Source organism: Lepus europaeus, chromosome 3 (genome assembly GCF_033115175.1).
Source record: "Lepus europaeus isolate LE1 chromosome 3, mLepTim1.pri, whole genome shotgun sequence".
NCBI lineage: Eukaryota > Metazoa > Chordata > Mammalia > Lagomorpha > Leporidae > Lepus > Lepus europaeus.
Window position 1 is genome coordinate 89,513,498 of NC_084829.1, and position 288,358 is coordinate 89,801,855.

Sequence of the window (288,358 nt, forward strand, 5' to 3'; positions counted from 1 at the left end):
CAATTCTCTTTGTATACAGAAGATCAGTTTAGTATATATTAGGTAAAGATTTCAACATTTTGCCCATATAGCAACATAAAGTGAAAAAACTACCATTGGATTACTAATTATAGCATTAAATAGCAATGTACAGCACATTAAAGACAGAGATCCTACATAATTTTTTTATTCAAATTAATTAATTTTCTATGCCATTTCCATTTTAACACCAGGTTGTTTTTTTTTTTTTCATTTCCAATTCTCTTTATATACAGAAGATCACTTCAGTATATAATTAGTAAAGACCTCATCAGTTTGTGCCCACACAGAAACGCAAAGTATAAAAATACTGTTTCAGTACTAGTTATAGCATCACTTGGCTTTAGACGACACATTAGGGACAGATCCCACATGGGGTGTAAGTACACAGTGACTCCTGTTGCTGATTTAACAATTTGACACTCCTGTTCATGGCGTCAGCAATCTCCCTAGGCTCTAGTCATGAGTTGCCAGGGCTATGGAAGCCTTTAGAGTTCGCTGACTTTGATCTTATTCCGATAGGGTCATAGTCAAAGTGGAAGTTCTCTCCTCCCTTCGGAGAAGGGTACCTCCTTCTTTGATGGCCCTGTTCTTTCCACTGGGATCTCACTCACAGAGATCATTCATTTAGGTCTTTTTTTTTTATAGCAGTTCTTTTTAACAATAGCTAAAATATGGAATCAATCAAGATGTTCATCAACTAATGACTGGATAAAGAAAATATGATATACATAAATGATGAAATACTACTCAGCTATGACAAGAATGAAATCCTGTCTTTCTCAAAATAATGGATGCAATGGGAAATCATTATACTTAGTGAAATAAGCCAAACAGACAACTATTTTGTCTCTAATCTGTTGCTAATATACAGCGTACTGTATATTTCTCTATCACAAAAGCCTAGGGAATCAGATTTTGGATTTGTTCAATGTAAAGAAATGTTAAATGTTTGAAAGGATTAATACTTTCATCTTTATTGGATATTACATATATAATACATGCAAGGAAACATCACATAGGACCACATCATTATACACATTCTAAGAAATATATGTTGGTAAAACATTAGAAGTAGAGGTGATCGGTGCGAATGTGTCAAATGTGCTCCTTCCTAACCTCGTGCATAAGTTACTGGGAAGATAGAAGAATTATTTATTCAAAGATTAATAAAGAGCATAGAGGGTCAAAATTGTGGCATACTGGGTTGGGACATGGCCTAAGAAGCCAGCATCCCATATGGATGGTGGTTCAAATCCTGGCAGCTCCACTTCAGATCCAGCTTCTGCTGGTGTGACTGGGAAAGACCCAAATGGTATTCCCAGTTCCTGGCTTCACCCTGGCTGGCTTCGGTAGTTGCACTGGACCAGCAGATGAAAGATCTCTCTCTCTCTCTCTCTCTTTCTCTCTCTCCCTCTCCCTATCCCTCTCCCCCTCTGCCTCTCTTCTTTTGTAATTCTGCACTTCAAATAAAAAACCCAATCTTTTAAACAAAGAAACAGCATAAGAACGAATTGAGCATGTTAAATTTCAGATTTTCCAAAATAATTTAGTTGGAAACCAGATACTTCCTGCTTTGTGAATCTGCAAGATAAAATTCTGGAAAACACGAATGTAGCTATAAGAAATTGTCAAAATCAATGAGATTAAAGAAACCTAGAACACAATGTAGACTAAATGTTAAATATTCATAGTGATGAGCCTCTTTTTTGTTTCTTATAGAAACCAAAAGCAAGAATTTAATCTCAGTGGTTTTGTCTGGAAAGATTTAGAAACACAGGTAGGGAAGTGAGGAAATATGGCAGGGAGGAAAAGCAGCCAACAAAGCATGTATTTTTTTTTTTTTTTTGCCAGCTACCACTCTGAAGCTTAATCTTTTGGTACAACCCTTGACATGGGTTACAGAATACAACTATGAATTACGCTTTGGTAAGGGTACAGGAATTAGAATGTTTTATAAATAGATTTATTAAATATAGCAAAAAATCACATTTTATTGCATACAATTTGATGAACTTGGATTTATGCATATGCCCATGAAACTACCAACCCAGGGGCTGGCGCTGTGGCTCACTTAGTTAATCCTCTGCCTGTGGTGCTGGCATCCCATATGGGTGCCAGGTTCTAGTCCCAGTTGCTCCTCTTCCAGTCCAGCTCTCTGCTGTGGCCCTGGAGGGCAGTGGAGGATGGCCCAAGTTCTTGGGCCCCTGTACCCGCATGGGAGACCAGGAGGAAGCACCTGGCTCCTGGCTTTGGATCAGCGCAGCATGCTGGCCATAGCAGCCATTTGCAGGGTGAACCAACGGAAGGAAGACCTTTCTCTCCGTCTCTCTCTCTCTTTCTCACTGTCTATAACTCTAACTGTCAAATAAAAAAAGAAAAAAAAACTATTATAAAAAAATTTAAAAAAAGAAACTACCACCCCAGTTATGGTAGTAAAGATTTTCTTTACTTCCAATGTTTCCTCATACCCCTTTGTATTTTTACCATTGCTTTTGATATTATTTTCAAAACCATAATGAGATATCATCTCACACCTGTTAGAATGATTATTAATGTACCTCAAAAGATAGAAAATATTGCCTAGGTTGTGGAGAAATTATTACCCTGTGTGCTGTTGGGAATGTAAAATTGTGCAGCCACTCTGGAAAATAGTTATGGAATTGCTTAAAAAACCTAAAATATTGTGGTGAGCATTTGCTGCTATAGTTTAGATATCATATAGGAACCCATGTCCTGTTTTGGAGTGCCTGATTTCAAATCTTCATTGTGCTCAATATTCTATCTTCCTGTTTATATGCATCAAGAGAAAAAGCAGGTAATGGCTCTAGTAGTTGAACCTCTGCTACCCATATTAGAGACCCAAATTGAGTTCTGCATTCCTGGCCTCATCTTGGCTCAACCGTGGATGTTGTAGGCATTTGGGTATTTTCATCTCTGTTTCTAACAAAATTAAAATAACTATGTGATTCCGCAAACTCACTTTTGGGAATATTTTCAAAGTAAATGAAACCTGTATGTTTATCTACATGGATGTATAAATGTTAAAGATTGGATTAAGATGGCAGAATAGGGAGGGAGCTTACTGCTCTAGCCTTCAAGAAACTAGTTTTAAGAAAGTAGAGAGAGTGCAATCTCAGGAAAGAGTTAAGGAAAAAAGGGCAGAGGAAAATCCACACAAATTAGAGGACACTGTAGACCTACATGGAAGGTATGGGTATGCACAACTCAGGACTCTAGCAGCTGAGAACCTCAGTATCAGCTCTGGAGTGATTTGAGACCAGACTGGAGCAGCCCAAGCCACTGGTGTTAGTAAAATGGTACCATCTTATCTGGGGCACCATCTTAAGCTCCGGCCCTGTTGCCATTTTGTACAATAAGCTTCCATTCTAAGCCCAGCCTGGCTTACTAGAAGTCAGGTGACCAAATGGCCCAACCACAGCGTCAGCTCCACTCCCACCCTAACAGGATTCACTGCTCCCACTTCCTTACCTCTGCAAAGCTATATAGATCTGTTCTCCCAGTACAGGTGTCTATTCTCTTGTGCATGGGAAGCAGCCTATTGGGTTTCCTCCACAGAACAATGAACATTTTCCCTTATTCTGGTGTTTGGTGTATTTTGTGGTGGTCTTTCATGGGTACAGACCTTGCTCTCCCCTCCAGGATCTGAGCTGCTTTGGGATACTGGATTTCTGCCAGCCACAGAGTGCCTTATAAAATTCTGAGGTAAGACAGGATGGGTGGAGGATCTTCTCATTGCAACTTTCTATGGATTATGGTTCTATTCAACTTCTCCTGGAAGCCCTGGTACCAGGCACCACAACTCCCCCAGCCTTGTGCCTCTATAGACCGTGTGTCCTAAGCAACAGCAGGTATGGGTGATGACTCAATCCCCTGTTTCCCTTCTACAGGCTTCATGCCCCTGGCTAGTGGGTTTGGGTGATGGCCCCACTTTCTGCTCCCATACACTCCCCGTCAGACTGCCGAGGTTTTGGGAACGCCTGATATCCGCCAGTCCAACTCCATGGGTCACCATGGGAGCTTCCTCAAACTGCATTCCATCTAACCTACCTCTCTTGTCACCTACCTCAACAACCAGTACAAATGGCCACTTAACGGCATGTTCAATCCTCACATTATTCAGTATGTTTACCACTTCTCTAAGCATTCAGAAAAGTGGAAGGAGACTCCCTATGTCTAAGCCTGCTCCTATCTCCACTCTAAGCTTCTCTCTACACCTTGTGTCCTCCTCTTAGATTCCAAAGTTCCCACTAAACAGCCAAAACTCCTTTTTTCTACGTTCACTGCTCCTGCTCTCATTGACCTCCCCCTCCCAACCTGGGAATTCCAAGAAGTAACATCTGTTTGTGCTCTCTCTGTTCCACTCACCAGCCCTTGTCCATTTCTGCTCCCCATGCCTTATCTCATGATCTTCTCTAACACCGTCCTCCCAGAGGAGCAAAGGTGAGTTTGGGAACAGGCTTGTGTGCATGCTGATGAGACTCATCAGACTGTTAACTCTTCAAATGGCATAATAGCCAGAAATTGTTTCATTACACTCAGGTAGTTTTCACCCTCTGGCCACTGGCCCCCTCCTCCAACTTGTCTTCGGCCTCCCCCTCCTGTTCAGGAGTGGCAATTCCAACCTCCCAAGCTCACAGTTTACTAGAAACATTATTTTTTTAGCATCCAAAAATTTTATATTATTTTAAATGTTACAAAAGCATGATGAGCAATTATAGTCAATACTTGTCATATTACATTCTATTTGAGATTAATTATATGAGATCGCTATTTCCTCTTCTGAGTCATTATGTCTTACTAGCTCATCTTTTTTTTAAGGTTTTTATTTAATGAATACAAATTCCATATGTACAGCTTTTAGAGATATAGTGTTTCTTCCTCCATTCCTGCCCTCCCACCCCTACTCCTATCCCAACTCCTACTCCTTCTCCTATTCCATTTTTCATTTTTAATTGACTTTATATACAGAAGACAAACTATATACTAAGTAGAAATTTCAACTGTTTGTACCCACACAGACACACAAAGTATAAAGTATAGTTTGAAAACAAGTTTTACTGTTAATTTTCATAGTGTACCTCATTAAAGAGAGGTACAACATGGGGAATAAGTGCACAGTGACTCCTATTGTTTATTTAACAATTAACACTCTTATTTTTGACTTCAGTGAACACCCGTGGCTCTTGACATGTGCTGCCAAGGCTATGGAAACCTTCTGAGTTCACAAACTCCAGTATTTAGATAGGGCCATATGCAAAGTAGAAGTGCTCTCCTCCCTTCAGAGAAAAGTGCATCCTTCTTTGATGGCCCCTTCATGAAAGGGAGGTTTTACTTGTTTACTGTGCCCATGGTGCAGTAAATATAGCCGTGAAATAATAATTTAAGCTCTCATATTGGCTATGCTATTATTACAAAAAAGTATTAGTCATTCCTTTTATAAGGTCTAAAGATCAAACTGCACATACTGGAGAGTCCTTCGGAATGGAATCAGTTTCCCATCTTGAGGAGAATATAGATATGAGGGAACAAGTCAAACTTCCCAGATCAACTACTGTTAATAATTTAATATTAAATGAAAACTTAGCAAGCAATTTTAACTGTTAAATAACTTATGAAAACATGTACCAGAAGACCCAATACCTTCTATAAATTACAAAACAAGAGTGCATATATTTGGAACCATCACTTAAGTATCTAACACAAATGTAACTTGTTTGAGCAGCAAAACTCAAGCACAAATGTCAAATTTCAAACATCTTGTACAGAGATTTAGGTCACATGAACAAAAAAGTATCTTTGATTAACTTGGCAACCTCCCTTTCACACCAAAAGAAGGGAGAGGAAATCTTAAAGTTAGAACACAGCTTTCCTCATGGACATTGCCTACCTCACAGAAAAACTGCTATCAGAACAAGCCTGTGACTGTAGACTTCTAGTTTAGTCCACTAAAGATTAGAAATGGAACTGAGCACTCCCTTGACTTGCATCCTCTTAATGGTTTCCACTTGTTTGCTTTAACAAAAACCAGGAAGAAGAGAAGGCTGGGCAGCAGAAGCAACTTAAAGATAGGTGGCAGGCTAATTAATGGATGTTTTACACAGTGATCTCTGTCAAGGAAACCCAATAGGACAGTCCACTGCAGTGGTTTTTGATGTGGGAATCCAGAGCTTCAGCTGAAGTCAGCTTAAGAGACCTGGCAGCTCTGCGAGCCAAGAGTTGGGTCACTGGAAACAGAACTGCCCTGGAGTCAAAGGACTCACGGTCAGAGCGTAGACCTTGTTGACTCTAAGCTGAAAAGCCCTTCACTCTGCCCAGCTTCCAAATAACCACTGCTGCTGAGGGGACAGCCAAGAGGATCAGTAACATTGCATGAAGAAATGTAAATTTCCTATTGTAGATGCCACCTGCTTTTAGCTGGCCAGCTCTCCTCCCGGGCCAGCTAGGTACTGGAAGTCAACAGGGTGCCTTCCCCAAGGATGTTCATACTTTTCTTATGATGTTCCCCATGTGAAGAGATAGATAGGTCTGGGTCTCATAATTAGCAAGGCCTTAAAGCCCACCTGATTATTGTCAAGCCCCTGCTTTCAGTTTCCATTTGCCTTTCAACAGGAAGGCTTGCTCATGGTTTAGACAGCACCTTTCTTAGGTCCTCTAATAATGACTCTGTCCTTTGTTCTAGACCCTATCTAGCCCACTTGGGCCCTCATTCTTTTGTAATCATACCCTCTACTCTTATATCAATGGCTCTACTCCTGGCTTGTGTGTATTGGTGGTCCTCTGTCCTCACTTAATATTGTATAATTATTTAATTTTTTTTTTCTACAGACAAACGTCTCTACCTGCAGAGATGAGCAGCCTTTCTCTCGGATTTGGTTGGGATCAGATTTGCAGCCTCCCTTTCCTCAGTAGTGATCTCAGGAACAGCTTTGGGCCACAATGTTATCTCAACCAACTGATTCCAAAACAACTCCAATAGTTATAAGAGGAGGTCACCAGGTCCATTGAGACCTCAGCTGACAACATCCAAGGAAGTAATAATAGAGTGAACCAAAGCCTTCACAACCAGGTGGTCAACCAAATGCTACTACAGGGACATACTCAGCTCCCTACCCAGGAGATCAGGACTTGAGACATCGCCCATGCCAGAAGAGAGTGACGCATCGTGCCATGCCAGCAGGAAGTATCTCTATACAACAGATCATCATCCCTCCATCCCTCCTGGACTTTTGGGGTTGATGTAATTCCATACAACACTTGCTTTATAAAAACCAAAAGCGGGTATGTTAGTAAAATGGTACTGTCTTATCTAGGGTACTATCTTAGGCTCTGGCCCCATCACCATTTTGTACAATAATAAAATTAGAGATGAAAAGGCCGGCACTGCGGCTCAATAGGCTAATCCTCCACCTGCGGTGCCAGCACCCCTGGGTTCTAGTCCTGGTTGGGGTGCCGGATTCTGTCCCGGTCGCTCCTCTTCCAGTCCAGCTCTCTGATGTGGCCCGGGAGTGCAGTGGAGGATGGCCCAAGTGCTTGGGCCCTGCACCCGCATGGGAGACCAGGATAAGCACCTGGCTCCTGGCTTCGGATCAGCATGGTGCGCGGGTCGCAGCGCGCAGGCCACAGCGGCCATTGGGGGGGTGAACCAATGGAAAAGGAAGACCTTTCTCTCTGTCTCTCTCACTGTCCACTCTGCCTGTCAAAAAGAAACAAAGAAAAGAAAAAAAATAGAGATGAAAAAGGAAATGTAACAACAGACACCACAGAAATAGAAAGAACCATCAGAAATTACTATAAAGAGCTGTTTACCAACAACTGGGAGACCTAGCGGAAATGGATAGGTTCCTGGACACATACAACCTACCTAAATTGAGCTGTGAAGACACAGACACCCTAAATAGACCCATAACCAAGATAGAAATTGAATCAGTAATAAAATTGCTAGGGTCAAAATGCCCAGGGTCAGATGGCTTCACTGTTTGTTAAACTCTTTAGTTAACATGAAGTTAATCATATGTGTATAAAGTTAATTGAAAATAGGTCTTAGTGAAAAATAAGTGTGTGATTAAGGAAGAGAGGTGGGAATGTGTGTGGTAGGGTGGGTACGGTGGGAAGAATCACTATGTTCGTAAATGTGTATTTATTACAGGCATGAAGGCTATATCCCTTAAATAAAAGGTTATTTCAGAAAAAAAAATAAAGAAAGAAAATGTGGGATATATATTGAATATTCAGTATTAAAAAATTAAAAAGACTCTACTATGTGAGAGTGTGAATGAATCTTGTTGACATTACACTAAGTAAAATAATGCAGTCTCAAATAGATAAATACGGCATGATTCCACTTATATGAGGTGTCCAAAATAGTCAAACTTGGGGCCAGCACTGTGGCATCGTAGGCAAAGTCACTGCCTGCAGTGACACCATCCCACATGGGCGCTGGTTTGAGTCCTGGCTGCTCTACTTCCCATCCAGCTCTCTGCTATGACCAGGGAAAGCAGAAGATGACCCAAGTCCTTGGGCCCCTGCACCCATGTGGGAGATTTAGAAGAACCTCCTGGCTCCTGGCTTCAGATGGGCCCAGTTCTGGCCATTGTAGCTAATTGCGGAGCAAACCAGCAGATGGAAGACCTCTCTCTCTCTCTGCCTCTCCTTCTCTCTCTGTGTAATTCCGACTTTCAAATTAATAAATAATTCTTTAATGAAAAATAGTCAAATTTATTGAAACATAGTAGAATGGTGTTTGTCATGGCCTTGGAGGAGGAAGTGGGGGTTGTTTTATAATAGGTATAAATTTTCAGTTATGTAAGATGAGTACATTCTAGAGACCTGGTATACAACATACTGCCTGGAAGTGAGCAATACTGTATTGTAGTTTTTGTATTTGTTTTTTGTTTATTGACTTAGAGAGGACTCTGTGGTGTAGAGGTTAAGCCTCCTCCCACAGCACCTGCATCCCATATGGGAGCTGGTTCAAATTCTGGCTGCTCCATAGATCCAGCTCGCTGCTAAAGGCCAAAGATTACAGTGGAAAATGACCCAAATACTTGGGCCCCTGAACCCTTGTGGGAGAACCAGAAGAAGCTCCTGGCTCCAGCATTCAGATCATTCTAGTACCTGACATTGTGGCCACTTGGGAAATGACACAGTGGTTTGAAAACCTTTCTCTCTCTATCTGTCTCTTCCTCTCTCTGACTGTAAATCTGCCTCTTAGGTAAATAAATAAATCTTTAAAAAATATAATAAACGTTTTTGCTAAGCAGACAGATTTAATGTTAAGTGTTCTTAGCAACAACAACAACAAAAAGGAATAGTGGGACATTTATGCCCAAACTGATGGGTCATTTAGAATGTCTATTCTAAGAATGTGTTCATTCTTTGGTCTTCTCAATCTTTTTTTTTTTTTTTGACAGGTAGAGTTAGAGAGAGAGAGGGAGAGAGAGAGAGAGACAGAAACAAAGGTCTTCCTTCTGTTGTTTCACTCCCCAAATGGCTGCTACAGCTGGTGCTGCGCCAATCTGAAGCCTAGAGCCAGGTGCTTCCTCCTGGTCTCCCAGGCGGGTGCAGGGGCCCAAGCACTTGGGCCATCCTCCACTGCCCTTCCGGGCCACAGCAGAGAACTGGACTGGAAGAGGAGCAACCAGGACTAGAACCTGGCGCCCATATGGGATGCCGGCGCTGCAGGCAGAGAATTAACCAAATGAGCCATGGCGCCGGCCCCAGTTCTTCTCAATCTTTTACAGATAGACAAAATGGGCTTGTTTATATCTGTGGCAACTGGATTAGCAAAAAAGATATAATTTATCATCAAGAAAAAAATCACAGTTTCGATTCATTATAAAGAATAGATATCTGGAAAACTAGGATTATAAAATAAAAATACACAATATTTGGAACATATGATTCATTGCTTATCTGAATATTTAAATTGAAGTAGCTAAGCTTTTTGTTTTATATCATTAATGATAATGAGCTGAAGGGCAAATGAGAAATGAAGAATTCATGACACATGCAGAGTCCATATTAGCTATGCGTGGAAACAGAGGGGAGGTTTTTTTGTGTTTTAAACAGATGATACTATAGCATATACAAATGCTGAGGAAAGATGTAGTCTGGTGAGAAATGGAAGTAACACAGCAGGGTGCATACTAGATTGAAATAGGAAAGGCTAGAGGGCATTTGATTCAATGGAGGAAGATGGATTGACTTTGGAGTTGAAACACTAGCACACAAAAAACGTTGAAGAAGGTTGGAAACAGAAAATAAATTAAAGATGAATGTTAAGGGTTTTGCTAAATAGGCAGCCAGATTTCCAAACATACAAGAAGACATTAGAGCCTAGGGATGATGTAGGGCATTGGGCACATGTCTGATCATTAGATGGGATGACAATTCAGGAGGGGAGGAATGTAAACAGGAGGGGGAGGCAAGATGCATTCAAACTGGGAGAGGGCAGACTTGAGCCTAGTACAGCAAATACACTGACTAGTAGAATAAAAAGCCTTTAAAATAATTACTTAGAGTCCTTTAAAAAATAATGATCCCAAATATGAATCCTCACTAACACATACACACATGTACTTATTATTTATGTGAGTTTAGGTCATTCAGTTATTATTAAAATACCAGAAGCTTTTCAGAGGTTAACTGCTTTCAATTTGTTTTACAAATTGGTAAATGAAATATTCCTAAAACATATTGAAAATAGAGTAATAACATTACAAAAGTTTTTAGGCTGTTGAATATTTTAATAACTTTATTGCATTGTGCTATTGCAATGCAAATTGACTGCAGAAGAATTAACAATTGATTACAAAATTCAGAGTGATAGTTACAAGAAGTATGTTAATGGATATAGTTATATAATGACTGGTGGAGTAATTCTCATTGGACACAAAAAAATAGCAGATATCCCTTACTATCCTGAAACTATAGAAGAATTCTGTGCTGTGGGGTATGATTAATGAATTCTGTCTTTGACTATATTAAGAATTAAGTGAAAGTTTAACTACCAAACAACACATGCATCACTACAAAAAGAAACTGTGCTGTGTACAATTCCCTTGGAGAGCATAGAGAATCTTAAGAAAAATAAGCACTAAAGAGTCAATGGTTGGATTACTTCTAGGTAAATTAACTCACTGAGTAATGCATTGTTATAAATTGAAAACTGGCAGTAAATTATGAATTTAGCTTTGTTACAGGCATAAAATATTTTATTAATCAAATACCCTAAAGGGAAAACCTAAATGAAAAAAAAATATGGCAGCTTAGTAATAATCGACCAGGAATCACTCTAAATTTGTATTAACAATGGTGTATCTTTCACATGTTTATAAATTGTTTTTAAAACAAAAACTAGAAAATAAAGAAAAAGAGAAATCTATCAATATATATTATTATTCATTTTTACATTTTTGTATGTTGATATAGCAACACACTTTAAAGTCTATGACCTTAAAATGATGCGTTTGTAGCTCAAACAAAATACTATTAATAAAGTAAACTATTAGTTTAGATCACTGCCACAAAAGCACATTTCCTGTAATAGTCCAGCCAGAATATTTTTTCTCCTAAATAGAGTAGTTTTGTTTTGAGTGACTGATTTTTACTGATTCTGCCACCAGATATAACAGCAGTGAAACCAATTCAACTGTAATTTTAGTGAATCCATTCTCTGAAAGCATTCTAAGTCACAAATATGTAGTTATATCAGGTTTTTCTTATCAGTTTTTTTAAAGTCTCTATTGTCTATACACACCATAAAGTTGTCAGGAGTCTGAAAGTGTTATTGATACACCCTAAGGCAGTGCTCTCATAGGAAGGTGGCACCTACATTTATCTTTCAATATTATTTTGTCTTTCAGATGTCGTTAATCTTTAACAACAAATACAAACTAGAAATAAGAAAAGTAATCCAAAAGACCTGTATATGACAAATCAATCATTTAATTACATAACTTTTGAACAAAGGTGAGTCATGCATTTCATAACCCAACTTTAACCCAGTTTTTACTTCAGGGTGAAACCTCGCCTACATTCCCAGTTGGCAATAACCATTTTACTTCAAATTTGAAATAATGGCAAATCCACATACTGGCTTAACCTGGTTAAGTCAGGAATGCATGATTGCTAAATTCAAATTGAAATTGAAATACCCACCATGATTCTTTTGTGTTTCTATTCAGGAATATCAGTTAATTATTACCTCGAAGTAACTACTATTTGGTTTTACTAATTTTTTTCATTTTAACTGTTATGGTTGCATCAATTTAGGTAATTCAGTGGATTAGAATACCAATATGCATAGTAATAGTTATAGGTAAACTGCCTATTTATTTACTTGCTTCTCTAATTCATAATTTATCTTTCCACCTTAATAAGAGAATATATGTTATTTTAATGCATTGAATCAAATAAAACCTTTGATTTATAATTTGATTCTATATCAAGCAAAAAGATTGAAATGAATTTGTTTCATGTGCCATGTTATTTACTAATAACGTAATGTAAACTCTATTGTAAGAAAACTATCGTGAAAGTCAGATTGTTGACAATAAGGAGATAGGAGAGAAATTGAATTAACAAGAAGAGAGTGTTTGCCTCAGTGATTTCTTTTGAAATCAGTGTTCGATTTAGCAATGAAGCCCTGAATCAGGATATGTTTCTGGTTGAAAGAAGCTGCTGTTTTGATAGAGAGCTTTCTGTCCTGCTTTGTAGTTGTTGTGATACATACACAACCGTGAAGGCACATTGCTTTGTGCACCAGACAGAAAACAACCCTTTGTTGGTAGTTTCTACATAGGATAGTTGTTACGTCTAGCTCAGCTTCCTTCCCAGTGTTGAATGCTTCTTTCCCCGTGTTGAATCCCAATAAAACCTCTGGATTACCCTCATTCTCAATCTCTTACAATTTTTACAATCTTTATCCAAATGCAACCCAAATAGTGGTTAATTTTAAACTTTAATATTCACTCAACAAATATGTTATAACACATATTTTGGTATCTAGAGCCCTGAATAAATTTAAAATTTTCAGGTATGAGATTTAAAAAAAAAAAACAAAAATCTTTCAGGCATATAAAAAATTTAAACACATAATATCCAGAATCCAGTTTTGTATATATATATATCTTTAAGTATAATGAGAGACACCACAGAGATCAAACATGACATATATATATATATATATATATACAAATAGATAGATAGATAGATACATACATACATATATTTATTAATCAAATATCCTAATGGGAAAACCTTTGTATTTTATTAGAGTCACTGAATATGTCCTGAGACTTTTATTCAGTTTGGAATGTATGGTGGTTTCCTTTGTGGCTTTTCCATTTCCAGATTCATTGTTAACTCTCTGCTGCTTTCATCCTAGATATCCAATCTGTATGGAATGTGGATTCCTCAGCTTTCTGACTTCCAGTTTTTTATTTTTCTTACATTTTTCTTTTGGGAAGATACAGCAGGGGAATAAAGGGAAGGAGAAGAGAAAAGTCAGGGCGGTTTGTCACCTGCATGCGCTAATCAGGAGCTAGCTATGCTTGATTTTTTCCTTTTCTTAATAGAAAACTTTTATTTAATAAATATAAATTTTGAAAGTACAGCTTTTGGATTATAGCGGTTCTTTCCCCCATAACCTCCCTCCTTGATGAATCCTTCAAATGCTCCAACATATGCAGCAGTCCATGCCTGATCATGATCATCTGGCTTCTGCTGTCTTCCTGTACCTGCCGCCTCCAGGCCCAGGCTACTGTACCATTCCTTGTTTGGTTTCATGTGCTCCATTGCCACCTTTGTAAACAGTCACTTTGTAAAGACGTTGTTAAATTTTCATAATCTAATGGGGTTTTTATTCTTGTTGTGACATAACAACTCTTAATTCATTCATCAATTTCTTTTTTTTTTTATTTGATAGAGTTGTAGACAGAGAGAGAGAGAGAGAGAGAGAGAGACAGAGAGACAGAGAGAAAGGTCTTCCTTCTGTTGGTTCACTCCCCAAATGGCCGCTATGGCCAGTGCTGCGCCGATCTGAAGCCAGGAGCCAGGTGCTTCTCCTAGTCTCCCATGTGGGTGTAGGGGCCCAAGTACCTGAGCCATCCTCCACTGCCCTCCCGGGCCACAACAGAGAGCTGGACTGGAAGAGGAGCAACCGGGACTAGAACCCAGGGCCCACATGGGATACCGGCGCCACAGGCAGAGGATTAACCTAGTGAGCCATGGTGCTGGACCTCATCAATTTCTTTTGAACAGACATTTGTGGATAGGGAAGTATCTTTGTGAGGGAACACAAACAGCAAAAATGTATGAACAAAGTTAATCCTTATTGTTATTCAAATATTTTGGGTCTTAACTTTTGCCAATTTAATCTAATATTTAAAAAAGAGTAGTTCTGTGTTTAAATCTCCTTGTACATTTAGATAGTCATCCATTTTTCTTGAAATTTTCAACTGTTTATATAGATGTTATTATAATAGAGTCTTGATTCATAAACACTTACTATGAATATTAGTTTGACTTCCATTCACCTTCTTGTTTACATTTATTCCTCATAAAGATGTATTTTCTTAAGTATTAATATTTATATTCCTTGGTTTTTGTTCCTGTTTTGAGTTATGTGTGTTCTTCCAAGCTGCTGATCTTAATTTTTTTGCATCTTCTTTATTTGGATTTGTATTTAGCAAGTAGCACAAAACCTGAGATCCTCTGCTTTTCAGAACAAAAACAGTAATATTTTTATAAAATATTTCTAAGTACTGGACACTGACCTGGAAGCTTTTTCTTTAATTATTTAAGATTTATTTGTTTATTTGAAAGTTAGAGCTACATAGAGAGAGGAGAGGTCTTCCATCCGCTAGTTCACCGATCCGAAGCAAGGAGCCAGGAGCCATTTGGGGAGTGAACCAGCGGATGGAAGATCATTCTCTCACTCTCTCTACCTCTCTCTGTAACTCTGCCTTTCAAACAAATAAATAAATCTTTACCAAATGTATTTGATACACACAGAGATGGGAGAGGAGCTTCTTCCAGGTCTCCGATGTGGGTAATAGGATGTCTTTTACTGCGGCCCTCACCACTGCCTCCCAGGGTCTGTGTTATCAGAAAGCTGGATTCAAGCACTACCATCAGATATCTAACTCAAGGATTCTGATGTAGGACGTGGGTATCCTAGTAAGTGTTTTAACCATTAGGCTGAATGTTCATCTCAATTTTTTCTGAATCTTCATATACCAAACAGTGAATTTCCACTGGTTCTGACAAATACTCTAAATGAGAATGGATATATACTTCTTAGTATAGACATTTCCTCAAAGCAAATATCATTTCTATAAACATTCACTATGCAACAGGAAAAGTCTAGCATGTCAAAATTTTGTTAATTTGTATGCATTTTAGTTTTGAAAAATTTTATGTAAGAAAAAAGACTAATTTTTCAAGTACCATAAAAATTGTGACTTGTATTTCATTGATTACATAGGCGAAACTGTGATATTAATTGAATGTTTACTGTGATTCCTTTTTGATGTCAGAAAACTTTTTGAATACTGCTCATTAATTCTGATTCTTTCACAGTGACTACATTTTAAAGACTTATTTTTATATTTCTAATTTTTTGTAAATCTTTATTATTTGTTGATAGCTTTCACAAAATCAAAGAGGCTTTTGTGTGTGTATATGTCTGTACACATGAATGATGTTGAAAAATTGAAATTGTGTATTATAAAAATCTATGCAGGGGCCGGCACCGTGGCACAGTAGGTTAATCGTCCATTTGCAGTTCTAGTCCCAGCTGCTCCTCTTCCAACCCAGCTCTCTGCTATGGCCTGGGAAAGCGGTAGAAGATGGCCCAAGTCCTTGGACCCCTGCACCTGCGGGGGAGACCAGCAAGAAACTCCTGGCTCCTAGCTTTAGATGGGCACACATCAGGCCTTGGCAGCCATTTGGGGAGTAAACCAAAGAGAAGACCCTTCTCTTTGTCTCTTCCTCTCACTGTCTGTAACTCTCTCTCTCAAACAAATAAATAAATACAATCTTCAAAAAATATCTATGCATACATTTCAAAATACTTTTCACCACAACAAACTTTCCATGAACTTTCTGAAGTTTCCTTGCATCTGTGTGTAAGACATGTATCTATATTCATGAAGGGACATACATCTCACTTATATACATAAGTTTGTAAATCGGCTATTACTCTTTATCTAAAATTTGACTTCCTTGCCTGTCAATAATACATTTAGTGAATCTTGTAATAGAAATACATATTGTATGAACATAACAGATCACATATTATGACAGATTTGGCTAATTAAGTCAATGTTATTTGTAAATACCATGATGTTCACAATAGCCTACAGTAAACTATCCGGTTACAAAAGGATTCAGGGTTAGCTCAAGTTTACCTTTTCTCTCTCAACCTCCACTCTTCACAATTCCAGTCAATAGCTAGTCCTCAGACTTATAACCAATAGCAATGAGATAATATATTATCTTTTTTGTAAAGATTTATTATTTATTATTTTATTATTTATTTGAGAGAAGGAAAACAGAGAGAGAGAGAGAGAAAGAGAGAGAGAGAGATAGGCCTTTCATTGCTGGTTCACTTCCCAAGTGGCTGCAACCGGCTGGAGCTGGACCAATCCAAAACCAGAAGCCAGGAGCCAGGAGCCAAGAGCTTTTTCTGGGTCTCCCACATGGGAGACTTGGGACATGCTCTACTGCTTTCCCAAGCCATAGCAGAGAGCTGGATTTGAAAAGGAGCAGCCAGGACACAAACTGACACCCATATGGGATGCCAGCATCACAGGCAGAGGCTTAACCTACTATGGCACAGCGTTGGCTCAGAAATGTACATATTTTCTAAGGCTTCATTTATGGCCAATGGTTCAGAGATGAGTTTATCTTTCCTTCCTACCTTTTATATAACAAAATAATGTAAGTGTTTAGAGAAAACTCCTGACAGAACTCTAAAAAAAAATTTGTCTTGCTAAGTAAAGAGCTTGTGTACATTAATCCCTTAATACCACCATGTTTTATAAAATGTGTACTTTCTGAACATTATACAAAAATTCTAGAAATCCTCTAAAACTATTACAATTCTTAAATTCAGTTATTCTCCAATGTTGGCAATAGTTTTCTAATAGTAATGGAAATATCAAATGTTGCCTTAATATTTAAAATTACTATTTTGTTTCTTTAAATGTCAAATGGAAATTATAGAAGCCAAAGGTAGCTATAGTAGACCGAGATAGGAAAACACTAATATAGCATGATTGCTTTTAATACATACACTTAGATTTCAATTTGTACTAAATTACAAATGAAAGTCTGCAATAAATATAGATCGTGATTAAACTACTGATTGAGCCCAATATGTAGCTTTTGTGCTATTAATCTTGTTTATCATGCCATGCTAAATGAATTGGAGTCATAAAAATGACTGAGTATAATAAATAATAAGAGACTTAGTCTAAACCTTAACTTAATTAATTTTATAATTTTCATAGCTAGAAACTAATGCCTGCAACTAGATATAATCATGTGTATAAAATTTAGTGCCTCTTTAAAGTTTCACATTCCATTTATCTATTGAGAGGCAGAGAGCAAGAGAGAATGTGAGAGAGAGATTCTATTACAGGGTAACTTCCCAGATGCCTACAACAGCATGTCCATATGCAGGGTAGGGATAAAGCAGGAGGCTGGAAACTCATCTATGCCGCTTAAATGAGTGATAAAAGCCCAATTTCCTGATTCACCACCACTGCCTTCCAGGATCCATATTGTCAGAAATCTTGAATCAGAAATCAGAGAAAAGTAAACCCATGTACTCTGATATATGAGGTAGCCATCCTAACTGGAGTCACACACTCACTAGGACAAACACCCATACATGGAGGAATTTTTCCTTGAAAACATAATGCTCCTGCTGCTACTAAAAATATTTTTCTTTGATTAAGAATAATTCTTAAATAATAGATCAAATTTGACATATGCATATGTATTAGTCAAAGGGGTAGGTGTATATTTTTGGAACTTTTGAAACAACTATGCAAATATGAACCATATATTTTTTAAAGTATTCCTTCTGGGTGAAAGTTTGGTGCAAGTGATTGATTTGCTGCTTGGGACTCCTGCATCCTATATGGAAGTGCTGTTTCAAGTTCTGGCTACACAGCTCCTGATCCTGCTTCCTGCTAATAACGCACACCCTCAGATACAGGAGACAGAGTCTCAAATACTTGGGTCCCTGCCACCCACATGATAAACCTGGATTGAGCTCTTGACTCCCACCTTCATCCTGGCCCAACCCTGGTATTTCGAACATTTATTGGAATGAACAGTTGGAATACTCTGTGTGTGTGTGTGTCTGCCTTTAAGATAAGAAAAGTTAAAATAAACAAACACATTATAAAAATAAAATAAATCCATTGTACTGATAGCTCTTAAAATAGCAATGGTATTTTTTCTAATTTCAGCTTCATATACTTACTCCCTTACACCCAAATTCCTAATTTAGTTATCCCAGTTACTAGTGAAATATATACTTCATTACATTACAAATGCCCCTGGTTTTCAATATTACTCTTTCTAAAGATTTATTTATTTTTATCATTTATTAAAAGATAGGATAAGAGAGAGAGAGAGAAATAGAGTGAGAGAGAGAGAGAGACTTCACCCACTGGATCACTCCCCAAATGACTGTAATAGCCAGTTCTGGCCTAGGACCAAGCCAGGAACCAATAATTCCATCTGGCTTCTCCCAAATGGATGGCAGGTATCCAAGTATTTGGGACTCCAATCATTTGTTGCCTTCTCAGGTACATTAGCAGAGTGCTGGATTGGAGGCACAGCCACCAGGACTAGAACTGGTGCTCCAATATGGAATCTCAGTGTCACAAGCAGTGGTTTAACAAGCTGTGCCATAGCAACACTCCCCAACCCCCACATATTACCCTTACACATTCAGAAATCCTAAATCAAAATTCACTGCTTCTGAGAAGTTGTCTATTACTTACTGCCCATTCTACATCTGAATGATACCATTTTTCTTGTTTTTTTTTTGTTGTTGTTGTTGTTTTGTTTTTTAATTTAGTTATTTATTTGAAAGCCAGAGTTACACAGAGAGAGAAGGAGAGGCAGAGAGAGAGAGGTCTTCCATCTGCTGGTTCACTCCCCAAATGGCCACAATGGCCGGAGTTGCGCCTATCTGAAGCCAGGAGCCAGGAGCTTCTTCCAGGTCTCCCATGTGGGAGCAAGGGCCAAAGGACTTGGGCCATTTGCAACTGCTTTCCCAGGCTATAGCAGAGAGCTGGATCAGAAGTGGAACTACCAGGACTCGAACTGGTGCCCAAATGGGATGTTGGCAGGCACTGCAGGTGGCTGCTTTACCTGCTGTGCCACAGTGCTGGCCCTAATACCACTTTTCTATTCCAAACAATTAAGCATAAAATAGCAGTGGTAGTCAACAGTAATCTATCTATCTATATCTATCTATCTATCTATCTATCTATATATTTCATAATAAAAAAGATCATTAATTTATTTTTGGACAATAAATTGGGTGTACATACAAAAGAATGAAGGTAAGGATGAATCCAAAAAATGTACTTATTCTGTAAAGAAAGAACTGATTATGAAATTTGTTGGAGTCAATTTATTTGAATTCTAAATGAAATAAAAGATTATTTCAGAGTAGCAGTGAGCCAATGAAGAAGAAAAATTTGACAGATAGTCACAATTTTTGGATGACACAAATTTTGCTCATTATTAACTAGGATGGGGCCACAAGGAAGAAAGCCTACAGTGGAGTGGCAGCAATATTGAGACCAGAGTGTAAGTTGGGTCACCCATGTGGCTGTCCCACTTCTGAAGCACACTACTGATGATCTATAGGAAAGTATGTGTTCTGTTCTTATCTAGATTTCAATTTTTTTCTACTTCTGTTAAGCCTCGATTGCATTCTTTCTGTAGCCTACTCTGTTAGGATCTGTTATCCTTCTTTTGTTTAATTTAAAGCATTATTAATGTAAATGCGTGGTGTTTTGTTTGATTTCTTTAATTTGAGAACAAGCTTTCCTCATTGGACGTCTACACAGATTTCTTTCATTATTTTCTAAAATCCATGCCCTTTTCTGTTAAAAATATAATGGGTTTTTCTGATTCCTTCATCTTGCAACAATCCTTTCAACCTGATGAATTCCTTCCTATTATGTTTGTTGTATCACATTAATTCTGAAATGTACACTCTATGCTCTTACAGGAAGACTTTCTGACATATATTTTTAAAATGCATTTGCTTTCTTGTAATAAATCATGACATATTCTGTGCTACCCTTTTTAATATTCTTTCAGTAATAATAGTTCAGGGATTTCACCATTTAATTACTTCGTCCCTTCTATCATGAGGATTAGACTAGCTCAACTAGATGATTTCACTGTTTCTTCCAAGCAAAACCAAAAATCGCACTAAACTATTTTGGTGCAAGAAGATCTCATCACATTACTGAAATTCATTATTGTTTTTGGTATCATAGCTTTCTGTAATACTGATCCTTTTTATGACTTTAATTGGAGGCAACTATCAGGAAACACTATATTTATAATACTAAGATAGTCAAAGAGATAAGAAATCAAATTAAGAAATTCTCTGAATTAAAAAGAAAATGATAGCTGGATTCCTGGTAAAGAAATTAAGTACAATGAAAACACTGCTCACAAAATTATCCTTCCGAAAAACAAATCTGATTAGCTTACTTTGCTGATTAAAAAGTACAATGATTCCCTACTGCCTAGAGCGGTTGTCTATATTTATATATCTTTTCTTATTGTCATATAGCTGTGTGGTGAAACAAGGCTGAACATACACATCATATAGATAGATACGTAGACAGATAGATAGATATAGATATAGAGAGGCACTTTTTGTTAAATTATAGTCAAAATTATGCACAGATATATCATAAACAATAATATAAAATAGAATAGATATTATAACATATATTTAAACAAATAATAGCAAGAAGCTTTAAAGGATATAAAAGAAAAACAAATGAAAAATATTTCCTCAATTCACATTCTGGGGGTTCTTGTTCTTTTGGCAACCACTGACTAAGAACAGAAGTCAGCAACTATAGCCTAGGAGTAAAATCCAACCTACCACCTCTTTCCTAGCTAAGGTTTTATTTCAACACAGATATATTCACTCGTTTATGCATTGCCTGTAGCTGGTTTTCTACTTCGAGAGTGAGTAGTTATAACAGAGGCTATGCATCCCACAGTGCTTTACTTATATTCTAGAAGAAATTTCTCTTTTAACACTCAATTTCCAAATATCTGTGATTCCATAATTACAGTATTCCTTTCTGCTTTCAAAATAAAGTCTATGCTTTCACATCACCATGGCTCTGTGCACACTTTTACGGAGCCTGGAATGAATTCATGGGAGTCTGTTGTTCATGTCTTCACAATACTCTTTATTTTTTAAAAAAAAAGAAAAAAAAACACACTTCCCATCCACAAATTTGTGATAATATCGATTACAGACAATGATCTTTTGTCTGTCCAGTCGGATATAATACAAATATATCTCTGTCTCTGAGACTCTCAGTTATTTCACATGGAAACTCAAGGACAAAATGTAATTGGAGTAGTTATTCAACGATGTTCTAATGGAATGGTTTACAAAATCCCACTTCCGTGATTTCTGGGAATGTCTTTATTTACATCATTCATATAGTTTGCATATCTAGATCTTCCTTTGATTTCATGAAATATATATATATATATATATCATAATCCCAAAATATTTGTTTTATTTGAGTTAGCTCTGCTTCAATATTATTTGTAATTGTGATCACATCTGTCAGGATCCAACTTTTTCCCATTAGAAATTATCTAAATTCTCTTATAGTAGTGCTAGTATAATAGTAACCAAATTATGTTTACTATAAATAATTCCAAAAATTAAATTGCTCTCTATCAATCCAGACCAATTATAAGATACAAAAGACTAAAGAATTCTGTTCTCTGTGTTCACTCAACTTCACTACACATGGGATAAAGTAATGAGATGGTCAATCAAAGTGTACTTGTGAAAACCACTTGCATCACATAAGACTTCAGACTGAAAGATATGGTACTGTTGAGCAATCAGAACTTGCTCAAACTCAGAACTTGCTTTTGATGGTTCTACTTTGCCTTTAGAACCATCAAAAGCAAGTTCTGCGTTTGAATACAACATTTTATGCAGAGTAAGTGCTCAAATATATTTGTTCAGTTTTATTAAAAAATAAATTGTCATCATATTAAAAACATGTATGTCAGGTGACACCTCAACTTATAAAGGTGCACAGACTTCATTTGGAACAGTGCTTGTTTTTGTAATTAAGGTATTATTGCAACAAAGTCCCACTTGTTCATTTATATGTTGCATATGTCTGCTTCTCTGTGCTGGAGCAGAACTGAGTAGTCAGGCAGAGCCTGTATGTCCCACAAAGCTGAAAGAATTTACTATCTGGCCTTCTGCACACGTTTGCTGGCTTCAGATGCATGACGTTTTGTTTAAATATAAGCTTTTTGAAAAAAATTATAGAAACAGTTGTTTATTGTTATTTATTGTTATTTTTCATGACCCTTTAATAATATCTACTCGTTTTTTTTTTCTGATTGCTCAACAGTACCATATCTTTCAATCCGAAGTCTTATGTGATGCAAATGGCTTTCACAAGTACACTTTGATTGACCATCTCATTACTTTATCCCATGTGTAGTGAAGCTGAGTGAACACAGAGAACAGAATTCTTTAGTCTTTTGTATCTTATAATTGGTCTGGATTGATAGAGAGCAATTTAATTTTTGGAATTATTTATTTACTATGTGCTGAAGCAGTATCAGATCTAAGGTAGTTCCTCATACATGGCACAAGAGATGTGCATGGAGCAGAACTGATAACAATAGCAATCTTTGAGTTCTCTTCTGGAAGTCGATTGTGGCACCATATGGTCCTTTTTTTTTTAAGATTTATTTAATTATTTGAAATGAAGAGTTACAGAGAGGCAGAGGCAGAGAGAGTGAGAGAGAGAGAGAGAGAGAGAGAGAGAGACAGAGACAGAAAGAAAAGTCTTTCATTGGCTGGTTCACTCCCCAGAAGGCCGCAACTGTCAGAACAGGGCCTGTCCGAAGCCCAGAGGCAGGAGTTTCTTCCGGGTCTCCTGCATGGGTGCAGGGGCCCATGGACTTGAGTCATCCACTGCTTTCCTAGGCCATATCAGAGAGCTGGATTGGAAGTGGAGCAGCCAGGACTTGAACCTGGCGCCCATATGGGATGCAGGCACGGCAGGCAGTGGCTTTACCTACTATGCCACAGTGCCAGCTCCCTGTGGTCAATATTTGTACTCTCTCTAACATCTAAATCCACTACTTTCTACTTTACTGTGTTGAATAGATATCCATATTTAAGTGTAATAAAAGTTCTGTGTGTATTCCTCTTAAAATGCATTAGTGATTTTTTTTTTTTTTTTTGCCAAGTTTTCAAGTTTGGTAGTACTTATTGAGCCATGAGCCAGAAGAAAAACACCAGCTACAATTGAACCTTGAACATTTATTGAACCTCAGATTTCATGCCATATGTAGAGAACCATTCTTCTATCACAGTTGCTTTTAGGCTCTTGCCGTTCAGATTGTGAAAGTAACCAGGCTCAGAGAAACCTGTGTTAAGGATCAAAATGGAAGGAAGGAGTAATTGCTTTCAACTCCATTTCAGAATGCCTTATCAACAGTAACGGTAAACAAAGAAGGTCGAGCCTTTAGGTGGTCAAAAACAGAAATCTTTGGGCATGTGGATAGTTTTCTCTTGTTTTAAAGGTAAATTACAGCTCCCCTTGTGTTTAAATTTATCTGATTATGTATTCTGGGTGTATTGCATTATCCTTATCTTCTTGACAAAAATGTTTCTATCCTGTTTATTCCTATATTGTACCTTACAGATTTGTTGTCCTTGGGCAGTATTTGTGTGTGCAAGCTGAAAATTCACCGCTCATCATATCATTTGGTTGTACTTACAGCTTTAATTTTTTAAGGTTAATCCTTATTTCCAGCATCTCTGAGAAGAGTAGTCATACCCATGAGCCAGTGGGTTCAAGCCTGCCACCTAATGCGTGTCTGTCTTCTTCACTGAGCATAGAGATCAGGGTCATTGCTAAAGGAAAAAATGATGTCTTCTCTGGTGAAGAAGGCGATTAATTGCCTGCCAGGATTTCCTGTCAGGTGTAAACAAGAACAGGATCAACTCAAAAGAAATGAAATATTCACAGTATTGGCTCTCCTTCATTTTACAAATAACCCATGCCTGCTCTGGTGTTCCTTAGTGGTTTGCTTTTCATTATTTCGGATTTTAAATCTCTATAAACACATTTGATATAAACAGAATAAAAAACTGAAAATATAATAAAATTGTAGTGTACTTACAACCCTCACAAATAAGCCCTACATCTTAAATGCCTTATAAGCCGAAATTTTTAAAAAATAACTCCATTACACCTGAAAATAAATTATACAATTAGAGCTTATTGTTCTGAAAACTGAAGCAAATGCTAAATTCATTTAAAATAACATATGTAGCCACATTCTAAGTGTTCTTTCTTACAGGGACATAAAATTTAGTTATTATTGATACCACATGAATCAGTAATTAGAGCCTATTTAAGGAAAACCCCCAGAACGGTTGTAACTATGCTCATATAATACTGCAAATAGCCTTCTAATTGCATTGCTTACAATCAGGTTAATTGTGGAACAGGCACTGGTTTAGCTATTCTACTGCGAAGTTGACAACTCCAGTAAACATTGCATAGTTCAAGATTACGTGTTATTTAATGCTTACTATAGATTTAAAATGGCTCAATATAGGTTAATTACAAAATTGTAGTATATTAAGCTTCATTGTGATCAGTAATTTTTCTTTTTTTTTCATTTTGGGTAATTATTAACTTGTTTTAATCCAAAAAATGGGTTCCTTTATAAAAGGGCATAGAAATAATACACAAGAGATATGTGTGTTTTTTAACAAGAAAAAAAAAATCAGCAAAATGTTCCAATTTTAGGAGGGTACAATAGACAGTCTTATTATAATTGTAGGATCTAAGGGCTATACCTGAACTATTAGACCAGTGAGGAATTCCTAGTTGTGGAAGACTCAAGGGACAAATTCAGGAAGAAATAGTTTAACTAGGAGTATTCCGTATGTCCGCATAGAAGTAATAAAACATTAGGCAATATTTACTTTGTTTTCAAAATTGCTTCATCTGGAGAATTTTGAAATTTGAAAAAAGTGTTAGACTCACTCACTTCACAGAAAAAAATAGTATTTCAGGTGGGACAGTGTATAGGCAACACTTATCTTTACTGCAGTATTGTGAATTTTATCATTATTTCATGAAGAAATTACCTTTTTAAGATTTAAAACTAAGGACTGGCGCTGTGGTGTAGTGGATAAAGCTATTGTTTGTGGTGCTGGCATCTCATAAAAAACACAGGTTCATGTCCCAGCTGCTCTGCTTCAGATCTGACTCCCTGCTAATGTGCCTGGGAGGGTTGTAGAGGATGCCCAAGTTCTTGGTCCCCTGCACCCACTAGGGAGACCTTGGTGAAGCTCCTGTCTCATGGCTTCAGACCCTCTCCGTTCCAGCCATTGCAACCATTCAGGGAGTGAGCCAGCAGATGGAAGATTGTGTCTGTCTCTCCAGGTTTCTCTTTATAACTCTGCCTTTTAACTAAAGAAATAAATATTTTAAAAATAAGTTATTATAATTTAGTGGGAAAACGCATGTTTTACATGTGTGTGTAAAGGTGTGCGTGTGCATTGCAGAGCTGGTCCAATTAGAAGCTTATTCAGTTCTGCTAGAAACATAACCTCTCCCATACAGTCACTAATTAAATATGCATGCAAATGAATATATGCATTGCATATATAGATTACATAGCAAAATAATAAAAATCTACATCCCCAAGCTTCATTGTTAGACGCATATATAAAGTTATATGAGAGTATCCATTGAGACAGTTTTGATTCTCATTTAAATAATCCAAAATTCAAAACTTTATAATTTCATGTAAACCACAGACTTACACAGATTACTTCCTGTGGTAAGTGCATGTGAATTAAAGTCAATATTAAAGGTGTATTCACACACACACACACACACAGGCTTCCTTAATCTGGGTAGTAGGTACCAACAGCTTCCTTTGTCATTACAGACAAGAACTAAATCTGTTCTGGAGGATTAACCAAGAAGAATCCTTAGTGAAATGTTTTGTCCCTTTGCGACTTAAAGGGGCTATTATGCTTTCTTACAGTCTCCCAGCTGGCAAAATTACAGAGCAAACAGAGTACCCAAGACCCTAACAAAGGATTCTCAACTACTAACAAGTGCAATACACTGAACACATTAGAGTTTCACAGTCAAATCCAACACGATAAGAACTGTTTAAACTTTAGGTGCACTTTATTTTTTCAGGGAAATGCATTAAAAGAAGTTTCACATTCTAATTCTCTTGAAATTTCTGCAAACTGATGATTTTTCTACTTTACAATATCTTAAATAGATTATTTGATCTACTTTATAAAATATAATTTTGCTATTAATAGAAGTTTCAGACAAATGGATGCAAAGTACTTTTAATTGTTCATTCTTTAGTAATTCATTAATAGCACTTATATTTTAGTATGCTAAATCTATGTCTGTCTTGCTAGAAAAGTAACTGAATATACTGATTGCTGCTCTGTTAATCTTTCAAAACCATACATTGACTGTTATAATAGGTGAATTTGCGCTGAGTTGTTTTGGTTCACATCTCCGTTTCTTAGATATGGTTGGCCTAATATCTTTGGAAAATAACTCTCTACTATTCATTATTTCTATGTCATAAAGTAAAGGGGTTTCTGTCTTTGTTTTCAAATGCTTTATGGAGTGGAAGTTTCATGGAAGTCCCACCTGTGTCACTTACAAGCTGAGGAGGCAGTTCTATTATTGTCCCCAACTTTTCTTTTCTTGCTTTCTTTTTTTTTTTATTTGACAGAATTAGATAGTGAGAGAGAGAGACAGAGCGAAAGGTCTTCCTTCCATTGGTTCACTCTCCAAATGGCCGCAATCCAAAGCCAAGAGCCAGGTGTTTCCTCCTGGTCTCCCATGCGGGTGCAGGGACCCAAGCACTTGGGCCATCCTCCACTGCCTTCCTGGGCGACAGCAGAAAGCTGGACTGGAAGAAGAGCAACCAGGACTAGAACCAGCGCCTGTATGGGATGCCGGCGCCTCAAGACAGAGGATTAACCAAGTGAGCCTCGGCACAGGCTCCGTCCCCAACTTTTCATTCCTTCCTGTGACTGTGCCATTTTCCATGTATATTGGGAAGCACATGAACCATGGCAGAAAGACAATATGGCAGTCTATACTAATGGGCTCAATTTGATTTGAAAATGAAAGAAAAGCAGAATTCTGACAATAATTATAGTATCAAGTAAAATTTGTAAATGACATTCTGCATTGTACACATGAGGGAAAATTATGAAATTATATTGAATTATATCATCTCTCACTGTGATCTGAAGGAATGTTGTTCTCTTGACATTCATATGCTGAAATTCTAGTCCCCAGAGTAATTGATGTTGGGGAACAAAAGAGCCTGTGGGGGTGATTAGGACATGAAGGTAGATTCACAATGTATAGAATTAAAGTCCTTAGAGATCATGCCCAAGTGAGCTCATTCACTACTTTCAACAAGTGAGGTCTCAGGAAGAAAGCACCATTTATGAGCCAAAAAGTGTTCCCTCACAAGACACTGCATTTGCCAGCACCTTGATCTTATACTTCCCAAACTCAGTGAGAAAGAAGTCACCGTTTGTAAAAGCTTCTTAGCTTATAGTATCAATTGTACTAGCTTTAACAGATTATGAAATCCAAATTCTACCAGTGAAATCTCTAAAGATATCAACATACTATGAAGCAAATGAATATATGTTTCTGTATTTATCCTCCAATAAAGAAATCTATTCACAATGTGATGATTAATAGAAATGAATTAACACAGAATAAAGATATAGGAGAAGAAAAATAAAATAGATTGGAATATCATCCCTATTTGCTCTTCCTGATACATGCTTTTTTTTTTTTTTTTTTTTTTTTTTCATCTACGCAATGCCCAGGGAGGCTAGTCTTTGTGAATTGCCTAAGTAGATCACTTGTACTTCTTCAGATTGTTTTGCCAATAGCTTTTGAGGGAATACTGGTTGGGATAAGAATAAGATCAGCACATTTATTCCTCAGATCTCTTCAGACCAGGACAGAAGCTTTCTGTGTCTTTCCTTGAAGATTATGATTATGTAGCCATTTCATAGTTTCCTCTGGGTTCTGGTAACTACCTGACCTTTAAGCCTAGGTGGAATAAAGCTTGCTTCACTGTTGCCGGTAGCACATGTTTTACTGTCTTTACTCACTTCCAGGAATAGTCCTTTTATGAAACTGTTTGTAGTTAACTGCATTTGAGTATATCATCTGTTTCTTATTGAGATTTTGACAACCACAACCACAAAGCAGAAAAGCATGAACTCAGGAAAGACTACAGAAGAGAAGGCAATAGAAGATGGTGAATGAATGAAATGGAAAATTGAATTTTAGAAATTCTCAAATATATAAATAGATAATATGGAAAAAAAACACAAGAAATAGTGAACTCTGCAGAATATTCAGTAAGGTATGTTAAAATATAATTTGTAAAGTTACTCAAAATTTACCACAGTTATTTAAATGTTAACCTTTTAGAGAGAAAATTATATATGTAGAAAATATCAAGAAAAAAGCCTGATTTACATATATTGGGATTCCCTCGGCATCACACCCACACACCTACCTCCTGTAAAAAGAAAAGAAAATAGAATAAATATTTAAAATTATAATTCAAGAAAATTTATCTGTGCATTATAAAGAAATTGCATTTATATATTAAAAGGATATACTGGGGCCGGCGCCGCGGCTCACTAGGCTAATCCTCCGCCTTGCGGTGCCAGGATCCCGGGTTCTAGTCCCTGTCAGGGCGCCGGATTCTATTCCGGTTGCCCCCTCTTCCAGTCCAGCTCTCTGCTGTGGCCCGGGAGTGCAGTGGAGGACAGCCCAAGTGCTTGGGCCCTGCACCCGCATGGGAGACCCGGAGAGGCACCTGGCTCCCGGCTTTGGATCAGCACGGTGCGCCGGCCGCAGCGCACTGGCCACGGCAGCCATTGGAGGGTGAACCAACGGTAAAGGAAGACTTTTCTCTCTGTCTCTCTCACTGTCTACTCTGCCTGTCAAAAAAAAAAAAAAAAAATACACTGGGATAAGAAACTTAACCCAGCATTTTCAATATCAAGACCTATCCTAAACTTCAAAAGAAATAATTATTTACAAGCAAGGCCAAAAATCAAATTTATTATGTAGGAATAAATAATTATTTAAGCCTGAGAATTTTTCATATTTTGTACACCAGAAAATATAGAAACAATATACAAGACTGTAAAGAATGTTAGTGGGACTATGGATTTCATATACAGAAAAAAAAATTCCTTCTGCTACAAAGTGTGAATATATGAAAACCTAGAAAATAAATTTCCCAGAACACTTTTTAAGAAAGCTGCTAAAAGAACATGAAATTAACTATATGAAATCTCAGGACATCATGTAAAAGAAAGGGTTGTCAACATTAACTACAAGAAATTGCAGAGCAAAATCTAAAGTATTTTTTAGGAAGAGGTAGACATAAAAAATTGTAAAAGTGATATACCTTTCAAAGCATAAATGGTTAAACTAAAATAACAATGTGAGAGAAAAGAAGGTAGAATTTAGATTAAATGAACCAATTGCCTATTGAAAGCTGAGCAGGTGAGGCCTAAATGATAGCATTCAAAGTGTCATTGATTATAAAAAGCTAAATAATAGTAAAAATAATGCTACTGACTAAAATCTGATTCGATATGAGAGAAGGGAGAAAGTTGTAAAGAAAATATGGTGAAAGTATAACTTTTCATGGTACAAATTATCAAAAGATTTAAAGCTAAGATGTAAAGATAATCTGCACTACCTTGCAACCATAAGAAACTCTACTATCAGAATTTTTCATATTAAAAAATAAAGACAATGAAAAATTCAAGAAAAATTTAGCATGACATAAAATAATCTGAACACTGGAAAAGCAAAAATATAAATCAGTAAAAAAATACCTCTTAAAATTGTCCTATCTTAAAAAGAAAATATCCATTCAAAAGATATACTGAAAAAAGCAGTTTGAAATTGAAAGGATAACTAAAATACACATGCAAATGAATAAATGAAATTTTTGGAACTGTATTAGAAAAAGTAAAAATAGATAAAGTGGAGCAGATATTACCATCATAGTTAGGAAACATTTGAAAATATTGAAGAAGGAATAGAATCATATGAATAATAGTTGATTTTTAATTTTTTCTCTTAAGAGATCAAATGGAAAAATACAAAATGGGACCCAATAATAAGGCAGTGTTAATTTATTTAAAATTAATATTTGCTTATATATATAAATGTTTATAAATATTTTACAAATATATAATTTGCTATCATCCTAAAATTTGTATCTGGGATGCCAGTGTTACAGCAGCAGCTTAACCCATTGCACAGATGTTGGCCCCAAATTTCAAAATCTCTAAAGAAAAAGAAAAAGTAAAGAAACTTCAATGTGACCATTGATCAATAACTGAAAAAATGCAAAAAAATCAAAATCTCAAACTAGCTATCATTTTTAAATTTTTTTTACTTATATGAAAGGTGCAAATTTCATGTATTTCTTATAAACAGTTTTAAGAACATAATGAAGATCTAGTTCATGGAGAAAATGTAAACAAACATTTCATAATATCTGGAAAATAGTGATAATGAAAATAAAAGAACTATATTTAAGAATGTGTGAGATTCCTTTAGAATAAAGCCGGAGAAAAATACACAGATTTCAGTAAATAGAGAAGTGAACATCGCTTCTCGGCCTTTTGGCTAAGATCATGTGTGGAGAAGTGAACAAGCAGAAAGGAATAAAGAAAAATAGTTAGGGGCCGGTGCTGTGGCACAACAGGTTAATGCTCTGGCCTGAAGCGCCGTATCCCATATGGGTGCCAGTTCTAGTCCTGGCTGCTCCTCTTCCAATCCAGCATTCTGCTATGCCCTGGAATAGCAGTAGAAGATGTCCCAAGTCCTTGGGCCCCTGCACCCATGTGGGAGACCTGGAAGAAGTTCCTGGCTCCTGGCTTTGGATCAGCATAGCTCCAACCATTGCGGCCATCTGGGGAATGAACCAGTGGATGGAAGACTTACCTCTCTCTCTGTCTCTACCTCTCTCTGTAACTCTGTCTTTCAAATAAAAATAAAAAATTAAAAAAAAGAAAAATAGCTTATATTTGGCTCAAATATTTGTACATTTGAAAATTTTAAAAAGTGAAAATTGATTTAAAATTCCTGAAACAGAATTTAATGTATGTGACAATGAAACTAAACCAAGTAATTTGAGAAAAATGATAAAATTGATTAAATTATTTGATAGCAATGGCAACAGATACCTGCATATAAAATTGTAAAACAGAAAATAATCACACACAAAAATTCAATGAGTAGTTTTGTAGTAAATTACATTGCTAATTTCTGTGCAAATAATTTTGTAGGTTAAAGGAAAAAAGTACATGAGATTGGAGCAACAAGGATAAAATGAGATTATTATGAAGTAACAGAAGTTTTCCTGGGGCCATAGATCATGAAGTTTCTTCCAGGTGGTAATAAAGACCTGGGCTATTGTATTCAGCATACATTTCAGTAATAAAGAGAGGATGATCCCTTCAAAAATTATTTCAGGGGAGGGACAGGCACTTGGACTATTATTTAATAAGATATGAGTAGAAATAGCCCCATCAAACTATATACTAATGTCTGTGTTTCTGTCTTGGCTTCATTCTTGATTTGCGATTCCAGCTAACCTAACCATGGGAGGCAGCAGGTGACCAATCAAGTACATGAGTCCCTGCCATCCAAGTGGAAGACGTGGATTCAGTTCTTAGCTCCCAGATTTGGCCTCAGCTCAGCCTCCATTGTTGCAGGCTTCTGGGGAGTAAACTAGCAGAGGAGAACTTTGTCTCTGTCTCAAATGAATAAATATTTTTTTGAAAATCCAGGAGAGAAATGATGATAGATTTTATCAACATGAATTGGCAAGTAAAGATGACAAGCATAAGTTGACTTCTCTGTATTTGGAAGCATAGCCAAGGGGATTTGTTGTTGGAACTGATCTGTGAGAAAAATGGGAAAAAACAAAGTTGACATCACTTGTCTTTAGCAGGCAGAATCTTGTCATCAGTGGCTGAGATGAAGAGAACTAGAGACAGCCAATTTGGGGAGAAGTTGGAAATCAATTTCAGACAAGTTCACTTTGAGATGCCTGTTAAATACCAAAGTGTTACAGCCAATTTGGCAGTTGGATGGATCCGGAGTTACTGAGAATTTTGTCCTATAAACTTACCCTTGAGAATCATCACCCTACATGTTAGAAGTAATAAATAAGGGTAAGATTATTGTATATCTTATGCTATCTGTTGTGTAAAAGTAAGGATGGGCTATGTTCAATATATACTTGTATATAGAAAAAAATCTGTGAAACTGCATAAGTCATTAACAGCCTGTCACTTTGCAACTTACATAAGGCAAAGAAGCTGAGCAGATCAGAGGGCTGAGTGTGAGGAAGATATTGCATGCATTCTTGTATCTTAAAAATGATTTAGCTATGTGATTGAAGAGTCTATATGTCAATTAAAGTAAAATAATAGAAAATAAATTTTAATTACAGAAAAATTTAAATACAAAGAATTACAATTAAAACATAATAAATAAAAATATTTACTGATGAATGATAATGTTATAATTTTATTTTGCAGATTACATTTATAAATATTGCTTTATACACGAAGTACCTCAATAATTCATGCATAATTATTTCATAATATGCATTTTCCAAGAACTTTTTGAAGATTCCTCATACAATGAATGTTATTTATTGTTTATATTGTCTAAACTACCTTAAAATACTCTTGAATAGTTACAATACTTTTAATCAAATCAGCCCAAGTAGATATTTAATAAAGATAGCTGTTCAGATTCTAATAATTAAGACATAAACTCCAAGTCAAGCTTTCTTTAAATGAATAAAGGAAATATTTCAGGTCAGCTAAATGATTTCAACATAACTGAGTTCTTCTGCTCAGAAACTATTCAGAATATTTTCCTTTCCTCATGACTCTGGGTTTTTGTTGTTGTTGTTGTTGTTGTTGTTCCAATACTAGATCACTCCTCTTTAGATGTGCTGGTGGAGAAAACTTCGGGTATCTACATTATTCCACATTTGTAATACTCTGTTTTTGTTCTTGTGTCTTGGTCTTTTGAGTTCTGACAAAGTTGTCAGGAAGGAATTTGTGTATTTGTGTTCAGAAATACAATGTACTGTTTATCAAAAATCAGAATTCTGTGCAAGAATTGAGAGTAAGGGAAGAAGTGGTTCTCCAAAAAAATACTACACAGGGAAGACCATAAAAAAGTTTCCAATTTATATCGCTATTTTATTTTGACTGAATCTCTACCAATGCTTACCTTAACAAAGTATTGTATGTAATTCCATCATGGTAGTGTAAATGTTCAATATTCCTGAACTTAATTTTTGTCCTCTGTACTTACTTATTCACATTTATTTTGCTCATATTTGTGGGTCTAAAATGAACTAAATGAGGAAAAACTTATTTTTGTTCTTTTGCCAAAATATTGTAATGCAATCGATTGAGTGCTTACCTGGTACATTTATGTTTTATCTGTTAACATGTGAAATATAAATGAAGGATCATGACCAAGGGAAATATGACCACTATGAATTTTCAAAGTGATAATTCTGTTAAATCTGAATGATATGGGTGAAGTGCAGCAAACACAAGTAACACTTTGCACTAAGAATGTGAGTGGTAAATCCAGGCATTAGATTATAGTAGTAGAAAGAGAATTGAATAACTTTACTTTCCACTTTCCTTATAGAAGATTTAACATGGATTGAAATGTTACCAATTTAACTGTGTTCATATAACCTTCCTAAATAAAATGAAGCTACTTTGATTTCAAAGAGCCAAACTCGCTATGGTTATATTTACAACAATCATCATAACAAAACATTTTCCAGTAAAGCCACTATTCCTTCTATAATGAATATTGCCCCTTTAAGTAGCAGAAGCCGCTTTAGAGAATAATAGTTGTTATTATGATTGTCAATCTACCCCAGAGCTGCTATTCTGAATTTTGTTGCTTATAGTCATAAATAGCACTTTCAACATGAGAATTTTATTTATCTCTAACCAGACTAGCAAGATCCTGATGGATACAAAAAGGAATGCAAGAGAGAGCCTTAAGTAAATCAAATTTTTTAAATTAATTATCTGACAACTCCCTTTATTCATTAGAAAAATAAATCAAGGATAGGCATTTGGAACAGTGGTTAAGACATCATTTGGAATGCCCACAACCCTTCTGAGTCGCAATTTCTTCTCCCTACATGGGAGACCTGAATTCAATTCATATATCCCAGATTCAGCCTTGCCCAACCTTGGCTGTTGCAGCCACCTGGAGAGTGAATCAATGGATGGGAGATATCTCTGTGTCTGCCAACCTTTCTTTTCCTGTCTGTATTTCAAATAAATAAAATAAGTGCTTCTTTAATTGAGAAGCCAAAAATACTTTTAAAAAGAGAAGGGATAAAGTGAGAATGCAGAACATATAATGTGTCACAGCACCTGCCATCGCATCCTTGAAATATTTCATTTCTATAATTCTCAGTAATTATTTTGATAGCATGTAACTGACTGTGTAAATTTAGGCATTGATGGGGATTAGGACACTACATCCCAAAATATGGAAGTTTGGCATTTTAGGAACAAAAAGATCAGAAAAAGCCAGAAAAGACACTTACAAATATTTTCCCACTCTTCTTTCTCAAAACAGACCATAAAATCTAAAAAAAGAATTTTCTGAAATTCCCCGGAAGACAATTAGAAGATGCCTGTGTGACAGGTGCCCACCCTGGATGTGGAAGAAAGGAACATCCTTATCTCTAGAAACACAGGAAGTGGAAGAATCAGAATCAGCCAGCCTTGCTAAGTTCACTCACGTGCACTATAATTAGAACATACCCTTTTGCCTTATATTATTCTGCTCTGCAACTACCCACTTCCTTATTGTACTCACCATAAAACTGTACAAGCTTATTAATTTCATTGAGTCTTATTTTTTGAAGGTTTCCATGATACACAGGCTTTTGGCTTGTTAAACTTTTATTCTTGGGTCTCAGCCATGAAACTAACATGGAAAAAAAAATATTATTTTCCCAGAGAACACCATTTTAACTAATTAGCAACTATCACCCCAGGCTTATGTGAGTGTGTGTATACTGTTGATAAATAACAATTAGACTCAAAAATCCTTGGATTTTTTAGCAAGATATAATTGTATTGATGTTTAAAAATACATCTAGTTTCAGGGCTAGTGCAGTGGCCTAGTAGGCGGGGCCTCCACCTGTGGTGCAGACATCCCATATAAGCGTTGGTTCCTGTACCAGCTGCTGTGTGCTAGTGCTCTGGGAAAGCAGCAGAAGATGACCCAAGTGCTTAGGCCCCTGCACCCACTTGGGAGACCCAAAAGAAGCTCCTGGCTCCTGGCTTCAGATGGGTCTGGCCTTGGCCATTGTGGCCATTTGGAGAGTGAACCAGCAGATGGAGGACCTTTCTCTTTGTCTTGCCCTCTCTGTCTGTGGCTCTACTTCTCAAATAAATAAATATAATCTTTTTTTAAAAAAATCTTTTCTCCTTGAGATCATTACTTCATCCATTAAATAGATTTTATGATATTTACAAAGCAATGTTTGATGATGTCTCATCAACAAAAATCCCAAAATATGTTATGTCAAATGTCTTGAAAGCAAAAAATTTTCCATAACTCAAAAATTAGCAGAGTTTTCTTAAGGATGAACCACTGGACTGTCTCAGTAGTCTTTAATCATTGGTTTTAATCAAATAGCTGAATATTTTTGGGTTTTGATTTCATTCACACACATTACCTAGGAATTTATTTTGAATTCAGTATCACTATGGTATCACTATGCAAGATGGTGTTTCTAGAAATAAAGAACAATGGCCTACACCAGAGCTCACTAGGCTAATCCTCCACCTGTGGCGCCGGCACCCCGGGTTCTAGTTCTAGTTGGGGCGCCGGTTCTGTCCTGATTGCTCCTCTTCCAATTTAGCTCTCTGCTGTGGCCCGGAAAGGCAGTGGAGGATGGCCCAAGTCGTTGGGCCCTGCACCCACATGAGAGACCAAGAGGAGGCACCTGGCTCCTGGCTTTGGATCAGCTCAGCATGCCAGCCGTAGCGGCCATTTGGGGGGTGAACCAATGGAAGGAAGGAAGACCTATCTCTCTCTCTCTCTCTCTCTCTCTCACTGTCTAACTCTGCCTGTCACAAATATATATATATATATATATATGTATATATATATATATATATAGAACAATAAAATGTGGGGGCTGGCACCATGGCTCACTTGGTTAATCATCCGCCTGCGGTGCCAGCATCCCATATGGGTGCCGGGTTCTATTCCCGGTTGCTCTTCTTCCAGACCAGCTCTCTGCTGTGGCCCGCAAAGGCAATGGAGGATGGCCCAAGTGCTTGGGTTCCTGCACCCCATGGGAGACCATGAAGAAGCACCTGTATCTTGGCTTTCAATCTGTGCAGCACCGGCTATGGCGGCCATTTGGGGAGTGAACCAATGGAAGGAAGACCTTTCTCTCTGTCTCTCTCTCTCTCTCACTGTCTATACTCTACCTGTCAAGTAAAAAAAAAAAAAAAAAAAAAAAAAAGAACAATAAAATGTGAGCACTTTTTCTAATGTAGGAATATTTATGCAAGAGGTTTGTAGAGACAACAAAATGCATATATTTCTTGGGAAATAATAATAAAAAGGTCATGAATATTTATTATAGGCTGATCTAACTATCATAATTAGTGAATTAAAAGAATTCCTACAGAAAGAAATGAGGGCTAGGAAACTTTGGAGAATTAACACTGGAAATTGAGATTATGCAAGGTATGAATGGAGTCATTCTACAGGAGAGGAAACTGAGAATGAACTTTGACATAAAAGCAATCTGATGCGATGTTTTGTGACACCTAGCTATCTGTATTATTTGTCAAGTTTAGTAATCTGAGTCTTTGTTCTCATGCCTGGAAAGATAAAATAATATCAGAGACTCTTTTAAGGTTAAACTAAACAAAACAAATAAACAAAAATTATCTGTAAAAAATGGCTAGAATAGCTGGAACATGCAGTAACTTTTTTTTTTTTTTGCAGTAACTTTCTAAGGTTTTATTATCTTCCCCCACAAAAGAGAAATCAGGGAACATGATGTCCAAAGAGTCATAAACAATATATAGACTGTAACAAATGAAAAGTCTTACAGACTTTAGAATATATTTTTAAAAATTCCAATGAAATAAAAACATCTTAAATTTTAATTCAGGGGCAGGTGCCGTGGCATAGCAGTTGAAGCTGCCACGTGCAGTGCCGGCATCTCACATGGGTGCCAGTACAAGTCCCAGCTGTTCCACTTCCAATCCAGCTCTCTGCTATGGCCTGGGAAAGCAGTGGAAGTTGGCCCAAAACCTTGGGATCCTGCACCTGCGTGGGAGCCCTGGAGGAGGATTCAGGCTTTTGGCTTTGTTTTGGTGCAGCTCTGGCCATTTCAGTCATTTGGGGAGTGAGCCATCAGATGGAAGAATTCTCTCTGCTTCTCCTTCTCTCTATATATAACTCTGTCAAATAAATAAATACATTTTCTTTTTTGACAGGCAGAGTTAGACAGTGAGAGAGAGAGACAGAGAAAGGTCTTCCTTCTGTTGGTTCACCCCCCAGATGGCTGCTATGGCCGGCGTGCTGAGCCGATCCGAAGCCAGGAGCCAGGTGCCTCCTCCTGGTCTATACGAGTGCAGGGCCCAAGGACTTGGGCCATCTCCCACTGCCTTCCTGGGCCACAGCAGAGAGCTGGACTGGAAGAGGAGCAACCGAGACAGAATCCGGCACCCTAGCTGGGACTAGAACTCAGGGTACCGGCGCCGCAGGTAGAGGATTAGCCTAGTGAGCCACAACACCAGCCAATAAATACTTTTTAAAAATTATAATTCAAAATATGGTATTGGTCTACTGCTTGGACTGGGAAATAATTTAAACTCTCTTCAATTTTTATAAGTCTAAAAAGAAATAATGCCTGTATAAATTTAAATTCTTTCCATTTCTATTCTAGACACTCAGTTAAACATTGATAAGTGTTTGCTTACTCCAATAGGTACTGATGATTAGAAAATATAAATCTTAAAAATTGGGACTATAATGTTAGTTTTATCTAAACTAAATTATTAGATCTCTAATTCATAGACTCTCAATCAACTTAGCTTTGATACAATAGTTATATAAAATTCAATAAAAATTCAATTTTGAGAATAAAATCAGTCAATGGATGGCCATTGAGTATAAAAATCATGAAGATAACAAAATAATAAAAATGTTAATAATATTGGATACTAATACTATTTGCACAAAGATTAGTCTCATTGTGGAATGTGATTGTTCATTAATGTAGTTCATAATTAATTTGACAATGCTCTTTATTATGGTGATTATTTTAGATCTATCATCCCTTCTAGAGTGAATAAAGAGATTTGGATTTTAGTAATTATTTTCGGTCTTTTTTTCTATTCTCTAAAATTAAAATTTTTATGTTTTTAAGTTCTAAAATTGATTTTTACTATGAACAAATCTTAAGTCAAATTTACAGAGTGATTTAAATATTTTAATTATCTTTTACTAAAATATTCTACTACTATTGTTTATACCAATGAATAATCTTTGGCCCAAATATTTAGTAGATGTAGTTTTAGGCACAGTTTTTTCCCAGAAATATGTTTTCTCCCATATGCCTATATGACCATAGTAGTAGTGTGTGTAGAAGGTACACAAGAGAGATAAATGCCTCAACTTTCTTTGACCCTGGAGCAAAATAAATGAGAGTAATAAAGTTCACCCCTTTGAGTTTTGCCTTGTTATCCAATATTCCCCAAATCATGAAGCCAATAAAAGTGAAATAGTCTGTTAGGGGAAAAACAACAACAAAAAATATTTCCCATTGTTCCCCTGTAGGCAATTTAAGAAAACTTCAATTCTAGATTTTTTGAATGAAATTAGTTCTGAAAATTAGAAACTTTTATTAGCTCAGAAAAACATGACTATCATTAGTAGAAAGTTAGTTCTCCACCACAGGAAAAATAGTATTCTATAATTTCATGTTTTTTTTCTATCAATATATACTGGGAAAAGCTTTCGACTTATTTTCCTGTTTTAATTTCTTTTAATTTGATTAGATCCTTTTTATTTTTAAGGAAGTAGCTCTTTGTGGAACTCAACATGTCTTTCACCTGGGAAGATACTCTTTCTGGGGCACTTACTGCATTAATTTATGCATTGGAGGTGTTCAGAACATCAATATATAATGAGCAAATGAAAGAATGAGTACCATTATCCAGCACCAACCACAATGCTAACATGCTTCCTTGGTTTTCCATCTTTCCTCTCCAAGCAGTGTCTAATGCTGAATGCAATTTTGTTATCTATTTCACTGAGATGTTGACTCTTCTGGATCTCTTTCCTTTCATCACAAGAATCTTATTTTATTGATCCTGTTCTGAGGTTGCCTAATGTGATTATAGATAGTCTTGTGAACTGAAGTCAATTCTTTTTTTTTAAAACTTATATAAAGTAAATAAATTTATTGTATTTCACAGACACAAATTTAGGAGTATAATGATCCTTCCTATCTATCCTCCCTCCTACTTATGCTCCCACCCTCCCTTCTCCTTCCTTATTTTTTACTTTAATTTTTACAATGTCATATTTTCAGTTTATTTTACAATCACCATATAGATATTAACAGTAGAAAATAGAAAAATCACTGTTCCTCAGAAGTATAGACAAAGGCAGTAAACAACAATCAATCTCAAAATATCAGTTTAGCTCATATATATTACATTTTTCTGCCTTGTATATTAATTACTAAAAATAGGGAAAACACATGATATTTCCCTTTGTGAGACTGGCTTATTTCAGTAAGAATAATGGTTTCCAGTTGCATTCATTATGTGGCAAAAGACAGGATTCCACTCCTTTTTATGGCTGAGTAGTATTTTGTAGTGTATAGACAACACATTTTCTTGATCTAGTCATCAGTTTTCTGCTATTATTTCACTGAATAGCCTTTCTAATTCATTCACTCTTTCTACACTTTCAGAAATTGCTATGATGATATGTGAGGTCACTTGAGAGTATCCCATCAATCTTGAGCACTGTTTTCAGCTATTGTATTTCTTTCCTTCCTTCCTTCCTTCCTTCCCTCCTTTCTTTCTTTCTTTCTTTCTTTCTTTCTTTCTTTCTTTCTTTCTTTCTTTCTTTCTTTCTTTTTTTTTTTTTATCTGACTGAGATACTTCCAATGAATTATCTTCTAGCTTGGATATTCTTTCTTCTGCTACACCAAGTCTGCTGGTAAGGCTTTCCATTGTATTCTTTATTTAACAAATTGAATTCTTCATTTCTAATATTTCAAATTGATTTCTCTTTAATATCTCTATCTCCCAGCAAATTTTTCATCCAACTCATGTATGGATTTCTTTAACTCATGAATTCACTTCTCATTGTTTTTGAGTAATCCTATGAACATTCTTCGAATTCCTTTTCAGGCATTTCATCAATCTCTTCATTTTCATATTCTAATATTAGAAGTGTTGTTGTGTCCTTTTGAGGGAGTCATTTTTTTTTCTTTCTTCATGTTCTATTGTTTCCACATTTATTCTTAGGTATTTATGGAACCAGTTGTCTCTTTTATCTCTAAGGGTTCCTATCTTTGAAATATGCTTCTGTGGCTTAGTGGAGTGTCTTCTCCTTCAGTGGATATTTGGAGTCATATGTAGAGTGTAGCCAAGGAGCTCCAGCCAGTGCTTGGGAGTAATGTAAGAATCCAGGGTGACATCCAAGTTGAGTGCATTGTAGATCTCCTCTATTGTCAGCAGGGAGAGGGTATGATCACATCAGCTAGTGTGATAACCGTCTCACCTCCTCTCTGCCAAGGTCATACATGCACAGAGCATGCCCACAGTAGCTACTACACACCCCACCCATGCAAGCATGTGATCCTCACAAATAATCTGCAATTCTTAGTGTGAGCACAGAACTCTCTGCAAAGACACCCTAAGTACTCTGGGTTTCTAAAGCCAGTCACAGTGATTGCCAAAAACTCATCTGCATAGCAGCCCTAACTTTCAGTCACAGAATTCCCACTGTCATATCTTGCAAGGCTCCCACAGTCACAGGGAGCAGTTCATCCAGTCTCGGCCCCACGAGCCTACTCCATCCATGGAGAGAGCTGAAGAATTTCCAGAATTGCTGCTTGTCATTGTTCTGCCTTGGCAATTTGTATATATGGTTGCCCATGATAGAGTTAGGGGAGAGGAGCACCTCATAGGCTTAAGTGGGCACCTCGCACCCTGCCAGCCCTCTAGGCCAGAGTCAGTCAGTAGGGATCATGGATTTACCTTTAGAGAAATCCCTTACTTGCACAGGCATGGACTTTGGTTGCTGACATTGCCTTATCAAGGTGGTGCATCCTCTCTGCTCACTGCCAGTAGCACTTGTGTGTGTGTCACTTGGGTGGGTGCAGGGGGCAGGAGATGGGAAGCAGGCAACATGCTCTCCTTTCATTTGATTAGGTTGGCACCCTGCCCCCAACCAGCCTTCCAGTCCAGACTCAAAGTCATTGTGGTCTGCAAAGTTCTCCCCGAGGCACTATTAGCAGTGATACAAGTTGCTGCAGACTTGTTTCACTACTAAGAAGATGGCATCTCCTCCTAACCCCTTGACTTTTTGCTGCTCAATATGGTGCTCTTTGGTAGTGAAGAAAGGGAAAGAAAGTATTATGGCTTCCGAGCTCCAAGCCGTTTCTCAGACCCCTGTGAGCAAACCAGGCTGAATTCCATGTGATCGAGTGATTGTGGAATTGTCTCTAAGTTAAAACTCCAATCATTAGCATGCAGCGATTTCTTCCTACCTGGATGTGGTAAGATACTGGCTCTCAGCCGGCAGCAGGCTGTACCACACAACTCTCTGCAGCACTGTCTCTGTCTTCTCTCCTTTGGTCCCATGGAGTTTGCATTGCTTTTTGACTTCTTCACTGAAAATTTCTGTCAATCAAACCCCTGGAAACATGACCCTTCCATTTTCCAATTTTTATGTTTATATGCCGCTCAATGCCATTTGGAAGTTTCCTTTCATGTGTATCATCTTTTATTTTCTCCTGATCACATACTCATATGACCTGTCCAAACCCGTTCTCACAGTCCTCCTAAAGCAAGAGTGTGTCTTTTACTTCCCTTTCCCTCTTCTGCTCTCTGCCAGTCTTTATTAATGAGCAGCTGTTGCAATTCGGTGCCAGAGCCCATGGCCCGCTGCTCACACCATGGCGCACTGCCTTCCTGTCCCTGTCAGCATGTTGCTTCATGATTCGTAGATGCCCCATTTCTTATCTTTTCTTGATGTACCTCCTCAGACTTTACTGCTTAGCACTCCATTTACTAAGTATCTCATATTAATTAGATCACCCATGTGGTATTGCCTCATTTTCCCTCAATTATCAGCTGCTCTTTCTACGAATGTATCTCTTTAGTTTAAGTTGTCATAAATGTAAGTCTCTTCAAACATGTAATCTGGCCCATTTTGATTCCCTTTTAAAACTTCTATTTGTCCAAAAACCCATTTAGATATTACAGCTTTACTTACTACTGGTATGTCAGTGATTTCCTTTGAAATATATATTTGAGAAAACTTCAAAAAGTTCATAGAAATTTAAAGTGAAAGATATGCTTATTTCGATTTCAAAATAATTTTAGGTTTTTTTTGGCTTATAGTTTTTTTAAGATTTATTTATTTATTTGAAATGCATAGTTAAAGAGAGAAAGAGAGAGAGAGAAAGAGAGAGAGAGAGAGAGAGAAATGGTCTTCCATCCTCTGGTTTGCACCCCAAATGGCTACAATGGCTGGAGCTGGGCCAATCCAAAGCCAGGAGCCAGGAGCTTCTTCTGGGTCTCCCGTGCAGGTGTAGGGTCCCAAGGACTTGGGCTATCTTCAGCTGCTTTCTCGGGCACATTAGCAGGGAGTTGGATCGGAAGAGAAGCAGCAGGGACTCAAACTGGCACCCATATGGGAGACTGGCAGTTCAGGCAACAGTCTTACCTCCTATGCCACAGTACCAGCCCCCACTTTATTTATTTGAAAGGCAAAGTGACAGAGAGAGAGAGAGGGAAAGCAGGGATAAAGGGATATTCTATCTCCCGGTTCACTCCCCAAATTGTTAAAATGACTGGGGCTGAGCCAAGCAGAACCAAGAGTCTGGAAATCTATCTGGGTCACCCATGTAGGTAGCAAGGATCTAACCACATGGGCCATCTTCTGCTGCTTCTCAGGAACGTTAGCAGGAAGTTATGTCATAAGAGGAGCAATAGGACTCAAACTGGTACTCCAATACAGAATGCCAACATTGCCAGTGATGGCCTAACCCATTGCAAAATAATGATGGCCTCCATCACTATATTTTTAACTTCTTTAAAATCATCTCTTTTTTAGACTCCATGTGATTAAGAACATGTAAAATTATTTCTGAGATTGGCATACTTCGCTTAACATAATGACTTTCTTTTCTATCCATGAGGTTGTAAATGACAAGATTTTATCCATTGATATGGTTGAGTAACAAGCCAGTGGGTACACATAACACATTTTCTTTATCCTTCCATCAGTGAGTAGAAATTTGCTTCCATTTCTTGACTATTATGAATAGTGGCACAAGAAAAATTGGAGTTCAGATGTCGCTTAAACAGATTTCATTGTATTGGATATATAGCCAGTCATGATTGCTGAACATGTGGTTCTATTTTTTGAGCAAACTCCATACTGTTTTCCACAATGACTTTAGTAATTTACATTTTCCCAAATATTGTGGAAGGTTCCATTTTCCCTCAATCCTCACCAACACTTGTCATTTTGTCTTTTTGCTAATCTAATCAGAGTGAGGTAATATTGTGTGTTTGATTTATATTTCTCTGATGATTGGTGATGGTGATCATTTGGTATATATTCCTATTGACCATTTGGTATATCTTCCTTTGAGAAATATGTGATTAGATCCACTGCCCTTTTTTAAATTGGGTCATTATTTTCCTATGGAGTTGCTCAAGTGCTTTATATACTTATATTAACCTATTATCAGATGTACAACATGCAAGTACTTTTTCCCCATGCTGTAGGTTTTCTCTTCACTTTGTTGATTGTTTCTTTTACTGTGCAGAATCTCTTTACTTATTTTTTTTTAAGATTTATTTATTTATTTAAAAGACAGAGTTAGAAGAGAGCCAGAGAGAGGGAGAGAGAGAGAGATCTTCCATCCGATGGTTCACTCCCCAATTGGCCGCAATGGCTGGAGTTGTACCGATCCAAAGCCAGGAGCCAGGAGCTTCCTCCAGGTCTCCCATGCTGGTGCAGAGGCCCAAGGACTTGGGCCATCTTCCACTTCTTTCCCAGGCCATAGCAGAGAGCTGGATCAGAAGTGGAGCAGCTGGGACTCGAACTGGCACCATATGGGATGCCGGCGCTTCAGGCCAGGGTGTTAACCCGCTGCGCCAGAGCGCTGGCCCCAAGAGTCTCTTTACTTTTATGCAATTCCTTTTGTCTATTTTGGCTTTCATTTCCTGTGCTTTTGGGATGTGACCCAGAATACCCTTGCCCATTCCAATGTACGGTATGTTTTCTCAATGCTCTCTTCTAAAATTTCCAACAACTCAGGTTTTGCATTCAGGTATTTAATCCATTTGTAGTTGATTTTTGTACCTGGTACAGTCATAGGACTATGGCTTCATTCTTCTGCATGAAGAGATTCTATTTCTCACCACCATTGATTCTAACCAGCGTCCATTCGGGATGCCAGAACTGCAGGCCACAACTTTACCTGCTATGCCACAGTGCAGGCCCCAGTTTCCTTCCTTCCTTCCTTCCTTCCTTCCTTCCTTCCTTCCTTCCTTCCTTCCTTATTTAAGAGGCAGAGCTACAAAACGAGAGAGGAAGGGACAGAGCAAGAGAGCAAAAGAGGTCTTCAATCCGTTGATTCACTCTCCAAATGGCCTGGCTGGGCCAGGCCTAAACCAGGAACCAGGAGCTTTTTCCAGCGTTCCCATGTGAGTGCAGGGGCCCAAGTATTTGTGCCGTTTTCCCCTTCTTTCCTAGGTGCATTAGCAAGGAGCTGTATTGGAAGCGGAGCAGCAGTGTGGCTGCTATGCCACAGCACCAGACCCACACAGTGTTTTCATAGTTTACATTTTCTGTGAACTATTTGAAGTATCCTAGTATAGATCTCTGATTTCCATCCTGAGCCCCAGTGCTAAACTTTCAACTGCTACCTCATTAACCAGAAATTTGTAACTTTTTCTCTCTAACTTCCATTTTCATAAATGGCACAGTCACATCCACCATTCTCCTCACTCTACCACATGCCCAAGAACCCTAATCAAAAAATCAGGCCTGGGACTCCATTCCTGTTAGCTCCTGGCCCCTAGAACCAATGAGTCACCTAGTCTTGTCGGTTCTGTCATCATACTGCATTTTCCATCTTGTGGAGCTCTTCAAGCACCTGAGTAGGGGGGTAGGGGAATACAAGAGGAAGAGTTGCATAAAGCAACTTGTGATTCCTCCATGCTCAGTAACATGCTTCCCATTCTTCTAAGCATTGATGCTTTTATCAGGGGCCAGATAGCTCTTCCCTAGTGACTTGATGAACATTTTTACACTGCTATTTCATTTATAATTTAAAGTCACATCTTTTATTATATGAAAGTGTTCATTAGAGAATAGTCAAGTATAAAATATGTCCTTTAAATCAATTCTTAGAAATGTTAGTAGACAAATGTAATAGTTCTATAGTTTTCTATCTTGATTACATCATAGGCTAAAGCTATTTTTCTGAGTTCATCCTTAATTGAATGTAATTATAGTATTATAATTAATCAGGGTAAAATTCAGATAAGTAGATTATCACTTACAACTTTGGACTACTCTTTTAAATTCTGTTATATTAAGCTAAGAAATTGTAGCCTTGGGGTGTTACAGATCAGCAATTAAGACACCACCTTCAATGCCTGCATCCCATATGAATGCTGGTTAGGTTCCCACTAAAGCACCTGGGAAAAGAGCAGAAGATGACCGAAGTGACCCTGCCGTCCATGTGGTAGATCCAGATAGAGTTCCAGGCTCCTGAATCTTACATGGCCCAAGAAAGTCTGTTGTGGTCATTTTGGGGAGTGAAACAGTGTATAGGATAGAAGGTCTCCCCACTCCCCGCTGATAACTCTGTCTTTCAAATAAGTCAATAGAACTTAAAAAAAATTAAAAGAGGCCGGCGCCGCGGCTCACTAGGCTAATCCTCCGCCTTGCGGCGCCGGCACACCGGGTTCTAGTCCCTGTCGGGGCACCAATCCTGTCCCGGTTGCCCCTCTTCCAGGCCAGCTCTCTGCTGTGGCCAGGGAGTGCAGTGGAGGATGGCCCAAGTCCTTGGGTCCTGCACCCCATGGGAGACCAGGATAAGCACCTGGCTCCTGCCATCGGATCAGCGCGATGTGCAGGTCGCAGCGCGCCTACCGTGGCGGCCATTGGAGGGTGAACCAACGGCAAAGGAAGACCTTTCTCTCTGTCTCTCTCTCTCACTATCCACTCTGCCTGTAAAAAAAAAAAAAAAAAAAAATTAAAAGAAATTTTAGAAGCTGGTGTTGTGACATAGCAAGTTATTCTGCCCCCTGAAGTGCTGGCATCCCTTATGGGGTCTGGTTCGAGTCCTGGCTGCTCCACTTCTGATAAAGCTCCATGCTAATGCACCTGGGAAAATAGCAGAAGGTAGATAAAGTGCTTGGGTCTTTACCCTCACATAGGAGACCAGGATGAAGTTGCTGGTTCCTGGCTTCAGACTGGCTCAGCTTTGACTATTGCGGCCATTTGGGGAGTGAACCAACGGATAGAAGATCTCTATCTATGCAAAGAAGAAAAAAAAAAAAGGAAAAAAGAAATTATAGCATGCATTGTAAAAAAAAAAAAAAAAGCATGCATTGTGAGATAAGATATACAAGCTACCTAAAGCAATCACAAAGGTTACCAAAATAAAAATCTTGCTTCAACAGTACAGAAAGTTAACACAATTAAAAATTGCCAACATGTTCACTTGTGTTGGTATCATGGGAGAGTGTAGCTAAATTTCCCAGTGATAGTATAATATATGTTTCACCTAAATTCACCTCAAAATTCTATTTTAGCATCATAGTTCTCTTAAAATGACTGTTTCTATAAATGAATTATTTTAAGGCATTACCATTGATCCTATCCTCCAATTTACTTTCTGCCACAAAGTGGAAATTATATGTAATTGAGCTGAATGAGAGAACCAAAAAACAAGGTATTCTGCTTTATTTATTTCCAATGAACTGCCACACAGTTTTAATGATAAAATCAAATTTTTAACTTCCTGAAAATCAAAAACAGTTAAAGCACCTAATCTAACCAAGTAGTTTTAAACTAATGGCAAAGAATCTAGTGGAAAAGAGTTCACACATAATATTAATTAATTAGCTAATTAATTTGAGAGGCACAGTTACAGAGAGAGGGAGAGAGAGAGAGAAAGGTCTTCCATCCACTGGTTCACTCCCCAAATGGCCACAACGGCTGAAGCTAGACCAATCTGAAACCAGGAACCAGGAGCTTCTTTTGGGTCTCCCAAGTACTTGGGCCATATTCTACTACTTTCCCAGGCTATCAATAGGGAGCTGGATATGAAAAAGAGCAGCTGGGACTCAAACCTTTGCACATATGGGATGCCAGCACTGCAGGTGGAGGCTTAATCTAGTACACTGCCGGCCCCTCAAATATCTTAAAAACAATAAAGTGGTACTAAATAAATAGGATGCACAGTTATTTGAGTCTGATTAATTATTCTGAATTTTCTTCCTATGATGCAGTTTGCAACCACAAAATTTGTTTTAATTATAAAATTTATTTCTAAAACTTTCATTTCTATCTTCACTCATTTATTTCAAAATGATCTCAATGGGCACATGATACATCAAGGTCTAAAGTATTTACCGGGAATGTAAAGGTATTGCAGTATTTTGGTATTGTTAATATTTATTTTGTATTTTGATCTTCTTGGGCCTATGCAAAAATAACTGAATAACTGAATTCTCATCATGTTACAGGAATGACTTATTCTTAATTCAGTAGGATTTTTCTAAAAAAAAAAATCTCATGTCTTTCCATATGATTTATATCTGCTCTGTCTGTTGTCACCACAGTCCTAGGTCCTGTTTTTTTGCACAACACAAAAGAATTTCCCTCTCAGCATTCCGGATATGAAGTTAAATAGGTTGTACTGGAAACCTAATCTCAAAACCTTCTAAGAACTTCTGTTGCCAATGGTGTATCAAAGAATAACCTCCCATGACAACCTAGTGCAAGCCTTTATAAAATGCATTTTTTGTTTCAAGTAGCTAGGAAAGGCCAGGGTAAAGCAGTAACCTTTATGGATGAATTTCTCGGTGCCAAAGCAGTAATCTTACAGCAATGTTGCAATCTATCTTTGAAAAGAGTATCCTTGAGTAGAATCAATAATACCAGGATGAACATCAGAAAAACAAACTGAACAATTACTGCGAATTGCATTTATTAAACATTTTTCCCTTTTGTTTGATATTTGAACCCTCCCTGAGCTTTCAGTAGTCAAGTGTTTTAGTGATTAGGATACAAATCTAGGCTATCTAAAATGTATAAGGGTTCTTCTTTTGCTTGTCTTTGCTATTACTATTATCCAATGGAATGCATGTGTAGGGTTGCTCACTTTTATTGGCCTAATCTGCACAATTAACTAACTCTTTCAAAGTGTACTCAGATTTCAAATGCCTATTATTTATTCATTAATTTCACATATCCCTGATTTAAATATAAAGTCAAATTTTCTACAAAGACACTTCAAATTTTTATTTTAATTTTGAGTATATTAACCATTTACTTCTGACCTAGTTCATATACTTTTCTTCTTATTCAAAAGCAAAAAGACTAGAGACAGCATTGTGGAACAACAGGTTGAGCCAACATTTACAATACATATTGAGTGCCTGTTCAAGTCCCAGATGTCCCACTTCTGATGCAGCTTCCTGCTAATATTTCTCAGAAAGTAACAGAATATGGCATAAGTACTTCAGAGCCTGTCACCCAGATGGAAGACTTATATATAATGACTGCTCCTGGCCTCAGTCTCTGTGGCCATTTAGGGTGTGAAACAATAGATGAGATCTCTCTCTCTCTCCTGTGTGTGTATATATGTGTGTGTATGTGTATCACACCTCCCCTCCCATATTTTTGCCTTTAAAATACATAAATAAATAAATATTTCATATTTTCTTTCTTTTTAAATTTTATTTAAGTTATACAGGTTTCACATATTCCATATATACCGATTTATGAACATAGTGACACATCCCTCACAACCCTCTTTCCCACCCATGCTCCAACTTTTCCTTCTCCTGCCTCTCACATTCCACTCTTAATTTGTACCAAAAACTATTTTCAGTTTACTTAATGATTGTGTACTTAACAATAGACTAAGTAAAATAATTCAATAAATAGTATGAAGAATAAAAATCACTGTTCCTCAATGGAAGAGACAAGGGCTATAAACAATCATCAAATCTCAATATGTCTATTTCAGACCAATACATTATATTTAAGGTACTCTACTATTTACCTCAGATCAGGAAAAACATATATCTGTCTTTTGGGACTGGCTTATTTTACTGAGCATAAGGATTTTCAGTTGCATCCATCTTGTTGCAAAATACAGGATTTCATTTTGTTTTACAGCTAAGTAGATCTGTAAAGAAATTTGTTTGCATTTTGATTGGGATTGCATTGTATCTGTAAATTGCTTTTGGTAATATGGACATTTTGATGATGTTGATTCTTCCAGTCCACAATTAAGTAAGATTTTTGCATTTTTAATGTCTTCTTCTATTTCTTTTTTGGTGTTTTGTAATTTTCAGTGTAGAGATCTTTGATATTCTTGGTTAAATTTATTCCAAGGTATTTAATTATTTTTGGAGCTATTGGGATTGGGACTGAACTTAAAAGATCTTTCTCAGAAATGATATTGTCTGTGTATACGAAGGCTCTTGATTTTATGTGTTGATTTTATATCTTACCACTTTACCAAACTTTTTTATGAGTTCCGATAATCTCTCAGTGGAGTCTTTCGGATCCTCTACATATAGAATCATGTCATCTGCAAACATGGATAGTTTGATTTCCTCCCTTCCTATTTGTATCTCTTTGATTTATTTTTCTTGCCTCATGGCTATGGCTGAAACTTCCAGGACTATATTAAATAGCAATGGTGAGAGTCAGCACTCTTTTCTGGTTCCATATCTTGGGGGGATGTTTCCAGCTTTTTTCCATTCAATAGGATGCTGGCCATGGGTTTTGTCATAAACTGCCTTGTGTTGAGGAATGTTCCTTCTATATCTAATTTGGCTAAGGTTTTCATTGTGAAAGGATGTTGTATTTTATTAAATGATTTCGCTTCATCTATTGAGATAACCATATGGTTTTTGTTCTTCAATTTGCTAATATGATATATCACATTTATTGGTTTGTGCTGAACCATTCTTGCATACCAAGGATGAATCCCACTTGCTCCAGGTGTACGATCTTTCTGATATGTTGTTGGATTGTATTAGCTAAGATTTTTTTGAGAATTTTTGCATCTATGTTCATCAGGTATATTGGTCTATAGTTCTCTTTCTCTGCTGTATCTTTTTCTGGCTTGAGGATTAAGGTGATGCAGGCTTCATAGAAGGAGTTTGGGAGGATTCCAACTGGAATAGCTTGAGAAAAACTGAATTAGTTCTTTAGAGGCTGGTAAAATTCAGCAGTGAAGGCGTCTTTGTTGGGAGGGTCTTTATTTCTGATTCAATCTCCAACTTTGTTATTGGCTTGTTTAGATTTTCTTTGTCTTCATGACTCAATTTTGGTAGATTGTATGTTTCTAGGAATCTATTTCTTCTAGGTTTACCAATTTATTAGCATATAGCTCATTATAGTAATTTCCTTCATTTTTTTTAAAGACAGAGATCCAGAGAGAGGTAGAGACAGAGAGATAGGTTTTCCATCTGCTGGTTCACTCCCCAGATGGCTGCAACGGCTAGAGCTGTACAGATCTGAAGCCAGGAGCCAGGAGCTTCTTCCAGGAGCTTCTTTTATCATATCTGTAAGGAGTTCTATTTGCTTCCTGTACTTGGATGTCCCCTTCTTTCACCAATTTGGGGAAGTTTTCTGTAATTATTTCACTAAATAGGCCTTCTAGTCCGTTCTCTCTTTCCACACCTTCAGGAACTCCTAAGACCGATATGTTAGATTATTTGATAGGATCCCATAGATCTCCAACACTATATTTAAGTGTTTTTTTTTTTTTTAAGTGTGACTAATAGATTTCCAAAGACTTGTCTTCTAGTTCGGATATTTTTCTTCTGTCTCACCAGGTCTGTTGTTAAGGCTTTCCAACACATTTTTATTTGAATGAATAAAGAATGAATACTTCATTTCTGATATTTTATTGTTATTTCTCTTTAAAATGTTAATTTCATGGGAAAAATTTTCATTCATGTCATGTATGATTTTCTTTAGTTCATAGATTTGCTTCTATTTTTTTGCATAATCCTATAATTAATTTTTTGAATTTGATTACCAGCATTTCTTCAATTTACTCATCTTCATATTCTAACATTAAAATGTCATTTTGTTCCTTTGAGGATTTCATGGTATCTTCATTATTCTTGTTTCTTGAATTTCTTCATTTGTTTTTAGGCATTTTAGGGGTTGATTTTTGTTTTATTCCTCTGATGGGTTTTATCTTGGAGCTATGCCACTGTGACTTAGTGGAATGTCTGCACTTTTAATGAATACCAAGACATGTGTTGTAAGTGTAACCAGGGAGCTCTGGTCAGTGCTCTAGCATGGGGCAAGTATCCAAGGTAACACCAAGTTGGGTGTAGTCTATCTCAGTGCCTGGGTTTTAGTTCCTAGTGTGATCCACAAAACTGATCTGTTCAGTCCTCACTTCCAGCACAGTTCCTGCTGCAATGACCTGCTCTAAGCAACCAAGGAGCTCCGAGGATATGGAGTGATTGCCCAAAGACCCTGCCACACCCTACACTTTCTCATGTAACTACCATGTCCCCATGATCTCAGCACACAAGCCTCCCACAGTTTCTGGGTGCAGAGGTTCCTCTGTCTAGCCAGACTGTATAGCCAATAGAGAGGCAGATGTTCCCCAAGACAGCTTTGCCTATGTGTTTTGATCCTGGGAGGCACTTCCCCATCCTATATGGTTGTCCAGTCATCCTACATGGTTGCAACCATGGCCAGTCATGGTTGCAGCCAGGCTCAAAATCACTGGGGACTGCAGCTTGTTCCTTCTGCTAGAATCTCTGGATCACACATACACAAAAGAGCCACTGGTCGACTGTTGCTCTGTCCCAGCCATTGCCTCCAGTACTGCTGCAAAGGTGACTTCCTGTCTCAGCCAGTTGGTGTGCACACATACAAAATCTTCTCTAGCTTCTGCCCCCACCCAAAATGGTGCCCACTCTTTCTCAACTGTGCAACAAGTGCTGCTGTAGGGAAGTTGGTGCAAGATAAACGTGCCCACTCTAATTCCTCTGGGTCTGTGGGTAACCGCTAACAACAGCTTGCAACCACCAAACACCAGGGCTCTCCTTCTCTCTATATCAGTACACATTGCTGTAGTCTTGCCTCACCTCCATCTCCAAGCTGCCACCCACTCCCTTTCTCATCTGCTAGAGTCATGTGCCATGCCATGATCATGTTTGTGCTGCGTGTCTGCACACTCCACACAGGTCCATGGGCATTCCTTTTCCTCTTGTAGGATTTCCAGTGTGGTTTTCTCTCCAATTCTCCAATGAAAGTGCTCTTCTTCCACCTTTTTTTTTTTTCTGTTTATCTCTAGTCTAGTGAAGTATGTAATTCCCTAATCCAACAGCTTGGAATCCTCCCAATATTTCTTCTTTAAAGAAGCAGAAAGTTTTGCCCACAGTATTTTCCATATTTATATTATATAGAGAGACATATAGTTAAAGTAGCTATTTCTCTTATTTATTTTCTACCTTTTCAATGTAAAGCAGTCAAGATTCTTTCCAGGTTTTCTCCCTGTTTCTCAGAAATTCATACCTGCCAAATCCAACAGTTGATCCCTAATTACTTGAGGCTATTTAATACCGACAAATGTGCTATCTTTTAGTTAGGTTTTCAGACTGATTTCATCCATTCCATCAATTATTTTAAGAAATTTGAAATGCTCTTAGGACCATTTACCTGAAGGAACTTGAACGATAGTACTAGGAGGATTCTATTATATAATCATTAAAAGGAAAATCAATTTTGCCTCAGGTTTCAAATGTAAATGAGAACGCTAGCATATAATGATGGCTTGTCTAAATATCCTAATTGAATCAAGGCTTTAGAAGCATTCAGATAATGTATGCTGAAGATGTATTTTTCTCTAAATGATTAAATAAAACATCTAAACTCGAATATACTAGTCATGCAGCTTTTCACTTATTCTTTGGAGATCTTTGGTACATTTCCTGTAACATCTATTTGAAATGATAAAATAAACTCATATCATCTCAAAAATTTTACAATGGAATAAAGAGATTTAAATGAAGGTTGATATGGGGTGACGTAAGGAGATTCAGCAAAATCAGTCACAGGTGGTTGGAAATTATATCACAATTTTGTCACTCATTTTGTTTGGCATAATTAAGCTTCTCATTTAATCATTAGATTCTATTGAGCTATAAGTACAAATAAAAATCTCACTTAAAGTAACACTGGTAGAAAATCTGGGCTATAAATGAGATATGTTTTCTTCCCACCATTTTTATGCACAAATACCCAACATCTGGGTAACATCAAAACATGTAGCTTCTGGCAGCTGGTATCAAACTCTGTACACCAATTGCAGTCAGATTTTTTTCTGAGCAGGTTCACTATACATGATTGGGGACACATGTTTGATATTATCTGAGAAAACAAAAGCAATGACTCAGTGACTTAAGCTCGACTTGACACTGAAAGTGGTTTGGCTCCTTAAACTATTTCTGAGAAGTATATTTCACTCTGAGCATAGCAACTATGGTTCCATTATTAATGTAAATAAATGGGAGGGAAGAGCGACGTCTAGATGATTGCCCTGGTTAAAAATTAAACAGCCCTGGGACTGTTGAACAGAGTTGACTTTAGTAACTGGCTGGGAATGTAGACATTTGATCCAGCATGCACCATTTCCAGAATTCATACTGACCAATCAATGTCCTTTCCTAAAATGCATTAGCCCCCTGGGGAATTACAGGTTCTTAAATACAACTTTGAATGCTTCTGATTTCCCGGAAAGAAACTTTTGGAATAAATGTTCCCTGATTTTTAGAGTAAACTTTAAGAAGTTCCATTAGTAAACACAAAAACATGCACGTTTTCTCTATTTTAGCTGGTTTGTTACATATATTATTTATATTTATTTAAAGTATTTAAAGGAATTTTTCTAATACTCGACTACACTTCACTTACATTGCAGTACAGGTCCCAAGATACACATATTTACTTTCTCTGGGCAGCAGTTTTACTTGATGATAACAGCACAGTAATGAGATCTCCAGAACAATTTTCACAATTGAAAGTCACATTTATCTGCTAAAAATTTGAAGACCAATAAGCAAAAAGTTATTCTTTGATTTCTTCTGTTTGCACTAATGTTAAAATATTAGTCAAATTCATGAGAAAAAATTTCCAAAGTGAAAATGCAGACAATCGTTGTAAATTTCCTTTTAGATTAAATATATAGACATGTTTTCTCTAAGTACTAATTTTATCATGAATCAAATGGTACATGAGTGTTTCCATCATATCAATATTGTTACATGTGCACATATGAGCCTGGTGCTAGCAGACATAAGCAAAAAAGGATATCTGTATATTTATGAATAAATATATATGTATAAATGTGTGTGCCTAGATATCTATACATTAACAAATCATTCTTATTAATTCAGAGTCAGGTATTTACTCCTAAATATTATGTTTATTGTTTCAGTAGATTCTCAGCTACAATACCCAAATACACATAATTTTAATAATGGCTAAAGTAAAAGTGGAATAACAATGAAGTAATTGAAAAGATCCTGTATTCTTTTTCATGATATTTATTAAAGTAACATATTCTATATAAGAAGAAGCATGACCTACTCAATATACAATACTCAATATACAATAAAAGGAATTAATGGACAATAAAAAGCTGATAATTCAAATCATTATTGCATTGATCAAATGCTAATATGGATTACATTGAGTTATCAATTTATGTTCATTAGACTGGAACAAAATTTGAAAATTTGTCAATAGCAATGTCAAGAAATATTTAAGTATATGTGATCACTTGGGATTGAGGCATACACACATAACCACACACATTTCAGAAAAGTGAGGAAATTATAAGCATGACATTCAGTAACATAAAAAAAAATTGGGTAATGGAGGCAAACAATATTTTAAAGCTTTTATTTTTTGGGTTTAATAGTTGTTTGTTAGTGCTCATTTCATTATCAAAAAACTAAGTGTTGTTGGCAGACGTGTTTTCATTGCATTTGCTATACTCCAATGCTTATGGCTATAGCACAATAGGCAAGGCTATAAAAAGAGGTTGAATAAAAATAAAGGAATGCCATTCACTAAGGTGTGTAGGTTCAGTGTATATGTTAAGGCAAATAATAAAAATATTTCAGAGCTTAATGATATTTAAAACTATTTGCTTCAATATAGCCTCAGTATTTTGAATGAAAATCCAATAGTGCCTGCAATTTTTTTAAAGACTTTATTTATTAGAGAGGTAGAGTTACAGACGACAGTGAGGGAGAAAGACAGAAAGAAAGGTCTTCCATTCGCTGTTCACTCCCCAAATGGCTGCAACGGCTGGAGCTGGGCTGATCCGAAGCCAGGAGTCAGAAGCTTCCTTTGGTCTCCAACGTGGGCAGAGGGGCCCAAGGACCCAGGCCGTCTTCCACTGTTTTCTCAGGCCACAGCAGAGAGCTGGATTGGAAGAAGAGCAGCCGGGACTAGAACCAGCGCCCGTATGGGATACCGGTGCCGCAGGTGGAGGATTAACCCACTGCGCCACACTGCCAGGCCCCATGCTTGCAGGTTTTTGTTTTTTTTTTTTTTTAAGTTTCTAAGTGCTTTATTTTCCTCATAACTATAGTAAAAGAAAGATATAAGTTGATGATGGTGAGATTTTGCTGTGTTTAGAACAAAATACAAAGTATGTAAATATTAAGATTGTTTCATTTTTACAGCTGTGTGTTGATTGAAGTTTCACAACAAAGAATAGTGTCTCCTGTTTCTTTATCTTATCTACGTCTTCCAGATCTCCAGAAGATTTTTTTGGGCATGAACCATACTGAGTTTCATTCTATTAATCGTTATAAAGTGATTACACATCGCATAACAAAAGTGTATTCTTAACACATAGTCCAAGTTAGAGATGAATTTAATTGAATCAGAGGCAGTAGCTAGCATCCCTCCTGGCATGGAATAGTACCATTCTGTCCCATTTACAGCTTTGACTACTAATTTTAGACTTCTGCACATCATTTTATTATGACTTGCCAGTGACAGATGTATAGGTCTTTTGTCTAGGCTTTGTTTTGGAAAGGAGGAAGTGTTCTACTAAAGTTCAAAGAAATACAACACTGGCTACTAATATTAACTAGGAATATGAGCACAGATTCAGAATATTGTAGCCAATTTATAAAAATGGGAGTATGTTTTTTCAAGCATTCGACATGATTTCTAGACTCCAATTCTGGAAACCTTCCACCAGAAATAACATCATGGATAGAGCGACGAGGACCACCTGTCTACCAATATTATCATTGGCAGGAAGTAGAATCGTTCTCAAGGGGTCAGCTTTAGCATCTACAATGTTCAGGAGTAGATATGTGGCTCAGCTCAATAGGTAATCAGCAGACATCTCACATGGACAGAGCCCATCAGTGTTTTATTTAAAATATAAATTTCAGTAGGGCAGACCCCTTTGAACTACAAAAAAGACCTTGCTATTTTTGTAAACAAGGTGGACCTCGTTTTGATTTTTAATTCACTTTCTACCTTCAAATAATTAGATTGGTATTTAAATATTTAAAGGTAAATTAATTAGTGAAAGAAATTAAATGTTTTGGGGAAATTCCAGGACAATTAAAAGGTAAACATAGTGCCTGAAACTACAATTTTAAAATATCTTATTGAATAAATAATATTGCATATAGCAAAGCAATTTACATCTTGTGATACTTTGTCTAAAACAGAATCAAGGGAGTTAGTTCTGTTGAAAACAACTTTCTTGGCCAATACACTTTGCAAGTTCAAGAAAGGAAAGACTATGGTGATAGGGAATTCTTGGTGTGTCCTGCCATGTATCTCATTTCTGACTACTTGGTGTTCCTAATACAAGTACCAGTACCTTAACACTTGAGTGGTGCTATATGTCATTGTACCTCTGCCAAGTTTCCAGAGTCATTATACAACACAATCTTGGGATAGAGAGAAGGCAAATAAACTAATTGTTTCCAAGTATCTTGACTTGTTCTTCCCAGTTTGTTCTTCCCTCAGTTTGAATACTTATTTTAATAATTAACATCTATTGAATCCAATTTTTAAAATATTTATTCAGTTAGTACTCTGTCAAAGGAAAGAAAGTAAACTAATGCTGTATGAGTATATAGTTTATGGCATGCTTGAAATAACTCTGGTTTAAAGCTCCCTTTCTATTCTTGTGGAATAATGAAATCACTATATAAGCAAATAACAGTTATTTTATAATATTCATTGAGATTAAATAGTTTAGAGTATACCTCTAGTCACTCCTTTCAGTTTTTTCATCAGAATGTAAAACCAATGTCATAAATCTGTTATTTCAAAGAGTGAAATATTCCAGAGTGTTCACATATCATGGTGGATAGTTGCATTCACTTATATGGTGTATAGTTGCATACTTGGCATCTCCTGAACGCTTTCTCCAGCATCACAGAATTTGCACTTAAGTTGTGATTTATTACATTCCTTCTGCAACATCTTCTTACTCTATATCCCTCCTTCTCAGTTAAACATCATTTTTTTACATCACTTGCATTTTCTTCCTTTCCTTTATTTCCATCTACAAATTGCTCAATGCTTCTTGTCAGATCAGTTTTCAATATGACTCTCAGTTCCACCCTTCCTCTTTTGCTTTATAGTCTCTATTTGCTGACTTCATCATTTTCCCTCCCAGAATACTACAGTAAATTTACTGCACTTAGGTTCTTCACCACTCTCAAAACAGCTGCAATTATCTTCCTAAATGCAAATTTGATCAGGTTATTCCCATGATTAAAATCACTCAATGGTTCCACCTTACCTATAAAATGAAGGGCTATTTTGGAGCAAAGGACAATCCCAGTGTTTATTCCTTTAATTCTTTACATCTGTATCTCCATATTTTAGTCATGCTTAATTATTTGATATATATATAAAAAATTCCTATCCATTAGATTCTTTGGGTGTTGCATCCAGTTACTCTTGATCTCATCTCACTTCCTCTTTTTTATCTGTCAAAATTAAATATCCAGGCTGGCCCCGTGGCTTACTTGGCTAATCCTCTGCCTGCGGTGCAGGCACCCCGGGTTCTAGTCCCAGTTGGGGCGCCAGGTACTAGTCCTGGTTGCTCCTCTTCCAGTCCAGCTCTCTGTTGTGGCCTGGGAGGGCAGTGGAGGATGGCTCAAGTGCTTGGGTCCCTGCACCCACATGGGAGACCGGGAGAAAGTACCCAGCTCCTGGCTTTGGATTGGGGCAGCACAGGCTGTGGTGGCCATTAGGGGAGTGAACCAACGGAAGGAAGACCTTTCTCTCTGTCTCTCTCTCACTGTCTATAACTCTCTGTCTCTCCCTCTCTCTCTCTCTAACTCTGCCTGGCCAAAAAAAAAAAAAAAAAAAAAAAAAAAAAAAAAAAAAAAAAAATTAAATATCCAAGCCAGGTAAAGTAGAGTGATTATACAATTGGATTTTTTCGTGTCAGTTCTGTTTTATGCCTATTGTTTCAACAAAGTCATTAGAAACACTTATTTTCATGCTCAATCACAGTGGTATGAGTAGTTAAATTAGATAATTTCTTCAGCTCAAAATTACTTCCTCTCTAAACCTTACCTTGAATTTCTTGGAGCAAGTAGCTGCTCTTGGAACACTGTAAATATTACTTCTTGTTATATATCACATGAAAATATAATAAATTGAGCATCTAAAAGATCTGACAAATCATTAACAGTTAATCTCTAATGTGTGCTTAATGTGTGTTAGATGCTACTGTAGGCACTTTTGGAGTAAAATTTTATTTGTGCTTTATAACAGCCCTGCAAGAATGGTACTTTGGTCATCCATGTTTCCTAGGTGAAGAAACTGAGGTAAATCAGGTTTAAGTGAATTTGACAAAGGTCCAACACATGATCAGTGGTAGGAAATAGTTCTGTTAGGTAAATCAATTCAGCGTTTCCATTGTCCACACCACAGTGCTTTACAGATGCAAATTTGTCTTTGTGACTCAAGTGCCTTAGACTATGAGAATGATAAGTGCCTTTGTAAGTGAATGATTTCTAAAGAATAAAGAAATATCATTTCAAGCGTTCCAGTGCAATAAATTCAATAACTTTTAGTTCATGTTAATACTTCCTTATTTTTTATTTCATAAAATCCTTGTGATGTGGTATGATATGGCAACCTCCTTCTCCCTCCTGCTCTGACACCAAGAACAGTAAACAACTACCATTGAAATTACTTTAATGATATAATAGCTAAATAATTATATAAATAGTTTTTAGCAATTGCATTTACTATTTTTTACACTTTATACATTTAAAGCTCTTTTTGTTGCTGGTTTTTGTTTCCATCTATTTGTTTTTCCTTTTTTCTAGCACTACTAGAGTAGAAGTTGATATGGTATTAGAGCATCTTAAAGTGAGTATAGATGTGAAAATAACTTTTCCATATTCTGTGTTTTTGGAAAGTGAAGGGATTGTTTAGAAAGTAAAATCACCGTAATTCTTCAAATGAGTATTTTATTTTATTTTTTTGACAGGCAGAGTTAGACAGTGAGAGAGAGAGACAGAGAGAAAGGTCTTCCTTTTCTGTTGGTTCACCCCACAATGGCCACTGCAGCCAGTGCACTGATCCGAAGCCAGGAGCCAGGTGCTTCTCCTGCTCTCCCATGCGGGTGCAGGGCCCAAGGACTTGGGTCATCCTCCACTGCCCTCCCAGGCAACAGCAGAGAGCTGGACTGGAAGAGGAACAACTGGGATAGAATCTGGCGCCACAACCAGGACTAGAACCCGTGTGCTGGCGCCGCAGGCGAAGGATTAGCCTATTGAGTCGCGGTACCAGCTTAATTTTCTACATGGGAGAACCTGTCTCAACAATAGGTGGTATATTGAACTCTTAAGCACAAAATGAGGGGGCACTTTGTTTTTTAGTTCCATACAATTAATTTTGTGTGTTAAACTTGGTGATAGAAAAGAATACTTATGAACACTATGGAATTAAAAGCAGTCCTTGATACTAATAGAGATTTAACACATGGATGTGTGACTGTTTAGTTCAGCACTTAAGATGCCAACTCCCAGCATTGGAGTACAATTCTCACCCAGGCCACCATGATTGAGCATGAAACAGAGTACAACTCCACACTGGAGTTCAATCCACCTGGCCCTGGTTCTGGACTTTAGATTCCCACGGAAGCAGACCCTGGGAAGCAGAAGGGGTAGTTCAAATAATGGGACTCCTGCTACCCTTGTGGGAAACCTGGATTACAATCTTGGCTCTTGGTTCACGCCCTTGTCCAGCCCTGGCTTTTGTGGGCATTTGGGAAGTAAGTAAGCAGATGGGAACTATCTCTGCCTATATGTCTTGCTTTCTGCTTTTATTCTTGTCTGTCAAATAAATGAATAGAATTTAGAAAAATAAATTATCTGCAATAAAGAGGAAACATTATAAAGCATACCAATATTAAATCTTCCCACCTCTAACTAGTTTCTTATTCCCTAATACATTGCTTGCTTGTGAGTATGTGTGTGGGTGTACACAGACGGATATGAGAGTGCTTTAAAAAGTTGGTGGAAAATGCGTATTTTGGAAAAAACTATGCATGAATTTAAAAATTTACATATGTATCTATAAAAGTTTTCTTTGGGTCACATCATAAAAAAAAATGTATACACCTTGAATAATGCACAGGTTCACCTTTAAGCAGTGAGTCCTTAGTTCAATTACATAATATGAGGTTTCTAAAGAAAACATTAAGCAAATTTCTTCCCAGATTATTTTTCTACAAGAAATTTCTAATTGGTGCCTTGAAGCTTGTTGCTGCAAATTGAAGTTTAGCCAAGCATTTGGCAGTGCTTCAAGGAAAATGATTCAGTTCACCTTGATTCTCTAATTGAGATGTTTAGGGGTACTTTTCCTTTTTTTAACTGGAAATGTTGTGGTGACATTGTCTACATGGGATGTTTCAACTAGAGTTCTTTTTTTCTTGCTGAGTGCTAAATTGTTTTTTAGTCTATCTGGCAATCTGTTATTTTTTTCCTCCCCCCACAGGGTTCAGTATTTGTCCTTGAAGACTTGTCAACTGCAAATCGCAAAGAAAATTGTATATCCAATTAAAGTAAGGCAGAACACAACTGTCAAATAAAAGCCATTAACCCCCTGAGTACCATAATTTTCGGTATATGTGACAGATCTCTTCTCAGCTCCTTCAACTCTAGTCATCCCAGTTCCCTTCCTTTCTTTTAAAGGCAATGCTTGTGGGACACGTGCACTGTTTGTAATCTGTGAAGTCAGTAAGATTTTGTCAAATCATAATCTAAGTAGCATGTTAACTAGATACATTACCAGAATAAATAAATCATTTAGTTCATTTAAAAGTAGAATAGTTTATCCTCATATTTTACACATAAATTTAATTTGCATTCATTCTTTCAATCACTTAACATATATAATGAGTTCCTGGTACTTTTCAGGGAATATTATTAGTCACCGGACACATAACTGTGAATAAGACAGAGAAGATTACTGCCCTTGTGATCTTACAATATAGTGAGAAAGACAAGCAAAAAATTAACTTCGATTTATCTACAATTGTCTTAGTGAGGTGACAAAATAGAACATCTAAACAATCTTTAAAGAACAGCATTTGGATGACTCTGAAGAATCGAATGAGACTGAACTGTTTAGAAATGAGGAAATTGCCTTCAATGCAAAGGAAACAGCTTGTAAGAAGCTATTGGGAAATAACAAGAAAATAGATGATTATGATGATGATTATAGTTAATTTTTGAGTGCTTATTCTTTATCATTTTTAGTTATTTGTAAATGTATTTTACAGAAAAGAATAATGCTAATTGAATTGAAAAGTAAATAAATCATATTACCATTTGTGATATATAGTCCAGAAGTAGGGTCCTCAATTGGGCTAGGATGATCAAAAACACAAGTTACGCTCTTCTCCACCCTTCCATCAGAGTGTGTGGGCTTTGCCCATGGACTGGCTTTCCCCTATGGTTTCAAAATGGCAGTTACAATTCCAGGCATTATAATTGGATATGATATTACTTAGAGAAATACAAAACATCTCTTTTTAGGAAAGGAAAATCCATCATGTTCCAAGCTCACTTTGTCATTTATTTTATATAGGAAGATTGGGATGCATGCTCATTTATAAATGATTCTTAAATGAATCATCCAAACAGAGTTGACTGGCAGTGTGATGAGATTAGGAATGGAAATTTGCAAATCAGGCCTTATGAAAACTTCAGATATCCTTAACTAGATATCTGTGTTTCAATGATTCTTTAAAGGGGTCTTGCTAGTCAAAATATATTACAACTTTAAAATCAATTCCTTGTAATTTCACAGCAATTATAATTAGCATATATCTTACTTAAATTAATAAACAGAGGACTTGAGAAAAAGTTAGCATTTTGTGCATTACCTTGCTGAATTTATTTATGCATTGTGTTCTAAATCTCATGAAAAAGGAACTAATTTTGCCTGGAAATGATACATTCTATTTCCCTGCAATTTGCTATGACATTGAACATTGTCAGATTCTCTTTACCAAAATGAGAAATGAATCATAGAAGATAGTGAAAAGGGAGAAATTAAAAATCTCATGAAGAAATCTTTTTCCAATTATATCCAACTACTGTTTTATAATCTTGATAGCAAAATTATAATAGTAGTTATTGTTCATTGACACATCAATGTCTTGTGGGTGTCAGACACTTAAAATCTTTTTCTCATAACATCACTTACTGGGCATGTTTTTGCTCCCATATCAAATATGACAAATTTAGTGTTCAGAAATTTATAAAGAGTTGATCAGTTTGTAACATATGCAGGACTTATCTGTCCTGCTCTAAATCTTTTGATATTCTTACATGTGTACACTAGTTCCCATTATCTCTTCACATTGGAAGTTCCCAGAAGGGTTAAAATATAACTTTAATAAGCAATGGCTTTTAGAAATCCCATTAAGAATCTGCACCTATAATTCATCTGTCAATAAAACTTTAAGAAGTTGACATTTCTGTCTTTGTTAGATGGCACCCTAATTCAAGTGGATTCACTATCACTACATTTTTACTGATAATTTCACTTGCAAAATACTGTTACTTTTCTTTAATTATCTCAAGTTTAGCTCTGCAGCTAATTAAGCTGCTGCTTGAGATTCCCACATTCCATTTTGCAGTGCCTGGTGAGGTTCCAGTTAATCCATGCTTCCAGGCCAGGTTCCTTCCATGCATATGGAAAATTTGAATGGAGGCCCTGTCTTAAGGCTTTGGTCTCCCCACATGCCAGCTATTGCAGACATCTGGGGAGTGAAGCAGTAGACAGAAATGCTCTCTTTCTCTCCCCAACCCCCAGTCTCTGTCTCTATCTCTATTTCTCTCTCTGTCACTCTGTCTTTCAAATAAATAAATAAATACATACATACATACATACTTTTTTAAAGGATTGAATAGGACACGGAAAGGCATTATTCTTCATTCAGCCTTATTTTTTTCCTACAGTAAAGTTAAAGCTGTATCTAACTTTGAGAAAAGTACATTTATCTTCCTTTTTTAAAAAAATTCTAATATATTGTCACAAATTTTTGTACTCACAAATGTCTTTCTTCTTTTTTTAAAAAGATTTTATTTATTTATTTGAAGTAGAGTTACAGAGAGAAGTGGGCCCTACTGAAAGGAGAAGAAAATGAAGAAGTTAAATATATTTGCATGCTAAATATGTATTGAACTGAAAGTTCTCAGAATGCAATGACTCAGATTTTGTTGTAAAGGTTTGAGGATAACTGCTTCTTTGTACTTCCAAGAGCAACAAACAACAAGACTCCCTAATACTAAAACTTCTGGGCTATGCCACCAAATCAGAAGTAGTTGTCAATGTGGTCAAATGTGTGACCAATTTCATAATGTCAGCACAAAAAGATGAATAGAATCACTAATGGTGGTTCAACTAATGGATTCTTTTTATGGCATCTAAAACACTCTTTATGACTATTTTTACCATAGCATTTTTAGTGGATGCCATAAAACAGTCACCCAAGTGGCTGACTCCTTAAAAAGCCCTAACTTAAAGAGAATATCCAGCATATATTTTTTTGAAAGATGTCTTTATTTTACTTGAAATGCAATTACAGAAAGGGAGAGGCAAAGGCAGAGAGACAGAGATCTTCTATCCACTGGTTCACTCCTCAAATTGCTGCAGTGTCTGAGCTGGGCAAGTCTGAAGCCAGGAGCCAGGAGCTTCTTATGGGTCTCCCATGTGTCTGCAGGGGCCCAAGCACTTGGGCCATCTCCTACTGATTTCCCAGGCACATTAGCAGGGAGCTGGATTGGAAATGGAGCAGCAGGGGCTTGAACTGGCTCCCATTTGGGATGCCGGTGCTGCAGGCAGCAGCTTAACCTGCTATGCCAGCCTTCCAACATGTCTTTTTTTTTTTTTCTTTTTTTTTTTTCTTTTCTTTTCTTTTTTTTTTTTTAAACTGAGCTCCTCCTCATCTTCTTTGGAAAACATAAATATATACTGACAATATCATTAGGTGTTGTGACAGTTTATTTTTCTCTATGTAGAATTCAGAATCTTGGATGAATAGTTTGCGCATTTTGCTGATGGGATGTGTTTTGATTTGCAGCTTTTAAGATGTAGAACTAGAATCAAACTGACTTTGATGTTCCCTAGTCATCCTTAGCTCCTGTCACTATCCCAAACAGTATATGACATTTCATTGTCAGATACTTCTTCAGTCTGTACCAAAAATTTACCCTAAATATAACTAGCACAAGGGAGACAGCGGCTAGTTATTAGTAACTACAACTTACACATTCTTTTCACAAGATATGATGTCAGTCTGCACTATCACATGCTATTTGAACTCTATTTCACCATTCATAAGTATGAAACAATTTATCTAGTTAAACTTTCTTCAGGCAGCATTTGCCATTAAGAAAAAAAATTTAAATTCCCCCAAATTACAAATTATGGTATTTTGACATTACTAATAATAACAATAAGCAACTAGTAGTGCAATACCCAAACTATCGATTAAGGGAAAGTCATTTTATTTTTGTTATTGTTTTGTTTTTGCTTTTAAAATCTGTTTAGACCAGGATAAGCACCTGGCTCCTGCCATCGGATCAGCGCGGTGCGCAGGCCGCAGCGCGCCAACCACGGCGGCCATTGGAGGGTGAACCAACGGCAAAAGGAAGACCTTTCTCTCTGTCTCTCTCTCTCACTGTCCACTCTGCCTGTCAAAAAAAAAAAAAAAAAATTTTAGCTTTTAACACATTCAATGTAGTTTGTAGGTACAATTCTAAAAATATAATGATATTCCCTTGCTCCTCCCTCCCTCCCTTTCTCTCCTTGCTACTCTCCCTCTCCCTTTCTTTCTTTAGTTTGTGAAGTAACATTTTTAAATTTTACATTACAGTAAAAAGGCTTAATACTTCACTGAGTAAGACATTTAGCAAGTAAAGCAGACTCTAGTGAGAATATATGCAATAGCTGTAAACATAAGTGAATGGAAATATTTTGTGGTATTTTAGCATAACTACTAATAATGGGTTACTAATAATGTATTAATAATAAATAGGGCCGGCGCCATGGCTCACTTGGTTAATCCTCTGCCTCTGGCGCCGGCATCCCATGTGGGTGCCAGGTTCTAGTCCTGGTTGCTCCTCTTACAGTTCAGCTCTCTGATGTGGCCCAGGAGGGCAGTGGAGGATGGCCCAAGTGCTTGGGTCCTGCACCCGCATGGCAGACCAGGAAGAAGCACCTGGCTCCTAGCTTCGGATCAGCACAGCACGCCAGCCATAGCAGCCATTTGGGGGGTGAACCAATAGAAGGAAGACCTTTCCCTCTGTCTCTCTCTCTCACTGTCTATAACTCTACCTGTCAAATAAAAAAAAAATAAAAATAAATAAATAAATCACTAATAATGGCAATAAGCAACTACTGTTGTAATAACTAAAATATAAATTAAGGATAATAATTTTGAATTATAGGATTATAAGTATTGTATATGTCACATGGATAGTAGCAGTGAAGAGTTGACTCTCAATCTACATTTGTTCATTTATACAAGGAGGGAACTGTTTCTTTCTAGCACTGCTTAAAGCTCCTTAATCCTATGCTCCTAAAAGCAATATGGTGGATGTAAGCCATACAGTAGTATGGACCACATCTGAAGTTTCTTTATGAATTGTATTAATGAATTAGAAACAAAGATTAATATATTATTATTTCAGTGTTTTATATTTTAAAAAGTTTTTTCTGAAGTTTTAATAATTGTATGGATATTAGCCTCTTTGATATCTGGCTTTATTATTCACTTGTTACCAAAGCATTTTAAAGGAGTAGCAAAAATATTCAGTTATAGGAAACCTCTGGTTCTTCAATCTTCCAATTATTGTTATATCTCCAGCTTAGTGTGGAAAAATGTAACTTGTACTCCTGAAAAGAAAGGTGTTATTCTCCTCAGAAATGTCTGTTTACAGACTTAACTGGTAATGGGTAAAATCATATTGTACTCCTAGCATTCGTTTGAGCTTTATAATAACAGAGGAATTATATTTACAACTTCATTCTTTATCACTCAGTTTAGAATAGTGTGTATTAGAAACAGCATAGTGACAAAGAAGATAAAATGTTATGAGATGAAAGATAAGCAGCTTGCAGTATATATATACTCCATTATGAAACTCTTCAGTGTATACGATTGTTTGGCCCTGTTGTCCTGGGACATAGTAGAATTGCACACCTCATCATTTGAAATTAGTCTCACCATTTAGGTTGCTTTGAGCCCTGTAAAGTGAACAGAAATAATATGTATTATGTGTATCACAGTGTTGAATATGTACTTTGCTATTTTTTGTATATCACACTGAAAAATATCATTTTAAAAGATAACACTTCCCCATTAGTCTATGTTCTAGAGTAAGATAGTAGCAAAGCAGAGCTACTAAAGTATTAAATATTCAGGGTAGGGCCAGGAAGAAAAAAATATTTTTAAAGAAACAAATTCATGATTCACAGTATATTTTCATCAGAACTAGATTGCTGAAAACTATTGTTAAAGTGCTGAAAAAAATCAACTGTTAATCTAGACTCTTAACCAAGAAAACAGGCAGCAATAAGTTCAAAAAAAATTCCTCTGATAACCAAAAGCTATGAGAATTCATTTTCAACAGATTGAGCCTTAAGAAATGATAATGTTCACGAGGCAGAAGGAAAATTACAGAACATGGAAAGGTTGAGGCATATAAAATATATGGACAATTAGAAAAATTGAAATGTTTTATGCTGCATTTTTTTAAAAGACAGCTAAATGGTTAAAGCAAAAATAAACCGTATGGTGACAAAAGAAGAAAAAACTAAAAATATATAGTGGAAGAGAATAATGTTTAGATTTTCTATTACTTGTCAATTGGCTTAATATTAATTGATGACAAATTATAAAATGAAGATGTACAAAATAAAAATTTTGTCATTGTAAATAACAAAACAAACATTAAAAAAAGTTAAACACAAAATGTAAAAGCAGGTCAAAAGAAGAGATAAGCTTGAATCATAAATTATTTCCATTTAACAGAAAATATGAAAAGACAAAAAAGAACAAATGGCACAGAAGGCAATATTCTTTTTTTAAAGACTTGTTTATTTATTTGAAAGGCAGAATTGAGAAGGGGGGGAGAGAAAGAGAGAGAATCTTCCATTTGTTGGTTCACTCCCCAAATGGATGCAATAGCCACAGCTGGGCCAGACAGAAGGAAGCAACGAACTTCATCTGGGGCTTCCACGTGGGTGCAGAGGCCCAAGTTCTTGGGCCATTTTCTGCTGATTTTCCAGGAGCATTACCAGGGAGCTGGATCAGAATTGGAGCAGCTGGGAATTGAACTGCAGCCCATATGGGTTGTTGGCCTCACAGGCAATGGCTTAATCCTCTGTGTCATAATGTCATCCCTAAAAAGAACAAATGGTATAGAAGATAATAATAATTGAATAGCAATAACAAGATTAATAAATATATTAAATTAAAAGTCTAAATGCCCCCTAAAAGGCAGAATTGCCTGATAGATTAGAAAAATAAAAGTCTACCTCTATACCATACCTAAAAACTCCAACAAAGCATTATGTTATACACGTTTAAAGTCTGAGAGTACTTTAAGAATTTCATGGGAAAACAGAATTAAAATATGTTATTATGTGCTAGAATTTTGAAATTCATCTAAAATTTATTTCATGACATACATTCCATGAGTTTTTTGAAAACCTCCTGTGAAATACTACAACAAAGTGTAAAATGCAAGATTTGCTACAGTAGGTTAAGCTGCCATCTGCAGTGCTGGCATTTCACATGCACACTGGTTCAGGTCTCAGATGCTCTATTTCTGATCCAGTTCCCTACTAATGCGCTGGGAAAGCAATAGAGGATGGCCCAAGTCCATGGGACCCTGTACTTCCATGGGAGACCTGGATGAAGCTCCTGGCTTCAGCCTGGCCCAGTCCTGGCCCTTGCAGCCATCTCTCTCTCTCTGGAGGTGACTTTGACTTTCAAGTGAATAAATAAATCTTTAAAAAAAGTTCATCAAAAGCAAGCTGGAGTGGCATCATTAGTTGGAAACTGGTACATGCAAAGATGAAGAAAACTGCAAAGAATAGAGAGACATTTTATAAAGATAAATGGATCAAGTCATCAAGAACTCATAATAATTCTAAATGTGTATATTACTGGTAGTGAGCTTAAAATTACATGAAACAGAGTAAAAAGAAATCAAAGGAGAAAAAAAAGCTATACTCCATTCTCAGTTATTGATGGAACAAGCACAAAACACAAGAGATTTGAACAATGCTGTAAACAAAGTACCAATGGTGGAGTTATAACCAAGTGCTGTAGAGCACTGCTACTACATCAACAGAAAATACCTTCAAGAATATATGGGACATTCACCAAGACAGATTGTGACCTGGGATATTAATATTCAAGCCAGACACAAGATGCAATTTGAACATAGTGGAGTTAAATAAGAAATGAATAAGAGAAAGACACCTGGAAACTTCCTGAACATTTGGAATTAAACCATATACTTTTAAATAACCCATGTGTCAAGTAAGAAATCATATGGGAAACTGTAAAATATTTGGAGATGAATGTAAATGCAACATGTGGAATTTACAGATTATACTTCAAGCCTTTCTACTAGATTTATATTAGAAAAGAGGGGCACAGGTATTGGTTCATTGGTTAAGATGCCACGTGGCATATCTGCATCCCATATTGACATGCTTGAGTTTGAGTTCTAGTTCCACTCCCAGTTCTACTTTCCTGCTAATGCCCTGGGAGGTAATAAATAATGGTTTAAGAGTTTTGTGACATAGTGTGTGAAACTAACCGCCTACAATGCCAGGGTCCCATATGGGTGCTGGTTTGTTTCATGGCTGCTCCACTTCAGATTCAGCTCCCTGCAATTTGCTTGGGAAAAGCAAGGGGGTATAGCCCCAGTGTTTGGGGTTTGGGCCATTGTTATCCACGTGGGTGACATGAAGGAACTCCTGGCTCCTGACTGGGTTGTCCCAATTCTGGCCATTGCAGTCATTTTGGAAGTGAACCAGCAGAGAGATGAAGGATCTCTTTCTCCATCTTCTCTCTCTCTCTCTCTCTCTCTCTCTCTCTCTCTCTCTCTGTAACTATGACTTTCAAATAAATAAATAAACAAATAAATCTTTAAAATATTGGAGAGTTGGGCCTTGCCAACCATTTAGGAGACCTGAATTGAATTTCAAGCTTCTGATTTCGGTTTAACCCAAGCCCTGGTTGTTGCAGCAATGCAGGAAGTGAACCAGTGGGTGAAGGAATCTCTCTTTGTATTTTCTGTATCTCTGATTTTCAAACAACATAAATAAACGAACAAATAAGAAATGCTTCAAGAACTTTCAAGATCATTTAATCATTCGCTTAAATATGTAAGAAAATAATAGCACCCCAAATGAAAAAAGGGACAGATATAATAAAGTTAAGACTAGAATGACATTGAAAACAGAAAAGATCAGAGAAAAATCAATGAAACCAAAGGCTAATTCTTTGATAAGTTCAATAAAATTGTTAAGATTCCAGTCTTAAGTATCAGGGAATTAATCACTATTTTTTGATAAAATATTCCAAAACTGATTCATTACATGTAATATCTTCTATTACAAGCTATTTGCAAGACAGAAATCACTGTAGATCTTTCAAGAAGAATTAGATAAATGAAATAGCATTTTATTTGTTAAAAATTTGCCACAAAGAACAGGAGAAAAACAAGAATAAAAAGTAAAATTCCAGACCCATATGGCTTCACTGATGAATTCTGTTAAACTTTATCATAAAAAAGTACTTACAGTTTTTTCATAGAAATAGAAGTAACCACAATATCATGAAGCCCATGCTGCCCTAATACTATTAAAATAAAAGATATGACAAGAAGAGAAAATTGCAAACTGATATTTCTTAATGAATATTAAGAAAAATCCTCAACAAATGTTTAACAAATAAAAGAAGAAAAGCAATACATATGTCTAGATCAAGGTGAATTTATCCCAGAAATGCAACATTTATTAACATTCATAATTCAAGCAACCTAATGTTACATTTTAGCAGATTATAAACAGAAATCTACCTGATGGTGTCTACAGAGGCAGAAAAACAATTTTATACAACTCTTCACTGAAAAAAATATTCTTAATGAACAGTAAATAGAAGGCATCTTTCTCGAATTAATAAATAATATCAATGAAAACCTTCAATTTACATCATGCTTAATTCAAGAAAATGAGTGCTTTCTGTCCCTTTAGTTCCGATCCACACTGACAGATTATTTTTTCATCTCAGTATAATATCAAATAACTAACTTTTCTCTTGTTTTTCTTATCTTTGTTGGTGTAAGAAATGGCCGTTTCTACCTCCCTGATTTTCTCTGAGTATGTGTGTGTGGATATTGATAATGATTTCCTTCTTGTTTGATTGACCTGTATTTTTCTTTAGTCTCTTAATATTAGTATGTCATTTTAGCCTTTCTTCTGATAAAATCATTGACATGTAAATTTTCACTTGACAACAGCAGCTAACATTTAGTAAATGTTTATTAAATGCCAGACTTTTCTGAATGTTTTGAATATCAACTAATTCAATTAGCAAAAAACCATTCTTTGATCAGATTATCATTATATTCCTCCATCTAGTTATGACATAATTAATGCACAAAAAGCTTAATATAATGTGCTCAAGTGTACATGTTTAGTAATGAAAGAGCCAGAATATGAGCGAGCCAGAATATGAGCAATGTAGTGGGGATCCAGAGCCTCATATGCTATCCTGATATTTGTTGTATTGCCAAATGGGCAACCTACATAACATCACTGGCAGAATTTCTCTATCTTGTCGTCCAGCTTACTATTCTTTGCACTGAGTTATTATTTATTACCTTATTGAGTTTATTTCAACCACAGTATTTGTTTCATACAGAATATTTATGGTGACATTTATTTTATAAATCATTTCTATCTTCTATTTACAATAGCACTCCTTAACTCTTGGGAAATGTTTAATATTCATAATACAAATTCCTGCTTTTGCTCTTTAATTTTGCTTTGTCTAGAATTGTTATTCAGTTTAATGTGTTCCACTTATGGTACACTGTGACTGTGCAGCTTTCTGTTTGCATCAGTTAAATTAAAAGTCAACATTTTACAAGAACTGGAGCAATTTATGCTCTTGATGCTTCTGGAGTTCTATACAGAGACCAAGGCCTGTGGAAATGTACATTTTATGCTACACATTCTAACCAAAATAGATGCAACATGGAGACAGCTGCATCTTACTTTCTCAAATTACTATAGCCTTTGTTAAAACCAGCAGTCTGTTATTATCCAACTTAAAAATTAAGTTGATGAAAAACTTCGCTGTACAGATGAAAAATTACAAGTATGACATTTAAATAACTTGTTCCAGATCAGACATCTGGTTTAAGGAATCAAGCCTGGATCGATCATGGGTTATGATTCTTTAAATAGTTGCCTTCTCTCTCCCTACCCTCCCTCAAAAAATTATCATAACCATGAATCCTTTACTATGTTTACTGAGAATCCTACAGTGCATCATAAAGGATATTTAGTCAACTCAAATTGTATTGAAAATATTAAGGTTTTTTTGCCTAATATATTTTTTCTATGGAGGATTTCCAAAATTTCATGAGATTCACAAAGTGGTCTGAAACTCCCCAGGTTTTATTAGTATAATTTCTGATCAGTTACCATGGGAAACTTCTGTTTTTTATTAATAGATTAAAATAACAGTTGCAAATACAAGAAATGATCAATTGAAGTTATGATTGCCCCTAAGTAAAATTATGGCAGATGTAGACTGATCAGTATGGTCTAAATGTCTCCCCCTTGCAAAAAAAAAAAAAAAAAGCCATAGGTTTCCTTGCTGGCACTGTGGAGCAGTGGGTTGCTACTTGTAACATCATCATCTCATATCAGTGTGCTGGTTCAAGAATTGGCTACTCTGCTGAAGATCAAACTCCCTGATAATATAACTGGGAAAGCAGCGAGGATGTCCCAAATACTTGGGACCCTTCTACCCAATGGGAGACCCAGATGGCGTTCTGGACTTCCCAGCCCCAGCCATTATATTCATTTAGGGAGGTAACCAGTAGATGGAAGATCTCTTTCTTCCTGTCTCTTCTTCTGTGTCAATATATCTTTCAAATAAATATTTTTTTTAAAAATGTCATCACCAATGTCATCCTTTTGGGAGATAGGCTCAGAAGGAGGTAATAAGTCATCATGAATCCACCCTTGTGAACGGAATTAGTGCTCTCATAAAAAGAGGCCTGTGAAAGCTGCTGTGTTCCTCTGTCATGTGAGGACACAGTGAGAAGGCACCATCTATGGATAAAAAAAATATGCCCACACCAGACACTGACTGTATCACTGCCATGAGCTTGGACATACCAGTCTCCAGAACTGTAAGAAGTAAACTTCAGTTGTTTATGAGCCACTAACTTTTTGGTATTTTGCTATAGCAACCCAAACAAACTGATGTATCCAAGTTTATATTATGAGACTTGAAAATCCCCATTGTTTAGGAAGTGCCAAGCACTCAGAAAGGATTGAGGTATGGTCCCAAGATGGGTCTTCTGATGAATGTTTTTCTGTTACATTCTCATGCCTTTTGATCTAAAGGTTACATTTTAATGCACATATTCTGAAAAACTGAGTACCTTCCTCACCAACTTTACCACTTCATCCTACATTCTAAGCATGACATTAAAAGTCTCTTTTGAAAAGTTGTCTTCAACACTCTACTCATCCTCCAACCAGCTTTCCCCTGACTTGGTTATCCCTTGGGTGACAGTGGCTTCAGCAATACTTCTGATTGTGCTGCATCTCTGAACAATAACAACAAAAAGCCAATACTTTGCTTTCAATTTCTTCTGAATCAAAATAAGAGTTCTTTTATACGTTCTTTTCTTCCAGATCAGAAAAATAAGAATGAAAGCCTGAAAGGACATTTCTCAGTTGGGAGTATTTCTATTTACACTTACTCCACTAGGTTTGATACTTAGGACAAAGAAAATATAGTACATATTTACTTTATAAATTTCTGAAGACAAATGAAAACACTCAATCTTTTCTTCAGGCAAGAATGCCCACTAATTTTTTTTTCAACTTTTTAGCAAAGGTTAACACACAGTAATCGAACAATCCTCCCTAAAGAGTATATCACATACAATTTTCTGTCAGGAAAAAATACAAGTAGACATTATCACAGGACATATATGCATGTTACTTTATAATTTCACTAGCTACATGATAACCAACAAAAATGTGTTGAAAGTCCATGTTGGATTTATTTGGAGTTGTCAGATAAACAAATGCCACTAGGGAGTAAGTGCCACATAATATAATTTTGTGGCCACTGCAAAAACCAAAAACTTCCTTTACTGCAAGCACGTGGCTGAACCTTAGAGAAAGAAACTTTCCCAGGATGAACTGATGTGCACTGGTTGGGCTCACTAGAATATCACCCAGCCTCTCCTTCATGCCACCAGCCACAGGACTTCAGGCTTACCATAAAATTTGTTGTCTCCAGCAGAGTATCATTGAAAATGCAAGATAAGGCCTTGGGGCCAAAGCTGTGGCATAGCAGGTAAAGCCACCACCTGCAGTGCCAGCATCCCATATGGGCACCAGTTCGTGTCCCAGCTGCTCCACTTCTGATCCAGCTCTCTGCTATGGCCTGAGAAAGCAGTGGAAGATGGCCCAAGTCCTCAGGACGCTGTACCCACATAGGAGACCTGGAAGATGCTCCTGGCTCCTGGCTTTGGATTGGCGCAACTCCAGTCATTGCAGTCAATTGGGGAGTGATCCAGCAGATGGAAGACCTCTCTTTACCTACCTCTCTCTCTCTCTCTCTGCTCCTCCAGTGAAACTTTGATTTTCAAATAAATAATAAATAAATATTTTTTTTAAAAAAGTAAGAGAAGGCCTTTAATAATTACAAGATTAACACGGGACAAACTAGAGACATTATCAGCAAGTTTGAACTTTTAATCATTTACCCTAAGATAACAGCATGTGACTGGTGCCTACCCCCTCTGACTTTTTCTTTAAACCCTAATGAAGAAGAGCCCTTTTCTCTCTATATTCAAAGCTGTAAGGCAATGAACTTGAAGTCACGTGGGAGTTTGTCACATAGTGTGTGGAATTTAATATAAGCAATTGATGTGTTACAAATAAAGAGGGGAATGTAAAAAACAGAAAGAATTTTGATGTTTCTATGGTTCCTGATTCTCACTGGCCAGATAACCACCCTGCCCTCACTGGTTGGTTTTGCAATTTAATAATCCCTTTCTATACCCATTTTTAGAAACTACTTCTAGGACAAGAAATAGAGTAAAAATATAATCAGAGAGACAGATGTGATCTTTACCTCCTTTGCTTTACCTTTTGACTCTGGATTCTCTCTCTCTCTCTCTTTCTCTCTTTCTCTCTCGCTAATTTATTTAAAATCCAGAGTTAGAGAGAGATACGGGGAGACAGGGAAAAATCTTGCATCTTCTGGTTAACTCCCCAGATGACTACAATGGCTACAGCTGAGCCAGACTGAAGCCAGGAGCCTGGATGTTCATCTGGGTCTCCCATGTGGGTGGCAGGGGCCCCGTGGATCACCCTCTGCTGTTTTTCTCAGGCAATTAGCAGGAAGCTGGATCAGAAGTGGGACGACAAGGACATGAATTGGCATGCATATTTGATGCTGGTATCACAGGTGGATGTTTAACTCACTATGCAGCAGCAATGTTACCCTTTCTCTTTCTTTGACACTTGCATTTAGATAACAGGAGCCTAGTTTTTATGCATCGAAAGAATCACTCTGCTGGGAAAAAGTCTATAAATATGTCTAATCTACTTTGAAAGCAACCCTCAATATTTCCTATGAGTCAATTTAGCTACACAAAACGTCATTTACTTTTGTGGCAAACACTTACTAATTATATTTGCTAATAGTATTTGTATGAAGTTGGTTTCTTCATATCGATAATAAGCCAAATAGCATATTTTGCTTATGAAAATCCCTAAATTTCTTTGCTTTCTCTCTGTTCCAAGTTTGTTTCTTCTATTTCGCTTCAATTGTCTTTGTTTTCTCTTTTGTGTTCTCCCACACATTCCAGGGGATTTTGTTTAATAAGACAAAGAAATTCACTGTTTTTTATGTCAAAAACAAAAAATAAAACAAATGTTCCATACAGGAACAAAAATTGGAGAACAAGGTACCAGACAAAACCCCTCGGAATGATGTGCATATTGGAATTTATTATCTGGTCCATTGTCTCTTATTCCATGATGAGAACCTAGATGGCCATTTCATGCATTGGTGAACACCTAACTACGGTGTTCCCAGTGTAACTAGAACCACAGTCCTAATGGTTATGTAGGATCCTTGAAAGCATGGGGCTAAAAATTGAAAGTATGGGAATTATAGGATGGCAGAGATACCCTCTGAAAAATTAAGTCACTAATTTAAGTCCCTGTCTTCTGTCTTGAGGCAAAGAATAAATAGAATAGATATTTCCACTAATGAAAGAATCCCTTATTTAAAAAAAATATTTATTTATTTCAAAATAAGAGAGGGAGAGAGAGAGAGAGAGAGAGAGAGAGAGAGAAATCTTCCATTCTCTGGTTCATTCCTCAGACAGCTACAACAGCCAAAAGCCAGAAGCTAGGAACTTCAACCGACTTTCCCACATGGTTGGCAGAAAATAAAACACTTAGGCCATCTTTCACTGCTTTTCCCAGACCTTTAGCAGGAGACCCCATCTGAAGGAAAAATGAGCAAAGCCCTCTTGACTCTCTTCTCATCACCAGTGAATCACATCAATGAACTGTTAGCTAGTCATATATGAAGACCTCTTGAGAGGGAGGTTAGTGTATAAAAAAACTAAAGGTACACTTGAATTGCAAGCTATCATGCATATTGTTAGCACAGTAAATAATCTTCAACTGATGCATCAAAAATATTTTTAGGTTGTCACTGATCAGGGAAAACATATGATATTTGTCCCTCTGGGACTGGCTTATTTCACTCAGCATGATGTGTTCCAGATTCCTCCATTTTGTTGCAAATGACCAGATTTCATGTTTTTTACTGCTGTGTAGTATTTTTTTTTACAGGCAGAGTAGACAGTAAGATAGAGAGAGACAGAGACAAAGGTTTTCCTTTGCAGTTGGTTCACCCTCCAATGGCCGCCGCGGTTGGCACGCTGCGGCCGGCGCACCATGCTGATCCGAAAGCAGGAGCCAGGTGCTTAACCTGGTCTCCCATGGGGTGCAGAGCCCAAGCACTTGGGCCATCCTCCACTGCACTCCAGGGCCACAACAGAGAGCTGGCCTGGAAGAGACAACTGGGACAGAATCCGGTGCCCCGACTGGGACTAGAACCTGGTGTGCCGGCACCGCAAGGCGGAGGATTAGCCTATTGAGCCACGGCACCAGCCTGCTGTATAGTATTCTATAGAGTACTAACCGAGCACCAAAAAGGAAACCTGTTGAAATGAAATTTACACTATGAGAAAGAGTGACTTGATCAGCACTTGTCCTGACTGTTGATGTACAACTTAATACTTTATCCCTTTTTGTATTTTTTTTGTTCTACTTAATACTATTGGTTGAACTCTGAAATTAACACACAATTATTCTTAGGTTTTTAAATTTAACTGAAAAGTGATCTCTGTTAAATATAAGAGTGGGAATAAGAGAGGGAGGAGATGTACAATTTTGGACATGCTCAAGCTGACTTGCCCCAAATGGTGGAGTTAGAAATGTGCCAAGGGATTCCAATACAATCCCATCAAGGTGGCATGTACCACTGCCATATCACTAGTCAAAGTGATCAATTTCAGTTCACAATTGATCATACTGATAGGTCTAAGAGTTAAAGGGATCGCATAAACAAGACTAGTGTCTGCTAATACTAACTGATAGAATCAAAAAGGGAGAGAACGATCCAACATGGGAAGCGGGATACACAGCAGACTCATAGAATGGCAGGTGTCCTAAACAGCACTCTGGCCTCAGAATGAGCCCTTAAGGCATTCGGATCTGGCTGAAGAGCCCGTAAGAGTATTTTAGGAATGGAAAGTCAAGACACTCTACCAAAAAAAAAAAAAAAAAAAAAAAAAGACCTAAATGAAAGATTTCTGTGAGTGAGATCCCCGTAGAAAGAATGGGGCCATCAAAGAAGGAGGTATCTTTCTCCAAAGGGAGGAGTGAACCTCCACTTTGACTATGACCTTGTCTAAATAAGATCAAAGTCGGTGAACTCAAAAGGATTCCATAGCCTTGGCAGCTCATGACTAGAGCCTAGGGAGATTACTGCCACCATAAACAAGAGTGTCAATTTGTTAAGTCAACAACAGAAATCACTGTGTACTTACTCCTCATATAGTATCTCTGCCCTTAATGTGTTGTTCAATGTGAAGTAATGCTCTAACATACTCAAACAGTATTTTACACTTTATGCTCTGTGTGGGTGCAAACTGTTGAAATCTTTACTTAATATATACTAAATCGATCTTCTGTATATAAAGATAATTGAAAATGGATCTTGATGTGAATGGAATGAGAGAGGGAGTGGGAGTTGGGAGGTTTGCGGGTGGGAGGGACGTCATGGGGGGAAAAGCCATTGTAATCCATAAACTGTACTTTGGAAATTTATATTTGCTAAATAAAAGTTTAAAAAAAGGAATATATCTAAATAAATAAATAAATATTTCCTAGGTTGACATAGCACAAACTCAAACATAATAGTTAGTAACAACATAGGGGTGGCAGAAATCCTTTGGTTAACTGAAGGAGAAGAATTCAATACAATCTAAGATTCAAAATGCAGAATGCAGTACATAGGGGCAGGTATTTGACCTAGACGCTCAGATGCAGGTTTAAATGCCTGCATCCCATATACGTGTGCCTATGTTTCATATCTCACTCTGAATCCTGATTCTGGCTGCTTGCTGATGCAGATCCTAGGAAGCATCAGTGATGGCTGATAATGCTGGGTCCCCACAATAAACATGGAAGAACTTGAGTTCAAGGCCCAGTTTGGCCTGGTCCAGCTGGTATCATTGCAATCATCTGAGGAGTGAACCAGCAGATGGGAGCTTTCCATCTGCCTCTCTAGATTTGTCTCTCTGCATCTCAAGTAAATACAATTGAAAATAAAATAAATGCTGGACAAAAATGTTCTATGCATGAACCACTGTATTCTACCTCTGCAGGTATTTCATGAGAGAATCTAGCAAATAATCATATAACTTTCCTAGAGCTGCTATAACAAAACACTACAAACTGGGTGGTTAAAAGAACAGAAATATTGGTCTCATAATACTGAGGCTTAGAATCTGAGATCAAAGTGTCAGCAAGGTGGGTTCCGGCAGAGTGCCGTGAGAAAAAATCTATACCATGCTGTTCTCCTGGCTTCTTCTTGTCTTCTGGAAATCTTAGGCATCCCTTGGCCTGAATGTTCATTTGCTTTAATCTCTTATTTCAGCTGCAATGGCATTTTCCTCTTGTACATATCTATTCCTGTGTCCAAATTTTCCCTTTTCATGTGAACAACAATCATATTGGATTAAAGCTCATCCTAGTGACCTCGTCTTAACTTCACCACCTGCCAAGACTTTTTTCTGAATACAGGTGCTGAAGATTAGAATGCTAACATCATTTTGTGAAACTCAATTTAGTATTGTGAGTGATATTTTCACAACTGGCACACCAGTTTACTTTTGTAACACGTTATGTTCTTAATTTCACTGTGCCTGGTTATTTAGAAATGAGAACACTCACAGTTCAATATAAAGAGATGAAAAGGAATGTTAAATTTCATTTCTGGGTAAAGTGATTCAAACTATACTCTCTATATGCTCTTCAGTTATCTAGAGTTATTTTTTCCCTTAAAACAAAACAACAAGAAGTAAACAATGCTTAGTCACTTTTTCCAAATTAAAGCTGGATATCAATTGATATTTATGGATATTGGAGAGTAAATGATTGAGTTTTGGTAAGAAAGTGTATAATAGAAAGATATAAAAAAGAAATGGGGAACAGCTTAAAAACATATGTATAAAATATGTACTGAACAATAGGGCTCTGGAGAAAATATGTGAATGGGAGTAGTCTCAAATAAAATGTAAAGAAAAATATTAATTGCATTCAAATGATATAGGTAAAAACCTAATGGGAGAATATTATGTGTGTGCCCCTTAAAGTAATTCTTAGCATATGTGATTTTTCTTATATCTGTATAGTAGATGCCTAGACAGTATTTATTGAAAGAATAAATAAATTTCCCAATTTTTTAAAGTAGAATATATAATACCAAATCTTTCACTGATTCTCTTATTGCTTGACATAGTAAAATAGAGCAAAATGACTGCATAAGTGTATATGGAGAAATATGAAGGCATAAGATATTAGAAAATAACAATCATGGAAATTGATGATGGCCTAGGTGGAAATTCAGTTGGAAATGTAGAAGTCTGGATGTGTTAATGATCATCAGTATTATCCAAATAGAAGGATTTCCCAATTTTATAAACACAAGCATAAGCAAAATCAATTGCAAAGCATTAAAAATAATTGAAATTTTATCATGCCATTGAACAATGATTTATAAAAGCATCATCTTTTTCCCAGTGGTTTATCATTTGGTGTTATCACACCATTAATCAACTGAAACACAATGTTGTGTATGGCAAGATGTGAAACAGATGTGTGAATCTTGTCAAAATAAAAAAAAAATTAAAGCAGGAAAATTTTAGGTAAAACATTTTATTCCATCCTCTGCATTTCAATGTCATCAAGTCATTCAATATAGGCAACCAACCCAAACCAAGCAAAATAAATTAAAACAAATATGAGCCTGATAATTATTCCCTTTACCTTTATGCTTTGTTTTATAAGTTGCCTTCGTTAGCTGGAGCTTTATACTTTAACAAAGTAGATCATCTCAGCCATTTGCACTTCCTCTCTCCACCATTTATGATAGTCCCAAATGATACTGTGTAATCTTATCATAAGTTTCTTGCATAGTACTTGTGATTGTGTTGTTACTATGTATGAGTCTATAAAATTGAAGTCCATAAAAAGTCACCAAGACAGTGACTTTCCTTGCGTCAGTAAATTCCACTGGCACAATTAATGATGTACCTAATGCATCACAGCTTAAATCTCAACTAATAAACAACGAGGAAAAAACACAGCAGAATATCAACACCTTGCAAAACTTAACATTAATGTCTGTTCCCGAAAGGCTCCAACTATCTCTACATTAACAAAATGAGTACCCTAAGAGAAAGAAGGCTTCATTTACCAATTAATTTGCGGAGTCATTCCCATTATGAGACAGAAGTGCCATATGAGCTTCTTCACAGACTAGCAGAACTGCTGGGCAAATTCTAATAAGGAGAGAGGTAGGGAAGTGGACCAAAGCATATATTTCTAAAAGAAGTTGCTCTTGTTGTTTTGTTACAGACAATAAGGCATGTTAAACTAAATTTATTTCCAGTTACTGTTTGATTATTTTTCTTTTTAAAAGCTATGAAATAGAGAAAAATTCTAGAACAACTAAATAGTTTCATCTTAGAAGATATTTGGATCATTTAATCTAAAATGGATCTTTATTATATATGATTTATGAATGAATAGAAAACTACATGAAGATTGAGCAGCCTGCCCCTGAATCAATAATCAGTCATAGAAGAAATCAACTGGGAAATAAAAAAATACTGGAAACAAATGAAGATGACACCATAACAAATCAAAACTTATGGGATACAGCAAAAACAGTGTTAAGAGGGAAGTTTATATCAAAAATAGGAAAGGCATCAAATTATCTAAGACTTCATCTTGAAGAACTTGAAAAATAAGAACAAACCAAATCCAAAATTAGTAGAACATAAATAATCAAAACTAGAAGAAATAAAGAAAGATATAAAAATGATATAAAAGATGAGTGAAATGAAGAGTTGCCCTTTTTTGGGAAAAATAAACAAAATTGACACACCATTGGCCTAACTAACCAGGAAAAACAAGGGGTTGCACTCAGTTAATAAAACTAGAAATTAAAAATGAGATGGTACAACAGATACCACAGAAATAGAATCATTAGGAATTACTACAAGCACCTATATGTGAACAAATTGGAGAATCTAGAAGAAATGGGTAAATTTCTAGACACATGCACTCTACCAAAACTGAGTCAGGAAGGCATAGAAAATCTAAATAGACCAATAACCAAGATGGAGATTGATTCAGTAATAAAGAGCTTTCCAATAAAGAAAAGCCCAGGAACAGATTGCTACACTACTAAATTCTAACAAACTTTTAAAGAAGAACTACATCCAGTTCTTCTCAAGGGACAATTAAAAGAGATGGAATCCTCCCAAAGTACTTCTATTAGGCAAGCAACACCTTAATTCCAAAACCAGAAGAAAACACAACAAATTAAAAAAAAAAAAAAACTATAGATCAGTATCCCTGAGGAACATACATGCAAACACCCTCAACACTAACTAAACAAATCCAACAACACATCAGAAAGGTCATTCACAAGGAACCATGTGGAATTTATTCCAGGAATGCAGGGGTCATTCAACATATGCAAAGCAGTAAATCTGATATATCACATTTTTAAATTAAATGATAGAATACATATGATTATCTCAATAGACACAGAGAAAGCATTTGATAAAATGCAACATCCGTTTATGATAAAAACCTTAAGAAAATTGGGTATAGAAGGAATATTCCTAAATGCAGTCAAGGAAATAAAAGACAAACTCATAGAAACTATTACATTGAATGGTGAAAAATTGTCCAAAATCAGACAAGAGTGACCATTTTCACCATGAGTATTCAATATAGTTCTGGAAGTTTAGCCAGAGCCATTATGCAAGCAAAAGAAATCAGAGATTGTATTTAAAAGTAGGAAGTCAAATTATCCCTGTTTGCAACCGACATGATCTGATATACAAGGGAACCAAAAGACTCCATCAACAGAATATTATGACTCATCAGAAAGTTTGGTAAAGTTTCAGGATATAAAATCAACACGCATATATCAATAGCCTTTGTATACATAGCCAGTGCCATGGCTGAAAAAGAAATTGTACAATAAGTACCATTCACAGTGGCTATAAAAACATTTAAATACCTTGGAATAAACCTAACAAACGACGTGAAAGCTCTCTACAGTGGAAATTGCAAATAATTAAAGAGAAAAATAGAAGAAGACACAAAAAAAATGAAAAAAAATTCCATGTTCATGGATTGGGAGGTTTAATATCATCAAAATATCCAAACTACCTAAAGCAAGTTCAAGTCAATGCAATCCCAATCAAAATAGCAAGGACATTCTTCTCAGAGCTAGCAAAAACAATAATAAAATTTATATGGAAACAAGAGTCCTGAAGAGTTAAAGCAATATTAAACAACAAAAACAAGGCCAGAGGCATCATAATATCATACTTCAAGACATACTAAAGAATAGTTATAACAAAAACATCATGGTAGTGGCACATAAATATACAGGTATAACATTGGTACAGAAAAGAAACCCCAGAAATTAATTAGCACATCTACAACCAATTAATCTTTGACTAAGGAGCCAAAATCAATCCCTGGAAAAAGGAAAGTCTCTCCACCTAATGGTAAGGGGAAAATTGGATCTCCTCATGCAGAAATGTGAAACAAGATACTCACAATACACATGTGCAAAAATCAACTCACAGTGGACTATGTATCTAAATCTCCAACCTAATACTGTTTAATTACTAGAGAAAAACATTGAAGGAATTCTGTAAGACATTGGTGTAGACAAAGGCTTCTTGGAAAAGACCCCAGGAGCACAGGCAATCAAAGCAAAAATTGAAAAATGGGTTTATATCAAATTGAGAAGCTTCTGCACTGAAAAAGAAACACTATGTAAAGTGATGAGATAACAAACACAACTGGAGAAAATATAAAAAACTATGACATGATAAAGCTTAATAAACAGTATCTACAAAGAGCTCAAGAAACTCAACAACAGTATGAATGATAAAGTTAAGAAATGGGCAAGGAATATGAACATCTTTCAAAGGATGAAATACAAATGGCCAAAACACATGAAAAATGCTCGGGATCACCAGCCATAAGGGAAATGCAAATAAAATCACACTGAAGTTTCACCTTACCCCAGTTAGAATACTGTCATTCAAAAACCAAAAAATAAAAAGTACATCCTTCTTTGGTGGCCACTTATTTTCATTGGGTCTCACCCACAAGTGTCCTTTATGCGGGACAATTTTTGCCACAGTATCTTGGCTTTCCATGCCTGAAATGCTCCTCTGTGCTTTCTAGCCAGTCTGGAATGCCTTAAGGGCTGATCTGAGGTCAGAGTGCTACTTAAAGCGATGTCATTCTATGAGTCTGCTGTGTGTACTGCTTCCCATGTTGGAGCCTTCACTCCTTTTTAATTCTATTATTGTTTCCAAACACTTGGTCCTATTTATATAATCACTTTAACATTTGATCTTATCTATATGGTCACCTTACCACTTATTTATATTCATTTGATCTGTATAACACTTAAGCTGCTATTTTTATCAGACAGCATAAGGGATTTGGGAGTCCTATGGCTAGTTGTTAAGCTGTATCCTTAGAAGTAAGTATGTAGGAATGTATGTAGGACTATACTACTTACAGTTATGAACTTCATACAATTCACAATTACAACTTCAGGATCTTGGTAATTTTTTTTTTTTTTGGACAGGCAGAGTGGACAGTGAGAGAGAGAGAGACAGAGAGAAAGGTCTTCCTTTGCCGTTGGTTCACCCTCCAATGGCCACCATGCTGTGGCTGGTGCACCACGCTGATCCGAAGGCAGGCACCAGGTGCTTCTCCTGGTCTCCCATGGGGTGCAGGGCCCAAGGACTTGGGCCATCCTCCACTGCACTCCCTGGCCATAGCAGAGAGCTGGCCTGGAATAGGGGCAACCAGGACAGAATCCGGCGCCCTGACCAGGATTAGAACCTGGGGTCCTGGCACCGCAGGCAGAGGATTAGCCAAGTGAGCCACGGCACTGGCCCTAGACATTTAATATATTGAGAACTCATTTCACCACCTTAATTTGTTGATAAATATTAAATAAACCTCATATAAAGAAAATTTTGGAAATATGAAAATAGTAGCACTTTACTTTTCTTGTAAATATTTCCTCAAATATTTAAGGTAAATTTTATGGCAATGAGTACAAACAAGTAAATACCAATGAAGAGTCTGAGACTATATGAATGCGTAAAGTTATTATGCTTGAAATAACAAAGAAAACAAAACAATAACCATTCAGAATTTTTATTATCAATATGATGTAATTTATATTGAATTATAAATACAATGAAAGTGAAAAAGTATTAAAATAATCAAAAATAAAATTCTATTACTATATTGTATACAATAAATTTGTAAAAATACAATAATTCAAAAGTAGAATTAATGGAAAAACTGATCTTTGAAAAATCAAGAAATTAGGCCGGCTCCGTGGTTCAACAGGCTAATCCTCCGCCTTGTGGCGCCGGCACACCGGGTTCTAGTCCCGGTCGGGGCACCAGATTCTGTCCCGGTTGCCCCTTTTCCAGGCCACTCTCTGCTGTGGCCTGGGAGTGCAGTGGAGGATGGCCCAGGTGCTTGGGCCCTGTACCCGCATGGGAGACCAGGATAAGCACCTGGCTCCTGCCATCGGAACAGCGCGGTGCGCCGGCCGCAACACGCCGGCCGCAGCGGCCATTGGAGGGTAAACCAACGGCAAAGGAAGACCTTTCTCTCTGTCTCTCTCTCTCACTGTCCACTCTGCCTGTCAAAAAAAAAAAAAAGAAAAAGAAAAATCAAGAAATTAAAAATAAATATGATTATAAAAATTAGAATTCAGTAACTATATAGATTGAACTTTATGTATTATTAAATAAATGTACCCATGGAACTAATCATTGATATTAAGCAAAAGAGAAAATATTTTTAACTCAGGAAATTAAGCAGAATACATTTCTTTTTATCAGAATACACTATAACAGGTAATAGATGATAGTTTGAACAAAATTACCCAAACATACATGTGGTATACATATGTATATGCAACATATATTTTTCCTAAATAATAATTTTTATCCATTTGACAACATTCATAATGCTGTTGTCAAAACCAAACTGCATTTAGAAGAGAGTTTTCAGTATTAAAATGGAAGTAATAAAGTTAACTTTATTTCATAAACACTTTTAGAACTTGTATAACAGAAAAATATTCTTCAGAGTTACTGAAAAATTAAAATATTAAGATGAATACATATGAGAATAAATAGACATAAGTGGAGAAAACTGACTCCCTTGACTAGATTAATGAGAAAATGTATAGGGTTATAGAAAATGAAGTTCAGACACAGGCTCCTCCTTGTCTGGTGTAGTCAAGTATCGCAGCATGGTATTGGCTCTGCCTTTTTCCCTACTTTACATTCTGTCAAGGCAAGCTCTACTGTGTGTGCACTGTGGCTGTAACATTCATAGGACATTTAAATGTGTATTTTTTGTCTTTTCTGAACCATAGTCCCAGAGACAGGTCCTCAGTATATACTTTTAGGTTAATTACATACCCCATCTAGACCCAGTCAATGAGTGGAAAAGATGATTGTCTAGATAAATCAGAATCCAAAGTCTCTGGAACAAGGTCAGAAAGGCCTCCCTTCAAGCAGAGAGCTGTTAAAAGGAGGCTGCACTTCATATAGTACACACAGCTTCTGCCAAAATAAGAGCATGATAATGGCTAAAACTAAATTCCATTTATTTGCAAAAAGATTTGTAATTTGTAAGCATACATCAAGTTCAATATGGCAACTGCATATTATGGATGAATATATAATATAGAAGAGATAAAACATTAGCATCTACTGCAGTGCATGTCATAGATAAATTAAAAAAAAATTCTAACACAGAATAATAATATTTAAACAAGGTAAAGCTTCCCAAAAGTATTTCTGATACAGTGCTTGACTTTTTTAGACAAATGCTCATTCAGTTTCAGAATTAAGGAAAAAATTGAAAACATCCTGATTACTTTTCAAAATCAGCATCTTATATCAAACACATTACACGGGTTTTTAAAAAGTAAAAAATTCTGGAGCAAATTTATCTGCTGAGTATTGATGCATCTAAACTATTAGACTCCTTTAAGATATAAATTTATTTCTCTCTTTTATAAATGAAGTCCAAATCTGGACAAGTTTGGGTTCTTTAGGTCAACTGTACAAATACAGGGGACCCAGATCCATGACACCTTTCTCCCCACTCTCCCAGTGGGAAGCTTCCTCCTGGGATTGTCATCTGGAATGACTGTTGGAATTCCAGCCACAGCAGGCAAATTCCAAGTTGAAAAAAGAAAACAGAGGAAGAGCAAAAACATCTCCTAGGTAACTGGTATCAATTTATGAAGTTTTCATACAAGTTACTCACACTGCTTTTTGTGACAAATAAGCATATTTTTTACACAGCCCATATATATTTATGAAAATATGAACAGGGTAATGGTTTAGCTCGGCATACTGCTATTCAAAGAAATGAAGGCTCTGGGACAAAGCAAGTGTGGGTGTCTCTGTCATGCTGGTGACAGGAAACTAACAGATCCAATGCACAAATGCAATAAAAGAAAATTAAAACATGATAGAAATGGCTATTCCCCATCTCAAAGAGGGCTTAATATTCTGAAGTTTATAGTATTCATTACATTATAAATCAAAGGAGAAAGGTTATTTCAATAGATTGCAAAAGTTGATTTGTCAAAATTAAACATTAATTACAGAAAAAAAAAGTACTACTTAGCATGATGAATAAAACTCTGGAAACAAACAACCAATGCTAAATTTACAGGAAAAAAATTAGGGTCATTTATCTATGTCTGACAAAATTCAAAGATATTTACTTTGACTAATACTACTTATCATTCTTGTTAAGTTGCTTTTTTCCACTTAATAATTCTTCAATTTTTTCTTAGTATGATTTCAAATAAGAGAATCATGAAGGAGTATGTGCAGTTAGGGAAAAAATATTTCATGGAATTCTTGTGTATTTCTATCAAAATATGCCTCTAATGTAGGACACTGCTTGAGATAATTATTTTTAAAAACAGAAAGGGAGCCACAATCATCCTTAGTGTCATGGAAATATTTTCCTTGGGAAAATAAACAAAAGACAAAACTGCAGCAAAAAACACTACTCTGTAGTTATTGTGTAGACAGAAATCATTACTCCTTTACATCCAGAATGATAATGAACTGAATAACAATTACACAAAAAAATAACTATGGAAATAAAAGTATCTACAAGCTAAAGGTCAAGAAGTGGTGGAAAACAAAACATTTGAAAATAAACCTGACCAAAGAATGCAGAACTTTAGGAACAAATCTGTACATTTTAATGAAGGAGTTGAAAGAGGGTTTAAAAAAAAATAAAGGTAAAGAATAGCATTTTCTTGGCTGGGGAGGATTAGGTAATTCTCTGATCAACTGTGCTAATTCATTTTCATTATTTATACTAAAATATCCATGATTAGCTTATTCAAAAAAAAAAAAAGTCTTATTTCAGCTTACAGTCTGGAGGTTACAGTTCAGGACCAGGTGGCCAGTTTGTGTCTGGTAGAAGCTTGTCATGGTGGATGAGATTCAAGGAACGTCAAAACAGAGGCAACATCAAGCTTGAATTCAAGTAATAATCAAATTTGTCACAAGAACTACCCCCTAAAGGCCTGCCCCCAATAACCTAAACACCTCCTGGAGACCTGCCTCTCAAAACTCCATCAACCATTGTAACATTAAGGCATCAGAAATTAAACATATTGTATGAGTTTTGGGGAGACAAATCCTACTCAACTCTTAACATCAATTATTTAATGACCTTCTATTATTTGTTTGGCCCAATTTTAGCCACTGGACATGCAGTAGACACCATGATATTTAGCATTATATTCCCTTCGAAGAATACTATCAAGCAGTTCTGATAAAACTTTTCAAATCACAATATTAATTAATAATAAAATCTTGCTTGTTAAAAAATACTAGTTGGCAAATTGAATATGAATGATCAGAAAAATTCTTCCTGAGAGAATTCTGAAGTTGAGAGCAGAATACTCAGTAGAAAAAAATGTTAATATATGCTTTAAGTACATTCCAGTATAAGAGATATCAAGCACAAACATTCTCAGATACAGACAAGTTGAGTTCAAAGAAAAGAGCAATATTATTTTCAAGGAAATATACAAGAAAAAAAGATTTATGAAGTTATGAAGATAAAAAGCTAAAAAGTGTTCAAGAGAACAAAAATAAATAAAATCTGAATCAATAGTTATTGAGGATTTCAGAAAGGGACTTTAAAATAGTTATGATTAATATATTTAATATCCACTAATAAACATAGAAACCATTATAAACAACTGTGAAATTCCAATATAAAGTAACATTAACAAAGACTCAACTCCCCCCCACCAAAAAGAACAGCATTAGAGATTAATATCCCCTTTAGTTAACTCATCAGCAGAGTTTCCACATTGGAGGTAGAATTTTTGTAACAAAAATCTCACCAGAATCTGACATAGAAATTAATGTGTGGTTCAAAAATTAAATGGCACATCTAAGGAAATAGACTAGCTAAACAATTTTGAATAAATAGAAACAAAGTTAAGTACTTAACAATATCGGATTTGAAGATTTAGTATAAAGGTATTAACAAAATATTTAGTTGATAAATCTATACTCCTATAAATTGGTAAAACAAAATTGAGAACCCAGCAATACATAAATATATAGTTGATGCACTTTTAATAAAGTACCAAGTAATTCAATGGAGAGTATTCTTATTAATAAGCAGAAATGGGAGATCTGTAGAAAAATGAACTTCAGTAGCTCACATCAAAACCAAAGTTAACTCAAATTCATCATAGAACTTCTGAAGAAGTTTTAGGAAATAAGGTTCAGAACCAGGTGTTAAATAAAAATTTCTTGCTAGAATACCATTCACATGAGTCATAAGAGATAATATATCTAAACAGGGCTTCATCCAAATGAACAACTTTTGTTCTCATTAGTTACTATAAAGAAAATGAATGGATGATTCACTGATTGGGAGGGAATGTTTGCAAATGATATGTTTTATTCAGAATATAATAAGAGATCTTTCAACTTAATAAGAAAACAAATAATAAAATTTAAAAGAGGAAGGGAGTAAGAGGTTTGAAGGAATATTTCACCAAGTAAAAAATGAACACTAATACATGAAGATATTCAATATCCTTAGTTTCCAATAAACACAAAATGCAATGATAAAATTTCACAACAGACTTATTAAAATGACTAAAATAAGGTAGAAAAACTGACAATATCAAGTGTTGGTGATGATATTGAACAACTGAATTACTCAGCTATTGTTGATGAGAATGCAAAATTTGTATCAGAAAAACAGCATGACTCTTTCTTGTGTGAATTTATAGTCACCTATCATATACAGGTTATATGGCATATAATAAAAGTCTTAAATATTCAATTGACAAAGTTGCATTTGCACAAAAACATGTGTGACATTTTAATGTTAGTTTTTATTTGTTACAGATAAAAATTAGGAAAATTCAAATACTCATAAACTGGTCAATGGCTAAGCAAACTGATATATTCATGCACTGGGTTCCTCAGTATTGAAAAATCTAAAATAATTCTGCTAAGAGAAAAAGCCTGACACAAAACCTCAGGTTACAATTCACTTATAAGGCATTCTTATACAGACAAAGCTATTTGAACAAAAACCTGATTAGTGGTTTAGAGGCCAGAGGTCTGGTGAAAAGATTGGCAAAGGACACAAGGGAAGTGTTTAGGGCAATGGAAAGCTGTATCTTCACTATAGTAACAGCTAATGAGCTATATATATTTTTTATCAAAACTCACAGTACTGAACTAAGAAAATGAATTTTACTACTGGCATAATTCATATACTTGACCTAGAAGCAAAGCAAAAACCAACCACAGGGTTCTACTTATTCTAAATAGACATTTGTCTCCTGGACAAACATGACCCAAATACAAGGTACATCTCTCTTGCAGATTCAAATTCTTCCTCATTTGGCTCAGAGATTTCTTTCTTCTGTATGCATTTAGGAAGTCCATGTTCAGATTTTGCTTTGTTTTGCATTTGTCTGAAGCTACCAGTACTAGAAGCAAAAGTTGAACATGTTTGTACTATGTTCTCACATTAAATAAACAAGCATTTTATGTACATATAAAACATTGCCACTAGCCAAACCAAATCATATAGAAAGAGCCTGGAGAAGACCTGAGAAATGCCTATAGACATGAAGTTTTCCTCAATCATATTTTTTATTTGTTGTACATGGTTGAAATGAAACTATCTTTTGGTAACTCAGGAGGAGTCTGATGGGATCTATTTGCTGACATGTGGGAACATTATTAAGATTTCAGAAATAAGTGCACCTGCAAATCAATTAGCACTGGCAGAGTCACTATTAGAAGTGGATTCCACGTATGAAACAAAATACATTTGCATTTTGATCTGCTTATTTTTACCAATCTATTAGAATGCAGTATGATGTTTTCTAATAAAAGTCAAAATATGAAGAAGAAATGTTAAGAGGCAGTGCTGTTTTATTTCTATAATCAAGTCTCAATTTGTATCGCATTTTTCTCATACATATGTAATTTCTACTTTCTATGTATTTTCATAAATAAAAAAAAATTATTCATTAAAATCCTCTCTGTGTCAGTGTGGTAGGCACTAGAAAGAACAACAAACAAGATTTTGTAAAAAGGAAAAAAATTCCAACTGTTGAAGAGCTTAAAATACCATGAAGAAATCTCCAAACACATGAATAACTATAAAACAATATGAACAATGATGTGATAGAAAAACAGTATATGAACTTAGCCTAAAATGCTTGAATAAAATGCAAGTGTTTTGCTAAATATTAATGAAGAATACTTTTTTTTTGGCATACAGTTACTCCTCATTTATCCCTTGAATGACATGTGGAAGAGATTGTCCAATCCCAAAGAATCCTCTGAGACAGCACAAACTAAAGTGTTTGACAACATTAAGGTACTTCTTACTCATGGAACAAAAGTTTTATTAAATGCCTCATTGATTCCACCAAATCCAATGTTTACATGCTATGTTTGCACATATTTTCTAATATTACCACTCAGCACCCAAGGCTAATTAGTCTTTTGATTGTGATCTGTACAGAGATTGAAAATGACAACTTGCAGTCAAGTTAGAAACAGGGTAAGACTGTCCTTCCTAGCTTTTGTTTATTTATTGTTTGTGAGCATAAACACTGAATCAGGCAGAGAGTAATGTGTCAGAGAACTGGCTCACCTCAGTTACAACAGATTATTGAATATTTGTCACCTGACCTGGTGCTGTGTGATTATCTTGCTGGCAGCACAGGACAGGGAACATTTTAGAAAGGCAAAGCTGATGTAGATTGAACTAGCTGTAGGGATGTTTTATATCAGAAATCTCTTCAATCGTGTACATTCTACTTAATGAGAGACTTCCCATTATGAAAATGAATCCAAATTGAATGTAAATACACGAACAAAGCTCTTCCCAATTATATTATTTTCATGGAAAACCTTCAAATGCCACTTATGGAAGCCACATGTAAGAAAATAGGAAGATTATTCCAAGGCATGCAAAGCACTTTGAACTCTGTAATAAGATGACTTAACTGTAGGAAAATAAACAACATCTCCAAGTCAAACAATTTTAAAAATCTCTTTAGACATCCCTGTTTATATTCCTTACATGCATTTTACATGTATATGCATATAAATATTTGCACTATATATTATACATAAAATTTAAATTTTATGTAGTAGACTTGAATGATCCTTATTTTGAGACAACTTCTAGGAGATAAGAACATATACTGAATTTTTTATGGCAGGCATCTGCAAACGTAGATTCTTAGGCCAAACCTGGAGGTGGCTTATTTATATATAGCACTCAACTAAGAATTTTTTAAATTTCTTTTTAAAGGATTTTAAGGAAGCCAAACAAAAACAAGTACAAAATATACGAAACAAAGGGAAATATATGATGCAGACCATACGTGACCTGTAAAGCCTAAAACATTTACTTGGTAGCCCTTTTCAGAAAATTTTTGCCACTCTCTAAGGAGGCCAATGGAAAAAAAAGAATAGCAATTAACTATATAACTATCAAGGGTAGGTTTATTTAAGTATAATAGAAGACTCAGTAGCTAATCAAGCAATTGCATAATTGTTTGTTAAGGAGATAAGTTTATTTACTCTAAACTAACCCTTTTCAGAGAGGTAATATTTTCAGATTTGCTAACTCAATTAGCTTTAAGTCAGATTCTAGGCCTTGGTTGTCATTATATCTATAAACTCAACAACTAAATTGTCTTACATCAATTAATTCAAATGAAAGTTTGTTGATGTACAACAATGCACATGAGAACAGATGGTTATCTGCCTTTGTAGAAAGCACCTTCTAGAATTTCATAAAATATAAGTTCCCCAAAGCCAGCTTATGATTCCACTCTCTAAGGAATAAATCGGCCAGGGTTTGGAGTTGCATTTTACCATCTATTGATTTGACCTTGGGCAATGTGGTAGGACATCAGTGTCCTTCAGCACTTTTCCACATCTATAATAACATATAAACATATATATTATTGTGCTATAATAAGAATTAAATTATGTTATGACAGGAAAGCACACTCAGAAAGCTAAGTGCTCAGACACTGTTATGTTCAACAAATAATCTCCAGACTAGGCCTTTCATTTGCGGTTATTGACTTATTGAAATCTGTCAATCAGTTGTTAGATCAGTCTAGATACTAGATCAGTCTATGAACTGGGTGTATATTTGTTCCTGACAGGACTATTGTTTCCCTATTTGATGTTCAAATGCAACTACTTTGTTTCTCTATGAAATAATATACACAACTGGTACTTGAATGTGTTGAGAGTTACACATTTTAAGAATCAACTGTTAGAGAGTATCATTCTCTTTGAAGAGTTAAGAAATGCCTAAACCTTCAGGCTTCATTCCATAATGTCAGAAATCATGAAACTCACCACCACTTAATGTATTTTGTTTTCCCTCTCCGTGATGTTTGGATACCCATGGTTTCCTTTTGTGATAGGGCTAAGTGCTTAAATTGTTTGGCTTAGACTGTCTGTAAAGTCTCATGAAAACCAGAGACTAAGACACCATTATTATCCTTTCAGAGCTTTCCAAATAATTTAATGTCTAAACGAATTAGATTGGAAAAATAAGTCAGTCTGAAGAAGTGTGCTTATCTCAGATACTGTACCTCAACATGACTCATTCAGGAGAGAATTTAATAAGTTCCCAGTATCAAAGACAATGTCACCTTGTAACAAATGACCATAATTGAAACTTAGGAAAAGCTTCATAAAGAAGCATGTCCTTGCTTGGCCTGATTCTGCAACTGAAGGGGAACAAGAGCACAGGGTCCTTTGTGTATTCTAGCAGAGTAAACATCATCAGTCCATTATAAAAGGGTCATAGCTCCCTGCATTTCTATGGAGTTTTGACCATTTGAAATGAGAAACCTGTCAGGTGATGTTGAGTATTCTGAATTTCAAACTCTATTAGATTTCCAGGGGAGTGAAGTAATAAGTAGTTTTAAGTTCAGCAGTGCAAAGCAGCGCCACGTGGCTTGGATTCTGTTAACATGAGAGTGATCTGGTTAGATGGAATGCTCCCTGGGATGAAATTTTAGTTTTCCCTTTTGGAGTTGAAAATAAAAATAATGCCATTTTCTGTTTCACTGAGGTGCTCTTTTGTAGGTTTTTCTGGTGAAGTTACAATAAACCCATATGGATGAAATAAACAAGTTTCCCATTCAGATCCCCTGTGTATAATCCACATCAACCTAATGTTTCCAATTGACTTAAAATAAAACTCAGATGCTTGAAATGTATAACCATGGGAAGAAAGGAAATGGGAAAAGCTTACAGACTGCACAGAAGACACAAGAAAACACATAAAATGTGCACTGCATTTTCACACTTTATGACGACTTGTGGTCAAATAATATCTTAATTCTGTGCGTTGAAATCTGGTGGCTAAAGCAGTATGCCTTGGACTACATGTATTCCCTGGGGAAAATAAACAAAATTTGATTCAACATCTAGCCTTGGTTTTCCCTGAAATATTAGAAATCCAAAAATAGTATAAGAATCATAGAGTTTGGGAACAGGAAGAGACAGAGATGATCTAAACTGTCTCCAACATATTACAAAAAGAAGTCAAAACAGAGAGTCCTAAGGGACTCTGGTTTGCAAAGTTGTTTCTTAAGATGTTTTCTCTTTTATAAGGGAGGAAAGGATTTTCCTCATTCTTATTCAGGTTCCTGGCTGGGTCTGAAAAGGAAACTCACAAAGATACATTAACAGAAAAGAAGCGTAAAAATTTATTTCTTAAGTTTTGTGTGACCTTGGAGTCATAAGGAAATGAAGACCCAGCGAACAGGTAAACCTGCATACTTTTTGAGAGAAGTTTGACAAGCGAGATAGTTGTGGAAGATGATGATGGATAAAACAGAATGATCTGATAGTAATAAACTGGAGGAAACATAGCAGGTCTTGTTTGTTCAGATTCTTCTCTGTGACTGCGCATCTTCAGAGAAAAGGATTTTTTTTTTCTCCAGGTAAAAGAAAGGCATACTCAACTGAATGTCTTATGCCTTGCTTAAGGGAAAGGACAAACAAGCCCTCCTGTGTTTTAAGAACCATTTCAAAGTTGGGATGTGTGAGAGTGATCTCCCTGTTTCTGCTGTTTTCTCAAACATCAGGGTGTCAAACTTTGGGGTAATGATTTAGAACCCCATAAATTTCAAACATGCATAATGATTTTTCATATCTTAATAAGATATAGGTATTTGCATTATGATTCAACAGGCTAATTTTATAATTTCATCTTAACTTTGAAATGCAGTACATAAATTTCACATTGTGCTCCATTAATCTTTTGTTGCACTTGAGTAAAATTAATGGATACTGATGACCCCATTAATTAACTTATCAAATTACATATTCAGGCAGGTGGGATTGCATTTCAATTGTGTTCTGAGTGTGCAAAATTGAGAAATGCATACATTAGTGTTACATAAAATAAATTAGTAGCTTTGTTTACTATTCTGCTGAATCTTTAAACACAACTTGTTTCTTGGGAAAAATGGTTTTCTCTTATTTAAGAGGTAGAGACACAGAAAGAATCCCATGAGTCCACTCCCTAAATGCTTCTAATGGCAAAGACTCAACTACTTGAGCCATAAATGGCAGCCTCCCAGGGTGTACATTAGCAAAAAAATGGAATCCAGAGCAGAGAGGACAGGAAACCAGTTACTCTGATCTGGGATGCACATGTCCTCCCCGGCTTCTTTTTTTTTTTTTTTTTTAACATTTATCTAATTTATTTGAAAACCAGAGTTACAGAGAGAGTGGAGGAGAGACAGAGAGATGTCTTTCATCCATTGATTCATCCCCAAATGGCTGAAAGAGCCACGGCTGAACCAGATCAAAGCCAGTAGCCAACAGATGCTTCTGGGTCTCCCACATGAGTGTAGGGGCCCATAAATTAGGTTCATCTTCCACACATTTGGTCCATCTTCCACTGTATTCCCAGGCACATTAACAGGGAGCTGGATAGGAAGTAGAGGACACATGCTGGTGCCCTGCAGGCAACAGCTTAATCCACTATTTCACAATGCCAGCCTTGGCTTCTTAACTTCTAAGCCAAATACCTGCCCCTTCTTAAATGGCTAAAGTAAACAAGTACACTGAAAACATATACTCTTTGGGGCTGGTGCAGTGGCGTAGTAGGTAAAGCCATTGCCTGCTGTGCCAGCATCCCAATATATGGGCACAGGTTCGAGTTCTAGCTGCTCCACTTCTGATCCAGCTCTCTGCTATGGCCTGGGAAAGGAGTAAAGGATGGCCCACATTTTTGGGCCCCTGCACCAGCATAGGATACCCAGAAGAAGCTCCAGGCTCCTGGATTCAGATTCGCCATCTCAGCTATTGTGGCCATCTAGGGAGTGAACCAGCAGATGGAAGACCTTCTCTCTCTCTCCCTCTCTCTCTCTCTGCCTCTGCCTCTCTGTAAGTATGTCTTTCAATTAAATAAATAAATAAATCTTAAAAAAAGAAAGCATATACTCCAGATGAGTTTAGAATAGTCTAATAAACCAGTGCTTTGGGATTGGTTTACTATGTTAAGAGTTTTCATCAATGTTTTCTAGACTTACAAATGATATTTTTATTATAGATAATAAAGGAATAGCTAGAATTGCTTCAAGTCAAGAAAGATAACACCATCATTCTTAGGGTTAACAATTGAAAAAAGGAGATCTCAAAAATGATTTCACAATTTCATTCTCCACAATGAGTTATCCACGAGATACCAGAGAGAGTATATATGTTAGGAATACTGGCATGTGCTAGCTGCTCTAGCATTTAGGTCATTTTCTCTTTTTAACAAATACGTAAATCATTTTAATTAATAGTTAGGGATCAGGAACCAGTGTTGTGGTGTCAGGTAAAGCCACTGTCTGCAATGCCAACACCCATATAGGTACTGGATCCTGTCCCTGCTGCTCCATCTCTGATACAGCTCCTTGTTAATGGCTTGAGAAAAGCAACAGGAGATGTCTTTCGTGATGGTTTCTTCTGGAAGAGGAAGAGGGAACATAGGTGAAAACCCAGGATGGCTGTGAGTAGGCCAAGCCATCACGTTGTGCCTCAACGGAGCACACAGTCTCTGCAGGTGTCTGCTGGGGTCAGTCCTTTTCTCTCCTCATGGTCTACAAGGGCATTGTGGCATTTGACTGTCTCAGAAAACATTGAACTATGTCACCAAATGACCTTCTTGGTCCCCACCAAAGCACAGTAGTTCTTCATAGCAGTTTTGATGTTTATAGATCAAGTGTGTGGCCAGCTCATGGTTTTTTCTTGAGCAGGAACTGTCCATGACCCAGGATCACACCATGCTCTCAAATTCTCTTTGAACAGGGCCTCAGCTGCAGCCTCAGCCTGGGTCTCAGAGAGGGTGTAGGAGTACTGGCAATCATGAAGCAGTTTGACAACATGTACATGGTTGAAATGCCCAGTATCGTTCAGGGGAATGTCATCCCACCTGTGCTCGACAAAGGATTCATTTTGCAAGCCTCAATCAGGAATTTAACAACTTCAATGTGTTTTTCAGCTGCAGAAACATGTAGAGTTATGTGGGTGTGATAGTCTTTCTCTTCCATATTCATGGCTGCCAAGGCAAACCTTCACACAGCTAAGATATCTCTACAATAGGCAGCAAATAACCAGTTCACCACAGTCTTGTTCCAAATTCCAGCTACAAACCAAGTCTAACTTCCAAGCTCAGTGCCACAGGTTGTCATAGTTCTGGAAATGGAAGAGTGACACCAACTTCTGGCAGAAGTTGGTGGCTCCATGGATGTTCCTCAATTTGTGCAGGAGAAATGGCAGACACATCATTCCCATGGCATTTGTTACCACCAGGAGGAAGGCCCCTGACGTAGCTTACTTGTTTGCTGGCACACAGAGATGGCAAATTGGCCAATTAGTGCATGCCACAGGAATTCATGAGTGTGAGAGTATTGCACACTGCTTCAGCTCTCAGCACATTCTCACCTATAATAAAGCAGATCACAACATTCACAAGGGTGGCTGCCACGATGCTGCCTGACTCATGGGTGACCTCCACAGAGGACCACTCCTTTCCCTTGAGATAATAGTCGATGGTATAACTCTGATCCCCTGTTTCCTTCTCTAAAATGTGGCATTGCTAAAACCCATGTATTCATTCCCATTTTGTTCATATACTGCAACACAAAGTCAAATTTTCCATTGTGTTACCATCCATCTTGATCAGGGAGCTAACAACTATGGCACCAGCATTGGCAATGGGGTTATGGAGAATTCCTTCCTCATTGAGGGAAAGCTTGTAGTGCAGGTAATGAGTCCTTGCCCACAAACTTGTGTGCATAGTCAATACCTGAGCTGTTTGGGCTATGGTGTAGGTGAGGGGCTTCACACAAGAATGCAGACTGAAGGGGCTCTTTTGGTGACCCACAGAGTGCTGCTGAGCATCCACAGTGCACAGGGAGATGCTCCACAGGTCTGGACTTGACTTGGCTGGCTGAGGGATGTAGGCTGCCACTCTGGCACCAGTGAACTCTTTGGTATCCTCAAAGATGTGATCCATATGCCCTGTGAACTTTTAAAAATGAGGAATGACAAACTTCTTTTGGAATTCTTGGGTCAGCAACACAGTATTGCTGCTCACACACTTTCAGAAGAGATCCCCATCCAAGAGGTCACCACTGCTGGACTCTCAGACCACGTGGCACATCTGGCTCATGCAGTCCTGGACCTGGGCAGCTGATGCCTTCAGTCCAGGGACCTTCAGTGAAGTAGTGAATTTGTGAACAGGAAATTCATCCCTGTCCCTCTGCAATAATATAGAAGAGCAGATCACCCAGTCATGACAATGTGTCAGTCTCTGATGCAGCAAGATCCTGGCACTGCAGCTGGTAGCTGTGTAGTGTCTCCCTATCCTGCACTCCAGCCTCACTGAAGTGATGCTCTATGCCCCCACTAAGGAGAAGCCTCCAGTCAGGTAATCCTAGTCCCCACCCCCACCCCACCCCAGCTGGAAGGGATATCTTCCTCAAACTCTGCACATTCTGCAGACCCTGTCGTGAAGTGCAGGGTTCCCCTGTGACCCATGTTCTGCCTGATCCTGTTCACCCTGCTCCTTTGAACTGCAGGTGGGAGAAAGCACATTTATTACTCGATGCCACCTTCCAGCTGAGTCTTTTCTGAAGTGGTGTCCTGGGATCTTACAATACCAACATTATATGGAAATCACTAGCAAATCGAATTCTGAGGCCGTGTCTCAGATCTACTGAATCACAAACTGATGGCCAAGTATAGCAATCTGTCTTTAATCAGATCTCAGGCAATTCTGATATTTGCTTATCGTAGAGAGCAATCATTCCTTTTATACTATAATGCTAGCTAATGTTGCTATAATGGAAGGTCCTGAAACAAACACAACTTACACTACAAAGTAAAATCAGACAATATTGAAATTCTTACATCTCATTTTAGATTAATTCCTGAAGAATCATGAAAACTTTAGTGTGACATTCCTCAAACCTCCAATATTACTCATTTCCAATGAGCTTCAGTTGATTTTTTAGAGTATATTTAAATATGTGCAACTCTCTTACCAGGAAGCCATCATTATCTTTTCACAAAGGTAATGATCAAGTCAATTAACAACACAGAGGATACTTTTAAATTCTAGAGTGAGTAGCACGTATGGCAATAATATCACATGATATTAATTTAGATACTTAGTGGGTTAATGAACTGACAGCTGTGAAATTTATACAGTTAATCTGATCACACTCAAATCAAAAGAAGTAAGTGTTACATAGAGGAAACATCAATGCATCCTGCTCTCCTTTTTTATTTTTAGTTTTTTATTGATTTGAAAAGTAAATAGATACAAAGATAGGGAAATATCCTGTTTCACTTGCCAAATGTCCATAATATGTATGTGTTTATACCTATGTGGGTTGACAGTAAATAAAATATATTGGAAATATCTATTAGTTTTACTCAACAATTTCAAATGCTGTCTTCTTAAATATTCAATCACGAGATTCAATTGTAGATGCCCCTACATAATTTCATTGTGTAGGTGTGTATAAAATGTAATCATTTCATTGTTGAATCCCATCAAAAATGTCCACTAAATTCTTTTTCACACTTGTAAGAAGCAGAAATAGTGAAAAAATAAAATATAATATATACAAATCCCTGCCTCACAACTCTTGGATTTTAGTGGTGAGAATATAGATACTCGCCCTTTCTGAATATATATTATGTACCAGACATTGTTCTAAGCACCTCATCATTTGTGAGGTGAGAAATATTATCATACCCTCAATAACAGATCAAGAAACAGATACCAAGAAGTTTACTGTTTTCGTAGTTGGTAATTGGTGAAGTTGTGAATAAAACCTATTGGCAGAATGGGAATGACATTCTTTATCACTGAACTTTATTGGTTCCATGATAAATTTAGAGATTTTTAAAATGTAATCTTGATTACATAAAATGAAATATAATGGCTCCAAATTGTTAGTAGAAAAAGAATGTTTCAGTAAAAAAAAACAAAACAAAAAAAAAAACCATTAAATACTGAAGTCTTAACTTTTTAAAATTTTTTTTAACCTAATGAGTATTTCCACTATTCAGTGAATAGTGGAAAAACTCTAGCGTCTGAAAGTTGTGTTTCACTTTATTTTATTTTTTCAAGGAGGGATCTAGTAATAAAGCTATGTATATGAATAGCTTCTTCTTGTGGAGTTCATACTTGGAAGGAGAATGACTAGACTACCAAGTCATAGGAGCAAATTGATCAGATGTTATGCATCTAGTTATTTCTTGAAGTTTGTCGGGGCCAGTGGCCCTGGCCCGACATGAGATGCAGCAGGCTGAGGCTGTCCCTTATCTAATCCTGTTTTTAAGACTTTTCGTCCCATATTCCTGCAGGCAGGATGTGACTTCTGATGAAGGTTTATGATGTTCTTTGCACTATCTGCAGAGCTTGTACCCTGATCATTGCTACTTTGTAAACTTGCTCTGTTCCTGTGCTATGCATGATTACACACAATGAATGTTATCTGTATGGGGCCTGGGGTATATATCCTTGTGTTTCTTGGTGCTGGCTGCTGGAGACTGAAGGGTTTCCTTAGGGAGACTGCCTCCAGTCCATCATCGCCAGGCCCCCTACTTTGGCTTGGAACGCGATGAGGCAATAAACGTGGTGATGAATTGACTGAGTGCTGCGTGTCTCCATGTGGTTTGTCGGGTGGCCTCCGACAGAAGTTGATTGAGCAAAACTTAGATTTAATTGACACATCATTTTTAAGATATTAATAGTTAATGATCCTCAAGGGAAAGGTTGGAAGGAAGTGGGAGGAGATTCATAGATAAGGGTGAAGACATAGTGTTCAAATGCCCACACATAATCCTACACACCCTCCTGTGGACTTCTGATGATGAGGCCAATTCTCTCCCACAACCTGCACTGACTAAATAATGTCAGTGTTGGGTTTCACTGTTAAAGGATATCTTGGATCCTACTGAATGATGAGGTTGAACTTGGGGGAACAAGAGAAACAATGGGGATGACTCAGAAAGAGACAATAAAAACTTAGAAGAATATAAGGCTGATTTATAAAGGTGGTTGGAGAAGGACAAGCTCTTGAATAAAAAAAAAAAGATTCCGTTTCGCAGGAAAAAAACATGATGAAATTGAGATGCCTATTTGAACACTTCAGTAGTTATTGCTGCTCTCTATGTAATATGAAAGATGTACAGGCAACACTTTACAGCCATGTGAAAAATCTTTGTGATCCCTGAGTTGCTAACATTGGCAACTCTAGCTTGCTGTTCTAAAGCAAACATGGACAGACTTCGGTTTCATCCCTCTATTTTAAACTTTTCATTCATCTGCCTCCAGTAGCCCATCTAATATAACAACTCTGAGCAGCACCCTCAACCCCTTTCTTAAGTTCTTACACAATTTGTCTTTTTGACACAGTGCATCATTGCAGAGCAGCTTATCTTGTCAGCACAGAGTCATGCAGGCATGTTTCCTCATTCATTCTCTGCTCCTAACCTTATCCCTCTTTTCTCACTTTGCTGTATTCCAACCCTATGCATCTTATTTTCCACTAACTACTCCCATGCTTTTCTCTGTGTTCATTATTGTTCTTTCATTCACATACTTCTTAAACCAGCCTTCCCTGACAGCCTTGTGCTCAGATTTGTTTATCTGCTGTACTTCCTCTCACAGTACCTTAATACTAATAAAAATACAATATATATTTACTGAATAAATGAACAAATTCTCATGTAAACTCCCTCCCTACACCTCCTATGGACAACTGGTGAGCATTACAAAGAAACCCAGTGCAAGTGGGGAGCCTTGTTAAGTCCAGTTCCTCAAGTAAAGGATGAAAGCAATAGCATGGAAGATAACAAGAGAAACATTTTTGTGAGTGCTTACCAAGTGCAATGTAAAGCATGTAAAGTGGCCACCTGCAGAGAAGGAGTGCTCTGTATGCAGCTTAATGTGTTGGTTATGGAAACCTATACAATTGCCAAGGTTCATTAACTTGAACTCTTAATATCTGTGCATTGGTTTCTACCTGAATTATACATGCATTAAAATATTAAAAACAGAATGTAATAGCATGCTGATCTAAACAACACAGCAAGTTCATGTTAAACTAGGAAGAAATTTCCAAACTACTGATAGTGAACTGCAGATAGGCTCAGATATATTGCACGGGATCCACAAATCTGCAAATAAACCACATTGTGTCTGTAGACTGAATAAATTCCATGTCAACATACTACACTGTTCAATGTTTAGGAAAATTCATACCATTATCCTTCAGTAAAAGGGAATTTATTTTAAATTTTCTATGGTTCATTTGAAATTTATTTTTAGAAAATCATGTTAGTAAAATACAGCTGTTATCTTTGATTTGTTTTACAGAACAATTTGCTGTTGATATGTTAACAAGTTTTGAACTCAGGTAAGTGTAGCAGTTTTATTTACCATGCAAGGAGTCAACGTTGTCTCTGTCATCAGTGACTTCAGAGATTTTGGGTGCACTTGCACTTTTAAGTCCCAGAAGGGGAACCATATTCAGCTGCTTTACAGTTTGGGGAGCTATAATTAACACTGTTCTTTCACTAACAAAGAAAAGATAGTATATCTTTGAAAGTTCTGAAATCATTCAACATATGGCACACCTGACATGCATGTGAAGAAAAGACTGGCAAACTAAGAAACAAATGGGAAATAATTTTTTGTTCTCAGTCCATTCTGCATGGTGGAGACAGAAAACCTGCCTTCTACTCCCAATTGTGCCACTAATGAATCCTGTGATAACATGGATAAGTGAATTAAATTCTTTATGCTCAGGTTCTCCATCTGTAAAAACACATACGATGAAAAATTCAAAGGACTCAAAGAATATTTCCCTAAGATTTTCTCATGTGCCCTCGGCCACCCATTTGGCTAATCCATTGATATTACATAGCATATAGTGTTATGAGTAAAAGCTCTCCTGCCTAAACATTGTAATATAACATTGGAAAACAAATTGTGTCTCATGTTTAACTTTTAATTCTTCATAGTTCCATTTTAATGAAAACCATGCAATCCCCCAGACTCTGGAAGCAGAGCCAGTGCCAACTAAATCCACCAGCTAAGCAGAGAGGTAATGATGATGCCTGCTCTGCAGGCAGCTGCAGAATTCTGGATCTGGTTTATCAAATAAGATATTTTAAGTGCTATTACTGTGTTTTCTAGGCTGAATAATCTCAAAGAGAGCTAATTTCAAAGAAAGATAAAAAAAAACAGCAGTAAAATACAATTTATTTGGACAATCAGGGGCTCTTTCTTCACTGTTATGATTCTAGATAAATTTGAACAAAGTCATTCTTTTTATAAGCTTAGTTTTTAGGAAAAGTAAAATTTTACTGGTTTATTTTTAATCCAAAAATAGAGGAAATATAGTTTCCTTTTCCATTCTGTAAAGGTGATAAAGTCTGTGGACAAATTATCCTCACATCATGTATTCTCGATGCAGAGTCTACTCTGTATTTTTAAAATGTATTCACATTAAAAATGAAAAACTTGGCCGGTGCCATGGCTTAACAGGCTAATCCTCCGCCTTGCGGCGCCGGTACAACGGGTTCTAGTCCTGGTTGGGGCGCCAGATTCTATCCCGGTTGCCCCTCTTCCAGGCCAGCTCTCTGCTATGGCCTGGGAAGGCAGTGGAGGATGGCCCAAGTCCTTGGGCCCTGCACCCAGATGGGAGACCAGGAGAAGTCCCTGGCTCCTGGCTTCGGATCAGCGCAGTATGCCAGCCGCGGCGGCCATTGGAGGGTGAACCAATGGCAAAGGAAGACCTTTCTCTGTCTCTCTCTCACTGTCCACTCTGCCAGGAAAAAAAAAAGATAGAAAAAAAAAGAAAGAAAAAAGAAAAATGAAAAAGTTTTGCAAATAGCATGGAAGACAACAGAAGAAACATTTTTGTGAGTGTTTATCAAGTGCAAAAACATTGCAAAAGTTTATTTTGCTAGAGATCCATTGAAGATTTTATTAGGTGCAAAATGATATTGATTTGTTTCATTTTAACCATAAATCACAATGCTATTAATATTCCTTTGAATGGTTTACTCACAATGACATGATCACTTAAGTACTGCACATTGTCTACATGTATTACATTGCCACATGATATTGTAGAAGTATGTACAATTTTATGTAGCACTTAAGAGTTGTAAAAATAAGTTAAAAACTAAAAGTTTCAATACAGAGTCAGAATATTTTCTGAATTTTCTAGATTGAAAATAAAGAGAAGGGAATATACCAAGCATATATCCTAAACTACCTTTGAAGAGCTTAAGCAAGATATTATACTTTAACTGGGTTTAAAATATCAAATAATTGCATTATCCCTCCATTTGGCTCTATAGAGAAATCTAGCAATTCTATAATATTTAGAGCCATTTTCTTATTACATATAAGAAATATGTCTATTTAAATGTTTAAATAATGTTTTCATAATAGGCAATATGTAGCTCATTTAGAGAAAAAAACCTTTAACTAAAAATTTTGGGGTGAGAATTTTGCCTAGTAATTAACATGTTGCTAGACTCTTGCATTCCATATTATCAAATGCTAGTTCTTTTCCCAGCATACTGAGTAGCAAGAGGTGACACTTCAAGTGGTTGGGTCCTGGCCACACAGGTTTGGAGGCCTGAATTGACTCTCTGATTCTTATCTTTAGTTTGGCCCTTTCCCTTTAATAATTGAAATAAATTAATAAATAAAAGGAAAATAAATGATAGTGTTAATGTTATCTATTTGAAGGTACAATCATATTGTGTAAAAAAATCTGCCCTTATCTTTGGAAAGTCCAATATGAAATACCAGATAAGTTGCCTCGAGACAAATTTAGAATAAATATTTCTTACCATGCTTTGTTTTTATCTGGCAGAAGAATGGTTAATCCAAAATTATCTTCCCTAGTATCATACTGGGGCTGTGTCTGAAAGCAAGCATTACATGGAAATATAATACTTAAAACATTACTCATAACAATATTGATCCATCCATAGTTAATTTCCCAGCCCCTGCCAGGCCAGCTCAGCATCATTTTGCTTTCTCTGGTTTGTAATGTTGCCCCACATGTCATCAATTTTCCTTTAGAATTCCATTGTAAAGATTCTCTTGCTACTTCCTAAGATCTTGACTGACACAGTGGAGCATGTTGGTGCAAGAATGTAGTTTTAGAAATACAGGCCATAGGGGCCAGCACTGTGGTGTAGCAGGTTAAGCTTCTGCCTGCAGCCAGCTGTTCCTCTTCTGATCCTTCTCTCTAATGGCCTGGGAAAGCAGTGGAAGATGGCCCAAGTGTTTGGGCCCCTGCACCCACGGGGGAGACCCAGAGGAAGATCCTGGCTACAGGCTTGGAAATGGCTCAGCTCTAGCCGTTATGGCCATTGGGGAGTGAACCAGTGGATGGAAGACCTTTCTCTCTGTCTCTCCTTCTTTCTGTAACACTGACTCTCAAGTAAATAAACACATCTTTAAAAAATAAAAACAAGTATAGCCCTGAATTTTATAATTGACTGGATCTGGAACCTAGATTTCAGAATCATGGCTTATAGTGGGATTTGGAGTCAAAGAATAATTTTGATTCCTCAGATAGTGCATATAGAGTATGTTAAAAGACCACAGAAAGAAAGAAGATAAAGAGACTACAAAATGTAATTACAGCATGAGGTAAAATAATACAGAATGATATATGAATGAAAATGGAATGAAGGGTTACAAAAAATAGGAAATGATTATCAAAAGTCATAAATAATGAGGAAACACCAAATAATATGAATATTTAAATAAATCATTGGATCTGGTCACTAATATGTTCCTTTGTTAAGCTTTATTTATTTATTTGAAAGGTAGAGTTATAGAGATGCAGAGGCAGAGGGGAAGGGAGAGGGAGACGGAGAGGGAGAGGGAGAGGGAGACGGAGACGGAGAGGGAGAGGGAGACGGAGAGGGAGAGGGAGAGGAAGATGTTCCATTCACTGGTTTTCTTCTCAAATGGCCACAATGGCCAGAACTGGGCCAGGCTGAAGCTAGGGCCATGTTCTTCATCCAGATCCCCCATATGGATGCAGGGCCCAAGGAATTGGGCTATCTTCCACTGCTTTTCCAGCTGAATTAGCAGGGAGCTGGATCAGAAGTGGAGTAACAAGGATTTCAACCAGCACCCACACGGGATACTGGCACAACAGATGGTGGCTTTACCTGCTACATCACCATGCTGGCCCCATGTGTTCCGTTTCCTTGTCAGAGATTTGTAGGAAGACTAGTAATGTAGAAAACATGTTTCATACAATGAAGTAGATAGAAAGCAGAGCTAAAACAACAAACTTTCATGCATGTTGGTGTTTGGGGGAAGAAAGGTTGTAGAAGCATGGACTTGAAGTGAACAGGCACTAGAGCACTGGTGTTGAGAAATGAATATTGGGGCAGGCATTGTGGTTCAATGGGTTAAAGCCCCAGCCTGCAGCACCAGCATCCCATATGGTTGCTGGTTCAAGTCCTGGATGCTCCACTTCTGATTCAGCTCTCTTCTATGGCCTGGGAAAGCAGAAGAAGATGGCCCAAATCCTTGAACCCTTCACCCACCTGGGAGACACAAAAGAAGCTCCTGGCTCCTGGCTTTGCATCAGTTCAACTCTGGCCTGGCCATTGCGACCATTTGGGGAGTGAACCAGCGGATGGAAGACATCTTTCTCTCTCTCTGGCTCTACCTCTCTCTCTAACTTTGTCTTTCAAATAAATAAAATAAATTTTTAAGAATAAGAGATACATGAATATTAGTAAGATATGTTGTACATTTCTATCCCTGATTTTAAAAACTGAAGGAATATCTGATTTTTGTATTATTCTCAGCCCAGCATACTTGGAAAAATACCACAGGTAACAATAAGCTTAAAATACTTCAATTTTCAACTACAGATCTTCAGCAACCATAAGTACCTATTTAAAAAAATACCAGAATTTGCCCCTGCTGAAATATTATTCCCTTAGTTCAGTGATGACATTGATGCTCTATTTCACAAACAGGTCAACAGCCTCACGTACCTTTCACAAGAGTTCGCAAGCTTCTTCTACACACACACATAGAGATATAAAATGATACAAGGACTATTCCGAGATGTAAAATAAACACCTTCTGTGTTCTGAGTAGGCTTTTGTCTTGTCTAGCAGACAGTTTTGATGTTCTCAACAAGACTGCTGGCCTGGGGGGAAGTCTTGTCCACGTTCTAAATGAGTCAATTGACCAATGTTTATCAACATCTGTGACTTCTTTGCCCTAGAATCTCTTGAGATGTTTATATAAAAATGAGGCTTCCTAGGCTCTTTTCCAGACCATCTGAATTAAAATCTTTTTTTGGTAGAGATTGGACATTTTCACTTTAATGAGTTACTTGGTTTATTTTTATACACAGTAAATTCAGAGAAACACTGCACTAGATTAGGTAGGAGATAAACAACTAAATACCTCAGAATCCTCATTTATAAGTAGTTATTCCTCTTCTCTAGTAGACCTTGATGGGTCTTTGTTGCAACACTTCTACTATGTCAAAGAAAATCTAAATTAAATAAGTATCAAAGTACAAATTAACAATTCATTTATATTCACAATTTAAAATACTTTGTATTCTTGGAATAATCATGAGAGCTATACAGGAATTACCGATTTTGGAATTTCGAATCTCTCTCTTTGGTAGATCCTGATTCCTCCTGCTATTCTTGCCAGCAAAATGAGTACAGCAGGAAGAGACAGCATAACTGTAACAATGGCTGGTGTGGCAAATGGAAGTTCTGCAATGTGTTAACATGATCTAGCATGTGGATTTTCTAAATTTCCTGATGCAGAGACTACTGTGGCTCTTCTCAGACCCCAGGTATGAATACCAGGAAGGTAAACTGCTGAAATACAATTATTTCAGTGAAAACTGACAATAGCAAAATGTCTTCAAAATGCTAACTTTTAAAAAATAGTACAATGAACAAATATCATGGTTAAAAGCTAAGTATTTGTACTTTTAGGAATAGTTGAGATAGGTCTAACTGATAAATATGCTATTAGTTTTACTACTTATCTTTATGGCTTTCAGGGTCCATTTACTTGAGTAACAAGTATGAGCAGAATGCACTGATTCCAATAAACTTATCTGGGACGCCAATGCCATGTGCAAACCATCTGAGCTACTCTTTATTGTTTATGCTAACCAGAAACCCTTAATAAAATAAAAGCATATCATTCTTACAGTTGCTTGCAGTTTATTCATTTGGAAGCACATTCTGCTGTTAAATACTTGCATGTCCATCTTGTTGAAGATAATAAGATTTGTCATAGGTAATGAAAATCAGAAAATTGCTAAGTAGATATCATGACATTTATAGCCATCTTTAAGCATATATTTTCATTTTTGCATTGTATTATGTAGGAAATTTGGCTTTCTGTGATAATGATTGTCAAGCCTTTCCAAAAATTCTGCAAAATATGGCACATAAAACTTAAAACATAAACTGATATGAAATATTTGAATAGTGATTGTTTCTATTGCTGCTGTACCATCTGCCCTTTTCATGGACTTATCATTTCAAGTATCCACTTACAGTTTTATCCAAGATGTCTTGAATGTCTGATGTTAAATCAGTGAAGTAAATTCAGTGGGAGGTGAAGCAGTGCCAGTGGTGAGTAATGTGAAGAAATTCTAGAGATGTGAGTTCTAAAAGGGCAAGGCTTTTCCTCCATCATTTCCCTTACCACTCTGCTGGAATCTGCAGAGTATTCTATGAAAACTGAATACTTGAAAATGGAATAGAGGTCCCCAGACCACCAAGACAGGACAGCTTCCATCCGTATAATCTTCTACCAAGTTTCACCTCTCTTTTCATGAATGTCTCTTGACTGCACTCAGGTAACTCCCTCACCATACTGGGTAATCCATAAAAAAATATTAATCATCACCAATTATTGCATGCAAGCATAAGAACGATTACTATATCAGCCATACAACTCAATTTGAAATAATTAATGCTTTTTCCTTTTATTTGTTCACCAAAAAAAATCATTAACTAGGTTGAATTCCACTGCATTTCTAAGGCTTCTATTTGTGATGAATCTCCTTCTTCTCTAGTTAACTTAGTTATGCTCTTGTCCTCTCTAGCCCTTCTTACTTAATATTACCTAGAAGACTCACAAATGAAAAGTGAGGAGTCCCTCATACTCTTCTGACTAAATGCTGCATCTCTAAATAGTTATCATTTGTCTTGTATTTTAATGTAAGGTGGAGAACAACTAATGATCAAACTCACTTGGTAACCAGAGTGTCAACTCTCTGAAATGAGAAATAAGGCCTACAGAAATATTTCATGTTGAGGCTGTACAACTTGGTGCTAAAATGTAGAAGAATTTAAGAAACTGTCCTGCACATAAAATGTTTTGCTTATGGATTACTTTTGTTTCGGCATTTTGAAGCACTGAGGCTTTCTTAAATATTTTATTATTTTTGGCTACAAACCAGTATTATCCTCCGTGGCTGCTAAGAGCCAACTATCTTTAACTTAAAAACAGGTCATGCTCCCATTGCAAGGTGGGATAGAGAAAGATTGCCTTTGACTTCCTATCCCCCCAGGCACTCAAGTTCTTATAGTTTTCCCCATGATCTATAGAAAACTGCTACCGAGACAGGTGCTGAAACTAATGCTCACATAGCAGTAAGAGTCTGCCCCATCAGAAAATTACTATTATTCCACAGATAGTAGGAGATTCCTATTGGTTATACTTTAAATATTCACAAGTGGAAAATAGCTACTTTTTTTTTTTTTTTTTACTTTGGAGTAAAGTGTTCTCTTTTCAAAAATGTAACTGATAGTATGATAGACCTGAGCCTTCCCAAGCTTAGAGAGAAGCCTATGAACTCTTGTAATGTAGTTTCAACTGTACCTGGAATCAGAGCCGTAAGTTATTTCACTACATACAAGAAGGCATGCCCTCCTTGGAGCTATAACATGAGTAGAAATATCCATAGTTTTATAGTGACTTGGTGCATCATTCCCAAGTTGCTTAAAATTTGTAGCAAATCCTGGCAAAATAGTCATGCCAGAATCACACTTTACAACCAGCACTGCTCTATTCTTTGCAATACCAGTTTTTGTTTCAGGATTGCATGTTTCCAAGTGTAGGTAAAGTTTTCACTTTCACAAGAGACCGCTTTGCAGGTCTATCACTGCAACTCTACATTAGCCTCCTTATGTTTTTCATGGAGCAACATGTTCTAACATGTGTTTATAAATTAATATTTAGAGATAAGACAAAATGAGAAAAAAGCATTATCTGATGTATATAGTTAAATGTCCATATATTCTATATATTTGTATCTGTGAAAATGGACATCATTTAACAATAAAATATATACTCTCTGAAATAAAATATATACCCTAAATATAGATGTTTCACACATATTAATATATTTTACTGATAACATTGGTTTTATATATATATATATATACTTATTTATTAAGAAAAATAACAAAAGAATCTAGGATTGAATTTATTTTACTATTGAGCTGTCTTTTCAGTATATTTATTATTTTAATTTTTTCATATATTGTTGATAACAGAAGGGTTCTTGAACAACTGCTAGTACTACTCTATAAACAGGCAAGTTTATCAAGAACTTCCTTTTTAACAACTGTTAATTTGTACCCTTGAATATTCTTTTAGGAACCTTAGTTACCAAGATGTGTAAAATATCTACATTAAAGAATGTTGCTACTTGTCTTAGAAAAGTAAAGTCAGCACGAAATCCTTTCATAATGTTATCATGTAAGTTACTAGCTTTGGGAAACATTATTCAGTGGGCACTGAGAATTATTTTTCAATGCCATGGGACAACAAAAGAAGATATAGCCTCAATAACTTAAAAAAAAACTTATTTTTTTAATTTAAAGAAGGCAAATAATTACTTAAAAGGAAAACATTTGGAATCTCCTAAATATTTCTTTAACATATTTCATAAATAGATTATAAAATGAATTAAATATAAGAAAAATAGTGACATATCTTTGTAAATTACAATTAGTGATCTTAAACTTATGTGGTTTATACATGTAAGAAAACAAGCCATAATTAAATAATAATAGAAATTGAAGCCAAAATTTACTCCATCAGTAAATTTTTTTTCAAATGTGCTTATAGTAACTTTTGTATTACTTCCCAAAAATCTGGATTCCACTAAAGTTTCTCATGTTAAGACAAGTTCTACAGTCAAATATTCCAAGGATTCTTGGTTACCTTATTCCTTCTGGTAAATCAGATTCCGTCTCAAGCAGTGATTATAAATTTCACCTTTTACATGGAAGGTTTCTCATATTCTCCAGTTTTTATGTTTCTGTTGTTATTAGAATCCATAGTATTAACATTTTATACCTTACCTTGGTGGTAATTATTTTTTATTTATTTATTTTTTATTTTTATTTGACAGGTAGAGTTATAGACAGTGAGAGAGAGAGACAGAGAGAAAAGTCTTCCTTCCTTTGGTTCACTCCCCAGATGGCCACCACAGCCAGCGCTGCGCTGATCTGAAGCCAGGAGCCACGCACTTTCTCCCAGTCTCCCATGTGCACGCAGGGGCCCAAGCACCTGGGCCATCCTCCACTGCCTTCCCAGGCCACAGCAGAGCTGGATTGGAAGAGGAGCAACCGGGTCTAGAACCCGGCACCCATATGGGATGCTGGCGCCGCAGGAGGAGGATGAGCCAAGTGAGCCAGGGCACCAGCTCTGATAATTCTTTGTCAGTCACTGTTAGATTTAAGTATGTAATGCTTTACAAACCAATTTGCACTCTTCTCAAAGGTAAATACTGCATCTCAGATTCCAGTAGCCCACACATTTCCTATCGCCATATTGGAATACACCTAGTTTGACTAGCAAAGTACCAGAGATTGTTTTCAATATCCTCAGTGTATTATTCATTTTATTGAATTATTCATATTCCTATGATTGCAAGTTTCTGAAAAAATACAGAATAAAAAAATCATAGCTGCATTTTACATAGCAATTGCTGCAATTTACAAAAATAACTATCAACTCATAGCTCGGCTTCCTATTTTCCAGGATGAACATATTTATTTTCTTAGATCCTTTCTTTTAGACCATCATACTACTCCACATGTCTTTCATTTCTTCCCATTCATTCATAAAATACATCTAGGTGAATTGAGCTCACTTTCTAAATGCAGTAGCCAAGAATTCGAGAAGATTATGAATTCATCCTAAGTGTATGCCTCCATAGTTTCATAGATCCTGTCAGAACTGACTCACTTTCTTTATCAGAGATCATGAACTTTTATTACACACTGCATAGTAGCAAAATTACCCTTATGATCTTTATTCAATGCCCCTTGCTCTCAAAGTCAAGGGTGACCATAAGTGACCCTCATGGGTGCTGAGGAGATGGTAGATTGTGTTACAGCTGAGAAAAAAAAAAAAAAAAAAAAACAAGGAAACAGTCTTTACATTGAGATGTAAGTGAGCAGTTTTCCAAGTAGGAGACATTATCTGGACAGAGAATAAACCTGTCCTCTGCTCTGTAGGAAGTCACTATATCCATCCACCAGGTTCTTTGTTATGCTAAAATCCTTGAAAAGATTGTCTAGAGCAAAGCTGTTAATTACTTTGCTCTAAAGAAATATGGACATGTGAACTCCCTTCTACCAGTGGTATCATTAATATAAAGAATAATGTAATTATAGATATCTTTAGTTTAAATGATCTGTGGCTATTTTAAAATTTACACTATGGGTGAAGTTGAATATCTTTTCATTTTCTATTGTTTATAGCTGTTGCCTTTATTCCTGCTCAATTATGGACTTTTCATTTTTTATCTGTAGTGGAGCATGAAGTCTTTCTCTATAATATTAAAATATGTTATATCAAAAATAAAAGAGACAAAAAGCTTGAAAACAGTGATTATTTGCAAAAAGGAGATAAGCTTCTAAACATTTGTATGCAGAATGTAGTATTCAATATTCATTCTTAACCCATCCCCTTGCTCTTCCTAACACATGGCAGTGCCAAAGAGCATACCAATATAATAGTATTGTACCTAATTTTTAGCTGCCAAAACAGACATTCCAAGATGCAGTTGGATATAGGCCCAATAGAATGATTTCACCTTAGACCTATGCCATTATTCAAAAATGTTACAGAAGTTCAGTTTTCCAAGAACCTCTATCTTTGCTAGAAAAAAAAAATGTATGAAGGGCTTGTTTTCTATCATGCATCACACCATTCCATAGCCCACCACAAAAATACTCTGTAGCACTGGAGGAAATCTTGTGTTCTCTCTGATCCAAAGATTCCATGGAACCACATAAAATATTTGATTATCATATCAGAAGAATTTTATTTTTAAATAATTATACATAATGTTAACTTTTTTCATTATCTTAATGCTTCATAACCATGACAGCATAACAGGTACTTTAATACTTAAAATAATAATGATGGAAGGAACCTAGAGGGCTGAACAGTGAAACACAGCACAGACCTCAGCCTGAGAAAGATAACAGAAAAATCAAAGGAAGGACTGTGTTCTCAAGAGGATGTGTAACAGAAAGATTCAGTGGAGAAGTTAACAGAACAGCACAGAGACTCCATGAGACAGAGAGGAAAGATGACCAATGCACCAGGCAAGGTGAGCAGCTGTGCCACCAGCCAACCATGCATCTACAAAGCTGGCTAGAGAATGCCACTTTCCAATGATAAGGTAGAAAGAAGTAGCCATGGCAATCTGGCATAGGTAACTTGAACTGATAGTGAATCCAACAGTCCGTCACTGACTTCAAGTCCAACCTGGGGGTTTGATTGTGTCTGAGCAACTACTTCATCCCAAAAAGAGAAGTCACATTGCCTCTCTCACCTCCCTCATCCTCCCAAAGCACCAGACTCAGTTTGTTGTGGTAGAGTCGGATCTGCATCGGAAGACAGCAAGCAACAATGCTGCTACCAGAAAGGACCCAAGTGAAAGTCAAGGAAACTTACAGGATGAAAAACAGAATCCTGCATCCTGAAACTGTGCACTCTGGGCATTAGCCCAGATCTGTAATCACTCCACAAGACTCAAGGGGGTTCTCCTCAACTTCTAGAAGCTGGCACCAGAAACAGCCCATAAAATAATCCAGACTGAACTTAAGAAATTCCTTCATCACATCCTAGTTCAAGGTGCTAGGTACCCTGGGAATAAAGACCAACATCAGCCTTGCATGAACATGAGAACTCTGGACATTAGTGCATTGTGGAACCAGGACAATTGATGTTAGTGTTACAATCTTTGGAATAAACTGCACCACTGGCACTATCTGCAATGCTCTACCAAATTGTTGTGCTTCAGACAGGTGGTACCCACAATACTCAACACCTGGCTCTACTCTGGAAGATATGGGTAATGATTCCAGTGTATTCTGCAAAACCAGGACTGTAATAATCACTACTAATTTTCTGAAACCCATTGAAATGTACCTGGTGGATCCTAGGAAAGGACATGCCTGTGTTATACTTCTCTGGGACCCATACCTGCCAGTACAAAATCTCCTGTATACCTTGTAGTCACAGAGCAGGGGTGACTACACCCCCTAGTTCTGGGACTAGCACTTTTGTTATTATAAGCCCCAGCACTGGTCACACTCTCCCAGGAGGAACCACGGAAAGTTTCATTCATATCCTACAGCTATTGGTGCCACAAGACTCCAACGAAACAACTAGGCAAATGGGATTATAACAAACTCAGAAGCTTCCGCATGGCAAAGGAAATAATAGAGTGAAGAAATATCCAACAGAATGGGGAACAATAATTTCAAGATATTTATCTAACAAAGGATTAATACCTGGAATGTATCAGCAACTCAACACACTCAACAACAAAAAATAGCCAATCCAGCAGAGAAATGAGCAAGGGACTGCCATAGACAGTTTCCAAAAGAAGAAATACAAATGGTAAGATATATAAAAAATATGCTCAACATTATTAGCCATCATGGAATCGCTTCTCAGCTATTTTGGTTAAGATCAAGTGTAGTATTAGCCATCATGGAAATGCAAATCAAAGCCACAATGAGATATCACCTTAACCTTGTTAGAATGGCTAATATCCAAACAAATAAAAATCAAACAGAGTAACAACTGCTGGCAAACCTGTGCAGAAAGTGGAACCCTTATACAATGTTGGTGGGAATGTAAGTTAGTGCAGCCACAATGGAAAACAGTATGGAGATTTCTTTAAAAGACTGAAATAGACATGCCATGTAATCTAGCAATCTCACTATTGGGTATACATCTAAAAGACGTGAATATGTTGTACCAAAGTGATACCTGTACTACCATCAAACTATGCAATCACACAAACTGTCCATCATCAGATGAACAGAAAAAAAATGTATATACAATGAAAGAAAATATATACACAATGGAATATTATTCAACTACAAAAAAGAATGAAATTCTACCATTTGCTTAAAAAAGGAAGCAACTACAGGACATTACATTGGGTGAAATAAGCCAGACACAGAAAGAGAAACACCTCATGTTCTTTCTTACATGTGGAAGCTATATATATATATATATATGTACATATATATATATATATACATAAAGAAATGCCTGTGTATAAATTCAATGCTGAAAATATAATTTTACCAATCTTGGTTTTATATCTTTATCAAACAATTGGTTGAGAACGATATACTACTATAGTTTTCATGACCTGCGATTATTTTAAAATGTATTGTATGTGAGTGAAATGAACAATTTTCATTTGATTACTGTTTATAGCCCTTGATTATATTCCTGCTTAACTACAGTCTTTTTACTTTTTACTTGTTGTACTCTTTAATGAGTGGAGCATTAAGCCTTTGATCATGTAAATTTTAAAATGTGCTATCTCAAAAATTGGAAGAAATAGGTGGTCAATGTGATGCAGGTTAGGGCCCTAACTGGCTGTGATCCTGGAATCCCATATGAGCTCCTGGCTGTTCCACTTCTGATCCAGCTCTCTGCTAATGCAGCTGCGAAAGCAGCAGAGGATGGCTCAAGTATTTGGGCACCTGTAACTCACATGAAAGACCCAGATGAAGTTCTTGGCTCCTGGCTTAAGCCTGATTCAGCCCTAGCCAATGCAGCCATTTAGGGAATGAACCACTGGATGGAAGATCTCTGTCTCTCCCTCTTTCTTTGAAATTCTGCCTTTCAAGTAAATAAATCAATCTTTAAAAAGATACAGAAAGAAAAATCATTAAATTCTTAGAATTATATCTATAAATTACATTTAATCTGTTCTCTTCATGTTAATATCACAATATCATGAGAAAAATAATAATAAACATGTTTCACACAGATAAACATTTTTCATTTAAACTCTCAAATAAGCATATAGGTTAATAGAAAGTTCTAGGGATGGAAAAAGCATGCCTCTAGAATGTTACACAGTCTATTGTAAAGTATGGGCATTTCAAGTTTGCAAAAAGAGGTTTTTTTTTTTTTTCAAAAAGCTACCAGAAAATCCTGTGGATTTGATTGATTTGTCAAATGGCTTCAATATTGTGAAAATATTCCTGATATTTAAATAACTGAAACTTTCTTCTCTTCAGAGGTAACCTCAATTGTAATTAGAAAAGCATGTGTCAACATTTCTAATTAGTAGTGGTAATTAATATTTATTGAGAGTACACAAGGCAGGTGGTGATGTTCTAGATCCTTAATTAGCATGAGCAGAATTTCTGAGGAGTAAAAACATTATGGATGAATATACATGGCAAAGCATACTTACAGTGTTTGGAAATTGAAGGAAGAGGAATCATTTTAGTGATTGTTGTCTTGTTCCCAAAATGTCATGATTGATAATGGATAAATACACCAGAATGAAAATGGTGTTACCAATGTTTTTGTCCCCTCAAATTTATACTTTACTTTTTGCAACCTGATTATTTCAAGACTAGAACTAATTAAGATTTATAACAAGATCATTGAGGTAGCTTTTTGGAAAGAAAATGATGATTTGGAAAAAGCAACAACAAGTAGGATTATTTGTTTAAAAAATTCAACAAACAATATAGATATAGAATATGTTAATTTGGTATGCCATTATGGCAAGATATAAATTCAATAATGTTATGTTTATGCTGAATCTTAACATGCTACAATTGTTATCTGACATTTCACCCTGGAGATATTTATTATGTGAAATACTTTGAGGTTTCCTAAAGAAATACTCTGAGGTTCCATTGTTTTGTTGCAAGTTTTGAATGGAAAAGCAGAACAAAACATAGCCAAGAGCCATGATTATTAATATGAAACACAGAATTAATGTACAAAACAAGATTAGATTGATAATAAAGCATAAAATTGAGTAAGGTAACATAAATGTAACAGGTTAAAATATTGTATTCAGGTGCAAAGATCAAATAAATAAGTTGTATATAAAAATAAATTTGTCTAATCATTTAGGTATATATATTTTTAAACATTTATTTTTTATTTATTTCAAAAGCAGAGTTACAAAGAGGTAGAGGCAAGAGAAAGCGGTCTTCCATCCGCTGGTTCATCTCCAGATGGCAGCAACCGTCAGAGCTGTGCTAATCTGAAGCCAGGAGCCAGAAGCTTCCAGGTCTCCCACACAGGGGCAGAGACCTAAGGACTTGGGCCATCTTCTACTGCTTTCTCAGACCATGGCAGAGAACTGGATCAGAAGTGGAGCAGCTGGGACTTGTACCAGTGCCCATATGGGATGCCGGCACTGCAGGTGGCAGCTTTACCCAGTATGCCACAATGCCGGCCCCCATGTAGATATATATTTTCAAAGCATATAAGTACTTGGAAATATGAGACTAGTTTTATATGACCTATAATCATGAGGGATAATATTTAAACAGTAAATAAATAGGGACAAAATGATACAGCTAACTGCTTAAAGTTATATAGACATATATTACATACCTATATATATAAAATGCTACATATATATATATAATAAAGAACTATAAAAGATAAATGAAAATACCAAAAAATGAATATATGGAAGACAAAAGGTTATTCTTAAATGTCAAAATATTGCTAATAATAATATTAACATTGTAATAGAAAAAATAAAAGGCATTTATTGTAATTTTATGTAAATTACAAGTGAGAAATCAGCACACAAAATTGCACTTCCAATCATTTAAAATTAAAAAGATAAGATATTCATATTAGACAATGAGTTTTTTTAAACTATTAGATTAGTGTGGGATAAAGTGTTTGAAATATTCTTAAGTATTCAGAACCTGACCTGCTTATATGCTGTTGCAAAAATGAACATAAACACAGACTGTGGTTTAAATCGTGCTTTTCATACAGTCTTGCATACTTCCTAGTTAAATATTCAAATTTTTTTAAAGTAGCAATTAATAGAATAGTTGAAAATACATGTCCCAGACAAATTACAATCAGAATTGTTGGGTTTTCAACCTAACAAGAAAGTCAATGAAGCTGAATTTTTTTTCTTTTTTTGTGCTATATTTTATTTATTTAAAAGGCAGAGGATCAGAGAGTGAGAAACACACACATACACACTCAAATACCTACCTGCTGATTTACTTCCCAAAGGCCACAGTGGAGTAGAACCAGGGACCAGGTTTCCAACATTGTGTTTTTTTTTTTTTCCTCTTTGCACACTTTCTTGTCCCAGAGTCCCAATATTGATACAAAAGAGAGAGAGAGAGAGAGAGAGAGAGAGAGAGAGAGAGAGAGAAAGGAAGAAAGAGAAAGGAAGAAAGAGAAAGGAAGAAAGAGAAGGAAGGAAGGAAGGAAGGAAGGAAGGAAGGAAGGAAGGAAGGAAGGAAGGAAGGAAGAAGGAGGGAGGGGAAGGGAGGGAGGGAGGGAGGGAAGGAAACTCCTATCATTTTCTGCAGCATGATTTTACAATGGCCAATGCTTTGGACCTTATGGATTATTGTACTTACTGCTCATACTTTTATAGCTATTAGGAGGCTGTAAATTCTTGGGGCAGGGACAGGGAGGGGTAAGGACTGAAAGTAACAGGTGGTGTTTTCATTTCCATCCAGCATTAGGTGTTTCAACAAGTAAAATGAGATGCTCTGAAAGGAGATCAAATTACTGTGAGCAGAGTATCGTGAATATTGAGCAGTATCATAAGGTATAAAGTAGAAAGTTAGAAAATAAGTATACATTGTTGGCCGGTGCCGCGGCTCAATAGGCTAATCCTCCGCCTATGGCTCCTGCTCCCTGGGTTCTAGTCCCGGTAGGAGCGCCAGATTCTGTCCCGGTTGCTCCTCTTCCAGTCCAGCTCTCTGCTGTGGCCCGGGAGTGCAGTGGAGGATGGCCCAAGTCCTTGGGCCTTGCACCCACATGGGAGACCAGGAGAGGCATCTGGCTCCTGCCTTCGGATCAGGGCGGTGCACCAGCCGCAGTGGCCATTGGAGGGGGTGAACCTTCCAAAAGGAAGACTTTTCTCTCTGTCTCTCTCTCACTGTCCACTCTGCCTGTCCAAAAAAAAAAAAAAAAAAAAAACAAAAAAAACAAAAAAAAAGAAAGAAAGAAAAAAGAAAATAAGTATACATTGTCAAGAGTTTTCTTGATTTTCTTACAAATCAGCAATAATCAATAACAAAGTTTTGGTCAAACATTTGTAACTTAAATAATAACAATGTACAAAGCTACAAGTAATTTTTCTGATTGAGAGGCAAATAGAACCTGATAGAAGGGGCTTGATAATAATCTGGTGGGCTTTAGGCCTTGAAAATTCAGAGGCCCAGACCTATCTATCTCTTCACATGGGGTATATCCTAAGGGAGGTGTGAACCTCCTAGTGGAAGGCACTCTGTTGACTTTCATTACTTGGCTGGCCTGGGAGGAGAGCTGGCCAGGTAAAGGCAGGGGGCATCTCTAACAAGAAATTTACAGTTCTGCCTGCAATGTTGCTGACCCTACTTGACCATACCCTCAGCTGCAGTGGTCACTTTGGAAGTTGGGCTGAGTGAAGGGCTTTTCAGCTTAGAGCCAATAAGATCTGTGGCTCTGACCTGGGCATCCTTCGACTCCAGGGCAGGTCCATTTCCAGTGATCCAACTCTTGGCAGAGCTGCCAGGGCTCTTCACAAGCTGACTTCTGCTGAAGCCCAGGCTTACCACATTGAAAGCCACTGCAGTGGACTGGCCTGTTGGGTCTCCTTGAGGGCAGATCACTGTACAGATCAGCCATTAATAGGCCTGCCACCCATTGCTTCTGATGCCTAGCTTTCTTTTCCTCCTGGTTTGTGTTAAAGCAGACCAGAGGATGCCAGTCAAGGGAGTGCCCGTGTCCCATCTCTAATCTTCGGTGGCCTGAACTACAAGTCTATAGTCACAGGCATGTTCTGTAGTAGTTTTTCTAAGGTAGACAATGCCCATGAGGAAAATTATATTCTCACTTTAAAACTTTCTTTCCCTTTGGTCTGAAAGGGAGGTTTTTTTCTACTTACTGTATACTTCGCTGATGGCGAAGTGAATCTAGCTATGAGATTATTATTTAAGTTCTTATTTTGGCTATGCTATTACAGAAAAATGTTAGCCATCTCACCTTTCTTAGCTCCTCTAATAATGACTCTGTCCTTTGTTCTAGGCCCTGTCTAGTGCACTTGGGCCTCATTCCTTTGTAATCATAACCTCTACTCTACCACCAATGGCTCTACTCCCAACCTGTGTGTACCGATGGTCCTCTTCCCCACTTAATGCTGTATAATTGTTCAAACCTGGTAAATACCACTCTTAGGATCATTGGTTACTATCCTCACTCTGTCTTTTATGACCTTGTCTAAATATGATCAGAGTTGGTAAACTTGGAAGGCTTCCATAGCCTTGGCAACTCATGACGACAGCCTAGGATGGTTACTGGCGCCATAAACTAGAGTGTCAATTTGTTGGGTCAACAACAGGAGCCACTGTGCACTTGCTCCTCATGTGGGATCTCTGTCCTTAATGTGCTGTACATTGTGATTTAATGCTATAACTAGTACTCAAACAGTATGTTTCACTTTGTGTTTCTATGTGGGTGCAAACTGTTGAAATCTTTATACTAAATTGATCTTCTGTATATAAAGAGAATTGAAAATGAATCTTGATGTGAATGGAAGGGGAGAAGGAGCGGGAGAGGGGAGGGTTGCGGGTGGGAGGGAAGTTATGGGAGGGGGAAGCCATTGTAATCCATAAGCTGTACACTGGAAATTTATATTCATTAAATAAGTGTTAAAAAAATAATAACAATGTACATGTATATTACATTAAATTCTTTAACAACCAAGTTAATACCAGATACTCTTAATCCATGCAGAAGAAAAAATTTTGAGCCAAAAATACTAATTTTTGAAGACTTCAGAAATATAATACAATATTTCATAAAAGAAAAAATAAAAACATGTCATATATTTTGTGCTTTGCTATACAAATATATAAAATATTCTAGTAGAAAACATGAAAATTCTTGTCATTAAAGATAATTTTTGTGCTTTACACTAATCATATTCTTTGGAAAAAATTTTCTTTATGTATTATGGCTTATACATCACTAGACAAATGAGACATTACTTGAGTTGAATAATTTATGAAAAAAAGTCTTTTTTGGAGCCAGCGCTGTGGCTTAGTGGGCTAAGCTGCCAGCTCCAGTGCCAGCATCATTTATGGGTTCCAGTTATAGCACTAGCTGCTCCGCTTTTGATCCAGCTCTCTGCTATGACATTGGAAAGCAGTAGAGGGTGGCTCAAGTCCGAGGGCTCCTGCACCCACGTGGGAGACCCGTGGCTTTGGATTGGCCCTGTTCTTGCCATTGCAGCCATATGGGGAGTGAAACAGTAGATGGAAGATCCCTCTCTCTTTCTCTCCTACTCTCTCTCTATCCTCTCTCTGTCTCTCTTTCTTTCTACCTCTGCCTCTCTGTAACTCTTTTAAATAAATAAACAAAATCTTAAAAAAAAACTTTTCTTAATTTTGTATATATAATAGACATAAATTAGTCAATAGCTAATGGCCTTCCATGTTCCGTTACAACTAGTATCATTCATTAATATGGAAATAATTGTGTTGAAAGTTATGACTCCAGTAATTTTTCTCATGTCAGTGTTCTGAATGTGATGGTCCAAACACCGAAATCATTTTGAAAATTGAATAGATACTCACAGCATGTCAAGATGGATGGAGAAGCATGCAGCGACCATGGTTCTGAAAGAATAACTGATAAACATGTATACAGTATTTACTAAAAAAGGAAGATGCTAGCAATACTAAACAACTAGTTAAACATTTTAAAGAGCATAAAATCTTACAGTGAGAACAAAGTCTGGCTTGGCCTAAATTAATCAGCTTTCTCCAGAGAAACAGAAACTGGAAACAAGTTCCAGAGTCTAAAGACACCCACATCCTAGGTGAAGCTGTCAGTTTTGAGAGCAAATCCTCCCTACATCCATCACTTTTTTCTGTTTAAACCTTCAGTGAGGAAACTACCATCTCTACTGAATTCACCAATTCAAATACAAATCTCTTCTAGAAACACTCCGATTCAGAAAAAAAAAAAATGTTCAATCAGATATCTGGGTACATAGTTAAGTTGAAACAAAATTAACTACCACAGCATAGATGAGATTACTTCCAAATAGTTCATTGAGAAATGGAATTAAAAGAAATATCAAATACTTTGAAATATATTTAACCAAGGATGTCAAAGATCTCTATTATGAAAATTATGAAGCACTAAAGAAAGAAATAGAGAAAGGCACAAAACAATGGAAAAATCTTCCATGTCCATGGATTGGAAGAATCAACATCATCAAAATGTCCATACTACCAAAAGCAATTTCAGATTTAATGGATCCCAATCAAAATACCAAGGACATTCTTTGCAGATCTAGAGAAAACAATGCTGAAATTCATATGGAAACACAAGAGAACTACCCCCCACCCCCAATAGATAAAGCAATATTATACAACAGAAACAAAGCCGGAGGCATCAAAATACCTGATTTCAGCTCATACTACAGGGCGGTTACAATCGAATCAGCTTGATACTGGCACAAAAGCAGACTTAATGACCTATGGGATACAATAGAAACTCCAGAGATCAATCCATGCATCTACAGCCAACCTATATTTGATAAAGGAGCTAAAATCAATCCCTGGATCAGAGACAGTCTCTTTAACAAACAGTGCTGGTAAAACTGGATCTCCACATGCAGAAGTATGAAATTAGACCCCTACCTCATACCCTGCACAAAAAATCCACTCAAAATAGATCAAGGATGTAAATCCAATACCATCCAATTATTAGAAAACATGGGGAAACTCTGTAAGACATTGGCATAGGCAACCACTCCTTGGAAAAGAACCCCAGAAGCACAGGCAATCAAAGTCAAAATTGACAAATAGCATTACATCAAGCTGAGGAGCTACTGAACTGCAAAAGAAACACTCAGCAAAATGAAGAGGCAACAGACAGCATGGGAAAAAAACATTTACAACCTGCAGAATTGATAAAGAGTTAACATCAAGAGCTCAAGAAATTCAACAACAACAAAACAAACAATCCAGTAAAGAAACAGGCAAACGTCTTAAACAGACATTTTTCAAGTGGACAACAGACAGTTGCAAAAATGCTCAGGTTCACTAGCCATCAGAGAAATGGAAATCAAAACCACAAGAAAGTTCCACCTCACTTCAGTTAGAATGTCTAGCCTACAGAAATCAACAAGCAAACAAATACTCTGATCCACTGCTGGTGGAAATGTAAACTGGTGCAATCACTGTGGAAGACAGTATGCAGATTCCTCAGAAACTTGAATATAGACCTACCAAATGATCCAGCCATCCCATTCCTGGGAATTTGCCCAAACCAAAAGAAATCAGCAGATGAGTTATCTGTACCTCATGTTCATTGCAGCACAATTGACAATAGCTAAGATATGGAATCAACCCAGATGTCCATCAACTAGTGACTGGATAAAGAAATTATGCTTTATATATACACTATGGAGTACTACTCAGCTGTAAAACAAAATGAAATCCTGTCTTTTGCAACAAGATGGTCACAACTGAAAACAAATACCATATGTTTTCCCTGATCTGATGCAACTAATAGAATACCTTAAATGTGATGTATTAGAGTGGCATAGTCATTTGGAGAATGGATGATTATCACCTTTGTCTCTTCCATTGAGAAACAGTCTTTTGTTTAGTTTTGTTTTATTTTATTCTGTTTTCTTTCTTTCCATACTATTTGCTGAACTCCTCTACTTATATTAGGACTAACTATAAGAATATTAGTAAACCTATAATAGAGCTTCATAAAAATTAAGAATAGGAATCTGAGAGAGAGGGAGAGAAAGGTTGGAATGAGGACGGGAGGGAGGGGAAGCTCCATTTTGTTCCCAAATCTGCATATATGAAATAAATGAAACATATATTTAAAAAGAGATGAGCACATTTTATTGCAATTTTTGTTAAATCCTTACATAGCTTTTTCCATATTATACATTTTCCAGGAATTTTTGAAGTATCCTTGCATGTTTTCTTATTTTTATTATATATCTCTTTTTTCCTAATGTTGCTTCCATTTTATTCTAGGACTTAACTGAAATAACAATTTAGCATACCAGGTTCTAAAATCAAGTTTTGGAACCACAAAATTTGATTTAGAAAGCAATAGTCTACATTTCTAGTATAATTCTCCTCAAGACAGGAAAAGTTGTCTAAAGTAGAAAGATTATCTTCTTGATCTATAACATGATAATGAAGTCATTACTTTGTTATATGCTAAATAATTCCAGATTTAGGCAGAAGTCCTTTCAAGTCTAATTCAGCTGTTTGGGTATCCTTAAACAAATCTAAATACCCTATCTAAATGTCAAACCAAGAAGCAATTTCAGTTCTAGACTATTTGTGTTAGGATACTATGGTCTTAGGAGGTTTTAGTGTAGTAACACATATGTTTCTATGTATATATTCAACTCTCTATCCTTGCTTCCATCACTTTCTTAGGTATCTTAATATCTGTTCATGTATGGCATTAGAGACATTTCATTTTTAAGACAGATCTTTAAGAAAAACCACAATGTTATCTAATCCACCTTCATTTTTTCCTAGTTTATACCATGAACAGATTAAATCTGGTAGAATTTTATGAACCTTTTATTCATATATATGTAATATATATATGAAAATATGTATTATATGAATAAAATATAATATGTATTTATATATATACATATATATAACTTGTTCTATGGATCACTCAACAAAAACTCACTCTTTATTAAACATATTATGAATGAATTAAAAACAAACAATCCCATACCCATAAAATACAGTCTGTGAAAGAAACAATAAACCAAATACTTTTTAAAATTGCATTATTGATTCCATTTTATTAATCATGCTTATTAATAAATCTTCATAAATATCTATAATACTTAAAATTAGTGACATTTGAAATACATATAAGAAATGTTCCTTATTAAGAAAATCAAATAAATTTGATTACACCTGTATTTTTTTTTTTTTTTGACAGGCAGAGTGGACAGTGAGAGAGAGAGACAAAAAGAAAGGTCTTCCTTTGCCATTGGTTCACCCTCCAATGGCCGCCGCGGTTGGCACGCTGCGGCCGGCGCACTGCGCTGATCCGATGGCAGGAGCCAGGTGCTTATCCTGGTCTCCCATGGGGTGCAGGGCCCAAGCACTTGGGCCATCCTCCACTGCACTCCCTGGCCACAGCAGAGAGCTGGCCTGGAAGAGGGGCAACCGGGACAGAATCCAGTGCCCCAACCGGGACTAGAACCCGGTGTGCCGGCGCCGCAAGGCAGAAGATTAGCCTAGTGAGCCGCGGTGCCAGCCGTACACCTGTATTTTAAGCTACATCTTTCTTTGAGGTTAAAGGAATTTCTGTTAGATATTTTACTATATAGGTCAGTGACAACAATAAAATAGAACATATTCTTTAAATTCTGCTTAATTATTTCAACTTGCCTTTTAAACATTAATTAGTACATATTTCAACAATTCTATGCTTTTGTGATGACAGGAGACAGAAATGGAATGTGCAATTCAAAGACAGAGATTTCTAACTGGGGCAGTGGGACACAGAAGAAAATATAAAACATTTAGTATGAACTAGCTTATCCTATTGACAACAGTCCAAGCAGAAGAGACTTTCACTATAAACTCCTTGTATACCCCTACCAATACAGCTGGTAGAACATTAACCCTATTTGTAGATAATGTTGTTAAAACTTTATTCACTTTATTTTTTCTATAAACATACAATATAGGAAACCAAGTTGATTTGAATTTAGACAAAGAGTATATGTAGAAAGAGCAGTGAAGAAACTGCTTAACATAAATATCCAAATAGCTACAGATTATTCAAGAGTTCAACATTAAAATGTCTTGTAATTTTGATATTGTTGCATTCTACCATTCTTTTTCTTTTATTTGCTTGGTAGGTTTCTTCACTAAAACATTGATAGCCTTTATTTTTTTAATTATTATTTTTGAAATGTTAACCTAGAAACCTATTATTTAAGGAATACAAATGTCATGTATTTCATAAACACAACTTTTGGAGCATAGTGATTTTTCCCACCCTACCTGCCATCCCACCCACACTCCCACCCTTCATTCTCCTCCCTCTCCTTTTCCCATTCTTATATTTTACTAAGACTTAGTCTTTAAAAGTGTTTTCTCTTCATTGTTCATAAAAAGATATAGCAAACTTTCCTCCAGCAGAAGAAAAAAAATCAGTAGGGCCATTTTAAAAACTAAAATAAATAGCTCCATAAACGTGAAATGTGAATGAACTTCTTGGATTTTATTGTATTATATCTGTGGAGAGAAGTAAATTCCTAAATGAAAACTAATGTTATTCTTTTAATTTAGGCTTTATAATCATTAACAAATGAGAGCAAGTGTGAAACTTCTTAGCCAACTGTGAACAACTGCAATGGTTAATGAAGCTGTAATGGCAATATGAAAGTGAAATACATGCACATATTTTTGTGAGGCTGTATTTTGATTGATTTAAAAAAGAAAATGAGTCTAGAACTTTGTGTTAATATTCTCCTACCATCACTATTGCTATGCTTTCAGACTGTATCAGTTATACTATGACGGGAATAACTATACTCTATGCAAAGCCACCCTTGATTTGTCTTAGTCTTCAATCTTGCTACTCAAAATATTGTCTGTATTTGACTTAATTAGAAATGCTTACTTCCATATTCTACTCCACATTTGCTAAATTCTTACAAATTCACAAATGATTCACATGCACACTAAATTGAGAACTCAGTTTAGAATCCTGTCCAACAATAAACACTATTACAGGGGCCGGTGCTGTGGTGTAATAGGTAAGGCCACCACTTGCAGTGCCAGCATCCTATTGGGCACCAGTTCAAGTCGCTGCTTATTCACTTCAATCCAGCTCTCTGCTATGGCCTGGGAAAGCAGTAGAATATGGCCTAAATCCTTGAGCCCCTACACCCATGTGGGAGACCTGGAAGAAACTCCTGGCTTCATATCGGCACAGCTCCAGCCATTGCTGCCACCTGGGGTGTGAACCAGTGGATGGAAGACCTCTCTCTCTGCCTCTCCTTCTCTCTATATGTAACTCTTTCAAATAAATAAATAAATCTTAAAAAAAAAAACTATTACATTTTGATGTGTAAGTTAAAACATAAACATTGTCACTTTCTAAATACACACACACACACACACTTCTTCCAGGGGAAAAAAAAGGAGTTTCTCCCTTGTAATTATTAATCTCTGAATGCCTGCAAAGGTCTGGACTGGTCCAGATTAGTTTAACAACCCAGATCTCCAGCACAGATGGCAGGGATCTAATTACTTGAGCCATCACGGCTTCTTTCTTGGGCTTTCATTAGCAGGAAACTGGGATCAGAAGCCAGAACAAAGAATCAAATTCAGCACTCTGATGTGGGACATGGACATCTTAACCATGCATTAACTGCTGGACAAACATGTGCCCCCACTGTCACTTTTTAAATGCTATAATCCAAAATATTCATAAAACAAATTGGTATTCCTCATGTAGCAGGGAGGAATCTATTTTGTTTTTTAAATATCCCCTCAGTATTTTAGTTCTCACAAATAAGAAGTCTCTGGTCCTTTCCTCTCTCCTTCTCTGTCTGACCCTTCCGTGCACGATTAAAGGTTCTTTACATATTCATGTGGACTTCTCATATGAATGTCCAAATTCTATATAGTAGTTCCTACAAATAGGCACCCAAAGATCACCCTCAAACCCATGCTGCAGCACTCCAGCAGCAGTAGCAGAATGTAGACTCTTTGGGTGATGGCTCTGAGTTGCTCTTTCTAGACACAGGATGTAGTTTCAGATAGCTATGAAATCTGAAAAACAAGCTTCAAAATCTAGAGCACATCCCATCTGAAGGACAAGGAGAGCAATCCTCCTGGGTCTCTGGACCACTACACTTTGTAAAGATCATGTAGTATTCTGGACCAGTAAGGAGGTCTTATTTAAATATCCTATTCTATCTAGAATTGATTTCAAAACACACTTATACATACTTTTTCCAGTGCATGCAAATGCACGTCATCCCTTTATAAAGCCATACATAAATAATTCTCTAAGAGAGAAAAAGAAAATTTGCTTTAGCACAGAGCAATAAGAATAAGAAAGATATACCTTATAAGTTACACAGAAATTGTAAACCTTTTCCCCTGGTAGTTTAGGTAACTTTAAAATTTCAAGTTTCTCTGAGTCAGATTTTCCTTTTCCGTCAATGCTCTGGTCTATAATATACTTCATATAATATCAACTATATGAAATGTCAGCTATGGGTAACTTCCATAACTTATCATGGTATGCATGGGTATACCTGAATCTAAAGTTTATAATTCTTTACTGAGATGTAAGAATCAAAGAGGAGACCAGTAAAGAAAATAAATCATATTTCATGAAAGAACAATAGCAACATCAAAAAGATCTTCTCCATTAAACATGTTATTTTTATTCTTAGGTCAACATTCATCATTTTTTTTCTTAGACTTAACACACACATGTAGATCTGAATATCAACATTTAGTAAATATTTAAATTAGTGAAGAGGGAGTATTCTGCAATTCCAATAGATTGTGCTCACTCATTCATATCTTCTTTCACCTCTTTGTTTTGTATCTAAACACTAATTTCTATAATTCTTAGTGTATTTACAGTAACAAAACAGATTAAATGCTTTTCTTTTTTTGCATCAAAAGAAACTTTTAATTCTATTTTCATGAACTTTTTAAAGTATGTCCACAGATACAGGTTAAAAATTACTCATGTCAATGGTATAGAAATAATACTTGGACAACAATAAAAAGAGACTAACAGAAAATGGGCAAAAGACTTTCAAACATACTTTATAGAAGAGGCTAGCTACACATAGGAATGATAATATTTGTTTTTTTTCTTTTTTATTTTTTATTTCATAAATGTGAATAAATGCTTTTATTTTTCTACAGGGCTAAATTAATTTCAGCTTGCCATAAGGAATGTGAAAGTATTGTAGACCTTTTCTGAAAATGCCTTTAAAGTACTATAATAATCAAAAGTTTAAGTGAATCAAAGCACGAAACAGCTACTACTTCTTTAAAATGTATTCGATCCCTAATTGAAATTCAATGTTACTCAAAATTCAAAATTCATGATGCCATAATTACTTCAGTAACCTTTTGTGCATTAGTTTTTAAATATTTGCCTGAATTAAAAAGTTTTTAACTGCTTGTTCCTAAATTGCTTAGACACACTCTCAGCAAATAGCTTCATAACCCAAGAAGATAGTGCTGCAAAATATTGTACCAACATGTAGAAATTGTCTGAATTTTTATAGGCATCATCATCCATTCGTTTCAAAAAGTTAATAAATATATGGTTGAAACTTTAAAGGTCCCCTACCTGCCCCACTTGGTGATTGGGTTCTTGTTAAAAATTCCTCCATATACTGCAAACATTTAATCTAAGAAGTATTTTCCATTGAGATACCTTAGCTGTGCCCATTCTGCATGACTGACATATACTGTATGGATGTGTACCATGCTGACTTTGGGAGTATGTTAGCCATAAGTCCTTTAGGGTGAAATGCTTAGCTGACAGTTCTTGCTTGCAAGTATGTTAGCAATATTGCTATGGTATTATAAGAGGTTATTTTCACAGTATTATGCTATATATTTATTCTGAACATGTTATTTTTTATAACCTGCTTATTTTAGAATAATTTCATATGTAGAGACAAACTACGGAGATGTGACACAGAGTTTCCATACATCATAAACCAAATGTCCCCTATTTTTATAACCTGACATGTAAAGTGCATTTGTTGCAATTAATGAACAAATATTGATACGTTAATAAGGCAAGTAAACACTTTGATAAAATTTCCTGAGTTCTTATGAAGTCTCCTTTTTTCTGTTTTAAGATTTCATACAGGAAACCACAGAATATTGCAGAGTCATGACTCCTTAGGCTCCTTTGGTTGTTCTAGTTCCTTAGTCTTTCCCTGTTTTTGATGCTCTTGATTCTTTTGAAGAATAGTAGTCAACTACTTTGTAGAATGTCTCATTTGACATTTGCATTGTAGTTTTTCATGATTATGTTTGAATTATGTGCTTTGGTGGAAGAATATCACAGATGCAAATACTATTATCAGCAAAGCATACCGATTATGAGACCTGGATTGAGTTCTGGGCTCCTGCTTTAAGCTTGGTCTCGCCTTGATTGTTGTGGGCATTTGGGGAGTTTACCAGTTAATGGAAGATATTTCTATCTATCTATCTATCTATCTATCTATCTATCTATCTATCTATCTATCTATTTATCTATCTATCCATCTATCTTCTATCTATCTACCTTTGCCTCTGCCTTTTGATTGAAATAAAATATGTATTTTTTTTTAAAAAATGAATACATACTACCAACATGACTTTAAAGTTAAATGTTCACATTAACTTTGGCAACCTGGACTATACAGTGCTTTTAAAGTCTCTCCATTTTAAAAATATTAATTTCTTTCCTTTTTATAATGTACTCCTTTGAAAGAAATCACTATGCATAGCTCACATGTAAGACATGTTCTGCTTCCCTGAAGGTCAACATCTATATGGATTTTTCGAATTTTGCACATATTTGTCTTATCCTCATTCACATGTTTATTCAATAATTTTCTAGGGAAATGCGGATTTATGGATATTTATCTTAAATTTTGGCTCAGAATCTACTACTATTTTGTATTATTGTTCCAATTATTTTAGCTGTGACTTTTGGGTACTCTAAATATAATCATGCAGTACTTTCACATAGTCACATCAATGGTCAATGTCCTATTTGGATTTTGCCTTGTATTAGTTTGTTTTTAGCACTTCCTCACACTCTGGCTATATAACATGACTCAGATCTATCTTGTACATTTTCTGTCTCATCCTAGGATCAGTCATATCTTCAAGGGGCCTTGATTCCTTCTATTGGAGAATCATTAGAAACTAAATTCTATGATCTTAATTTACTAAGTGGTAATGGGAAACTATTGCCTCCAGATTATTCCAGCTGGCAGATAAAGGAAATATATTTGAATTGCTAATCCAGATATATGTATATCTATAAAAATTTTATGTAGCCGTCCATATCATATTAGACTGATATAATGTCTCCAATTCTATTTCATCACCACATAAATTGTTTTAGTCTACCTCCTTTGCTTCTTGTAAATAAATACACATTCCACCAGCAGAAGAAACCTAGCTCTACCACCCACAATTCATTTACTTAATTTTTCAGTACCAATGTGCATGTATAACAGTATCAGAATTGTTAAACTCTATTCTTGGAGAGAACAACTTTACTATCAGAGTGCAGTATGTTTACACTGTTGCTTTTCCCTTTTACCTCCCAAACTCAGTTCTTTCATCCGTCTAAAAAAAAGATACTGATATTCAGTCTGTTCAGTTATTTCTTGTTTTATGGATACAATGACAATTTCTAAGTTCTTTACATATAGGAGCTGAAAGGTCATGCTTTTTTTTTTAATACCTCACCTATTTAAGTTCATACAAAACAAATGTTACAGAGAATGCAAGATTTGAAATTCCCTTAGAATATGTGCATTTCACTAGTATGTGTCCCAAAGAAAAGAGAATGATTCTAAGTGTGGAATTTAAGGTACATACAAGTCACTAACAGAATTTTTGAATATCCTATAGTGTGTTGGAATATCATTCTTATTCATTAGAATCTTTGTAGAAGCATATGATAGGCCAGCGCCGCGGCTTACTAGGCTAATCCTCCACCTGCAGCGCCGGCACCCCGGGTTCTAGTCCGGGTTGGGGTGCCGGATTCTGTCCCGGTTGCTCCTCTTCCAGTCCAGCTCTCTGCAGTGGCCCGGGAGTGCAGTGGAGTATGGCCCAAGTGCTTGGGCCCTGCACCCACATGGGAGACCAAGAGGAAGCACCTGGCTCCTGGCTTCGGATTGGCGCAGCGCGCCGACTGTAGCAGCCACCTGGGGGGTAAACCAATGGAAAAAGGAAGACCTTTCTCTCTGTCTCTCTCTCACTGTCTAACTCTGCTTGTCAAAAATAAAATAAAATAAAAATAAAAAAGTATATGATAACCCAAGTTCAGGGGTCTCTGCAACTTATGTAGAAAACTCACATGGAGTTCCTGGCTCCTGGCATTGGCCTGGCCAACCCCTGGCTACTGCGACTATTTGGAGTGTGAATCAGAGGATGCAAAATCTGTGTATTTGTGCATGTGTCTTTCATTCTGTCTTACGACTAAATATGTAAATCTTAAAAATTAGCATATTGATTAAAATTTTCAATCAGACCAAATGGTCATTGTATATTACATGATTAATTGCTACCTAAATTTACTCAACTGGGATAGTTTCTTCTGCATTTTAGGAGGGGGGTCTTGCTATATTAAAGGAGGGTACATGAAAGCATGCTCTGGCTTACTTATCACTAGTATAATTTCTATAGAGTCATTCTACTTTAGTGAAAAATGAATTTTTTAAAACTATATGATGACCCAATGTTTAAGGTAGAAAGCTAGGGTTCCCAGGCTTTCAAGAGAAAAGTTTAGCTTTGTTTTAGGTAGTTCATGCTTAATATCCACAGTTATTAGCTACATAAAATAAAAAGAATGAAGTAGACATTAGATGAAATTATACTGTAAAATATAAACATATGTGAAGAGAGGTATTTTAGAATACTCCTTTTTAATAGTAGAGAATCTCTATGCATGTATGCATATGTATGTGGTTGAATGAATTAAATCTTGTATCTCAAACTTAAAACACATAAGATAATTTTATTAATATGGACCATGTTGATATTAAAGCAATATTTCTGACTTTTAAGCAGGAGCAGCCATGTTCTAGAACTCTGATTTAATAAATAGGTGGCTACTGAATTCTGACCATCTGAAAGAAGCACGCAAAAGATCTAAATATTTAATGACACAATCAATTATGGACAGCTTTCAAATTTCTTTAATATTAGTAAGCCTATTGCTTCTTGGCCTTTTGGCTAAGATCAAGTGTAATATTAGTAAGCCTAAATTTCTTATGCTATTGTTTTATTTTGTGAAAATAAAGAGGAAAAGTAGAAAAATCTGAACTTCGGGAATATTTCAGGAAAACTGCTTAAGCTGCAATTAGATATAAAATCACTGAAGGTAGCATACTCCAAAAATATTTGAAGGGAATGTGCAAACCTAATTTTCTCATGCTGATGTGGTTTTAATTCTTTATTCTCCTTCATTTTTGCTCAGTCTATAAATACCAGCCTTTCAAGTAATCATGATGAGAACACCAGGCATTTTATTATTATTATGAGAGCATTTGAGGCAAAATGTAATAGAAGTGAATGTTTTAAAAATATTTAATGAAATCAAATGTATTTTTAAAGATTATGATAGGTCTAAGTAAGTTCAAAGGTCCTACTTTGGTGATAAAATACACTGCTTCAAAGTGAAAATAATAGGCTTTCATTTATAAAGGTATTAATGGTTTCATTCTTTTCAAATATTTTTCTATTTAATTTAGAAAAGTAAGAAACAGAAGACTTAGAGGTATAGGTGAAAGTTTACTCATAATATAAGGAATTTGGTCTTTAGTGCAATATAAAAAGTAGAGTTTTTTGGTTACTTTTTTTTTTTTTTTTAGCTTCAGGGAATTTAGCTTTAAGTTAAAAGTCCTTTCACTGGTAAAAATTGATTTTTTTTCTTAATCTAGAGGAAACGAAATATGCATGGCCCAGCAGAGGAGGGAGAGGAGGTCAAAGGGTAAACAGTTTGATGTGGCAGATCTTGAGCTCAGACGTGGGCATATGATCTGTACACATACATTCTCGCAACAGGGAGAACCAACAGTGTATTAGGCTTATAATGCTGGAGCCAAACTTCAAACGAATGTATGAGAGAGTCCCTAGAAATTCAGAATTTCTGTCACAGCCTTTGCTAATTTAATTCTTCTTTTTAAAAAGGCAGAAGAAAATTGTCAACACAGCTGAACTTTCCTTCCAGGTAGTTCTTACTTTATGGAGTGAGCAGTCTTTAATTAAGCTATGTATGTGATCACACCACACTTTTTACATTTAAGAAGATAACAAATACCAAGTGAAGGAAATGTTGCTTTCATTTACTTTATTTTTCTTTGAAGTTCAAAGTGGTTAGCATGTTCTATGGGCCCCAAACATAGCCCTTGTAAGCTAAAACTTAATATTTCAAACCATTGCTTTGAGAATCCATATATATATATATATATATATATATATATATATATATGTAGCCTTAAAATACAGTTGTTCTCCAACATGGCATATTGAAAAATGAATAATGGTCACTATGCTAAGATTTTAATTTTTTTAAAAAAACTCAAGTCGTGTCCTCTTTGTTTTACTCAATATGTTGCTATGCTAAAATTCTGGAGACACCTCAAATGAGGCATAACTCTGAAACTAAAGTGGCATCAATGTTGATGAACAATGTTAAATTATTTGATATTGTTAAAATATGCATGTTCATACTTTTGAAAATATTTCATCACTGTTAGTTTTCTTTTCCATTTTTGTTTTTCAAAGTTAACATTTGCAGGAGAAAAAAGTGTTCTGCCCATTAACCTCTAAAAACCAAAACAAAGGATAAGCAATTATTTTAAGTGCCATGGCTCATTTGGATTTCCTAAAATATTATGTTTTCAGAAAAATTTTCCAATTCCCATTCACTCTTTTGCATATAGCTAAGAATTTGTTAGAAGAATGATCTACTAGCACTTATTACTGCATATAGATTATTGAAACTTTAAGCAAGAAACTAATGACATAAACACTTTCATCAACAAGACCCTTGAAGTAAAATGCATTAAAGTATTTAATTAAATGAGACTTACTGGAAACTATGCATTTTAGATTTGTCTTTGTAAGTTATTATGTGAATGTAGATTCTTCCACAACTTTTCACTCCTGCTGTTTTTTATTTTTCTTGAAGTCTATGAATTAACATACATTGACAGTCACAACTTTGCCTAAAGTTGTTTTTGTTTTTGTTTTACTCAAGCCATTATTTCTCCCCAGCACAAGCACAGTTGGTTCTCCCATCTCTTTCCACATTGTTAATTATATTTTTCTTCCATGTTCTACACAATATAAGGGTATTACAACATCTATTATTCTGTAGTTATAATTCATTTGTGGAATAATCTGCATTCAAATAATAATTTACAAAGACAAGTCATATAGAAGTTGTACAATGCAACATTTTAAATAGAAAGGTAAATTACCAATGTTTCAGCTTAAACCAATTATATCTCCATATAGAACAGGCAGCAGTTGGCTCACAATATCATTGATTTTTCTCTATCAATAATCCAAAAATTATAATTCAATATCCCTTACTTCCTCTACTACTTTAATATTTTGGGGTCAAGAAGTACAAATGGAAAATGCATATAAAATGGTTTTATAAAGCATAAATATTCATTATTGTTCCCAGTATGTTGCTAATTTTTCAGATCCTACTGTTTCTGCCAGAAAAACAGAGAATGTTCATACCTACTGGAAAATTTGCTGCATTTTTCCATATTCTTAAATTGGCAGTCTCTGTGTCATATGCTGAACACCTAGAAATTCATGTATGTGCATGAAGCAGTTTAGCACAATCTGGTAAATATCTATAAAGTTGATTTTCATATGTATTTAATATCTGATACAGAGAACAAAGGGAATGCATCTTTTCATAAATAATTAGATCCAGGATGATTAATGATGTGTGCATGTTGTATATTTATATGTACATACATATCCATAAGAATTTGTGAATGTATTGCATTTGTTTAACAAAACATTTCCTTAGAATATAAAAACAAGGTGAACCATGTAGTAATAAGCAAATATACTTTTAAACTTTTCTATTCAATCTTTAGATTAGATTTTAAATAAAGTAACTATATTTAATCAACCTATAAACTCTAAACATAGTTTTGACTATTGTTCTCTATAGCAATAACTACCAGGAACATTTTACTACCCTTTACAAGTGGCCTCAATTATTGTAATGTATCTGCTCAAACTATCTTACAGATCAAAAGATGAATCATCATAAAAGAGAAAAATAGTTTTTCCAAGAAAATTGACATTATCACAGAATTAAACAATTAAGATAGTGATATCAAAACTATAAGTTGAATATCATGAAATATCAGTACTAGTTGAATAATACATTTCTTCCATTATGTTTAAAAACTATATCACAGTTTCTACGTTATTCCATCCAATGGTTCAATCCCCAGTTGGCCACAACGGCCGGAGTTGTGCTGATCCAAAGCCAGGAGCCAGGAGCTTCTTCTGGGTCTCTCACATTGGGCCATCTTCTACTGCTTTTCCAGGCAATAGCAGAGAGCTTGATTGGAAGCAGAGCAGCCAGGACTGGAACCGGCACCCGTATGGGATGCCGGCACTTCAGGCCAGGGCATTAACCTGGGGCGCCACAGCACCGGCCCCCACATATAGAGTTTTAACAGCATAATACTTCCCATCCTCCCCTCCCATCCTCACTGACTCCCACCCTTCTTTTCTTGTTTTCCTTTTTTTTACAATGATATACTTTCCGTTTAATTTACAAACATGAGCTTAACTCTCAACTAAATAAAGAATTCAACAAAAAGTAAGAAGAAAAATGAAGTTTATACAGGGGCTATAAATAAAAATCAAATCTCAAATTTTCAGTTTCACTCATATACATTACTTTTTTTTTTCTCTATATATTACCACAAATCAAGGAAAAGAGTCCCTTTTTGGGGGCTGACTTTGACTTATTTCACCAACTATAATGGTCTCCAATTTCATCCTTTTTTTTTTTTTTTTGCTAAGGAAATGATTTCTTTCTTGTTATGGCTAGTAGTACCCCATTGTGTATATATGCCACAATTTCTTTACCCTGTCATCAGTTAATGGATATCTTGGTAGATACCATATCTCAGCTACTGTGATTTGAACCGCTATAAACCTGGCACTGCAGATAACTCTTTCATATGCTGATTTACTTTCTTTGGGTAAATTCTCATGAGTGGAATGGCTGGATCATATGGCAAATCTATTTTCAGATTTCTGTATGGAGAAAAAGGTATCCTGATACATTGTTGTTGCAAATATAAACTAATATAACTACTATATAAGACAGTATGGAGATTCCTCAGAATATTTTTTAAAAAGCATTTTTATGAATAATAAAGATGACAAACCACTTATTTATATAAAATGCTATCAAGATGGCAATAAATATTTGAAATTAACAATATTGATAGTCAGAGAAAAATGCATGAAAAACTTGAAATTTAATTTTCCCTTTCATTAAATTTTAAAAAGAATAGAGATTGAAATTATGCCACGAGGGCAAAAATGTAATGCCAGATATGAGAAAATATGTGTACTCTTCTACACTCTTGACAAAAATATAATTTACCAAAATATTTCAAGAATAAATGACAACATATGTTAAAACATAATTGGTTTATCTACTTTTCTATTTGTAGAATTTCTACTTGTAGAAATTTAAACAAAATATATAAAAAAATAAATAAATTATATGCACAAACATATTTACAGTTCCAGAACACATAAAACTAATTTCCTAATAATAGTAGGATGACCAAATTAATATTAGCATATCCAAACTTTTATATAAAATACAACTATTAAATAAGCCATACATAAAATAAGACAGTATATATTAATATATACATGCCTCATTTCTTTAAAATGAGTTTCTGTGAATAAGTATGTATATCTTTTAATTAAAAGGGAGTAGAAGCATAAAATATAAATTACTACCAGTGATTAATCTCATGAGTAGGATTGGGAAAGAAATTATGACTTTTTCTTAGGCTCCTTATTATTACTTGAGTTGTAATCCAGACCACTTATTTTATTTAGTAATTCAAGGTATTGAGAAGAGACTAATAATAAGTTCATGAGGTAAATGTGCTGAAGAGGAAATCAGGAGTGCTATCCATGTGAATACAAAGTCTTAACCAATCTTGAAAAGTTTTCCATCTGTCTTTGAGGAAATGATCTGGAAATTGTATTTGAGAGAAGACTAGAAATGAGCTAGTGAGAGAAAACTGAGCCACAGGGGCAGAAGGAGAAAGGAGGTTTCTGAATGTACAAGCAGCATGAAGAGCAGATTCCAACATCTGGGTTTTCCAAATAGTTCAACGGTTCAGGATGGAAGACACAATAATGAAAGAAGTGCAAATAAGATGATGAAATGAGGATTTAGCCAACAACATCTTGGTTTCAATGTAAAAATGAATTAGGAGTTATTAATGAAATCAAATTAATGCCAGTTTTGAATTTTATTATTGAATCTGCATTAAAAAAACTGTTTAGGCATCAGTTTTCACATTTATATATTAAGTATCCCAAAATATTCATATTGCCTACTTCAATATTTGTTCATAAGAAAAGCAATTTTTGTATGTAAATGAAATAACATAGACACTTTAAATATTGGACCCTTTGTAGATAACAGGATTATTATTGTTAAGATTGAATTTGATTTGATGCTGTATTATTTATTATATACTTTTATTTCACTGTATTACAAAGTAATTTTTTTTTTTTTGAGAGGCAGAGTTAGACAGTGAGAGAGAGAGGGAAAGGTTTTCCTTTATTCATTGGTTCACCCCCCAAGTGGCTGCTACAGCCGGTGTGTTGTGGCCGGCATGCTCCGCCGATCTGAGGCCCTGAGCCAGGTGCTTCTTCTTGGTCTCCCATGCGGGTGCAGGGCCCAAGGACCTGGGCCATCCTCCATTGTACTCCCGGGCCACTGCAGAGAGCTGGACTGGAAGAGGAGCAACCGGGACAGAATCTGGCGCCCCAACCAGTACTAGAACCCGGGGTGCCGGCGCTGCAGGTGGAGAATTAGCCTAGTGAGCCATGACTCTGGCCACAAAGTAGTTTTAATGAGGTAGCTTTGTTTAGCAATAAGCAAAATTCTTAAAGCTAGGTAGTTTGTGTCAACCTCAACTAATTGAACAAGGCAGAAACAAATAAATCAAAAGCAACGTTTACGATTGCTAAAATGTTCTGTCATTTTCCTTCTAATTTTTGTTATAGTTCAGAAGCATCCAAATGAACAATGCAAGAAATGTCACTAAGTTTCTACCAAGAGTTTACTGCAAATCAGAATTTACAGAATCTTTCTATTGATTGTGATGTAATTACCAAAGAAACATAGTTTTCCTTGACGGCATCCTTTATAGAATGGTTATTTTTTCCCCTGGCTAGTTTCTACACTTCAGAAAATAAAAAAAAAAAAAAAGAGAAAGGCAGAAAAATCCATCTTTTTGATTGAGGGAAAATTGTAGAGAATAATATAAATGTTTCTATTTTTCGTTTGCACGTATAGAAATGTGTCAGCATCTTGGAGAGCAGATCTTGACAATATCAGCTAAGACATTCCCTATGAAGAGTCTGAATTGCCATGGCAGAATGAATGCAATGCTTGTGTTTGAAATGGAGATCAAATAACATAAGGCTGAAGATTGTATTAAATTTAGGGTGATTGTAATGGGTGATCTTTGTGTGAGAAGCTATACTGAGAAATTGCAAAGCCATAATTGAATGACAAGAGAAGTTGCTGTGCATATCCCTTCTGCTCAGCAGTACAGAAGGTGATCAATAGTCAGCATCTAATAGTCTGTCAATAATTTCACACTTTCACTGCAGAGGGCTAGTGGTAGAGCCCATTACTTTCAGGGACAGCCCACACCAAATTGTTCAGTAAGACACCTGCAATTCAGCCCAGTCTGGGATATTGTAAATGCTTTGACTTTGAACAGTTGAAGTCAAATATCCTGTAGTGCAATCTTGTGTTTTTTCCCTTCCTTCCATAGGTATTGATTCCTCATCGATAACTTGCATTGCAAACTGCATGCCAGCATCTGCACTGGCGATCTATGAGAAATAAACTTAATTTGAAGATTGCTGGGTTGATGAGAAAGAAACAGGTGTATTAATGTTGACATCATTACAGATAAATGTTTAGTGACTGTAGGAGGAAATGAAGTTTAGTGAGAGGTTCTTTTTAAATTTTATTTTAATGAGAAGGATTTGAGAAAGTATAAATATTGGGGGCAAGGATTCAGCACATGGATGAAGCTCTTGAGAATGCCACCAGAGTTCAAAATTCAATGTTATGTTTAGACACTAAGAAAAATATCATCTCTCACTAAGTTCACCAAATTCAGAAGTAAACTGAGATCTCCTTTTTTTGGTGGTAGGATAGATTTTGGACAAAGGAGAACTTGTTTAATGAACTAGAATTAGAACCAAGATCTTTGGGTTTCATTATACCTGTTTAACCAACTTTTATATGTTCTAGGATTCATTCAGACATAGTCATAAATATTTGCTTAATTCAATAAGATGCTAGATATTTCAGCCATCAGTTCTGTAAACCAAAATAGGGATCCCACATTACTTGCATGACCCATTTTGGCTACCTTTTTTATTTCTTTTAGGAAAGGAAAATTAAGTTTAAAAAGCAAAGTTTCAAGAATTAATGCTATTGTGGCTCTTGGTGCATTTTATTTTAGAAAAACAATTTTACTTCTTAAAGCAACATTCTTGAAAGGTGGCATAACTAGAAACAGCCCCAGGAAAAATATGTCATTAGAAACTGCATGACTTCTGGCCGGCGCCGTGGCTTAATAGGCTAATCCTCCGCCTTGCGGCGCCGGCACACTGGGTGCTAGTCCCGGTTGGGGCGCCGGATTCTATCCCGGTTGCCCCTCTTCCAGGCCAGCTCTCTGCTATGGCCCAGGAAGGCAGTGGAGGATGGCCCAAGTCCTTGGGCCCTGCACCCGCATGGGAGACCAGGAGAAGCACCTGGCTCCTGGCTTCACATCAGCACGAAGCGCCGGCCACAGCGGCCATTGGAGGGTGAACCAATGGCAAAAAGGAAGACCTTTCTCTCTGTATCTCTCTCACTATCCACTCTGCTTGTCAAAAAAAAAAAAAAAAAAAAAAAAAAAAAACAACAACAACAACAAAAAACCAAACCAAACCAAAACAAAAAAAAACCCTGCAAGACTTCTGATAACAGCATCCCAAAAATAAGAATATTGGTAATTTTAGACAATCTAAAATAATTCATTCTTTTTTTAAAATATTTCATTTATTTGAAAGAGTTACGGAGAGAGGTAGATACAGAGAGAGAGGTCTTCAATCTGCTTGTTCACTCCCCAGATGGCTGCAATGGCTGGAGCTGCGCGGATCCAAAGGCAGGAGCCAGGAGCTTCTTCCTGGTCTCCCACGTGGGTGCAGGGGCCCAAGGACTTGGGCCATCCTCCACTGATTTCCCAGGCCACAGCAGAGAGCTGGATTGGATGAAGAGCAGCCAGGACCAGAACTGGTGCCCATATGGGGTGCCAGCGCTCCAGGCGAGGGTTTTAACCCGCTGCGCCACAGTGCCGGCCTTAAATGATTCATTCTTGAACCAAAATTTAGAATAGTCCCCTCTTGACAAATCATGCGGTTGGTACTATATTCTACCCAAAAGGAAACAAACTACATCAGGAAATACATGTGCTGCTAAAATAAGTGGTTAACATAAGCAATATATACAACACCAGTGAGAAATTAGCACTTTATGAACAGAATTCTTATTTTCAGCACCAACGTGAAACTTAATAAATACTTCACTTTGAGAAAAAGTTTTACTGCAATATAGACATTATAAGGCTTTTTTTATTTGTTTTTTTTTTTAATGATACCCTGGAAATTGCCTGGAAAAATAGAAAGCCTGGAGATTTTATACTTGTTTCTTGAAATTGAAAACATTATCACATATTAAAATCATTAATGAATGTAATTTACTAACAATGCCTCTATTGCAATGATTAAATTGATTATTTTAATTGTGGTTAGAAATAGAACCACTACTTCTGCTTTAATTCTGGAAATACACATACTCATGCAGGCACATAGAAAGAACACATTACTGGTTTCACTGGTTTCACTCTACTATACACAGTGATGGAGTGCTTACATTTTATCTTACATTCTCAGGATAGACTACCTTCTTATTACTGAGAACATGATTTGTATATAGATAAAATTGTTTCAGAAATCTCACCAAAAAATCCACTTCGGGACTTTGTGCATGCAATACTTATTTTTGCATGAAAACATAAAAGCTATTAAAAAGCTGTGCATCTTTTATAAGTTCACAAGTTGGACAAATGGTGAAGACAGGTGATCATTTCTTAGAGCCCTTATTGAAACTGACAATTATCTGAAATTGCACATGAAGTCATTAAAACAAAATTACATATCCCTAGTACTTCATATAGCTCTTGCAGGATATCAAGTTTTTAATTATATAGTATGATGACAATAACAGAATCTATGCCACAATCATATTAAAATGCCCCTGTCATATTTACTGTGAGAAATAAACTCAAATTTCTGGCTTAATATATACATATAGCTACATTCACTGGGGTGCATCTTAAAGATAAACAGAGTATCAAATACTCTAGAATCAGAAGCATTATAAATAGCTAACCTTATTCTTCTAACAGAGCTTTTGGTGCAACTGTGGCAAAAGAATAATCCATGTAATATATGTGAGTGTATATGCTACATACATGCCTATGTACATTTTAAAAATTTGTTTTGATATATGCATGTATGGAATGTGTATACATACACACACTATATATATATATATATATATATATATATATATATATATATATAATGTTCTGGTTTCTGAGGTCATGCTGACATCATTCTCTTGTGGGTTTCAGAAAGGTTTTTCTCCGGTTTATGTAGGCAAATGCTGTTTACCTATTCTACTTGGGTTTACAATTCAGTCTTGTATAAAACATCACTGACAACACTGCCCATTGTTGTGATACTTTCTTTTTCTCTTAAGCAATCACTTTCTTTAGAATTGACTAGACTAGTTATGGAATCAATCCAAAGAGTTACTTAAGGCATCGACAGCACCTTCCATTTCTTAAAATTTGTGTTGGGATTTGCTATCCTTGATTACATAAAATCAAGAACAACATACTTCTCTCAATTTATTTTAAAAAGTCACATTTTTATAAACATCAATGGGCTCAATTTAACTCCCTTTACAGATTCCCAGAAGTAATAAAGTGTTATTGAAAATTATTTATTTGTGTTGTTTTAAAAACTGGAAATTTCATGGAATTGACTATGAGTTTTCATAGATCCCAAATGCCTTCATATTTTCTCTCTTTTAATTTTAATTTAATATACTATGATATGTGGCTATAATACTTTCCCTTATTTTTTAAAGACTTATTTATTTATTCTGAAAGTTAGAGATAGCAAGATAGAGAGAGAGAGAGATTCTTCAATCCTCTGTTTTCACTCCTCAAATCTTCCATCTGTTGGTTCACTCCACTGATGGCCTCAATGGCCAGCATTGGGCGTGGCTGAAGCCAGGAGCCAGAAGATTCACCCAGGCCTCTCACATGGACCATCTTCCACTGCTTTTCCCACACTGCCAGTAGGGAAGTGGAGCACTTGGGATACCACTGGGCACCCACACAGGATGCCAGCATTTCCCTGTTGTGCCACAATGCTTGCCCCTACTTTCCTTTTCATTTTAGCTTTCTATTTACTTCAATTTTTAAACAATGTTGACTAAAATCATTGAATATTTGTAGACTAATACATTGATTTTGCATAATATCTCTTCAATAAATACTTGTTTAAATAGTTATATTGCCTATCTGTAAGCTTAAATATTTTAACTACTTATTATTAACATTTTAAGTAAATTTCACAAGTGCTTTCAAAATATCTAAGTCGACTCATCTTTCTGGCCATAATTCTCTACATTTCCATTCCTCAGTTGAGATTCTTCACTCAAAAATCTCAGCCGGCACTGTGGCTCACTTGGTTAATCCTCAGCCTGCGGCGCCGGCATCCCATATGGGCGCTGGGTTCTAGTCCCAGCTGCTCCTCTTCCAGTCCAGCTCTCTGCTGTGGCCCAGGAGGGCAATGGAGGATGGCCCAAGTGCTTGGGCCCTGCACCCACATGGGAGACCAGGAAGAGGCAAGAGGCTCCTGGCTTCGGATCAGCACAGCGCTGGCCATGGCGGACATTTGGGGAGTGAACCAATGGAAGGAAGACCCTTCTCTCTGTCTCTCTCTCTCTCTCTCTCACCATCTATAACTCTGTCAAATAAATTAAAAAAAAAAAATCTCTGCCTTGGATGTGAACACATGGAAAGTGTAAAGAGCCAGGAAAGGAGGTGATTTATAAACACGTGTGTTGAACTCAGGATATTTAACCTTGGGTCATGAAGATTCTGGAAAACCTGACTAATTCCCTTCACCTAAGTCAATGATATCACATCCTATCAAACTGGACATAGTGCATATGTCAAAAGAGCTAAACCATAGTAAATGGACAGGAAAATAAAGACAAAGTACAACAATTAGATCACTTAAAAATGAAACATAATACATGAGTAGAAAAAATTTCTCCTGTCATAAGTTGGTAGGAGTATTTTAGAGACGTATGAAATATTAATTACAGACTGGGTGCCGGTGCTGTGGCACAGTAGGTTAATCCTCCGCCTGTGTCTCAGGCATCTCATATGGGCACCAGCTAAGTCATGTCTGCTCCACTTTCGATCCAGCTCTCTGCTATGGCCTGGGAAAACAGTGGCAGATGGCCCAAGTCCTTGGACCCCTGCGCTCACATGGGAGACCCAGAAGATTCTCTTGGCTCCTGGCTTCAGATCAGCTCAGCTACAGCTGTTGTGGCGAATTGGGGTGTGAACCAATGGATGGAAGACCTCTCTCTCTCTGCCTCTCCTTCTCTCTCTCTGTATAACTCTGGCTTTCAAATAAATAAACAAATCTTTAAAAAAATATATGGTTTGAACCAGAAGACAAAATCAGAAATACCCTACAAATGTCTATGTTGTAAACTCTTATGAAATTAATCATGGCTTTCATTTTTCCCCAAAAAACAATAACTATCATATCGACTCTTCAAAATGTTACTACTCTTTCCTCAAACTGAATTTTTTATTTTAGCTTACCTACAAAACAAGTATAAGCCCGTATCAAAACTTTCTAATCTCCTAGAGAAAGGCAGTGGTCAACACTAAATAACTTAAAGATTAGTTGACTTTTTTTTTTTTGAAGATTTATTTTTTATTTATTTCTAAGACAAAATTACAGAGAGGGGTAGAGACAGAGAGAGAGATCTTCCATTTGCTGGTTTACTCCCCAGATGGCCATAATGGCCGGAGCTGCATGGATCCGAAACCAGGAGCAAGGCGCTTTTTCTGGATCTCCCATGTGGGTACAGGGACCCAAGGACTTGGGCTATCCTCTACTGCTATCCCAGTACATAGCAGAGAGCTGGATCGGAAGAGAAGCAGCTGGGACTAGAACCAGTGCCCATATGGAATGCCTGCGCTTCAGGCCAGAGCGTTAACCCGCTACACCACAGCGCAGGACCCAAGATTAGTTGACATTTACAGTCTCCAAGGTTATTTAAGGATTTTTCAAACTTGAACATCATCACCAATCTCATCAAAATCTATTAAGTTGAAGACTTGAACCACATGATAAGCAAATTCCTTTATTAAGAATCTTCTGAGGCCGGCACCACGGCTCACTAGGCTAATCCTCCGCCTGCAGCGCCGGCACACCGGGTTCTAGTCCCTGCCGGGTGCCAGATTCTGTCCTGGTTGCCCCTCTTCCAGGCCAGCTCTCTGCTGTGGCCCGGGAGTGCAGTGGAGGATGACCCAAGTGCTTGGGCCCTGCACCCACATGGGAGACCAGGATAAGCACCTGGCTCCTGCCTTCGGATCAGCACGGTGTGACGGACACAGCGCAGCGGCCATTGGAGGATGAACCAACAGCAAAAGGAAGACCTTTCTCTCTGTCTTTCTCTCTCTCACTGTCCACTCTGCCTGTCAAAAAAAAAAAAAAAAATGAGTCTCTGCCTGTCTTCCCAGACTATCATTTACCAGCACCTGTAGTTTGTATGCTATCATAAATATTAACATTTTTAAGAATAGATTTGCATAGACATGAGATCTATTACCCAACTCCAGTCCTGAACAACTTCTTATCTGTAATGTGTGACCTATTTCACTAATCAATATTGCTTCTTTTGTCCAGCTGAGTTACAAGAAGATGCTTAAACTAAGGGATCAGCTCACACTCTCCAAGGAACAAGAAAACATAGCACACTGTTTGTAGTTTTTCCATTTGTACACTGGATTAGAGATATTTATAAGTTGTGACAATGAGATTATCAGCAGTATTCTACAAATTTGATTAGTGTAAAAGAGTGGAAAGAAATGAAGTTGGGGCATACTGTATTTTGTTTCCAGTTCTCCTATATTTTATTTTATAAAGCTGAATAACAAAAATTTCATTGTTAATTATGACTTAATAAAGCTGGGGAGAAGATAAAAGGAAAGTAACAAGGCCATATAATAGAAACAATTTCATGTAAGTTCAATTTTTCACACAGTAAAAAACAGAACACAATTACATTTTCCTTATTTTCCCCCAAGGTTAGCAATGAATTTATACTAGAACTTGTGAAAATAGTATTATATGAAAATTAGTTGTCATTATTCCTAATAGCAGATATTGTAACAGACCAATAAATACTGCCTTTTAATACTTTTTGGTCCTTGATATTTTTATTGTTATTTATTTCATGTGGACTCAATCAAATCTTCTTGTAAACCTGCTCACAATAGAATCTAGCTACAGCTCCAAAAGTCACAAGCTAGCCCAATGAGTATTATAAGTATTCAGAAACATGCTAGTCCCCTTTGCCATACCTAAGGAACTTCACCACAGGAACAGAAGGAGGTTTGGATCAATAATGTCTTTTTTAATTGTTGGCTTATTGAAAACATAGGATATTGAGGGGATTTCCAAATAGTACTTTAATTCATATGACAGAAAAGTTGCTCTGTAGTACAGAGAACTGAACTGTACTGACTAGGTAATGAGAAGTCACTTGTTAAATTCTTAAAAAAAAGAGCTTTCATTTTAAATTTAGAATTAACTTATAAAAATAAAATATTGACAACATTTATTGCTATAAAGCGTGATTAGTCACCTATATTCCTCTTTTCAGGAATATTATCACATGCTTATATAGTATTAAAAATAGATATTTATCGGCCGGCGCCGCGGCTCACTAGGCTAATCCTCTGCCTTGCGGCGCCGGCACACCGGGTTCTAGTCCCGGTCGGGGCACCGATCCTGTCCAGGTTGCCCCTCTTCCAGGCCAGCTCTCTGCTGTGGCCAGGGAGTGCAGTGGAGGATGGCCCAAGTCCTTGAGCCCTGCACCCCATGGGAGACCAGGATAAGCACCTGGCTCCTGCCATCGGATCAGTGCAGTGCGCCGGCCGCAGTGCGCTACCGCGGCGGCCATTGGAGGGTGAACCAATGGTAAAGGAAGACCTTTCTCTCTGTCTCTCTCTCACTGTCCACTCTGCCTGTCAAAAAAAATAAATAAAATAAATCAATAAAAAATAGATATTTATCTATATTCTAGATAGTTCTAAAACATATAAACTTTAATTGTAAAGGTAAGGACTATTGTACAAATCCTCACAGAGTGTGATTATTTTCTATCACCAAAATAGTTAAATTGGATGGTGAGTATCTTCAAAATGATCCTTAAAATATATTCCCAGCCTAACTGAAGTAAAACACAGTCCCATTGAGAAATTTATGTAAAAGTACTATTGTTGTTTATGAAGTAGACCTAAATTAACAAAGCAAGGATGTATCCAGTTTTAAAGTTTTAATTTTTCTTTTGTGTTCATTCTTATCTCACACAATATATAATGTAGAACTTCTAAGAATTCTCTTGAAAGAAGTGAGAGCATAAATTCTAATACTCAAAACTAACATTTTATTTATAAATGTGAAATAATAGGATGATTAAATACAGCATAGATCAATCAGGCTGTAATTTTGGGTGTTATAGAAATAAGTTACTTGTAAGAGGCAGGTCGACATGTCAAAAAAAAGGGAGAAGGAGTGTAGCCTGAAGCTATGATTGAATAGCAAGATATCAAGTTTAGTTTGTATCTTTATTTTGAGGGAATGTTGAATATCATCTATAACTGAATATTGCTATTTCTCAACTAAAGCAAACCATTTTTTAAAAGATTTGTTTATTTATTTGAAAGGTGGAGTTACAGAGAGGCAGAGGCAGAGAGAGAGAGAAAGAGAGAGGACTTTCATCCACTGGTTTACTTTCCAAATTGCTGCAATGACCAGAGCTGGGTGGATCTGAAGCCAGGAGCCAGGAGCTTCTTCCAGGTCTCCTACGCAAGTGTATCAGAAGTGGAGCAGCTGGGACTTGAACCAGAGCCAATATAGGATGATGAACCAGAGCCAATATAGGATGCCAGGTGGCCGGAGCTATGGTGCAGGGGGTGAAGCCGCCACCTGCAGTGTTGGCATCCCATATGGGTGCCAGATCGAGTCCCGGCTGCTCCACTTCTGATCCAGCTCTCTGCTATGGCCTGGAAAAGCAGTGGAAGATGGCCCAAGTCCTTGGGCCCTTGCAACCGCGTGGGAAACCCAAAAGAAGCTCCTGGATCCTGGCTTCAGATTGACACACTTCCGGCCATTGTGACCATCTGGGGAGTGAACCAGCGGATGGAAGAACTCTCTCTGTCTCTCCTTTTTTTCTGTGCATAACTCTGACTTTCAAATAAATAAATAAATCCTAAACAAAAATAGGATGCCGGTACTGTAGGCAGTGGCTTTACTCTCTGTACCACAGTGCTGGCCCCTAAAGCAAACTATTTTTTTTTAACACATCTGTTAGCAATACTAATCTTTCTTTTAAAGGGTTAATTTTAAAATGGAACGTGTCCTATAGTAAGTATTAGAGTCGAAGAATTCAAGTAAATATTTGAGCATCTAAAGTATGAACACACACTTATTTTGTGGAAATGTTGGAAGGTTTAAGAATATTTATTCTACTCTAAAAAATGTTTATGGATAAGAATTTTCCACCACTTGAAAATAGATAAAGCACAAAGTTCTGCAATTTAAAAAATCCATATAAAATACTATTCTTAAATAATGAGGTCTTTAGCATTAGAGAACTGCTGAAATACACAAGACTTGTGAGAGCAAATCTACAAAGAAAATTCACTGAATTAAAGTTAGAATTCTGCATTTTTTCATTTGTTTGTTTTACAAATTATTGGCTCTGTGCAAAACATAAAGAAGGAATGCAAAAGACAGGTGCTTTCAGACAGAGAAACTAGTCAGTAAATTCTGGACATCTTAGGAGTGTAGTGAGATTTAAAAAATGGAGTTCAGGACAGTCAAATGGAGCCAGAAGATGAGGGCTAAGTCCTTATGTGAAATTTCCTTTCAGGAATTTGCTGCTTATAAGTTCAGTAGTAAGTTATCAGTTCAGTAGTAAGAGATCAAATGCAAAAGAGAGACTTCATAGTTGTAGACCTGCAAATAATTCAGGAACTCAATAAAGGAAGTTCCTAAGTTGGTAGTCTTATATAGCCATGCTTTAAGAATAAGGCTAATCAGATGGCAACTGAAATGTAGATGGAGCATTACACAGCCCCCATCCATTTAAATCTTGCACTGTATTGAAATGAATTGCCTAGTATGAACTGCTGGAAAATAACACAATTCACAACTTCAATAATTTTGCCTTTAACATCCAGAGTATTCAATATAAAATTTTCAAGGACATCAAGGAATGGTTGGAATAGAAAAGCAGAAAATTGGCATAGAACTGTTCAGTCATCAGACTAGGAAGCAAAAAGAGAGTTTCACCAGGAAGTGAATATCTGTAAAAAATTTAAATTCTAATACAATAACAAAAATTAGAATTAGTGAGTCTAAAAGCAAGTGGAACATAACAGAAGAAGTGTTTATTATATTGAGTGTTAAAAGAGCAAAAAACCGGCTGGCGCCGTGGCTTAACAGGCTAATCCTCCGCCTTGCGGCGCCGGCACACCAGGTTCTAGTCCCAGTTGGGGTGCTGGATTCTATCCCGGTTGCCCCTCTTCCAGGCCAGCTCTCTGCTATGGCCCGGGAAGGCAGTGGAGGATGGCCTAAGTGCTTGGGCCCTGCACCCGCATGGGAGTCCAGGAGAAGCACCTGGCTCCTGGCTTCGGATCAGCGAGATGCGCTGTCCGCGGTGGCCATTGGAGGGTGAACCAACGGCAAAAAGGAAGACCTTCCTCTCTGTCTCTCTCTCTCACTATCCACTCTGCCTGTCAAAAAAAAAAAAAAAAAAAAAAAGAGCAAAAAACCAAAAATAAAAGATTCATTTTGTAATATCTAAAGTTACTAGATGGAAGCATACATGATTAACAGCAAATGGAAGGGAAAGTATATAATAATACTAATATTGCCACAACAAAGCAAGGAGAGAACAAAAGAAACATGAAATGGTACATATGTATTGGTAATTTAATTAAATATAAATGACTAAGTGTGTGTATATGTGTGTGTATAAATGTCCAAAAGTGTCTTTTAGGAAAAACAAGCCAACACATGAAAAATATATGTGCTGCTAACAGGCAACACATTTTAAACATAAGGCGACAGAAAGATTTGATATACAAAGTGGTATCTATGTACCATGTAAATAATAACCAAAAGAATTCTGACATAAATGTATTACTCTGGTAATATGGTAAAATTGCCAGTGATAGCCATAAAAAGGTCAATCTATTCTGAAGAAAAAACTTTATAAAATTAATACCTAATAATATAGCTTCTACTTCTATTAATAAATAATCAAAATAAAGAAATATACATAAGTCAACCATCAGAATGGAAAATTTCAATAAGCTATTCTTAATAAGCATAAAATAATCAGCAAAGTAGAGAAGAGCAAATGGTGTGTGTGATATGTAAAGCTTTCCATCAAGGCAGGCATTATGTTCCTGCTAATGCACCTGGGAGGCAGCAGATGATAACTCAAGTACTCAAGTTTCTGTCACCCACATTAACAGGGAACTGGATGAGAAGTGGAGCATCCAGCACTCGAACTCGAACCTGCGCCCCTATGGGATGCTGGCATCGCAGGTGGCTTTACCCACAGCCTTACAGCACTGACCCCAAAAATATTGTTTTCACTATTATATTTTACCTAGCATCATTCTAATTTATTACTAACAGCAAAACTAAATTTTCTTTTTATATATAAAATCCTCAGGTCTTCTTTTTGCCACCAATTGAAAATGCATGTTGTCAATTGTTTACTTTCCTTTATTAAGTAAACCATTTCTTTGCAAATACAGCCCTAAATAGCTAATTAGATTTCCTAATAGCATGAGAAACCATCATGGGGATAATGTACAAGAATTGTTTCATCAGCAAAATTAAAGGGGGAACCACCTAATACTTTTTTTCTGTTTTGTCTTGCAATTTAAACTTCAATAGCTTTTTTTCATATTTTTTAATATGGCAAATCATTATTCTCTCTAGAGCTTACAATAATGGGCAAAAGACCAAATTACAAGAGTAGGCTAATTTGCACCCAAGCATTTCATATTAATGAAATAGATTTTTCAGATATCAAGGAATATATACCCTTCCCAAGTTATTCTTTCTCAATTTTCAGTATAATGGAAAGCACTATTAATGGAATTGTTTCCTCGAAACACCACACCAGATAGAAGTATAATATGAACATTCCCTTGAGAGAAATGATGTCAGCTGCTGCTGTAAACATTTGTAGAGAGGTTCTCGTGATAGAAAGTGAAAGAAAAAGGGGAAGGTATTGTAAGTATCATAGATGGGAAGAAGAATTACAAAGTTTATCTAGAAAATAACTTTAAAATATTTCCACATGTAGGTGTAAAAAACCTCATAATTTCAAATTATTTAATTTTATTTAGAAAAGCAAGAATGCTTTCACATTATAGTTGACAAATCATATAAACCAGGTGTGCATATCTGTTTTCATCATTTTCAGCTACCAGAATGGCTTTGTTCACATACTCAAGCAACTCAATGAGAAGCAGGCAGGGTAGGGGGACGGGAGGATGGTGAGTGGGCCTCTTGCAAAACAGAACAAAACAGAAATGAGATATGCATGAGCCCACCTGTGAATTTTCTGTAACTGCACACACTAGAATATTCTCTCTACAGTTTATAAATGTAAAATATTTCTCATAAGTTATGAATACTTGTTTATTTTCTGGTTTTGTAAACCACAAAGATCCTATTGATACTTGCCCCAATTCTTTATTGAAGAATGATATGAGTTTGTTTCTTCCAGGTGTTAATGAATATTTTTGGCTATGGGCAGTAACAACTTGCATCTATCTGAGAAGAATGTCCTTGGTATTTTGATTGGTATTGTGTTTAATCTGTAAATTGATTTCAGAAGTATGGACATTTCGACAATGTTGATTCTTCCAATTCATGAACATGGACAATTTTTCCAATTTTTGTACCTTCTTCTATTGCTTTCTTTAATGTTTTGTAGAAAAAAATGATGCTGAAATTCTTATGGAAACACAGGAGACCCCCAAATAGCTAAAGCAATCTTATACAACAAAAACAAAGACGAGGCATCACAGTATCATATTTCAAGACATACTACAGGGCAGTTATAATCAAAACAGGCTGGTACTGGTACAAAAAAAGATGGATAGACCAATGGAACATAATAGAAATGCCAGAAATCAATCTAAGCATCTACAAGCAACTTATATTTGACAAAGGAGCTAATATTAATCCATCAGTCCCTGGAGCCAGGACAGTCTCTTCCACAAATGGTGCTGGGAAACCCAGAATTCCACATGCAGAAGTATGACGTAAGACCCCTACCTTACACCTTACACAAAAATCCACTCAAAATGGATTAAAGACATAAATCTATGGCCTGATGCCATCAAATTAATAGAGAACATTTGGGGAATCCTGCAAGACATTCACACAGTCAGAGTTCTAGGAAAAGATCCCAGAGGCACAGGCAATCAAAGCCAAAGTCAACAAATGGAATTATATCAAATTGAGAAGCTTCTACACTGCAAAAGAAACACTCAGCAAAGAGAAGAAGCAACCAACAGAATAAGAGAAATTATTTGCAAACTATGCAACTGATAATGGATTAATATTCAGAATATATAAAGAGCTCAAGAAACTCAACAACAAAACAACAACCCCATTAAGAAATAGGCAAAGGGATTAAACACATTTTTTTCAAAAAAGGAAATCCTAAAGGCAAGAGACACATAAAAATTTGCTCAGGCTCACTAGCCATCAGAGAAATGTGAATCAAAACCATAATGAGGTTTTATCTCACCCAGTTAGAAAAGCTTTCATATAGAAATCAATAAAAAACTAATGCTGGTGAGGATGTAGGGAAAAAGATACCCTAATCCACTATTGGTGGGAATGTAAACTGGTAAATTCTCTGTGGAATACAGTATGGAAATACCTCAGAAAAATGAATATAGATCAACTATAGGACCCAGCCATACCAATCCTGGGAATTTACCCAAAGGAAATGAACTCAGCATATGAAAGAATTATCTGTACCTCCATGTTTATTGCAGCTTAATTCACAATAGCTAAGACATAGAATCAACCTAAATGCACATTAACTGAAGGCTGGATAAAGAAATGATGGGATATGTACTCTACGGAATACACAGAGGTTAAAAAAATAAAATCTGATCATTACAACAAATTGTTGAATCTGAAAATCATCATACTTAGTGAAATAAGCCAGTCCTGAAGGGACCTTATGTTCTCCCTGACCTGTGCCAACTAATATAGCACCTAAAAGGCAGTCTTTAAAAGTAAAATTGACACTTTGAGAAGCAACTAATTGAACAACCCTTGTCTTGACTGTTGAGGAACAGTGTTTTTTTTTTTTTTTTTAATGCTACTTGTTGAACTCTTTACTTAACATAGAGTTAACCATACATGTATAAAGTCAAGTGAATGGGCCGGCACCGTGGTGCAGTAGGATAGTCCTCCGCTTGCATTGCCAGAATCCCATATGGCTGTCAGTTCTTGTCCCAGTTGCTCCTCTTCCAATCCAGCTCTCTGCCATAGCCTGGGAAAGCAGTGGAAGATGTCCCAAGTGCTTGGGACCCTGCACCCACACGGGTGAGACCAGGAAGAAGCACCCGGCTCCTGGCTTTGGATCAGCACACTCCAGCCATTGAAGCCATTTGGGGAGTGAACCAAAGGAAGGAAGACCTTTCTCTCTGTCTCTCTCTCTCACTGTCTGTAACTCTATCTCTCAAATAAATAAAATCTTTTTTTAAAAAAAAGTCCTAAACAGCACTCTGGCCTCAGAATCAGCCCTTAAGGCATTCGGATCTGGCTGAAGAGCCCATGAGAGAATTTTAGGCATGGAAAGCCAAGACACTCTGGCAAAAAACCAACCAACCAACCAACCAACAAACCAAACCCTAAATGAAAGATCTCCGCGAGTGAGATCCCTGTAGAAAGAATGGGCCATCAAAGAAGGAGGTACCTTTCTCTGAAGGGAGGAGAGAACTTCCACTTTGACTATAACCTTGTCTAAATAAGATCAAAGTTGGTGAACTCAAAAGGCTTCCATAGCCTTGGCAACTCATGACAAGAGCCTAGGGTGATTACTGATGCCATAAACAAGAGTGTCAATTTGTTAAGTCAACAACAGGAGTCACTGTGCACTTACTCCCCATGTAGGATCTCTGTTCCTAATGTGTTGCACAATGTGAATTAATGCTATAACTAGTACTCAAACATTACCTTACACTTTATGTTTCTGTGTGGGTACAAACTGTTGAAATCTTTACTTAATATATACTAAATTGATCTTCTGTATATAAAGATCATTGAAAATGAATCTTGATATGAATGGAATGGGAGTGGGAGCGGGAGATGGAGGGTTGTGGGTAGGAGGGAAGTTATGGGGGGGGAAAAGCCATTGTAATCCATAAACTGTACTTTGGAAATTTATATTTATTAAATAAAAGTTAAAAAGAAGAAAAGAAAATAAATAAATTAAAAAAGTCAAGTGAAAATACATCCCAGTAAAAAATAAGAGTTGGAATAAGAGATGGAGGAGGAAGAGGGGTGGTACTATGGGGGGAAGGTTGGCACAGTGGGAAGAATCATCATGTTCCTAAAGCTGTAATTATGATGTGTATGAAATTTGTAACTGTAAAGCTGTATAGTTCTGTATACATTTCTATGGACTTACTTCTAAAGGCACAGTTTAAAAACTTGCCATGGGATCCCAAATCCCTTTAAGCTGGGTGGTAAAAATATCATCTCAAGTGCTAAAGTGATCATATGAATAGGATTAAGTGTCTGATAATAATAATAGAATTAAAAAGGAGTGAGTCCTCTGACATGGGAAGCAGTCCCACACAGCAGACTCATAGAATGACAATTACTTTATATAGCATTCTGACCCAGAATCAGCCCTTAAGGCATTCTAATCTGGCTGAAGAACTCATGAGAGCATTTCAGGCATGCAAAGCCAACACACTGATGCAAAAAATGTCCTACATGAAGGATCTCAGTGGGTGAGACCACAGTGGAAAGAACTGGTCATCATAGAAGGAGGTACTTTTCTCTGAAAGGAGAAGAGAACTTTCACTTTGCTTATGGTCTTGTCTAAATACTGAAGGAGTTTGTAGATCCAAAAGGCTTCCATAGTTTAGACAGGTCATGTCAAGAGCATCAGCTTATCATTGATGTCATATATAAGAGTGTTAATTGTTAAATTAACAACAAGAGTCACTGTGCACTAACTTCCTATGAAGGATCTCTGTCCTCAAAGAGTTGTATTATAAGGAAGTCTAAGTGTTCACAAAAGATGTACCATTCTTTGGTGTTTCTATAAAGTTAACTAAATTTCTAAAAAAAAAAAAAAAGTGAAATTGACTTCAAGATGAATGACTTTAAACAGCCCTTATCTCGATTGCTGAGGAACAGGTTTTTGTTTGTTTTTTTATTGTGCAAATTTTTGAAATCTTTACTTAGTATGGAGTTGATCTTCAGCATATCATGTTATTTGAAAATGGATCTTAGTGGAGAATGGTATTTGGAATGGGAGAGGGAGGAAGAAGAGGGGTGAGAGAGTGGGTGGTAGGGTAGGTATGGTGGGAAGAATCATTATATTCCTAAAGAGTATGTATTCCTTAAATGAAAGGTTTCTTTGAGGGAAAAATAAAATAAATAAATAAATCTTTAAAAGTAAATAAATAAAAAACTCAGATTGATGTGGACCCTAGGAAGGAAGAAGAAAGGGCATTTCTGAAAATGAGAAGGATAAAATTCAAAGAGCTAATCAAAGAAAAATGCCAAATAAATACTTAACCAGCTATACACAATGAGGACAAGCATAACATAAAAGATGAAAGTACTTCTCTCTGGACTGCCTTACATGACACTGGGCACAGAAGTTAAGTCCATTATACAAACACACTAAATGTGATCATGGTGGGATATTTCACTGGAACTTCTACTCTATTATGAGAGCTGTTTTCATTTCATTTGTGAGTAATAAATAAAGTCTATACCATTTATATACAAGAGGGCACTGAGATGAACTTAGTCTGCATTTAATAACAAACCCTATGACATTCCTGACTTTAACAATTGTACCAATTAAGAATCACAGCTAAGAGAGTTAGCTGTGTTTCCCATGGAAATATAAATAAATGTGAATCAAATTATCTAATACTTTTGACATTCTTCAAAGTTGCAACCCTATTGTATGGATTATTGGACTTGGCATTAGAAGATAAATATTTGAGTATATCATCAGACATACTTTTTCTCATAGAAAGAGATGGTGCTTGGTGCAAGATCAGAAAACATAAAAAAATCAGAATTAATGCTATATTAATATTGTACAAAATAAATACAAATGACATTCACCAAAAGATTCAACAATTTAATGTAAAATTTATTACATATATCGTAACTTCTTTTGATTTTACCTGGAACCAATTTCTTTTTTTTTTATCTTTTATTTAATGAATATAAATTTCCAAAGTACAGCTTATGGATTACAATGGCTTCCCCCCCATAACTTCCCTCCCACCCGCCACCCTCCCCTTTCCCGCTCCCTCTCCCCTTCCATTCACATCAAGATTCATTTTCAATTCTCTTTATATACAGAAGATCAGTTTCTTTTCTGTTAATATTGCTGAGTTATCAAAATGCTAACCTAATAAATGTTTTCAATTGAAATGCTCACACCCCAAATACACACCAAAACTACATGATATTTAATATTTGTCATCACATACAGTCCATATATCAGTTTATTGTGTCTCACAACTTCATGTCTTATTATCAGGCAATAAGAATGGAATTTCTGCTGTGCAACCCTATCATTCTCTTTATAACCCTTATCTTTCATCTATCAGCAATGTCTGGCTGAATAAACATGATTAAACAAGACATATATTAGGTCAATTTCTTCAAATAGATAAAAACTCTAAGTAAGTTTATAATACTTTATCTTTTTATTACCATCAACCAGAAAATGATATGTAGGCAGGAAGGTTTCTTCCCAGTAACAATGCACCTAAGTATATCACCTCTGTCATCCTCTTGTCATCCTCATTAACCATGTCACTTTTAACTATCATGAGCTAGTTCACAGATAATGCATATGTGCAACTCATCATGATTCCAGTTAACTGGAATTGGGAGAAACACAGACCTTGAAAGATGAAGTTAATCACAAAAACAACAACAAATAATACAGCTCAGTAAGTTTGGAATTTAATTCAACTACTCAGCTAATCTTTGTTTAAGTATTTTTCAGTGTCATAGGTTTTACTTTTAATATATAATTTTGCTTCTCTATTGTATGGTATGAATGAATCCAGGACAAGATGCAATGATATTCACAATATCCCATTTACTAAGTCCATATTTCAGGCAGTTATTCTAAAGTCTATTATACATTCGTTATCCCTATCTGTTTATTCTCTCTTGCTTTTATTTCTTAAAATATTTACTGCCTGAGGGGCTGATGTTGTGGCATAGCAGGTTAAGCCTCTGCCTGCGATGCCAGAATCCCATATGGGCTCCAGTTCTAGACCTGACTGCTCCACATCTGATCCAGCTCCATGCTAATGTTTTTTGGAAAGCAGTGAATGATGGTCAAATCCTTAGGCCCCTGCACCTATGTAGGAGACCCAGAAGGAGCTCTAGGCTTCTGGCATCTGCCTGGCCCACCCCTGGCCATTGTGGCCCTTTAGGCCCTTTAGGGATTGAACCAGCAGATGGAAGATATCTCTTTCACTCTATCTTTTCTCCTCTCACTGTAACTCTGAATTTTAAATAAATAAAAATAAATAAATATTTGGGGCTAGCACTGTGGCATAGCAGGTAAAGCTGCCTGCTGCAGTGCCGGAATCCCATATGGGAGCCGGTTTGAGTCCTGGCTGCTCCACTGCCAATCCAGCTTCCTGCTAATGTGCCTGGGAAAACAGCTGAAGGCATCCTAAGTTCTTGGGACCCTACATCCATGTAGGAGATCTGGAAGAAGCTCCTGGCTCCTGGCTTTTGACTGGCCCAGCTCCGGCCATTGCGGATATTTGGGGAGTGAACCAGCACATGGAAGACCTCTCTCTCTCTCTCTCTCTCTCTCTACTTCTTCCTGTCTGTAACTCTGCCTTTCAAATAAATAAATAAATAAATATTTACTACCTGACTGAGATCTCTCCAAACTGAATCATGTCATTCTGAAATCTCTTCAATTGAACTTTCAAATTATAATTTCCTCATTTGATATTTTGGATTGCCCTTCAAAGACATATTGATAGATTAATCCATACAACCTTGACATGTTGGCTGCTGATACAATAGGTGAGATGCAGTCATGATAATCTCTATAAAGTAGTGCTAATTGAAGTGAATATTGCAAAAGTTTTATGATAATATTATCTAACCCATTTGAAGTAGCAATACAGTCAACAAGAAAATATACCAAGCTTCAATATTTGGGAAATAAATTGAAGAAGCTAAGTCTCCCACTCTAGAAAATAAGAACTAATGCTTGTTTCACATATTCCGCTCAATGCTATGAAAAATAAATTTCAGCATACTATGGAAACAAAAGTATCACACTGCCAATTTAGTAGGAAATCTAACTATGGGATAATGAAAAGATCTTATACCACTGAATGTATCTATCTGCCTGGGCTTTTCATTGACAGGGATCTAGAAATCTCAGTGATATTATTACCAGTAAAGGAATTAAGTGGAAATATTTTCTAAACAGAAGCAATTATTGGAAATCTAATCTTTGCTACTAAATAATAAATGTTATAAGTAAAATGGTACAATATATTAAACTTTATTATCACATGAGTAGACTGACCCAATCCCCTTGGAAGTAATCCAAAGTTTCTCAGTCATTCACAGTATCAAGGTCAAAGTTCAGAATCTGTGTCTTATCTATCATGGTCTCTATACTAGACTCAAAAATGACACATTTTAATCTTGAAATCTGTGAATTAAAAGGAAAATTTTACTTTTGATGTCATGAACTAAAAATAGAAAATATGATAGATTATAAGCAAGAACATTGTAATTTCCTTTTCCTATTTAGAAAGGAGAAAAATAAGGCAGATATAAGCGTCACTGGCCCTTGGTAGTTCTGAAATCTGGCTTTACAGATGAATGTGGATGCGCCATCATATAGGTGTGGAATTGAGCCTCTTTTTGTACTTTCAAAGACTATCCCTTCCAATATATGCAGTAGCCTTAATTTCTGCCCTCTTGAGAGGCATGGTTTTTTTGTTTTTGTTTTTTTATCCCACTAACTTCTTTGACTCCATTTTACTGAATACTAGAAAATATATTCGCCTGGGAGGAACAAAGAGTTACAGTATTTCATTCTTTGGACTATATTTCTCTCTCTCTCTCTCTCTCTCTCTCTCTCTCTGTCCTTATTTTTAAATGCAGATAGAATGAGAGATACAGGAAGAGACAAGAGACTCTGCACTTATTGCTTTACTACCCAAATGCCAGAAACAGCTGAGGATATGCAAGGCCATAACCAAGAGCCTGAATCTCACTCAGGGTCTCCCATGTGGGTGACATGAACCCAAGCTGATGCCTTCTATGATGTGCTTTACCAGGGAACTAGAATTGAAAGCAAGGCTGGGACTTGATCCCGGGCACTCTGATATGGATTACTAGTGGCACAAATAGCATCCCAAGCATTTCTTAAATGCCTATCACTTTCAACTGTTTAATTGTAGATATTATAGCCAATTTCTTTGTTTAATATTTAGCATGCAGTGATTACTAACAGTATTTTGTTGTTCAATGACCATTTATACTCCACTATTAGTGGGTAAGTATGAGAAGTAATTGCTTTAAAACATTACAAAATGATGAGTTTCTGAACTGTTTTTCTTTTCTGCTTTTAAACCAGATGACTCTTTTTATGGCTTCTAAGCATTCTTTTAATGTTTTTTTTTCAATGTTGATAACATTAACCAACACAAAACATTAGCATTCTGTTTTCTTATTTCTTCCCCTATGTCAGTATGTGTGTGTGTGTGTCTGTGTGTGTGTGTAGTGGCTATTATGTATTGCTAAATAAGTGATCTGTCTTGTGAGCTCTCACAGGCAATGAGTTTTATCAAGTATTTTATTGCTATCTAATACAATTGAATTGAATTTCTATAATTCTTTCATTCAATATCAATTTCTCTACCACATACAGTTTGGCTTCTAAGTCAATGCCACATATTTTAAGTCTTTAAAGGGCAGACCCTTATTTTCAAGTACCGATTGGTATAGATATCAGGATAGACTCAGTTATATGACAATAAACAACCCCTTAAAGTGAGTATCATAAGAGAATAAATATTTTGTTCCTCATACTTTATGTCTGTTCTAGGTCAGACTACTCAGCATGCCTGACATACTCAAAATATTACTACAAATATTCAGAGTAATGAAATAATGACTCTCTCCTATGTTCCTAGTCTCTATCAGATTAGAAATAAAGCTTTTGGGGTACTTATGAAAACAACAGAACGATCTGATTTGGACAGCACACTAGACACTCGTTCAGAACAAGGTACATGACCTCACTCAACTACAAGTGTGCTACAGAGTACAAATCTACTAAATACTTGGAAGAGAGAAGTATTGGGGATGTTTGCCAAACATGTCAGCTTCCTACAGTACAAATATCATTACACACTGTTTATTTAACCACTCACCGTATTTCTCCCAGTTCAAAGAAGATTGGGTTTTTTGTACAACTTGCTTTGTTTCTGAATCACTTTTATGAATAAAGATCCTTCATTAACCCAAGAAAGATTATTTATCTAATTTATAATTAAGTGTATAATTCCACCTTTTAAGTTACAAGTAGGGAAACCATCACAGCTTCCTTATTTCAAACAAAATGCAATGCAACTGAGCCACAATTTAAAAATGTTAACAGAAGGCCGGCGCCGCGGCTCACTAGGCTAATCCTCTGCCTTGCGGCACCGGCACACCGGGTTCCTGTCCCGGTTGCCCCTCTTCCAGGCCAGCTCTCTGCTGTGGCCAGGGAGTGCAGTGGAGGATGGCCAAATCCTTGGGCCCTGCACCCCATGGGAGTGCCATCAGATCAGCGCAGTGCGCTGGCCGCAGCGCGCCAGCCGCGGCGGCCACTGGAGGGTGAACCAACGGCAAAAAGGAAGACCTTTCTCTCTGTCTCTCTCTCTCACTGTCCACTCTGCCTGTCCAAAAAAAAAAAAAAAAGTGCAAAAAAAAAATGTTAACAGAAAATGTGTCACTGTATGTAAATTAAGAGGGACAGCTCAGTATTAACGTAAGTTTATAGAGTGTTGTGACAAGCCTCTGTAAAACCATTGAAAAATACATTTTTGGAATGAGATTTATCTCACATCTGCAGAGAAAAACAAATATTCAATTTCAGACAATTCAAAAAACTATGAATGGAAACAACAAGTATATTTCTGTCAATTGACAGAAGTATCATGTCTTAAGTGATATTATCTTGTATACACTTGTGAGTGCTGATATAATCCTGGATTTTCATCACCTAGAGACATAGAATTTAGTTTATTTAACATCCAACTTTATTTGTTGAGATTTAGCATGATTTCTGAGTGTGCTAGTATATACAGCATGACAAAATCAAATGTTTTCTAAAATTGTTATAAATCACTAATTAAATGTCAATTAATTAATCAGAATAAGAAAAAAATGAGAAATAATCATAGTTACCTGACTTCTCAAAATATTTCAAATTAAGCTCAAGGAATTTATTTGGATTTTATACTGAGTTTGTAATATTTATTTAGAAAATAATTCATTTATGGATAAAGATGACGTGATGATGTTTGAAACTTGGTAAAACAAAACATGTATTATCTAGCAGTTTTAGAAACTCCGTTCCCTTGGGGCCGGTGCTGTGACATAGTGGGGAAAGCTGCTGCCTGCAGTGCTCTCTCTCTCTCTCTCTCCTTCTGCCTCTCTAACTCCACCTTTCAAATAAAATAAATCTAAAGGGAGGAAGGGAGGGAGGGAGGAAGGGAGAAGGGAGGGAGGGAGGGAGGGAGTGAGGGAGCAAGGGATGGAGGGAGGGAGGAAGGGAAAGAAGGAAAGGGAGGAAGGAAGAAGAAACCCATTCCCTTACATGAGGATTGGGTGTGGTGGGAGATTCACCAGGACTGGGTGAGCTGGGAATCACTGAGGTCATTACCAGCAGCATTAAGAAAATCGCACTTTCTCAACTCATTTGAATGTGTCTTGTCATTCATGGCTTGCCACAATAAATGAGAAACAGACAGTGCTAGAATGGAGGGTAGAATACATTGAAGCCCGGTGACAAAATGTGAGATAATGACCTGGAACCTGGCTGTGCTGCTGCTGGGAAGTTGCTTCGCAGAGTCCAGGCCACATGGAAAGGCCCCAGCAGCCTTCTGCTCTCCATCTCTCTTTTTTTCTGTTGTCAAGAGTGAGGCCTGTGGGCTGTGCTGTGTACATCTGTGAGTGGTGTGGCATGCAGGAGAAGCCAAGGGGATCCTTGCAAATGTTATGCATTTACCTTTTTCAGTAACATTGTACAGAGCCACCTGTCAATGTATTGCAGATTTTCAGAGCCAAAGGCCTGGGACTCTTGCTCAGGTCTGGCTTTCCGACTTATCCCCTTCTTCTCTCAGACTTTCTTACAGCTCCCCTGGTCTTCGATTGATTCTGTAGACAGTCTCTGCTCCCTCACACCTTGGGTGGCAGGCGGCGGCAGTCCTGGCTGAAACTCCTGCCCTGGCAATGCTGTGGCTAACCTGTCAGCTTCATCTTGTTTTGGGGAGGTCAAAGCCAGACCTCCACTGGCTTGAAGGGACATTTGAAGCATTTTCTTTCTGTCACTCAGGGTGTCTTTTCCTCTCATATTTCCCAAATAAACTCCTAAAGTTCTTAAAAAGAAAGAGAAAGAGAGAAAGAGAGAGAGAGAGAGAGAGAGAGAGAAATGAAAGAAAGAAAAGAAAAGAAAACAAAAGAAAAGAAAAGGAAAGAAAAGAAAAGAAAGGAAAAGAAAAGAAAACAAAAGAAAAGAAGAAATTAAATTCTCAGCATATCTATACAAATCACGGTACAATTTAAATGACCTCGTTTTTGAGAGGCAGGAGTGACTTCATGGTACAACTTTCAAGTAGCTACATTTTGATTGCAAATAGGACAGAATAGCACTCGTTTTTGTTCTAAAATTGGTTGCCTTATTAACAGGAGTTCACAGTAATGTTTTCTGTGGTTCAATTAAACATATTGGAACAATCACTCAAGGCATCTTAGAAATTCCTGTTAAATACAACATTTTCCCATGGAGTGAATTTATGCCAGTTATAATGCAGAGAGGCGGGGATGCAAACATGTGGTGTTTAAAATATCAGACACTCAAACACTCCTTTAGATTTGAAAAAGCAACTTTTTCTAGTGGAAAACAATCCCTGTTTCGTGAAGCATATTGGGTGTTTGCATGTCATCTTAATTTTTAATCAGAATGGAGAAAATGGCAAAGTTTGAACTGAAGAACACACAGCATTTAAGATAGGACATGAAATTTACAGATAGCTAGCCACTGATACAGCCTTTCAAATTTTATTTAGCAAATCCTAATGGTATTCAGGACTTTGAAGTTTAGTCATATGGCCAGATTTATATTACAATACAATCTCAAAAAGTCCTGTACAAACATACATGCAAATAGTACAAGCATGTATATATGTATGGGATATACACATGACACAAACAAGTGAAGAATCTACATGCATGTGGATATGCCCATGCACTTACACAGAAGTACACGTAGCAACATCAAATAGTAGTTTATTAAGAGTAGAAACCCTGAGTAAAATGCCTGGGTTCACATGTCTTCTCTTAGCTCTGTGACACTTAGGAAAGTAGTTTAAGCTACCCTTCTGTTGTGGGCAGCCCAGCTGGGCTCATTCCAAGTTCTTCTCTCCACATGTGAAAAGATTTAAAGGTGGAGTCATAAAGGTGTACAGGAAAGCAGGATTTATTTTGGGAAGAAAGTGCACATTCAAGAAATAAGTCAGACTAGCAAGAGATGGTGGGGGGTAGGAGAGTCACAGAGAGAAAGAGAGAGAGAGAGAGAGTCAAAATACATAAACACCCCAAACAAGAAAAAAATCCCTCAACAGAAAAAAAAAAAAGGATATAAAAAGCCCCCAACAACAACAACAACAACAACAAAAAACTGCCCTCCACCCAAAAGACAGGTTTCCCTATATCATCCAGAGACATAGAGGGTGAAAATCTGGGATAGAACACAATGTAACAATCAAATGGGGCAAAGCTGGTAGTGAGGATTGGTCACTGCCCATTCCTGTGCCTTTATCGGAAATATCATGGCTTCAGGTGCATGATAGAAGTTGAGTTAGCCGGCGCCGCGGCTCCCTAGGCTAATCCTCCGCCTTGCGGCGCCGGCACACCGGGTTCTAGTCCCGGTCGGGGCACCGATCCTGTCCCGGTTGCCCCTCTTCCAGGCCAGCTCTCTGCTGTGGCCAGGGAGTGCAGTGGAGGATGGCCCAAGTGCTTGGGCCCTGCACCCCATGGGAGACCAGGATAAGCACCTGGCTCCTGCCATCGGATCAGCGCTGTGCGCTGGCCGCAGCGCGCCTACCGCGGCGGCCATTGGAGGGTGAACCAACGGCAAAAGGAAGACCTTTCTCTCTGTCTCTCTCTCACTGTCCACTCTGCCTGTCAAAAATAAAAAATAAAAAAAAATAAAAATAAAAAAATAAAAAAAAAGAAGTTGAGTTACCCCCTATGGTGATTTTACTGGAGAATTATAATAACCTAAAGGTCATCACAGAGGCACATTCTGCAGCTTTAGTGGTTATTTCAAGCTAGCTCTTGTTCTGCATTTGTAACAGTTTGGCATTTGCATTTTCCAAATGGGTCAGGGATAGTGCTGGATGGTACACAGAAGATGGACATGGACGGTGCATAGAAAGAATGATGTTGGTGGTGCACACAAAGGAGTTTGTCACACAGACCAGGCCATGGCATCATGAGGGCTGGCTGCTGATGTCCTGCAGCAGGTCAGCCGCTGTGGATTGCCTGGGGTGTCCAAATAGCGGTTCTGCTGGGGCTCTGGCTTCTCAGCTTCTTTCCCTCCCTTTTCTGTCTTCTCACATCATTCCTTTCTATTTTTAAGACTTATTTATTTATTTGAAAGGCAGAGTTAGAGAGAGGCAGAGGTAGAGCGAGAGTGGGCGAGAGAGAGAGAGAGAGAGAGATATCTTCTATCCTCTGGTTCACTTCTCAAATGACTACATGGCCAGAGCTGGGCCGATCTGAAGCCAGGAGCCAGGAGCTTCTTCTGGGTCTCCCATTAGGGTGCAGGGGGTTCAAACACTTGGGCCATCTTCTACTGCTCTCCCAGGCCTTAGCAGAGAGCTGAATAGGAAGTGGAACAGCTGGGTCTCGAACCAGAGCCCATATGGGATGCCAGCACTGCAAGCAGCAGCTTTACCCACTATGTCACGGTGCTGGCCCCACACATCATTTCTTTAGTTCATTGGTCGAAGAGGGACAACTTCCTGCCTTCTATGCAGAGGATACATTACAGGAATCTGAGTTAATGTTTGAGATAACTGACAGTAGCAAAATCTATATATGGTTTTTCCTATATGTGCTTACCTGTGATACAGTTTAATTTATAAATTAGTCACAGCAAGAGATTAACAGCAACTAATAAAAACTAGAACAATTATATATAGTGCTATAATAAAATTTTCTTAAAACTTATGAATTATTTATTTCTGACATTTTCTATTCAGAATTTCCAAACCACTGTTGATACAGGTCACCAAAAGCACAAGGAAATGAAACCATAGATAAGGCAGAACTACTGTACCTACTTCAAGCAGGTTTTATGATGTAATGAGTTACTATTTAGAAAATGCTTAGAGCAGTGCTTAACACACAGTATATGTGTTAAGTGAATAAACATCTTTTAACAATGAAGCTAGAACAGGTATTTACCTTTTAACTTTTTCACTCTATGTATCCTATCATGGAAATATCATTCTTGTTTTGCAGACATATTTTTAATGATGGAATAACACTGTGTATTGTAGTATACCTGTGTAACACTGTGTATTGTAGCAATGTCCTCCTTTAGATGAATATAAATGTTTTATAATTCAAATAATATAATCCCTTTAGTTAATATTTGCATGAATTTGTATAGTTTTTAAAAAATAAGTTTCCATAATTTCTCAAATGATATACACATAAAATTTTTATATTACATTGCCAAATTTCCCTTTCTAGAAAGATTACCAGTTCCTATTATCATCTATTACATGAGGTTCTATTTTTTTCAACATACCTGTATGAGGTTCTATTTTTTTCAAGATACCTGTGCACACTAGAGTCATAGTTTAGATGCACAGTATATTTTGGAATGTGTTAATAAAACAACAATTCAGTGTTAAAATATAGGAGTTTAGAGATTATGAACAGAGAACTCCTGCAAGAATAAATGTTAAGATTTTACCAGTCACTATAATTAAATTCTGTGATGAAGGAATTATATAGCATTTGTTTTCCTAAGTTGTTTACTTTTAAATAATATTACTTATTTATTTGAAAGGCAGAGTTACAGAGAAGCAGAGGCAGAAGCAGAGGCATCGAGAGAGAGAGAGAGAGAGAGAGAGAGAGAGATCTTGCAACCGCTAGTTCACTCCCCAAATCACAGCAATGGCAGCAGCTGTGCAGATCTGAAGACAGGAGCCAGGAACTTCCCATGTGGGTGCAGGGACCCAAGATCCTGAGCCATCTTTTATTGCTTTCCCAGGCCACAGCAGATAGCTGGATCAGAAGTGGAGCAGCCGGGTCTTGAACCAGTGCCTATCTGGTATGCTGGCACTGCAGGCAGCAGCTTTATCTGCTATGCCACAGTGCCAGCTGTTATTTACTTTTTAACATTGTTCTACTAAGCATAAAAGTTTAGAACTTTTTTTTTTAAATTGTTCTGTGTTGCAGGAATCTAGTGATGCACACAAATTTTATTTTATTTTATTACCTATGTCTTCAATCTATCATGTTAATGTACTTTTTAAAATTATCCACTAAATACCTCAATCTACAACATTAAAAATGTGGCACCTTTCAAAAGCCCTGTCATAGTATATGAGTTTTTAAATTACGCTCCTTAATTTGTACATCTGTTTTTGAGAGTTTTTTAGGTTTATTAATTTATTATTGCTTAATTGAAAGCATAATTGAGAGAGAGTGAGAAGAAGAATCAGAGTGAGAGAGAAGGAGAGATATTCCATCTACCTATTCACTCCCCCAAATGCCTGCAATTGCCAGGAATGCGTCAGATTGAAAACAGAAGCCAGAAACTGCATCTGCCTCTCCTACATGGGTGGTAGGGACCCAGTAGTTGAACCATCATCTTCTGTGTCACAGCCGAACACTAGCAAGGAACTGAATTAGAAGCGGGGGCAAGACTCAATATGATATGGGATGCGGGCATCCCAAGTGGCAACTTAACCTGCTGTGCTTCAACAGCCACCTCAAGTTTTCTGAAAAGTTTTGTTTAGGGGCCTTTTATTTCGTGTACATATTTTACCTTTTGTTTCCTTATGAAATTTTTTTTTTTAAGAAATATAAGTTCTCAGTATATTTTCATATTAACCAGTATTTAGAGTCATTGTATTATTACTGAATTAGACCTCCTGAATAACATTAACTGCTTGTTAATAAATATAGGCCAGCATATCATGTACAAAAATTACTTTCTTTGTTGATTTCATTCTTCAGCCGATTCTGATGCCTTTGATCCTTTAGCTGCACCAGTGTTTTCTAAAAAGTGCTAGAATTGGATTGGAATGGCAGAAAACACTTCCTACTTTAGCATGTCTTCCTAGTATACATTAGGCATTTAAAAAGTATTTTTTGCATAAGATGTGCTGTGGCAAAAAGGATGAGGCATACAAGTTAATTTTTGAAATTTCTGGACATAGTACATAAATTTTTAAGTGGATCAGTATTCATTTCATTGTTTTCTTTAAGCATTTATTATATAAGTTTGGTCGGCTTGGATCATAAACAGTTCCAAAACTTAGTTGCTTAGAACAACAGCCATTTATTTAGCTTGCAGTCAGGTTTGCTGTGTTCACTGATTTCTGCTGGACATTTTCATGTGTCTGTAAAATCAGGTGTCAACTGGAGGATTCACAAGGGCCACTACATGTCAACATCTGGCAGGCTGTTAGACTGGGTGATAGGTATAGCTAGAGTGTGTGTTTTTCATCATTCCACAGTAGAGCCAATTTCCTCATGTGGCTTCAGGATTCCAAGGGAATGGAGAAGCTCCAGGGCATTCTAAATCGTATGCTCAGATTTTGCATAGCAGTGCTTTTTCCACATTCCAACAGTCTAGCCAACAGTCCATGAAGCATGGCCATATTCAAGGAATAAGAGAATAGACTCTACTTATTGATGCGAGATATTACAAACTGTTGTGACCACTTTGGAAAGCTATACTTACTATGTTTCCAATTCATTGTTCTACACTTTTCTATTTATACAATGAAATCCATTGTTGAGGCTCTCTAAGACTAGAAATTTTGTATTTTACTTTCTTCTTCCATCTTATTTGGTTCATTAATTTAATCTACTACAGATATTTAATTAGCTGGTACCTTTTTATAGTGAAAATTATTATGTGACAAGTTCAGTGTCAACAATTGTGTCCAGGTTGGCGCTGTGACTTAGCAAGTAAAGCTGCCACCTGCAGTACCTGCAACCCATATAGGTGCTGGTTCGAGACTCAGTTGCTCTACTTCCAATCCAGTTCTCTGCTAATGGCCTGGGAAAGCAGTAGAAGATGGCCCAAGTGCTTGGGCCCCTGCACCCACATGGAAAGACCTGGGGGAAGCTCTTGGCTCCTGTCTTTGGATCAGCACAGCTTTGGCTGTTGCAGCCAATTGGGGAGTGAACCAGTAGATGGAAGACCTCTCTCTCTTTCTCTCTCTCTCTCTCTCTCTGCCTCTCCTTCTCTCTCTGAAACTCTTTCAAATAAATAAAATAAATCTTTAAAAAAATTGTGTCCAGTACTTAAGATTTTTTTTAAAGATTTATTTATTTATTTGAAAGGCAGTTACAGAGGAAGAGGAAGAAAGAGAGAGAGGTCTACCAATGCTAGTCCATTTCATTAATGGGCACAACTGCCAAAACTGGGCCAAGCCCAAGCCAGGAACCAGGAGTTTCCTCCAGTCTCCCACATGGGCACAGGAACTCAAGCGCTTGGGCCATTCTCCACTGCCTCCCTAGGCACATCAGGAGGGAATTGGATTGGAAGTGGAGCAGCTGGGATTCAAACTAATGACCATATTAGACACAAGAACCATGGGCAGCAGCTTAACCCACTAAGCCATAGCACTGGACCCCAGTATTATGCTTATAATCAGCAACTCATCTTTCATTAATATGATGATTTTATTTTATTTTCTATGTATCAAAAATAACTCACGATTATGAGTGAAAATAAAAAAATGCACTGCTTTTTTGATTTAAAAGGATGCTTGTTAGATTTTCTTTTTTCTCTTTTTTTTTTTCCTTTTTATATGACACACTTTCTCTGAGACAAATCTCAGAAATTTTCCCCCTTATGTCTGGATATGAATTACAGATCACTAAGTAGAGTAGTTAATATTTTTACAGTTTTATTTTTTTTTGAAAGGAAGAGTGACAGAGGGGGAGGCAGAGAAATAGATCTTCTACCTCTCTTAATATGTTGGTTTACTCCCAAAATGTATAATATATATCTTGAGGAGGGCCAGACTGAAGTCAGGAGTCAGGAACTCCACCAAGTCTCCTACCTGGGTGGCGGGATCCAAACACTCACACCATCATCTGCTGCTTCTCAAGCTCATAAGTAGGAAAATGGATTAGCCTCAGAGGTGGGACTCAGTCACAGGCACTCCAATATGGAATGTGGGTATACTTAGTGGTGAGCTAACCAGTTGTGACACAATCCAGCCCTTAAGATTTGGTATTTTTGCACAAAGTGATTTTGCCATTTCTATGGAAGTAACCACTGTAAAAGAACTCCAAGATTGGTCTGATTCCAGCTATTGCAAATGTCATACATTAATAATGATCAAATCTCAATATTTATATATACCTATATGTCTACACATTTTTACTTTTCATTGTTCTAGTTATAAATTGGTTGGATTAGCTATTACAGGAAATATGGTATTTTTGGTACTGTAATATTCTTAGTGATTAATTCTGCTAATTAAAATACACTGCAGTTATGCATTAAATTGATTTTAAGAATTTCTTTTTATTTATTTTTTTGACAGGCAGAGTTAGACAGTGGGAGAGAGAGACAGAGAGAAAGGTCTTCCTCTCGTTGGTTCACCCCGCAAATGGCTGCTAAGGCCAGCGTGCTGCCCTGATCTGAGGCCAGGAGCCAGGCACTTCCTCCTGGTCTCCATGCGGGTGCAGGGCCCAAGCACTTGGGCCATCCTCCACTGCACTCCCGGGCCATAGCAGAGAGCTGGACTGGAAGAGGAGCAACTGGGACAGAATCCGGCACCTCAACCAGGACTAGAACCTGGGGTGTTGGGACCGCAGGCGGAGGATTAGCCAAGTGAGCCATGGCGCTGACCAAGTATTTAAATATATTATTGACTTCAACCTTAGAATTTTTAGCTTCTGATGTATTTCTTACAGACAACAAACTTGTCCTGGTAATTCTGTGACAATGCATACTAACTAATGAAGACATTTAAAGAGTTCATAGAAATGGAATTAAAGGATAAGTTTAGGGACCAGTACTGTGGCACAGTGGGCACCAATTCGAATCTACTTCCAATCCAATCCAGCTCCCTGCTCATGTGCCTGGGAAAACAGTAGAAGATGGCCTAAGTGCTTGGGTCTCTGCACCCATGTGGGAGATCCAGGAAAATCTCCTGGTTCCTGGCTTTGGATCGGCCCAGCTTTGACTATTGTGGCCATTTGGGAAGTGAACCAGTGGATGGAAAGCCTCTCTCTCTCTCTCTCTCTCCCTCCCTCCCCCTCATTCTCCCTCTCTTTCTCGCTCTTTCTGTGCCTATGCCCCTCTGTAACTCTATTGCAAATAAATAAATAAATTTCAGTGCCAAAGTTTTCGAAAATAGGCACAGTTTTTCCATTATATGCATTTTTGTGAACCTTTGAAGACGCTGTGTGTGCATGGATTTCAATTATTTTGCACCCAAGTGAACTTTTCTTTTAATTCTTTTTTTAAGTTCTTATATATTGCTACAAAAGTTTTTCTCTGTACATGGAAGATCTTTCTCTCTGTTTCTGTCTCTCACTGTTTAATTCTATCTGTCAAATAAATAAAAAACAAAACAAACAAACAAAAACAAATGCTCAACACACAAGGCTGGGCTAAGCCAAAGCCAGGAGCTTGGAACTCAATTTGAGTTCCCCATGGGGGTGTCAGAAACCCAACTATGTGAGCCATTTCCTGCTCTCTTACAGGGCATGCATTTCAGGAAGCTGGAATTCAGAGTAGATCCAAAATTCTGACCTAGGCACTTAGAAAGGGGGTGTAGGCACCTCAAATAACATCTTTACAGCTGCACCGGACATCCTTTCCTAACTTTGTGCTTTCTAATGTGTGAAATGGGATTATTAATATCCAATTTATAGGAGTGTTTGAAAAAATAGTGGATTTATATGTGAAATGCCTTATACTTAGAAATCAATAAATCATAATTTTGTCTTTCCCTGTCTGTTATCACATAATTTTATGTACTTATTGTTATTGTAATCTACTGTTACAGTGGTTCTTATTTTAATGTACAAAGTTGAGGCCTGTAGATCTTTTCATGCTCTATAAAAGATTAAAGGAATTCAAGCCAAAAATCTTGTCAGAGAGAAACTAGGGAGACAATAAAATGAATTTGCACATAAGAAATTAGATTTTGCATTTAAAAGTACTTTTTAGCAGAAAATGAACCTAAAACTAGATCTTACTTGAAATTCTTCTTAAATGAATTTTTCATACATCAGATTTTGATATTTAATATGAACATTGGGCTAGAATTAATGTTGTCAAAGAAATATACCACTCATACATAAAGTGATGGTTGATTATTATTTCTTCACTTATAAATACATATATGAGATTTTTCTATAATACTATTACTACAAAACATATGCTTTTTTCAAAGTATAAAAAACACACAAACACACATATGTATACATACATATATATTGACAGAGAGACAGAGAGAGAGAGAGAGAGAGAGCATATTGGAATATTTTATATGGCAGATAATATAGCTGGAGTACAGTTTGACAATCTGGCTTTGTCAACTTTTTCTGTGTAGTCACTTTCCTATTCATGCCGTAGCTCTAAGTAATTGGGGCTTTATTCTATGAGCCTGTATTGCATATTGCTGCATGTATGATTTTATTCCTGTAAGAATCTAGATCATCCTACTCCACATTATATTATGGCATTAACATGACTAATTCTACACATTTCCGAGGCATAACTGAAACTCATTTTGGATTGTTTGGAGCCCCTGAATTCATATGTAACTGACATCGTTTTTACTAACTAGATATGTTGATCTTTTAATAAATTAATTTAATCCCCAAACAATCTAGGAGCATCAGATTTTTCCAGTTTTGTTGGTCAAAATTCTGAACCTCTGAGAGTTTAGAAAATTGATAAAAGTATAAACTGATAAAACTTGATTGCAAGCAACTTTTACATGAAAAAAATTTCCTTTGTTCTCTCTTTTGTTCTACAGTTTTCCAAGTTCTACCTAACATAATGCCTCCCTTGGCACTAATTAATATTTCACTCAATAATATGTAATGCCTACCTTATCCTTTCATTAAGATATTACTTCTTTAAAGAAAGCAATTGTGTATTTCCCATCCAACAGAAGGTAAATAAAACAAATGAAAAGAATAAAAGAACCTAAAAATTATCACAAAATTTGAGCTATCCCCAGGCGAAAACACGTAATAGGCCACTTTTTTGTCAGATTTCTGCAAGCTGTAGAAAACATCCAGCAATCAAGGGTTGCTGACATATCAGGAAAAAAAAAAAAGAGCTATTCCAAAAATAGAATCACAGAATATAGCTTAAAAACATGTCAGCATCATTGCAACAGATAAAACTGTAAATATGCATCCTGATGCTAAATATATCAGTGAGCAACAGCAGAGAAAGGTCAGAGAACTACAAAGCTGAAAGAACAAGGCAGAAATGAGAGAATAAAAGTTGTTTGATTCGACAGACATTAATGCAAGCTATGTTTTTGTTGTTGTTTGATTTAACTGAATATGGAGAGCTGTAAGAGTTCCTTGTGTTTTTGTTGCTTAATTTGTTATTGGTCCTAATATTCTAAACGATTTAAGGGTGAATCTCTGTTGCTGTTTTTCTGGAGCTGATATGTAACCTTTGGGAAGTGCGCTCTGAGCAGATTTTAGGTCTTTTTGTTGTTGTTGTTGTTGTTGTATTAGTTGAAATGTTTCTCCTCTTTCTCCAGTGGCTCTGACTTTAATCTTTGTATATGCTCCATAATTATTTTGATGATTTCCACTAATGGCCTGAAAATTGATTTTACAAGATTTTTTTATTTATTTGAAATGCAGAGTTACAGAGAGGCAGAGGCAGACACACACACAAACACACACACACACAGAAGTGTCATCCATCTACTGGTCCATTCTCCAGATGGCCCCAATGGCCAGAGCTGTGCCAATTAGAAGCCAGGAGCCAGGATCTTTCTTCAGGTCTCCCACTTGGGTGCAGGGACCCAAGAACTAGGGTCATCTTCCACTGCTTTCCCAGGTCATCAGAGAGCTTGATGGGAAGTGATTCAGCCAGGACACAAGCCAGTCCCCATATGGAATCCCGGCACTGCAGGAGGCGGCTTTACCCACTATGCCACAGTGCTGAATCCTGAGAATTTTTTAAGGGCTCATCTTAAGAAACTGAGACATTTAAGTAGAATACATTTATTCTTAGAAAAAGAAATCATTACTTCTATTTTCAATATTCTTTTTATTGCAAGTGATAGATTCCCAAAAATCTCATATTTATTTAAAAAAGTTGACTATATAAATTATACCTCTGGTTTTGTATCCTTTATTGCGATAAGAAATTTTTCATTTGTCAGATCCAGTATCAGTATAATTTAGAAAGCTAGTCCAGACTATTAATGGATGCAGTAGACCCAAAGTGACTGAGTTTACTCTAATTCATATATTCAGGTTGAAATTCCAAAGCGTTTTTGTTTATTTTTCTACACTGAGAAAAAGAAGTTTCCAAAATATCTAAACACTGTACACAATTATTTGTTGTTAGGAATTTGGTATTTTTACTATAACTGTTAGTTATTATACTATTGTCTATTCTGTTTTGTGTTGCTATAAAAGAGTACCTGACACTTGTCCACATGTAAAGAAAAGATTATTTAGCTCACCATTTTGAAGTCTTAAACTCTAAGGTGGGGTAAGCCTCATCTGGTGGGTCTCTTAAATCTCCTGGCGAAATCACAGCAAGATGGACAGCAGCACATAGCAGTAGCAATTGTAGGAGTCATGAGTTTGTATGGAAGAGACCACCAAGGAGAGGGGAAATGAGAGAGCAAAAGTGCTTAATAACAACTCGATCCAGTTCCACCATACCTGACCTGCTCCCACAAAATAGCATTAATCCATTCAAGAGTGTTGACATCTCATTCCCTCACCACCTTCTACATTGCACCTCTTAAAGGTTCTACCACCTCAATGCCACATACTCTGAGCCAAGCTTTTATCACATGAACTTTTGGAGTACAAACTATATAGCAACTCTAATATGTATGTGTTTGTATGATAAATCTGTGTAGTTTGATAAACACACTCAGACATTTACCTATAATTCGTGACATTTGTTTTCTTTCTTGGGCTTCAGAAATCTGTAAGACTCTGGAATTCTTCAAAGTTCTCAATGCCTATGTATATCATGACAAGAATTACCTGTGGATAAATAAGCAACTATTTAAACACATTAATAATTTATCATTTCCTATTATCTTTTTATTTTAATCATAAATTTTGGCAGATTAAGTATGACTTGTACATATGAATCTAAGAACATAATGATAGCCCTTCCCTCCCTCCCACCCTTCTTCCTGCTACCTTTCTGTTTTATTTTTACTTTTTGAGATAACATACATTAAATTTGCATTACAGTAAAAATATTTAATATGTCATCGAATAAGAAGTTTAATGAGTAAAATGCAGAAAAAGACCCTAGTTTTGTGGGAATATAGACAATGGCTATAAACTATAATTGAATGGAAAAATAATGATTACACCCATATACAGTTTTTTTGTGTGTCAATTAGTAATTCACAATTTTTTTCAATAAAATAGAATCAATAACAATATAACATCTAATATTTTCTGTGTGGTTACAAGACAATAATTTCATTATGTTTTAACCTATTTACTCTCAACAGCTTATGCATAGGAATATTTTTTGTCATGCAAATAGTTATACATTATATTTTTGGTACTCTATTAGTTAACACAGATCAGGGAAAACACATGGTATTTTTATTCTTGGGACTGGCTTATTGCACTTAGTATAATGGTATATATTGTGTATTGCACTTAGTATAATGGTGTATAATGTGTATTGCACTTAGTATAATGGTGTCCAGTTTCATACACTATGTGATAAATAACAGCATTTCATTCTTTTTTATGGCTAATAGTCCATTGTGTATATATACCACATTTCATTTGTTGAGTTATCAGCTGATGGGCATCTGGGTTGATTTCATATTTTAGTTATTATGGTTTGAGCTGAAATAAACATATGGGGATACAGAGAACTCTTTCATATGCTGATTTCATTTACTTTTGGTAATTTCCTAAGAATGAAATGGCTGGGTCATATGGTAGATGTATTTTCAACTTTCAGCGGAATCTCCATATCTTCCCCACATATATATATATATATATATATAGTTTATATTTATGTATTTATATATTATTTATACTTATATATATAGTTTATATATACATGGGGAAGATATGGCTATATATAGAGATATATGTAATAAATGCTACTGTAGTTAATAAAACAGAAGAAATTGGAAGTTACTAAATCTATAGTTATTTTAATCATTCAATAACTTGCAAATTATCTAATATAAATAGTAATACCACTTTCATGGGGAAATTGCCCTATTTTAGGTCAAATTTGTGATGGTTCCTCTTATTTAAAGACATAGAGGTAGAGATAGAAATACATGTTTACTTAACTATGTACCCTTCTTTATATGTATTTTTGCCTTTTAAACTCAGTTTCAAGAATTACTATCCTTGCTAGTATGTCCACATTCATTCTAAACTATCTCCTTTATTTTCTGTGTGCAAGTAGGTCTTATTTTGAATTCCTTGCTTATCAATTTTTCACTTTCTCTCAGAAGCAATCTATACTGACTGCTGAAAAGTATTCTATTCCATCAACATATTTTTTCAGCAATCAAGAGAAGATTCTAAGGATTCCAGGAAAGGCTATATGACAGACTTAATCTTTGCTCATATCAAGAGTAAAAATATGAACTTCTGCTTTAAGCAAAGGTGAAAAGGGAGCAAATTTACCCTCCCCATTGAAACAATAAAAATGGGTACTAAATATGTAAAATAAAAATTTTAAAACATTGGATATCAGGCAACAGAAGAGTATCCCAGTAAGATAGAAAGCAAGAAAGGTAAACTCTGATTGGACAGCTTTCTCCCTTGAGACAGTTTTTAAGCTGCGGGACAGAGGAGGAAAAGGCAGAAGGGGCCCAGCAGATTATCTGAGGTTAGGAGGTAAAGTTGAGAGTTTGGGGAGCATGAATATATGGGGTCCTGAGGACACAGCATAGAGGAGAGTACTTCACACAATGCTAACACCAGAGATCCTGTGCCACCCAAGCCTTCAGTTGAATACCGATGACCACGTGAGTGTAAAGAAACTACCTAAAACTGGGAAAAAGAACCACTCAACAAGATTTGTGAGAAAGTACCTGGTAAACACCAGTCAGGCATAGTGTGTCTTCATCTGAATAGAAAAATCCTCATAATTCATGGGGCAAAAAATGTGTGAGTTGTTTATCTTCCTTTATCTTAATGAAGCTGAGCAAGTTTTTTCCCCTATACATCAAAAGTTAACAATCTTTTAGTGTGATCTCCTTAGCATGAAGTATTTCACATATAAATATTGCCAGTGTTTATCTGTGTGAACTTGATAATATGACAACAGAGAGGCAGAAGCTCTTTTAGTTTTCAACAGTAGTGCTTTATTGTGACAGATTAAGATAAATCCTAACCAGCTAAGTCTTTGTAACTAGATCCAGGTATAAGCAGGCCGTGTCTATGGAAATGCAAGACCCAGAATATAACATTAGTCACTTACCATTGCAGTTTGTAGGGGGGACGCCTAATCCAATCATGTTGTTTACAAGGTTGGGCCTGGAAGTCTGGAATTGTAGCATAACATGCACAGCTGCCACCTGTGATGCCAGCATCCCTAATGGGTGCTGGTTTGTGTCCCAGCTACTCCACTTCCTATCTGGCTCTCTGCCTGCATGTCTGGTAACACAGCTAAATATGGTTCAAGTGCTCCTTCCCCTGTACCCACGGGGGAGACACAGATGAAGCTCTGGGCCCCTGGCTTCAGCCTGGCCTAGCCAAAGCTGCTGCAGCCACCAGGAGAGTGAACCAGTGGATGGAAGCTCTGTCTCTCTCTGTGTCTTCTATTCTGCCTTTCAAATAAATGAAGAAATCGTTATGAGAGGGAGAGAGAGAGAGATGGGGTAGTGCCTAGTGGATGGTCCTTAGGTCACAGGGGTGTGCCCTCAAAAGTAGTTCTTGTGAGGGAGCTATGATAAAAGCTTGCCTTGGGGTCCAGCTCCCCTGCTTCTCTGCTTGCCATGTCATCCTTCCTCCCCATACACTCCACTGTCTACCATGGGGCCTTCATCAAAGCCTTCATGATCCCATTTGGACTTCCTTCCTCCGAAGCTATGGGTCAAATTAACTAGTCTACTTTCTTCTTAACTATCTTGTCTCAGGTATTTCATTGTAGAAATGAAAATCTGATACATATATCTACCTTTTTGAGGGTTAAATTTGGAATTTTGTTTTGGTGAATATTTTAGCCCATTTAGTCATGACAGATAAGAATAGTGGTTGTTCAGTAGGTTGCTGATTTTAGGGAAGTGATATCACAGAATACCAAAGACAGCTGAGGGGGACCTAGGGAACAGGTTGCATATGATTTGCTAATTGTACTTTACATAGTGACACTAATTGTATTTCAGCCACCAGCTGCTAACTTCCTTTTTTTCCCCTCCCTTCATAGATACTGAAGGTCTGTGGGCAATCACATCTATTTGCCTTTCCAGGAAGACAATCCTGCTTATAATTAAAGTTCCAAGTAATCAAGAAAATGAACTGTTTCTAACTGAAAGTGGATGTGTATCCCATGTAAAAATCTATAACCTAACAAAACCTTTGACATCTTTAAACTGAAATTGTGTAAAAAAGTGACCCAACACAGACTTAAAATTTCCTTCTTTCATGCAAAACAATTTGAAAAGTGGATGACATTGCCAATGGTTGTCTTTTTTTTTTTTTAATTAGGTGCAGTTAAAAATCAAAACTGACTTAACTGTTTTCACATCCTGTAAACACAGTGGAAGGGGACAGAATTCCAATTGCTCCCCACTGGAGTGTTTTATACTAAGTGTCTCTTCTTATGATAATGTATTTTCCCACAAGAAACATTACCTACACCTCCTATCAGTAGTTGTTCTCTCTTAAGCTTTATTTTCCTCATTTTACAGTTCCAAAGACAGTCTCTTAAATGCTTTGATGGACAATGAATTCTGAATAATAGGTCCTGAGTAACTGTAGAATTTCCACTTGCTATTTTAAATTAATTACTTTGATAGTAAAATAACTTTCAACATTGCTTTATAATTTTCAGCATAAAATAAAATTATTATGGTTTGATTTCTATTTCTGCCTCATTCCCTTTCTGTTAGTAGCAGTACTGCAGTTTGAAGCAAAAACACAAATGTGGAAAATAGAAAACTCCTTGGTTTTTATGAACCAAAATATCATCATTAGAGTTTGGCAAAAATGGTACTCCTTAAAAACATTTTGAGAACTTCTTTCCTTCTTAATCTCTTCATTCTGCAGAATGTATTTGTTCATCATTTCATCCTTAGCATTTAACACTTACAACACATCCAGCAACATACTATATACTCAGTAAATATTTCTTAAATAAATAAATTGATATTGGAAATGAACCCTTAAAATCTATATGAAAATGTGGCCCCTTAAAGTTCTCCAGAAGTCCCATCTGGGGTGCCACATATGCTATTGAAATTTGGGGTGCCATATGATATCACCATATACTTATTAATAAATCTCAATATTAATAAGCCCAAGAGGGTTCTTGCCTAATATTTAGAGAAGAATTCTAAATACCAGCATCAATAAAAAAGGCAGCATAATACATTTTAGGCTTTTATTCAGTGAGAGAAATCATAGGAGAGTGAGAGCTTTATCTAAGAGAGAGAGGTGAATCTGGGTTCATACCGAGCATCAGGAACCAGCCACGTGGAGGAGCCTCCAGGCCAGGAATCCTAGGGCAGGTGCCCGAAGGCCACTTCCCTGGGGCACAGGGCTATAGCCAGCCTCCTCCCGAAATAGAGGCCAGAGCAAAGACGAGAAGGGCCAACACCATGTCCCAGGCTTTTAACCGCTTCCAAAGGGGCATGGTTAACTAACCTGATTGGCTGGTGGGCACCCATGTGTGGCCAGGTAGGGGCATGAGGTCACACAGAGGTGTGGTGAATGTATCAGGTAGGGTGTGAGGTCACATAGGGGCGTGACAAAGGCGTTATCTTCCAGCTCACAAACCTAATTAATTTTAGCCTGTATGCCTTTCTACTTCATTCCCCCTTCAGAGACTCCATCCCTTAATCCTAAGGGAAGTTGATGGACGTCGAATCATCTCTTCTGTAACTGCTTCCTGCTTAAGAGGGGTGTAGTACAGGCCCTGCCTTTCAGGGTCTAGAAATCTCTGTCTAATACTATCTAATGAATTTGTTTTGTGAGTTGGAGCAGTCTTAGTCATTGCCAATGTCTGTGTCCCCTGCATGGTCAGTTATTCCCAGAAGCTGAGTTCTGAAACATATAAGTTTGTTAAGTAGTGTAAGCAAAACTGGAACAAACCAATTATAGGTTGGGTGCCCCTTTAGATGAAAATAACATATCTTACAGATTCCCAGATAGTGGGTAGTGATAGGATACCCTTATGTAGATTATAAATCCATTTATTTTGAGCAAAGAGAATTATAATAGAAGAACCCATTTGGTAGCTTCATCATCAATAACAGTTCTCAGAGATAATCAAGGAAGGCAGGTACTGTATGTTTGGCTTAAGGTGTAGCTGTCTTGATGTGACAAAGGTAAAACTTTACTTATCCTTTTTGTTTTGAAGTAGCTAAGGTTTCTGATTGGCTTATAGGAACAGTCAGGCATGATTTCACATTCATCTGTGAAGACTTAAGAGGTAGAAGTTTAATCCTAATTTCAAGGAGGTAGTTGTGTTTAATAGCACCTGGTAAGATCTCTTTCATTTATACTGGAACTGATCTAAAGAGGATCTTCTTATGAATGGCTTGCTCAGGAATTTCTAATGTTGGAGTTTTTTTCTTAAAAACACCTTGATTCCTTGGAACACCTTTTGCAGCTCCCCTGTCCAGCACAGTGTTTCAGAGCCCTTTAAACTTACAAGGCTTAGAATCCAAATCCTAGAATCCATAACAACTTTTGTAGCTACCCTTTTTAGTACAGAGTTTGTATCAGGGCATCCTTAAAGCTATAAACAAAAACTTGGAATCCACAGAATTTTGCCATTCTCAGAAATCTCCTTGGCTGCCTTTTTTTTTTTTTTTTTTTTTTTTTTTTTTTTTTTTGACAGGCAGAGTTAAACAGTGAGAGAGACAGAGAGAAAGGTTTTCCTTTTCCATTGGTTCACTCCCCAAATGGCCGCTACTATTGGCGCGCTGCAGCCAGTGCACCGCGACGATCCAAAGCCAGGATCCAGGTGCTTCCTCCTGGTCTCCCATGCAGGTGCAGGGCCCAAGGACTTGGGCCATCTTCCACTGCCCTCCCAGGTCACAGCAGAGAGCTGGACTGGAAGAGGAGCAACCGGGACAGAATCTGGCACCCTGACCGGAACTAGAACCTGGTGTGCCAGCACCGCAGGCAGAGGATTAGCCTAGTGAGGCGGGGCGCCGGCATTGGCTGCCTTTTAATATCTGACCCTATGTTAAAACATAGGAGATAGGAATTTCACAGAGACATGTATCCAAGATTTTACATTTGAACACTTAATAAACTTTAAAGAAATACCTAGGAATACAGGCAATGGAGTTGACATTTAGACATAACTAGAACTTATGATGTATAATATCACACAATAGAACAAAGTAAATCTTTGGGATTAATTTTTACCATTATTGTTAATACTGTAGCTCTTTTGAAAATAGAGATCCTGCACGGAAGTTAGTGCACAGTGATTCTATTGTTAATTTAACAATTAACACTCTTATGTGTGACATCAGTGATCACCCAAGGCTCTTGACTTCAGCTGCCTAGGCTATGGAAGCCTTTTGAGTTTCACAAACCCCATCAGTATTCAGATAAGGCCATAAGCAAAGTGGAAGTTCTCTCTTCCCTCTGGAGAAAAGTACATCCTTCTTTGATGGCTACTCTTTTCCACTGGGGTCTCACCCAGGAAGGTTTTCCATGCAGGGACACTTTTTGCACAAGTGTCCTGGCTTTCCACACCTGAAATGCTCTTGAGGGCCTGTTTAGCCAGACAGAATGCCTTTAAGGCCACTCTATGAGTCTGCTGTACAGACTCCTTCCCATGTTGGAGCATCTACTCCTCTTTAACTTTATCTACTATTAGTAGTTAACACTTGATCCTATTGAGATGGTCACTTTAGCACTTAATACCACCTATAGGATCACTTTAAAACTTAAGATGTTACCATTACCATATAGCCCAAGGGGATTTGTGATCTCATAGCAAGTTTTAAACTGTACCCTTAGAAATAAGTCCATAGGAATGCATGCAGAGCTATACAGTTTCACAGTCTCTATAGGACCTGAAAAAAATAAAAACAGACACAACTCTTCATGAGCTTAATTATTCTTAAGCATTTTACATGTATACATTGTATTAGCTATAATTCCTTAATCCCATCTAGTAGAAGGGTCTCCCAATTATTAAGTGTAGATTTTTTTTTTATTAGACAGGTAGAGTTAAAGACAGTGAGAGAGAGAGAGACAGACAGAAAGGTCTTCCTTTCATTGGTTCACTCCCCAAATGGCTGCTATGGCCAGTGCTGCACTGATCTGAAGCCAGGAGCCAGGTGCCTCCTCCTGGTATCCCATGTGGGTGCAGGGGCCCAAGCACTTGGGCCATCCTCCACTGCCTTCCCGGGCCACAGCATAGAGCTGGACTGGACGAGGAGCAACCAGGACTAGAACCCAGTGCCCATATGGGATGTGAATGCCACAGGTGGAGGATTAGCCTAGTGAGCCATGGGACTGGCCCCTAAGTGTAGATCTTTTAAAGAGTCTTCAAAGGAGTAGATGCAGAACTACTCATAGTTAAATCACCTTGTAAACTGGGGAGACCGGAGGTAAATAGGGCTAAAATTTGGCCCAGTTATATCTCTGATCATCTATCTTAACTGGTAATCTGACATCTCATTACTACTATGCCTATTAAAGAGCTTAATGCATATATAGCATACCAAGGAAATATAAACCACTCTGTCTCAGAAATGCCATTCCAGATTGTTAGAATCCCACTCCAGGGGTAAATATAACAAACTGGAATAAGGGGTATCCACTCTGAAGACAAAAATAGCAGATTAAAATAATAAAAATATGATTTAATCCCACTCCCAAGGCGAAAATAACAAACTGGAATAAGGGGCATCCACTCCGAAGGTGAAAATATAAATTAAAATAATAAAAACATGATTTAATATACATTGCTCTATTAATAAGGCATGCAGCATGTGGTTGGCCGTGGTGGCAGCCATCTTGGGGTGGAGTCTATTGCCCAACTTCCTGTGAGGGCAGACATTCCACCCTCCATGACAGAAGTAGAGTGTCCTCTGTGTTTGAAGCTCCTCATCTCTGATGCTAACACATTTCTAAGCAACCAGACCAGTTCTCCAATTTGAAATTAACAATTGAAAGCTTGTACAATAAGGCCCAGGGATATAGCAATGGTTGCTTTTGAAGGCTGCCATGTATCTTCCAATAACAACAATGGCCTTGGGGAAATCTTAAGAACAAAGGCTGTCATAACTGGTAGGGTAAGGAAATATCTGAGAAACAAAATCAACATTTCTCCAATTATTGGGGTTGTTGTTTTTCTTGTGAGGTCTATGAGAAAACACATGCTGAATAAAGAATAACTTCTCATTTTAACTATATTTACCAATTCTCAATTAAATACGTAAATTTTTTTTAAGTTCTAAGATAGCATATGGAAAAGTCTCATTGATGATCATGAAGGTGCTAATATCTATGACTACCTGGCTGTAGATCAGCAATGAAAGAGCCTCTGACCCTTAAATTTCTCTTCCATTCTTGCCCCATAACTCTTAAACTCACACTTTAAGATTATCACTACACGTAAAGTAGGAAAAATGCAGCTGTCTTATTTAAAATACAAACATAGACCAAAATACCTGTCTCATTAAGCCAATAGTTGCAAAGTAAAAGAGTTCACTGCTTTTTAAACTATGTGTTGCAACTCAAATGTAGTAAATGTAGTTATAAAACCAATTTATTAAAACCCACCAAGCAACTTTAATGGAACAAAATAGAATTGCAGTTATAGAAAATTTTATATCTCACTACACATAAAAATGGTAAGTATTGATAGACAATTTTCTTTCAGTTACTTTTAAGTGAGCTTGTACACTGAATCATGAAATGAGCGTATATTTCTTGTAGTATATTATAGTAATATATCACAGTATATTACAATAATATTATTATAGTAATATATCTTACAGCTAGTAATAATTAAATGTTTGAATGCTTCTACATCAACATGCTTGAAACATGGGATGCCAATCCTCTCTTGGCAAGGTGAAGCAAAGTTATTCTTACCTGAATAAAGGAAAGAAACTGATAAGCATTGAACTTAACCAAGCACAATGTTGTTTGTTTGTTGCTTGGAGCAGTTCTATTAACATAATGAAGAAGTAAAAACTAGAGAGAAGGAAAAAAAAAAGACTGTGATAGAATTATAATATAGTTGAAAATTGACTAATAATCTAGCACAAACACCTTGTTTGATGGACAAGAAAAATAAATTCTGAAATACTCAAGCAGTGAGTATACTGTCTGATTTAGTTAACCCAATTGATTTTCCTTCAATTAAAATGGAAAATTCATCCCAGAAAAAAATAGTCTCAAACTTAAGATGAGTAGCTAATTGATTTTTCAACTTTATGTTTGTATAAAAGTGATAACCATTCAGTAGAAATCATAATTTAAGCTTTAAATTCTTACATTTTTCTAGGCTACCAATATGCGGCATGAGAGTGTACTCTTTTGCAATGTTGGACAGAGAGAGCACACTTCATTGTTTATCATTAACATGATAAGAAGGATAAGCAGCTTGCATTCTGCAATGTACAGTGTTGCTAGCATTTTTTGGATATAGCTATTCAATAAATTACATGATATTCAGCATTTCATTAGAAAATAGGTTTTCAGTTAGATTATTTTTTCCCAATCAAAAGCTGGTGTCATTGCTCTGAACATTTTTAAGATAGGCTAGTCTATGATTATTAGTAGATTAAATATATGGGAGTCAATTTTCAATTTATTATGGGATTATTGGAAAGTAACCCCATTGTAAGTCCAGGAGCATCTATAATTTAAGTAGCTGACCCAATTAGGTAGGAGGTACTGAAAGAAGAACCAGATGAGAGTGAAGTATGACAAAGGAAAATATACTTTTAGTAGACTAGAAAAGCAAAGTATTCCAACTTCTAGAGTCCTTTCTTAACCCTGTAGCAGAGTGAAGTATTTGAACCTGTGGATTTCTAAAATATTTCTCAGTTTGCCTTCAATTGCTGTGAATGGAAACTTTTCCTTATCATTTTATGCAATTATCATTATCCTTTTCAAGTGTTTATTTTCAAGCACTTGAAAGGAAGAGTGAGAGAAAGAAGAGAGAGAGAGAGAGAATCTTCCACCTACTGGTTCACTCCCCAAAAGCCCACAACAGCCAGGGCTGGGGCAAGGACCCTGGAAACCCACCTGGGTCTGCCACATTGGGGGCAGGGCCCCAAATACCTGACCCATCATCCACTGCCTCCCATGCACACTAACAGGAGGCTGGATCTAAAGAAATGGTGGGACTCAACCCCAGGCAGTATGCTGCATGTTATCATTTAACCCATTGTGCCACAATACCTGCTCTCTGAACTTCTGATCTTTAATTTATATGTACTATATGTTTTGTATCTTCTATTTCATAAATCTAAGCTGGGGGAGGAGTTTATGGGCCCTTCATGAATACTTACCACAATTTTTAAGGCCAGCACCATAGTGCAGTGGTTTAAGCCACCACCTGTGGTGCCTGCATCCCATATGAGTGCCAGTTCTAGACCCAACTACTTCACTTCTGGTCCATCTTCCTGCCAATGTCCCTTGGAAAGCAGTGGAAATAGCCTATCCTTAAGTTCTTGGTTCCTGGCTTCAACCTGACCCAACCTCAGCTGTGGCAGCCATGTTGGGGGTGAAGCAATGTGTGGAAGATCTCTCTCAATCCCTCTCTCTGACTCTGCTTGTCAAATAAATAAATAAATCTTAAACAATAAAACAAAAAAACGAGATATTTGACAGCTAATCTTTTTTATTTACTTGAAAGATAGAGTTATAGAGAAAGATATCTTCTGTCAGCTGGTTCACTCCCCAAATTGCTACAATAGCTGGAGTTGGACCAGGCTGAAGCCAGACCCCTGGAACCGTATCTAGGTCTTCCACATGGGTGGCAGGAGCCCAAGTAATTGGGCACCACTGCTTTTCATGCTGGGGACTCACTTTCCCAGGTGGGACTCACCATGCCACATGCTGGCCCTGTGACAGCAAATGTATTATTATTTTTCTTTTTATTAAAAGTTTAGGAAGAATTTGCAATGTCTTTGCCACTCAAACATGCAGACTTCATGTTCATCAGCAAGTGAAGAAGACATCAAAATCATTTTGCTAGTTGGCCAGGCCACTTTTGCCAATTAAAACTCTCCAATAGTCTTCAATGTACTGATTTTTTTTTTCTCCTGTTATCTAATGTTATTTTACGTGTGTGACTGTCTATAGTTCTTGAAACTCTGATCCCCTGCTTCGTTTAAGCTCTTCTTTTTACCCTACAGGCACAAGGTAGCTGGACCTTGGACAGGCAAAGTTCCCACACAAGTCAATTGGAGTTTTGATTGCCTGAGGGCTGCAACATCAGGCCCCAAGTCATCTATTATAAATATTTTTGACACATCAGATTCATGCACACTCAACTCCAGCTGAAAAGGTAAAAAGGTACAATCTCTGGCCAGTTATTTCATGCCTTGAAGGGAAACGACTCCACTTAAATGATATTCTTTCCTCACCTTAGATCCATGGGAGGGTTAAGATGGTCACCAAAGACTCTGTCTACAAAATGGGAAGAAATGTGATATTTCTCAGTTTAAAAATTGTTTTTATGCTTAACCAGACTGTAGTAGCAAGAAAATTTTCACTCTTTTCCATTTACCACTTACCTTATAAAAATGGTTCAAATAATGAGTCAATATGCATTGTACACACACATGTGTGCTTTAATATATTTTTAGTAATACAACTAAATAAGGTTTCTGCATTTTTTGATTATTTACAGCAAAAGGACAAATAAAAGAACAAAAGAAAAATAAAAAAAAAACTGAAATTGCATTAGGGTTCCTCTTTTTTTTTTCTTTAATTGGCCTTTTTATTGCCTGCAACTTTCCTTCCTCTTTTAAATTTCTCTTTGAAGTGAGTTAATGCACAACTGATTTTTCAAGCTGTATAATTTCTCATTTAAGCTCTTGATAGAGTGGAAATTCCTTTGTGGTTTTGTCTGTGTTGCACTACAGTTTAAATCACAAAACAATAGGAACAGCTTGGAGTCAAATAAATACCTATGTATTTATTCCACTTTTAAGGCAAACTGTATCAGTGAACAAACATGAATTAACAAGTTACACATCTTTGACTCCTCTTTAGTGATATGTTTTACTGAAGGAAATCTGATTCTCTAAAAATTGCTCTTCATGTAGTTTCATTATTTCACAATTATTATGCCTTATATTGTGAAATGCTGAATGATGGTAATATCACTGTACCATATTACTTAAATAAATAAAAATATTTACTTTGGAGAGGGGAGGGTTGCGGGTGGGAGGGAAGATATGGGAGGGGGAAGCCATTGTAATCCATAAGCTGTACACTGGAAATTTATATTCATTAAATAAAATTAAAAAAATATTTACTTTTTAAGTGTTTAGAAATACTTTACAGGATAAATAGATTTATGGTCAGGTTTTTTGTTTTCCTTCGGGAAGCAAATTCCACTGTTTATGGTTTATCAAACCTCATACATGAATATTTCAGGTGTGAGTGTTTGGTTCAGCAGTTACAGCACCACTTGAGATTCCACATCCTGTACTGGAGTACCTGAACTGGAGAGTGAACCAGCAGATTAAGAATCTCTCTTTGCTCTCAGTGTCTCTCTGTCTCTCAAACAAAATATAAATATATAAAAATGTTTAAAAGGAATATTTCATATAATCAGTATTATTATGCATGTATTTGTGAAATATTTGGAGGCATCAATCTATCCACATGTTTGTATATGTAGAGTCCACAATTAAAAAAGTAATAAATTTCTAAAAATTCATATTATATTTTTATGGTTGATGTACAATTAGCTACAACAAGACAATATTCTTGCTGTTAAAATTTTCTGCAACCCAAATACATGATCCTATGAGTGGCAGGAAACCAGAAATAATTCTGTTGCTACTTATGGTTAATGAGTCATGACAAAACTAAACAACCAAATCGTTCAGTAGCATCAAATTTGACCATTCAAGGCTGTATCTACCAAAAGTCCAATTATTGGAGCAATTAAGTAAAAATGTGGCCAAACTAAATGCTGGGTACTGTGTAAACAGATCATTGAAATGAATAATTACATTTTTAATTGAATTGGCTTTTTTTGTGGCAAGTTGACATAACATAGGATGTAAAACATCTGGTTATTTTATCCACATGATTTTCAGACACAAGTCAAATTAAATAAATTGACTTTTTATTTAATATAATAAAGTTTTAAACTGAATATTTCAAATGAATTTGCATTTCATATAAAATTTAATACCATGGCTGCTGTATATATGTGGAAACATCAAACAGTTCCTGATAAATTAGAATTAAAATATTTCTTTTGTATAAAAAAGTCTTGAAATTCATTCACAGTTGTTTCATAATATTCATTTTTGTGATTTTCTATATATGTAGACACATATGCTATTATGATAGAACACATGAGGTTATTTTGTGCCAGGCCCTGTTCAAGTCTTTTGCGTATAACTGATAATCACAATAATGTTAAGATATTGGTACCATTATAATTTCCATTTTTTTCTTGTGAGAAATCTGACACAAAATAGGATAACATAGTTATTTCTAGAGGAGGCAGGATGAATTGAGTTAAAGGGACTCCAAGGCCCGTGTTAACTGACTATGGGACAGCTGTGTACATACAAGCAAATGCACAAAAGCAAGCCTTGTATTTAATCAATGCACTGAAAGAACATAAAATTGTTGTAGGCCAAATTGATCACTGAATTCAATGAGAATAGTCAATCTTGTAGTTGTGTTTATATATAGCCAAAAGTCTATTCCTTTTAACTCAAGGAGGTGACTCACCTTTGACTTTTTCTTTGTATTCACCCCATAAGATATTACCAAAAAAAGTGGCAAATCCTCAACAGCTTATTGTAGTGCAAGGGGATACCAGAAAAGTCCATAGAGTTGCTAACTCTGTAGAACTCTTTCAAATTACATGATTATAGCAGATATGATGAAACAGTGCAATCAATCATTCTGACAACTTACTTCACCTTTAACCATAAAACCTACAAAAATTCCAAGAGGTATCTCTGTAGTACAAGTATTCATTTCTCATTTTCTTTACAATAACATTAAGCATTTTGCAGCAAATATTAGTTGGCAGAAGTTTCCATGTTCTATCTGAAAAAGTATTCTCATGTGATCTGCAATTGTCTCAGTGGTTTAGCTAGGAGGACCATCTGATACCATATGGAAGAAAAAAGGCATCAGCTATCTGTGATGGATGCAAATATATAGCAGTTATTTCAATTTCCTTCTATCTACTCTTATGGGAAAAGACTAAATCCTGATAGATACATACGTGTATATGGAAGTTTATCTATTTAATAAATATAATTTGCATAAAATAATGATTTTGACATTTGCATTATTAATGTCATAATTCTAAGCATTTCTATATTTTTTCTATTTTTAATAAAAATGTTGATAAGATTTTCACCTATATATATATATATATAAACTTATATGTACACAATAAAAAATTAAACATTCAATTAACTACATAAGGTCACAGTAGACTATTGAGAGAATCAGTGCTAAAATTATCTTTTCTATCTTGTACCTTTTTTATGAAAACTAAGAAAGGCTGAGTCTAATCATCGTGCAAGTATTCCTATCATTGTGTGTAAGGAATTATCAAAAGACAGATTGAACAGTTCAAACTGTAACATATCTGTAGAAAGACATAGATTACTTGATTTACCCAGTAAACAAGATTCTCAGATAAATTATTTGATGTCTTAACGAGAGAATTATGACTGCCCATACACAAATGAGTAATACTTGATTGGAGAAAGGCTGAGTGTCAAAGAAAAAGCCTAACCTAGAAGTGCCTTAACAAAAGATAATCAGAGAGACAAAAACTGAGTTGAAATGCTAAAATACATCTCAGCTTTAATTACAGTATAAGGGGAATCACGGGGCAGGTGCTGTGGCAGAATGGGTTAAGATGCCACCTGCGGTGCTAGCATTCATATAGGCACCAGTTGGAGCCCTGGCTGCTTCACTTCTGATCCAGGCCCCTGCTAATGTGCTGGGAAAACAGCGGATGATGGCTCAAGTGCTTGGGTTCCTACATCTACATGGGAGACCTGGAAGAGGCTCCTTGCTCCTGAGTTCACCTGGCCCAGCCCTGGCCATGGGAAACATCTGGGAAGTGAACCAGAGGATGGTTTTGTCTCTCTGTCTCTGTCTCTGTAAACAGAGACACCCCATGAGATGTCTCTCACTCTTTTTTTTTTTTTTTTTTTTGACAGGCAAAGTTAGAGAGGGAGAGAGACCTAGAGAAAGGTCTTCCTTCCATTGGTTCACCCCCTAAATGGCCGCTATGGCTGGCGCTCTGCGCCGATCCGAAGCCAGTTGCCAGGTGCTGCCTCCTGGTCTCCCATGCAGGTGCAGGGCCCAAGGACTTGGGCCATCCTCCACTGCCTTCCTGGGCCACAGCAGAGAGCTGGACTGGTGGAGGAGCAACTGGGACAGAATCTGGCACCCTGACTGGGACTAGAACCTGGGGTATCAGCGCCGCAGGTGGAGGATTAGCCGAGTGAGCCGCGGCGCTGGCCTCACTCACTCTTTCAAATAAATAAAATAAATCTTTTTTTTTTTTTAAATAGGAATCAGAATAGTATAACCCCCTTGAACCAGTAAATTGAAATTTGGGGGTACATTTTTTATTATTAAAATAGATAAATTATTATTTGCAGGCTTGTGATGTAGATTTTTTTTTTTTTTTTGACAGGCAGAGTGGACAGTGAGAGAGAGAGAGAGATAGAGAGAAAGGTCTTCCTTTTGCCGTTGGTTCACCCTTCAATGGCCGCCGCGGCCGCCGCGCTGCGGCCAGTGCACCGCGCTGATCCAAAGCCAGGAGCCAGGTGCTTCTCCTGGTCTCCCATGGGGTGCAGGGCCCAAGCACTTGGGCCATCCTCCACTGCACTCCCTGGCCATAGCTGAGAGCTGGCCTGGAAGAGAGGCAACCAGGACAGAATCCGAAGCCCCGACCGGGACTAGAACCTGGTGTGCCGGCACCGCAGGCAGAGGATTAGCCTATTGAGCCGTGGTGCTGGCGTGATGTAGATTAAAGTGAGAACATTAGTATATGGAATGTAATGTATCTGAAATATGGTAAAAATAAATAATATTCATATGTTGGTATTTTCAAATCTTCTAATAAAAATGTGAGTTTACTTAAAAATTAGACATTATTTTAGCATTCAACTATTAGAAATTGACTGTTTCATGTAAACACATATGCCCAATGTTGAGCTTTTGCTTATCTGAGAATTTATTCATTCACTTACCAACTATTAATTTCAACAGGCACTATGCTGCATGCTATAAATATCCTAGTAAATTTTTTAAAAACTCACCTGACTTTATTGCCAATAGTGACTGTTATAATGTAGCCTCCAGGAGCTAATATAAAACAAGTATATTAACACAAGTGCGGTAAATGAAACACATCTTCAGGGGAACCAAGGTGTGATTATAGTCACTAACCTAATCAGTTTGCTCAAGGGCTTTGTTTGCTTATTGGTTTGTTCTTTGAGAGGAGGGATGGGGTGGGAGGGGAGGTGTGAAAGAGAGAGACACTTCCTATCCACTGATTCATTCTGATGCCCAGGAGTTCAAAGTTGGGATCTATGAATTCAATCCAGATCTTTCACATGGGTAGCAGGAACCCAGCTCCCTGAGCCATCATTGCTGCCTTCAAAGGTCTGAGTTAGCAGGGAGCTACATTCAGAAGCAGGATCCAGTATCAAACCCAGAACTACCATATGGAATGTGGATATTTTGACCACAAGTGAATGTTGATGCTTGCCCTTGCCCAGGCTTTTAATCTAGACATGGTACTTTAGATTTTTCTTGTGATAGAATATTCTATATGGCTCACTGTATTTTCTTATCTCAACTATTTTGACATTTGTCCAACTTCCTTTCTTAAAAACATTTGTAAATTTCATGAAAGTACAAAACAAAACAACTCTCTTCTCATTCACATTTGGAGGTCTCACTTTCTAGCATCAAGCCCAGCCCTCATATTTAACTGGTGAATAAGTTTGGTCCAGTGAAGATAAATGACTTCATCAAGTGGTCTCTGTTAAAAGTGATATAATTTGAAGTAGAAAAGAGGTTCTCAGATTTCTAGCTGACTTGAAGTTCTTTGCACTACATTTCCCAATATCTTCCAAGTTTTATTACATGTCTCTGATTTGCATATTTTCTTTTGAAGGTTATTTTATTACCAAATTAGCGATCATTATAAAGTGACCAAAAATACATATTATATGTATAGGAGAAAAGCAAGCCATTTTTCTCATCTATAGATGTACAATAAACACAAGAGTATCATCCATATATGTATAATGTACACAAAAGTATCACATGAATAGATATAAGGCAGTCTCATCAACAGTGATAAAATGATTCCAAGATGTCAAGAGAATTGTCCCACTTTTAAATCTGCTCCTAGAATCATGGCATAGATAACTTCTGGTTCTCAGCATCACAGATTGTCTCCAGCATTGCCATCAGTGTGTGTCCATGTTAGACTTGTGTTGAACAGTCTCCTCTCTTACTGTCTTCCTGTGGACCTGCCTTCACCTCTGTGTACATGTGCATTTGCAAAAACACACACACACAGCACTGATGTTTTCTATCTTTCCTTTCCTTATACTGTTTTTCATCTCCCTGTTTGTTTTTTCTTCTTTCTATTTTTTTTCTCTTCTTTCTTCTCCTTCTTGCCCAAACTGTATAATGATGCAATTAATTATCTTTGTTCAGCTCATGTAGAAAGCCTGCTTGGACTAAAAGTCCAGGAAAAATTCTCCTATTCATTTTTATATTTCTAAGGCTTCAGCCTAAAAAGGAGTCAAGCTTAATAGATGACACTCAGGTCAAAGAAACACTGAAACCAGACTACTGCTCTTACCCCAAGGTCTCTACCTAGAATCACAAACACACACACACAATGTACACACACACAATTATGAATTTACGTATATAATGAGATTGAAAAAAGCTCAAGAACTCTTTACATTTTTAAATGTCATTTTCATTGGATGTTCTGAAGTCCCCTTATATATATTTACAAAAATAATGTAAATTCTCACTTTTCATTAATTAAAAATGAGACTATTTTTGTAGAAAACTGATTTTGTCAGCTATCACAGGTTATTCAGAGAGACTTTGGTGCTACTCACTTCCAAGTAACAAAACAGAGTACCTATTGTGAAATACCCTATGCAAAGCAACATAAGGATTCAATTTATATACATGTGTATGTGTTTATAACCTATGATTATATATATATATATATATATATATATATATAATATGGATGTGTGTGTGTTTATAATCTATGAATTTACATCTGATTTAGAGCCATGCAATGCACTCTGACAAGTTTTCCTAACAAGCATCGAATACCCTGCATGCTGCTTTGTCAGGACCTTGATGCACAATTGTTCCCTTTGTTTTTTGTGCTCTTAATCCAGCTTCTCCCTCGATCCATTCCTGTTAGTATATAAATATGCCCCCAAATTAAATGTCCTCAAGCACTTCCCTGTGACTCTCCTTCCCCTCTCTTCTAAATCAGTAATCCTCCTGGTCTTAATCATTTAAATACCTTCAATATATGGTCTACCAAAACCGACTTTGTTTTTTTTCTCAATCCATTTCATGGTGACTTCTATTCCCACCCCTCCAAGCAGGCTGTCTTCACGAGGGCCATGTGTAAGCTCTTAACTGCCCTATCTCACATTCCACTTTTAGTCTTTATCAGAATGAAACTCTTGAAAACATTCAACAGTGCTGATTATCAACACCACTAGTTATCTATTAAAATTTTTTAGTTTTCTGGAATATAATTCAAGCTCATTTGTAGAAGAAAGTTGTTTCAATTGCTATAATCACAATCCAGTTATACACTGAATAAGTGTAGTGACTTTTCTTGGAATATTTATGAATTTAGGCTTATAATTCTTACATATTTTATATCAGATTCCCTCAAATTAAACTATTATATTTTGCTTATTTTCATAATTCTGTAATAATATGATTTCAAAGGCTACATACTATTATAGCATATACATTAACCATAATTTGTAGTCATTCACATATTTTGGGACATTTACTTTGTTCTTACCATAATAAGTTGTGCTATGTGGAAATTTTGTATCAAATATTTAGTTAAGTTTCTAATTATTGTATTTATTTCTGAAAGCAGATTTACCATAAGAGAAGATACCAGTATTTTGGTGATGTTGAACACATAGTATATTCTTTTGTAAAAATATTGACCTAATCTATATTCTCTCCAGCAGTACAAAAGAAGTTTTTTTTTTTTTTCTTGGCATATGTAAACATTTCTTCAAACTTAAAAAAGAGAAAATATGATAAGCTACATATTGAGCTCTCTGTCTTTGGTTTATAAGGTAGGACTTTGTCACTTCTGCTACTTTCCACATGCCATCAAGAATTTCACTGAGTGCTTTTCTAGTTATACTTCACTCCATGGCTTGCGTTACCCTCCCTCAACACTTTCATTAGCATCTTCGTGTGGCATACCTTCTTGCCTTCAGTGAGAATCATATGTACACAGCCAGCTCTTGCTTACTAGCATACTCTACAAAATTCCTTTTCCACTACTGGGTTTCATATTCTAGTGACAAAAAATGCCAGGTACAAAGAGTTCTAACCTCAGCATCCTGGTGTTCTCAGTTTTCAGTTTTTTCCTGCCCATTCTCCTTGCTCTAGTGCTAGTAATTACTTTCTGTCCTAACAGTTTTCTTTGTAGTATAACACTTTTAGTAGTTTATAATCTTTCTAATTAAGTATCTTTTCCATTAAGTTATACATGTTAAAATTTACAGTGTGATTACTGTCTCCTGACTGGACTATGACTGATAGTTTTCTTATTAGTAGTGCTAATTGGAATATTTTTGTTCATCCTTTCACTTGCAACAATTTCAAAAATTGAGATACTTCCATATATTTTCACCACCTAGGATTTTTCTCTTCTTTGAATTAGTTAACTTATACTCTTTATAATTTATAACTTTTTGAATATTTTTAGGAAATATATGATTTTGGGTTTACACAATATTTTCTTGTTAGGATGGGAGCAGCAATCTTGAAGAAAAGGATCTCTCTCTCTTTTGATATTTATTTGTTTGTTTGAAAGAGTAACAAGAGAGAGGGAGCTTCAGATAGAGAGATCGTTCCTCCAATGGTTCACTCCCCAGATAGCTGCAACATCCAGGGCTGGACCAGGCCAAAGCCAGGAACCAGTAGCTTCTTAGAGGTCGGCTACATAGGTGCAGGGGCCCTTGCACTTGGACCATCTTCCATTGCTTTCCCAGGCCATTAACAGGGAGCTAAATCCAAAGTATAGCAGCCAGGACACAAACCAGTGTCCATAAGGGAAGGAGGCATTGCAGGCTATGCCACAATGCTGGCCCCAGGGATCTTCCCATTAATGCCTTAATAGGCAATATGTAAATTAGAAACCTCTGTGAAAACCAGGCCCTGGCTACCATAATTGTAGTGCAAACCGCATCATCTCTCAGCTTGATATGGCCATAAGTGTTTAACAGGTCTCTTTTTTCAGTCTCTACATGACTTAACCCACACACTGCTGCCAAAGTTAGTGTTATAAAAAGCAAATGTGATGCCACTCTTCTGTTTGACAACTTCTGATAATGCATTCTTACTGAAAGGGTAAACTTCATAGAAAACTTCTCAGAAGCTTACCCCAATGACTCTTTCCAACCTCCTAACTCGTTGCTTCCTACTAAAATGCCTTACTACCCAACCACTTAGGTTTTCTCCTCATGACCCAGATACATAGTGCATGAATATGAGAACTTGATGTACTTTTCAATACTGTTACTGTTTTAATCAACAAAACCCTCCCCACTTTGCTAAAACATTTTTCAATTGCTGAAATTCCATATTCTCTGGAAGACATCATTGATTTTCTTGGTTGTAGTTGACTTCTCTGTTTCTATCCCACCAAAACTGTTCAGGTTATGATAGCAGGTTAGCCTAACTCAGTCATTCTGATCATTACATTACGTTAGAATCACCTAAAAGCCTTATTAAACTGCAGTGTATTGGGTCACTCACAGGGTAACTAATTCAGTGTATCCATAGTAGAGCCTGAGAATTTGCATTTCTAACCAGTGATGTTACCACTGCTGGTCTTGGGAACTCATTTTTAAAAGCACTATTCTAATGAATTTAAGAGACAGTCTCAATAGTTCAAGTAAAATATAACAGCATCCTCAATTACACAATTTCTAAAAGAATTGGAAAAGGTTACTATGTATCCAAATAATTTTATTTATTTTCTTAAAGCACAACATAAAAAATTAACTGCATAGAACCACTGAGACTATGGAGAAGGACACTTTAAAAGCAGAGCAACAAACAAGAAAAAAATTCACTTGTCTAGCTATATGCTCCTGAAATATCTCCTGATGTCGAATTCTCAAGAGCCGTAAAAGTAGAAAAGATAATTTCAAAGGGAAATTTTGGCATGTTAAAGTTTCTTTTCAGTGGTTATCCTGCTTTCCTGTGACACAAACCATGAGTATTTTACAAATTATCTCACCATTAAGACTGTGTAAAGTATGCACAGACGTATTGGGATAATTATATTGGTTGTCAGGAATATAAATGCTTTTCAGATAAAGCCAATCTATAGATACATTTCAGTCTGTCACATTTCAGTTGCTTAGTGTGATTCTTTGAAAACCTCAGCTTATTAGGGAAGAATGGTCCTTGCCATATGTGTAGTATTAAGAACATCTGGAAACATCATCAAAGCAAGAAATTTTTTACTTTCCACTGGCATGAAGAAGCCATTGGAAATTTCACAGATGTTTAAATCTCAGGATCCCTGGATAGTAGGAAATTGAAGCAGACTGCTGGCATTGACCAACTGATTTCTCCTAGGAAATGCATTACTACTCCGTGGAGGAAAATGTGAAGTTGTTCCTAGTGGGAATAAGTTTTTTCATAAATAATGTTATGACTGAGTAATATAATTTTTCATTGGATGTCACTGTAATTTATACAAAGCTAAAATTATTAGTACACCAATGGTGATTAAAGTTAGAATCACATGAACAATAGATATTAGAAAACTAATGCATTTCTCAGCTTTAATGATTTGAGGAATATAAATTGACTTATTGTATCAAAATAAAGATTACCTATTCTATCTTTATCCCAAGTTTATTAAAGCCAATTTGAAATCAATAACATAATTATGATATGGACAAGTTAGGGAGATAGATTAAGCTCATGAGCTGGAAGCCACACCTCCTTGGATCCAATCCATAGTAATCATATCCATCCAGTTGTCAATCAAATGACTCCTTCCTCAGGAAGTACTTCCCCTTACTTGGGACCTGCAGGTGGTAATATGTAAACACTTACGTTTTCTAAGCTCATAAGAAGCCGGGTAAAGAGGAAACTGACTCACTCTCTGTCTCTCTCTCTCTCTCCTCATGGACACAGAGCAAGCAGCATATAAGAAGTTTCTCTTTATCTTGCTTGGCCTACTCTCCCTATATACTGCCCACACATTCATATGTATTTTCTTCACTTTGTAAATAAACATTGTCACATTGCACATCATGTTGGGGTCTATTCTTAAAATGCTTCACTAAGTAAAAGCCAAGAGTATGGAATAGAAACTTAGGTGCAGCCTAGCCCACAACAATTATAGATTCTCACCTAGAATTTGAGGATTTGTGTTTGACTTCTGTTTGCCAACCAATGTTACTAAGTCACTTGGTGTATATGCATCATGTTAGAATCATTTGGGAATATGAATCTATTTTTCAATTGTTCGAAACACATAAGAGCAGGTTCCCAATTCTGATATCAGCGATAAGCTCTCAGCTATATTTGGAGAAGTGAGAAAAAGAAGGGAAAAAGAGATGAGCAGAGATTGCAGAGATTCTTCTTTCTGATACTACAACCAGCTCTAAACTCTCAGGAATCAAAATATGGTCCATGAACCAGCAGCATCACCTAGAATTATGTCAGAGATGAGGGTTCTCAAGTCCTGAAGCATAATCTACACTTCAAGGAGAGACCCTAAGTATTTGTTTTCACATTAAAGTATGGCTGTAAGAAAGAATACTGTCTTTAATGTCAGGGTAATTGTTTTTCATCTTATTTCTTAGTGGCCCCTGAAAGTTAAAGGTTCCAATGTTAAATAAAAATGAGAATAGTACACTTGAGGATTATTATAATTTGTTGTATAAAAACTATACCTGCCATTGCACAGGAAGCCTTTAAAATGTTAACAGAGTATAGTGTTAGTGAAGCTACAAATTTTACTTTATATTATAACACAGAGAAATAAATTATTTTGTCTGTTTTCCACTGCACAATACCACTACATCTGCCTGGCTTAAGGAAAGAAAAAATAAATATACTATATGAATTACACTTAATCTTTAAGTTAAATCCATTCAAAGGCTTTTTTTTTTTAAAGAAAGATTTATTTTCCTTGAAAGACGGCTTTACAAATAGAGAGCGAGCAAGGGAGAGATAGGGCTGGGACAAGCTGAAGCCAGGAACCAGGAGCTCAATCTAGGTCTTCCATGAGGGCGCAGGGACCCAAGAACTTAGGCCAACTTCTTCTGCTTTCCCAGGCCATCACCAAGGAGTTGAATCTGAAGTGGAGCAGTCTGAACCAAACCAGAGCCCATATGGGATGCTGGAGCTGCAGGCAGTGATTTAACCCACTGTGCCACAGCTCCAGGCCCCACTCAAAAGCTTTTATGCTCAGCTAAAAATGCTCTGTCCTTTCCATAGAACGTGCTATTCTCATTTCTCATTCTTTCTCACTAGAAGGCTCCCATGCCTTTTATGAGACCAGGTAGATGCTCGAGGCAATGGGGCTCATGAGGTAATTATTCCAGCTTCACAGACACCTCAGGTGATGCCTTCTATCTCCTGGAGCCTCGTGCCCAGCAGCTCTCAAGGTTAAATCTAGAAAATGAGTATAACTTATTTTCATGTCAATTTTCTCAGGGTTCAGTGACTTTCTTGGCTGCCTTCGATACATCTCAGTTTTCCCTGATTACAGTTTCCAGAATATATCAATTATCTCCAAAGACTATTCCATGGAGAGATTGTTTTCACAATGAATTAAATTAATCACAAATTTGCAATAATACCATGCACTGATAAAATTGGAGTCTATCAAATTCACATCATAATGCTAGGCAAGTCCTGATGTTAAAGTAGACAAAGATAACTTAAAAATAACCATCAGGTCCGTGCTGCAGTACAGCAGCTTAACCCACCTTCAACAGTTCCCTGCTGCTCAATTTCTGATCTAGCTCTCAGCTAGTGCTTCTGGAAAAGCAGTGCAAGATGGATGACCCAAGCACCTGGGTCCCTGCACACACACAGGAGACTCAGATGAAGCTCCTAGATCCTGGCTTGAGCCTGGCCCAGCCCAAGCTGTTGCTGCCATTTGGGGCAGGAACCAGTAGGTGGAAGATTTCTCTCTGTCTCCCTCTCTTTCTCTGTAATTCTTACATAAATAAATGAATCTAAAAAAAAAAAAACCCAAACAAACAAACAAACAAACAAACCAAAAAAAACCCTCTTGGCCAGCGCAGTGGCTCAATAGGCTAATCCTCCGGCTGTGGTGCCGGCCCCCGGGTTCTAGTCCCGGTTGGAGCACCGGATTCTGTCCCGGTTGCTCCTCTTCCAGTCCAGCTCTATGCTGTGGCCCATGAAGGCAGTGGAGGATGGCCCAAGTCCTTGGGCCCTGCACCCTGCCGTTGTTGTCATTTGGGGAGTGAACCAGCAGATGGAAAATTCTCTCTCTGTCTCTCTCTCTCTCTCTCTCTCTACACCTCTGCTTCTGCCTCTGCTTCTCTGTACCTCTGGCTTTTAAATAGATAAATACATCTTACAAAAAAAAAAAAATAAACCTCTCACTTCTGAACACTGATTTTAAATTTCACATAAAATATTAATAAAGAAAATTAAATATTCATTGTAGATATTAACCACCATGACCATGTATGACATCTCCTAAGAAAGCAGTGATGTTTATTTAACATCAGCAAAATTGCTTTCTGTATGTGTGGGGCTTAGGGCCCAGGACAACCAGATTCAGATTCTAAAAGGTCAGAGAACAGCTCATAGTCATTTGTGGATTATCTCCTTCACTCACAGAGGTGCTGAAAAATGCACAGGAACAGCTACTTGCCCTTGATGTTGGTGGGGCCACAAGAGATACCCGTCTTTGTGTCTGGGTGGCAGTTGGATACACACACAGAGGCATCTACATACGGCCACATCCACCAATAGTTACATTGGCAAGCAGCTGCATAATGTCCACTTCCTTCTGCAGGCCACACATCTAGCCATGCTCTGTAGTTGCTTACGTGGGTTTCTAGACAAAAGTGACCCAAATCAAACTAATATAACAGGGTTGTGGGCAGCTGGCCAAGCAGGTGGATCTTTCGGTTACCATGAGATTGTTTACCATAGAGGCACGAAGATATGGGAGTATGGAGATTAGGGGGCATGGACAAAAGGCTTAGGCACTTGATATCATTACTTTCTCATATTCACCTCAACAATTATATAAGCAAGAAATTCCAAGACAAATTACCCAATCAAAAAACGCGTAAACACTCTGTATAGACATTTGCCCTAAAGGGATGTATAAGCGATTAATAAGCACATTGTTTCTGAACAATCATAAAGGAAAGAAAAATCATAATCACAATGACATAACCATTCACATTCACTAATGTAGTTGTAATTATATAGTAGAATAATAATAAATATTGGTGAAGATATGAAGAAATTGTTAATCTTATATACTTCTGATGCGAATGTTAATTAGTTTAACCACATTGGAAAACATTCTGGCAGTTCCTTGAAACATTATGAATTAAGTTATAAAATATATCCATTGCTACATATTTACCTATTCCAGAGAAATGAAGAATTATAAATTTAGCAAGGAGGGGGAAGTTTATGAAGAGAAGGAGATTAATGGGAGGTGGGGGGTGATTGATATTGAGAATAGTTTCTTTGGGGATTGCTAACAATGATCTAAAAGTGAAACTCTAAATATAATATAAACCACAAATTTTAGATAAAATAAAATTCACTTTAAATAGGTGAATTGTATGGCTTGAATCATATCTGAATAAAATTTTAAAATAAAACTTAACTTTATGATCAATAGGGAAAATATACACAGTAATTACCTTAGGGTCTCAAATATTACTGCATCTGCAATGGGAAGAACATAAAAGTTGCTACTAAATCCTAACAAAGAGCATAAAAAAAGAAAATCAACAACTCCTCTCAAATACATCAGAGATTCACACTCAGAGAGCAAATCACTTTCCCCTAAATTGAACAGAAAGGCAACACAGAGAAACACAACTCATCACAGCAAAAACTCATAAGCAAAAAGCTCTCTGGAAACCAGAACCCTGGTAAGAAACCCTGAATTGTGACTGACAAATTGACAAGACTGTGTGTACAAGTCTGATGTTTAAATACTCCAGGAACACCAATAACAAGCATAACCCACATAAATTTTTGAATTTTGCCTCCAATATCTCAAAGGCAGGGAACCTTTTGAAATATGTCAGAATATGTATAACGTGTGCTTTCCTCGGGAAAAACCATTTTGCTGGAGTTTAACTTGTTGGGAGTTTATGAAAGTCTAAGTTTTCTTGGATGAAGGGGGAAAGAGACTACACAATACTAGTGCCCACCAGAAATCTTGACCTACCTAGTGAGAGGGAGGACAAGAAGCAATTGTAAAGTCCGTTGTCTAGGGTCACAGGCCTACGGAAAGACAGACCTAACCATAGCACTATCAAATGTTTCCACTGTCCATACCCTATTTGTTACATCCCCACCAGCTTAATTGTCAGAGTTCCTTCCAGCCAGTGCAGGAAAACCCCTACACCACAAAAAATTACAAGGTAGACTAAAGTGCAAAAAAACAGTGAGAAGAGACTGTGTAAGTGCCAGGATAAGGTCATACGTGGCAAGAATTGTTACCAGGATTTTTAGAATTAAATCATTATGATTTTTATCTTAACACATTTAATGGAAAAAGTAAGCAGGCTGTCAGAACCTGTATATAATGTAAGTGAAGAAATAGAATTTTTTATGAATAATAAGAAATAAAGAGGTTAAAAACATTGTTTCAGAAATGGTTGCCTTTGATAGGATCATCTGTAGAATGTATATGTGTAGATACTTCCTAAACAGAGAAACAATGGGACAGAAGGCAGAAAATGGTACCGAATAACCCAGAAATCTGAAACAATTAAAAAGTTATACCTAGACATAATATGAATGTAAGTGGAAGAAATGGAGGAAAAATATCCCCAGGTATTGAAGGCATTTGGAGAGTGCATGGGATTTCTTTCTTTCTACCCACCCCTTCTCTCTCATTCTCACTCTTGCCTTCTTTGTCTCTCAAATTAATAAAAAAGATTTAATACAGAGACTGTCAGAATGGGTCAAAATTCAATATCTAATTATGTGTCATCTGTAAGAAAAATACATAATAGGTAAAAACAGAATGAGTAGAGATATGTCATGCTAACACCAATTGAAAGAAACGAAGGAGGTCTTATTAATTTCAGAGAGACTGAACTTCTGATAAAGGAAACATCATGTACGAATATATGTGTTGAAAATTGATAAAATTGTCAATATTCTAAGAACACAGAAAAGCAATGTGTATGTTTCTAACAAAAGACCACATTAAAATAAATGAAGTAAAAAAATGGGTGAGTACACTCTTACAGTGGAAGACAATAACATCCTTCTGTTACTGTACAGCTGCAGCAACTAAAAAATAAGTAAGAACAAAGTTGAACTCAATTACAACATCAATAAACTGATTATTGTGGATACTTATAGAGTAAAATATCCAATAATTATAAATTGCATTCCTTGCAAGCACGCATGGAATAGTAACTATAATAGACCATTCTAGGACATAAAACATATCTTCATAAGTAGAGAAGAGTAGAAATCATACAATGTCTGCTCTGAGAAAATCATGCAATTAATTTAAACACTAATAACACAAAGAGTGAAAAATTTCCAATAATTAAACATCGATTAATGCACATATAAACAACACATGGGCCAAAAGAGAAATTAAATAATATTTAACTAACTGGAAATAAAATAAAAACATAAAAATTTGTAGGATGCAATAAAGTATTATTTAAAAAATTATTGCACTAAATGTATATAGTAGAAGATATCAAATTCAAAATCTAAAATTTCACTTAGGAAACTACAAAAAGAAATATTAAAAATTGTGGCAGAAATCTATGAAATTGAAAACAAATAATAGAGAAAATAAATGAAAACAAAAGTCAGTTCATTCGAAAGATAATGAAAATCAATAATTCATCAGGTTAAGATAAAAAGGGAAGATACAAATTATCAACATCAGAAATAAAAGAAATGACATCATCATATAGCCCATGGACATCGTCAGGTTAAGATAAAAAGGGAAGATACAAATTATCAACATCAGAAATAAAAGAAATGACATCATCATATAGCCCATGGACATTAAAAGGATAATAACAATTTATTACGAAAAACTATATGTTCACTATTTTGATAGCTTAGACAAAATGGACCAAATCCTTGAAGAGTCTAGTCTGTCAAGAAATAGGCAAAAATAGAAAATTATACATACATATATATAAATTGAATCAATAATTAATAGTCTTCCAAAAATAGTACCATACCCAAATAAGTGCAATGGTGAATTCTGACAAACATTTTAAAAAAAAGTTATCTATAGTCTTTTCCAGAAAACAGAAGCAGAAGGAATACATCCTAATTTATTCTAGTAGGCCTACATTACCCTAATATAAAATCAGATGATATTGTATGGAAAAAAAATTTCAGTCAAATTTATTTTCATGAATGTGCGTACAAAAATACTCAAAAAGAATTGGTGAATTGAAACCATCATTGTTGAAAAGGAATTATACACCATGCTCATCATTTAAATTCAAAATTCAGTTACTGCAATCTATCAAATCAGATTAAAGAAGAAAAATCACATAATATCAATAGCTGCAGAAAACACATTTGAAAAATCCCACATCCTTTCATGATTTTAAAAAAATATCCTTTAAACTTGGAATGGATAACTCCCTCAACTTTACAGATTTTCTACTAAAAATGTCCCTGGAATTAATAAGCAATCTGAGCAAGGTTATAGAATACAAGGTTAATAAACGAATGTCAATTGCCTTCCTACGTATCAGCAATGAATAAGTGGAATTACAATTTAGATTAAGAACCAAAAAACATTTACTAATAGTAAGTAAAAAAATAAAGTATAAGATCTGTATGAGGAAAACTGCAACACAATGGCTAAAGATAGCAAAGAAAAACTAAACAAATGGAGAGATATTTCACCTTTCATAGGAAGGAATATTCAATATTACCTAGATGTCATTTCTTCTAAACTTGGTTTATAAATTTAACATAATCCCAAGCAAAATCATTGCCTTTTATTTTGTATTCATTAGCAAAATAATTCTAAATTTTACATACATAGGAAAAAGATGTAGAATAGAAAACTTAATACTAAAGAACGAAGTTGCAGACTAAACATTTTCTGATTACTTTAATTCTAATGTAATCAACACAGTATGGTGCTGGTGAAAGAAAAAAATAATTTGATATAACAAAATAAAGTGTATAGAAACAAATTCATATATATTATATATTTGTATATTCGTATATATTATATATTCGTATATATTCGAATATATATTATATTCATATATATATCAAACTCTTATATATATATATGTATATATATATATATAAAATCAACTGATATTGGGTAGAGGAGCAAAAAAAGTCAATGAAGAAAATATAGTCCTGGCAACAAATGGTGCTAGAACAGGTGGAGATCACAAGAAAGAGAAATCCATTTTCAGTTTTTACATTCTTCAAAAGACCATATCAATATGGATCATTGTCCTAAGAGTAAAATGCAAAAGGATAAAATTTCCATAACACAGAAAAATATTTACAAAACAAATACATGCCTGGTAATAGAAATTTATATGTCATATATAAGGAAGTTTTAAAACTCAATAATTAGAACATTAACAACCCAAGTTTAAAAAAAATGAACAAAAACCCTAAACAGACACATTTATATCTGAAGAAATACGGATGAAAATAAGCATTTGAGAAGGTACTCAAATACTATATACCATTGAGGAGTTGCAAATTAAAGCAATGAGGTGTTACCGCTATGAGAATGGCCAAAACCCAAAATGGTGACAACGCCAAATGTTTGCCAAATATGTGGTGCAACTGGAACTCTCATTTGTGCTGGTGAGAATGCAAAATGTTACAGCCATTTTGTAAAAGAGTTTGTCAATTTCTTATAAAACAGAATGTACTCTATTCATGATTCAGCAGTTATACTCCTTGGCATTTATCCACATGAAATCAAAAACATATCCACACAGAAACTTGCACATGCATATTTATAGCTGCATTATTCATAATTGTCAAAATTTGGAAATATGCAAGAGCTCTTCAGTAAGTAAACAGATAAATAAACTATGGTAAATTCAGATAATGAAGTATGTGTATAGTGCTAACAGGAAATGAGCTATCAAGCCATGAAAAGACATATTGCTAAGTGAATGGAATCAATAAGAAAAGGTGGCAGATGATAGGAATCCAACTATGTCACATTCTGTAAAAGACAAAACCATGAAGATGGTAAAATGGACACAGATCAGGGCACCGGGCAAGATGAATAGATGGAGTACAGAATTTTTGTGACACTGAATCTACTATTTGTGATACTATATTGGTGTATGCATGTCAATAGATATTTGTCAATCCCAAAGATTGTAAAACACACAGAATGGACCATAATATGAACTGCAGACTTTGTGTGCTAAAAATGTATTAGTGTAAGTTCATCAACAACAAGACAGACGCATCTCCTGCGGAGAATTTTGATAGTAAGTGAATCCGGGCCTATGTAGGCATTGGAAGTACATAAAAGAAATCATTGTACCTTTTGCTTAATATTTCAAGGAATTTAAAGCTGCTGTAAAATATATAGCCTATTGGAGCTGGCACTGTGGCACAGTTGATTATGCTGCCTCTTGGACCACAGCATCCCTTGTTATAGGGCTCATTTCAGTGCCAGCTGCTCAGTTTCTGGTCCAGCTTGCTGCTATTGCACCTGGGAAGGAAGTGGAGGATGGCCCAAGTACTTGGACCCCTGCAACCCATGCATGAGACCAGGAAGGAGTTCCTGGCTCCTGACTTTGGCCTGGTATGGATCTGACTGTTAAGTCCTTTTGGGGAGAGAACCAGCAGATGAAAGATCCCTCTTTCTCTCTCTGTTTCTTTCTCTGTTTGTCCCTCTCAGATAATCTTTCAAATAAATAAATATTTAAATATATATCATCTATTTACTAATAGTAAAATCTCATAAGTAATTAAATTATCTGAGAATATATTAATATAACCAAACTTTGGAGAAAAATAGTATTTTTATCCTGAGTGAGAGTAAACATAGACTGATATAAATATACACATAAGGAACCAGAAAATCTACTCTGTTTTCTTTAAAAACGTTAAAAATGGACATTTGAGGCCGGCGCCACGGCTCACTAGGCTAATCCTCTGCCTTGCAGCGCCAGCACACCGGGTTCTAGTCCCAATCGGGGCATCGATCCTGTCCCGGTTGCCCCTCTTCCAGGCCAGCTCTCTGCTGTGGCCAGGGAGTGCAGTGGAGGATGGCCCAAGTCCTTGAGCCCTGCACCCGCATGGGAGACCAGGATAAGCACCTGGCTCCTGCCATCGGATCAGCGCGGTGCGCCGTCCGCAGCGCACCTACCACGGCGGCCATTGGAGGGTGAACCAACGGCAAAAAAGGAAGACCTTTCTCTCTGTCTCTCTCTCACTGTCCACTCTGCCTGTCAAAAAAAAAAAAAAAAAAAAGGACATTTGAATTCAAGATACACCATATTTGGATCTTAGTTAAGTTCCACAGAGGAAAAATCAATGGCATTGCTGCTGCCACATTAGCTGTCAAATGCACAGGCAGCTAGCAAGTAGACAGCAATACTGAAGTCAGCTGCTGCAACTCACTTTTGAATGCCTGTTTCCATTAGCCTGCTTGCCATCAGAAAAAGATACAAGAATTGGTGAAGCTATATTTTAATCTAGGGCTCCAGCTGCAAGGACGTCAGCAAGTGCATTTTTTAACTTGAGGTATCTGCCAGATATGCCATACAAAATGTGTGCAGTATGGATATTGTACATTATTCAAGTACCTAGGTATAATATATAAGGCAAAGCTTACATTACATGCATACATACACTCACAGACGACTCATACACATTCAAATACATAGAGTATAAAATTGGAGATCAATTTACATAAAATTCAATCACATCTTAAGTGAATATTTTATGACTGTTAGTTAATATGTACACTATGAAACCACCAACTCCTTCAAGATGTTAGGGGTTGGGCTTTACAGATGCCCTTCAAAAATTGAAGTTTCCTACGAAAGAAGAGACATTAGAATTAACATGAGGTAAATTTCATCAAGGGTGTTTTCACATCTACTTAAAGCATGGTTGGGTTATATTCATTACTTTTTAAAATTTATTTACTTGAGAGGTAAAGTTACAGACAGAAAGGGAAAGACAGAGAAAGGTCTTCCATCTGCTGGTTTGCTCCCCTAATTGCTGCAAAGGCTGGAACTGCGCGGATCTGAAGCCAGGAGCCAGGAGCTTCCTCCAAGTCTCCCACGTGGGTGCAGGAGCCCAAGGACTTGTGCCAACTTCCACTGCTTTCCCAGGCCATAGTAGGGAGATGGATCAGAAGAGAGGCAGCTAGGACATGACCCAATATGGGATGCCAGAACTGCAGGAGGTGGTTTTACCTGCTATGCCACAGCTCTGGGTCCCTATTCATTATTTTTGTTTTGTTTTAGTTTTCTATTTCTTTTTTCTATTTACAAAAGAAAAAAAAATACTGTTTCTTCCACACAACTACATCCAGTGCTTCTTACCCATTATGCCCAGCCCCTCCCCTTCCTCCAGTCCTCAGGAGGCTTTGCCCTAGGCTAGGGATGGTCATAACTTCATTACTTTTAAAGCTTTCTATTTGAAATATTTGGCCCTTAAAAGAATTACATAACATTTTTGTGTGCTCTCCATTCAGATTTTCTAATTTTACTTCTTATACAATGAGAGTAAGTGATCAAAATGAAGAGATGATCATTTCTATCATACTATTGATTATACACTATTGACTATTTAAACAAACGCAGTGTTCTTTGTGTTAATGTCATTTTATCCTTTTTATATATTGCCAAATTAAATTTTCTATTCTTTTCAAGTGTGTCCATGAGTATTATCAGCCGATAGTTTTGTAATCTTAAAAAAAAAAAAAAAAGATTAGTTTGATGCCTTATTGACCTTGTCAAATGAGCCAGTAGGGATCAGCATTGTGGTGTAGCCTGAAATACCAGTATCCCATATGGGAGATGCCTCATGTTCCTCTTCTGATCCAGCTTCCTGCTAACGGCCTAGGAAAAGCAACTGAAGATGACCCCAGTGCTTGGGGTCCTGCCACCCAAGTGGGAGACCTGGAAAACTGTTCTGCCTGCTGGCTTTGGCCTGGCTCAGTGTTGGCCATTGCAGCTGTCTGGGGAATGAAACCAGTGGATGGAATCTCTCTATCCCATCGTCCCTTTTTGTAGGCAGCCTTTGGACAAGTTAAGGCCAATCTTGGCTTGTGGAATTCCTGGGATAATAAAGTCACATACTCCCATCCTGGAGGATGACATCCTGAAGGAGGGTGATAATCAAGAATGCTCTGTTAAAATTATCTGTGCCACCAGAGGCCCCGATAAGGTGGTTACATATGTTGTTATCTTTTGTGCTTCTTTGTGCTTCTTTGTTCTGCAGCTAGTTAAGTATAAATACCACTGGGACTTTAGAATAAACGAGCCTTGATCAGCCTTGTTGTCTTGGCTCCATTCTCTGTGCCCTTGTCCCTCTTTTCATTCCCACTCCCTTCTTCAGGTTCCATTCGACTGGTGCGGCAGGCCCACACACCTTTTCTCTGTAACTCTCGGATTCATATGAATTAAAGAACCCCCTTTTTTTTTTTAAAGAATGAGCAGGTAACATGAGGGAGTTTATGTGAGATTTGTATTTCACTTCTTTCTGTGATAAAGTCAGAATAAATAAATATAGACCTACAGTTTTATTGGTGAGGAATAATTTGATAGTTAATTTTAAGTTATTTACATATCTTATTTACATTCTCAAATTTATTGGTAAAATATTATTATATAAAGTCTTTTATATATGTTATGATATAAACTTTCAATCCTAATACTAGCACCTTCTCTTTTTTCTTGCCTAACACAACTATAATTGAGCAAAATTACTAGTCCTTCAAAAGTAAAATTTTCCTTTTATTAAATGTTCTTTGTTGTTGATATATTCTCAATTTTTTCTGATTTCTTGTTTGTTTTATTGCTTTTCTTTCTTATATAGCAACTTATTTGCTTTTTATTTTCTAACTCAATGCAAAATCATGCATCAATGATTTTAAATGCTTCATCTCTATACTTCTATTAGTAAAGCTTTAAATTTCCCATTAGATGACAAATTATATATTTAATTTAATATTCAGAATATTTTGAAAAATAACAAAAGATTTGAATAGAAATAGAAATCCAAATTTGGCTAAGTAGAATAGTTGTATAGACAAGTAAGTATTAAATAATTTGAAGTGGTAGCTAGAGGTAGCATTCCCTCAACAAAGAAAGCTAGACGGTATATTATATAGTCATTTCAAGGAGTGATGAATTTCTTAGTTTATAGAAGTTCTTGCAGAAACAATAAAATTGTTCACTCATCTTATTTTTACAGGTAATAGAAATTTATGTGAACTACATAATGATGATATAATAAAAGCTAATTATTGACTGATACTTATGAATATAAAATCAAAGCTCTGAATAAAACAGTAGCTGAAAAATCTAATGTGGATTTAATAAGTGTGCATTATAATTAGATGAGTTCTATCATTATAATGCAAGCATAGTTCCACCTTAAAGTGCTTACTATGGTAAAATAATATGATTGTCACTATTGATGTAGACAGTCTTTTAGTACAACACTAATGTATTTATGTTCATATTTACTATATGTTGGAATTCATTGATTTATTCCAGAAACACATGGGAAACTAATACTAGAAGGTAACTTCCATTATTTAATGAATGCTGTTTAAGAAACCTATCAAAAAATTTAAGGTTAAAAAGACAAATATTATATACACTATCCTTATGCATGTGAAAAAAAAACAATACACAAATTCAACATTTTACATAATAATGTAGAGCTTATCTAACATTACAAGGAAAGAAAATGAGTTAACAGAAATAGACATAACATTTGGAAAAGAAGAGATAAACATTTATTGCTTGCCATTGATAAAATCATCAACCTAGGAAGGAAAAACAAGTGAAAGAATTATTCAAGAAAATAGGAGTGCAACAATTTGATTGATATATGATAAGCATATGAATTTATAAACATCAATAGCATTTTACTCCATCACAATAGCCAACAAGAAAAAAACAGTAAATACATACAATAATCAATAAATATATAGTATTTTGGAAAAATTTAATAAACATATATATCAAAATCCCATTAATAAATATGTTCACCTTGAAAACAAGATCTGGTATCTCTACCCTAGCAGATTTTAAGAAATAATACAAATACACTATTAATATTGAATACTGAACTCAAAGACGATCCCTAAATGTGAAATAACAATATGAGTTGAAAAAGTTATGAAAAAATGAATTAGAAACGTAAATTTGTTTTGATGTAAAATTTTTTGAAGTCAAGGCAATTTTTTCCATAATATGCATTTCCATGTATTTATTTGAAAGATTTATTTATTTATTTGAAAGACAGTGTTACAGAGAGGCAGAAGCATAGAGGAGAGAGAGAGAGAAGTCTTCCATCTGCTGGTTCGCTCTCTAAAGGGTTGCAAGGGGGGACGATCCAAAACCAGGAGCCAGGAACTTCTTCCAGGTCTCCCATGCGGGTACATGGGTCGAAGGACTTGGGCATTTTCTACTGCTTTCCCAGGCTGTAGCAGGGAGCTGGATTTTAAGTGGAGCAACAGAGACTCAAACAGACACCCATATGGGATGTCAGCACTGCAGGAGGAGGCTTTTCCCGCTAAACTACATTGCTGGCCCCCATTTCCATGTATTATGAAAAATATTTTGCACTAAAATTAACTCATACTTTTAACTTTATTTTTCCACAAACTTCTTGAAGTACTCTCAGATTATGTTCCATAAGTCAGTGGTAAATGAGGGACCATGCTGTGTATAGTGTTGGGAGAATGACTTTATTTTGGGAACAAACAATATTGATTCATATTCCTATACTTTTGGGAAAGACTCCAGGGACTTGAATATTACCCAAATAGTAAAGACAACGTTATGAAGTTAGAATAATAAAATATGAGAAAATAATTTTATTACGTGAGAGTAGAAAAGGATTTCTTTATTAAAACATTAACATTAACATTCACAGGCCACAAGTAAAAACAAACAAATGCAAGATATCAAATTTGAAAAATGAAAATCCAATGAAAGATTCTATAGAGAATTTATTTTCTTATTGGAGAATTGGAGTCAAATGGAGAGAGAGGGAAAGAGACAGCAAGCAAACATACTTGCAGCCACAGCTTTACTCCTCAGATGTTCACAATGGCTCCTGGCTGGGGCTAAAATGGTGACCCAGGATCCCAATCCAGGTCTCCCATGTGGGAGATCCCTTGAGGTGTGACCACTGCCTCCCTGAGCCCGCATTAGCAGGAAACTGAAATACAGAGCAGAGACTGCAATCTAACCTCAAGACTCCAACAAAGTGTATTCAGTCACAAGTGTGCCAATATGCATGTTAACTGTTGGGCCAAATACCTGTCCCAGATAATGAGAACTTGAGAAGATAAAAATTTCAAATGTGTGAACAAGGGGCTGTTAATAGAATATGTGAAAAATTTAAGCAAAGGAGATAAACTGATAATTTATAGAGAAAAAAGTGTGAATTGCTATCAAATCTTTCAAGAACTGTTGAAATTAGTAAGTACAGAAATGAAATATTTAACACTATTGAAAAGGCAAAATTAGAAAACAGAATATTGCCAAGTTTTGGTAGATGTGGGTTTGTGAGCAGCCTTCTTGCAGTATTAGATTGCAGGAGTCTTTATCCATGGCTGATATTTATTTTAGAATTGTTTATAGCAGCAGTCAGAAAAAAAATATAAGTACCTTTCATTCATAAAGATTGGGCACAATGCAGTACACCATAAAGAACTTTTGAGGGTTAAAATAACAGACTATATGTTTATACAGCAAAATTTGGAGAGATGTAAATACATAAAGCTAATTTATAAAAAAGAAAGTGATATATGACCTAAAGCTATTAAACTAGAAATATCGGTGGTAAGGAAACTAGTATTTTCCCCAAAAATCTATTTATCTTTTCTGTAGTTTGAACAAACTGATAAGTGGCCACCTGGCTAGGTATGTTTTTCCCAGGCCTCTGGATACTTGATATAGACATTTTACCAAGTTCTTGGCAATGGATGCTGCGTAATTTCAGGTGTGTCAACTCTGAGTTGAGGACCTACATTTAAGAAAAGGGGGGAATCTCATGCACTCTTTCTTTTCTCTATCAGCTACAAACAGCTTCAAGTCAACAAGTAAATCTCTGAAGGCACTAGGACAGAAACAAAGTAGAAGAAATCAGTTTCCTAATTAACCACTTAAAGCATTGGAACCCAGTCCTGAAACGATTCCAGACTATACTATGGAAGAGGAAAAACCTTCTATCTGGTTTGTGATATTGTATTTTTGTTGCTGTTGTAACCATTTATCTAACCTCACTAATACATGCAAAAATAAATGCACATTTTAATGTGTGTATTTTAACAAAAGGACACGGAGGAGATGCATTAATTAGGATAGCCTTGGTAGCTACAGGGGGAGGAAAAGTGGGAAGGAAAGGGAACATGTGTGGTGTACACACATATTTAAAGAGTGGATCATTGGATGAATGAAGATTATATGGTTTGATATGTGCACCTGAAAAACAAACCTCTGTAACTCAGGTTTAAAAAAACAGCAGAAGGAAGAGAGAAAGGAAAGGAGTGAATAAAAATCCTAAAGAATGATTTTTTCTTTTGCAAAAAAAATCTTCACACTTCTTTCTGTAACATTAGAATTAAAATCAATAAGCGAAAAAAAAAATGTAAACTATTGCCAAGGTAAGAGAGCAGAAGGGTGTGGCAATACAGCACTGGTCAAGTTGGCGGTGGCTATAGATTCCTAGACAAGCATCTACATCAGGCCATGGTCACTTTATTTTCCACACACAACTACAATTATGAACAAGATCATGTTTAGAAGCCATTTTTGTTCATCAATGACATTTGAGTCACTCTCTATATCTTGTTCTTGATAATAGCATTTCTTAGTTAATGCTCTGGAGATTTTCTAGAACATCATTATTGTTGAATTATTTTTTGTTTTCAGTGAGTGGGACCAGTTATTTGTTAGGTATGAGTTATTACTGATTGATCTAGAGGAATATGGACTCGTATACTTGACATTTTATCACAACTTAAAGCATGTTAACTAAAAGTTCATATACCAGATTTTTCATGCTGCTGCCTTTGAGTATATATCTGCTGTGTTGAATTCTGGGTTTTCATCCTTCTTATAAAACTCACCCATGATTCCAACTCAATATTTCTCACTGCTGTTTTCTTCAATGCAAAAGAAGAAATGTGAAGAAAACTATGAATGGCAAACAATAAATTCATTTTAGATTCTTTAATAGTGATAATATTTTTATAACTAAAATCTATTATAAATTTATACCATGAGTATATTTTCTTGAAAAAGTGGTAATCCTAGAATTATTCAAAAATGCTGTTTAAATCTTTGAAAATATATATAAATTGATGATTATTAATTTTGTAATACCCTAGCTTACCATTGGTGACTTAATATTTGGTGATTGTAGTTATCAAATTCAGAACACCTTCTCTTCATCAATGCTAATTTAAATGTTTCATCTGAGAAAATTAAAAATTGATTAATGGATTTCAGGTTTTTTTTTCTTTTTAATTTTCTTCCTTTTATTTACCATCCCATTATTCATATTAGCTGATGTGAGCAAAGTGTAAAAATAAGGTTTGAATAACACAATTTCCTTATAGCTAACACTACTAAAAATCCCAACTCTAAATGTATTCTTTTTTATATGAAAGAAAGTAAAGAAACAGACACCCTAGTCTGTGTCATGGGAACATACACCTGTGTGTTCTCTTGTGTCCTTTCTAGTCCTCTGAGTGTCCTTTGTTAAAGGTTTCTAAGTTTCCCTTTTTATGCCCAGAGGCATAATTAACTTTATAATTGTGTATATTAATTAGAGAGTCTTAAATAATCTATTATAGGAATATAAATTTGATTTTTACAGCATATTAAAATTATTTGTGTTGTAAGTAAATAAATGTTTCAATTTTTATAAAACTACATGATAACTCCCTTTCAAGTAGGATGCACTCCATATAAATACAAACGGCCCTTGCCTTATGATGGTTCAAATTACAATATTTTGACTGCAATTATGCAAAAAGCTATAAGCATTTGGTAGAGATCATTGTTTGCTTTTTAGTCTGTAATCTTTTCCCAGGTTAGGGATACCCTATTTGATAGGGTTCTGTTGCTGCCTGCAGTGACAGAAGCCACACTCAGTCAGCAGGAAATCATGATGGTAAACAACTGACACACTCCAGTTTACCATGTAGTCAAGTTGTGATGTTTAATGGGATAGGTTGTTTAAATGCATTTTTCAGTTTTGAGTTTTTTAATTTAAGATACATTTATCAGGACATGATCCAATCTAAAGTCAAGGAGCATTTGTAATGTTAATTACTGTCTGTCACTTAGCCTTTAACATGCTTCTCTCCTCAGTCAACATGTCATCCTAGAAATGATCCCTTTCTCATGCATTACTCTCACCTTAACTCAACATTAATCACCAAATTGCATTTTTTCTGTTTAAAATTCTTCTGACATGTATAAATAGTAATTTTTAAAAAATTAATCAATTGTGGCTTATTTTTAATGGATATGTTGCAGATAAGACATTTTACAATTGACAAATTATTAAAGGATAAAGGAAATCATTATCAAAAATAACTTTATTAAAAAGTCATTGCTATTTCTTAGAGGAAATGATGAACATTATGAGGATTACAGGGAGAGTGATTCTTCCGATATTTGAAATGAGAGAGGAAGAAGTCCCTTCTGAACTATTATTCTGATTGACCAATATGAAAATAAATTGTGGAATAGAATCACAGTCATATCTTCCATTTTATACTTGTGTTCAAGTTTTGTTAAGTACATATTAGAATCCTACTTACTTTCTTATCACAGATAATACTAAACTCAATGTGCACACTATCAACTTGCCAACTAGAATGTCCCTTTCTAGATTATCAGTAGTTAATCTATGGATCAGTAGAGTTCCTGATAGGTCATGCATATCTCAAGTGATCAACAATATTATTTTTAAAGGCTTATTTATTTATTTGAAATTCAGAGTTACACCGAGACAGAGAGGCAGAGAGAGAGAGAGAGGTCTTCTATCCCTAGTTCACTCCCCAATTGGCCATAATAGCCAGAGTTGCACCAATCCGAAACCAAGAGCCAGCAGCTTCTTCCATGTCTCCCACACTGGTGCAGGGGCACAAGGACATGGGCCGTCTTCTACTGCTTTCCCAGGCCATAGCAGAGAGCTGGATAGTAAGTGGAGCAGCGGGGACTAGAACTGATGTCTATATGGGATGCTGGCACTGCAGGTGGTAGCTTCATCCACTTTGAATATGAACAAGAGGCAAGGTAGCTCTCTACTCTCCATTCTGCTTCATCACCCTCCAGCTCCACACATGCTTCAACTAGAGTAGCTCTCTTTTTATCTGTATTATACACTGGGTTTCTTGGTAAGATTTAGCTTGAAAATAACCAAGGAACTTAGTGGACAAAAACAACTGACTCCACCATTTTCCCCCCTCTCTACTCTAATTGGAGGGCCGCAGCACTGGCCCTCCAATTAATATTAAAGGGGGTTTAGTTCAGTACATTGACATCTCTGTGAGGATCAGTCTTACTACAATTATGATGCACCTTGTCAGTTTTGAATTTTAACTTGTCAAAAATGTTAACTAATAAGAACAAATTAAAAACAAAATAAAAGGCATATCATTTCTAATTAAGGAACTGGTAAGAAATTAATGTATTTACTACAGGACATAAATATAAGCATTATGCGCACCAGTGCTATGGCATAGTAGGTTAGGACTACTTTAATATATGAATTTGAGCCTAAAATCCAGTTACAGCTTACATAAGCCTCTCTAATTGCACTCAATACCGTCCTTTTGGCAAGACTTTGGGGAATATGTATTTTCCATCAGCACACAAATCTTGAATTGACCTCAATGACATTTAATAAAGCTACAACCTCCACTCATTGCTCCTAGACTAGATAAACAAATATCTTCTCATGGAAAAGCTGCTGTAAAGCCATCAATTGACTTGGACAATTTAACTGAATTCAAGGTTTTAGGAACAAATGGAATTCAATAATAAACATTTTTCTTCATTCCAACTGCATGATAAATGTGGATGTATCTTATCTTTGTATCTATAGTTAATTACTTGTTTCAGCGTCAGGGAGGCTTCACAAAGGAGGAGCAGGGAAGAAGGAAGAGAAGGAAGAGGGCAACTCGGAGGGAAGGAGAGAATACAAAAAGAGTAGAGAGGGGGAAAAATGGTGGAGTCAGTTGCTTTTTGTCCACTAAGTTCCTTGGTTATTTTCAAGCTAAATCTTACCAAGAAACCCAGTGTATAATACAGATAAAAAGAGAGCTACTCTAGCTGAAGCATGTGTGGGGCTGGAGGGTGATGAAGCAGAATGGAGAGTAGAGAGCTACCTTGCCTCTTGGACATATTCAAGAACTTTAGGTTCCTCAGCAAATAACTTGAAAGAGCCACTGTGTCAAAATTAAACAGCTCTATTTAAAAATCTTGGCTTCTCTATTTAATTATTGAATCATTTGTTTTATTTATTTGAAAAACAGTTACAGAGAGAGTTAGAGACAGAGAGAGGACTTCCATCCACTGGTTCACTCCCGGATGGCCACAACAGCCGAAGCTGCACCAATCTGAAGCCAAGGGCTAGGATCTTCTTCCAGATCTCTTACGTGGGTGCAGGGGACAAGGACTTGGGCCATCTTCTACTGCTTTCCCAGACCATAGCAGAGAACTGCATTGGAAGAGGAGCACTTTGGACTAGAACCAGAGCCCCTATGGGATGCTGGGAGTTCAGGCCAGGGCTTTAACCCATTGCATCACAGTGCCAGCCCCTCATTATTGAATCATCTAAATACATTTTTTAAAAAAACATTTGCTTTGATTCAGTTTTCTTATTTATAAAACAGGTATTATTTTAAAACCCACCTTTTTGCACTGTGAATAGACATATGTCTACAAAGTTCTAGCATATGGAGGGTTCTCTATAAACAGTATCCATTAATATTATTACTAATAAGATATATAACAAATGCCTTCTATTAATAATTATCTTTCAGCATTTGTCCCTGAGTTATATGTTATCTGTTGTGTCCAGAGGACTTTATTTTTATACTTTGTTGTTCTTTGCTTTGTGTAAATGTTGAGTACTTTCATTAACTATCTTCTGAAAGTATCAATTTGCTAACCACAAATCTGGAATGCAAGCAAACCTCACCTGTATAGTAAGAGAGCTGGCTCACATCCCAAAATTTTATATAAATGTTTTATAATTGGTGAGTGTTTATGGTGACCTACATTTGTATATCTATATTTATACATCGTCCTCTACTAATGTATAATGTAAAGAAAATAGCAGAAATGAAAAATCATTTTTACATGTTTTGTTTAATTCCTGAGAGGTCAAAGTTACAGTAGATATTCATATTTATTTTAGAGTTTCAATGTGACATTTATTGTTCTTTCCAATTATAAAAGCATAGTATTCATAAAATGTTTAAAACATATTAAAAAAGAAAGAAAATGACCTCAATCTATAGAAGAAATAGTTAGAAGTAAATTTCTGAAAGATCTAACACCTCTAATTGATGACAATTTGTTCTGCAGAAAAATTATGTGGTGTGTGCTCTTAACATTTTATGAAAATGAATGCCTACTCCAAATCAACTGAAAAATAATTTGTTTTATTTTAATTTTTAAATGACCATATATAGGCCATTTAGATGTATTTTTCTGTCTATTTTCAATCACATCCTTTGTCCATGAGTGCTGGTGTGTCCTTTATTGTGTGCAGCACATTATAACTGACTGTCTGCTCCTTTGTTAAATTTGATACACTTATTCTGTTTTAATTGTCAGTAGATTTTAAAGTTGTTACTTTTACATGACAGCAAATGTTTATTACAATTGCTTCTATCCAAAATGTAAGGGAGGAGCATTTTCTCACTGTCTGTTAAAATGCAAAGTCTGTACCTCTTCCATGATGACACGATTATTGTAATTATATGCAGCGTTGTACTTAGGTCCTTGCCTACATTTGGCTGATAGGGAAAGGGAGTTGTTTTCCAGCAACAAAAAAGGTGCCACGTTCCTTGTTCTTTACCTGATTTCTTTTGCTCTTCATATTGCCCACCTCTAAATTAATTAAAAATTCATGTTTAATTTCTATACACATTTTATGATTTTCACAATTAATATTTATCCATTGTACTTCTAACCATATGAAATTCTTTAGAGCTTCTTCAAAGATGCTTTTTCAATTTTCCATATTTCTTTTAAGAAGGTATTTTGTGGATGAAAGATAGATATAGATGATAAATAAGGTTGCAGATATTATTTATTCCTCTATGAAAAACGAAGATTAAGAAAGTACTAGGCAACATTATAGCACAGTGTTTTGATTAAAAACAAGAAAACATGGAGCAGGTTAACGTTATGGTACAGCCGTTATGGCATTGTGTGGGCCACCTGCATTCCATAAATTGAGCCCCACCTCCAGTTCTGATCTAGCTTCCTGATGATGCCTTTGAGAGACAGCAAACCATGGTACAAGTGCTTAGAATCCTGCTGTTGTTTTCAGCCTGGTTCAACTATGACTGTGGAGGAATAAACCAGCAGATGGGAGATCACTCTTTCTCCTTATCTGTCACTCTACCATTCAAATAAAAAGAAACAAGAAAATAATATATTTATGAAAGGATATCATTCAAGTTTTTTTTCCTGATGATTACTGCTTTTACATTTTATTTAAGATATACAAATTTCATATATACAGACTCAGGAACAGAGTGAAACTTTCTCTCTACCCTGCCTCCCACCCACACTCCCACCCTTCTTCCTCCTTCCTCTCTTATTACCATTCTTAATTTTTACCTAGACCAATTTTCAGTTAACTTTATACCATAAAATTAACTCTACACTAAGTAAAGAATTCAACCAGAAAATAGTATGAACTGTTGTGTGCCAAATTCAAAGGTAATCCTGTTTTCTTTCTATGACAGTTGTAGTTTACATGTATTGTCCCACTGTCATAAATGACCTGCTTTCGATGGTAAGTTTATAGCTACCTAATTGTGAGATTTTTATAATTACTAAAATCCAAACTAATACTGGTTAAGACATAATGAAAGACGGATATAAGTGGGAGAACCTATATATACATTAAAACAAGAGATCTGAAACTAATAAATCTCCTCCACACCCTTTGCTCTTGAGATTGTTGGGCTGTCAACAGAAATTATAGATTGTCCTGATAAAATCTACTGGGTTTTGTGCAGACAGAGTGAATTAATCTTGAATACACCAATGTACTACAGAGGAAATAAAGGCAGTGAGTTGAGTTGCCCTGGTGTTTCTTGCAGGAAAGCAAAGTTTGCAAGGAATAATTGAAGACAAGAGTCTAGTAGAGGAACTGTACATTCAATAATTTATTTAACACCCATTAGAAGAATTATTCCATTAAACAATTTTATTTTTGAACTTTGGAAGATATATGTTGCACATATTTCACTGTTTATTCCATTTATAATTAGTATAGGTAATATACAAAATAAATTTGTCTACAATGTGTAGTCTAGTGTGGGGTCTGAAGGAGCAGAAACCACATTTCACCAAGGGAGATTCATTCTGTTTAAGAGCCATCAGTATGTGGGAGAGCCAACCAGGCTAGTCAAGGAGTTTTATCTATTATTAACTTTTATCATTCTATTATCTATCTACGTTTTGCTTCAGAGATGAGTTTTCAATTACTTGGAAAGAGAAAGACCCTAACTGATTCAGATGTTCAGAAATTCTGTGTTAAATATACCAATCTATCACTGGGACTTGTTATCGGGAATCAGATGTAAGGCAGAAAGTAACTCTTTAGTGTAGACCAAATAATGACAATCCTTTTTAAGGCCTATAAAGATAGTTAGCAAACACCTTTAGTCCTTATAGAATCAAATGTTGGGCATTTCTATGTGCCAACAATAGTTGTTTTGTCAAATATGCTCAAAAATTTGGAGCAGGTTTAGTACCTCTCACCAACATTAATAAGATTACGTGATAAAAGATTTGACATAGACTGAAACTTTCATTTCATGTCAAAAAGGAAAGACAGCAAAGTTTTAATAAGATAACCCATTTCTGTCTGTACGGGTACCTATGATGAATGTGCCTTGGAAAGTAGCAGAGGATGGACCAAGTGCGTGGCTCCCTGCACTCACATGGGAATCTTGAGGAAACTTCTGTCTCCCGACTTTGTCCTGGCCCAATTCAGTCATTGCAGCCATGTAGGGAGTGAACCAGTGAATGGAAGACCTCTCTCTCTCTGACTCTCCCTCTCTCTATCTCTCTGTGGCTCTGCCTTTCAAATAAATAAAATATGTGTTTTAAAAAATGAAAATGGAGGCAGAGATCAGAATGTTGGGTCCACCGTGCAAAGAATGCAGATGCCCTCTATACTGTGGAACAGAAGCAAGAAATTGTACCTTAATCACAGAGCAATATGGGTCAGAAACTTTGTGGATATATATATATATATATATATATATATATATATATATATATGATGCCTTGCTGTCCATATATTATATATTTTATATATTAATCTGACAATTTTATTTGAAAAGTTTGTTAAACTCTACTGGTCTCTTAGTCATCTCTTTTTTTGTTTTTTCCTGCCAGACAGAGGAAACAATTGCTTTTGTTGATGATATGCAATTGAAATGTACCCATAAGGAAAGGAATAGATTAGCTATTCTCTCCCATCCCAGTACATTTCCCCCTAAAACTATCCTAAGGCGAAAGCTAAGATTGACAGCATGTAAATGAGGGCTTTGGGATCACCAGAGCTAAAGCTACTTTCTGGAAACTAAATATTTCTAGAAAAGCTTTCATATTTAAAGGCTCAAAAGGGCCTTTGACTTTACTTAATGGCCTATGAGATTTAAAATGCGAGAATTAATTGAAAACACAGTACTTTTTCAAAAAATACTGTGAGAAATACTATAAGTTTAGTTTATTATCTTCAATGAAATACCTAATTTCTCCACTGTGTTAGAAAGTGGGCCTCTAAAGAGTGCAGGACCAAGAAGAGGCATTCTGTTGACTGTCTGTCTCCTGTGTACTCATTTAACATGCTCAGGATCATAGAATCTCACAGAATTTGTACCTAGGGCTTATCAGACTGGCTGCTCAGGAAATTAAGTCCACTTCCAAGAAAATACACCTGCTAAACTTGTTGGGCATAATAGGATGTACCGGTATATGTATAAGTGTATGGCCTTGTGATTGCCATAAAGTTTCAACACCTTCTTTCCTGATGAAGTGATATAATTCAACATTTTGATTTTTAAGATGTAAGAATGGATCTCTGTATTTATCTTAGATTATTTTCATCTCATGCTTGTGTACATTAGTTTGTTTCCTCATATTTGGAAAGTTTTTAGACATTTTTGGTAAAACTTTTTTCTTCTTTTTGTCTTTCTTCTTTCTTGCCCTATTATGTGTCTGATACAACATATACATATATTTATTTGCAATATTTTTGATTTTTACATGTTTCTTCTTTTTTAAAATTGTGTGATATTAATCTATCCTTAAAATCACTGATTTTTTTTCCTGCTGGCAAATTCTGCTGATGAGGCTCTCTAGTGAATTTTTCATGTCTTTTATTATACTTTTCAGCTTCAGAATTTCTATTTGATTTTTTTAAAATAGCCTCTTGGTCATATACTCTATTTTACTAGGCATTGCCATCATCTTTTTTACTTCATTAAACATATTTATAATATGTTCTTAATGCCTTTGTTTGTTAACAACATCTGGGCTTTCTCAAAGTATATTTCTGTTGTTTGCTTTTCTCCTTTTGTAAATCACAATTTCCTATTCTCTCTCTCTCTCTCTCTCTCTCTCTCTCTCTCTCTCTCTCTCATTGTCTTTCTCTGTTGATACTCACAGTTTGATACAACTATTTTCTCATTAATTTATTTAGTGATATTGTTGTACTTTTTAAATGGAATGTATTTCCTTCACAGTATATGGCTTCTGATGTCACTTCTTAGAATTTGCAAACCTGTGCACATTTCATCTTTACTTGCTTCCTGTGATACTAGTGATTTTAACTGATATCTCTTTGACTCTTTCTCCTCTCTCTCCGTTAAGTTATCTTCTTACTATAACATTCAGCTTAGCCTCCACTAATTACTACCTTATTATTCTATTGTTTTTGACACCTCTTTGGAACAACACACTCTGACCCAGTTTAACTCAAACTGTTTTACTGCTTTAGCCATTCCGGGTTTTCCAATAACAGGAGAGGTGTTTTTTGTTTGTTTGTTTTGCTTTTTTTTTTTTTTTTTTTTTTTTTTAGCTATCTCTTTCCCTGTTTCACCTTTTTAAATTTCTGACTTATTTACTATTTCATTTGTTGTCATAATGAAACAACTATCATCTTCTTAGTTTTTCTCCACAAACATTCATAACAAAAATAAACAATGCTACTACATTTTTATTTCTCCACACTCCATTAAATTAATGCCAGTTTCTTCACAAGAGCTACAGAGCTCTGTGATCTTCTTACTTGTTCCTCCATCAGGACGAAAGTTCTCTGACATGTCTCTGGAGCTGAGAGCAAGGATAGTGGCTCACTTCTCTAAGTGACATCACTGCTATAGAAACACAGAATTTGTGGAGGTAGAAGACACTTACCTTGCTTCTTGTGGTGTGCAACCTCATTCTTATGAATGAGTTCTCATTATTGCACTCGGAGACTACTGTTCTTAGACTGTTTTATATGGATTCGTGCCATGGATCAAATGCCACATTCTCATTTGTTCTTATTAAGATTTAGTAAATTTTTCTAAATGTATTTCCCTATATGCAAAAAAGGCTTTCTGTAATTTTAGAGACTTTAGTTAGTTTATAGTTCTTAAAATAATTTTTGGAAGTTTCACTGAAGGGAAGGTCTCCAGAGTAACTCAAATAGCCATTCTCTAAGTCACAGTTCTTAGACATGATGTTATATACAGTAGCAATAATCATTCTACTTGAAAGTGAGACATTGTCCACTCAGTACAGAGGTCATAAGCAAACTTGGGAAGTGTCTTGAATCTTTTTTTAAACTTTTATTTAATGAATATAAATTTCCAAAGTACAGCTTATGGATTGCAATGGCTCCCCCCCCCCCATAACTTCCCTCCCACCCGCAACCCTCCCCTCTCCTGCTCCCTCTCCCCTTCCATTCACATCAAGATTCATATAGTATATGAATCTTATAGTATATGAATCTTATAGTATATGAATCTTAGTATATAGTAAGTAAAGATTTCAACAGTTTGCACCCACATAGCAACACAAAGTGAAAAAATACTGTTGGAGTACTAGTTATAGCATTAAATAACAGTGTACAGCACATTAAAGACAGAGATCCTACATGATATTTTTTAAAAATTAATTAATTTTCTATGCAATTTCCAATTTAACACCAGGTTTGTTTTTTTTTCAATTATCTTTATATACAGAAGATCGATTCTTTATATACTAAGCAAAGATTTCATCAGTTTGCACCTACACAGAAACACAAAGTGTAAAAATACTATTTTAGTACTAGTTATAGCATCAGTTCACATTAGACAACACATTAAGGACAGATCCCATATAAGATGTAAGTACACAGTGACTCCTGTTGTTGACTTAACAATTTGACACTCTTGAATCTTAACACAAACATTGAGCTGCTGCAGAACTCTGAAACTGCCCCCCTCTTGTTTCTTATAAAATGAATATGTTAAAAGTTGTCATTACTTAACTACTTGTAGCTGAGTATTATATTTTTGTAGTCAGAAGTATTCTATCAGATTTAAAAAAGTTTTGATAGTTCAAAAATTGTGAAAACCAAGCCCAAAGAGAGCCTGAATTACATTTATAGCATGGGAAGCCAGAGTTGGTAAAATCATGAAAGAAGACATAAGAGCTGTGAAGAAACTGATCATAGGAGATGACCACATTAAAAAGTTTCTACTGTTATCAATAATTCAAGTATGCTTATTAATTTATTCTATTCCCAGTTTAGTAGGAATTTTTATTTCTTCCAAAGCCTGGAATATGTTATAACTTATAAACTAACTTCAAGATGATTCCAATTGCTATAAGTTCTAGATCCTGATTTTTAATACTTGTGCCAATTCTCACAGCTAATAAAGTATAGGTAGTTCCTTCTTTGTTAAATAAGCCACTGGAAAAATAAATTAGGCTTGAAGCATATATAAAATTAGTTTACCATGTGAATTAAAGTATATTCTTAATTGCTTTGATGGAAATAAATGTGAAAGATGGTATTATCTTGAATTACTTTTTTTTTTTAGTTCCAAGAAATTAGGAACACTTTTGATGGTTTTCCAATGGACAGAAGGATAAAAATTGTTTAAGAATTTCTTCAGCATGAATGTACACACCTGTGATTGATATAAGTCTTGTTTAAATTTTGCAAATAAACTTATGATTTCTTCATCAGTATATATTTGCAAATATTAAACTAAATATGATAAGTAATGCATATATTTTTTCTCTCCAGTTCTACCTCATTTTTTTCTTGAAACCATGTCTAATAGGCAAATAAAAACTCTTTTAGAAATTAATGAATTGCATAAGCACAATGTACAAAACAATTTGGAAAAATATTTTGTAGTCTTTGAAATGGATACATCTAATGTAAAATTTACAAATGTCAAAAGATTACAATGCAATCTTTATTGATATTATTGATATTTAATTGAAATTGATTCAGTAGAAAATTAAGAGTAATCACACATAAAAACAATAAACACAAACAGAAAAAATTCCTGTGGACTTCAGATATAAGTGGTTTGTACTGACTGATTTTTTTTTTTTTTTTGACAGGCAGAGTGGACAGTGAGAGAGAGAGACAGAGAAAAGGCCTTTCGTTTTCCGTTGGTTCACTCCCCAGTGGCCGCTGCGGCCGGCGCGGTGCAGCCAGTGCACCGCACTGATCTGACGTCAGAAGCCAGGTGCTTCTCCTGGTCTCCCATGTGGGTGCAGGGCCCAAGGACCTGGGCCATCCTCCACTGCACTCCCGGGCCACAGCAGAGAGCTGGACTGGAAGAGGAGCAACCGTGATAGAATCTGATGCGCCGACCAGGACTAGAACCTGGTGTGCCAGCGCCGCAGGCAGAGGATTAGCCTATTGAGCTGCAGCACTGGCTGTACTGACTGATTTTGAAAAATTAAATGATTACTTTAAAAATATGCGAAATTTATTGAATATTCATTGCATGCTAACTATTTTTGTTCATTACTGTATACATGTTTTATGCAAGGAATTTACATCTTTACGTGATAAAATCCCTTACTATAAAAATTTAGGAAAAAATAATTTACTGTTACATGGGTAGAAAAAAGTATTTTCAATGAACATGAATATCTAGAGTTCAAAATAATTGTCTACATTCCACAGAATTCACCTGATCCTCTTCAGATAACTCTGTGTTTCTTTGAGTTTCAAAACAATTATCACTCAAAACATATATTCTTCATCACTACATTTTTGGGAGAGTGAAGTAGAGACTTAGAAATAAGCCCTATTAACTTGTAAGCTTATATGAATCAAATGAAATCTAAAACTAACATGTATTATACTAATAAAAAGATTATATTCTAAATTATTAATTTCTTACTAAATGAAAACTACATTCAGGTTGTTATAAATTTGATTATTCCTTTTCTAAATGTGGTCATTTGTCTTTAAAACATCATTTGAAACAAAATGTGAAGTAAGAAAGTACATTTTTAAATATTTTTTAAAATTTTATTTAAGTTATACAAGTTTCATATATTTCATATAAACAGATTTAGGAACATAGTGATATTTTCCACCCTCTCCCCTCCCTCCACGCATGCTCCAAACTTTCTTTCTCTTCCCTCGCCTTCCTACTCTTAATTTTTACAAAGACCTATTTTCAGTTCACTTAATGATAATATAGTTAGCCCTACACTAAGTAAAAGAGTCCAATAGATAGTATAGAGAAAAAACACTGTTCCACAATGGAGAAGCCAAAGGCTGTAAATGGTCATCAAATATCAAAATGTCAATTTTACCATAGTACATTACATTTTAAGTACTCTATTAGTTACCTCAGATCAAGGAAAACATATGATATCTGTCTTTTTGGAAATGGCTTATTTCACTAAGTATAGTGGTTTCCAGTTGCATCCATCTTGGTTCAAAACACATGATTTCATTTCTTTTTTTAATGCTGAGTAGTACTCCATAGTGTATGTATACCACAATTTCTTTAGCCAGTCAACAGTTGATGGACTTCCAGATTGATTCCATATCTTAGCTATCGTCAATTGTGCTGCAGTGCACATGGAGGGTACAGATAGCTTTCATTTGCTGATTTCTTTTGATTTGAGTGAATTCACAGGAATGAGGTGGCTGGGTCGTAAGATAGGTCTATATTCAAGATTCTGAGGTTTCTCCATCCTGTCTCCCACAGGGGCTGTACCAGTTTATATTCCCACCAAAGATGGAGTAAGGTACATTTCCCTCACATCCTTGACAGCATTTGTTCTTTGTTGATTTCTGTAGGCGAGACATTCTAACAGGACTGAGGTAAAACTTCATCGAGCTTTTGATTTGCATTTCCCTGACAGCTAGTGATCCTGAGCATTTTTTCATGTGTCTGTTGGTCATTTGCATTTCCTCTTTTGAAAAAAAAAAACAAAAAACAAAAAACAAAAAACGTCTAAGTCCTTTACCCATTTCCTAAATGGGTTGTTTGTTTTGCTGTTGTTGAGTTTCTTGATTTATTTATATATTCTGGTTATTAATTCTTTATCAGTTGAATAGTTTGCAAATAATTTCTTCCATTCTGTTGGTTGCCTCTTCACTTTCCTGAGTGTTTCCTTTGCAATGCAGAAGCTTCTCAATTTGATATAATTCCATTTGTTAATTTTGGCTTTGATTGCCTGTGCCACTGAGATCTTTTCCAATGACTCTTTGTGCGAATGCCTTGCAGGGTTTCCCTGATGTTCTCTAATAATTTGATGGTATTGGGTGTTTAATCCATTTTGAGTGGATTTTTTTGTAAGGTGTTAGGTGGGGGTCTTGCTTCATGCTTCTGCACATGGAAATCCAATTTTCCCAGCACCATTGGTTGAATAGACTGTTCTTACTCCAGGAATTGGTTTTAGATCCTTGATCAAATATAAGTTAGCTGTAGATGTTTGGATTGATTTCTGGTGTTTTTATTCTGTTCCATTGGTGTATCCATCTGTTTCTCTACCAGTACCATGCTGTTTTGATTACAACTGCCCTGTAGGATGTCCTGAAATCTGGTATTGTGATGCTTCTGGCTTTGTATTTGTTGTGTAAGATTGCCTTAGATATTCAAGGTCTCCAGTGCCTCTATATGAATTTCAGCATCATTTTTTCTAGATCTGAGAAGAATGTCTTTGGTATTTTGATTGGTATCTCATTGAATCTATAAACTGCTTTTGGGAGAATGGACATTTTGACAATATTCATTCTTCCAATCCATGAGCATGGAAGGTTTTTCCATTTTTTGGTATCCTCTTCTATTTCTTTTTAAAAATTGTGTAATTCTCATCATAGAGATCTTTAACATCAGTTTTCCCAGCACCATTTTTTGAGAGACTTTTCTTGCTCCAGGGATTGATATTAGCTTCTTTTCAAATATAAGTTGGTTGTAGATGCTTGGATTGATCTGGCATTTCTATATTTTTCCATTGGCCTATCCATTTGTTTTTGTACCAGTACCAGGATATTTTGATTATAGCTGTCCTGTAGTTATGTCTTGAAATCTGGTATTGTGATGCTTCTGGCTTGGTTTTTATTTTATGTAAGATTGCTTTAGGTATTCCATATCTCTTGTGTTCCCACATGAATCTTAGCATCATTTTTTCCCAGATCTACGATGAATGCTGTTGGTATTTTGATTGGGATTGTATTGAATCTGTATATTGCTTTTTGTAGAATGGACATTTTGATGATGTTTATTCTTCCAACCCATGAACATGGAAGATTTTTCCATTTTAAGGTCTTCTTCCATTTCTTTCTCCAATATCATTTTAATTTTCACTATAGAGATCTTTGACACCCTTGGTTAAACTTATTCCATGAAATTTGATCTTTTTTGGAGCAGTTGTTTAACTGATGTTAAACACTCTTTCTCAGCATGAACTGTTTGTGTATACAAAGGCTATTGATTTTTCTTTGTTGATTTTATATCCAGACAATTTATCAGACACTTTTATGAGTTCCAATAATCTCTCAGTGGAATCTGTTGGATCCTCTATATATAGAATCATGTCATCTGCAAATAGGGATAGTTTGATTTTCTCTTCTTCATTTTGTATCCCTTTGATTTATTTTTCTTGCCTAGCAGACCTGGCTAGAACTTCATGGAGTAATGGTGAAAATGGGTATAGTTATCTGGTTCTGAATAGGGGGAAGGCTTCCAGCTTTTCCCCATTCAGTAGGAATATGGTCATGGGTTTGTCATAAATCGTCTTTTAAAATTTTTTTTAAAGGTAGAGATAGAAAGGTCTTCCATCCCCAGTTGGCTACAATGGCCAGAGCTGTGCCGATCCGAAGCCATGCTCCCCCATGGGTGCAGGAGCCCAAGGCCTTGGGCCACCCTCTACTGCTTTCCCAGGCCATAGCAGAGAGCTGGATTGGAAGTGCAGCAGCCAGGACTCGAACCGGCACCCATATGGGATGCCAGCAGTATAGGCAGCGGCTTTACCCATTACGCCACAGCATCGGCCCCCATAAATCGTCTTGATTGTGTTGAAGAATGTTCCTTGTATACCCAAATTGCTTAAGGTTTTCATCATTAAATGATGTATCTTATTCAATGCTTTCTCTGCATCTGTTGAGATAACCATATGGTTTTTGTTCTTCAGTGTGTTAACGTGCTGTGTCACATTTGTTGACTTACAAACGTTGAACCAACCCTGCATACCAGGGATAAATCCCTCTTGGTCTTGGTGAATGATCTTTCTGATGTGTTGTTGGATTTGATTAGGGAATATTTTGAGAGGGTTTTTGCATCTATGTTCATCAGGAATATTGGTCTATATTTCCTGTTCTGTTGTCTCTTTTTCTGGTTTAGGAATTAAAGTGATGCAGACTTCATAGAGGAAATGTGGGAGGATTCCCTCCCTTTCAGTTGTTTCGAATAGCTTGAGAGGAAATAGAATTAGTTATTTTTACATGTCTGGTAGAATACAGCAGTGAAGTGATCCAGTTGTTGTTTTTTGTTATTGTTGTTGTTGTTAGGAGGGTCTTTGTTAATGATTCAGTTTCCAACTTGGTTATTATTCTGTTTTGGTTTTCTATGTCTTTATGACTCAATTTTGGTTGTATGTGTCTAGGAACCTATTCATTCTTCTAGGTTTCCTAATTCTTTGGAATACAGCCATTTGTAGTAATTCCTGATGATTGTTTTGTTTCTATAGTATATGTAGATACATTTCATTTTTCTTCTCTGATTTTATTGATTTGAGTTTTCTTTCTCTCTTTTTTTTTTTTTTTGGTTATTTGGTCCAATAGTGTATCAATTTTGCTTATTTTTTCAAAAAAAGCCCTCCATTTCACTGATTTTTGTAATTTTTGTTTCAATTTTATCTATTTCTTTTCTTTTTTATTTTTAACTTTTATTTAATAAATATAATTTTCCAAAGTACAGTTTATGGATTACAATGGTTTCCCCCCATAACTTCCCTCCCACCCACAACTCTCCTATCTCCTGCTCCCTTTCCCACTCCATTTTCTAACTTTAATTATTTTGTTCCTCCTATTAAATTGGGATTTTTTTTGTTGTTGCTATTTTTCTAGGTCCTTGATATCATTGATAATTCATTTATTTGGTACCTTTCCAATTTGTTCATGTAGGCACTAATTGCTATAAACTTCCCTCTTAACACTGTTTTTGTTTTATCCCATAAGTTTTGATATGACATATTGTTGTCTTCATTAGTTTACAGATTTTTTTGATGTCTCTTTTGATTTCTTCTATGACCCATTGTTCATTCTGGGCCATGTTGTTCATTCTCCCTGTGTTTGCATATAACCTAGAGATTCCTGAGTTGTGGATTTCCAGCTTCATTCCATTGTGCTCATGGAAGATACGTGTTATGTTTTTGATTTTTTTGAATTTGCTGAGATTTGCTTTATGGCCTAGTATGTCATCTATCCTAGAGAAAGTTCCAGGCACCTCAGTTGGTGTGAATTCCCCTTCACCCCCTCTCCTCCAACCTGAGTAATGCCTGAGTATTAGCCCCTAGTCTATTCAACACTTATCTGCACCACAATATGAATTGCACAAATTATCTGTGCAGTCCTCACTGTGAACAGAATTCCCACTGCAGTGGCCCACCTCAAGCAACCAAGGAGTTCCAAACATGTTGAGCCACACCCAGTGATTGCTCAGAGACCCAGCTACACCATGCACCCTCTCATGTAACCATTGAGTCCTCATGGTCTCAACACATAGGGCTTCCACTGTCATTGGATGCAGAGGTTTTGCTCTGCAAAAAAGAGGCAGATGTTTCCCAAGTCAGTTCTGCCTAAGCACTTTGATCCCAAGAGTCTTGGGGTGCCTCACAATTCTATGTGGGTTCCCAGCCACCTCCTAGCCAGGCTCAAAGTCAGTGGGAACTGCAGATTTTTGGCTCTACTAGAAACTCAAGATCACAGAAGTACCTAAGAGCCACTGGCCAAAAATTGCTCTTTCCCCATCACTGCCTCCATAACTGCAAAGATGGTGTCCTTTCTCAGCCAATTGCTGTGAGCACACACAAAGGTTTCTGCAGCTCCTGCCCAAACCCAAAATGGTACCCACCCTTCATCAACCAGGCATTAGGCATTGTTGTGGGGAAGTTAGGCTGAGATTAAACATGTCCCCTCTACTTCCACTGAGTCTGCGGGCAACCGTGGCAACTGCTAGGCTCCAGGTCTCCACTCTGGACTCACACCACACTCTCCCTCCATCTGTATCACCACGGTTTGCTGCAGTCCGCTCTCACCTCTGTCTCCAAGCTGCCACCTACTCTGGCCCTCAGTTGCTGTAGCTGTGTGTTGTGTCCATGTTTCTGCTGCATGTCCATACTTCCACACATGTCCATGGCATTCTTCTGCCTCTTGTAGAGTTTTCAGTGCCGTTTTCTCTCTAATTCTCCCCTGAAAGTTCACTTCCTACACTTTTTTTCACTGTTCATTCAGAGCCTAGTGCAGTTATGTCATTCCCTAATCTGCCATCTTGAAATTCTCATTAATTTGCTAATGTAGAACCAGAAATGTGAGCTTCAACAGCTAATACCACTAAATTTCAAACTTTTCTCATCTCCCACATCCAAGGATTATAGAGAATCTTAAGGATAATTTACAACATATTTACTTTCATTTTAAATTTAATTTTTTATTTTCTTTAAAAAGGCAATGGTGCTGGGGTGTATGCTTGGTGTAGTAGTTAAAACCGCATGTGGCATGGACACATCCTGTGTCATAGTACTTGGGTTCAAGATCCAGCTTTGCTCCTGATTCCACATTTTTCCTGATGTTCACCCTAGGAAGCAGCAGATGGTGGTGCAAGAGGTTGGGTTCTTGACACTCATGTGGGAGAAATGGACTGAATTCCTGGCTCTTGGGTTCATTTTGGGCCAGTACTGGATATTGCAGGCAAATAGGAAGTGAACTAATAGATAAGAGATCTATATCTATCACTTCTTCATGTGTCTCTTTCAATAAAATAAAATAAATATTTGTAAAAGGTATTAGTAAAAATATTAGGATGTTTCTGGTTTATTTACGCCACTTTGGAACTAAAAGGAATAAGTCACAAAAATGAGGATAACTACATCTTGTCAAAGCCTATACATATTTTCTTTTCTATAACACTTTCTATACACACCAGAAAAATCACTGATCTAATATAATACAATTTAATATAGTTTCCATGATAACTGCTGAAGTGTGGAAATTGCATGGAAAACAATTACATGTCCTATTAATGAAGTTTTAAAGCTAATATTCTTCTACTAATTACCTACAAGTCCACACAAATACAGTACACACAAATACTGGTTATTAATTCAGGAAGTGATCATTTCTTATAAAATATCTTAAGAAATGTCTTTTAAATTTTGGAAACTCATGCTGATTATCATTCTTTTTATTTATACTCCTAAGATATTTGTTTAAAATTTTATTCTCCCTAAGTTTTATGAGCTATGCTATCTTCCTTTCTTAATTCTGTTAATTCTTCTACCAGAGACAAAAATCACCCTATCTAAACTTACTTTAAATCTAACATTCTAATATCCATGTTTTCTTTCTTTTTATTTATTTGACAGGTAGAATTATAGACAGTGAGAGAGTGACAGAGAAAAAGGTCTTCCTTCCATTGGTTCCTTCCCTTAATGACCGCCACGGCCTGCACTATGTCTAATATCCATATTTTCAATAATAATTTCATTGTAAATTTTCAGAAAACTTGACTCTATGATATATTTAAGCATTTAGGTCATTGCACAATTTTCCCTCTGCCAACAATTTTATCCACTAAATTTTTCCTTTATATTTGACTAAAAATGGTCTCAAGTTTTTTTTTATTCTAAACATAAGAGAAATTTCCCCCCAAATCACCAGCTCATCAGCTATTTCCTTCTAGGTATCCAGTCATTCAAGCCTGAGCTTCCTTTCCATCTTCCTTTAGACTGTGTTAATGAATGATAACATTCTTCTGCAGTAATGTTATAGAAATTCCAGGGAAGTGTAAACATGTTTCACAAACCTGTCACACTTGCTCTTTAAATGTGCTCTCTGGTTGTAGACATCTGTCCTACTTGTTCTCATCTGAAGTGTGCCATCTGCACTCCCTCATTCTGAATACACTCATTCTGCAGTTGTACTTCCCTTGGATGGGCATAGACTCATTCCTCCATTTTATCCACAAAAGCAAAAATTGGACTACATAAATATTTAGCAAAGCCTATTTGAAATCTAAAATACTTTTTAAAAGGAATAGTGGCAGTATAGATGCATTTACAATTATTTCATAGAAGTGCTGCATTCTCTTCCAAACCTGTTAAAGAACTTCACTGATAGGTACCTGCATGTCTAGACCTAGATTTCCTAGGTCTGATCAAGGTGTTTGCTATCTTTCAAGTTCTTGTGCATGCTATTGGAAATTGCCTATATGAAAATGAAAATCATTTCCTGCATACCTCTCCCACTCTGAAAGTAGTTCTCATTTAAGTTCCCTCAAAATATTTTCAAGCCATATCAATAGCTGCTATGTCCAGTGAAAATCTGTTTCTTTAATCCTGATGTGTTACTTTACTTCTCTGAAATCAATACAATAGTCATCAAAATATCACATTGTACACCATAAATATGTGTAATTTCTATTTGTCAATTTAAAAATAAGTTTTAAAAAAGTGTCAGCGAGGGCATTTGGCTTAATAGTTTAGATATCTATCACATATAAAAGTGTTGTTTGATTCCCAGTTGCTGTTCCAGATTTTAGTTTCCTGCCAATGCAAACCCTGGAAGATAGCTAGTGGTGGATCAAATAGTTGGATGCCTTCCACACACGTGGTACTTGGTTTGCATTCCCAGTTTCTAATTTCAGTCTGTCCCAAATGTTGTGGGCATTTGGGGGATGAACTAGAAGATGAGAACTCAATCTCTCTTTACACCTCAATAAAATAAAATAAATATTTTTAGAAAAAGAAAAATTAAAGGAGAGTTAATAATGACTTAGCTTTGTAGCTCAATAGCCAATTATAATATTGTAGTTTTTTTTGCCTTTTCAATGAGTATGAATACATTTTTGCTGACTGAAGTTTATGAATGAGAAAAAAATCAATATAATAAACAAGAGAAAGTGAACCCTTCCCAAATGTATGACTGATATATTCTTGAATAAAACACACATGCCATCATTTTATTTTTTTATTGTGTATATTTTTATTTCTTCAAAGTATTTATCAGGAGTGTCTGAAATAAAAAAAAATGTAGTTGGGTCCCATCATCATCATAATGGAAATATCTTTAAGAGAAAACTGGTCAGAAGAATATTATTGCTTCCCATTTTCAACCAGCACATAGTTGCTTTTGATAAACAGACAAGAGCCTGTCAAGAATGCTCAAGATGGATAGGAAGTCAACCCAGCAACAGTAGTGACAGACTGCGTGATCATCCAGCTGATGAAGATTTGCGTGTTCTTGGGATCTGGAGCATTCCTTTTGCAGTGTCATAGATACCGAAGTAGACAGCTCAGCAGATGATAATGCCCTGTACAGACACATTAAAACCTTGGTACAGGCCCCTAATCCCATCAGATTTGTAGATCTTAACCAGGCAGTCACCGAGGCCTTTGAATTCCCTTTCAGCTCCAGCTTTGCCCACATCAGCTGCTAGATGGGTATGGGCAATATCAAGAGGGTACATGAAAACCATGGATGTGGCTCCAGCAGCACCACCTGATACCAGATTCCCTGAAAAGTAGCGCCCAAACTGGGTTAGTCCTCTTGTCCACACCACCCAAAAAGATCTGCTTATATTAATCTTTGAAGGCAAAGTTGAAAGCCTGGATGGGGAAGTAAGTGATGACATTGGTCAGGTTACCACGCCAGAAGGACAGGACTCCCTGCTCCTTGGGGATATGAACCATGCAGTCTATAAGGCCCCTGTATTGCTTATCGGCAGTGGTTTGCTTACTGGCATGCTGCACCTGCAGCAGCAGCTTGACCCTCTCGAAGGGCGCTACCGAGGTCTTGGAGATGGCCACAGCCACTCCCCCTGCCAGGAGTCCTTGGTGAAGGACACAACAGCATCTGTCATGTTGGGAGGAGAGAGGAGCCAGGGACTGTGGAACAGGACTGGGCAGGAACCGGCTTTGACTCCGGGACTCTATATTCTATTCTTTTTTCTTTTTTTTCTTTTTTTTTTTTTTTTTTGACAGGGAAAGTGGACAGTGAGATAGAGAGAGAGAGAGAGAAAGGTCTTCCTTTGCCATTGGTTCACTCCCCAATGACCACTGCGGTCAGTGCGCTGCAGCCAGGGTACCACACTGATCCGTAGCCAGGAGCCAGGTGTTTCTCCTGGTCTCCCTTGCAGGTGCAGGGCCCAAGCACCTGGGCCATCCTCCACTGCACTCCCGGGCCATTGCAGAGAGCTGGACTGGAAGAGGAGCAACCGGGATAGAATCCGGGGCCCCGACCGGGACTAGAACCCGGTGTGCCGGTGCCACAGGTCTCTACCTATTGAGCCCCGATGCCGGCCTTATATTCTATTCTTTTAAATGCCTTCTACTCAAAGAGAAAGCTAGAGTGACATTCTGGGTCTTAGCACTTGTGAATGAATTGTTTGAAGACATCATTTGGAAAGTTATTAAAATATTTTGAAGTGCTTTTTGATAGTAATTGGGATGGAAGAGTGAACACAATTAACAAAGATGATCATCCCCAGTCCAGCTTGTATTTTGATGTTGGGAGGAAGATCATAAACATACATGAATAGCTGAATTGGCTGGAAGATGTTAAATTGTGAGGAAAGATGTGAAGTGGTGTAAGAGGTATAAGGAGTGCTGGAAACTACATAATTTTAAATGGTTGGTCACAATAGGCTTGATTTGAGAAAGTGAATTTTGAAGAAGCATATGAAAGAGATGAGAGACAATATATTGGATATCTAGGGACACAGCACACCAAGAAATAGGTAAAACAAATGCAAAGGCCCCAACTGACAGTATGTTTGATACACCTAAAAAAGTAGTAGGAAATTGAATTTAATAATGAAGAAGGAAGAGAATGCAAAGGGATTCAGAGATGAAATGAAAGTCACATTTTGATGTGGTTTATATTGTTTTAAGGACTGAAATTTATTCTGAGTGAAATAGGAAGGAGAGTTTGGTAAAGGCAGAGGCATAATCTGACACACACTTTTCGTGATTCACTCTTATTTTGTAGAGATTAGAATCTAGGAGACTAAGGGCAGAGATTACAAGATAGAAAGATATTGTGGTTAAAGTCAGGGCTAGAGTGGGAGCAGTGGACAGGTTTTTCCAAGTCTGAGACTGAATTATATCTGAGTTATGAGACAAAGAGCAATCCATAATCATTCATGAATTTTCTGTGATCTGTGGTAACTAACAAAGTACCTATGATGCAGTGTACTGAAGTGAATTGACATTTCGAGATTCCATGATTGTTTACAGCTCTTGTCTTGACTGTTGAGGTGAAGTGTATTTTTTCTTCATGCTATTTTTTGAATTATTTACTTAATGTAGAATTAATCTTATGAGTATGAAGTAAACTGAAAATAGATCTTTATAAAAATTGAGAGTGGGAGTAGGAGAGGGAGGAGGAATAAAAGGGAAGTGTGGGCAGGAGAGAGGGTAGGGCGGGAAGTATCACCATGTTTCTAAAACTATACATGAAATACATGGAATGTGTATACCTTAAATATTTTTTTAAAAAAATTAAAAGCATGCTTGTCATCAACTGAGCCGGGAAAGGCTACTGGCAGTGCAGTTTGAGAGAATTTAGTTTTGGATATGAAAATTGTTAAATCCCAGTGATACACCAGGGCAAGATGCCCAGGCAGTTGGATAAATTGATTGAGAGCTTGCAAAAGAAGTCTGAAGGTGCATATATGGGCATTTAAACGCTTGAGATTTAAAACTACCAAGAGATTAGAGGAATGAGAAACTACATGAGAAATAAGCCCTAAAAGAGCTCTGGAGTTCTGAACATTAAATTTTTGAGAGAAATATAAACCAAACAGGGAGTCTTAGGAATAACCATGGATCTTGGAATAAAAAAAAAAGAGAACAGAATGATATCCTTAAGTAAAGAGTACAAAGTATATTAAGGATTAGAGAATGATAAACTGACAAAAGCTGCTGAAAATATTAATTTGAGTAAGATTGGGCAACTTTTTTCCAAAAATCTGAAACTGAAAATATTCCAAAAACCTATCATGAGTACTTTCATGCTACCACAAATGGAAAACACTATACTTGATCTCAGGTGAAAAGTTCCAATCAAAATGCAAGTGTATGTACAGCACTTCAGCACCCATGAGGGGGAAATGATCCCCCCAGTTCACCAACCATGACATGTGCTTTCTGCTGACGCCTCAGTTCCATCACACAGGCAAACCCACAATAATAAAATGTGCAGCTAAATAAATATAAAGGCTGGATGTAGAACAGCTGGTACTTCCTGATGCCTCACCTAGTGCCACCAACACGCATAAACCACTGTGCTTTTAGCTTATTTGTTTTTTTATGGTTTAAAGATATTGCTTAAAGATCCCAAAAAGGCCTGCATATCTCTATGGATAGTAATGATGATGATACAATGAGGTATTTATGTTTATCTATAGCCAAAAATACCAAGCTGCTAGAGAAATTGGACAATAATGAAAATGCAGCATATATTACAGAAGAATTTGATATTGGAATGACCACAACGTGTGGCCTGAAGAAACAGAAGGATATGCTATTGAAGTTCTATTCAGAATGTGATGAAGTTCATTACACACAGCTAAAAATCCCTTACGGAAAGAGTGGCTCCATCTGCATCACAGTAACACATGTCATATGGCAGAGTTGTAAAGTAGTGCGGACATAAACTTTTGCCTATTCGCACTCATGTTTGCTACAGTAAAACATCCTGGCACAGTTATTTGGTCCTCGGACTCCTTAATTCCTTTGGGAACTCATCAGCTGAATTTAGTAAATGTCCTTACGGGGACAAAAATGCCAAGACAGTGATATTCAATCAGCATTACAGACTTTTCCTGGTGTCATATTTTCATCAGTGATAATCTTGGCAAATGTGTCAATGACTTTCTCTCCTTCTTTGAAACTAGCAGATACTTTTTCATCATAAATATTTTAAAAATATAATGCCATGTCTTTTCTTAATTTCTGCAACCAGCCTGGTGAATGTTCACAGCTCCCTTCAATGTTTAGTTCATTTTGATAGATCCTTACTTTTTTCACGATCAACTCACTACTATATGACATATGTCATTGTGATGATCACATGCTTATTTGTTTATTTTCACCTGTCTGAAAGACGCTGAGACTGAGCAGAGCGGTGAGAGCGAGAGCTAAAGAGAGAGAGAATCTTCCATACATTGGTCCACTCCCTAAATGCTGCAACAGCCAGAGCTGGGTCAGGGACAAGCCAGGAGCTAAGAATTCTACATGGATTTCTCACACGGGTGGCAGGGATCTAAGCATTTCAGCCATCATCTGCTGCTTCCCATTGTGCTTTAGCAGGAAGTTGGATCAGAAGCAAAATTGACCCATTTGGTCTATTATTATAGTAACCAAAAGTATAGATCACCAAGGATATGTTTTCTGGCTGCATTCACAAATATTTTGTACCAGCAGTTCATGCTCACTGCAGAGCAGCTAGACTAGATAGCTACAAGATTTTGCCATCGTTTGACAACTGCGCTGCTCATCCTCCAGATGATATCCTCACAAAAAAATAATTTCATACAAATTCCAACAGTCACAAATTCAAGTTCACTAATATGTGTACGTGATCAGAGTGTTCATGACACCAACCTCGTAAACAGCCTGCTAGCTGCAGTGAATAGTGGCATAGATGTGAAAGGTTTTCAGAAGGAATTTCCTATGAAGCAGTCTATGTATGCTATTTCCAGCTCTTGGAATACAGTGACATACATAGCTGTGTGTGTCTGGCATGATCTTTGGCCCTCAGCTATCTTCAGTGATGATCATAGAGTGATAACTTTGAAGTAGTTTAAATGTCAAGTAAGAAATAAATGACTTCTGACTTCTTTACGCATGCAACAAACATACATATATAGCTTACCAATAAACTGGAAGACGTGGCTATCTTCGAATTTTTTAACATCAATAATGAGGCTCCAGTTTCTCTCTCATTGACTAATAGTGCAATAATTGAAATGCTTCTGAATCAATGTGATTCTGATAATAGTGGTGATGAACAGGACGTTGTTGACCCTGAAGAAAAAAATGCCTGCAGATGAAATGGTGAAAATATGTGATGGGCTTATTGGAGGACTAGAGGAACGTGCATTTTAAAGAAAACAAGAAATCCTATCAGTTTATAAAATCAAAATGGAACTTCTAAGACAAAAACCTTTTTGTGTGTGTGAGGCAGTTGACTCTGGAGCAAATGTTTGAAAAGTCATCTCATTCCCCTTGGCCCCTCAGTTGCTTTGATGTTTCTCTTCACCTACAAAAATTAACATGGTGAGTTAAGCTGCCAGCTGGGACACACACACCCCTTATGAGAATGCCAATTCAAGTTCAGGCTACTCTGCTTCTGATCCAGCTTCCTCTTAAATGGAACCTAGCAGGTGGCAGATAATAGTTCAAGTGCATAGGGCCCGTGGCTCCAAGTGGGAGACAAAAACAGAATTCCAGATTCCTGGCTTCTGCCTAGCCCAGTGCTGGCTGTTGGAGGCATTTGGGGAGTGAATTAGTGGATGAAAGATCTCTGTCCCTCTGTTTCTATCTCTCTCTCACTCTGCCTATCAAGTGGATTAAAATAAATAGATTTGTTTTGAATATTTGCTCTTATGTATTATATATAGAGCAAAGTTTTCATGAATTTCATACAGTCTAAGAATACAATAATAATTTTCTCCCTTCATCCATCTTCCTTCCTTTCTCTCCTTTATATTCCTTTGAATATTTGCAATAACATACTTTTTTAAAAGATTTTTTTTAATTTATTTTTTTAAAAGATTTTTTATTTATTTGACAGGCAGAGTTACAGACAGTAAGAGAGAGAGAGAGAGATACAGAGAGAAAGAGACAGAGAGAAAGGTCTTCCTTCCAATAGTTCACTCCCCAAGTGGCCGCAATGGCCAGAGCTGTGCCGATCCGTAGCCAGGAACCAGGTACTTCCTCTTGGTCTCCATGCAGGTACAGGGGCCCAGGCACTTGGGCCATCTTCCACTGCTTTCCCAGGGCACAGCAGAGAGCTGGACTGGAAGAGGAGCAGCCAGGACTAGAACCGGCGCCTATATGGGATGCCGGCGTCGCAGGCGGAGGATTAACCTAGTGCGCCACTTTGCCGGCCCCTAATAACATACTTTCAATTTTGTTCCTCTAAACAAAGAAGTCCATAGGTAAAAATTTTTGTTTAGCAGGAGTACAGGCGAAGGTTAAAACAGTCATCAAATCACAAGACATCGATTTTGCCCTTAAGGCTTCTTTTTTTTTTTCTTTTTTTTTTTTTTGTTTTTGTATCTATATATTAGCTACCACAAATCAGAGAAAACATATTTGTCTTTTTGAGTCTAAGCATAATGTTCTCCAGTTTCATCCATTTTGTTGCAGAAGACCAGATTTCATTCTATTTTATGGCTCTGTACTATTCCATCATGTTTATGTACCACATTTTCTTCTTTTTTTAAAGATTTATTTATTTTATTTGAAAGGCAGAGTTACACAGAGGCAGAGGCAGAGAAAGACAGAAAGGTCTTACATCTGCTGGTTCACTCCCCAAATGGTTGCAATGGCTGGAGCTGTGCGGATCCGAAGCCAGGAGCCAGGAGCTACTTCAAGGTCTCCCATACGGGTGCAGGAGCCCAAGGAGATGAGTCATCTTCTACTGCTTTCCCAGGCCATAGTAGAGAGCTGGATTTGAAGTGGAGCAGCCAGGACTCAAACCAGCTCTCTTATGGGATGCTGGCACTGCAGGTGGTGGCTTTATCCGCTATGCCACAGTGCCAGCTCTATCACTTTTTCTTTATACATTCATCAACTAAGGGTTATCTGGTTGATTTCATATCTTAGCTATTGTGAATTGAGCTCCTAAGAAATGTAGGTACAGATAATTCTTTCATATACTGATTTTATTTCCTTGGGATATATGAAAATGAATAAATTTTGTATTTTAAAAGTAAAAGATAAACGGTGTATAGTAACCTTTTAATCAAACAGAGGTGGAGATTGTGAGACTATTGTTATTTGCTGTTGAATTTGTTTAAAGCTGATACAGGTGTTCTGGTGGCGCCTTGGTTACCATAAACATATTACTTTTGTTTACTGTTTGAGTAATTTGTCATATTTTGGCTATTAAATCTTTATATGTGAATATGAATGAGAAAATAATTGCTTTTCAATAGCATATAAATTTAGATTCAGGAATGTTGGTGATACCAAGCAACTACAGATAATCCAGAAAGGAGATTGAAATCGGTGACATCTTTGACTTCTGATAGTTTCAGTATATAGAAATCTTTTTTCATGTTAAAATTATTATTTTTTTTCTTTTTTTTTTTTTGACAGGCAGAGTTAGACAGTGAGAGGAAGAGAGACAGAGAGAAAGGTCTTCCTTTTTCCGTTGGTTCACCCTCCACGTGGCTGCTACGGCTAGCGCGTTGCGGCCGGCGCGCTGCACTGATCTGAACCCAGGAGCAAGGTGCTTCCTCCTTGTCTCCCATGCGGGTGCTGGGCCATCCTCCACTGCACTCCCAGGCCACAGCAGAGAGCTGGACTGGAAGAGGAGCAACCGGGACAGAATCCGGCGCCCCAACTGGGACTAGAACATGGGTTGCCGATGCCACAGGCAGAGGATTAGCCTAGTGAACCGCGGCGCCGGCTCATGTTAAAATTATTTAAATCACTGTGTGATTTTTCCAAAAAGGAAAAAAATATATATTTTTAAAGAACAATCAGTCTATATATATATACATATATATATAGGAAATAGACATTCCCCTAAGAGGAATATGTCTTTCATAGATTCAAGCTTTTTCTTAACAAAAACACATTTTAGAATTATTATGTAAAACACTTTATCTTCTTGAAACCACAGCTCCAAAGTTTTTTCCATTCCAATGAATACCACTGCATTGTATTTATACAAATAACAGCATATTTGGTTGGTTCTATGAGTGTGGCTTGAGAAGGTTACTGTAAATTAAAGGCAAATTTAAATTTACACTTTGGCAGCCACTAAAACCTGCTTGAAACTTTTAAATTATGGTTTGCTAACAGTCTGTTCTTATTTTAAAATGTAGTATTTTTGTCAAGATCCAGGCATAAGAAATATTTCTTGAATTTTTGCAATCTACTGTGCTCTCAGTCTACTTCTTAATTCAGTTTCCAGTCCCTAATCTCTTGAAATAATATCAGTGTTTAGGCAATAGAGTCTTGCAGTCTCCAGGATTAGTTGGGTAGTGTTTGATGGGGAAACACCTATGGCAGTAAAGCCAGGGATGAGCAGAACCAAAAGGTGAATGGCAGGCTGACTCCTAACAGAAGAAGGTAATTGTAGAAGGTCTAGAAGCTGGCATTAAAATGACTGCAGGTATTAGGACTGTAGATATTAGTACTGAAAGCATTTTTGACTACAGTCAAAAGAGGAAGTAGAGGATTGCTATGCAGGAAGTTATGTCCAGGGTATGTTAATGTCAACAACAACATTTATACAGTCATATTGTACTGGATTTCTTTTCCGATATTTCATTCAAAAACTTACTGTTTATCATGTTGTAAGCTTTGTGTTAGGCAATTTACTGGATACTGAATATGGTAGAGATATTACATTTTAGCTCTGTACTCTGAAGATCTTATATTTAATTTTATCAGCAGACTTGCCAATTTATTATTTTAATACAAAATAAAGGAAAAATACAAATAATAACAAAACAGAATGAAAATAAATATCAAACAGCAACATAATTGATACCTATAAATGCTTCATTTCAGAAAAGGCACAAGAAAAATAGGTTAAAAAACCAAATTAAGTATGTTCTTTGATAGGGAGACTGGTATAAAAAAAAAAAAAACAATTGGCTAATTGCTGCTGCAGTGCATATGAAAAAGGACAGTCTAAAGATCCATAGAAATCCTTACTCTGGTTTTCTGTATAATCACTCAGATGAAGACCAAGCTTCTAAATGTAAAGCTGCCCAAGGAAGTTCACTGGCCACAAAAATAAGGAACTAGAAATAATAGCATATAGAAACAGGCACACACACAGAAAACCATTGAACCAGTTACACAATTAGCTAAAGATAATTGCAAAAACAGACACAATTGCATATACAAGAAAAATCCTGCAGGCAAAACAAAAAATAACATCCTGTGGCCAAAGCATTTCTAAAACATAATTATTTAATCATCCAAGCCTTTCTAAGGACTTTTGTAATTTTTCAGAAAAAAACAATCACAGCCATGGGATTCTTCAAGACAATCATGGAATTTCTCAGATGTGAATTCCTGGTCAGGTATAATTAGTTGTAGGATTCCTCAAAGATCCAGGAACACTTCATACTTAAAACACTGACCTGAAGCTTGTGTACAGCACCTGGCCTCCCTGTGGAGGGTCCCAACTTTAAACTACTTCTATAGATTTTCATTCTGAGGAGAGCAAGGCACAGATCCTTAAAATGGTCACAAAACTTTAATGAACAAGGGTATTAAATATGAGTTAAGCATTCTTATTACAATTTTAAAATTTATTTCAATTGGGAGGAGGAAGTAGGAGTAAATGTGGGAGTGCTCACATCTGCTGTTTCACTCCCCAAATGCCTACAAAAGCTGGGACTAGGCCAGGGCTGAAGCTGGGAGCTTGGAACACAATCCAGGTCTCCCATGTGGGTGGCAGGAAGCCAATATACTTGAGTCATCACCTGCTGCCTCCCAGGTTCTGCATGTAGAATCTGGAATCAGAAACCAGGATTGGCAATCAAGTGTGTAAAACTTTCTGAGAAGGAATAGAATGTGGAGAGCTGTGGGAACCTGAAAGCCAGTCTAGCTAAAGAAGAACAAGACTAGACTGGATGTACAAATCGCTGGGGTCCAGATCTTCCTGCTGCCACATTGCTCAGGAGTTGGAAATTTTCTGGAAACAACAGAAAGTCATGGGAAAAAAAAGGAAGAGTTCTAAGCAAAAGCTTGGGATAATTGTATTGTATTTTTTACCTAGCTGATAGGCATTTTTGATATTTCATTGGCCAACATTGACTGGCCCTTGAAGATTTCTCCTAGATGTGACTCTAAGTGCTGGTGTTTCCAGTGAACTTGCTGAAAAATGTTCAAAGGACTTTGCAAAGCATGCCTATTCCAGTGTGAAGGATCCATTTCTTTCTTCATTCTTCCACCCAATCCCTCAAATTCCCTAGCTCCCATTTGTGCTTATTGTTTTTCAAACCACTTAAGTTAGACAAGAATCCAGCATGGGACAACCAGCCAGCTTGGCTGTGTGGTACTAAGCACATACTACTACTTTTTTTTCCATAACAGGAAAAAAAATCACTGTAATTTGTATTAAGTGAAAAATGCTTGGCACAAAAGACTTGGTAAAGGAGATCAGTGAAGGAATTGATTTTGTTAAGGCTAGTTCTGCCAGTTCTTCATGAACTTCTGGCTAAGTATCCTCAATTGTTGGGCAATCCTTATAGACTATAAGTTCTTTCTTTCTTTCTTTCTTTCTTTCTTTCTTTCTTTCTTTCTTTCTTTCTTTCCTTTCTTTCTCTTGCTTGCTTCCTTGTTTGCTTTTTATGGTTATTAGTTAATTTATAACTGCTCTCTTTGGGCTATTGTGTTTTCATATATTTTAGAAGCAGACAGAAGGAAGTTTTAAGCACAGTAGTGAGACTACAGTTTACCTAAACCAATTATGTATTTGAGAAGTTAGAAATTTCCAAAGTCCTCCAAACTAAATCATAAATAGATGGAAATGTTAAGTATATTTTTATTATACAACGTGCACATGTACTGAATTAATCCCCTGTGACCTATGAAAATATATAATTATTCATTTTTATTAATTAGAATTAAAATTGAGAAGACTAAACCAGTTCAAATAAGAGAAAAAGGAGAGCATGATTAAAAGTATAGTTGCAAAAATTTGATGAGCTTTGATTCTTTATCTCATAAACATTCTCTCAGGTGGATTGTTTGTAGACATATTACCAGCATTTTTTCACCTATCAATTATACTGCATGGAAAAACAAGAGCCTATAAATTAGTGGGAATAAAAATAAATAGTAAGATGAGTGGCATCAGATGAGCAACCTGAACCTAAGAAAGGTAGTATCACACAAGTACAGTGTTTAGGTTGGAAGGAAGATTCCAAGAACCCAGATTTTATGTAAATACTATAAAGTTATCTGACAATTAAGTGGAACGCAACAGAAATTACTGTTTGAGGGTAAAGCAGTGTTTTGGGACTAAGAGAAAAACACTCCAAATTATAACCAAATTAAAAAAAAATCTTCTGGCCGGCGCCGCGGCTCAATAGGCTAATCCTCCGCCTTGCGGCGCCAGCACACAGGGTTCTAGTCCCGGTCGGGGCACCGATCCTATCCCGGTTGCCCCTCTTCCAGGCCAGCTCTCTGCTGTGGCCAGGGAGTGCAGTGGAGGATGGCCCAAGTGCTTGGGCCCTGCACCCCATGGGAGACCAGGAGAAGCACCTGGCTCCTGCCATCGGACCGGCGCAGTGCGCTGGCCGCAGCGCGCCTACCGCGGCGGCCATTGGAGGGTGAACCAACGGCAAAGGAAGACCTTTCTCTCTATCGCTCTCTCACTGTCCACTCTGCCTGTCAAAAATTAAAAAAAAAAAATCTTCTATTTAAAAATGCATCTTGAAGAGAATCATATTTATGCAGGGCACTTAATTTTAATGGATTCAGCAATGCATGATTCAGTACAGCTGAGCTGTGCCTATCCAGATGCCATCGTGACACTGGAGAGAGAGCAGTGTGCCTTGCTGCAATTCACTGCTTGTTGAAAGTCTGTTCTGTTGTTTTGGATGAATTAATTGAACCAATTGTTTTCATTCCATCATCAAATACTTAGTGCATAGCTGTTAACCAACATAGCTAGACACAGTGATCAATCAGGTAAACAAACATGTCAGTTAAATTGAGATTTTTAAGAAAAGATGGTAGAGTTTTAAGGCATTTTCACTTCTTTCGTGCACACTAATTAAATAATGTTTTTTGGTTTGGTGTTCTGTTAAGGTTTTTTGTCTGTTTAGTTTCAGCTTTACTCACATTGTTAAAATTAATTTAAATAACCTTTCTTTTCATACTTATATTTCATTAACTTCTTTATTTGCATAACCTAATTACAACAGTAAGTGCATCTGGAATAAGCAACTTAATGGCTAAGAGAAATGTATAGCTAGTGATCAAGCTGAGGGCTAACTACATTGCTGGCATTAGTTAGTATATTTTTAAATTAGGAAATTAGAGTTTTGATTAATCTGGCAGATGTTTACGTGAAATTTGCTGAGGAGAAATTCTATTGTACTTACATTTCCTAGGAGATGTTCTAGTACATAGCAACAGTTATAAAGGGCAACATTGCAGCTCTTAAATGTCTCATTTTTCGTATTCCAATTACATCAACAACAGTACTAGTCACTAAGGGGCCAAGATGACTAGAAAGCACTGTGAGAGAATAAGGAAAAGAAAGGTAGTTGGAGCAACTAAAACATCTTCTAGAACCCAAAAGGGGATTTGGGGAAAGTACATAAATGGCAAAGAAGTGTTGAAAGAAGATGAATAGTTCATTTCCTGCTCCACTTCCTTCCAGAATCAGTATAATTGATTTGCCTTAAATTTTGCATTGCTTCCAGTTACAATACCAAATATTGAAGTATAACAACTATAGCCATATTCATGACAGGAATGTCCTTATCAATACCAATTTTTTCTTTAATCGGATGAAACTTATTGTCTATCTGCTACTTATTAGACAATGTGCTAAGCCCAGTAGAGTAGAGACAAGAAGAAAAAATATAAAGAAAAAAGAATTCTTGATGATAGATGGCTGCTTTTTCCTTCTTGCCCAACCTACACACAACTGGCACAAGTAGGATCCGGATTCCCAGTGTAGTGTTGACCGACTACTTACATACTTGATCTATCCAGATTTGCAACTTAGTAAATAACTCTAAAATGTGCCCAAACTGACCTTTGAAAGCCACATTTGAAAAGAAACTGCTGTGGATAATCTTGGGTGGAAGAATTCAGTATTAGCTTTCAAAATAAATATGGTCTTAATCACTTTTTCTCAGATTTTCTGCAGTTGCTTTATTACATTGTAGCCTGTATTCTCAGGGTAGTTTCCAGCCTTCTCTGTATTCAGGTCTAACCTCAAAACTGAAACATGGGTAGTTTTATTCAGAAGACACATTTTTCATGAACTTTTTGAATATCCTACATACACATGACTTTTACATTTTTCCACCACAGTTGACTTAATCTCATTTTATATAAACTTTTTGTATATATTTATATGTGTGCATATGTATTTGTGTGTATTTGTATGTGTTGTTTCCCTAACTGATCCTGAGGAACTTACAAACTACATCTGGTTCAAAATAATGGTAAATTGTGAAAGCAATCAATGTGAAGGACAAATAAAGACTAAAGGAAAAGTCAAAAGGCTTATATAGTGATTATGTGTTACTTTAGAATTGCTAGTAGATAAATTGAAATTTACTATTAAGTATATATTGTTTAAAGATTTATTTAATTAATTGAATGAATTTGAGAGAGAAAGGAAGAGAGAGAGAAAGAGAGGTCTTCCATCAGCTGGTTTACTCCCAAGATGGCTGCATCAGCCAGGGCTAGGCCACACTAGAGACAGAAGCCAGGAGTCTCACCCAGGTCTCCCATGTGGGTGACAGGGGTCCAAACATTTGGGACATCTTCCTCTGTTTTTCTCAGCCCATTATCAGGGAGCTGGATTCAAAGTGGAGCAGACAGGACAAGAACTGGTATCCATGTGGGATACTGGCTTATGTGTAGTGACTCTACCAGTTTCACCCCATTAGGCATCTGGAAACCATAATGAGTGAAGGAAACATGATCAGCTTCATGACTGATAATCTCTATAATACATAACAGAAATGCATAGAAACTTTGTTAAAGTTCATAGATAGCCCTTCCTCCAAAAAAGAAAGTGAGAAAGACATTTTAAAGAAATTTTATCAATGCCCCATATTTTCAAAGATTTATTGTTTATTTATTTGAAAGGTAGAGTGATGGAGAAGGGGAACTAGAGAGAGAAAGAGAGGGAGACAGTTCTTCTATCTACTGGTTTATACTCTAAATGGTTGCAACACCCAAGGCTGGACCAGATGATGCCTGGAGCCAAGAACTCCAACCTATCTGGTCTCCTACAGCGATGGCAAGTGCACAGGGATATGGGCCATCTCTGCTGCTTTCCCAGTTGTGTTAGTAGTGATGCTGGATTAGAAGTGGGGTGTTAGAAACTGGAAGCAGCACTCCAATATGGGATATTGGCATTGCAGGGTAACAAACAGTGGTTTAACTCACTATGTCACAATGGAAACTTCTAAAACCAAGTATTTTGAGAAGAACTCTAAATCTTTTTTTTTTTGGGGGGGGGGAGGGGGTTCTTGTAAACAGCAAATAGATGGGTTTTGATCCTTAACCCAATCAGCCAATCTGTGTCTTTTAACTGGACAGTTCAGGCCATTAATGTTCAATGTGACTACTGATAAGTAGTAACTTTGCCCTGCCATTTGCCAAAGATATTTTCTAATATATACTTTGAGCTTCCTGTGATCTTTTGCAGTGAGGTTTCTTTTCTTTACCTTCTTTCATATTGATGACCGTGTTTCTGTGTTTCTGTGTGTAGCACATCTTTAAGCATCTTTTGCAGGGCTGGACGAGTGGCGACAAATTCTTTCAATTTCTGTTTGCTATGAAAGGTCTTTATTTCACCTTCATTCACAAATGAGAGCTTTGCAGGATATAATATTCTGGGCTGGCAGATTTTCTCTCTTAGTACCTGGGCTATGTCTCGCCATTCCCTTCTAGCTTGTAGGGTTTCTGATGAGAAGTCTGCTATGAATCTAATTGGAGATCTTCTGAGAGTAATCTGACGTTTCTCTCTTGCACATTTTAGAACCTTTTCTTTATGTTTCACTGTGGTGAGTTTGATTATTATGTGCTGTGGTGAGGATCTCTTTTTGTGATGTTTACTAGTGGTTCTATGAGCTTCCTGTACTAGGATGTCTCTGTCCTTCTCCAAACCCAGGAAGTTCTCTGCAAGTATCTCACTAAAAAGGCCTTCTAATCCTTTCTCTTTCTCCATGCCTTCAGGAACTCCTAGAACCCGAATGTTGGGTTTTTAATAGTATCCTATAGATCCCCGACAATATTTTTTAGATTTCTAATTTCCTCTTCTTTTCTTTGGTTTGACTGTATACTTTCCTGTGCTCTGTCTCCTAAGTCTGATATTCTCTCTTCTGTTTCACTGACTCTGTTTTTAATGCTCTCTAATGTGTTTGTCATTTGATCTATTGAGTTCTTCATTTCATTTTGATTTCTGTTCACTATCACACTTTCCTGTTCTACCAGTTTCTGTGTTTCATTTTGATTCCTCCTTAAGATTTCATTTTCTCGAAGGAGATTTTCTATCTTGTCCAGTAAGGAATTCCGTACCTCAAGCATTTGTTTTTGAACACTTCTAATTGTTGTTATCATAAATTTTTTGAAATTTGTATCTTGCATTTCTTCCATCTCATCATCTTCATAATCTTGGCTTGGGGTGTCTTGTTCATTTGGGGATGTCATAATGTCATCCTTGTTCTTGTTTTCTCGGTTTTTGCATTTGTTGCTTGGCATTGTAGAGATATTCTTTGGATTCTCCTTCCCTCACTGTGGTGTTTTTTTCTTGTTATACTATGACTGTATTAAGTGGACTGTCTGCTTTTGATGGAGCCTTAGAGGCTTGAGATGGGTGTGGCCTGAGAGTTCTGTTTGGTTCCTCAGGGTTAAGGGTGTGCCAAAGGTGACACTCCCAGATTAGGCGTGGTAAATCTCACTCTCTTTCTTTCTTTCTTTTTTTGATTCAAAAGGGAAGTAATTCTGCACAGCTGATCGGAATTGGAGGTAGTTAGCAGCCCAATTATATACCCACAGGAACCAGCAATCAGCAGCTCTTTCCCAAGGACCACACAGGGAATCTGTGCTGCCCTCAATGTGGGCTCAAATTCTCCTGCAGTCTCCCACTGGGTTGCCAAGGTTACCAAATTGTAATCTCTGGAGATTACTCACATGAATTCCATGAGTTCTCTCCCCCATCACCTCTTTTTTCACAGTCTCAGTTCATTAGCACCACACATTCACTAGGTCCTAATCTCCTGTTATTTCACACCCCGCCCCCAGAGTCAGGTTTTTCTGCTTGGCTAGGGTGGGTGCAGTCCTGACTGAGGTCGCCCCACTTATGATGTATGTCCAAAATGGTGCCTGCTCTTTGTCTTGCTCACTTTTGAGAGGTGAGTGGAGAGAGAGAAACTCGTGTCCATATCGGTTACTTTTTTTTTTTCCCTCTCTCTTCTAGTTAGCCAGGTGAACTTTTCCCCACAGGGTTTCAAGCCTCGTTCCTCTAGTCTCCTCTTTCCACTTCCCTGCCGGTGTCTTGGGCTATTGAGGTTCGGCTCACCTCGCATTCCAGCGCTGGTGTGTTGATTCCGCTGCTGGTGTCCCGAACTTGGGCTCCCACGCTCTCCACGCAGGTCCACTGTGAATCACTAGTTCTGGAAGAGTTTCCTCTGCTGTTTCTTCCCCTACTCTTCCTTGAACCTGCAGTATCTCCACTTTTATTAAACTGTCTCTTCCCGGACTATCCAAGAACTCTAAATCTTAAAAATTAAAGTTTTAAGGGGAAGATAGGTTTAGAGAAAGATGTGAATTTATACTGAGCACATGTGAAAATCAATTACATTATCTTGTATCTGTGTTTCTTCTTAATGCTAGAAAATAATTTAAAAATACAGACATAATTTTAGTAATAGATTAATTATTACTCATATACTTTTAATATTATGAAACTCTTATTCCTATAACTCTTCCACTGTGATATTTCTTTTGCTTAGGAAACTGATTTTATAATTAAAAAAATGAAAATAAGCACAAAGACATGAAAAATCACTATGTTCAAGGCTATGTTCTCAAGTGAAATTTAGTGCCCTTTTGGATAGAGTTCTGTGTTACTATGCTCTGAATTTTAAACCAAAGTTCAGTCTTTGGTAGTTGGATTTATAAACTGCCAAATACTTCTAAGGGAAAAAATGCATTTCAAAAGCCCGGAGGAAAAGGGACTGACTTTGCTTTCTTGACATCAAACAGTCCTTGTAAAACAACACATTGATCAGTTAAATACAAATGAACTGGAATCATATGGATATAATTCTCCTAAATTAAATTTCCTTTAAAATAGGGATAGAATTAAACATTAAACAGGAGAGGTTCATGAAGTCAAGCTTTTTTTCATTTGACATCTGTCTGCACAGCCTTATACCCTGAAAGAATACATCTTAGCACTGTTAAATATGTGACATAATGTCTTATTTAATATAAGGGGCTTCAAAAACTTCATGGAACACATGCATTATCTTTTTATTCCATTCTCTACAAGCTATTTGAATGTTTCTCACACATGACTGATATCTTCATTATATTGATGTGAGATGGTTTTATTTAGAAGAAACTTCTCAATGCATATATTATTTCTCATTTTATTTTATTAAACAATTTAATTCTTGACATTTGGCTGCATTTGCTTCAAGAATTGAGTGGAAATAGTAGTAGGTCTAAAGATAGGGGTTAAGTATCATTTTCTCAGGTTTGTATTCACAAAAGGAAAATAAAAACAAGAACATGGGGCTAGCATTGTGTTGCAGTATGCTAAGAATTGCGATGACAGCATTGCTTATAGGAACTACTTTGGGTCCACTTCGGATCCAGCTCCCTACTATCGCACTTGGGAAAAGCAGTGGAAGACAGCTCAAGTTCTTGGGCCCCTGTCACCCATGTGGGGGACCTGGAAGAAACGCTTGGCTCCTGGATTTGGCTATCCAAGCCCTGTCTATTGTAGCTATTTCTGGAGTGAATCAATGGATGGAAGATCTCTGTAATACTGCATTTCAAGTAAATAACTCTTAGACAAACAAACTATCAGGAGTAGGGGAAGTAGCAGCAAATCTCAGTGGAGAATACTGATGCCAATGAGAACTTCTTGGGATTGATTCCTTTTTTTAAAATATTTTATTTATTTGAGAGGTAGAGTTGCAGACAGTGAGAGGGAGAGACAGAGAGAGAGGTCTTCCATCCACTGGTTCACTCCCCAAATGGCCACAACAGCCAGAGCTGGGCTAATCCTAAGCCAGGAGCCAGTAACTTCTTCCAGGTTTCCCACGTGGGTGCAGGGGCCCAAGGAATTGAGCCACCTTCTACTGTTTTCTCAGGCCTTAGCAGGAAGATGGATCAGAAAAGGAACAGCTGGGACTAGAACTGGCACCCATATGGGATGCAGGTACACCAGGTGGAGTATTAACCTACTGCGCCACAGCACCAGCCCCGGGATTGATTCTTAGGGATGATACTTACCCATCTAGAAATAAAATGGTGACAAATAAGAAAAACTTAGCATTTTTGCAGCCATCTAAGTGGGCTCTTTCAAATAGGACTAAATGTTAGGAATAAAAGAAAAGAACACTTTACACACTAAGGGCAACAACTAAATTAAAAACCTTTGGAGGAGCACAGGCAAAATGGAGGCTGATCATGTTTAAGGAGGACAAACACTCTATTTGACAAGTACACCTATCCTAGAGTAGAAGTTAAAGTTTTGTTTTTGTTATTGTTCCTTTTTTAAATTTTTTTGACAAGCAGAGGTAGACAGTGAGAGAGAGAGACAGAGGAGAGTTGCAGACAGTGAGAGAGAGACAGAGAGAAAGGTCTTCCTTCCATTGGTTCACTCTCCTAATGGCCGCCACGGCTGGTGCTGTGCTGATCCAAAGCCAGAAGCCAGGTGCTTCCTCCCGGTCTCCCATGCAGGTGCAGGGACCCAAGCACTTGGGCCATCCACCACTGCCTTCCCGGGCCACAGCAGAGAGCTGGACTGGAAGAGGAGCGACCGGGACTGAATCTGGTGCCCCAACCGGGACTAGAACCTGGGGTGCTGGCGCAGCAGGCAGAGGATTAGCCAAGTGAGCTACGGTGCCAGCATGTTATTGTTCTTAAGATTTATTTATTCATTTGAAAGGCAGAATTACTGAGAGAAAGGAGAGATACACAGAGAGAGGGATGTTCTATCCGCTGGTTCACTCACCAGATGGCCACAACAGCTAGGGCTGGGTCAGGTCAAAACCAGGAAGCAGGAGTTTCTTCTGGGTTTCCTACATATATGGCAGGGACCCAAACACTTGGGCTATCTCCTGCTGCTTTCCCTGGCACATTAGCAGGGAGCAGGATCAGAATTGGAGCAGCCAGGATTCAAACCAGTGACCACTTGGGATGCCAGAACTGTAGGCAGTGGCTTATCTGGCTGAGGCACAGTGGTGGCCCCAGAAGTTAAAGTATTAACATGGACTTAATGTGAAGAAAAGTTATAGGATGTTATTAAAGATTTATTTATGTATTTGAAAGGCAAAGATTGATAGAGAAAGAGAGTTTCCACCTGCTGGATCACTTCTCAAATGGCCTCAACAGACAGAGCTGAGTTGATCTGAAGCCAGGAGCTTCCTATAGGTCTTCCATGTGCTTTCAGGGGCCCAAGGAATTGGGCCATCCTCTGCTGAATTCCCAGGTGCATTGGCAAGGAGCAGGATTGGAAGTGCAGCATGCAGAACTTGAATTGGTTGCATATGGGATGTCGGTGCTGCAGGCAGCAGATTTACCCGCTGTGCCACTGAACTAGCTCCAAGTTATGGGATTTTGCTTTAATAAAACCCACTATTTATCATGATAAAGACTTTCAATTCAGCAGTCATTGATTAGAAAATGGCTGCCTGATTGTACTATAGTAACATGATATCTGCTATACCTTGTTCTACTCTAGCTATAAACAGAATATCTCATGGTATCATAATATCCTACTAAAACATATTTATGGTGACATTAATTCATAATTGATAAATGTTAATTGGACACTGACTATATGCTAGGCACTATGCTTTGTAGAATAATGTGTCTGCAGTTAGATGGTTCACTATATTACCCCTAAAAAATTCTTGTTGCTTACTTAATAACTTTTTCATTTAAAAAATATTTCACTTTATTTGACAAGAAGAGGGATAGAGAGGGAGCTGGAGTCACACACACACACACACACACACACACATTGCTCTCCCATTGGCTTGTTTACTCCCCAAGTGGCCACCTTGTCTAGGGTTGAGCAAGGCTGAAGCCAGGAGTCTGGAACTCCATCCTGGTCTGCCTTGTGGGAAGCAGGGACCCAAGTACTTGGGCCATCTTCAGCTGCCTTCCCAGCCACAACAGCAGGGAGCTGGACCAGAAGCCAAGCAGCCAGGAGTCAAATCTCAGCTCTCATATGGGATTTCATTGTCACAGTAAGCAACTTAATCCACTGTGCTGCAACACCATCCCCCAATTTTTTTTTTGAAATTTTGCCCCGTGATTAATGCTAATTATATGAGATGAAAATAAATAATCCTTAAGGAACACAACTCAAATCGAGGTGTTTTTCATGTAAATACATGAATCAAAGGTCAAAAGTGTATTATCTCAACATTTTTTAACAGAATTTTTCTTGGAAAGTTAAAGACAGAAAGGAAAGCAATGTGAAGTAGGAACTTGCAGGAATACTTTAAAGCAGGAGTATATATCCATTAAAACAATGTTGAGAGTCTGGTTATAATGCATGTTTAAAATAATAAAATGGACCAAATTAAAAAGGACTTTAGTCCTTTAATGAATATAAATTTCCATGAGGAGTAAGTGCACAGTGACTCCTGTTGTTGACTTAACAAATTGACACTCTTGTTTATAGCATCAGTAATCACCCTAGGCTCTTGTCATGAGTTGCCAAAGCTATAGAAGCCTTTGAGTTCACCGATTCTTATCATATTTAGACAAGGTCATACTCAAAGTGGAAGTTCTCTCCTCCCTTCAGAGAAAGGTACCTCCTTCTTTGATGACCAGTTCTTTCCACTGGGATATCACTCACAGAGATCTTTCATTTAGGTCATTTTTTTTTTTTTACAGAATATCTTGGCTTTCCATGCTTGAAATACTCTCATGGGCTTTTCAGCTGGATCTGAATGCCTTAAGGGCTGATTCTGAGGCCAGAGTGCTGTTTAGGAAATCCGCCATTTTATGAGTCTGCTGAGTCACAAGTATTATTTAACACATACATTAATAAAATGATTTCATAGCTTATGATAATTTTACTAAAGGTTTATTTGTTTACTTGAAATGCAGAGTGGCAGAGAGAGAGAGAGAGAGAGAGAAGAGAGATAGAGAGAGAGAGAGAGAGAGAGAGAGAGAGAGAGAGAGAGAGAATCTTCCATCTAGCGGTTCACTCACCAAATGGCTACAGTGGCTGGAGCTGGGCCAGTCAGAAACCAAGAACCAGGAGCTTCTTCTGGGTCTCCTACATAGGGACCATGCACTTGGGCCATCTTCTGCTGCTTTTCCAGACACACTGGCAGAAAGCTGGATCAGAAGTGGTGCAGCTGGGACTTTAATCAGCACCCCATGCAATGCCAACATTGCAGGCTGCAGTATTACCTGCTATGCCACAATGCCAGCTTCCAGCCTATGATAACTTTCCGATTTCATTGAATGGAAACTGTATTTATTAACCAAGATATAGTATTTTTAGAGAGCCATAATTATTTTCTGATACATTCAGTTTAAAATTCCCTTGGAACTTTAATATTTTCCAGGTATTTATCAATGACAGCATAATATCTAAGTCAATCTATGCTTTCCTAACTCTAAGGAGTTCTGTTTACCTACATCTGATAGAGAAAACACAAACTTAATTTCTCAAGTTAATACAGTAATGATTTCTAAGATAATGGTCTCCATATTTTCCCTCAACATGATCACTGTTCGTCAGTCTCCATTGAATGAAATGCTTCCAGCCTTCAAAACTAATTATACCATTTTACATCTGATCTTACTTTTCACGGATTCTCAATAATCATTCTTGACCAGTGGTCTCCGTATCTCTTCTCCTGTATATATTCATTGCTTCTCATTAATTCTTTTCCAAATATACCTCCTGTATATGCTCTCATAAATGTGCACATACATACAGCAACATACACACATACACAGATACATGTATATATATATATATATATATATATACGCATCTATATACATACAGGTACACACATTTACATGGAGATAGATATATAGATAGATAGATAGATAGATAGATAGATAAGGTTTTTCTTAAATAATGAATAGGAATCAAAGGATGATAGGAAAAGAGAAACCAGGTTGAGTAAAGGTTTATAGATTGAATAGCACAAAATATAACCTAATTTCTCTTTTTTCACTGTTCACATTTTTTAACATATTTTCGTGCACATATTGATCATCTGTCAGATACTCCTCATAATAAAGTCAATCATCAGATTTGTGATGAAAGCTTTCATCCATGTTTTGGCAGTGAAAGGACAAATGATATTGCCTATTTAAGAAGTAGCATGTGCATGTGAATAGAAAAAGGCAAATGCATTTTTCAGTTGGCGTTTCGTTTTTTTATAAATGGATATAGGAGAAAATATTTAGACCGTTTTGAGAATAGAAGCCAAATAAAAACCAATAATATTGATGGACAGGACATGACAAGGAAAATTTATTGAGAATGGAAGTTGAAATAGCATGGCATGGCCATCACAAAATGTAAATATGAAATGACCACACAGATACAAAGTTCTGGATAGCATCCTATGAAGGTAAAATGTCTCATATATTCCTTAGACCCCAGCAGAAAGTTAGCTTCTCACTAAAACATGAATCTTGCTCATCTTTTAAAGGTAATTAATGTTTTATCAGAAAGGCATCCTAACCTACTTGTTCATAGTTGGTTCACCTTAGCTGCCTCTATATTGTGGCATTCAGCTCATTATGACCCACAAGTGAACTAGCATATCCAATGATGCTATGTGAACCTACTCCTAATTGTTAGGGAAAAGGCTATTAACAATGTGACTTGGATCAGAGCAGAAGGGTGGGTTCATTTAAAGAGCACATACAAGTATGGAGAAATATTTATTAACACAGATGACCAATGTTTTTGCACATACTAATTGAGCAGAACTTTTTTATTTATTTATTTATTTATTTATTTTTTATTTTTGACAGGCAGAGTGGACAGTGAGAGAGAGACAGAGAGAAAGGTCTTCCTTTTGCAGTTGGTTCACCCTCCAATGGCCGCTGCGGTAGGCGCGCTGCAGCCAGCGCACCGCGCTGATCCAATGGCAGGAGCCAGGTGCTTCTCCTGGTCTCCCATGGGGTGCAGGGCCCAAGCACTTGGGCCATCTTCCACTGCACTCCCGGGCCATTGCAGAGAGCTGGCCTGGAAGAGGGGCAACCGGGACAGGATCGGTGCCCCGACCGGGACTAGAACCCGGTGTGCTGGCGCCGCAAGGCGGAGGATTAGTCTAGTGAGCCGTGGCGCCGGCCAGAACTTATTTTTATTTCTAAACCAAAATATACTAAAATTATCCAGATGGCCAGCGCCGTGGCTCACTTGGTTAATCCTCTGCCTGCAGCACCAGCATCCCATATGGGTGCCGGTTCTAGCCCCGGTTGCTCCTCTTCTAGTCCAGCTCTCTGCTGTGGTCTGGGAAAGCAGTGGAGGATGGCACAAGTGCTTGGGCCCCTGCACCCGCATGGGAGACCAGGAAGAAGCACCTGGCTCCTGGCTTCAGTTAGGCATAGCTCAGGCCGTAGCGGCCATTTGGGGGATGAACCAATGGAAGGAAGTCCTTTCTCTCCGTTTCTGTCTCTCTCTCTCTCACTGTCTAACTCTATCTGTCAAATAAAAAGAAAAAATTATCCAGACAATGTCAAGGGTGAGAGCAAGAATAAGGAAGGTGGTGGCAGGGATCATGTTAGAGGAAGCAACACATGCACAGCATTATCAGTATGACACATGTTAGTGTTTGTGAGTTCTATAAACAAATAGGTATTACTTGAACATAGAAGCATGCAATGAACTAACCTTTATCATATAAAGATATAAAGCATTACCTCAATGAGTAAAATTTTAAATGTTAAAAATAGAGTGTATTTTCTTTATTTTCAGTTTTTTATACCAAGAGGAATTTACATAATAAAAGTAAGCATATCTTATTAAAACGGACGCATTTAATTATGAAAACTAAATAACAAAATGTAAAATTACTTATGTGCAAAAGACCGCATGTGAAGAATTCCTTTAATTTCTTCAGAATATTAAAAGGAATAGATAATTAAAGTATCATGATTAGCTAAATTAACAAAATGCAAAATTCTGTTTAGTAAAGTAAAAAACTGGAGATTTGTGTGATTGTTGATAATGTCAATGTCTTGCGTGAATAAGAAATATAAATTAATCTCTTTATTGTACATGCCTCCCTTAAGGCTATTTTCTTCAATAATAACAGGCCTCTTGTAGTTATATAATTCTATTGTAGTAAAAAGACGTGAAGGGCAGTGGTTGAAGTAAATCAGAAAGCTACTGGAAAATTGTTTTGTTTTTGTTTTGTTTTTCTAAGTTTCATTTATTTATTTGAAAGGTAGAGTTACAGAGAAAGAGGGAAAGAGATAAAATGAGAGAGATCTTCCATTGACTGGTTCACTCCCCAATTTACTTCAGTGACTTGGGCGGGTCTGGGCTGAAGCCAGGAACATGGACCATCTGGGTCTCCCACATGACTGGCAGGGTCCCAACCCTTTGGTCATCTTCCACTGCTTCCCCAGGTACATTGTGAGGGAGCTGGATTGAGGTGGAACAGCCAGGACTTGAAGCAGCACTCATGTGAAATCCTGGGTAGCAGTCATCATGCTAACCAAATGCACCAAACTGCCAGCTCTGTAATTGTTATTAATACTTGAATGTAATAATTTGCATGAATCAACATCAAAGTTTACTTGTTTTTTAAGTCTATACTTAAGCATAAAATCTTTATGACCAATTAAAATATCTATTTTGGGGTGAATGGCTAAGTGGATATTTGGAAACATGGTCACTCTGTTATTTGGGGAATTTGCTTATTTCATGGTAGAGCTCAAGCAAAATAAAACCTCAGGTGAAAGCCAACCCATTTCAACTTTAAATAACTTTTATAAATGCTAAAATTCATTGGCAGGCGCTGTGGCTTAACAGGCTAATTCTCCGCCTTGCGGCACCGGCACACCGGGTTCTAGTCCTGGTTGGGGCACCGGATTCTATCCCGGTTGCCCCTCTTCCAGGCCAGCTCTCTGCTATGGCCCAGGAAGGCAGTGGAGGATGGCCCAAGTCCTTGGGCCCTGCACCCGCATGGGAGACCAGGATAAGCAAGATGCGCTGGCCGCAGCGGCCATTGGAGGGTGAACCAACGGCAAAAAGGAAGACCTTTCTCTCTGTCTCTCTCTCTCTCACTGTCCACTCTGCCTGTCCAAAAAAAAAAAAAAAAAATCATTAGTTTACTTAATTATCAGTAAAACTCTTTAAGAAGAAACAATACAATAGTACTGAAAAATTTGCAGCTACTGGAGCCTTCACAATATTATGGTATCTTATAGATTTTTAAAAAGTAAACTAGTTTTCTGAATTTTGGAGTAAGAAGTATATGATATGACTTCAAAAAGTCTGGAAGGAGCCAGATGTTAGCAGACCAGTTAAGATGCCTGTGTCCCACATCAAAAGGCCTGAGTTCAGTTCCTGGCCCTGGCTTCCATTCCAGCTTCCCTCCAATGCAGACTGTGGGAGGCAACAGTCATGGCTCTAACAACTGGGTTCCTGGCAGCCACATGGGAGACGTGGATTAGTTCCCACGTCCTGTGTCTGGCCCTAACCAAGAAGTAACCTTTGTAGGCATTTTGGGAGGGAACTAGTTGGTGTGAACTTTGCATTTTTTTTTTTTGTCTCTCCTTCTCTCAAATGAAGTATAATAAAATAGATTTTTTTATGCTTACAGAAAAAATGTCTTTGAAATTAAAAAACCAAAATTATGAGAACTATACAAAGATTGTTAATAATACACATTATCCATAAACATTTGGAAGTATCCTCACATAGTTAACAATTCTTTGAATTTATGTATGAACATGATTTTTACCTACAATTTAGCTCTGTAGTAAAGACAACAAATTTTTTATTTGGTCAGTGGCTTTCTGACTTTGGCCAAATTACTTAATTTCACTAGGTCTAGGTCTTCTCCATAAAACTGTTACTAAATTGGATAATAAATATGGAAAGTGCTGGTGGCACATTAGTGTCTTTCATGTATTAAAATAACATTATTTTTTTCCAAAATCATTTGGCCAATTGTTAAGTGACTGAAATTGTGCTAAACATTGTGAATGTGAAAATAAACAAGATATGGTTTCTGACATCAGAAGTTAATTTTGTGGTGAAATACAAAAGGTGATTGATAGTGATGTATTCACACATGCTATAAACCTTTTTGAACTACTAAAATATCAGGAACCTAACTAGCATGAAGGCTTGGAAACTGTGGTGGTGTGTGAGTATGAAATAAGGAAAGGAGAAATAATGCAGGTTAGGGGTATTTGTAAAGTACCTGATATTTAAGGAAGGAGTAATGCTTTACCAAGTACTTGAGTGTAGATATAGTGAGAAAAGAGGAAAGATGGAATTCTGATTATGGATGATATTTGTGTGAGGTTTAGGATTTGTCTATATTCTTGAGAATCACTGCAGAAATTTTAACAACATGACACAAATTGATTTGAATTCTGGGGAGTTGGATGTAATTTGGTGGATGAATGCAGTGGATCAGAGATGCGATGAAAACAGAGATGTCAGTTAAGAATCTGCCATGGGCACCCAGATTAGAATACGGTCACACTCATAGCAAGGTGATTCATAGGGAATGCCTGAGAAGGCACATCTCAAAAATTACATGGGACAATGGCTTCCTAATCCAGTTTGTCTATGCTCATTACTAATATTATTGAGAAGATGTCTCAGTTACGATTTAGTCAGAGAAACACATTTCCATGAAGCAGAAAAGGAATTTATTATAGGAATTAAACAACTGGAATGCCACATCCCATTGAATCTATGAACCTGGAGTGGAAGACTGAGTGTCAGTTGGGAGTTTGAAATAGGATATAGAAAGGTTGATGAGAATACCTGCAATAAAACTGCATACAACATGTTACAACAATGAAACGGGGCTCTATGTGAAACAAACATATTCAGTATTGTTATTTTTCTCTCAGAGTAAGTTTCCACAAAAGGGAGCTATCATTAAAATATATAGTACTTTATTTTAAATCTTAATATTCAAAACTTTGGCTAGTGTATGGATTAGAAATTTTCTAATAGATTTTTCATGTGGCAATTAATGAAGAAAAAAGAAAAAATTAATGTAAAGTTCCAAGCAACAGAACCTTTGTGTTTTAGAGATTTTATTGTAGGAAATATTGAATCTTTAAAATGCGATAATATTCTTTTAAAATAAGTTATTTTCAAATGCAATTAAATTCTTCTATCTATTTTCATCCACTCATTGTTTCATTATGACTTGGCTTTAAACTTTGTCTTTTTTGTGATTTTTTTCTGCCTTATGCTAACCTCATATTTTTTGGAAAGACCATTTTCATTATCAAGGAGCTACTTTTTTATTTTACAAAGATCAATATTTGTTTTGGCTTACCCTGCTTTATATAGATATGTAATTTAATCAACTCAATATATGGTCCTCATTTTTCATTTGGAAAATTTGTAAGACTTGAAAGAACTGCTACAGGAAAAACATTTAGCTTCTAATGCATGCTGAGAATAACAATTAATAGAAATTTCAACATATACATTGTATATACAGCTGCCTGGATTATGACTGCAGTAAATCCATATGGAGACTAGATTTATTGACTTTGATACTTTACACACACATACAAATACACATATGGAAGATGTATTTAAACTAATATTCCTTTATGTGAACTTTGAAGACAAAAAAAATTTTATTTTGCATGCTAGCCATGATCCTTTGTTGATAGTCATATGCAGTCAATTTTAATATAACCATAAATGTGTGGATTTTTTCAAGGTTATAGAATAGTTAGAATATGTGAAAATGAAATAGACATGTTGATAATATTTTGGGTAGAATCAAATGATAAAATTAATATATATATTTATATATACTATATGTGAATCATTTTTTATCATTGTTTTAGCGGCAGTTTTAGTGAAAATGCACAAGATAAACTCCTAGAAAATCCATTAAAGATTAAAAGGCTTGGTTAGGACAACAGTAACATTTTACTTCCAAGTTTAAAAACGGAAATGGAATGCCCTTGGTGTTTGACATTCTTAGGCAAAAGAAAGTATTGGTGGTGACAACTATTGGCTTCATTCAGCTTGTTAGAACTGTAATTAATGCAGTATTGCATTTTATATTATTTCATTTCTTTGCTAGGTGTGAGTGTATTAAAGAAAAACAATATCCTAAGACTAGGCTATTTGGGGGTCTGAATAAGCCCCTTGAGCAAAAAGGTCACCACCGAACATATTTTCCTTCTCTAAATTTTCATTTGAATTAATTGAAACTCTGAAATTATATAATGGCTTAGAATTTTATGGAAAATAATCGTGACAATATAATTTCTCAGGAACTTTGGGAATGTTTTGTTTTAAAAAGCCTGTGTATAAAGAAGAATTGAAAGTATTACTTTTCATTTACATTTTAATTTTAGAAACAGATATCCCTAAAGTAATGAAAAGTATTTTCTCATCAATAATCTATATTAATCACCATATTTACAATGGAAAACTGAAGTTATTTTTAAATAAATAATATGGTTATCAGTAATTTAATTCAATACACTTTTTTTTCTGATATTCTTATATTGTGTAACTCAGAAATTAAGTACATTATATTCTCATTGTTCTGATCATTTAAGAACTTTTTTGGTAAATGCTTACTGATGAAAGGTTTTTGAAAGTACTGCATTGGCTACTCTACAGAGAAACGGGCTGATTTGTAGATTTAAAATATCATGGTATATTTACAATATATCATGCACATTTGTGAATTTTTCCAATTTGCAGGGTCATCAATGACTGATTATTTCATTAACTTCACTTTTGAGGTCAGTCTTTTCAGTGCTTTCTCTTGCATAAAAATGCACACATTGGTAATTGAATTTTAAAATATGTATTTTTTCCAATTATTATTAAAGAAAATCTTATTTAAAAATAATTTATGCCTTTTGATAAGGACATCATAATTCTGTGCACTTTGATGCTCATGGACCTAATTTCAAAAGAACATTATATATATGACAGGTAGTAAAAGACAAATTGGTCATTCTTATAAGATATTGAGGTTTATTGAGGCTATTTCTTTCAGACTGCTCAACATCAGACTTTATAGTAAAAGGGTGCACACCCCCCCCCACACACACACATACTTATCCTTTCTTTTATAACAGTCTTTTATCTTACATCCTCATCTTGTTTTATGGAATAGGAACTGAAGTTTAACAAACTAAGAAAAAGAAGTTCAAATATCACAGCTAAATAGAACTCTGTAACTCCACATACTCCACATACAACATCTACAGAGTACAATGAGATAGCGTTAGTTTTGTAGTGAACATTTTATATTTCTGTGAAATGCAATGCATAATATTTTATTTGTCCCACCGACCCACTGACTGGCTAATTCCTGAAGAAGATCAAACAAACAAAAATTAAATGAAAGCTTGTTAACAATAATTGAGTTCTCTCATAAGTGAAAATTTTCAGATGTTCTGGTTAACTAGTATCTTCTTTGTTCCTTAAAATTATGTAGCCTCTTCATTATTCCTTAATGTCTCAGCTAGAATCTATTCCCAAAAGACAATTATGCATAAACAAGAAACAGAACATAACACATTTTTTTTCAGTGCTTCTACCAATCACAAAAACATTCATATAGGCCTAGGTGAGCTAATGGGAATTCCTTTTTTGTTCCCCACTCTACCTTAAAATCTTCATATTTTTCTTTTCTCCCCTACTGTTGGGAACCACTTCCTGTCTGAAATGTTCCATATGAATTGAACATTACTTGAGATGATTCCAAGGAGGAAAAGATGAGATTCATTGACTATGACACTAAAGAAATGGTTTCAAGGTTGATGCTGGGCATAATGGGAAAATGCACCATCTGTGACACAGGCACCCTACATGGGCTATGGTTCAAGTCCTGGCTGCTGCACTTCCCATCCAGTTCCCTGCTAATGCACCTGAGAAAGCGGCAGAAGATGGCCCAAGTACTTAGTTCTCTGAACCCACGTGGGAAACCCAGAGGAAGCTCCTGGCTCTGAGCTTCAGGCTTCCCCAGCCCCAGTCATTTGTGGTCATTTGGGAAGTAAACCAGCTGATTAAAGATTTCTCTCTCTCTCTCCTTCTCTGTAACACTGTCTTTTAAATAAATAAAATAAATATAAAAAATATGACTTGGGTCTACTGGATTCTTCAGAAACATCATTTGTAATATATTTCTGTTTGGTAAAAACTGTCAAAAATTTTTGGAGATAGATTCTGGTAGAAAAGTAGCCCACTGATGCTCTGCTACATGAGTTGAACAATATTCAAAAGAACAACTAATTCTAAGAAAAGTTCAGATGGTTATTTCATTTCTTAAATATTCAAAAACATTATATAAATCATTAACATCAAGATAGACTACTTCTGTCTAGGTACAATTATATCTTTTTACAGTTTCAATGATGTCTAATAATATTGCATGCTTCAAATTCACACTGGAAACAGGAGTGGAGGTAGAAATTGCTGCTGCCAAAATTGTTGATAAAGATTTTGTTCATGCTCTAATATCTCAAAAAATACATTGTTCAAGTACAAGTTTATTTGAATCAATGGTCAAAATGCCTTTAATATAGTTGGGAAATACTAAGTAACATGGTATGTAATACAGTCATTATTTATTATATTATAATTTGACTTTGCCAGGAAGTTAAATAATATGGAACTTGAAACCTGAAAATAACTTTGGCAATGTATTTGTAGTTCTTTTATATGATTTTTCTATTTTGCAAAACCATCCATTTCTAGGATAGTGCTCAACAAATAGAATATCAGAGATGGTTACCATTGGGGTTTCCCACATCCCGTATCTGAGCTGAGTCCTGACACCTCTGCTTCAGATCTAGCTTCTTGGTAATGTATTCAGGGAGGCAGTATCAGGAACAGGAAACTTCCAGCCCTTAGGCCATAGAAGGCCCACAAACTCATTTGCTCTGTCCCTGCCACAGCAGCTACAAATGGGAATTGAAATTCAATAAATCTATAGCAGGCTAATTTTTAAGTTGATAATTTTGTATAGTCTGTGAATGGTGTTTTACATGCACAAATGACCTTTGGCAAAGAAAAATTCTCCATAGCTACTTGATGGCTCAATAACTTTGATATGTGTCTCCCACAGGTTGATAACCAGGCACCTGGCTTCATCCTGAGTCAGTCCCAGCTGTGAACAACCACATGAAATATCTTTCTGTCCTTGTGTATTTACCTCTCTTCCTTTCAAATACAATACAAATAAATAACTAAAATGTTTTTAAGAAATAATACAACTTCCTGATTAAAATATGCTAATCTTTTTCACTACAGCCACTTTCCTGCTATAGTCTTTTAGTCTTTGTTATTTAAAAAAAATTATCATTATTGAATGATATAATTGTATTCATAACTTCCACTATGACTATGACCTTGTCTAAATATGATCAGAGTCGGCGAACTCGGAAGGCTTCCATAGCCTTGGCAACTCATGATGGGAGCCTAGGGTGGTTACTGGCGCCATAAACTAGTGTCAATTTGTTGGGGCAACAACAGGAGTCACTGTGCACTTGCTCTTCATGTGGGATCTCTGTCCTTAATGTGCTATACATTGTGATTTAATGCTATAACTAGTACTCAAACAGTATGTTTCACTTTGTGTTTCTGTGTGGGTGCAAACTGTTGAAATCTTTACTTAATATATACTAAATTGATCTTCTGTATATAAAGAGAATTGAAAATGAATCTTGATGTGAATGGAAGGGGAGAGGGAGCAGGAGAGGGGAGGGTTGTGGGTGGGAGGGAAGTTATGGGGGGGGAAGCCATTGTAATCCATAAGCTGTACATTGGAAATTTATATTCATTAAATAAAAGTTAAAAAAAAGAAATAATGCAACTTCCCAGATATTTGTTTCCATAGAGTTCAGGGAAAGTATACTTGGAATGAATGCAATTCTAGCTTTAAACTTATGGAGATATTATATTAGTAATATTTGTTAATAAAATGGTGCTGTCTTATCTGTGGCACCATCTAAGCCCTGGATGCCATCCTAGGCTCTGGCCCTGTTGCTATCTTGCACAGTAAGGTTCGGTCCTAAGCCCAGTCCAGGTTGCTAGAAGTCAGGTGGCCAAATGGCCCAAACACAAGTGTCAGCTCTGCCCCCACCCTAACAACATTAGTTGCTCCAACTTCCCTAACCCCTGCAAGGCTATAACAGGATGTGCCCCCCCTCCCCCCATACACTCTCTTGCTGGATCTCTCTCTCTCTCACACCCTTTCTTTTCTTACCCTCTTTTATTTTTCCCCCTCCAGTCTGTGGAGTTTCCTCCTGTCAGTAAACCCCTTCCCTTACTCCAGTGTTTGAATGTTTGCTGTGTTTTGTGGTGGCATTTCAATATTAATTTTCATTAAATAATATCAACAATTCTTTATTTTAAATAGCATTATGGGATACATCATGTAAACTTGCATGTGACTAGTGGTGAATTCAATCTTATGCACAGGAATGCAAGATTACCAAATTACAACAGGACTGGGACAGGATATGAACCAACTTCATCTGACAAAAAAATTCATGTTCTTAAACTCTGTTTTTCAGACATTATGGATAATGTCTTCTATGAAGCATGCTTATAACACTCTTAGTAGCTCAATTTACTGCAAAACAATCCCTTTAATTCTATATTTTGTTCACAAGTTTTTAAAACTGATTTTTGGGTGATATTTCTCTTACTATGATACTTTGAGTTCCCTTTAGTTATTTCTTTGATCCTTTAAAAGTATGTTTTATCCAAAAAGAAAATGTTTCTCTTAAAAAATATTGGAGTATCCTATAACCCTGCTATCAAAGTCCTGTTGCTAAGAGAACATTGTGCTCTGAATTAATACCATGGTCAACGGCAGCTTTATCTATAAGTAGACTGGTAGATCCAGAAAGCTGTTAATCTTAATTAAGATTTAGGATAAATTTCAAAAAAGCATTCTAATCAAATCTAGATGAAGCCAAGATTAATTTGGCTTTGGTTAATAACAAAATGGTGGGGGATATTGTGTAACTAGATCTTTCAATAGTGTTTTGGGTTTTTAAATGTGAAGAGACACTTTGAGCTGCTAAAGTACACTAAAAAATGCACAGAAACGCAAGCTGATCTCATTGTCACTGAGAAATATCTGCTTTAGGGAGTAAAATATTTATGGAATGTGAAAGGAATGCAAAATTTTACTTTCTCTGAGACTCTGCATTTAAAGTGTAAAAGGAAGCCAAAAAATTGCAAGGAAACAAGCTGCCTTTGATTATGAATATAATCACTAATATCTCATTTGCAAAACCAACAATCAAATAATCTCTTCCTTCCCACATTTCATTTCAAATTGCTAGTGTAGTTCACAAAAAATTTCTTGTATAAAAAGAAATTACAATAAATGTTAATAGACAAGAAAGTGAACATCCCCATTTATCATTTTCCTCTTACTTTACATTCTTCTCCCCATTATTAGGAAACCCATTACAATTTTTCTGAAATTAACATACACTTTTAAAAACAACAGTGTATATAACATTCCATCACAAAAATATACTGTGATTTAAGTATTACCTAAGTGAAATCTAGGTACATTTTGTTTTCATTTTTTGTCCTTGTGTTGTGTTTGCATTTGCCTTTAAGAAAAAGCTGCATTGAATATCTTTTTTAAATTTTTATTTAATAAGTATAAATTTCCAGAGTACAACTTTTGAATTATAGTGGCTTTTTCCCCCCATAACCTCCCATCCACCCGCAACCATCCCATCTCCTGCTCCCTCTCCCATTCCATTCACATAAAGATTCATTTTCTATGGCACCATGGCTCACTAGGCTAATCCTCCGCCTGCGGCACCAGCACCCTGGGTTCTAATCCTGGTTGGGGCACCAGATTCTGTCCGGTTGCTCCTCTTCCAGTCCAGCTCTCTGCTGTGGCCCGGGAGTGAAGTGGAGGATGGCCCAAGTCCTTGGGCCCTGCACCCAATGGGAGACCGGGAAGAAGCACCTGGCTCCTGACTTTGGATCAGCGTGATGTGCTGGCTGCAGTGTGCCTGCCATAGCGGCCATTTGGAGGGTGAACCAACGGAAGAAAGACCTTTCTCTCTGTCTCTCTGTCTCTCTCTCTGTCTCTCACTGTCTAACTCTGCCTGTCAAAAAAAAATCATTTTCAATAATCTTTATATACAGAAGATCAATTTAGTATGTACTAAGTAAAGATTTCAACAGTTTGCACCCACACAGAAACACAAAGTATAAAGTACTGTTTGAGTACTAGTTATACTGTTAACTCGCATAGTACAACACATTAAGGACAGAGATCCTACATGGGGAGTAAGTGCACTGTGATTCCTGTTGTGGATTTAACAATTGGCACTCTTAGTTATGGCATCAGTAATCACCCTAGGCTCTTGTCATGAGTTGCCAAGGCTATGGAAGCCCCTTGAGTTCACCAACTCTGATCTTATTTAGATAAGGTCATAGTCAAAGTGGAACTTCATTCCTCCCTTCAGAGAATGGTACCTCCTTCTTTGATGGCCCATTCTTTCTGCTGGGATCTCACTCACAGAGATCTTTCATTTAGGTCATTTTTTTTTTTTTTTTTTTTTTTTTTTTGCCAGAGTGTGTTGGCTTTCTATGCCTAAAATACTCTCTGGGGCTTTTTAGCTGGATCCGAATGCCTTAAGGGCTAATTCTGAGGCCAGAGTGCTGTTTGTGACATCTGCCATTCTATGAGTTTGCTGTGTATCCCACTTCCCATGTTGCATTGTTCCCTCCTTTTAAATTCTATCAGTTAGTATTAGCAGACACTATTCTTGTTTCTGTGATCCCTTTGACTCTTAATCCTATCATTATGATCAATTATAAACTGAAACTGATCCCTTTGACTAGTGAGATGGCATTGATACATGCCACCTTGATGGGATTGGATTGGAATCACCTGGCACGTTTCTAACTCTATGGTTAGGGGTAAATCTGATTGAGCATGTGCCAAACTGTACCTCTCCTCCCTCTCTTATTCCCACTTTTTTATTTAACAGGCATCACGTTTCAGTTAAATTTAAACAACTAAGAATGATTCTCTGTTAATTTAAGAGTTCAACCAATAGTATTAAATAGAACAAAAACAATACTAAAAGGAATAAATAGTAAGTTGTTCCCTGACAGTCAGGATAAGGGCTGATGAAGTCCTAGTTTCCCGTACTGTCCATTTCACTTCAACAGGTTTCCTTTTAGGTGCTTGGATATGGGACAAATATCATTGAATATCTTTTGAGAATACTTCTGAAAATGGGTAAGGATTTATTTGTAGTATATACTAACATAACAGTGTCTAGGTCAATATATTTGACAATTTGGTAGTTATATTGCAGCATTACTTTATTTCCATTCTTTTACTAATTTACACCCATACACTTTTAACAACACTTTAAAACACGTAAATATAACAGACAAAATTATTATTTCTTAATTGTAATTTGTATTTTATTTGTTCCTAGTAAAAAAGAAATTATTTTCACAGTTTTTTGGTTAAAAACATTTTACTCAGAGGTATCTATTTTATTATATTTATTTATTATATTATTATATTTATTATATTTCAATTTTTCTTTTGAAATTTTAGCTACCACATATAAGGGATAACATTTGGTACATGCACTTCTGCATCTGACTTATTTTATTCCTCATGATATCCTTCAATTCCAACCATTTTGCTGTAAATTATAGGATTCATTTTTTTAATGGCAGAATACTATTCCATTGTGTGTATGTACTACATTTTATTTAGCCATTTACCATATTGAGTCATGGTGTATTTAACTATTGTGAACAGTGGTGCTATAAACATGACAGAGTAGATATTTCTTAGAGAATGAGCTCATGTCTGCTGGGTACATAACCAGTAGTGGGATTGGGGGATCATTTCTAATTTCTAATTGCTATTTCATTTCTAATTTTTAAAGAAATCCATACACTGTTTTTTTCTAGTTACATTCCCAGAAACAGTGCAAAACGGTTCCCCTTTCTTATCCAGAATACGAGAGTAACTCAAAAATGCAAACACTCAACCAGTTAAGAAATGGGCAAAGAACGTGAATATATTAAAAAAAACAAATTTATTGAAAATTCTGAACATCACTAGCCATCAGGGAGATGCAAATAAAAACCATGATGAGATATTACCTTACCCCTGTCAGAACAGTTTTATCAAAATGCAGAGAAACAAATGCCAGCAAGGAGGGTGTGGAGGAAGAGGGTATCTGCTTTTTGTCTCTTCCTTTTATACATAAGGATATAAAACATAATTAAATATATTGGGTACATATTAAATACATAATGGTATAAACATAATTAAATATATTGTCTTAAATAATTTTTTCTCTATAATTACTTTTTATATTATTTTTGTTGTAGTCTTTCTTAAAGAATTATTGCTGTCTTATTGGAAATTTCTAGAGTATCTTTCTAAGCTTCTTAACATAGTACCAAGTACAAATACTCAAAGATGCTTGATAAAATTGTGTGTGAATGTGTGTTCAAATGATGACCAATCCTTAAGCTACAAGTTTATAATGTAAGGGGAATTTACATGGAATAAGTCACAGAACCAGACTTACATGATTTAAATCAGAATAAAACATGACTGAGTAGTGTGTGGGGTCTACAGTGAGTGTTTTGGACTGCAATACTCGGGTCGTCTGGTCATGTTCCTTTCTGCTATACATAGGTAGATCCATGCTCAGTTGTGTCATATATTTATAACCTATGATTAAACTCATAATAGACTGCCCAGAACAGAGCACAAGGTCCAGGAGAGAGTTGGAAATATTAAATGAAAAGGGGATTTATAGCTTTCGAACTTGAACAATTCTGCTCATCAAAAAATTATCTCCTCAATTAGTGGTTCAAATAGTTCATTTCTTATTGAGTTACCTAAATAGTCACAATTACAAATATCCAACTATTTAGTTAAACCAGTTTGCAAATTAAAGAAATGTTTCACTTATAAATTTGAGAAGAAACTCCTAATTATAGCATGTTTTAACTCATAAAAGTATATGGGATATGCAGGCTTTTAAAACAGATTTGTCGATAATTATATCTGGTTGTCCCTATCATTTTTATATAATTTAATGGATAGCAGAAGAGATTATAGATACTAAACTGTGAAAACCTGACTATGATATCAATCATTCTATAAAGGACAGAACAGTTCACAAATTTTCCACTTAGAAAATACATAAGAATATGAATACTAATAGATCAAGCATTAGTTGAACCAATTGTGATCATGATTTAGTAGCAATTGAAACATATAAAATAGCAGATAATAAAAATTAAAAGAAAATTTAAGCTACATGACTGTTTCCATGGCTGTATCCACATCTGACCAAAAAGCAGGTTGTTCTGCTCCATCACTTACAGAATATTGGAAACATTAGAATCAAATTAGAACAATTATTCTCTCATGTGTTTTATCCTACTCTCTCTGAAAACCATTTTATAAGGAGGCTTTTACTGGTGTGCACAAAGTGTAAGATAACAAGAAATGATTAGACTATCAGAAAGACCATCAGAAATGTCCTTCAGAAAGGACCTCATGTCAAAAATCCCATCGAAATTTTGTCAAGTCAAAAGGACTCCAGTACAGAAGGAAAGGTTATCAATAAGTGGCAATAATGGTTTAATTATTCCACAGAATACAAACTTCATGTTATCTTAATAATAAAAGAATCATTTTTATATTTCACAAATAAGAAGAACAATCATAAAGCATATATATGTATATATATGTACACACACACACACACATATATATATATATATATATATATATATATGTATGTATCTATTCGAGGGTTTCTGAATTTTGACACTACAGATCTTTTAGGCTAGAAAATGATGTGATTTTTCCATAGGGAACTAGATATCCTGTGTGCTGCAGGGTGTTTTGTAGCATTCCTGAATTTTAACCACTAAATAATAGACATTTCCTTTATTGGGACACCAAAAATGTCTCCCAACAGTGGCATATGTCCTTGTAGGGGGCAAGATCACCTAGTTGATAGTCGCTCACATATTCCATTAGTGTTTTCACTATGAAAGAAACTTCTTCATGGAAATGTTTATCAGTAGACAGATGGTTCTGCTTTACTGGCAAACTTGCTTAAAACTGGCTTCATTGATTGTACATATAGAAATAATGTTATTATTTTCTATTTGATAGAATTTTGATGATCAGTGTATTGGGTTGACTGAATGGTATTAGGTAATTATCACTTAATATAATCACATATAAAATCATTATTTTTAATTTTAGGCACTATTTTTCTTTAGGGATATTTCATGGGCAAGAAGTCAAACAAGTGTGACATTTGTACTTATAAAAAGTTTACTTGTCCTTCTTGAAGAAATAGATGTTTTTGACAACTGTAATAACTGGACATTACTAGAACAATGCTAACACAGGGGGTTAACAGCTTGCACTTGTACAAAATACTTGAAGTCAGTCAGAAAGCCATTATTATGACCTTGTGCTGACCACATTCTATGAAGTGTTACATGATCAGGGACAGGGAAGTTGGTTAATGGAAGTTATATAGTAGCTAGATGTATCCTTGTCACACTTCATCTAAACTGATACATTGCAATGGTCCACACTGCTCAGACCTGGCAATTACTGTCCAATTCCAATCTATTCCACACTGCCACTATAATGAAAAATAATTAGGAGCCTGAAAATGAGTTTTCACATGAAATGGTTTCAGTGCTTGGACACAATCGCCTTTGGCAGATGGCTTTGGGTTTGCTTTAATATAATAAAGACAGTTAATCATCTCTAAAGAGTGCACTGAATGAATAAACTTTTAACACTATTTTCTACAATGAAACTCTTATATTGATCAAATGTTTAATGCTCAAGGGGTGGAGGTTGCTTTGGTTGAATTGTTTGAAATGAGTGCATGAATCACTGCAAAATAAAATCATTAAAAAAGAAGAAAATTGGTTCAAATTGATTATCTATTATTGATGGGGAAATTAAAATTGAACAATAAAATCAAGTACTTTTCTTGAATATTGTAATGATAATAAATAGTTAAAGGTATTTTTCATATATTCATGAACACCTGATTTTGGTAAGCCTTAAACAAATCATCTTGTAGCAAAAAGTGTGATATGTGCATGTGTGTGTGTGTGTGTACCTACCTATTCATATATATAGCATATACATGTACTTATATAACTATATAAAACATTAAAATATATATGTTTCACATCAAAAGAAAGAATTCCCTTTAGTAGAAAGAAAAAAGGAGTATGATGTAGACCCATCAGTTAAGCTACTTGGGACAGGCACATCCTCTGTCTGAGAGCCTCGGTTCCAGTCCTGAATGCACTCCTGATTCCAGCTTCCTGCTTGAAATCACCGCCTTGGAGACGGCAGTTGGCAGTTCAGTTACCTGAGTCCTCACTACTCATGTGGGACACTTAGCTTCTTGTTTCAGCCTGGCCCAGCACAGGCCAGTTCGGCATTCAAGGAGTAGTCAATTGACAGGAGATTCTTTTATCTGTCTCTCTGTTTCTTTGCCAAATACACAAATAAGTAATTTTTAAACATTAGGAAAAAAATTGAAATATTAGCACAAAGTAGAAATAATTTATCAGTATTTTCTGAGAACAAAAGATCAATGAACTGAAATTCCCATTTCTCAATTAGAAAAAAAAAAGTTGCATTAAAAAAACTGTAAAACATCAATGATTTAGAATTAAATTAATTTGTTAACTACATTCTTATAAGATCAATGTTGAATTCCTTGTGAAGAATTTGTATTTTAATAAATGGATTTGACTGTGTTCTAGAAGTATTATTTACAAATGTGGTCTATCATTGGCAGTGATTTAATGGTTGTATTAGAGACTCCATTTCATAAATGGATAGAATTTAAGGGTACTCAGCCAGTAGAATTTTTTCTTCTTTAAAATATTTGATTTTGCATAAGAGCATTGGGATCTTAATAATTGCAAAAACTAAATCACAATTTCCAAAGTAAATTACAGTTTCTCATAACTACAAAGATATGCTTAGATCAAATATCTTTATTGTATTTTCTTGTTATGTAAATATGCTGGCATCATAATGAATTTTGAAATTTTATGTCTTACCTTAACTACATTGCACTGAAGATTGCATAGTATTTTCTGAAGTATCCATACATTTTAAAAAATGACAAAGTTGTTCTAAAGTATAATTACTATTTCCTGTTCTAGTAGCTCACTTATAGTATTTAATTAGAAACAATTCCTATAAATTTTGAAACCCATATCTGCCAGCATGAATATTTGTAAGCAGTAGAACATAGCTGGACACTCCAATCTTTGTTACTATTGGCTGTTAAGCCTTATATTCTATTTAGATATTGCACTGCTGGTTAAAGCTGTACAGATTTTCCCAGAAATAACATATTTGAATGTTCTAGGTACAGTATTTCTTGTTTTTGTTCACTTGTTTAAGTCTTGTTGTATCTACATCTATAATAGATGATTCAATTCTGCATTTTAGGTCTTTGTTATTTTGATTAATAATAATTAAAATACTAGCATGAGAAATATCAATGCTTATATATTTAAGACATTTCCCTTTCCATTTGTTTTCTTTCAAGATTATCATGAGATTACATTCAATTATGCATCAAGGAATACAATAGAGTCACTAACTAGTGTAAAAAAGGAGATCACAATTGGACAATATTGAAAATTTTGTCAATTTTTTAATAACCAAAGGAATACAGCAATAATCACTTATGATCAGTGTAGGCAAAGGACAACGGGTAGTTCTTTCTTACTTTTTTTATTTATTTGAAAGGCAGAGTTAAAGAGAGAGATAGAGATAGAGATATCTTCCATATACTGGTTCACTCCTCCAAATGACCACACTAATTGGGAGTGGGTCAAACTGAAGCTAGGAGATTCACGCAGGTCTCCCATTTGGGTGCAAGGGCCCATACTTGGGCCATCTTGTACTGCTTTCTCAGGTGCATTATCAGGGAGGTGGATAAGAAGTGGAACAGCTGGGACTCAAAGTGGAACAGCTGGGACTCGAACTGGCACCCATATGGGATGCCAGCACTGTGCCGCTATACCATAATACTGGCACCAGGCGTAGTTCATTTCACAGCCCCTAACTAAATAACACTTGGCTTCAGCTATGAAGTTTCATTCTGATTTTTAACTTTAAAAAAAACAGATAAATTTTGTCATGTTTATGGGTTACTGTGCGATGTTCCATTGTATGTATACATCATGCAGTGTCCAATTAGGGTAAATACATTTATCCTTTCAAGCATATTACATATATTCATAGTGAAAATATCCCAAATTCTATCTTCTGGATTTCCTAGAGAGAAATGTATAGTACATTATCTATAGTGACCTTACTATGCAATGGAATCCCAGAAGTCTTATTCCTATTTATCTGTAATATATCACGATTCTTTGTAGCTTTGTTGATTTAATCTGAAAAGGTTTCTATTTATAAGATTAATCAGGGAATTGTTTTTGCCAGTTCGCCGATGTACTTACCCATTTCTGAGAGAACTGAAGTCAAGATATAGCCTCGCTTTTAGGAGGAATAATAGCAATTAAATACTCAACACAGGTTTACCAATTCCTCTTTGAAATGAAATTTCTCATGGAAGCTGTGATTATATTTTATACAGACAAGAATGTTACATCATAGTTTCTAACAGTTGTTTATGTGACTGGATAGCTTACCAAATTTAATAAATAATATGTGTAAAACTAGCACAAACTTTGAAATTAGAAATATATACAAATATAACATACACTATTTAGTACTTGGGGCACTCTGAACATGATGTCCCACAAAATGACAGCGCCCCCTGGGCTTTGCTGAAAGTATTCAGTGTTAAAGCATGTGTGCATAGCAAACAAATTCTGGTTGTTATTGCAAGAGAAACATACAATAGTAGATTTAAATCAGAAGTTTATATTGAGAAACCCTAGATGAAAAAGAAGACAGAATTTCTGAATTTACTTTGTTAAGACAAATTGAATCAACATAAATAATATTACTAATTACAAAAATAAGACTTTTTTATTTATGTATTTATTTTTTTATTTTTTATTTTTTTTTAGTGTTTTACTTTTTATTGGTTCAACTTTTTTTTTCTTTTTTTTAACGTTTATTTAATGAATATAAATTTCCAGTGTATAGCTTATGGATTACAATGGTTCCCCTCCCATAATTTCCCTCCCACCCGCAACCCTCCCCTCTCCCGCTCCCTCTCTCCTTCCATTTGCATCAAGATTCATTTTCAATTCTCTTTATATACAGAAGATCAATTTAGTATAAAGATTTCAACAGTTTGCACCCACATAGAAACACAAAGTGAAACATACTGTTTGAGTACTAGTTATAGCATTAAATCAAAATGTACAGCACATTAAGGACAGAGATCCCACATGAGGAGCAAGTGCACAGTGGCTCCTGTTGTTGACCCAACAAATTGACACTAGTTTATGGCGCCAGTAACCACCCTAGGCTGTCGTCATGAGTTGCCAAGGCTATGGAAGCCTTAAAAGTTTGCCGACTCTGATCATATTTAGACAAGGTCATAAAAGACAGAGTGAGGATAGTAACCAATGATCCTAAGAGTGACATTTACCAGGTTTAAACAATTATACAGCATTAAGTGGGGAAGAGGACCATCAGTACACACAGGTTGGGAGTAGAGCCATTGGTGGTAGAGTAGAGGTTATGATTACAAAGGAATGAGGCCCAAGTACGCTAGACAGGGCCTAGAACAAAGGACAGAGTCATTATTAGAGGAGCTAAGAAAGGTGCTGTCTAAGCTATAATTAAGTTTTCTGATTGAGAGGCAAATAGAACCTGATAGAAGGGGCTTGATAATAATCTGGTGGGCTTTAGGCCTTGTAAGTTAAGAGGCCCAGACCTACCTATCTCTTCACATGGGGTATATCCTAAGGGAGGTGTGAACCTCCTAGGGGAAGGCACTCTGTTGACTTTCATTACTTGGCTGGCCTGGGAGAAGAGCTGGCCAGGTAAAGGCAGGGGGCATCTCTAACAAGAAATTTACAGTTCTGCCTGCAATGTTGCTGACCCTACTTGACCATCCCCTCAGCTGCAGTGGTCACTTTGGAAGTTGGGAGGAGTGAAGGGCTTTTCAGCTTAGAGCCAATAAGATCTGTGGCTCTGACCTGGGCATCCTTCGACTCCAGGGCAGGTCCATTTCCAGTGATCCAACTCTTGGCAGAGCTGCCAGGGCTCTTCACAAGCTGACTTCTGCTGAAGCCCAGGCTTACCACTTTGAAAGCCACTGCAGTGGACTGGCCTGTTGGGTCTCCTTGAGGGCAGATCACTGTACAGATCAGCCATTAATAGGCCTGCCACCCATTGCTTCTGATGCCTAGCTTTCTTTTCCTCCTGGTTTGTGTTAAAGCAGACCAGAGGATGCAAGTCAAGGGAGTGCCCGTGTCCCATCTCTAATCTTCAGTGGCCTGAACTACAAGTCTATAGTCACAGGCATGTTCTGTAGTAGTTTTTCTAAGGTAGACAATGCCCATGAGGAAAATTATATTCTCACTTTAAAACTTTCTTTCCCTTTGGTCTGAAAGGGAGGTTTTTTCTACTTACTGTATACTTCGCTGATGGCGAAGTGAATCTAGCTATGAGATTATTATTTAAGTTCTTATTTTGGCTATGCTGTTACAGAAAAATGTTAGCCATCTCTTTTATAAGGTCTAAAGATTAAATTGTGCATCCTACAGATTCCTTCATAATAGAATTAGTTTCCTACCTTGAAGAGAATAGAGAAATGAAACAACAAGTTGGGCTTAGAATAGAGAAATGAGGGAGCAAGTCCTAGATCGCTTGCTGACAATAGCAATATCAAATGAAAACTTAGCAAACCATTTCAACCATTAGTAAACAACTTAAGAAAACATTTACCAGAAGGTCCAATGCCTTCTATAAATTTTAAGAATCATGTATTAGAAAACACCTCTTAAATATCTAACATGGTGTAGTTTGTTTAACCAGTAAACTTAAGCACAACCATATAAAATGTTTTTAGTTTCTTTCTATCAACAAGTTTAAAACATATGATACACAGGTTCAGGTCACACAAATTAAAATGTATCTTTGATTGATTTTAGCAGCTTAAATTTATGGACAATCTTATCTATAAGCCATTTAAAATAAAACTCTTAATAAAATTTCCTATGTGGACATACAATATGTACACACATATAACATAGCATAGTAGACCAATATAGCAATTTTAATAATAGCTTTTAAAATCTTTAACTCTTTTTGTAGATTGCCAATTGATTTGAATTGCTTTTTGTTTTTAGTAACCTCAGTTAACCATGCTTTTTCTCAGTTGGTACTGTTAATACATTATTGGCTTCATCTGTTTACAGAGCTATCCCAAAATACTGAATACAATCAAGTGGCTGGAAAAATTCCATAGGACCCTATAGGAGGACAGCTAAACACAGAACCAACAACGCTTTAGTTTTATGAGCAGCAAATCATATATAACTGTGGATGACAAAAGACTTTAAGTCGCCATGTTTAAAATTATAAACTCATCAACCAACAAGAGGCACTTGCTTACTTCACAGTATTTTTGAAAGCACCTGTAGGATTTTACAAGTATTTAACCCTTTAGGCCTCTGGGGCTTTCTCATTAATATAGCTATCATGTCTAGTAACACAAGATCATTAGACTTCTGATAGTGAGAGAGAGAGAGACAGAGAGAAAGGTCTTCCTTTTTGCCATTGGTTCACCCTTCAATGGCCGCTGTAGCCGGCGCATCGTGCTGATCCGAAGGCAGGAGACAGGTGCTTCTCCTGGTCTCTCATGCAGGTGCAGGGCTCAAGGACTTGGGCCATCCTCCACTGCACTCCCTGGCCACAGCAGAGAGCTGGCCTGGAAGGGGGGCAACCGGGACAGGATCGGTGCCCCGACCGGGACTAGAACCCGGTGTGCCGGCTCTGCAAGGCAGAGGATTAGCCTATTGAGCTGCAGCACTGGCCAAAAATAAGACTATTTTGCATTAAAATTAATGTAAAACTGAAACAATGGAATGAAACAAGAGTAAAAATGAAATGAGTACTTAAATTTTAGTTTTTTTTTTTTTAATTTCTAAAGCATTTAATCCTTTTTAATCCTTTTAGTAAATCCTTTTAGTAAAAAGAACATTGTGGAATCTAAATTTAGAATTTTCTGAACTCAGAATGAATACTTCCATATTTATAAGGGACAATTGTAGACAAGAAAAAAACTTGTCTGGTTTACAAGTAAATTTCTATGCATTTTGTTTTTAATTGCACATATGTAACCCGCAAAAAATGAAATAATAAAATGTCAAAATTCAGCCATTAACAAGTGAAGTACTATTTTAGCAAAAGATTTACCATTAATTAAATGCAAGTGGTCTCCTACTGTACTCAAATATAATGTATTTATATATTAATTACTGAAAAATTTTATACATCATATAAAATTTGCACATTTTATACATTTTTATAATAAGCTTTAATCTATAAAATCAATGATTTCACAACTAAAAAAGACTGTAATTTATCTAAATTATGTCAATGTAGTTAAGGTTGGGGAAGATTCATGTACATGATGCCTGTAAATTGTTAACTTGTTTTCCACTTAAGTCCTTTTGTGATAAAGTATTAAATTACAGATTTTTTTTTCTAGAGCTAGGTTCTAATATATTTAAGCTCTACTAACATTGGGAATTAAAAAGGTGAATTATAATATTTTATTTATGGTCTTTTAAGATTTGTGTTGTAGTTGATTGACATTTTACCTTTATATTTGTATTTACATTTCTATGAGGCTCTTTCTTTCCTAAATGAAATCTTTATTCAAATTTATATCAACCAAATGATGCAATTTCATATCTTTTATCATAATTTATATTTTTAACATCATTAAACTCTCCCAAATTCACTCAAGAACTGTATAAAATTGATCCTAACAGTGGCCCAACATGTAGCTCTTTCCATCTTGATATGTTGCCATTTATCATTATCTTATGTTTATATGTGATCAGCCAGCTCACTATCCCTGTGACAGTGCTCAGATCCAGGTCAATTTGAATTCATTCTGCAAGTCAATATTCATAAAACATGCATTGAATGTGATTCCTTCCTCCAGCCAGAAAATTTGTAGTTTAATCCCCCAAGCTAAGTTTATATAGTAAAAGATAACTTTTAGAAAATTAAAAGCAAATAGTTATGAAAACTCTGTGCTCTCAAATTAAAGCTCCCCTCTTTTTTAGGTGTATTAACACAGATATACAAAAGATTGAAAATAACAAACCTTATTTTAATTTCTCTGGAATTTTCTGAATTTTAGTCAATATCAGCCAGTAATTTTTTTTTTTTAAATTTTTGACAGGCAGAGTGGACAGTGAGAGAGAGACAGAGAGAAAGGTCTTCCTTTTGCCGTTGGTTCACCCTCCAATGGCCGCCGCGGTAGCGCGCTGCGGCCAACACACCGCGCTGATCCAATGGCAGGAGCCAGGTGCTTCTCCTGGTCTCCCATGGGGTGCAGGGCCCAAGCACTTGGGCCAACCTCCACTGCACTCCCTGGCCACAGCAGAGAGCTGGCCTGGAAGAGGGGCAACCGGGACAGGATCGGTGCCCCGACCGGGACTAGAACCCGGTGTGCCGGCCCTGCAAGGCGGAGGATTAGCCTAGTGAGCCGCGGTGCCAGCATCAGCCAGTAATTTTTAAAGATTTGAAAACACTGTTTGTTACAGAACAATGAAATGAGAACAATTGAAAGATATAACATGCATGATAAAAATCTTTTAATGTTGTCAAAAATACCTACATATAATGGATCAGGGGAAGTATAACTGAGTATTTAAGAGGGGCCAAATTCAATATATCTTGTCTTACAAAAGTTTTTTTTTTTTTTTTTTAATTTTTTGCCAGACAGAGTTAGACAGTGAGAAAGAGAGACAGAGAGAAAGGTCTTCCTTTACTCCCCTAATGGCCGCTACGGCCATTGCTATGCCAATCCGGTCTCCCATGCAGGTGCAGTGACCCAAGCACTTGGGCCATCCTCTGCTGCCCTCCCGGGGCCACAGCAGAGAGCTGGACTGGAAGAGGAGCAACTGGGACTAGTACCTGGTGCCCCAACTGGTACTAGAACTCGGGGTGCCGGCACTGCAGGCAGAGGATTAGTCAAGTGAACCATGACGCCGGCCAACAAAAGTTCTTAAAGTCAATATTCAGAAAGAACATACAGTAACAAATATTTATAGCCTTTTTCTATATTCCTGCTGAACAGTGGTCTTTCTGCTTTTTAGTTGTTGAACCTTTCATTGAGTGGAATATTAAGCCTGTGATTATAATATAAATCAACGGTATGTTATCACAAAAATTAAATGAAAAAAATAGAAAGGAAGAGGAGGGACAGAGGGAGGGACTGAAGGAGGGACAGACACATCATTATGTTATTAGAATTGTATCTATGAAATACATGGAATCTGTTCTCTTTATATTAATAAAAAAGAAAAAAATGAGGAGAAAGCAAGAAATCAGCAAAATAAGACTTGAGTACTAGAAAGATTGTAATTATGCTAATAATGCAATAACAATAAATTAATAATAATAGTAATAGGATTAAGATCTAATATTCATAGAAGTTCACTCTGATAGCTTGTAGAATGGATAAAGTTAATGTACCAAGTTACCAAGGAGGAGAAAACATTTCTGGATATTCAAGAAAATTTAAAAATGATATTTACAAAGAAAAGATATTTCCTAAACTCCTTTGCCATAATTACTGAATGTATTCCCCTAAATTTCATATTTTAAATCTAAGCCTCAATATAGTCGTACTTGGAGATGGTCCTTGTGATTGATTAGGTCATTGGGAAAGCACCACGGTGAATGAGATTAGAGCTCATGTAAAGTCCGTCCTAGAGAGATTCCTTTTCCCTTCTGCCCTGTGAGAACACAGGAAACAAATGTCAATCTACTAACCAGGACAAGGACTTTCACCAAACAATGACTGCCAGGGCCTTGCACTCATACTTTCCAGCATTCAGGAACTGTAAGAAATAAATGCCTCTTATTTACAAGGCATTCAGTTATTGGCATTTTGGTGTAAGAAGCCAAACTAAAACATGCTTCAACCATTATATTCACCTATTATATGAGAAGCCATGGAAATTCTGCTGCTAATCTGTGTAAATATCATTTGTTGATTAAATGCCTGCTTCTTTGATATTTTTTTCTCATTTTTCAGAAGCCTAATTACATATGTATTGATTATGATCACTGCCATTTATCTTTAACTATTTGCTAGCCAAGAATATTGAAATCCAATTTTGACAGAATATGTTAAAATAAATATATAGCAAATCTGGGCCCACACTGTGGCACAATGTGTAAAGCCATTGCCTACAGTACCAGCATCCAATATTGGTGCTGGTTTGTGTCCCAGCTGCTCCACTTCTGCTATGGCCTGGGAAAGCAGTAGAAGATGGCCAATGGGGGAGTGAACTAGTGGGTGGAAGATTTTCTCTCTCTCTCTCTCTCTCTCTCTCTCTCTCTCTCTCTCTCCTCTGTGCCTCTGCCTCTCTGTAACTCTGCATTTCAAATAAATAATCTTTTAAAATAAATGAATATATATATATAGCAAAATTCAACAGCACGTGAACTTGCCATATAGTCTATTAGATATTACCAAAGAAAGAAAGAAAAAAAATGATGAAAGAAAAACAAAAGAGAAGAAAGAAGAGAAAATGGAAGAGAAGAGAGGAGAAGAGAGAGGGGAGAGGGAAGGGAAAGGGGGAAGGGAGGAGAGGGGAAAAGAAGAGGGAGGGGAGAGGAAGAGAGAGGAGGAGAAGAGAGGGGAGGGGAGGGGAGGAAGGTGGAGCAAATGGAGAAGGGGAGGGGAAAGGAGGGGATGGAGAAGGGGCAAGGAGAGGAGGGGACTGGAGAAGAGGAGGGGAGAGGAATGGAATGGAGAAGAAGATGGGAGCGGAGATTGGAGAAGGGGAGGAGGAAGGAGAAGAGGAGGGGGAGGAGGGAGGAGGAGAGGGGAGGGGAGGAGGAAGGAGAAGAGGGGAGGGAAAGAAAGTGGAGGGGAATGGAAAAGGAGAGGGGAGGGGAGGAGGGAGGAAGAGAGGGGAGGGGAGAAAGTGGAGGGGAATGGAGAAGGGGAGGTGAGAGGGGAGGATAGATGAGAGCAGGAGAGGGGAGGGGAGGGGGGGGAGAAAAATTGACCTACAGGTAAAATCACCAATTGAGGAGATCCCATACTGGATAACCTAGGGTCCAGTCCTAGCTTTGCCCCCAATTCCAACTGCCTTGCAGTACAGTCCCTTGGAGGCAGTGATAGCTAAGGGAATTTTGTTGCTGCCACACACATGGTTGACCTGGATTCCCCAGCCTCTTCCAAACAGTTGCAGACATTTGGGAAGTGAACCAATTGATGAAAGTGTTCTATCTCTGTCTCTCTGCTTCTGGGGAAATAAAACTTTGTAAACAAGAATGAGAAATGATGAGTATTGCAATCTTTAATTTCTACCTTAAGAGGATGGAAGAAGGTTGGGCCTTAGCACTGCAGTTGAGATGCCATTTGGGACACCCACACTCCAAGTCCAACTGCCAAGGTTCAAGTCTTGGCTCTGTTCTCCATTCCCACTTCCTGATATTGCAGAACCTGAGAGACAACCAGTGATGGCTGAATTAATTGAGTCTATGCCACTCATGTGGGAGACACAGAACGAGTTCCAGGCTCCTAGCTTAAGCCTAG

The 288,358-nt window shown here is 36.5% G+C and overlaps 2 pseudogenes; both read right to left on the reverse strand.

Annotated features, from left to right (window-relative positions):
- Nucleotides 1-98,645: 98,645 nt before the first annotated feature.
- On the reverse strand, nucleotides 98,646-226,782 carry LOC133756596 (glutaminase liver isoform, mitochondrial-like; annotated as a pseudogene).
- Nucleotides 226,783-238,360: 11,578 nt separating this feature from the next.
- LOC133756597 (ADP/ATP translocase 2-like) lies at nucleotides 238,361-239,058 on the reverse strand (annotated as a pseudogene).
- Between the last annotated feature and the right edge of the window lie 49,300 nt (nucleotides 239,059-288,358).